The 286,837-nt window shown below is 48.9% G+C and overlaps 3 protein-coding genes, 2 long non-coding RNA genes, 1 other non-coding gene and 1 pseudogene across 9 annotated transcripts; 4 read left to right on the top strand and 3 right to left on the bottom strand.

Moving 5' to 3' along the window:
* The first annotated feature begins 45,301 nt into the window (after positions 1–45,301).
* CCDC92B (coiled-coil domain containing 92B) lies at positions 45,302–72,955 on the top strand. Its single transcript, XM_033185103.1, has 4 exons — positions 45,302–45,550; positions 58,050–58,202; positions 63,726–63,773; positions 68,778–72,955. Exons 2-4 carry the CDS (start codon positions 58,073–58,075, stop codon positions 69,377–69,379), a joined length of 780 nt encoding a protein of 259 aa, XP_033040994.1. The 5' UTR covers positions 45,302–45,550; positions 58,050–58,072; the 3' UTR covers positions 69,380–72,955.
* Positions 72,956–78,785: 5,830 nt separating this feature from the next.
* Positions 78,786–101,185, top strand: CLUH (clustered mitochondria homolog). 4 transcript variants are annotated; one of them, XM_033185107.1, is made up of 26 exons: positions 78,786–79,013; positions 86,018–86,220; positions 87,049–87,220; positions 88,480–88,623; positions 88,797–88,921; positions 89,015–89,169; positions 89,270–89,395; positions 89,702–89,849; positions 90,053–90,145; positions 91,945–92,639; positions 93,582–93,805; positions 93,984–94,088; positions 94,264–94,364; positions 94,950–95,102; positions 95,194–95,256; positions 95,373–95,617; positions 95,941–96,025; positions 96,223–96,376; positions 96,460–96,599; positions 97,716–97,796; positions 97,873–97,998; positions 98,091–98,212; positions 98,476–98,569; positions 98,663–98,797; positions 98,886–98,959; positions 99,755–101,185. In XM_033185107.1, exons 1-26 carry the CDS (start codon positions 78,914–78,916, stop codon positions 99,936–99,938), a joined length of 4,047 nt encoding a protein of 1,348 aa, XP_033040998.1. In that variant the 5' UTR covers positions 78,786–78,913; the 3' UTR covers positions 99,939–101,185. The 4 variants fall into 4 exon arrangements, with proteins under 4 accessions (XP_033040998.1, XP_033040999.1, XP_033040997.1 ...); XM_033185108.1 differs by having other exon boundaries at positions 93,987–94,088; XM_033185106.1 differs by lacking the exon at positions 78,786–79,013 and adding an exon at positions 82,931–83,401 and having other exon boundaries at positions 93,987–94,088.
* Positions 100,648–102,669, bottom strand: LOC117067924. Its single transcript, XR_004430898.1, has 2 exons — positions 101,912–102,669; positions 100,648–101,408 (listed from the first exon to the last, which is right to left on the bottom strand). It is a non-coding gene; the product is annotated as an uncharacterized LOC117067924 (long non-coding RNA).
* Positions 102,670–105,225: 2,556 nt separating this feature from the next.
* On the bottom strand, positions 105,226–211,255 carry PAFAH1B1 (platelet activating factor acetylhydrolase 1b regulatory subunit 1). The gene is made up of 11 exons (XM_033185109.1): positions 210,847–211,255; positions 159,008–159,230; positions 128,364–128,448; positions 127,728–127,802; positions 126,625–126,831; positions 120,656–120,824; positions 118,292–118,394; positions 117,076–117,304; positions 114,927–115,028; positions 110,859–111,015; positions 105,226–109,129 (listed from the first exon to the last, which is right to left on the bottom strand). The coding sequence occupies exons 2-11, from the start codon at positions 159,037–159,039 to the stop codon at positions 109,056–109,058; spliced, it is 1,233 nt and encodes a 410-aa protein (XP_033041000.1). The 5' UTR covers positions 159,040–159,230; positions 210,847–211,255; the 3' UTR covers positions 105,226–109,055.
* LOC117068124 lies at positions 141,294–141,397 on the bottom strand. Its single transcript, XR_004430985.1, has one exon. It is a non-coding gene; the product is annotated as a small nucleolar RNA U13 (small nucleolar RNA).
* Positions 191,280–210,971, top strand: LOC117067926. Its single transcript, XR_004430899.1, has 3 exons — positions 191,280–191,291; positions 195,490–195,498; positions 210,831–210,971. It is a non-coding gene; the product is annotated as an uncharacterized LOC117067926 (long non-coding RNA).
* Positions 211,256–217,822: 6,567 nt separating the features above from the next.
* LOC117066546 lies at positions 217,823–219,926 on the top strand (annotated as a pseudogene).
* The last annotated feature ends 66,911 nt before the right edge of the window (positions 219,927–286,837 follow it).

Below are 286,837 nucleotides of genomic sequence, written 5' to 3' on the forward strand. Positions count from 1 at the left end.
GGATTCCATTCCCACCTCTACCTCTCCCTGAACACCCCCAGAATAAGAGTTTGTCCAGCCTCCTCCGATCTGGAGGCACCAAGGACTCGGACTAGACTCAGACAAACACGACAGCCCCTCTTGTGTCTCCCACAACCTGGGGGAACGAGGGCCCAGCGGCACTCCAATCCGCGTCATCTCTGACCTTTACAGAACAGGAAATTGCTACTTACTTGACCTTCAGACTTGCCAGCATGGTCTTGTCGATCCTGCCAAGAGAAAAGCAAGGGCTCCAGTCAGTGCTGAGGCTGAAGACTCCCACATAGCATTGCTCGGGAGGAGTCCCCGGGGCAGCCCAAACCACCAGACAGCAGGGCTCTGTCGGGCACTGGCTAAAGGGGCCAGTTCTCCGCTAGCAGAGGAGTGCTGGGAGGGCTGAGGCCATACGCCGCCCTATAACAGATTATTATTCTCCCCAGTTCAGAGATGAGGAAACCGAGGCTCAGAAAGGTAAAATCACTGGCCCAGTCTGAATTCAGGTATCTCACATCAGGCCCAGGGATTGCAAGCACTTTGTGTGCAGCCTCTCCCTTTATGATGGCTACCCTCACAAGAGGACCTGGCAACCCAGCTTCGTGGGTCAGCACGGATGTCAACATGGACGTGGGGTAGACATCCATATTTCCCAGGCGTCTGCTTTGGGAAGATGCAAGCATCGCAGCACTAGGGATCCTCCCGCCCCAGGAGCTACCAGTCCATCCAGGGAGGCAGACCTCGCGCCTGGGGCAGACCCTGGTGGGTTGCATCAGGCACAGGGGTTCAGAGCGGGGAAGATCACGTTTGCTGCAGACCGCCCTCACAGCCAGCTCCTCCACCCCCAGCCTGCGCCCGCCCTTGCTGGAAGGGGAGGCAGCGCCACTGAGTTTCTATTTTTACCCCCTGCATATGCCAGCCCTTATGGCTGGCAAGGAGAGGCCCCTCCTCCCTCTCCAGAGGCAGAAAGGTGGGCAGTGTTCCCACTGTCAGTATCTCCTCTTGTGGGAGGGTCATGACCTCCGCTGCCACCAGCACCACCACCAGCACCAATGCTGCCTGTCACATCACGACTCGTGTCACCATCACCGTCCGTGTCGCCACACGTCACCAACGCTATCATCAGTGTTGCCATCACTATCAGCTTCACTAACATTGCCACTGGCTCCAGGAAGCTGGAAACCCTGGAGGCTCTTTCCAGCATCCTTGTCTGGCCCGCTCAGCTCTGCCTCAGGCTTCCCACACTCACGACTCCAGGGAAGAGGAGAGGACAGGGAGCTGGGCCAGCTCACAAGTCACCCTGAGGCCTGGAGCTAGGGGCGGGTCCTTCTCACTATGAGTAAACTCCCAGCGCCTTCTGACCTCAGCTCCAACGGCAAAGCAAGCAGCACCCCGAGGGGCCTGGCCCACGTCTCTCCCAGTTTCTTCCCCACACGTCCTCCTGAGTCCCTTCCTTAGGGCTTCCACTACTGGTCCCTGAGGGTCTCACCCTGGAATCCCCACCCGCTCTGGGATGCAGACCCTCCTCTTTCCCCATTCGACGCACAGGCCCCCAGATCTGAGCGGGTCTCAGAGCCCCACACTCTGCTGTAACACGTGCAACCAAGAGTCTCCCGATGGCCCCTCACCGGAGGGACTTAGGTTGTACATTTTCTCAAGGAATCTCTTAATCCTTACAACAGCCCTGTGCTGTGGGTAAGGCAGAAATCCCCCACTGACACATGGAGAAACTGAGACCCAGAGAGAGGCAGTGTCCCATTCGAGTTCTTCAGTGGTCAAGGCGGAGTCAGTGCTGGAACCGGGGCTCCTGGTGCGTGCACCTCTGACCGCTGAGGGGTCAGCCCTGCCCACCGCACGCCTACAGGCACCGTGGTCACAGGAGCCCTGGTCCGAACCACGCCTACGCAGCAGCCAGCCCACCAGGGTTCCCACACCAGGGTGTGCCCTCAGCAGGGCGGGGCTGTGGTTTTGGAGAGGCTGAGATGGGAGATGAAGAGCGACTGTGAGGCTGGGCCTTTCCCTTTCAGGAAGCCAAAGCTCCTGGGTGCTCGTCCCTCTCCCATCCCATCCCACCCACCCCCATCACCTTGTCTGCCCCTGGTGCCAGAGGTTAGCCACCCTGCATCCAGTGGAGCTTGGAAAACACAGAGATTCTGTTCACTGTCTGGAGGGACCAGGGCTCCAGGGATCTGTGGCCTCCCCTCCCAGCCGACAGCCATCCCAGATGAGCTCCAGGGACCTGTGGCCTCCCCTCCCAGCCGACAGCCATCCCAGATGAGCTCCAGGGACCTGTGGCCTCCCCTCCCAGCCGACAGCCATCCCAGATGAGGGGCCCAAACCCCAGTCTCGTCCCTTTCTTGCTGCCCTAACCTTCCCAGCCCGGAAGGCCCCACCGTCCCCTCAACCTCAAGGGGCCCCAAGCAAACACCTGCTGTGTGCAGATCTCAATGAGTCCACAAGCATCCACGGAGCCTGTGTGACGTGCCAGGCTTCGGCGTGAACGCAATGGGTCAGGGCCTGCCCTCCTGGAGCGCGCAGCCCAGTGGACACTGAGTCAGCACTGGGGCCTCTGGGACATCCTAGGATCCTTTCTCCACCTTTGGCTCTGCCTTGAAGGCAGCCCTGGGCAGCCATGCTCCTGTCTTCCCCCTCACCTGCCCAGATTCAAGTCTCAGGCCCGGCTTTGCCTTGTGCTCTGAAGCTGTGGGTCTCCACACAGAGGGCTTCCTATGGAATGAAGCTAGGCTGAGACCGGGACCTGTGCACAGGGAGCTTTCTGACGACCAGCCTCCCATCTGCTCCACACCTCCCAGAGAAAGGCGGGCCTTGGAGGGCACAATCTCATTGCTGGGCCCTGCCCTGCAAGGCTCACAGCCAAGACACACACTCCCCTCCCAACCATAAGCCAAGTCCTCTGCTGCCTCCCAGACACTGGCACCTACCCTCAGGGCAGCAGCTCCCAGACCCAGGCATCAGGGAGGGCCCGAGAGCAGACACAGGCGATGCCATGCCATCTGCTCGTCTGCACCATCGCATCTGCCAAACATGGAGTGCCCACGGTCCCTCCCTGCCAGAGGATGGATGGCAAAGTGCTTTTGAAGAGGAGGAAGAGGGAAATAAGCCACACACACGGAAGCGAAAAATTACCGAGGAACACAGCCCCTCTCCCCCTCGCCCTTCGTGCCACCCCCATTAGTCCACCATTTTCCACACGGGGACACCCCCTGGCCACCTCCCTCAGGGGCCTCTCCCAGTCTGACAACGCCCCCAGCCCAGGCACTGAAAGGAAACTGATCGTGAAAACCACCAGACTCTGTTCCCCAGCCGCAGAGAAGCTGCCAGCACTGGGAGCCAGAGACAAGCCTTTGGCCTTCGTGTGCCTACTTTCTGCCCCCCGGGGAGGAAAGAGCACGTCCCTCATCCCAGAGAGAAGCTTAGAGGCAAGAGTGGCCAGAGGGCCAGGCAGAAGGCTGGGGACAGACACAGCTGCTCAGGCTAGGGCACAGCGAGGGTGGGCTGCCTGGGGTGCAGGTGAGAGATTTCCTCTCACAACCCCCGCCCAAGAGAGCAGGCAGCCCAGAGGCCCAGCAGGTCACAGATTCCCCCGCCACAGCACAGACAGGAGCGTCACACACACAGACACACAGATACAGAAGGCCAGAGGTGCAGACAGGCAGCTGCTCACACGCACAGGCACACACCTCACACACGGTCACACGGACTGGCAGTCACAGCCACACACACACGCCTGCACACACAGGCTCAAATGCGCACACACACACTTACACATAATCCCAGACATGCACACACACACACGGGAACCTGCGGACACAGAGACACATGCATTCAACTGCAGTCACACACACTTATGCTATCCACCTCCCCACAGGCAGCTGGCGCAGACCTCCAGGATTCACCAGCAGACTGTGCCCAGGGACAGTGGGGAAGGCTTACGGTCTCTGATGTCCCCACCAGGATCCTGCATCTCGACCTGCCAGGGCGTCAGCAGACCCAGCTCTCAGGCACAGCCCAAGCCCCTCTGCCCCTACGGCCGCCAGTGCACTTAACAAGACTTCACTTCTAAGTTCTCTCCCATCGTTCGACCACCCTCCCACCTGTCACCCACCATCCGAAGCCCCCAAAGGAGACACTGCGCTTCCGGCCAAACATGACTGTGGCTGCAGACCCCGGGTTCCCAGCGATGTCCCAGCGATGTCCCCGGGGCTGTCCGCAAGAGGGCCGTGGTACAGTGGGGTCAGTGCTGGCGCAGGGCGGGGAGTCCAGCGTGGCACCTCCCTCTTCGCCTGCCCCCAACCCGAGCTTCCTGTGGGTGAGGCTGTAGAGCTGGGAGGTGTGTCCTGCACTCCAGGAGGCACCAAGATAGGCCGAGGAGGTTGTGGAGGGCAGCTTCCCCACACCCAGAGGAACCCACAGCTCCGGAAGGGGTTCGGCTGGCAGATTGCTCCACAGCCCCAGTTAGCAGCCCGGCCCACACAGCCCCAGCTTCCTGGAACCCGAAGGCGCCCCAGGGATTCCCACAGCCACGCCTAGGAGGGACAGAAAGATTCAGCTGGAAGCCTCAGGGGCGCCTGAGCACTGAGGCCCTTCACACCCACTCCCAAGGGCTGCCTGAGACAGGGACCTTCGCCTGCCTGCCCCACCATGGCTTGGCACACGCCAGAGGAACCAGCCACACACATGTCTTTCCACTAGCACACGTGAATGTAAGTATACATGCACACGCATGGGCACAGGGGCACGTGGGATGCACACATGGAGACACATACACTCAGGATACCCAGGTACACACATATACATGCACGCAGACGTACATATCATTAGACACCTGCACACACCTGAGCACAGCGTGGCACACTCATGTGCACAAATGCACACTCACACATCACTTCACACAGGCATCAACAGAGACACCTGCGCACACTTCTCATATACTGACAAAGCCCCACTGGACACATGCACAGACACGAATGCATACACATGTGCTCGCAGGGACTCACCCACATGCTTGACCACATCACACTGCAAGGGGCATTCGCATGCACACACACACACACGGGCGCAGAGCTGCACCTGTCAGCCGCCCCCCACCCCGAGTGTCTAGACAGAGGTCAGAGCAGTGGCATGCTTCACGCTGGCCGTGTGGGGTGGGTGGGTGGGAACCGCGTGCGGGTTGACTTGTCTTCCCAGCTGAACTGTAGGGCTCGTCCTCATCTCTGCATGCTCAGGTGCTGGTCCTCATGCCACAGGGCTAGCGTGTCCTGCATGCAAGCCAGTCTGCACGCCATAGGGCTAATGCTCCTCTCCGCATGCACTGGTGCTGACCACGCCTGGCCACCTCCCTCAGGGGCCTCTCCCACACACACACATAGTAAGTGGCCAGCAGCCACTTACTAATGGCAGCCCCTCAAAGGGATGTGGCATGTACACTACAACAGACACTGGAGTAAGTGAACACAGATAGGGCGCCAGGTCCCACCCTACTCCCGAAGCAGTGGAGAAAGGGGAAAAAAAGTCCCCCCCCCAAAAAAAAATAGAAAGTCCAGGTGTGGTGGCTCACGCCTGTAAACCCAGCACTTTGGGAGGCCAAGGTGGGTGGATCACCTGAGGTTGGGAGTTCGAGACCAGCCTGGCTAATATGGTGAAACCCCATCTCTACTAAAAACACAAAAAGTAGCCAGGCATGATGGTGGGTGCCTGTAATCCCAGCTACTCAGGAGGCTGAGACAGGAGAATCGTTTGAACCTGGGAGGCAGTGGTTGCAGTGAGCCAAGATCATGCCATTGCACTCCAGCCTGGGCAACAAAGAGCGAAACTCCATCTCAAAAAAAAAAAAGAAAGAAAGAAAGAAAGAAAAAGAAAGGGAAAAAAACGGCCCTAGCTGGTGCCATTGGCCTCTCTCTCCGGCCACCCCGCCCTGAAGTTCCCTCTCTGGCACCTGCTGCCACTCTGAAGGTCCTAGATTCCATGCTGAGGCGCCAGGGGCCAACCCCAGCTTGTGGGCCAAGGGCATGAGGATTTCTATTTTCTTGACTCCTTCACAGCAGGGGAGCCCTGGGTGGACTGGGGAAGCAGCTCCAGGGCCCTGGGCCGGTGCAGGGCTGGGGACTGACTCTGTCTACTTCCAAGGCAGCTAGTCCCCAGCAGGAGCCCGGAGTCTTCCCCCAACCCTCACCTCTGCCCCAGGAAAGTTAGGACTGTGTGGTTCATGCCCTGGGGTGGCTTCCCACTGGATGGCCACTGCAGAGCGCCACAAGTGCCTCTCACCCCAGCGGCACCCACCCGCACCCAGGAAGTGCTCAGCAGGTACCGTGGACACCTTGGGTCCTGCCTGCCCTGCCTCCATCTGGCCTCCCTCTGAGAAGAATCCTCTGCACTCAATCCACCTCCAGGGTCAGGAGCGGGCACCTGACCAGGCCTGGCCAGCCAAGGTATTCGCTCCTGGCTACGGGGAGTGGTTCAGGAGAAACCAACAAGTAAACCCAACAAGACACCATCCCAAGAGGCTTCCCCTGCTAAAGCAGGAGATGAAAGCCTGGGGCTGTGGAGATTGCAGGGAAAATGAAACCGACTTACAGGAAGGTGGAGAAGAGAACTGACAGAGAAAGGGAAAGAGGAGAAAGATATTGTCTTTTTTTTTTTTTTTTTTTTTTTTTTTTTGAGAAGAGTCTTGCTCTGTCACCCAGGCTGGAGTGCAGTGACACAATCTCGGCTCACTGCAACTTCCACCTCCTGGTTCAGGTGATTCCCCTGCCTCAGCCTCCCACGTATCTGAGTTTACAGGCGCCCACCACCATGCCCAGCTAATTTTTGTATTTTCAGTAGAGACAGGGTTTCACCATGTTGGCCAGGCTGGTCTCGAACTCCTCAAGCTCCTGGATCCTGGAGCTCAGATGATGCCCTTGAGGCTCGATCTTTCGGCAGGACACGGTGGCTCACGCCTGTAACCCCAACACTTTGGGAAGCCGAGGCAGGTGGATCACCTGAGGTCAGGAGTTCGAGACCAGCCCTGCCAACATAGTGAAACCCTGTCTTTACTAAAAGTACAAAAATTAACCAGGCGTCGTGGCACATGCCTGTAATCCCAGCTACTCAGGAGGCTGAGGCAGGAGAATGGCGTGAACCCGGGAGGCGGAGGTTGCGGTGAGCCAAGATCACGCCACTGCACTCCAGCCTGGGCAACAAGAGCGAGACTCCGTCTAAAAAAAAAAAAAAAAATCCTGTTGCAAATTATTTACTTTTTAAAAAAATCAATTAGAGGGAGTTATGACAGGGCCATCTTTGGAGTGTACATTGATGTGCTTTCATGCATGAGAGAGAAGCGGGGTGATAGTAGCATCACACTTGGGCACACCCCACCACCCACACTAACCACATGTGAAAGCTGCCTGCCGCACGCATTCTAGGGGAAGACAACGCGGACAGATGCTCTTATCTGGGGCCTCCCAGTCTATGGAGACAGCCAGGTATGAACACCTGGACCAAGTGTTCCCAGAGCCGGGACAGACTCCGGCCCAGGCCCAGACATCTGAACGGCAGCCTGGAGATGAGGGAAGGGGTGCGTTTCGAGGCCTCCGCTGCTGCCACCCTGAGGCTGGTTTCCCCCACCCAGGGGTGTGCCCCTGACAGCCACAAACAACACTCACGATTCAGACACCCGGCCAAGGAGCAGGACTGGTGGCCTGGCTGCCTCAGCAGACCGGGGTGCAGAACTCACAGCAGCCTGCGATGCAACTGCGATCCAGGAACCTTGGAGAAACCAGCGGATCCAGGGGCCCATGCGCCCCCAGACTGAGGGCTGGAAAGGGGGAAGGGACTCTCCCAGATGGCTCATGGCACGTCATGAGGCCTGCAGGGTGTGAGAGCTTCTTCCTAGGGCCTTCCTCTCCTTCCTTGGGGCTCAGTGACCTCAGGCAAGTTACCTAACCTCTCTCGGCCTCCGTTTTCTCTTCTATAATTTGGGGAGGCTGCCAGCACCTTCACAAGGCTCTCAGCGAACGGCAACACTCAGCACGGGGCTCCAGTGCCGTCACGGGAGCTGCTGCCACTACTGTCGAGGGCGATTCTGCCCCTGCTTCAGTCCCGTGCAGCTTCCCGACCTCCCTGCTCTGACCCCGTGGCTCCCAGGGAGGGGACCGTGGGCTCCCTGGGAGGGACTGTGAGTCAAGAGACAAGGGAAGCGGCCGGGCGCAGTGTCTCACGCCTGTAATCCCAGCACTTCGGGAAGGCCGAGGCGAGCGGATCACCTGAGGTCGAGGAGTTCAAGACCAGCCTGGCCAACATGGTGAAACCCCATCTCTACTAAAACTACAAAAATTAGCTGGTCATGGTGGTGGGCTCCTGTAATCCCAGCTCCTCGGGAGGCTGAGGCAAGAGAATCGTTTGAACCTGGGAGGTGGAGGTTTCAGGGAGCCAAGACCGTGATATTGCACTCCAGTCTGAGTGACAGTGAGACTCCGTCTCAAAAAAAAAAAAAAAAAAAAAAAAAAAGGAAGCATTCTGTGAGGCAGGCCCAGCCCTCCTGGCACCGTCAAGTGCAGCCCAGCTTCCTCTCAGAGCTCAGCGGACTCGGCAGACAGCGGCGAGAGGAGGATGAGCTGTGGGCACAAGAGAGTCAAGGCAGCACGGGCGTCTGCGAGCCTCCTGCAGGCCAGTGTGGACCAAAGCGCTTAGCTTTCCAGCCTCATGACGCCCCCTGAGAGGGTGCCCTGTTATTCCATTTTACAGATAGGGACACTGAGGCACAGAGAAGTGAAGGAATCCAACCCAATTAACCCAGCTCGATGATTATCAGCCCCACTAATTCTGGATCTGCAGAAATGCACAGTGTGTCAGTGCTCACGTGACAGACGGGAAAACTAAGGTGCTAAAGCAAAACTCAGCTCATCACTGGGGAGAGAATAATGAAGACAGAAAGAGCAAGTACCCAGGTACCCCCAGTGCCTGGCTGGACGGGCTTCTTCTCTCTCAGGCTCACAATGCTTCGCAGAGCCTGCTGTGGGTCACAGTTCATAAGGGTTGTGGGTGTTCCTCGGGGACCAGCCTGGGGCTAAGTCCCAGCCAGAGCCCCAACCCCAGGGCAGAGCTCCAGGGAACCCACCAAGTTCAATGGGCTTTTTTTTTTTTTTTAGAGATAGAGTCTCGCTCTGTCCCCCAGGCTGGAGTGCAGTGGTATCAGCTCAACTCACTGCAACCTACACCTCCCAGGTTCAAGTGATTTTCCTGCTTCAGCCTCTAGAGTAGCTGGGATTATAGGCACCCGCCACCACACCTGGCTAATTTTTGTATTTTTAGGGGAGACGGGGTTTTGCCATGTTGGCCTGGGTGGTCTCGAACTCATGACCTCAAAAGATCCACCCACCTCAGTCTCCCAAAGTGCTGGGATTACAGGCGTGAGCTGCCGCGCCCGGCCTCTATGGGCTTTTGAGGCAGGTAGAGCCAAGAAAGCTGACTGGGCTCGGAGGAGGGGAAAGACCAGGCTCCTGAAAACAGCAGCAGCCCCTCCACTGTGTCCCCTGGTCCTCAGGGCAGGACAGGAGGAAGGGACAATGTGGTTTCCTCTGCTTGGGCAGCTCAGACCTCATAGCCACCGACGGGAGCTGAAATATGAGACAAGCTGCTTCCCAGGCACGGGGATGAGGCAGTTACAGGAAGCTCAGGAAACAGATGTACCGAGTGAAGCAGGTACTAGGTGTTCTGACCCAGATCCTCCCCCATCCAGACAGTAGTACCCATCCAGCCCCAGTACTAACCCCCTGGAGCTCAGCTGTCATCCCAGCTCCACCTCTAAGTCACCTACTCTTTTGAAACGTCAGCCTACTATTCATCCAAGGGGAAACTTAGACTGGCCTCTGCTTCCTTCGTAAACCACATGACGATAAAGGATGATAGAAAGGTCGGGCGCGGTGGCTCACACCTGTAATCCCAGCACTTTGGGAGACCGAGGCAGGCAGATCACGAGGTCAGGAGATCGAGACCATCCTGGCTAACACGGTGAAACCCTTTCTCTACTAAAAATACAAAAAAAATAGCCGGGCGTGGTGGCGGGTGCCTGTAGTCCCAGCTACTTGGGAGGCTGAGGCAGGAGAATGGCGTGAACCCAGGAGGCGGAGCTTGCAGTGAGCCGAGATCGCGCCACTGCACTCCAGCCTGGGTGACAGAGTGAGACTCGGTCTCCAAAAAAAAAGAAGTTTATTGCACAGCTTAACTCATACCAGTTGACATGATCTATGCATACAGATGTTAATCATATCACTATAACAGCAAATTCAAAAAATAATCTAAACGACCATCAACTGAGGATTAACTACATTGCAGAATGAGCATATACTGAAATACTATCTAGCCACTGAAAATAATGAGGTAGCCATTAATATATGTAAATATATGAAGATATCCTAAAAATTCAAGTTAAAAAAAAAACAGGCACAGTGTGCAGTGGCACACACCTGTCATCCTAGCACTTTGGGAGGCCGAGGCAGGAGGATTGTTTGAGCCCAGGAGTTTGAGACCAGTCCCAGCAACATAGTAAGACCCCATCTGTACAAAAAAAAATTTTTAATTAGCCAGGCATGGTGCTGTGCACCTGTAGTCCCAGCTACGTGGGAGGCTGATGTGGAAGGATCACTTGAGCCCTGAAGATTGGGGTTGCAGTAGGCACCACTGCACTCCAGTGTGGCCAAAAAGCAAGACTCTGTCTCAAAAAAAAAAAACAAACAAAGCTGGGCATGGTGGCTCACACCTGTAATTCCAGCACTTTGGAGGCCATGGCGGGTGGATCACTTGAGGTCAGGAGTTCAAGACGAACCTGACCAACATGGTGAAATCCTGTCTCTACTAAAAGCTACAAAAACTAGCCAGGTATGGTGGCATGCGCCTATAATCCCATCTATTTGGGAGGCTGGGGCAGGAGAATCGCTTGAACCCGGGAAGCGGAGGTTGCAATGAGCAGAGATCGCACCCCTGCACACCAGCCTGGGGACAGAGCGAGACTCCATCTCAAAAAAAAAAAAAAAAAAAAAAGTCTAGGCACGGTGGCTCGGGCCTGTAATCCCAGCACTTTGGGAGGCCAAGGAGGGCAGATCACCTGAGGTCAGGAGTTCGAGACCAGCCTGACCAACACGGTGAAACCCCATCTCTACTAAAAATACAAAAATTAGCCGGGGGTGGTGGCGCATGCCTGTAATCCCAGCTACTTGGGAGGCTGGGGCAGGAGAGTCGCTTGAATCCGGGAGGCGGAGGTTGCAGTGAGGAGAGATGGTGCCACTGCACTCCAGCCTGGGCAAAAGAGTGAGACTCCATCTCGAAACATTAAAATTAAAACAAAAATTGAGAAAAAAAAAAAAAAGAAAGAAAGGCGTGGACCGTGGGGGCTGTCTGAAGGAGCTTCTCACTAAAGGAGATCACACAACCAACCCTTTGCCCACACCCACGCAGCTGGGTCACTCCTGCCCTCCCCTACTAAGGCGGGGCACCTGGCACCGCACAGGACCGGCCAGAAGGTGCGTTCGCGCCCTCTGCAGGCAAGCTTGGGTGGTGCGCAGAGGAAAGAGAGCGTCTTCCTGGGCTTATTTCTAGGATGTCAGTCATGTCGCCCTCTGGCAGAAGGGGTTGAAGGGAGGGGGAAATCCTCCTGGTTGCAAAAGATAACCAACCACCACCTGGTGTCAGAACACACCAGTTCTGATGTTAAATGTAGCTGTGGGAAAACCACTTAAACTCCCTCTACCTCAGGTTTTTCATCTATGAAGAATAACTTCAGGCTGGGCACGGTGGCTCACGCCTGTAATCCCAGCACTTTGGGAGGCCGAAGCCAGCAGATCACCTGAGGTCGGGAGTTTGAGACCAGCCTGACCAACATGGAGAAACCTCGTCTCTCCTAAAAACATAAAATTAGCCTGGTGTAGTGGCGCACGCCTGTAGTCCCAGCTACTCAGGAGGCTGAGGCAGGAGAATCGCTTGAATCCAGGAGGTGGAGGTTGCGGTGAGCCGAGATTTCGCCATTGCACTCCAGCCTGGGTGACAATAGCAACACTCTGTCTCAAAAAAAAAAAAAAAGATGCCATGCTTTTTACTTCCTTTCATCTTTACCATACCACAGTCTCCCTCCTGGTAAGTAACTGGAGCCTCAGAGAGGTTAAGAGACTTGTTCAAGGTCACAGGGCTGAAAGGTGACAGCAGAAGTCAAACCCAGAGCCCCCACTTGAGCGCTTCTGCCACTCCTTCAGGGAAGGCTCACCGCAGAGCAGGCCCTAAGCGAGGGCTGTGTTAGATGGGAGATGCTGCCAGGCTGGGCTCAAGCAAACCCCAGATTCTTCCTGGGCCCCCTGCCAACGCTCGGCTCAGGAGCAGCCCTAACCTGGGCCACAAGAAGCAAACCCCTGAGATTCCTCCCCGAGGCTAGCAAGCGAGGCAGGGGGATGATGCCTCAGGAGACGAACAGTGACTCGGGTGGAAGCAGGCAGCAGGGACAGGGAGAAGCGGAGAGCTCCCTCAGCTCAAACACAGCATGTTCAGGCCTCACCATCCTGATTTTTCCCTGGATAAAGATGCGGGTCTGCTGGGGTTCACCCCAGCCCCAGGCCCAGAGCAATTCTGCCCAAGCCCCGGCCTCATAGTATCTCCTCAGCAACACGTGTCCCAGGCCCCTTGAAGGGAGCAGGGCTGACCTGGAATGAGATAATAAACTGGGACAGAAAAGGTCTTTTCCATTCAAGTTCTCCCTTCTCTCCTCATTACAGGCCCCACCCTCAGCAGGGCTCTGCACAGTAAGTTGCCTTCTGGACTACATGAGAGTGGGCAGGGATGTGGGGACAGACCCTGTGGTTTGGACAGACCCAGCCTCACCTGTGGCCGGGGGATCAGTGGGCAAAAGTGTAGCTGCTGCTAAAAGAATAAACTGCTAGCCGGGCGTGGTGGCTCTCGCCTGTAATCCCAGCACTTTGAGACGCCGAGTCAGGCGGATCACTTGAGGTCAGGAGTTCAAGACCAGCCTGGCTAACATGGCAAGACCCTGTCTCTACTAAAAATACAAAAATTAGCCAAGTGTCATGGCAGGCACCTGTAATCTCAGCTACTTGGGAGGCTGAGGCAGGAGAATCGCTTGAGTCCGGGAGGTGGAGGTCACAGTGAGCCGAGATCGCGCCACTGTACTCCAGCCTGGGTGACAGAGCAAGACTCCGTCTCTAAATAAATAAAAATAGGCCAGGTGCAGTGGCTCATGCCTGTAATTCCAGCACTTTGGGAGGCTGAGGACAGATCACAAGGTCAACAGTTCAAGACCATCCTGGCTAACACAGTGAAACCCCCGTCTCGGCCGGGCGCGGTGGCTCAAGCCTGTAATCCTAGCACTTTGGGAGGCCGAGACGGGCGGATCACGAGGTCAGGAGATCGAGACCATCCTGACTAACACGGTGAAACCCCGTCTCTACTAAAAACTACAAAAAACTAGCCGGGCGAGGTGGCGGCGCCTGTAGTCCCAGCTACTCGGGAGGCTGAGGCAGGAGAATGGCGTGAACCCGGGAGGCGGAGCTTGCAGTGAGCTGAGATCCGGCCACAGCACTCCAGCCTGGTGACAGCGCGAGACTCCGTCTCAAAAAAAAAAAAAAAAAAAAAAAAAAGAAACCCCCGTCTCTACTAAAAATACAAAAATTAGCCGGGCGTGGTGACATGGACCTGTAGTCTCAGCTACTTAGAAGGCTGAGGCAAGAGAATTGCTTGAACCCAGGAGGCGGAGGTTGCAGTGAGCCAAAATCGCGCCACTACACTCCACCCTGGGCAACACAGCAAGACTCCATCTCAATAAATAAATAAATTAAATTAAATTAAAAGTGAAATAGCTTCTACCTGGCTCTCTTTCTGGACATGCGTGTCCCTTAGCTCAGCCACCATGCTGGGAGGAAGCCCAATCTAGCATGTGGAGCCAGCACACAGAGAGGCCCGTGTGCAGAAGAACTGAACCAAAGCCAACAGCCCGCAAGAAATGCCAGACGCGTGAACAACTGAGCTTTCAGATGGCTTCAGCCCCTAGACCTTGAACCACTCCAGACAATGCTGAGTGGAGAAGCATTATCCCCACTAAATCCTGCCCATGTTGCAGATTCATGGGCAAAATCAGTGTCACCAGTGTTTTAAGCCATAAGCTTTGGGTGGTTTATTAAGCAGCATTAGATAACCAGAACACTGGCAGGGCCAGAATTTGAACCAAGCAAGCTGGCTCCAGAGCCCGTGCTCCTGTCACTCTGCAACGGTCCGTGCTGTGTAAGAGACACAAGAGAGGGATTTCAAGCTTAGGTCTGGAGTCAGCCCTCTCTTTATTCATTAATTCATTCATTCATCAAATGTTTATTGCATCCCTACTATGTTCCAAGCTGTCTGCCAATTCTAAGAATATTTTAGGCTGAGCACCGTGGCTCAAGCCTGCAATCCCAGCACTTTGGGAGGCCGAGACGGGCAGATCACGAGGTCAGGAGATCGAGACCATCCTGGCTAACATGGTGAAACCCCGTCTCTACTAAAAAATACAAAAAAAAAACTAGCCAGGCGAGGTGGCGGGCGCCTGTAGTCCCAGCTACTCGGGAGGCTAAGGCAGGAGAATGGCATAAACCCGGGAGGCGCAGCTTGCAGTGAGCTGAGATCCGGCCACTGCACCCCAGCCTGGGCGACAGAGCGAGATTCCGTCTCAAAAAAAAAAAAAAAAAAAGAATATTTTAGTGAGCAAGACAGACAGATCCCTGCTCTAGGTGGGAAGGGGGGTTAGGAAGTAGAGGATAAATGAGGGTTACCTTTATGCAGGTATTTACCATAGGGTGGGACCAGATGGCTCGGGAGCCCTGTGTAGAGGGGGTGACCTGGGACGGCCTCTCTGAGAGGGAGACTGCCAAGACGAGATGGACACAGCTTCACAGCTTTGTGAAGAGCGGAGGGAACAGCAGAAGAACGGGTCTGGGTTCAGAACCCAGCTACATCACTTATTAGCTGTGTGATCTTGTGGAAGTAACTCAGGCTCTCTGAGCCTCTACTTCTTCATAAAATGGGAAAACTTCCTCATAAAATGGGGAGACTTCCTCATAAAATGGGAAAACGTCCTCATAAAATGGGAAAACTTCCTCATAAAACAGGGAAACTTCCTCATAAAATGGGGGTGGTTTGTTTGTTTGTTTTGAGATAGAGTCTTACTTTGTCGCCCAGGCTGGAGTGCAGTGGCGTGATCTTGGCTCACTGCATCCTCCGCCTCCCAGGTTCAGGCGATTCTCCTGCCTCAGCCTCGAAAGTAGCTGGGATTACAGGTGCCTGCCACCCTGCCCGGCTAATTTTTTGTATTTTTAGTAGAGACGGGGTTTCACTACTTTGGCCAGTCTGGTCTTGAACTCCTGACCTCAGATGATCCACCCACCTCAGCCTCCCAGAGTGCTGGGATTACAGGCATGAGCCGCCGCACCTGGCCAGGGATGTTTTCGAACCCACCTAACAGGACCTACTATCCCCTGGGACGGGGTTGTTCTGAGGAGTAAAGAGCTGATTACATGTACAGTGTGTAGTCCAGGGCCAGGTGCAGGAAGAGCTCCGTTAGCACCAATGATTATGGTGAGATGAGTTACACTAAGGCCAAGGCCCCCATTGGATGCCCGGAGCCCCAGTGACCACTCTGCTCCCCATCAGAAACCGTGCCAACCAAGGTTCCTGGAGAAGAGAGTATGAATAGCCAGGTAAGGGAGCCTCATCACAGGTGCACTGGTGCACATGCCACTGAGGGTGGATCAGGTAGAGGCGGGCAGGAGCACACACTTCCCTGTAGCATGCTGACACACAGGCCATTTCTGCCTACCCCCTGCAGCCCTCCCTGACTCATCTCCTCAACTCAGAGCTTCAGCCCATCACCCTCAGCTCAGAGCTCGGGAGGATGGGGCTGGAGGCTGGACTCGCCGTCCCTCTTCCGGCCCTGCCCAGAAGGCAGTGGACGCCCACACAGCCACAGGGGGAGAAGCCACTTCCTCAGACAGAGGGAGGAACAGGATAAGGAAGACTGCAGAGAGGGCGGGACGGGGCATGGCAGAAGACTCAAGGGAGCCTCCGTGGGGGCAGGAAACCCTGCAGGGAAACCTGCCATCCAGATGGGCACACTCTCGAGAACCCTGGAGACACCCAGTAGGTGGCCGGTACACATATCCAGAGAAAAGTACCCATGAACAACCCAGAGCACACAACAATGCCCACACAGAGACGTGCCACACAGAGACGTGCCCACACAGAGATGTGCACACACAGAGACGTGCCACACAGAGATGTGCCCACACAGAGACGTGTACACACAGAGACGTGCACACACAGAGACGTACCACACAGAGACGTGCACACAGAGACATACCACACAGAGACGTGCCACAGAGACGTGCACACACAGAGACGTACCACACAGAGACGTGCCACACAGAGACGTACCACACAGAGACGTGCCACACAGAGACGTGCACACACAGAGACGTACCACACAGAGACGTGCACACACAGAGACGTGCACACACAGAGACGTGCCACACAGAGACGTGCACACACAGAGACGTGCCACAGAGACGTGCCCACACAGAGACGTGCCACAGACGTGCCACACAGAGACGTGCACACACAGAGACGTGCCACACAGAGACGTGCACACACAGAGACGTGCCCACACAGAGACGTGCACACACAGAGATGTGCCCACACAGAGACGTGCCACAGAGACGTGCCCACACAGAGACGTGCCACAGACGTGCCACACAGAGACGTGCACACACAGAGACGTGCCACACAGAGACGTGCACACACAGAGACGTGCGCACACAGAGATGTGCCCACACAGAGACGTGCCACACAGAGACGTGCACACACAGAGACGTGCACACACAGAGACGTGCGCACACAGAGATGTGCCACAAAGAGATGTGCCCACACAGAGACGTGCCCACACAGAGACGTGCCCACACAGAGACATGCCACACAGAGACGTGCACACAGAGATGTGCTCACACAGTGTCCACGCAGAGACGTGCCACACAGAGACGTGCCCACACAGAGACGTGCTCACACACAGACGTGCCCACACAGAGATGTGCCACACAGAGACGTGCTCACACAGAGACAGGCCACAGAGACGTGCTCACACAGAGATGTGCTCAGAAGAACCACATATAGCCACCCAGAGACGTCCAGACACAGCAGTCCAGCAACAAGCCCTCCAGGCCCACACGTGCACGGCAAGCACAGGTGTGTCCACGTGCACAGGCACACCTCAGTGTTCCCAACTGCCTGTCACTCCCTGTCTCTCCCCTCTGGCTCTTGCTCACCACTAGCCATCTAATCGGCAGGGCCCTGACTGTACCACGGTCCCCCAGGTGCCCATGCCTGCTGCCATCTGCTGACCCAGACCTGGCAGAGCCAAACCAGCAGGCCCAGCATGGTCCAAGAAGGCCAGTAATCCTGGATCTGAACTAGGGAAAGGACTGGGAACGAGCTGGCCCTGACAGCAAGCCGCAAGAGTCCAGAACCAGAGCATGGGCGGGGCCAGGGGCTCGGCACAGCCTTGTCTCAGGCCAGTTCCCCCAAAGCACGATTCGTGCCTTGGCATCACACCTGCCTTGGGTGCCCCTGCACCTGCTCCAGATCGTGAGCAGGTAGACAGGAATCCCCTTAGAACCATCTGGAAGCCCTGAAGGGTTGCAACAAATAGAAAACAAAAAACGCAAAACACACCCAAAAACAGTACAGCATGTCAGGCTGACATCAGACATGAGAAAGAACTTCCTACTGGACAGGCACGAAAGCACTGAAAGAGGTATGGACAAGAAGAGGATCATCCATGAGACGCCCTCTTTAAAAGGGGAGCAGATGAATAGGCTGGTATCATTGCTTTATTTTTCATTAAACTTATTAAAAACAAATTGCAGAGATCGGAGTAGACTTTAAATGACTGTAATGAAGACGGCGGCTGCTGCATCTCCCAGCGTGGGCTGACTGTGACCTTGCCTGCAGGCAGAGGGATGAACGCAGTGACCTTTGTAAGACCAGCCTGAGCTGGCCATGAATGAGCAAAGAGGCAGCTGGACACCTTCCCCACTCTGTGACCTCTCCCGGAGGGGGTGGCACATTGCTCAGAGATGGGAGATGGTAGGGAGACAAGGTCCACCATGGCACCATGGCAACAGGCCTTGGCAAAGGCACCTCCGGGCCTTCTCCAGTCGCCGCTCATAACAGGAACTAACGTTTGCAGACAGCTCCTCCCCTGTCAAAGGGGGTGGTGGCCTGGGAGGGGCAGGTGGACACCATGGAAAAAAGAATGAGGAGGCTTTGGCCAGGGGTGGTGGTTCACGACTGTAATCCCAGCACTTTGGGAGGCCGGGGTAGGTGGATCACCTGAAGTTAGGAGTTCGAGACCAGCCTGACCAACATGGAGAAACCCCGTCTCTACTAAAAATACAAAAATTAGCAGGACGTGGTGGCACATGCCTGTAATTCCAACTACTTGGGAGGCTGAGACAGGAGAATCACTTGAACCCAGGAGGCGGAGGTTGCGGTGAGCTGAGATTGTGCCACTGCACTCCATTCTGGAAAAAAACAGCGAAACTCCATCTCAAAAAAAAAAAAAGAATGAGGAGGCTTGTGGATGCTGTACCACGAACTATGAAGCCTGCCCCAGCTTACACCCTAGGAAGCCCCAACTAGACCTCACCTACTGCCCTCCCTTCCTTCATGCCACCCCATCACCCTCCCATTTAGTCATCACCACCCCAGACGCTGTGAACCCCCATACCCCAAGGCTGCCCAACCTACTCTCTGTCCGTCTCTTCCATCCTTCTTGGCCACCTTCTGTCAACCCGCTCACCTTCCTTTCCTGCACTCCCCCAGCCTCCTGCCTTGTCCTCCCCCACTGACTATGGCCCACACCCATGCCCATGACCACATGCCAGCTCCCAATGCCAGAAATGCCAGCATCCACCCTCCCTCCACTCCTCCTTCAAGCACCTGCTTCTGAGCCGCCCACTCCCCTCACCCTCCTCTGTCCAGTGCTGGTTTCTTTGTCCTCCTGCGGCAGAGCCCAGGAAGAGGTACATCTGAGCAGCCAGCCCAGAAGCAGGACACCGCTGACTCCAATTCACAGGCTGTGAAATGGAAGCATTCAGGACGTCTGGGAAACTGGGCCACAGTCCTAGAGGAACTGACCAGGTCAGCAGCCTAGCCCCGGAGCCCCGGGTCCCATGACCGGGAGGAGTCTTTAGAGGTTATCTTATGTGGGCCCACCTCCACTTGAATGAATGACTATCTGAGCCACCCTGGGTGTGTGGTCTTCCTGGCCATACAGAAATATCCCGGATGAAGCCCCTGCTATGTATGGGCCCATCAGTATGTTCAAAAATTCAATACATGCCTCATTAACACTTAAAACACCCAGCTAAGGAAACCAAGGCTCAGAGAAGTCAGGTAATTTGCCCAAGGTCACAGGGTGTTAGACACCTCAGTTTGCTGCTTCCAGCCCTTTTGGACCCACCTCTCACTCCAAACACTTCTGCCATGACCAGGTCCCTGCAGGCTCCAAGCAGCATCTTACAGGTGCAACGTGACAGTGCTTCATGTCAGGCCATGCTGGACCTTCTTGGGAGCTGCTGTGTGGAATATCCACAGGAAACCACTTGGGTCCCACACATGTACAATCTGGAAGTCCACACGGGAGTGAATGTCCACGGAGCCACCTTTGTCTGGCAGGGGACGGAGCTAATGGGGAAATGCTTCCCTGTTTCTCTCCCCAGCAGAGCAGTTCTGTCTGTAAGGCTCCTCGGGACACCGCCCAGGAGAGTGGTGGGAATAATCAAAGAGTTGCTTCCCCTTCCTCTCCTTCAAACCCGCTGTCCTCGCCCTTGTTTCTGAGATCGCTTCCCAAATAAGCCACGGCCTGCAAGCCTTTCTCTCAGGCTCCCATTGAGGGGAATGCAGGTGCAGCCACAGCAGCAGGTGGTGGAGCTGGGACTCACACCCAGGTCTGAGTGACACCAGGGCCTTCATGCTTAGCCACTATGTGACCCTGACGCCACCCCATCCATGCCAGGGCCCCTTTCCCTCAAGGCTCAAGTCATTCTGAGCCATGGTGGCTCAGCCAAAGTTGATCAGACAGGGTCATGGGAAAGAGGGTGAGAAGGGCTGCAAGCGCGCCTCCAGCAGCAAGGTCCTCTTCTCTGCAGCTGAGGCCACTTCCCACCAAATCGCCTCAACATGCTGAGCTGAGCAGTCCCACTCAGACCTGCCCCGACCCTACCTGAACTTAGAATCTGTCTCTGCCCAGTAACATCAAACACAGGGACCAAGAGCGGCTGCTGTAGTTCTTCAGCTCCAGCCCCGACATCCCACCGGGCTGCCAGGCCCCCCAGCCCCATCCCTCTCCAACTCCTTGACATCTGAGAAGGAAGGAGGGACCAGAGGCAGCTTCCCGAAGCCTGAGCAGCCAGATGCAATAGACGCCCACCCCACGCCACCGCAGGACTCAGAAAACCCAGCACCACAGTTTGGAGGTGAGGACAGAGCCTCGTCCAACTCCTGCCCAAGTCTAAAGGATGTGCCAGGACTTTCCCCTGAAATATTACTGCCCAAGACCTCACAGACCCTGAGTCACTCCCTGTCTCCCAGCCTCCTGGCCCCAGGCAGCTGTGTGAGCTGTTTACTCCCCACCCCGCAACAGGAAGAAGGGGGAGGGCAGAGCGCCACGGGAAACTGAGGCCTGTAGGGCTTGAGGGATGGCCCCAGGGTCACAAAACAGGCAAAGAACCCAAGAGCCCTGGTACCTGGCTCAGGACAACTCTCTCATTCCCCATGGAGGCTTCTCTGATGAGAGCTGCTCAACAGGGCACATCCCAGCAAACCCCACTGGCATATAAGTGCCCTTCAGGTTTGTTAACAAGGATGTAGGGGCAGCTATAGAAAACAAATGAGAGGAAGGAAGGGGATCCCTCAGCCAGCTCCCAGGTCCAGACACACAGCACCTGGTGCTGGCAAAGCCAGAGGACAGTCTACAGGGACCCCTGAGGTCTCCTGAACACACGCCTGTCCTAGACTCTCCAGCCAGGGCCGGCACCCCCACACACATCCAGGCCTCTGGAAATGAGGATCAGGCTGGAATCGGGCCCCGCTCCCAAAGATCCCTCAAGGCCTCTCAGCCGGCACTCCACCACCCTAGCTCCTCTCCCTGCAACAGGCACAGGCTGGAGCGAGGATGGGATAGGGGGATTTCGGCAAGTCCAGCCTAGCTCCAGGGTCCTCCTGGGGTTCCTGGCTGTTTTCCTTCTACCGCCACCTGTAAACAGCCCATCTCTGACCTCCATGCCGGTCAGCTTCTCTCGCCAGATTCTGACAGGGGCTGCACACCTCACGCACGCACACACACCCTATAGGTGGACGTGTAAGCAGCGCCCCACCCGCGGGGGTTTCTGAGGACGGTCACCCCACCTCCCCAGCACAGCCCGTGACGCCGGATGGCTCCGTGGGATCGCAGCACCGGCTCGCGCCGTCCATACGTGCTGGTGTCTGTCTGCAAACACACGCGTTCACACTCCACACACGCTCCGATTCCCCGTCAGTCACACCAGGACGCACGTCCCGATCCAGGCTGGCTGCGGAATCCCAGCCCCGGGGACCACTGACCTGCGCCGCCTGCCGCGCGGCTGCCTCCGGACCCGGAGCGAAGGGCACCTCGGTCCCCGCGGTCGCCCCCACCCTCGGCCCAGCCCCCTCCACCTCTTCCTCCGGGGCGGCGGGGTCCTCGCAGCAGCCCCGCCGCGCACGCGCGCACCCCGGCCCGGCCTCAGCGCACAAAGCCGCGCCCTCCGCAGCCGCTGCCGCCCGCACACCTGGCGCCCCCCGCAGCCGCAGCCGCGCATGCGCAGCCGGAGCCCGCGCCGATCCAGGGTCAGGGGTCCTCGAGCTCCCGCTGTCGCCGCGCCTCCGCCACCCGGGGCGCGCCCTGGTCCCTGTGCCACTGCGGATCGTCTGGCGCAGCCGCGGAGAGGGGGCGGAGGGGTGGGCACCAGGAGGCGGTGGCGGAGGGTACAGCGGGTCCTGAGCGCCCTGGGGGCTGCCTAAGGCGGCTTCTCCGGAACAAAGGCGCCGGGCAGGGCAGGTGCGCCCAGAGGACCTGGGGAGAGAAGGAGCAGCCTGCCCTCCAGGGGTTCCTGGAAGATGCAATGGGGGCAATGGGGAACCGAGGTGCGGTGAGGCCTGGGGGCCCCTGATCTACTGAGGAAGATACTCTGGGGCTCCCTCTAGCTCTGCGTTGTGCGGGACCCGGGACGGGGTACAGAGTGCTATGCTGCGAGCCTCCAGGGCTGCTCAGACCCCTGAAACTCCCCGCTGCCTGGGATCTGGAGGCTGGATTTTTTTGAGACAGAGTCTTGCTCTGTCCCCCAGGCTGGAGTGCAGTGGCACCATCTCGGCTCACTGCAACCTCCGCCTCCCAGGTTCAAGCCATTCTCGTGCCTCAGCCTGCCCAGTAGCTGGGATTACAGGCACCTGCCACCGTACCCGGCTGCTTTTTTTAGTAGAGACGGGGTTTCGCCATGTTGGCCAGGCTAGTCTCGAACTCCTGGCCTGAGGTGATCTGCCCGCCTCGGCCTCCCAAAGTGGTGGGATGACAGGCATGAGCCACTGCGCTCGGCCTGGAACTTTCATCCATGTACTCCACAGACATCCCCCCAGCCTCCGCCAAACCAAGGATGCTCCTGAAGGTGAAGGGGTTGAAGGAACGAAGGGTCCTCTAGCCAACCTTTGGGATGCTTGAGTCTCATCCTTGATAACCTCCACGGAGAGAGGCCTTTGACTATGGCTTGCACACGTCCAGTGATGGGAAGTTCTCTCCCTCGGGGGAGCCTATGCCATCCTCAGGCAGCTCTAAGTGCTAGAAAGCCATTCCTTTCATTGCACGGAAATCTTCGCTTCTGTCTATGGGTCGTGGCCTCATGACCCTGTCGGTCATGACTCTGCTCTGGCTACAATGGCCTTCTGCTTCTAGAACAGCCTTTCACTTGCTGCCCCCCTGCAGAAGGACTCTTCCACTCCATGCCCTGTGCCCCCTCCCCACCACCCACTCAACACCTCTCACCAGCAGCTTCTTTGTATGGTCGCCCCTGTGCCCTTCAGGACTCAGTTCAAATGTCACTTTCTTGGAGAGGTCTTCCACCTCTTCCAGAGTCTCCACACACCCACTGGCCGCTCATTATCTCGATGCCCTGTGTGAGTTTCTCCAGCACGCTGGTCATATTGGGAAATTCTCTTGTCTCTGTGTTTACATGTTTATTGTCTGTCTCTCCCACTAGGATGTGTGGCCCAGGGAGGCAGTACCCTGGTCTTCCTTGAGGGCCTGACCCAGAGCAGGATCACAATGGATAGTTGTGGGAGAAAGAAAGGATAGCAGGGAGGCCAGGCAAGGTGGGTGGCCGCGGTGCCTCACGCCTGTAATCCTAGTACTTTGGGAGGCTGAGGCGGGTGGATCGTTTGAGGTCAGGAGTTCGAGACCAACCCAGTCAGTATGGCGAAACCCCCGTCTCTACTAAAAATACAAAAAAAAAAAAAAAAAAAATTAGCAGGGCGTATTGGCTCATACCTGTAATCCCAGCTACTCAGGAGGCTGAGGCAGGAGAATTGCTCGAATCCGGGAGGGGGAGGTTGCAGTGAGCTGAGATCGTGTCACTGCACTCCAGCTTGGGTGACAGAGCAAGACTCCGTCCTGGGGGGTAAAAAAATAGATAGCAGGGAGGCCAGGCATGGTGGCTGGCCAGGTGCGGTGGCTCACGCCTGTAATCTCAGTACTTTGGGAGGCTAAGGTGGGTGGATCACCTGAGGTCAGGAATTCAAGACCAGCCTGGCCAACATGGTGAAACCCCGTCTCTACTAAAAACACAAAAATTAGCTGGGCTGGCCGGGCGCGGTGGCTCAAGCCTGTAATCCCAGCACTTTGGGAGGCAGAGACAGGCAGATCACGAGGTCAGGAGATCGAGACCATCCTGGCTAACACGGTGAAACCCCGTCTCTACTAAAAAAAAACCAAAAAACTAGCCGGGCGAGGTGGCGGGCACCTGTAGTCCCAGCTACTTGGGAGGCTGAGGCAGGAGAATGGCCTAAACCCAGGAGGCGGAGCTTGCAGTGAGCTGAGATCCGGCCACTGCACTCCAGCCTGGGCGACAGAGCGAGACTCCATCTCAAAAAAAAAAAGAAGGCAAGGCTGACTCCAGGTCAAAGCAGGGGGTGCCCAGCAAATTTACCTGCCACTCTCCCTCCAGAGAGGGAGGAACCAGGGATCTCCAGTCTTTGGTCTTTGCTTTGTTTTGTTTGTTTGTTTGCCTGTTTGTTTGTTTTTTGAGACAGAGTCTCCCACTGTTGCCCAGGCTGGAGTGCAGTGGCGCAATATCGGCTTACTGCAACCTCTGCCTCCAGGGTTCAAGAGATTCTCCTGTCTCAGCCTCCCGAGTAGCTGGGATTACAGGCATGTGCCACCACGCTCAGCTAATTTTTGTATTTTTAGTAGAGATGAGTTTTCACCATGTTGGACAGGCTGGTCTTGAACTCCTGACCTCAAGTGGTCCACCTGCCTCAGCCTCCCAAAGTGCTGGGAATACAGGCATGAGCCACTGAGCCCGACCGATCTCCAGGCTTTGTAAGTCTCTGCAGTCATATTTCACTGGAGACTTACCATCTCCCAAGAGAAGGCAGGGAAAGTATGATCCTATCCATTTTATAGAGGAGAAAGCAGAGGCAGTGAGTTGCCTCAAGTTACTCAGTGCATTCGAGGTGTGACAAGCATCCAGGCTGATAAATTCTTTCCTAGAAAGCCTTCCCATCACTGAGGGCAAAGTTCCCCATGGTGGGTTTGTGGACCAGTGTGGAGCTCGCTTCGTGAGTACCAGCTGAGGGGCCTGGACCAAGGCCAAAGAATGTCAGGGTGAAGGCAGAAGACCCCTTTACCTGGAGGGAGATTCGAGGTCGGCCCGGCTGAGGATGCGATGCTGCTGCGGGCTGTAGAGCCACTGGAAGGCTGTCAGTGTCCTCTCCTCGATTCGGAACCGCCCTTCCTGCACGTACCTGTGGGCGGGACAGGAGAGAGTGAGGAGGTGACCGAGCTCTGCAGAGCTCCTTGGGAGAGTCAGCCCCGCTTGTCGGAGAATTGCTGAGGGATACCTGTTTCTAAACATCCCTCCCGCTCATCCGTCAGAAAGCCTGTTTCCAGAGGGCCACCATTAAGATTCCCTGAAGAGGAGGCAGCTAGAAAGATCAGATTTCAACTCAATAAATGGAAAAGTTTTCTTTTCTTTTTTCTTTCTTTCTTTTTTTTTTTTTTTTGAGGTGGAGTCTCGTCTCACTGCAAGCTCTGCCTCCCGGGTTCAGGCTATTCTCCTGCCTCAGCCTCCAGAGTCGCTGGGATTACAGGTGCCCACCACCACGCCTGGCTAATTTTTGTATTTTTAGTAGAGACGGGGTTTCACCGTGTTGGCCAGGCTGGTCTCAAATTCCTGACCTCAGGTGATCCACCAGCCTTGGCCTCCCAAAGTGCTGGGATTACAGGTATGAACCAATGTGCCTGGCAGTAGATGGAAAAGCTTTCTAAAAGTTAGTTGTCTGAAGCTGAAAGAAGTCACTTGGAAGGGGTAAGTTCCCCGTCACTGGAGGTATGTAAGCAGAGGGCACGCAGGGAATTCAGGCATCAGACAAGGGTCCACCCTTTAAGCCCCCTCACAGGGCTAAGACATTGGACTTATATATTTTTTTTTTTTTTTTTTTTTTGTTTATGTATTTGTTTTGAGATGGAGTCTCACTCTGTCACCCAGGCTGGAGTGCAGTGGCGCGATCTCGGCTCACTGCGAGCTCCGCCTCCCAGGTTCACGCCATTCTCCTGCCTCAGCCTCCCAAGTAGCTGGGACTACAGGCGCCCACCACCACACCTGGCTAATTTATTGTATTTTTAGTAGAGACGGGGTTTCACTGTGTTAGCCAGGATGGTCTCGATCTCCTGACCTCGTGATCCGCCTGCCTCAGCCTCCCAAAGTGCTGGGATTACAGGCATGAGTCACCACGCCCAGACTTTTTTTTTTTTTTGAAGAGACATGGTTTCACTTTCTCATCCAGGCTAGAGTGCAGTGACACAATTATAGTTCACTGCAGCCTCCAACTTGTGGGCTCAAGCAATCCTCTCGCCTCAGCATCTTGAGTAGCTACGACTACAGACACAAGCCACGCCACCCAGCTAATTTTCTTTTTACATTTTTTGTAGAGACAGGATCTTGCTATGTTGGCCAGGCTGGTCTTGAACTCCTGGCCTCAAGTGATCCTCTTGCCCGGGCCTCCCAAAGTGCTGGGCTTACAGGAGTGAGCCACCATGCCCAGCCATGGAATTCTTGATTTCAAAGCAGGAGAAGGGCTGCTCTGGAGCAGGGGTTAGGAGTCAACAGTCAGGATTAGGTCTTCCAGAACCTCCAGGGTCTCTCCCAGGGTCCCAGCTGTTCTATGGAAGGATCAGGGAAGCTGGGCCGGGGACAATGAACACTAAAGGAAGGTGGTCTGCCTCCTACCCTGGCCAACCCTTCCTGGAAGAACCATGAATCTATTAATTAATTCACATTAATTCAACTTTTTTTTTTTTTTTTGAGACAGAGTTTTGCTCTTGCCACCCAGGCTAGAGTGCAATGGCTTGATCTCAGCTCACTGCAACCTCCGCCTCCTGGGTTCACATGATTCTACTCCCTCAGTCTCCTGAGTAGCTGGAATTGCAGGCACCCACTACTATGCCCGAATAATTTTTGTATTTTTAGTAGAGATGGAGTTTCACCATGTTGGCCAGGCTGGTCTCGAGCTGTTGACCTCAGGTGATCTGCCCACCTTGGCCTCCCAAAGTTCTGGGATTACAGGCATACGCCATCATGCCCAGCCTAATTCAACATTTATTGAGTGCCTATGATGATAAACAAAACTGACATAGTCCCTGCCATCCTGTGGGGAGAGAAACCATCCAGTAATCACATACATAAATGTATAATTACAAACAGGCACTCTGCTACATTACCACTGGGAATGTCACTCGGTACAACCGCTTTGGAGGATAACCTGACAACATCTGTCTGAATTTCAAATGCATTTCCTTTTTAACCCAATCATCCCCTCTTTGGGGAATGTATCTAAGGATTCCAGCAAGTGGACAATGTTTGCTGTGGGATTGTCTGTAACAGCAAAAGACTGGGGGTGACCCACGCACCCTCCAGTAGGGAGCTAACTAAATCATGGTACATTCATATAGTAAAGCCACGTGCGGCCATAAAACATGTTGTAAATGAGGGTGTTCCCACGTGCTATCCTGCCAAGATATCCAAGGCACACCGTTCAGAAGAAAAAAATCAAGCGCGGGGCCTCATGGGTTATGGACGTTAAAAAGTGGGGAGGGAATAAAGCAGAAATTCATACTCGCTTATCTTTACCTATAGACACTCTGGAGACACAAAAGCTAATAAAAGTCACCTCCTGGGTGGGGGGAAGAGAGAAGAGGGTGGATGAGGGCATGGGAAAGTGACCTTTTCACAGCGTATCTTCTCCTACAGGAGAGAGATTACCTATTCCAACTTTTTTTTTTTTTTTTTTTTTGAGACAGAGTCTCACTCTGTCGCCCAGGCTGGAGTGCAGTGGCATGATCTCGACTCACTGCAACCTCCGCCACCCAGGTTCAAGTGATTCTCCTGTCTCAGCCTCCTGAGCTGCTAGGATTACAGGCACCTGTCACCACACCCGGTTAATCTGTGTGTTTTTAGTGGAGACGGGGTTTCACCATGTTGGCCAGGCTGGTCTCAAACTCCTGACCTCGTGATTCACCCACCTCAGCCTCCCAAAGTGCTGGGATTACAGGTGTGAGCCATCACGCCTGGCCACCAATTCCACATCTTTAACGTGGGAGAAGACTGGGGGCGCTGCCTGCCTGTCTGTCTGTATCATTACAAACTGGATAAAGTGCTATGACAAAGAAAAGACTGTGCAGCTGCCCTGATGTTGCCCAGTGGGGCACGGGGGAGTCGCTGGGGGAGGGGACTTCCCATAAGTCCTCCCGGGGAGAGGCAGTTTGAGCTGAGCTCTGAAGGACAAGGTAAGGAGGACCCTGTTAGACAGTTGCGGCTGCTACAATCAAATAGCATAGACCGCATGGCTTAAATGACAGAAATGTATCTCTCAGTTCTGGACGCTGGGGCTTCCTAAGGTTGAGGCGCCAGTGCCTGGTGAGGGCCCTCTTCCTGGCGTGCGGACGCCCATTGCATCCTCACACGGCAGGGACACAGAGCATCCTTCTCATGCGTCTTCGTATACAGACACCAATCCCATTCATGAGGGCTCCACTATTCATGAGGGCTCCACTTTCTTTTCTTTTCTTTTTCTTTTTTTTTTTTTTGAGACGGAGTCTTGCTCTGTCGCCCGGGCTGGAGTGCAGAGGCCGGATCTCAGCTCACTGCAACCTCCGCCTCCCGGGTTCCCGCCATTCTCCTGCCTCAGCCTCCCGTGTAGCTGGGACTACAGGCGCCGCCACCTCGCCCGGCTAGTTTTTCGTATTTTTTAGTAGAGACGGGGTTTCAGCGGGTTAGCCAGGATGGTCTCAATCTCCTGACCTCGTGATCCGCCCATCTCGGCCTCCCAAAGTGCTGGGATTACAGGCTTGAGCCACCGCGCCTGGCCTTTTTTTTTTTTTTTTTTTTGAGATGAAGTCTCACTCTGTCACCCGGGCTGAAGTGCAGCGGCGTCATCTCGGCTCACTGCAACCTCCACCTCCTGGGTTCAAGTAATTCTCCTGCCTCAGCCTCCCAAGTACCTGGGATTACAGGTGCCCGCTACGACGCCCAGCTAATTTTTTGTATTTTTAGTAGAGACAGGTTTTCACCATGTTGGCCAAGCTGGGCTTGAACTGTTGACCTTGTGATTCGCCTGCTTTGGCCTCCCAAAGTGCTGGGACTACAGACGTGAGCCACTGTGCCTGGCCGAGGGCTCCACTTTCAAGACCTCCCTCCCTCCCAAAGGCTCCATCTCCTAAACCCATCATAGTGAGGGGCTAGGATTTCAACCTGTGAATTTCGGGGGACACAAACATTCAGTTCGTAACAAGGACTCACTGGGAGAAAGGAGCCATGGTAGAATGGGCCCCAGGGCGCCGAGGAGGCAGTGTCCTGGATCTGAAAGAGGTTGGGCTGCTGCAGAACACGGGGCTGCCATCGTCCCCATGGCCGCCCAACCACAGCATCTGTCGTTGCTTGTCTCTTTCCACTCTCCTCCACATAATGCAATGGGCGTGTTGAGACGCTCATCCCGGCTGCCGGGTGGAAAATAATAGGATGGTCAGGTTAGGTGCTTTGTTTGTTTGTTTGGAGACAGGGTCTCACTCCGTCACCCAGGCTGGAGTGCCGTGGCTCAATCTCGGCTCACTACAACCTCCACCTCCCAGGTTCAAGCAATTCTCATGCCTCAGCCTCCCGAATAGCTGAGATTACAGGGGCACGGCACCACGCCTGGCTCATTCTTTTGTATTTTTAGTAGAGAGGGGGTTTCACCATGTTGGCCAGGCTGGTCTCAAACTTCTGACCTCGTGTTCCACCCACCTCGGCCTCCCAAAGTGCTGGGATGACAGGTGTGAGCTACCACTCCCGGCTCAGGTAAGATGCGGCAACTTGAGAGGGTGCTAAGGAAGTGGTGTTGGCAGGACCTGGTGCTGGGCTGGATACAGGCGAGAAGACAGGCGGCAACATCATTCCCCCATTCCTGGTTTGTGCAGGTGGCTGGCTGCGGAGCCATCTACGCTGGATGAGGACAGCTTTGAGAGGAAAGAGTATGACTTCCATTTGGGACATGTCCCTCCTCTGTGACCTGCTTCCTGCCCCAAAGTGACTCCCCTCCTGTAAAACCTGGCTGAAAAGTAGGCTCCTCCAGGAAGCCCACCCTGATTAATCCCATCCTATTCTGATTGTGAGTTTCCCTGTCTTTCCCTATCCTTGGGTTCCTCAGAATTCAGCCCTGAGTGACAGGCTGTTGCCATCTCTGTGGGAGAAACTGATAACACTGATAAACTGGTAAAACCTGGTTGCTTCCAAGGAGGGAGCTAGTGCCTGGGGAGCCCTGTCACTGCCTTAGACCCTTTTGAATGAGAACCATGTGACTACATTGTATTTTTATTTATTATTATTTTTTGAGATGGAATCTCACTCTGTTTTTATTTTTATTTTTTGAGACAGAGTCTCACTGTATTGCCCAGGCAATGGCGCAATCTCGGCTCACTGCAACCTCCACCCCCCAGGTTCATGCGATTCTCCTGCCTCAGTCTCCCAAGCAGCTGGGATTACAGGCACCCACCACCACATTCAGCTAATTTTTGTATTTTCAGTAGAGACGGGGTTTCACCATGTTGGCCAGGCTGGTCTCGAACTCCTGCCCTCAAATGATCCGTCCACCTCAGCCTCCCAAAGTGCTGGGATGACAGGCATGAGCCACTGCGCACAGCCTAGTTTATATTTTTTGAAAGGTAAATACCTTTTTTAAAAAAATGTAAGATCTCTTCTGATTATGACATCATCGTAGGTTGTTAGGGCCAGAAAAATCCCAAGAAGTCACTCATCTGGTCCAGCAGCTTCACTTCATAGATGAGGATGTGAGGCCCAGCACAGGCACAGGGTCTCTCCTGGGCTGACAGACCACACATCACATCAGGCTGTCCTTGACCCCACCGGGTACACACAGGCCCCCAGGTTGAAAGAAGAGCAGGCCCACTCAGGAGCCATCCCCCATTCCAACCCCATCACTCACCCTTGTCACTGGTGAAATACAGCCTTGGCCGCGTGCACAGCCTTCACCCCACTCAGCCTCCCCACCTCCTCCCGCTCTCCACTCCCATCTCCCAGAGGCTGTGAATGAGGGATTTGTTTGTTTGTTTGCTTGAGACAGTCTTGCTGTGTCACCCAGGCTGGAGTGCAGTGGTGCAATCTCGGCTCAGTGCAACCCCCACCTCCCAAGTTCAAGAGATTCTCCTGCCTCAGGCTGGGCACGGTGGCTCATGCCTGTAATCCCAGCACTTTGGGAGACCGAGGTGGGCGGATCACGAGGTCAGGAGATCAAAAACATCCTGGCTAACACGGTGAAACCCCGTCTCTGCTAAAAAAAAAAATACAACCCAGCTACTCGGGAGGCTGAGGCAGGAAAATGGCATGAACCTGGAAGGTGGAGCTTGCAGTGAGCCGAGATTGCGCCACTGCCATGCAGCCTGGGCAACAGAATGAGACTCCGTCTCAAAAAAAAAAAAAAAAAGAGATTCTCCCGCCTCAGCCTCCAAAGTAGCCTGGAGTACAGGCACCAGCCACCACACCCAGCTAATTTGTGTATTTTTAGTAGAGACAGGATTTCACCATGTTGGCTAGGCTGGTCTCGAACTCCTGACTTCAGGTGATCCACCACCTCGGCCTCCCCAAGCACTGGAATTCCAGGCGTGAACTGCTGTGCCTGGCCTTCCTTAACCTTGATCACAGCATTTCTCTCTGCCTGCCTGGACATGAGTTATTTATGTGCCTGTCTGTCTCCCTGCTGAAGTACAAAGGCTGTATCTGATCCATCTCTGAAATCCCCACAACATCCTCACATAGCCCTCTGGTCTTCGAAGCCAGCCTGCTGTAAACATCACAGCAACAACAGTGATCAACTTACTACATCCTCAGAATGCTCTGACACAGATGATCCCCACTAACGAATCCAACTTGTTCATGTAGAAAAGAGGTTTGCTGAATTGAATTGCATTGAATATAAGGAAAAACAAACTGCCCATCGCCAACGATCTGCCATGTGTCTGAAATCCCACTGAACACTACACTGAAGGATGGTAACTGCTACAGAGGGCCAACCTTTCAATCACTATCAGCCACTCAAACCTCGGCAAGAAGGCTGGGTGTGGTGGCTTACACTTGTAGTCCCACTACTTTCAGAGGCTGAGGTAGGAGGATTGCTTAAGTCCGGGAGTTCGAGACCAGCGTGGGCAACATGGCGAAACTCTATCTCTACAAAAGATAAATAATTAGCCAGGTATGGTGGCGTGCACCTATAACCCCAGCTACCAAGGAGGTTGAGGCAGGAGAATCACTTGAAGTGAAAAGACGCAGTGCTATGGCCCAAATTTTTGTGTCCCCATGAAATTTCTATGTTGAAATCCTAACCCAGGCTGGGTGCAGTGGCTCACACCTGTAATTCTAGCATAGCACTTTGGAAGGCCTAGGCGAGAGGATCACCTGAGGTCAGGAGTTCGAGACCAGCTTGGCCAGCATGGTGAAATCCCATCTCTACCAAAAATACAAAAATTAGCCAGGCGTGGTGGTGGGCACCTGTAATCCCAGCTATTTAGGAGGCTGAGGCAGGAGAATCACTTGAACCTGGGAGGTGGAGGCTGCAGTGTGCTGAGATCGTGCCACTGCACTCCGGTCTGGGCAACAGAGTGGGTCTCAAAAAAGAAAAAGAAACTTTTACAACTCAATAATACAAAGACAACTAACACAATTTAAATATGGGCAAAGGATCTGAATAGTCCTTTCTCAAAAAAGATATATAAATGGACAGCCGGGCACGGTGGCTCACGCCTGTAATCACAGCACTTTGGGAGACCAAGGAGGGTGGATCATGAGGTCAGGAGATCAAGACCATCCTGGCTAACATTGCGAAACCCAGTCTCTACTAAAAATACAAAAAATTATCCGGGCATGGTGGCAGGCACCTGTAGTCCCAGCTACTCCGGAGGCTGAGGCAGGAGAATGGCATGAACCTGAGAGGTGGAGCTTGCAGTGAGCCGAGATGGCACCACTGCACTCCAGCCTGGGCGACAGAGCAAGACTCCGTCTCAAAAAAAAAAAAAAGAGAGAGAGAGAAAAGATATATAAATGGACAACAACTACATGAAAAGATGCTCAACGTCATCAGCCATCAGGGAAATGCAAATGAAAATCACAATGAGACACGATTTCACACTCACTAGGATGGCCATAAGCAAAGATAGAGATATAATAAGTGTTGATGGGGATGTGGAGAAACCGGAACCTTCATACACTGCTGGTGCACATTACCACACCTGGCACCAGTTTATTTATTTTATTGTATTTCTTTTCTCAAATAAATTCTGTGGCCTGTACTTCACCATTTTTTTTTTTTTTTTTTTTTTTGAGACGGAGTCTCGCTCTGCCGCCCAGGCTGGAGTGCAGTGGCCGGGTCTCAGCTCACTGCAAGCTCCGCCTCCTGGGTTTACGCCATTCTCCTGCCTCAGCCTCCCAAGCAGCTGGGACTACAGGCGCCCGCCATGTCGCCCGGCTAGTTTTTTTTGTATTTTTTAGTAGAGACGGGGTTTCACCATGTTAGCCAGGATGGTCTCGATCTCCTGACCTCGTGATCCGCCCGTCTCGGCCTCCCAAAGTGCTGGGATTACAGGCTTGAGCCACCGCGCCCGGCCTGTACTTCACCATTTTACTGAAGGGACTAGAACATCCTTGAATTCTGGTATCCCCAAGGGTGCTCAAACCAATCCACCAGGAATACAAAGGGACGACTGTATATACCCTTGATGATGTAATGAAAATGGCACCCCCCTGGCTGGGTGCGGTGGCTCACACCTGTAATCCCAGCACGTTGGGAGGCCGAGGCAGGCAGATCACCTGAGCCTGGGAGTCTAAGACCAGCCCGGCCAACATGGAGAAACCCCGTCTCTACTAAAAATACAAAATTAGCTGGGCGTGGTGGCACATGCCTGTAATCTCAGCTGTTTGGGAGGCTGAGGCAAGAGAATCGCTTGAATCTGGGAGGCGGAGGTTTCTGTGAGCTGAGATCACGCCATTGCACTCCTGCCCGGGCAACAAGAGTGAAACTCCATCTCAAAAAAAAAAAAAAAGGAAAGAAAAGAAAAGAAAAGAAAAAGAAAGAAAGACAGACAGACAGAAAGAAAGAAAGAAAGAAAGAAAGAAAGAAAGAAAAAGAAAGAAAGAAAGAAAGAACAACAACAAAAAAAGCAAATAGCACCCCACCAGCTGGGTTCAATGGCTCACTCCTGTAATCCCAGCACTTTGGGAGGCTGAGATGGGTGGATTATTTAAGGTCAAGAGTTTAAGACCAGCCTGGCCAACATGGTGAAACCTCATCCCTACTAAAAATACAAAAATTAACCATGCATGGTGGCATACGCCTGTAATCCCAGCTACTCGGGAGGCTGAGGCAGGAGAATCACTTGACCCTGGGAGGCGGAGGTTATAGTGAGCAGAGATGGTGCCACTGCACTGCAGCCTGGGCAAGAGAGCAGGTCACAGTCTCAAAACAAAATAATAATAAAGAAAAAAGAAAATGGGCCGGGCGAGGTGGCTCACACCTGTAATCCCAGCATTTTGGGAGGCCAAGGCGGATGGATCACCTGAGGTCAGAAGTTCGAGACCAGCCTGGCCAACATGGTGAAACCCTGCCTCTACTAAAAATACAAAAATTAGCCAGGTGTGGTGACACACACACCTGAAATCCCACCTATTCGGGAGGCTGAGGCAGGAGAATTGCTTGAACCTGGGAGGCGGAGGCTGCAGTGAGCCTAGACGGTGCCATTACACTCCATCCTCCACCTTGGGTGACAGAATGAGACTCCGTCTCAAAAAAAAAAAAAAAATGGTGAAAGTTAACAAGAGACTTTTTTTTTTTTTTGGAGATAGAGTCTCGCTCTGTCGCCCAGGCTGGAGTGCAGTGGCGCAATCTCAGCTCACTGCCAGCTCCGCCTCCCGGGTTCACCCTATTCTCCTGCCTCAGCCTCCCAAGTAGCTGGGACTACATGCGCCTGCCACCACACCTGGCTGATTTTTTGTATTTTTAGTAGAAATGGGGTTTCACTGTGTTAGCCAGGATGGTCCAAGAGATCATTTTTCATCAGTGAGAATGGCCAAGATTTTAAAGTTTGTTAATCACAGCATGAGCAAAATTGTGAAGAAACTGGCATCTCAAACATCACTGAAGATAATATAAAATAATAAAACCTCTTTGGAGGTCAGGCTGGCAATATCTTTTTCAATATGCACATGTTTTTACCCTGCAATTTCACTTTGAAGAATATATCCAACCACGGGCCAGGCACGGTGGCTCAAACCCATAATCTCAACACTTGGGGAAGGCAAATGCGTCCCTTGAGCCCAGGAATTTCAAACCAGCCTGGACGACATGGCGAAAACCTGCTTCTATAAAAAATACAAAGAATTGTCTGCGCGCAGTGGCTCAACACCTGTAATCCCAGCATTTTGGGAGGCTGAGGTGGGCAGAACCACCTGAGGTCAGGAGTTTGAGACCAGCCTGACCAACATGGTGAAACCCTGACTCTACTAAAAATACAAAAATTAGCTGGGCGTGGTGGTGGGCGCCTGTAATCCCAGCTACTCCAGGGGCTGAGGCAGGAGAATTGCTTGAACCTGGGAGGCGGAGGTTGCAGTGAACTGAGATTTCACCATTGCACTCCAGCCTGGGCGACAAGAGCAAGACTCTGTCTCAAAAAATAAAAATAAAATACAAAAAATTAGCTGGGTGTGGTGGCACATGCCTGTAGTCCCAGTTACTCAGGGGGCTGAGGTGGAAGGATCACCTGAGCCTAGGGGATAGAGGCTGCAGTGACCTGTGATTGAGCCCCTGCACTCTATCCTGGGTGACAGAGCAAGGCTCTGTATCAAAAAAAAAATATCCAACCACTATCTTTGCACAAGATATAGTTTCAAGAATGTTCATTGCCACAATGCTTGTAATATCAAAGTATTCAAAATACTTGAAAGATTGTCAGTAGAGGTTAGGTAAAGGAATGATGGCTCAAGGCTGGGCACAGTGGCTCATGCCGGTAACCCCAGCACTTTGGGAGGCCGAGGTGGGAGGATCCCTTGAGCCCAGGAGTTTTTTTTTTTTTGTTTTTTGTTTTTTTTTTTTTGAGACGGAGTCTCGCTCTATCGCCCAGGCTGGAGTGCAGTGGCCGGATCTCAGCTCACTGCCAGCTCCGCCTCCCGGGTTTACGCCATTCTCCTGCCTCAGCCTCCCGAGTAGCTGGGACTACAGGCGCCCGCCACCTCGCCCTGCTACTTTTTTGTATTTTTCAGTAGAGACGGGGTTTCACGGTGTTAGCCAGGATGGTCTCGATCTCCTGACCTCGTGATCCACCCGTCTCGGCCTCCCAAAGTGCTGGGATCACAGGCTTGAGCCACGGCGCCCGGCCGAGCCCAGGAGTTTGATACTAGCCTGGGCAACACAGCAAGACTCCATCTCTCCAAAAAATAACGTAAAGAGTAGCCAGACATGGTGGCTCTGGATGGTGGCCCTCACCTGTGGCCCCAGCTACATGGGAAGCTGATGGAGGACGGTCACTCAGGCCTAGGAAGTCGAGGCTGCAGTAAGCTGTGATCGCCACTGCACTCCAGCCTCAGTGGCTTATTTGAGCTCCTGAATCTAGCTGTGCCTGACACATGATGAGCTCCTAGCGTTTTTTCAGTTCAGTGAGTCGATAAATTCCCTTTTTCTTTGAAGCTGGTTTGAGTTTATTTCTACAATTTACAAGTGAAAGAATCCTGATTCATTAAAAGGGAAAATAAACTGACTCAGTGGGAAATCCTGGATCCAGGGGCCATGGCTGGAGCTTGGCTGGTCACGGCTAACCACGGCTGGTCACGGCTAACCACGGCTGGAGCATGGCTTGTCACGGCTAACCACAGCTGGAGGAAGGCTGGCCACAGCTGGAGCATGGCATGGATTCAGAGGGTATCTTGGCCTCACATGTCCTTCCTGCCAGGCTGCCTAACCACTCATGTCATATTCAGGACCTTCTCATAAAGATGAGCTTTTATGTGGGGTGAAGGGTGACCCCAAACCCAATTACAGCACTAAAAATGATGTATGCAGCCGGGTGCGATGGCTCATGCCTATAATCCCAGCACTTTGGGAGGCTGAGGCAGGTGGATCACAAGGTCAGAAGACTGAGATAAGCCTGGCCAACATGGTAAAACCCTCTCTCTACTAAAATACAAAAAATTAGCCAGGCGTAGTGGTGCGCGCCTGTAGTCCCAGCTACTCAGGAGGCTGAGGCAGGAGAATGGCGTGAACCCGGGAGGCGGAGTTTGCAGTGAGCCGAGATTGCACCACTGCACTCCAGCCTGGGTGACAGAGTGAGACTCCGTCTCAAAAAAAAAAAAAAAAATTCATGCATCATCAGGTCCAGCCCAAGAAACAACCCAGCCAGACAGTGCCAAAGGCAAGAGTTTGGAGGGTGAGTCAAAACAGGCATCCAAGCTCTGTGCCCTAAATCTCTTCCTATTTCTTCCGTGAAGTGGGGGAACTGGGCTGGAAGGTCTGGGGTCCTGGGGTGGTCCTACTCTGTTTATACCTCTGCCTCCCTCTGTTCCAGTTTTAGTCCTTGTGGTGGCAAGGTGGTCATCAGTGGCCCAGATCAACACTCTATGGAAACAGAGCTTCCCTATCTCCGTGGTTCCAGGCCAATTCCCATGATGTCATGTCACTGGCCTGACCTAGGTCACACACCCGTCCTTGAGCCAGGCGCTGTGGTCGGGGGATGGAATGCTATGTCGTTTTGAGGAAAGGGACACTAACTGCCCACCTCCCCCGAGGTATTCAAAAGTAGATTAACTCTGCTGGGGGCGCGTTGGCTCATGCCTGTAACTCCATCACTTTGGGAGGCTGAAGTGGGTAGATTGCTTGAGTCCAGGAGTTCGAGACTAGCTATAGGCAAAATGGTGAAATCCCACTTCTACCAAAAAAAAAAAAATATACAAAAATTAGCTGGGCGAGATGGCCCATGCCTGTAGTCCCAGCTACTTGGGAGACTAAGGTGGGAGGATCCCTTGAGCCTGGGAGGTGGAGGCTGCAGTGAGCCGACATTGCACCACTGCACTCCAGCCTGGACGGCAGAGTGAGACCCTGTCTCAAAAAAATAAAATAAAATAAAAAAATAAAATAAAGGAGATTAATTCTACTTTCATCTGGTTTCTATATTGGAGTTCACTTGAAGAGTGATTCCACTGCTAATATACTTGGAAACCCTTTGGCACCTCCTGCTCTAACACTGTGGGATTTTTTGACAATGTGAACTTGGATGTGTGGCCAGGCTGGGTGGAACCATCCAGGAAATAAGCAAAACAGAGGAGCAGTTAAGCCCCTGAGCAAGAGCTGGTTCAAGCCTTGCCTCTGCTATGCGCTTGTTAGGTGACCTTGAATCTTTTTTCCCTTTCTGACTCTCGGCTTCTTCATCTGTAAAATGAAGGTGCTAATACCTTCCTCTCAGTGTGTGCCTGAATCCTGACTACTCCAGAGCCACGGGTGGTGCTGGGGAAGCCCAGGTTGCTATTATTGATGACATTATTGTTCATTGTGTTCAGGCTACAGAATGTACCTCCAAAAATGCTCTCTGACCCTGCTGTGGGTGGGATGATTTGGGATGGGGAGGAGTCCCAGGCAGACATTCTCCTTTGAATCCTGGAGTCCTCCGAGGTCCGGGCCGGGCTGTGCAGGCTGCCCTGAGCTCCAAGTGCCGCCAAGCAGAGATCAGGCCCCTCGCCGAAGCCGTCCTGAACATTTGGACACCTGGACCCCTGGGACGTGGGTTCGGGGGCCCAGCTCAGATGACTCGACAGCGCTGCGTCTGAAACCCTCTGAGCCTGCAGTCCGGTAACCTGACACCGCAGGCTCTGACTTCCCAGCGGGCCAGGACTGCGGAGGGGGAAAGGGCGACGGCCCCGCTACACGGGGACCCCTCCCCTGCCCTTGTCTCCTAGGCCCGCTTCTCTACCCCCCTCCCCAGGGTGCACACCCCGAGGGGCTCCTGTGTTTCGGGGCTAAAGCATTCCTTTCCACGCGGGGCTTGGGGGCTGTGGGTGGTGCCCTCTCAGGACCCAAGTTCAGAGCCTTGCCCCGGGCGGCAGAAGGATCGGAGGGAGGCCGGGGGCGCCGCCGCACAGAGGGGAAAGCTGAAGGGGGCGAAGGGGAAGGCGGACGCCCCGTGCGAGTGTGAAAGCTGAAGTGCAGGGAAGGGGAAGGGTGCCCCTGCGGGAGGGGGACGGGGTCCCTCCAAAGCCTGACGCCTCGCACAGGGTCCCCATCGCCCACCTCTTTGGAGAGCCGCAGACCCGGCGCGGGGACGCGGGGTGGTGGGGACCAGGGGTGGTGGGACCAGGCAGCCGGCGCCCCTCCGCCCACCGTGCCCCGCAGCCTCAGCCCGGGAAGAAACTTTGGGCCCGCGCCCTACTGCTTCCGCGCCGGCCGGGCCTCGGGGTTCGCTCCCGCATTAGGCCCCTCGGCCGCCCGGCGCCCACTCACCAGCGCACCAGCTGCCAGCGCTTCTCCCCCGGCGCCCGGCGCCCCGCCATGCCTCGCCCGGCCGCTCCCTGCCCTCCGCGGGCCGCACGGTGGAGGAGGCTCAGCTGCCGCAGGCCGGTGCCCGGGATGCGCTCGCGGGGAGGGCGCGGGGAGGGTGCGGCGCTCAGACCCCGCCCCGGAGGCGGCTGGAGCCGGGTCAGCGCGGGCCCCGTAGAACCGGCTGGACAGCGGCCTCTCCCAGTCCGGGTCTCTCCCCGCCGCGCCGAGGAGCCGGGTTTCTGGGGAGTACTGAGCGAGGAGTCTGGCTCCCCGAGTCTTACCGATGCGCTGAGAGGCCAGGCGGCTCATTGCATCGCTCTGTGCCTTACTCCCTTAGGAATCCCCTTCTACCTACCCAGAAAGTGATGCCTAAAAAATTAAACTACTCGGCCGGGCGCGGTGGCTCACGCCTGTAATCCCAGCACTTTGGGAGGCCTAGGTGGGCGGACCACAAGGTCAAGAGATCGAGACCACCCTGACCAACATGGTGAAACCCCATCTCTACTAAAAATGGAAAAATTAGCGGGGCATGGTAGCGCCTGCTTGTAATCCCAGCTACTCAGGAGGCTAAGGCATGAGAATCGCTTGAACCCGGGAGGCAGAGGTTGCAGTGAGCAGAGATTGTGCCACTGCATTCTAGCCTGGGCAACAGGGCAAGCCTCCGTCTCAAAAAAAAAAAAAAAAACGTAGATAAGTATTGTCGTTATTTGAGGCTAGGTTTTATTTTTTAACATGACATCAGTGGTAGAAGTCATAAAGGAAGAGATTAACGTATTTGACTAAAATAAAAATGTTTAATATCTGCACATCACAAAAACACAATAAGCAAAATTAAAAGGCAAATGTCAGCCAGGTGGGGTGGTATATGCCTGTAGTCCCAGCTACTTATGAGACTGAGGCAGGAGGATCACTTGAGCCAGGAGTTCAAGTCTGCTGAGTGCTATAAACATACCTGGGAATAGCCACTGCCACTCCAGCTGGGGCAACATAGCAAGATCCTGTCTCTCTCTATATATAATGTTAAATGTCAAACTGGTTTAAAAAATATGTGCCCCATGCTTGGTGGCTCATGCCTGTAATCCCAGCACTTTGGAGGCCGAGGAAGGCGAATCACGAGGTCAAGAGATCGAGACCATCCTGGCTAACATGGTGAAACCCTGTCTCTACTAAAAATACAAAAAAATTGCCGGGCCTGGTGGCAGGCGCCTGTAGTCCCAACTACTCAGGAGGCTGAGGCAGGAGAATGGCATGAACCTGGGAGGCGGAGCTTGCAGTGAGCCGAGATCGCACCACTGCACTCCAGCCTGGGCAAAAGAGTGAGACTCCGTCTCAAAAAAAAATTTAAAAAAAGTGTGCCCCACGTTCATGGCAGCATTATTCACAATAGCCAAAGTGGAAGCAAACTAAACGTTCATCAATGGATGAATGGATGAACAAAATGTGGCATATACGGCTGGGCGCGGTGGCTCACGCCTGTAATCCCAGCACTTTGGGAGGCCGAGGCAGGCAGTTCACGAGGTCAGGAGATCGAGACCATCCTGGCCAATATCGTGAAACTCCATCTCTACTAAAAAATACAAAAATTAGCCTCCACCTCCCAGATTCAAGTGATTCTCCTGCCTCAGCCTCCCGAGTAGCTGGGATTACAGGCACTTGCCACCACATCTGGCTAATTTTTGTATTTTTAGTAGAGACGAGATTTCTCCATGTTGGCCAGGTTGGTCCCAAACTCCTGACGGCAAGTGATCTGCCCACCTTGGCCTCCCAAAGTGCTTGGATTACAAGTGAGAGCTACCGGACCCAGCCAAATAGTCCATTTTAAATGTGCCATCTGTTCCCTGCCAGGATGCTAACCAATACAGAACTGTTACCCAAACTAAACTGAGAAAGTCAGAATTTCTGACTGTCATGAATTCATGGAGAAGCCTCTAGGCCTTCTCTGCCACCCAGGTCTCATTCCTCTAGCTGGCATTCCAGGCCTTGCACACTTTGGCCCTTACCTTCCCCTTAAGCTCATGACCACTGTGGCTCACACAGCTGGACCATCTTCTCCCTGGCACGCGTGAGGATGCTGTGGTTACAAGCTTACCTCTGGCCTAGGCTGGGCTGGAGTTTGAATCCTGGCTCTGCCATTTCCAAGCTGTGTTATGTTAAATTCAACTTCATTTTCTCCACCTGAAAATGGGAATAAACCTTTCCAATACGATTTATCCGAAGTTTAAATGAGATCCCATTGGTAAAGTGCTCAACGCAAAACAACAGTTGCTTCGGAAGCAAGAGGTACGGTTTTTATAAACTTTAGTTTTCTTTTACTTTGTTACAAGTTTAATTTTGGAAATGGAGCCAGGGGGTGGCACCATGGCTCTAATCCTAGCAAAGTGCTGTAATCAGCACTTTGGGAGGATTACAGCACTTTGGGAGGCCGAGGCAGGCAGATCACTTGAGCCCAGGAGTTCGAGATCAGCCTGGGCAACATGGTGAAACCCCATCTCTACAAAAAACTAAAAAAACTAACCAGGCATGGTGGCACATGCCTGGATCCCAGCTACTTGGGAAGCTGAGGTGGGAGGACCTGAGCTCGGGAGGTTGAGGCTGCAGTGGGCTGTGTTTGCACGACTGCACTCTGTCCTGAGCAGCAGACTGAGACCCTGTCTCAAAAATAAAAAGAAAACAGAGCTAGATGCAGTGGCTCACTCCTGTAATCCTAGCACTTTAGGAGGCTGAGGCTGCAGGATCATTTGAGCCCAGGAGTTCGAGGCTATGGTGAGCTGTGATTGCACCACTGCACTCCAGCCTATGCAGCAGAGCCAGGCCTTGTCTCTTAAAAAAAAGGAAAAGGAAAAACAAAGAAAATAGAAAAAAGGCCAGGCGCGGTGGCTCACACCTATAATCCCAGCACTTTGGGAGACCTAGGTAGGCAGATCCACCTGAGGTCAGGAGCTTGAGACTGCCTGGCCAATATGGCAAAACCCTGTCTCTACTAAAAACACAAAAATCAGCTGGGTGTGGTGGCATATGCCTATAATCCCAGCTACTTGGAAGGCTGAGACAGAAGAATTGCTTGAACCCAGGAGGCAGAGTTTTCAGTAAACTGAGATCACGCCACTGCACTCCAGCCTGGGTAACAGAGCTAGACTCCATCTCAGGAAAAAAAAAGTGGGGGGGGCCGGGTTCCGTGGCTCACACCTGTAATCCCAGCACTTTGGGAGGCCAAAGTGGGCAGATCACTTGAGGTCAGGGGTTCGAAACCAGCCTGGCCAAAATGGTGAAACTCCGTCTCTACTAGAAATACAAAAATTAGCCAGGCGTGGTGGTACATGCCTGTAATCCCAGTTACTTGGGAGGCTGAGGCAGGAGAATCGCTTGAACCCAGAGGGTGGAAGTTGCAGTGAGCTGAGATCGTGCCACTTCACTCCAGCCTGGGCGAAAGAGTGACATTCCACTTTAAATAAATAGATAGATAGATAGATAAATAGATAGATAGATAGATAAATAAATGCCAGAGTTCCAGGATTCATCCTGACACAGATCAAGGAGAAAAACATTTGAGACTTAGTCATAATAATTCTATCCATGTGCCCTTTATCAACCCCTTCACTTGTACCTTAAGACAGCCTCACAAGGATCCTGTGGGCAGAGTAAATGTTACTCTTCCCATTTTAATGAGAAGGCACTGGAGCTCTGAAAGGCTGAGACTTGACCAGAATTACCCAAGTAGTAAGTAACAGAGCTGGGGCCAGAATCCAGGTTTTCAGGCTCCTTTATATCATCTGTTTTTGGAGATAAAAAACATACCTTTCATCATTCTTACCGATATCTCATGAAATTAAGATAATATGGATGGTTCATCAGAACTCACACTGCTGCTGGAGACACTGATACGCAAGTCCAAGGAGCATAGCCCAGGAATACTGCCCTCTAGGAAGGACAGCAAGGGACAGGAAGTGGGGCGAGGCTGGCCTTTCTGTTCCTCTCCCAAGAATTTCCTCAGATAGGATGAAGAGGGGCCACCCACAGTGCAGCTAGTAGCCCGAATTCCTGCAGGGTGGGATTTGAGAGGCCTTTGAACAAAATTCAAACCCCGCAGTCTGTCAAGCCACCTAAGAGAATCATTCCTGCAACTCTCCATTTGTTTGTTTGTTTTGAGATGGAGTGCCACTCTATCACCCAGGCTGGAGTGCAGTGGCACGATCTTGGCTCACTGCAACCTCTGCCGCCCGGGTTCAAGGGATTCTCCTGCTTCAGCCTCCCAAGTAGCTGGGATTACAGGCACCTGTCACCTCGTGAGCCACCTACCTCAGCCTCCCAAAATGCTGGGATTAGAGGCGTGAGCCACTGTACCTGGCCCTTGCAACTCTTTAGGCTTAGCATTTTCCAGGAGCAGCTAAAGCTTTTTATTTGTTGACACCTGAGTCCAGTTAACCTTTGGAAAGTGGGGAGGACAGGGAGGAAAGGGATCCGTAGAGAGAGGTAGGGTGCCCTTGAGGCCTCCCCAGGGCCTCTGTGGCAAGGGCCGGGTCTCCCAGCTCTGAAGGTACAGGGCTTCCCTGAAAATCTGGTCCAGGAGGAAAGGCCAGGGATTATTTGGCTAGCAATGGAGTGGGAAAAGCCAGGCACCAGCCTGTTAGCCTGAATCCGCTCAGCGCAGTCCTCCAGGCAGGGACCGGAATGACTTACCCAGAAGAATGTCTGAGCCACCTGCCACTCACACAATGCTACCTCATCCCTTGTCATGAGCACAGAGGCCTAACAAACACTCAGCAGCATGGTTCTGAGCACTTCACAGGAAGGAATTCATTTAATCCTCACAACAACCTGAAGATCTTATGAGCTACATAGATCACCATTATCCTCATTTACAGATGAGACCAAGCCCCAGGGAGGAGGAAGATATTAGGGCAGCCACACTTTTGAGGCACACAGTGGGACTCCTAAAGCCTCCCACGTTCAGTGAAAATGGATCAACAGCAATGCCTTGCACGTGTTCTGAACTTTGGAGTTCTTTTGTTTTCGACAGAGTCTCGCTCTGTCACCCAGGCTGGAGTGCGGTGGCACAATCTTGGCCACTGCAACCTCTGCCTCCTAGGTTCAAAAGATTCTCCTGCCTCAGTCTCCCGAGTAGCTGGGATTGCAGGCGCCCGCCACGCCCAGCTAATTTTTGTAGTTTTAGTAGAGACCAGGATTCACCATGTTGGCCAGGCTGGTCTCGAACTCCGGACTTCAGATAATCCGCCCGCCTCGGCCTCCCAAAGTGCTGGGATTACAGGGGTGAGCCACCGCGTCCGGCCGGAACCTTGGAGTTTGTAAAGGATCTTCCCTTGGCTCTTGGGACCCTCATATAGGGTGAAATAGGGCGTCTTATCAACTGGGGCCCAGAGAGATGATGTGACTCACCCAAGGCCACACAGCTAGTGAGAGGTCTGGGGCGGGTTTGCTGCTGCCTAGACACGGGACGGATTCCCAGCCCACTGATCAGATCGCGCTTCGCCCCAAGCCTTCCCGGCGCGGGTGCGGGCGCTGCCTCTTCTTCCTACGCCAGGGCGGGAGGGGCGGAGCGGATCTCGGCCTGACGGCCTGGGCGCTGTCCGCGGTGCTGATCCTCCGCCGCGCCCCTGCGCGCCAAGGCACCGGCGGGTTCCCCAGGTCGCCCTTCCAGCTCCCAGCTAAAGCCAGCCCCGCGAGCCCGGTGGCCCGCCGGGGGCCTCAGGCCCGGTTCCCGGGGCTTTCGGGGCTCCCGGGGTTCCCCCTCCCCCGACCGCGCGCCGCCGGCCTCCCCTCCCCCCGCCCCGCCCACGGCCCCTCCCCGCCCGTCTCAGGTCCCTCCCCTCCCCCTTTATCTCTCCCGCCCCCCGCACCCCTCCGGCTCGTTCGCCAGTTCCGGTCACGTTGCTGGCTGTTTACGCCTCAAGCCCGCCCCAGACCCCCCTTCGGCGCCCCCGAGCCCCCCGGAGCCCCGGCCCGACTGCCCCGCAGCCTCCCAGCAGCTGATGGCGCCGCAGCCAGGGCGGGCGCTGCAGATCCCCAGGCGCAGCTAGCGCGGGGGGAAGAGCGCCGCCCCCACCCAGCCCGGCCCGGACCCAGGGCCCCGCCGGCCGGTGGCTCCCAGGTCCCGAAGGTGAGGAGGCTGGTCGGTGGGCGTGGGGGGTGTGGGCGCCGGAGCGGCCCCAGTGGGGAGCAGCGCGGCCGAGCTCCAGCTCCCCCGGGAGGGCTGGCGCGGGGCTGGGCACCGCAGCGCGCGGGAGGCGGGCAGGACTCGCGGCGGGCTGCTGGCAGAAGTTGTCCTCCACCGCCCAGACCCGGGCCCTGCCTGGCGCTGACGGGCGTCCAGAGCGGCCCGAGGTCGAGCCCCACCACCACCCGCCACACACACCTTTCTTTCTGCTGCCTTTGCCCTCCTCTCTGTTATCTCGCTTCCCCGTCCTCCTTAGTCTCCACATCCCCCCCAACCCCTGCCTTCCTTGGGAGTCATATTGGAGGCATAATTAGGGCAGAACCTGAAGCCTGAAGGGGGTGAGGGGCTCGAGTTTCCCCATACACCCCATTCCCGTGTGACTGGATCCTCAGCTTTGCTGAGGCGGGGGTTTCTGAGAGCTTCAGTGCAGAGAGCAGCCAGAGTTGAGGGGTTCAGGGGAAGGGGCTCTGGAGTGGAGAGGACCACAAGGTCCCTGGGGGATGTGGCTCCACCACTGGCTAAGTGGCCCCACCTTGCAGACAGAATCCTAGACATTTGTCAAAGGCTGAATCCTTGTTCCAGACTCCAGTCCCCAGGAAAGCCAAGGATTTGGGGTTGGGGGACCAGCATACTTATTTTTTAATATGTGTATTTACTTGCCCTGGTGATTCCCAGTAAGACTCAATCCATTCTCCCTGTTACAGCAAAATTCATTATGGGCCTGTTCCTTGCAAGAGATTCCCAGAGACAAAGCCTTGCCCTCAGGAAGCATATGGCTTAGCACAGAAGCCAGGTGCATTCAGGCACATGCACGCGCGCACACACACACACACACACACAGAGGATGAAGACTTATGGCTTAGCACAGAAGCCAGGTGTGTGCAGGCACACGTGCACACACACACACACACAGAACAAAGAGTGATAATATGGCAGACTGTGGTGCTAGCTGCCACTCAGATTCCAACAAATTGCCTGGGGAACAGAGAGACAGGAGAGAGTCCTTCCATCTTGGTGGGGGATCAGGGATGGCTTCATGGTAAAAGTCACACCAGAGCAAGGCCCTGAAGGATGGATCAGGTTTCAAGAGGCAGAGATAAGGTGCATATAGTAAGCCAGGGGATGGTCTGGCTACCGGGCTACTGGAAGACTTTGTCATCAGAGCAGCAAGAGGTAGAATCCAAAAGAGGAGAAGAGCAACCTGCAGATGTGGACTGCTAAATGCAGGCTGATCTTCTCCTCTTTGGGATTCTCTTATGAGAGGCCATACATGCCAGGATGAGCACCCGGTGGAGTGCTTCTAGTTGCCAGGCACTGTAGTTGCGTATACTGAGCAAACTACTTTACCTTTCTAAGCCTGTCTCCTCATCGATAAAGTGGATACATTAATAGAATCTTCAACGTGGGGTTGTTGCCAAGATAAATGAGTTAATATATGTAAAATGCTAAGAACGGTACCAGTTACTTATTATTATAAGTATTATTACTTATGCATTGATGCTGTGTCCAAGAAAGGCTTCTTGAGTTCCTGCTCTGCTATTGCCTCAGGCCTCTGAGTCAGGCCATGAACAGGAATAATGACTAAGAAACATAAAGCTCGTGTTGATTATTTCTTTTGAGACCGAGTTTTGCTCTTATTGCCCAGGTTGGAGTGCAGTGGTGCGATCTCAACTCACTGCAACCTCCGCCTCCCAGGTTCAGATGACTCTCCTGGCTCAGCCTCCCGAGTAGCTGGTGCTACAGGTGCCCTCCATCATGCCCTGCTAATTTTTGTATTTTTAGTAGAGATGGGGTTTTGCCATGTTGGCCGGGATGGTCTCAAACTCCTGACCTCAGGTGATCCGCCCCCGTCGGCCTCCCAAAGTGCTGGGATTACACTCGTGAACCACTGCGCCCGGCCTGATTCATTTATTTGTTCACTTATTGCCATGCCTGTCCTATCCAATATACCTGCCCTGACTATAAGAATAATAAAAATAAGTCTAACAATCTCCTTTTTTTTTTTTTTTTTTGAGACGGAGTCTCGCTCTGTCGCCCAGGCTGGAGTGCAGTGGCCGGATCTCAGCTCACTGCAAGCTCCGCCTCCCGGGTTCACGCCATTCTCCTGCCTCAGCCTCCCGAGTAGCTGGGACTACAGGCGCCCGCCACCTCCCCGGCTAGTTTTTCGTATTTTTTAGTAGAGACGGGGTTTCACCGTGTTAGCCAGGATGGTCTTGATCTCCTGACCTCGTGATCCGCCCGTCTCGGCCTCCCAAAGTGCTGGGATTACAGGCTTGAGCCACCGCGCCCGGCCACATTCTCCTTAAAACAAGAAAACATACATACTTAAAGAATTTTAACAAAACGTGGCTGTTAAGAACAGCACAAAGATATTTGTTGACTTGATAAATATTTTCAGTCCCAAACAGAAAAGAAACACTAGGAAAAGCTGAAACTGGGACAAGAGAATCCATCAGTGAGTGAGGGGTGGCAGACAATGCAAAACCCAGGCAAGCAGGTCGCAAGAAGTGTGGAGTCTGGTTCTTCTCCCAGCAACCTCCTCTGCTTAAGGGAAAGAGAGGCGGCAGAGGCCGGGGAACCTTGAGCAGACGAAAAGGGTGTGGGGAAGGTGAGATTTAGATACCCAAGGAAAGACTAGACTACAAAAGAGGTTTTCAAACTGCTGCTTAGCAGGCCAGGTGCTGCGGCTCACACCTGTAATCCCAGCACTTTGGGAGGCTGAGGCAGGTGGATCACCTGAGGTCAGGAGTTCAAGACCAGCCTGGCCAACATGGCGAAAACCCGTCTCTACTAAAAATACAAAAAATAGCTGGGTGTGTTGGTGGGTGCCTGTAATTCCAGCTACTCGGGAGGCCGAGGCAGGAGAACTGCTTGAACCCAGGAGGCGGAGGTTGCAGTGAGCCAAGACTGAACCACTGCACTCTAGCCTGGGTGACAGAGGAGATTCCGTCTCAAAATAAAACAAACAAACACAAAACAAAACAAAACTGAAGCGGGGGAGAGAACTGCAGCTTCCCACTTGCCAAGTCGGTGGTAACTGGGTAGGAAAGTGAGTACCCAGAAGCTCCAAAGAGACAAGCAGGAAGAGAGAGCATTTTCAGGGATCAGGAGCCCAGACCTTAGGGAGTCCAAACTGTGCCAGGGTCAGAAGGTTCCTGAGCCTGACACTTTACCCGTGATTGGGGACCTGAGCATATAAGCCTTCTCCACCAACTTCCCCAAAGGGAAAAGTATTTGTAACTTTCAGACACATCAGAGACATGTTAAAAGTACTTGGAATTAACCCTATAAATTGTGAATCTTGTGTTAGGGTCTTTTTAATATTTTTGGTAACAATTTTTTTAAATGAATATTTTTTCATCAAGCTAGAAAGGCCAGGCACAGTGGCCCATGCCTGTAATCCCAGCACTTTGGGAGTCTGAGGCTAATGGATCACTTGAGGTCCGGAGTTCGAGACCAGCCTGGCCAACATGGCAAAACCCCATCTCTACTAAAAATATAAAAATTAGGCCGGGTGCAGTGGCTCAAGCCTGTAATCCCAGCACTTTGGGAGGCCGAGGCAGGCAGATCATGAGGTCAGGAGATCGAGAACATCCTAGCTAACATGGTGAAACCCCGTCTCTACTAAAAATACAAAAAATTAGCAGGGCATGGTGGCGGGCGCCTGTAGTTCAGCTACTCGGGAGGCTGAGGCAGGCGAATGGCATGAGCCCAGGAGGTGGAGCTTGCAGTGAGCCGAGATCGCGCCATTGCACTCCAACCTGGGCGACAGAGCGAGGCTACGTCTCAAAAAAAAAATATATATATATATATATACAAAAATTAGCCAGGCATGGTGGTGGGCGCCTGTAATCCCAGCTACTTGGGAGGCTGAGGCAGGAGAATCACTTGAATCAGGGAGGTGGAGGTTGCGGTGAGCCAAGATTGTGTCATTGCACTCCAGCCTGGGCAACAAGAGCAAAACTCCATCTTGAAAAAAAAAAAAAAAAGGAGGGGGACAAGGGGAAGGAAAAATTAACAGGAAAAAGAACTCAGAGAAGCAGAAGAAGGAGGGGAGCAGAAACAAGGCAGGCTCTGAGGTGCTCAGGACAGCAGACAGAGGAGTGTGACTCTCTTCCCCAAGCGTGTTAACTCAGGAGGCTAGACATCTAGTACTGTGTTGGGGGGAAAGATGGAACTGAGAGCTCCAGCCCTTCAGCTACTGTTACTGACCTGGGCCAAGTCCTCAGGCATGAGCTTCTGAAGCCCAGATGTTCCAGGACTGCATTGATGATGGGAAAATCGGATGTTTTCCTGGCTTGGGCCTTCTGAAGTAGTGCCTGCAACTCCCCAGCTAGACAGAGAGATTTTTGTTGTCACTGGTTCCCTTCCCCACTCTATCTCCCATCCTCCCCCAAACAAACTAAACAATCATGTCTAAGAGAGAATATTTGCCAAGATCGTTTGTGACCCAAATTTCCGCCCTGAGAAAAGCAGCCTGCCTAGTTGGAAGCAAATCCTCAAGTCGTTCTGGGAAAGCACAGAAACAGCTGGTTGGCTCAGCCTCTCACCGGTGGCCAGGGTCCAGTCTCCAGAGCTGTGTGGGAAGGGCTTTTACTCTTCAGAAACATTTGCATTTCAGTGGCTGGGAACAGACATTTTCTCTTTCTCTCTTTATCCTAAGCACAGGCCCACACACCCACCTTCATCCTACAGGTGTGCGCACAGCAGACATAGCATCGAGAGAATCGAGAAACACAGGTACTCCTTGAGACACACACGCAGGCTCAGGCACACACACAGATACGCAAGCACACAAACCCCGACAAAGACTCACAGTTGCATAGACACGCAGCTCACCTGTTTCTCCTGAGTTATGCACCAGTGTATTATTATGTTTTATTCTATCTTTTTTTTTTTTTTTTTTTTTGAGACAGGATCTCACTCTGTCAGCCAAGCTGGAATGCAGTGGTGCAGTCATGGCTCACTGGAGCCTCAACCTTCTGGGCTCAAGCAATCCTCCCACCTCAGCCTCCCGAGTAGCTGGGACCACAGGCACACGCCACCCCGCCCAGATAATTTTTGTATCTTTAGTAGAGACAGGGTTTCACCGTGTTGTCCAGGCTGGTCTCAGACTGCTGGGCACAAAGAAGATCTGCCCACCTCTGCCTCCCAAAGTTCTAGGATTATAGGCATGAGCCCCTGAGCCTGGCTGCACCAGTATACTGGCCTGCCTACGAGACATCTAGTTCTCCTTGTCTGAGGTCTTTTGGGCATATCACACCTAACACATGACAACTTGATCTTACTTTGTGTAAATCTGCTTCTCCACCAGTCTACCCCATCCCCACAAATTCACTCACTCTAAAGATATTTACTGAATACTTCCTGTTTGCCACATACTGTGCTAGGTACTAAGAACAGGAGGAACCAAAGCAATGTCCTTCATCTCAGTTGCTAACAATCTGGCAGGGGAAACAGACAAGAAACAAAAATTAGGGGCTGGGTGCAGGAGCTCATGCCTGTAATCCCAGTACTTTGGGAGACTGAGGTGGGTGGATCACGAGGTCAGGAGTTCGAGACCAGCCTGGCCAACACGGTGAAACCCCGTCTCTACTAAAAACACAAAAATTAGCCAGGTGTGGTGGCGTATGCCTGCAGTCCCAGCTACTCGGGAGGCTGAGACAGGAGATTGACTTGAACCCGGGAAGCGGAGGTTGCGGTGAGCCGAGATCGTACCATTGCACTCAAGCCTGGGCAACAGAGCCAGACTCCATCTCAAAAAAATAAAAATAAATAAATAAATAAAAATAAAAATTTAATATATTCATGTGGTAATACATTCATGGAAGAAGAAATCATGCAGATTAGGGGAATGGAGGGTAACAAAAGATTCTACTTTAAATTGGGTGATGAGAGAAATCCCTGATGAGCTGACATTTGGAGAGTCCTGAATGAAGGAGGGGACTAGGCCCTGAGGAGGTCTTGGTGAAGGGCAATCCTAGCAGAGGGGACAGCATATACAAAGTCCCCAAGGCAAGCGTGTGCTGGGCACATTCAGGAAGCAGCAAGGAGGTCGGAGTGGCTGGGGTGGAACCAGCAGGATGAGGACAGAGGGAGCCAGGGCAGACTGTGCAAGGCTCAGAAGAACTTTGAGTTTGTTCTGAAGTGTGATGGAAAGCCACACAGAGGGTTTTGAGTGGGGTATGGGGAGACATGATCAGACTTATATTTGTTTTTGTTTTTGTTTTGAGACGGAGTCTCACTCTGTCGCCCAAGTTGGAGTGCAGCGGTGCAATCACGGCTCACTGCAACTTCTGTCTCCTGGGTTCAAGAGATTCTCCTGCCTCAGCCTTCCAAGTAGCTGGGACTACAGGCATGCGCCACTATGCCTGGCTAAGTTTTGTATTTTTCTTTTTTTTTTTTTTGAGACAGAGTCTTGCTCTGTCGCCCAGGCTGGAGCACAGTGGTGCCATCTCAGCTCACTGCAAGCTCCGCCTCCTGGGTTCATGCCATTCTACTGCCCAGCTAATTTTTGTATTTTCAGTAGAGACAGTATTTCAGCATGTTGGCCAGGCTGGTCTCGATCTCTTGACCTCAAGTGATCAGCCTGCCTCGGCCTCCCAAAGTGCTGAGATTACAGGCATAAACCACTTGCCCAGCCTCAGGGTTTTTCCTAATTAGGTCAGGCCCACCCAGAATAATCTCCATTTTGATTAAATCAAAGTCAACTGATTGGAGGCCTTACTTACATCTGCAGAATCCCTTCACCTTTGTGTATAGCCTAATCACAGGGGTGAGATCTGTCGTACGCACAGGCCCACCCACACTCAAGCAGAGCACCTGCATACCAGAGCCTGGGAATCTTGGGGACCGTCTTAGAACTCTGCCTGTCACAAGGCATCAGCCTAAAACTTCCTCAAAGAGAACTTTCCTCACCTCAAACCTAAAGTAGGTTCCCCTCTTTATTCTTTCACATTACCTTGTAGGTCTCTTTGATGGCCCTTATCACAGATTGTTTTTTTTTTTTTTTTTTGAGACAGAGTCTTGCTCTATCCCCCAAGCTGGAGTGCAGTGGCATGACCTCTGCTCACTGCAATCTCCCCCTCCAGGGTTCAAGCCATTCTCCTGCCTCAGCCTCCTGAGTAGCTGGGACTACAGGCGTGCATCACCACAACCAACTAATTTTTGTGTTTTCAGTAGAGACGGGGGTTTCACCATGTTAGTCAGGCTGGTCTCGAACTCCTGACCTCGTGATCCACCCGGCTCGGCCTCCCAAAGTGCTGGGATTACAGGCGTGAGCCACCACGCCCCTCCTACATTTCTCTATTTTATCTATCTATCCATCTATCTGTCTGTCTATCTATCTATCTATCTATCTATCTATCTATCATCTGTCTATCTATCCTTCTATTTGAGATGAGTCTTGCTCTGTAGCCTAGGCCGGAGTGCAGTAGCGTGATCTCGGCTCACTGCAAGCTCCGCCTCCCAGGTTCACGCCATTCTCCTGCCTCAGCCTCCGGAATTACTGGGACTACAGGCACCCACCACCACGCGCAGCTAATTTTTTGTATTTTTAGTAGAGACAGGGTTTCATCGTGTTGGCCAGGATGGCCTCGATCTCTTACCTCGTGATCCACCCACCTTGACCTCCCAAAGTGCTGGGATTACAGGCGTGAACCACCTCGCCCAGACTTATTTATTTTTATTTTTCTTTTTTTGGGATGGAGTCTCGCTCTGTTGCCAGGCTGGAGTGCAGTGGCACAATCTCCGCTCACTGCAACCTCTGACTCCCTAGTTCAAACCATTCTCCTGCCTCAGCCTCCCGAGTAGCTGGGACTACAGGCACGCACCACCACACCCAGCTAATTTTTGTTATTTTTAGTACAAACGGGGTTTCAGCATGTTGGCCAGGATGATCTCGATCTCCTGACCTCGTGATCCACCCACCTTGACCTCCCAAAGTGCTGGGATTACATGTGTGAGCAACTGCACCTGGCCTGAATATTTATTTTAGACAGAGTCTCACTGTGTTGCCCAGGCTGGAGTGCAGTGGTTTGATCTCAGTTCATTGCAACCTCTGCACCCTGGGTTCAAGCGATTCTGCCGTGTCAGCCTCCCGAGTAGCTGGGACTTCAGGTGCACACCACCATGCCTGGCTGATTTTTGTATTTTTAGTAGAGATGGGGTTTCACCATATTGGTCAGCCTGGTCTCCTGACCTCAGGTGATCCACCCGCCTTGGCCTCCCAAAGTGCTGGGATTACAGGCGTGAGCCACTGTGCCAGACCTTACAGTTCTTATCTCATTTAATCCTTACAGCTATCCTAGGACGGCAGGATTTGCAGCCCCATCTTACAGGGGGAAGGAAAATGGCTCAGAGAGGTTAATTTTCATGCCAAAATCACACAGCAGGTAATTGAAAGAACCACAACTCAGCTGGGTCCAGTGGCTCATGCCTGTAATCCCAGCACTTTGGGAGACCAAGGTGGGAGGATTGCTTGAGGCCCGGAGGTGGACACCAGCCTGGGCAATAAAGTGAGACCCTGTCTCTACAAAAAATTTTAAAAATTAGCCAGGCATGGTGGCGGTCACTTGTAGTCTTTAGCTACTTGGGAGGATGAGGTGGAAGGATTGCTTAAGCCAGGAGTCTGAGGTTGCAGTGAGCTATGATCGCCCCACTGCACTCCGGCCTGGGTGACAGATTCAAACCTAGGTCTGTTCCCAGTGTAAACATCGGTGTAAGTATTGGGAACCTTCTCTGGATTCGAAAGACTTGGTTGGAGAATTAACTCTGTCACCACTTACTGAGCACGTGAAGTGGCACAAGAGCCTTTTTCTGTGAACTGGGGTGGTAATACCTGCTGAAGTGTGGTTGGCAGAAGTAAGATCATGTGTATGTTTCCTGAACATGGCAGATGGTCAGCACATGGAGCCAGCGATCCCCACGGGCCAAAGGGCCACTCCTTGCTGAAATGAAAGGCCTATTTGGATGGCCGGGCGCGGTGGCTCACGCCTGTAATCCCAGCACTTCGGGAGGCCAAGGCAGGCAGATCACAAGGTCAGGAGATCGAGACCATCCTGCATAACATGGTGAAACCTTGTCTGTACTAAAAATACAAAAAATTAGCCGGGTGTGGTGGCGGGCGCCTGTAGTCCCAGCTACTCGGGAGGCTGAGGCAGGAGAATGGCATGAACCCAGGAGGCGGAGCTTGCAGTGAGCTGAGATCTCACCACTGCACTCCAGCCTGGGCAACAGAGTGAGACTCCGTCTCAAAAAAAAAAAAGTTAGAAAGGCGGCCAGGTGCAGTGGCTCACACTTGTAATCCCAGCACTTTGGGAGGCTGAGGCGGGCAGATCACGAAGTCAGGAGATCGAGACCATCCTGGCTAACATGGTGAAACACAGTCTCTACTAAAAATACAAAAAAAAAAAAAAAAAATTAGCCAGGCTTGGTGGCAGGCACCCTATAGTCCCAGCTAGTCAGGAGGCTGAGGCAGGAGAATGGCGTGAACCCGGGAGGTGGAGCTTGCAGTGAGCTGAGATCCTGCCACTGCACTTCAGCCTGAGCGACAGAGTGAGACTCCGTCTCAAAAAAAAAAAAAGGGCCTATTTAGTTGGATTAGAGGGTCAGGGGAATACCAGAGAAAGGGGTCCAGAGAAAGGAGTGTCCCGGGGATGGGAGTTCCCAGGGGGGACCTGCTCAGTGTGACCCCACAAATGAAAATACAGATTTTCCGAGTCTTACATGGAATCTAGTCTGGAGGGGACCATTTGGTGAACAGAATCATTCATCTTACTGGCCTGTCTCTCCCACTGCCGAGGACATTTCCGGGGCAGGTGAAGGCAGGTTCCTCAAAACCTTAGGGAGTCCTTGGCTGAGAAACCGGGAGCTCTGAGTCCTGGGCTCCAGTGTTTGCTGTCTGCCTCTGCTTGTCCAAGATGCTGATTATGACACAAGAGATTCATCGGGAAGGGGGCGGAGCCAGAAGAACCAGAGCTGGAAAGCCAGGCCATCATTAGCGTTCAGGGATGCGTGCCTCTCATCCGTCACTGCAACTCAAGGTTCCACCATGGGAGTGCCTGCATGGGTCTCTTTTCCCCCTCTCCTATTCCTCTTTTTTATTGTATTTATTTATTTATATTTATTTATTTATTTATTTTTTGAGACAGAGTCTTGCTCTGTTGCCCAGGCTGCAGTACAGTGGTGCAATCTTGACTCACTGCAGCCTCCACCTCCCGGGTTCAAGCAATCCTTGTGCCTCAGCCTCCCGAGTAGCTGAGATTACAGGGACCTGTGCCACCACGCCCAGCTAATTTTTGTATTTTTAGTAGAGACGGGGTTTCACCATGTCAGTCAGGCTGGTCTCGAACTCCTGACCTCAAGCAATCTGCCCACCTTGGCCTCCAAAAGGGCTGGGATTACAGGCATGAACCACCGAGTCTGGCCTATTTATATATTTTTAGAGATGATATCTCACTTTGTTGCCCAGGCTGGTCTCAAACTCCCGGACTCAAGCCGTCTTCCCACCTCAGCTTCTCAAAGTGCTCGGATTACAGGCGTGAGCCACCACGCCCAGCCTCCTCCCATTTCTCTTTTTTTTTTCTCAGGCAGAGTCTCGCCATGTCACTCAGGCTAGAATCCAGTGGCACAACCTTGGCTCACTGTATCCTCCGCCTCCCGGGTTCAAATGACTCTCCTGCCTCAGCCTCCCGAGTAACTGGGATTACAGGGGTGCGCCACCAGGCCTGGCTAATTTTTGTATTTTTAATAGAGATGGCGTTTGACCATGTTGGGCAGGCTGGTCTCCAACTCCTGACCTCAAGTGATCTCTCCGCCTTGGCCTCCCAGAGTGCTGGGATTACATGAGTAAGCCAACACGCCCAGCCTGTTTCTCTTTTATTTACTTATGTATTTATTTAGAGACAGAGTCTTACCTCGCCCAGGCTGAAGTGCAGTGGCATGATCTCAGCTCACTGCAACCTCCGCCTCCTGGGTTCAAGCCATTCTCCTGCCTCAGTGAGTAGCAGCTGGGATTACAAGTACGTGCCACCATGCCTGGCTAACTTTTGTATTTGGAGTAGAGACAGGGTTTCACCATGTTGGCCAGGCTGGTCTCAAACTCCTGACCTCAGGTGATCCACCCACCTCAGCCTCCCAAAGTGCTGGGATTACAGGTATGAGTCACCACGCTGGCGCCTTTTTTTTTTTTTTTTTTTTGAGATGGAATCTTGCTCTGTAGCCCAGGCTGGAGTGCAGTGGCATGATCTCAGCTCACTGCAACCTCCGCCTCCCCGTCCCAATTCAAGCAATTCTCCTGCCTCAGTCTCCCAAGTAGCTGGAATTACAGGCATGTGCCACCATACTCAGCTAATTTTTGTCTTTTTAGTAGAAATGGGGTTTCACCATGTTGGCCAGGCTGGTCTTGAACTCCTGACCTTATGATCCACCTGCCTTGGGCTCCCAAAGTGCTGGGATTACAGGTGTGAGCCACTATGCCAGGCCCACCTTTCTCTTTCACAAAGGGACTCCACCACCTGCCTTCAGCCCAGAGTCAGTTTTAGTGAAACATTCACCAGGTCTTCCTCCACTGCCACTTGGAGGAGCCCGGAGCCCTGGACTGTGGTTAAGTTGAAGTGGAGTTGAACTAAAGGAGAATAATATTCAGAACAGCCATGTAGCCCTTGGGCTGAGATACTGTGGGACATCAGAGCTGGAAGAGACTCTAGGGTTCACTCACTCCACATCTCCCTCATTTTACCCCTGAGAAAACTGAGAGCCCACAGAGTGCGAGGGCTCACCCACGTCACACTGCTGGAGGGGAAGAGCAGGCTAGAACCCAGGTTCTGTCTCTCTACTGACTTTGCCACTCCATTTGTTTTCCTGTTTGAGAAGCAAGAGGCTAAAGTTATATGGGCCTGGGTGCAGTAGCTCACGCCTGTCATCCCAGCACTCTGTGAGGCCGAGGCGGGTGGATCGCCTGAGGTCAGGAGTTCAAGACCTGCCTGGCCAACATGGTGAAACTCCGTCTCTACTAAAAATACAAAATTTAACTAGGCATTGTGGCAGGCACCTGTAGTCCCAGGTACTCAGGAGGCCGAGAAAGGAGAATTGCTTGAACCCGGGAGGTGGAGCTTGCAGTGAGCCGAGATCGTGCCACTGCGCTCCAACCTGTGTGACAGGAGCAAGACTCCATCTCAAAAAAACAGTTACATGGGAGCAGGAGAAGGAAGCCATCGCCCTCTGGTTCTCCAACTGTTAAATGGGAATAATGATGCTTTCCTGCCAACTCCCCTGCTTTTTCATGAAGCCTGAATGAGGGAAGAGTGGGGAGGTGACAGCAGTGGCAGAATCATCTTCCTGGTGGCAACAGGACCCAGCGCGGAGGAGACGGTGAAATTGCTGAGGGCGGGCAGCACAGATGGGCTCAGAAGAGGTGGGTTCACCTTGTTGTCCTCCCTAGGTGGGGCCCAGGCCTGGGTTGCCATGGATACCGTGTCCCTGGAGCATCAGATCCAGAGCGTGCAGCGCCACATCAGCTTCCTGAAAAAGGAGCAGATGGCCCTGCTGCGAGACCTGCACCTGGAGATCCTGAGGCTGCAGAAACGCTGTTCAGGTGAGGCCGAGAGAGGCGGCCGGACGGGTGAGGAGGGGCTGCTGTCATCATCACAGCCACGGTCTCTGGGCTGTGCCCACCAGCAGCCCCCATGAGCCTCACACGGCACCAATTCCGCTGCCTCTTTTTCTGAATAAGGAAACTGGGACTTGGGGAGGTGAGATGGACAGAGAAGTTGGAAAAGTTCTAGAAACACCTGAGAGTTCCAGGGCAAAGAGCTCTGGTTAGGGCCTGGCGCGGTGGCTCATGCCTGTAATCCCAGCACTCTGGGAGGCCGAGGCGGGCGGATCACGAGGTCAGGAGATCAAGACCATCCTGGACAACATGGTGAAATCCCATCTCTACTAAAATACAAAAAATTAACCGGGTATGGTGGCGGGTGCCTGTAGTCCCAGCTACTCAGAAGGCTGAGGCAGAGGAATCGCTTGAAGCCAGGAGGCAGAGGTTGCAGTGAGCTGAGATCATGCCACTGCACTCCAGCCTGGGCGACAGAGCAAGACTGGTTAGGTAGTGGAGGACTCCTAGGAACCAATTCCCAGAGGTTCCCACCCTTTCCAAGTCACTGTTCACCAAGCAATTCCCAGCCCTTGGTCTAGCTAGGGAGACAAACAGGTCAACTAGTGATATTAAGGTAGAGCAGAAATCAAGCAGGAGCTCCTGGGGAGGAGCATGTCCAGCTTGAGGAGCAGGTGCTGAAGGAGGAGGGCCAGCGTCCGAGGCTCCCCAGAGGAGAAATGCTTCAACTCCCTGGAGGCTGCAAAGCATGTGGACATGCCCAGATATCACATAGGAAAGAAAGCGTTCCAGATGAAGGGAAGAGCACGGCAGAAGCTCGGAAGCCAAAAGCTCACGGAAGGTTCTAGTTGATAAAGCAGCACTTAAAGGAGACTGATAAGAAATCCAACTGGAGGCTGGGCGTGGTGGCTCACACCTATAATCCCAGCACTTTGGGAGGCGGAGGTGGGTGGATCACCTGAGGTCAGAAGTTTGAGACCAGCCTGGCCAACATGGAGAAACACTGTCTCTACTAAAAATACAAAAATTAGCCCAGCGTGGTGGCGCATGCCTGTAATCCCAGTTACTAAGGAGGCTGAGAATTGTTTGAACCCAGGAGGCGGAGGTTGCAGTGAGCCAAGATTGCGCCACTGCACTCCAGCCTGGGCAACAGAGCAAGACTCCATCTCAAAAAAAAGAAAAAGAAAGAAAAGAAATCCAGCTGGAGCCAAAGTGTGGAAGACCTTGACAAACATCATGACCACCAAGGAGTCCTCCTGGGTAGTGGGGAGCCACAGAAAGTTTTTGAGCAGCTGAGTGCTGCCTGATCAGCATTATCCTGCATTAAGAAACTCAGTCTGGGCCGGGTGTGGTGGCTGATGCCTGTAATCCCAGCACTTTGGGAGGCTGAGGCGGGCGGATCACCTGAGGTCAGGAGTTCAAGATCAGCCTAGCCAACATGGCAAAACCCCGTCTCTACTAAAAATACAAAAAATTAGCCAGGCGTAGGGGTGCACGCCTGTAATCCCAGCTACTCAGAAGGCTGAGGCAGGAGACTTGCTTGAACCCAGGAGGTAGAGGTTGCAGTGAGCCGAGATCATGCCATTGCACTGCAGCCTGGGCTACAAAGTGAGACTCCGTCTAAAACAAAAACAGAAAGGAAACTCAGTCTGGCAGTTGTATGGAAGCTGAACTGGTGGGAGAGGGAGGTAGGGAGACCAGCAGAGGTGATGAATATTCCAGGGGACGGATGAAGAGGGGTAGAATGGGGGCGACCCGTGGGAGGTAGGGTGAAGGAAAGGACTTGCCTGCTGAAAGGATTTGTGAGCAGAGCAGAGGGAGGCACCAAGGATGAAGTGAAATCCCAGGCCTGGCCTCTGCTGTTGGACTTGGGGCCTCAGCTGCCTGGGCCCCCCAGAGGCTTGGCTCTGGTCCGAGTGCTCACTGAGGCCACGTCTCCACATGCACACTTTGGAGCCAGTGACTCACAGACCGTCTCAGCTGGGAGAGCCTGGCCTCTTCGTGGTACCTATTTAGGTAAACCAAGGCCCAGAGAAAGAGTCACACAATATGTCAGTGGTGGAGGGAAGATGACAACCCAGAGCTCCAGACTCGCAGCCCTACGTGCCTCTGCAGCTTTCTGGACATTCTCTCCCCAAGATGCTCAGACTTCAACTTCCCTTCCAGCACCTGCTCCTGGGAGCTCCCCACTGCCCAGGGAAACTTTTGAGTCCCAAACGATCTGAGTGGTTCACCTGACTTCCTACACTGTGACATGAGAAGCTAATAGTCCTGCCGGGTGCAGTGGCTCACACCTGTAATCTCAGCACTTTGGGAGGCTGAGGCGGGCGGATCACCTGAGGTCAGGAGTTCAAGACCAGCCTGACCAACATGGAGAAACCCTGTCTCTACTAAAAATACAAAATTAGCCAGGCGTGGTGGCGCATGCCTGGAATCCCAGCTACTTGGGAGGCTGAGGCAGGAGAATCGCTTGAATCTGGGAGGAGGCGGAGGATGTGGTGAGCCGAGATCGCGCCATTGTGCTCCACCCTGGGCAACAAGAGTGAAACTCTGTCTCAAAAAAAAAAAAAAAAAAAAGACGAAGACGCCAGTGGTCCTGACTCAGCCATCGCAGCTTCCAAAGGCTCCACAGACAGGGTCAGCCACACATTCTCATCTCCCCTGAAGACTGGATGGGAGCAGAGGCCAGCGTCGGGGACAAGAACGGCCCAAGTATCTCACCCCTGCCTGATGCCACCTTTTCACTGCAATAACAAAATTAGAAGAGGAAACCGTAAGACGCCATAGCAACTCCTCTCGTTTCTTTCTCTTTTACCCAATTCTGAGAACTTGTGGTCCCTCCTTTTAGGACACAGGCCAGATACATGGAGGAGGCAGGAACAGAGTGCCCTCACCCACGCCACCCTTCTCAGATGGGTATGGGCCTGAAACCTCTTGGTTTTTTTTTTTTATTGCTATTATTTTTCATTTTTGAGACAGAGTCTTGCTCTGTCGCCCAGGCTGGAGTATAGTGGCGCGATCTCAGCTCACTGCAACCTCTGCCTCCTGGGTTCAAGCGATTCTCCTGCCTCAGCCTCCCAAGTAGCTGGGATTACAGGTGCCCGCCACCATGACTGGCTAATTGTTGTATTTTTATTAGAGGTGGGGTTTCACCATGTTGGCCAGGCTGGTCTTGAACTTCTGACCTCAGATGATCTGCCCACCTTGGCCTCCCAAAGTGCTGGGATTACAGGCGTGAGCCACCGCGCCCGGCCACCTCTTGGTTATTGATTAAGGAGATAAAAATAACTGGCCCAGGCCACAGCAGCCACTCTTGAGGCTGAAATGACTGAATAAGGCCTTTCCCCCAAGAAGGAGGTGACGAGAATGGAGAAGATAAGGGGAAAGAGATTAAAGAGGGACCCAGGGCTGGGAGGGGGTTGGGAGAGGGGAGAGGCTAGTGTAGGAGCCTAAGGGACAGGCTGCCCAGGGAGCTGGCTGAGGATGGGTGAGGACTCAGAATGAAGGGCTTGAGAGGTGGGTGTGTTCTGGGGTGGCGAAGCAGCCTGATTGATGACAAGAACTACTCACAGGCGTTCAGCACCAACTCAGCCCTTGGCCAAGCCTACTGTTTATTTTTTCTCATTTAATCCTTGGACAGTCCCTTGGAGAAGAAGTGCTATTGTGCCCCCATTCTCTAGATGAGAAAACTGAGGCTCAGAGAAGTGCCGTTACTGGCCCAAGGTCACACAGCATATCTGACCTCACGCCATGCTCACGTGTAGCCCAGCTGAGATTTTTATCACCCTACCCCCAAGTCCTGTGTTTAAAGGCTGAAGAGAAACCACCCACAGGGAGTTAATGGCACAGCCAAGGTATCTCCGCTCCCAAATCGCTGAAATTAGGCCAAGGTCCCTGGGCTACATCACAAGGCCCTGGAGGAGAGGCCAAGTTGGTCCCAGGAAGCCCTGGAGGTAGAGGCATCAGAGTCCTCACAGGGGCCCCAGGGAACAGGTTCAGACTCTGGTCACAGCAGAAGGCTCAGGCACCCTGAGCTGCCTGTCTCCTAGCAACAACCGGCCTCCCCAGAGAAGGCACCTCTGGCAAAGCCCTGGGTCTCTGGCAGAGCCGGTGAGGGCAGTGAGGAGGAGGGGCAGAGGGGTCACAAGGCCCCTGAAGGCGCTTCTGGGTGGTAGTCCCAGAGATGCGCCGCCTTCCTCCCCCGACCCCCGGTTCACACCTCCTCCCCGTGGGCACCAGACTGTGTCCCTGCGGGTGTACACAGGTGCCCCTGAGTCAGTCTGCATCACAGGCAGCTGCGGCTTCTGGCTTCCTTCTGCCCTTGTACCAGTTCTTGAGCCCTGGTGGAGTCGGGGGAGTGGGGGTGGGGCTGGAAAAATTATCAAACTCACCTGAGCTGAGAAGTGGAGTTTGGGGGGCACTAAGGAATGGAGACTGGGGGGACAGGCAGGCAGAGTGGTGATGGCTGGGCTGCAGCACCCAGGAGGAAACGGCTCCTGCACCAGTACCCTTGAGTGGCTCCTAGCCTGCCCGCCCCATCCCCTCAATGCCAATCCAGGCCCCCATCACTAGACGGCACTGTCCTCCTCGAAGCCCCTCCCTGCCGTGGGGAATATGATGGAACTGGGGCTTGGGAAGGGGCAGCGCTGATGTTCAGATAATAACACAGGCTCGGCCGGGCGCGGTGGCTCAAGCCTGTAATCCCAGCACTTTGGGAGGCCGAGACGGGCGGATCATGAGGTCAGGAGATCGAGACCATCCTGGCTAACACGGTGAAACCCCGTCTCTACTAAAAAATACAAAAACTAGCCGGGCGAGGTGGCGGGCGCCTGTAGTCCCAGCTACTCGGGAGGCTGAGGCAGGAGAATGGCGTAAACCCGCGAGGCGGAGCTTGCAGTGAGCTGAGATCTGGCCACTGCACTCCAGTCCGGGCGACAGAGCGAGACTCCGCCTCAAAAAAAAAAAAAAAAAAATAACACAGGCTCGACGGTACTGGCTATCAAAATAGCGAAAAGCAAGTGTCCAGATGGGTAAGTAGCCACTGCCCTGAGCCTGCCTCCGGTGCCAAGCAGTTCTGGACACTCCAGCAGCCATCAGCTAAACACGAAAGGGTCAAAGCCCTGCACAGCAAGGGTCCTCCAGAACTGCTCTGATTGGCTGGCATATCACTCCAGGAAGGGCAGATAGTCCCCCAGCCCCGAAACAAGCCAGGCTCTTCAGTCCCATGAGGGGTGAACTAAACTCCAAACCCAGGCTTAAAGCTTGAGCTGGGAAGATTTCTGAGCTTGGAGTCAAGCTGGCCAGGTTCAGGATATGCCCTGGACACATCTCTTCATCTCTTCCCCTGGCAAGGTTGTGGTAAAATAGTACGGGAGTGGCTTCTAAAGATTCTTATTGCCACTTTTACTGAGCTGTTATTCCATGATTTCTCTCACTCTCACACACACACACACACACACACACACACACACACACACACAAACTGCCTTTTCTTTTCTTTCCCCCCAGAACTGACTCATGACCTGGAAATGAGAGAGGCCCAATCTCACCAGCAAGGTAAGAGAAGGACCACTGGTGGGGAAGTGGCGTGGGACCCAACACTAGAGTTTTTCCCAGCCCTTAGTAGGACCCAAGCCTTCTCTGTCCCCAGCCTAGACTTGGGGACAGTCACTCCTTGGCTGGTGAGCAGAGTACAGGATGTCAGCCACACCTGCCCAGTGGATGACACTGTGAAATGCCTTGTGCAGTGAACAACCTGCACCACCTCAGTTGGATGACCTGGTGCAGTGAACAGCCTGCACCACCACACATAGTACCCTCTATCCATGTCTCTGTCCAAAGTGAGAAAAGAAAAGCAGGAAGGAGATGGTAATGTGGCTTTACTTCCCCTTAGCCTGCTTAATTCCTTGCTGTGACCCACCTCCCCAGTCCTTCCCATCCTTGCACAAGTGATCACATGGTCAGTGTCAAGATTCACTGAACTGTGGCCAGGCGCGGTGGCTCACGCCTGTCATTCCAGCACTTTGGGAGGCGGAGGCGGGCGGATTATGAGGTCAGGAGATCAAGACCATCCTGGCTAACATGGTGAAACCCTGTCTCTACTAAAAAAACTAGCTGGGCATGGTGGCGGGCGCCGGTAGTCCCAGCTACTCGGGAGGCTGAGGCAGGAGAATGGCATGAACCCAGGAGGCGGAGCTTGCAGTGAGCTGAGATCCAGCCACTGCACTCCAGCCTGGGCAACAGAGCAAGACTCCGTCTCAAAAAAAAAAAAAAAAAAAAGATTCACTGAACTGAGTGATCACAGGCCAAGTGTCAAGATACATGACAGGATGGGCTCCTTGACTTCAAGGAACTTGGTCTATATGAGAAAGGAAACACCCACATTAGTAAATCCTGCATTTTACAAAAGCGTGGCTTCTTGCTGTTGTAGAAATTCCACTAAAATATTTGTTTACAGAATATTACTTCACCCATAAAATGGCGGTGGGGGGGGGGGCTGGGGGACTTCAATGGGTGTAGACTTTTAATTTTGCATGATTAAAAAGTTCTAAAGATCTGTTGCACACCAACATGAATAGACTTAACAGTACTGAACGGTACTCCTACAAATGGTTAAGATGCTAAATTTTGTCATGTTTTTGCCCCACAATTAATTCTTTAAATTGCATTGTTGAGATCTTTATCATCAGATTATAAGACCTCAGAACTAGAACTGAGTGTTACCCATTGTCTCTGAAGTACAAGACGCGTTACCTGACTTGGAGGGACAGAGTAATTTTTTTTTGGCTGGATTGCAGTGGGATGATCTTGGCTCACTGCAACCTCCACCTCCTGGGTTCAAGTGATTCTCCTGCTGCAGCCTCCCAAGTAGCTGAGACTACAGGTGCACACCACTACCCACCGTCTAATTTTTTGTATTTTTTAGTAGAGATGGGGTTTCACTATGTTGGCCAGGCTGGTCTCAAACTCCTGACCTCAGGTGATCCACCCACCTCAGCCTCACAAAGTGCTGGAATTACAGGTGTGAGCCACCGAGCTGAGCCAGGACACAGTATTTAATTAAAAATGAATCACAAAGCCAGGTGTGGTAGCTCACGCCTGTAATCCCAAGACTTTAGGAGACCAAAGTAGGACATAATCACTTGAGCCCAAGAGTTCAAGACCAGCCTGGACAAAATAGTGAGACTGTCTCTACCATTTTAAAAAAATATTTTAAAAGGCCAGGTGCGATGGCTCACTCCTGTAATCCCAGCACTTTGGGAGGCCAAGGCGGGCAGATCATGAGGTCAGGAGATCGAGACCATCCCAGCTAACATCGTGAAATCCCGTCTCTACTAAAAAATACACAAAACTAGCCAAGTGTGGTGGTGGGAGCCTGTAGTCCCAGCTGCTCGGGAGGCTGAGGCAGGAGAATGGCGTGAACCTGGGAGGTGGAGCTTGCAGTGAGCCGAGATGGCACCACTGCACTCCAGCCTGGGCGACAGAGCGAGACTCCGTCTAAAAAAAAACAAAAAACAAAAATTTTAAAAATGTTAAAAGGAATCATAAAAATATTCTTTCTTGGCCAGAAGAGTTCTTAAGAACAGTCTCTTCCATATTGATGTGTTGCTTATAGATGAAGTGCTACAGGCTGGACGTTTAAGCTATGATGTTAGGGACCCTAGAACCTGCTTTATGTATTCGTGCATGAAGATCAGCTAGGGATCATCTAGACACTTACGAACTTGGACTAATTCTGCCCACTTTAGAGGACAACCACGGGCAACTTCTTGGTGCCCAGATGGCTGGAGGAAGGCAGCACACACCCCAGACACTAGATTAGGACAGTTCTGTAACAAAGCCAGTTTCACCCCATTTACTGTCCTTTGTCTGAAAGGGCTTTTGAGATCACCTGGGCCCAAGCCACTGCCCCAGTGTCCTCATTTTTATCTTTTTTTTTTTTTTGGAGACAGGGTCTCATACTGTGTCACCTAGGCTGGCGTGTCATGGCGCCATCTCTGCTCACTGCAACCTCTGCCTCCTAGGCAGGCTCAAGAGATCCCTCCACCTCAACCTCGAGATTAGCTGGTACGACAAACACGTGCCACCATACCCAGCTTTTTTGTAGAGATGGGGTTTCGTCATGTTACCCAGGCTGGTCTCCTGAGCTCAAGCAATTTCCCCCCCTCAGCCTCCCAAAGTGCTAAGATTACAGGTGTGAGCCACTGTGCCTGGCCTATCTTCTCTTTCAATGGGCTTTGAGATCTCTTTCTTTTTTTAGAGACAGGGTCTTGCTCTGTTGTCCAGGCTGTAGTGTGCAGTAGCATAATCGTAGCTCACTGCAGCTTTGTACTCCTGGGCTCAAGAGATCCTCCCGCCTCAGCCCTCCCCTGAGTCACTGGGATGAGTATGCCAACCCACTGGGCTTAAGAACTTTCTTTGTGCTCTTTTTTTTTTTTTTTTTTGAGATGGAGTCTTGCTCTGTCGCCCCAGCTGGAGTGCAGTGGCGCGATCTCAGCTCACAGCAACCTCTGCCTCCCGGGGTCAACCAATTCTCCTAGTTCAGCCTCCCAAGTAGCTGGGATTATAGGCGCACGCTACCATACCCAGCTAATTTTTGTATTTTTAGTAGAGACGGGGGTTTCACTATGCTGGCCAGGCTGGTCTCGAACTCTTGACCTCGTGATCCACCCACCTTGGCCTCCCAGAGTGCGGGGATTACGGACATGAGCCACTGTACCCGACCCTCTTTGTCCTCCTATCACTTGGTGATTTTCATCTTTTCAGGGTCACTTTTTGCCACTTTCGGCTGCCTACGTCCCTACACTCACCTGTGCCAAGTCCTAGGATATGGTCCTGCTGAGGTAGAGCTTCCAGGAGGCAGGGGTCCTCAACTCACGCTGCACACGAGAACTACCTGGGAAGATTTGAGCAACACCAGTTCCCAGGTCCGACTCCAGGGATGCTGGTTCAATTGGTCTTCCGTAGTGCCCAGGAAACAGCATTTTTTAAAGCTCTCTGGGTGGTTCCAGTGTCTCTCCAACCTGCTGCAGTGGCAAAGGCCAACAATAAACAAGTAAACAAAAAATGACAAACATGTGGCCAGGCAGGGTGACTCACACCTATAATCCCAACACATTGTGAGGCTGAGGCAGGAGGACTGCCTGAACCCAGGAGTTCGAGACCAGCCCAGGCAACATGGCAAACCCTCATCTCTACAAAAAATGTGCATGCCTATGGTCCCAGCTCCTGGGAAGACCGAGGTGGGAGAATTACTTGAGCCCAGTGATAGAGGCTGCAGTGAGCTATTCCACTGCCCACCAGCCTGGCAACAGAGGGAGACTTTGTCTCAACAACAACAACAACAACAACAAAAAAAGGCCGGGCGTGGTGGCTCACGCCTGTAATCTCAGCACTTTGGGAGGCCGAGGCGGGTGGATCACAAGGTCAGGAGTTGGAGACCAGCCAGGCCAATATGCTGAAACCCTGTCTCTAAAAACAAAAAAATAAATTAGCCAGGTATGGTGGCAGGTGCCTGTAGTCCCAGCTACTCAGGAGGCTGAGGCAGAAGAATCACTTAAACCCAGGAGGCAGAGCTGCAGTGAGCCAAGATCACGCCACTGCACTCCAGCCTGGGCAAGACTGACTCCGTCTCAAAAAAAAAAAAATGTGAGAAATGGTCTATGGAGGAAACAAGGACACTGACTCCCTTCCTGTGCACACTCGCAGCTCTTTCCGTCTCTTGCTCTCTGGGCTTTTACACAAGCTGTTCCCTCCGTCTGCAGCATCCTTCTCTTCTGTCTTCACTACTTAACTACTGTTTATCCTTGTCACAGCATTGACTTTCCACATGTCACATTTGCAACCTCACACTTATTTGTGATTATTTATCATGTCTCTCCCACTATGCAGTAAGCTTCACGGAGACCGTTTTATTATAAGCCTTGTCTCCAATACCTAACACAGGGCACAAAGTCAGGGCTCCACAAATTATCTGTGGAATGAATAAAGGGCCAGGAATGGGTTTGCACTTAAGCTGAAACCTGAAGAATTAGAGGCGAGGCCAAACAGTGTAGAACAGGTAGGAGGGCAGAACAAGGCAGGCCACTGAGCCAACGGGTGGGGAAGGAGGGGGAGCGCGGTAGGATGTGTAGGTGGGGACGTGGGGAGGAGTGGGGCTTTGTTTTGGTTTTTTCTTCTCTTACTGAGACGGAATCTCGCTTTGTCACCCAGGCTGGAGTGCAGTGGCGGGATCTCAGCTCACTGCAACCTCCACCTCCCGGGTTCAAGCGAGTATCCTGCCTCAGCCTCCTGAATAGCTGGGATTACAGGCGCCCACCACCACCATGCCCGGCTAATTTTTGTATTTTTAGTACAGACGGGGTTTCACCATGTTGGCCAGGCTGGTCTCGAACTCCTGACCTCAAGTGATCCGCTCACCTCGAACTCCCAAAGTGCTGGCATTGCAGAAGTGAGCCCCCGCGCCCGGCCTGGGGGGTTTGTTACACGGAGGGCTGAGCCGTGCAGGTTCTGTTCCAAGCCAGGCGGAGACCGTCACCTCTGGCCTCTGCTCCGTTCCAGAGGCGGCGTCACGGGAGCTGGAGAGCAAGTGCCGCGCGCTGGAGTCGCAGCTGGAGGCGAGGGCCGCGGCCAACGCGGAGCTGCGGCGGGAGGTGGCACAGCGCGAGGCTCTGGTGTCCGCGCTGCGCTGCAGCCTGCGCACCGAGGAGCGCCGCTTCCTGGAGGAGCTGCGCCGCCGCAGCCACCGCGCCACCGTGCTGGGCACCGAGCTGCAGAAGCACACCGAGGCGGCCGCCTACCTCTCCTGGCAGCTGCATGCGGCGCGCCAGAGACTGCAGGCCCCGCGCCCGGGTCCCGGGGCCGCAGCCGAGCCCCGGCTACGCCGCCGCGCACCGCGGGCCCGCCGCCCGCCTGCTGCCCACGAGGCCGCCGCCAAGGGCCCCGGCCGGGACTGGGCCGCCTGGGACCGCGGGGCCGATGCCCTGGACGACGCCGACCCGATGCCCGACCCCGCGCTCTTCCTCCGCAGCGCACGGAGGCCGCTGCGGCCCAGTGTCCGCAGCCCGCGCCAGCCGCCTCCGCAGGAGCCCCCGGACCGCGCCGGTCCGCAGCCCGCGCCCAGCCCGCCCTGCCCGCCCAGCGCGCCCGGGGACCCGGAGTAGGCGCGAGGCTGGCCTGGGTGACGCGGGGCGGACGGGGAGGGCCAGCCAGGGACGCAGCTCGGGCCCCGCAGACAGGTCCAGGGGGCGGAGGACAGCCGCCCCTCCTCCAGGAAGCGGGGCGAGGCGGCCCCGGCTTCCCCCAAACCCCCGAACCGCCAGCCTTTTGTACTTCCCGACGTTTCCAAAGCTTCGAGCCTTCTCCTCGCGCGAGAGCTCCTCCGCGGGGCCGAGCGGGCACCTTCTCTACCGAGAGGACTCGCAGTCCCGATCCTGGCCTGGTCCCACCTGCCAGCGAGGCAGGAGGGACGGGGGCTACGCCCTGCCCCGGGGAAGCCGACAATCCTTGGTGGGGCGGGGAGGGCTGGCCTGGCCTACGGAAAAGTGTGCAGAGTGGCATTGACGCCCCAGGCCCCCCAGCTCCCCCCGCCTCCCCCACCCCCAGGCCGACGCCCTTCCCGCCAAGCCTTCTTCCTCTCCAGGAGAGGCCCGGGCTAGGGGCTGGTCCTTCTACCCCCACCCCGACCCTGCCGATAGGTCCTTGCAGGTGAGCACGGAACACTTTAGAAGACACGTCCTCGCAGAACCTCTGGTGGGAAAAGTGCGCCTGATGGAAGCGTAACTTCTGGAAGGTGGCATCCATAGGCCCTGAGAGAGGATTACAGAACCTCCTGGGTGGCCGGACTTGCTCTAGAGCCGTCTCCAGCTCAGCTCTTCCCGAGTCCGCCACCCCCCTGGGTATGCGGGGACTGGGAGCTGTGCTGGGGAAGGGAGATGACAGGCCTGCTGGCAGCCAGGCTTCCCGAAGGCAGGAGCTGTCTTCCCCCGCAGGAGGTAGCCCCAGGGGTTTTCCTAGTCCTGTTTATTGGTGCTAATTTTGCTCGGCTTCCTAATCAGCTGGCTGCATCCAGAGACAAGAAGAAGAGGGCCTTGGCCGGGCGCGGTGGCTCACGCCTGTAATCCCAGCACTTTGGGAGACCGAGGTGGGCGGATCACCTGAGGTCAGGAGTTCGAGACCAGCCTGGCCAACATGGTGAAACCCCGTCTCTACTAAAAAATACAAAAAAAATTAGCCGGGCGCGGTGGTGTGCGCCTGTAATTCCAGCTACTCGGGAGGCTGAGGCAGGAGAATCGCTTGAACCTGGGAGGCGGAGGTTCCGGTGAGCCGAGATTACACCACTGCACTCCACCTGGGCAACAAGAGCAAAACTCCGTCTCAAAAACGAAAAAAAGAAGGAGGGCCTGGCTTCTTGGAAGTGGCAGCTACTGATGGGAGTTTGGGTTTGGGTTTGCTGGGGGGATGGTGGGAGCACAGGTTAGTCCCCATCCTGGCCCCCTCCACAGATGCCCCTGAGCCTGTCAGAATCTGGCAGTGGCGGGCTGCTCAGTTCCCTGCTGTCTAGCCTGGGGAATGGCGACGTGGAAAGGGGAAAGCTCCACCTCCTAACACCCGTCTCCTAAGCTCCCCTGACACCACCAAAGGCAGGAAGGACGGTTTCAGCGCAGCTGCTTGCCCCTACCCCCAGCCCAGCCTAGAAGGAAACACAAACCCCTCTAGCCCATGCCATCCTCCTGTGTGGGTCCTGCATCAAGTCCTAAGTGCCTGTGAGGTCTTCCAGGGCCTTCGAGGGGAGGACGTGGGGCAGGGAGAGTCCTTTACCTCCCTCACAGACACCCCTTTCCTGACAGGTCCTGACCCTGGCTGAGGCCACACATTCTGTGTCACGCAGGGTTCTGGGAGGTGAGCAGAGTCAAGCTCTAGGGGTGACAAGCTCTTCTCTCATCACAGCCCCATGAAGGGGGGGAGTCCCCGATCACACCCCCCTTCCCTCCATTTGTTAGAGGGAGCAGGAAATTGGCAAGAAGTAGAGACCAGTGAGCGAGCAGACTCAGGGCCAAGCAATGTGCGGCTCTCCCAGCTGACCCCACCTGGGACTGCCCAGACCACTGAGCAATAACCACGCCTGGTCTGGGGTGTCCAGCTCCTGGGATTCAGATGGCTGAGGTTGGGGCACCCTTGGGACAGCGCTCTCCAGTCTAGCTTGGGTCACGAAGGTGGCCTGGGGTCCTTGCTTTGCCTGCCCCCACCTCTACCCTCTACTCGTCCTGCAGTTGCGCCTGTGCCATCTCTGCCCCCCCTCAAGTGTGTGTAACTCACTGCACCCCTATTCTGTCCTCCTCCCTGTCAGAACCTGTCTGTGTGTGAGGGCCTCACTCCTCTTTCGGAGGTGCCCAGAGGACCGTGGGAAGGAGGGCTAAAGTCTCTTTCCAGAGGAGCCCACACAGGCCCTCATCTCCCACAACCACACTTTTGGGGTGAACAGGGTGACTTTGTTAGGTCAATTCTTCTGCAGAGATGGTGAAGTACTTTATTTGCCCACCCACCCACTAAAAGCCATAGCTCCATCTGCCTGTCCTCCCCCAGCTCTATAGCAATAGCCCCGTTCCCCTTCCCTCCTGGGCATCCAAGGTGTCCAGCTGGGGGCCGCCACCGCACTCTGGCCCCAGGGATCTTCCAGTGGCCTCCCTGCCTCTCCCGAAGTGACTCCATCAGCGCCACCCAACTCCCATCCCTCTTCCAGCAACCACTGGAAGGTGCTTGGAGATCCCCAGATGAAAGGTTCTGGGTGCTGGGGCAGCTGACTCACTGACTCAGCTGAGGTGCCTGGGAAAGGAAATAAGGCAAGCTGGGGGAGCATCTGTGGCAGACACATGGTTCCAATTTCACAGCAATTCCCCTCCTCGCCCTCCTGCAAATAATGGAGACTTCCCTCCACCCACCTGCACAGAAGCCTCTGTGCAGCAGAATGAGACTGGGAGCTGGAGTCAGTGGTCTGCTCTTGGCCTCAGGGGCCCAACACTCCTCAGCTTCAGGGCCCTGGAGAGGCCCCACCCTCCCTGGGTCTGGCTTGAGAGCCCACCTGGCCAAAGGGAAGCCTCCCACCGCCATGCACTCGCCGCCCCTGGAATGTCTTGGTGACTAAGAAGGGAAAGGATTGTATTTCTCTCCTCTGCTGCACGAATCCTCATTGGGAGAGACAGTGTGTTGAAGAGGACACTCAGGGTCCCTAGGTGAAGCTCCTGCCACACCTCACGTGTGGACAGCTCCAGGACAGACAGCTGCAGGCAGGGACCTCCCCCTGCTCTGGAAATCAGCCAGGGAGCACTGGGCAGTGCAGTTTGAGGCTCTGTACCCCTGGCCCCCGCAGCCCAGCCACAGCACCCTCTAGCTTGGGGGACTAGTCCGGGGTCAAAAAGGGTAGCCCTTCCCCATATAAGCAGTAGGATGGCGTCCCCCCTGGTGGAGAGAGGAAGGAGGCCTAGAGGGTGTGGGGCAGCTTCTCCTCAGCGTGGGGAGCCAGGGGTCTCCAAGCACCTTCTCCTGGACATGCCAGCCTTGAATGGGGGGCGCGCAGGGCTTCAGACCCACCTGGCAGGAGCCCTGCTCCAAATTCTCTGTTGGCTGCGCTTTTGAATCCAATGCTTTTCAGAGTGTATTCACTCGCCCACAGAAATAGAGCCCTGTGCTTTAGGGGTGACTGTCATATGCCTTATTCTTAATAAAATCTCTGAAAAACATGTGAGTCCAAAAATCTCTTACATTGAGCACTCGGCCCCACCACACCTCGGTCTTGCAGGTGTGGGAAGAGCATGTGGAGGAGCCGGGAGGTGGTTCAGAGTCAGCCAGTGGGTACGATGAGACCAGGAGCTGAGACTCTGGGGTCCCCTCAGTAGATAAGCCTCAGATCGGCCAGGCACGGTGGCTCACGCCTGCCATCCCAGCACTTTGGGAGGCCAAGGTGGGCAGGTTGCTTGAGGTCAGGAGTTCAAGGCCAGCCTGCAACATAGTGAAACCTCGTCTCTACTAAAAATACAAAATTTAGCCAGGTGTGGTGGCACGTGCCTGTAATCCCAGCCACTGAGGAGGCTGAGGCACTAGAATCCCTTGAACCTGGGAGGCGGAGAATCCAGTGAGCCAAGATCACGCCAATGTATTCCAGCGTGGGTGACAGAGTGAGATGATCTCAAAAAAAAAAAAAAAAAGGCCGGGCGCGGTGGCTCAAGCCTGTAATCCTAGCACTTTGGGAGGCCGAGACGGGCGGATCACGAGGTCAGGAGATCGAGACCATCCTGGCTAACGCAGTGAAACCCCGTCTCTACTAAAAAATACAAAAAACTAGCCGGGCGAGGTGGCGGGCGCCTGTAGTCCCAGCTACTGGGGAGGCTGAGGCAGGAGAATGGCGTGAACCCAGGAGGCGGAGCTTGCAGTGAGCTGAGATCCAGCCACTGCACTCCAGCCTGGGCCACAGAGCAAGACTCCGTCTCAAAAAAAAAAAAAAAAAAACTATTCCGGCTGGGCGCAGTGGCTCACGCCTGTAATCCCAGCACTTTGGGAGGCCGAGACGGGTGGATCACGAGGTCAGGAGATCGAGACCATCCTGGCTAACACCGTGAAATCCCGTCTCTACTAAAAAATACAAAAAATTAGCCAGGCGTGGTGGCGGGAGCCTGTAGTTCCAGCTACTGGGGATGCTGATGCAGGAGAATGGCGTGAACCCAGGAGGCGGAGCTTGCAGTGAGCCAGGATGGCGCCACTGCACTCCAGCCTGGGGGACAGAGCGAGACTCCATCTCAAAAAAAAAAAAAAAAAGCTGTTCCTCAGATCAAGTATAAGGCACCCATCTGAGGTGCCCTCACCCTCAGCCGAGCCCTGCCCGTCTCCATCCCACCCCAATCCAAAGGAACAAACAGAATCTTAGATCACAGGCTCCTGACTAGAGTGGAGAGGAGAAGACTGGAGGGGTCCAGTGCCTGGAATTGCCCCACTGTCCTTTCCCAGAAGGAATCCTGGGTTCCAGCATCTTTGGCCATGCGGGTGCCCCGCCCCCCACCTGATCCACCTGCCAGACGCCCCGCATCCCGGGGTCATGCCACTGCACTCCAGCCTGGGCAACAGAGTGAGATTTCTATGTCAAAGCATAGAGTGCACAAAAGGAGTATCTGAAAGGAAAGTCACCTGTTATAAATAATGGGGGGATTGGCCAGACGCGGTGGCTCACGCCTATAATCCCAGCGCTTTGGGAGGCCGAGGTGGCGGATCACCTGAGGTTGGGAGTTCGAGACCAGCCTGACCAACATGGAGAAACCCCGTCTCTACTAAAAATACAAAATTAGCTGGGCCTAGTGACACATACCTGTAGTCCCAGCTACTGGGGAGGCTGAGGCGGGAGAATCGCTTGAACCCCGGAGGCAGAGGTTGCGGTGAGCCAAGACTGAGCCATTGCACTCCAGCCTGGGCAACAAGAGGGAAACTCCATCTCAAAAATAATAATAATAAATAAATAAATAAATACTGGGGGACTTAAAGGTGAAACTCCAGGCTGCCAGCAATGCTGCCCCCCCACATCCTATGGAGCCCTCAGAACCTGGCACCCTCTACACCGAAATCATCCACCCAACCAACAAATGTGCATTAAGTGGGGTGTGGTGGTGTGCACCTGTAATCCCAGCTACTCAGGGAACTGAGACGGGAGGGTCACTTGAGCCCCTCAGTTGGAGGCTTCCGTGAGCCGTGATCATACCACTGCACTCCAGCCTGGGCAACAGAATGAGACCTTGTTTCTAAAGATAAAATTAAAAATAAATAAACATGCATTAAACACCTACCATGCATTGGGCTCTGGAAAGATGCTGGGAATATCCAGATAAATAAGTTATGGTTCTTGCCTTCAAGAAGTCCCCAGGTCGGCTGGGCACAGTAGCTCATGCCTGTAATCCCTGTACTTGGGGAGGCCAAGTCAGGCGGATCACAAGGTCAGAAGTTCGAGACCAGCCTGACCAACACCGTGAAACCTCGTCTCTACTAAAAATACAAAAATGAGCCGGGTGTGGTGACGCATGCCTATAACCCCAGCTACTTGGGAGGCTGAGGTAGGAGAATCACTTGAATCTGACAGGTAGAGGTTGCAGTGAGCTGAGATCACGTCACTGCACTCCAGCCTGGGCGACAGAGCAAGACTCTGTCTTTAAAAAAAAAAGGCCAGGCGCAGTGGCTCATGCCTGCCAGCACTTTAGGAGGCTGAGGCGCGTCATGGATCACGAGGTCAAGAGATCGAGATCATCCTGGCCAACATGGTGAAACCCTGTCTCTACTAAAAATACAAAAAAATTAGCTGGGCGTGGTGGCTCGTGCCTGTATTCTCAGCTACTTGAGAGGCTGAGGCAGGAGAATGGCTTGAACCTGGAAGGCGGAGCTCGCAGTGTGCCAAGATCGTGCCACTGCGCTCCAGACGGGTGACAGAGCGAGACCCCGTCTCAAAAAAAAAAAAAACAAAGTCCCCAGGTCTAGCGGCTGGACTCCTCACCCAAGACCCAGACATCCCAGTACGGCCAAGAGGGTCTCAGTTTATGCCTATTGCCCCTGTGTCATTATTAATAGGGTCCACTTGCACTCTCAAAAGTGTTCTGGTTTTAACGATAAACTATGCAATCACCTTAACCATAGCACATTGTTATAGGCAATGGTGGAAATAGCTGGGGAAAGTGGGAGCATGTGCTGTTAAGACTATGATGGAGGCCGGGCGCGTTGGCTCACGCCTGTAATCCCAGCACTATGGGAGGCCAAGGCAGGCAGGTCACCTGAGGTCAGGAGTTCGAGACCAGCCTGGCCAACATGGTGAAACCCCATCTCTACTAAAAATACAAAAATTAGCCAGGCATGGTGGTGGGTGCCTGTAATCCCAGCCACTTGAGAGGCTGAGGCAGGAGAATCGCTTGAACCCGAGAGGCGGAGGTTGCAGTGAGTTGAGATTGTGCCACTGTACTTCAACATGGGCTATACAGCGAGACTCAGTCTCAAAAAAAAAAAAAAGAAAAGAAAAGAAAAAAAGAGGACTATAATGAAAAGACTTTGGTGGAAGCAGTGTGAAAGCAAGAATCAGTCTGCTTACTGTGTAGTCAGAGGTCAGACCACCAGCCTACAGAGAATGTGATCAGAGGATGATTTTTTTTCTTTCTTTTCTTTTCTTTCTTTTTTTTTTTTTTTGAGACGGAGTCTTGCTCTGTTGGCCAGGCTGGAGTGCAGTGACACTATCTCTGCTCACTGCAAGCTCCGCCTCCCGGGTTCACGCCATTCTCCTGCCTCAGCCTCCTGAGTAGCTAGGACTACAGGCACCCACTAACACGCCCGGCTAATATTTTTTGTTTTTTTTAGTAGAAATGGGGTTTCACTGTGTTAGCCACGATGGTCTCATATCCTGATCTCGTGATCCGCCCACCTCAGCCTCCCAAAGTGCTGGGATTACAGGCGTGAGCCCCTGCGCCCAGTCTTTTTTTTCTTCTTTTGAGACAGGGTCTTGCTCTGTTGCCCAGGCTGCAGAGCAGTGGCGCGATCCTGCAGCCTCGACCCCTTGGGCTCAAGTGATCCTCCTACCCCAGCCTTCTGAGTAGCGGGGACTACAGGTGCACACCACCACACCCAGCTAATTTTTGTATTTTTTGTAGAGATGAGGTGTTGCCATGTTGCCGAGGCTGGTCTCCAACTCCTGAGCTCATACAATCTGCTCTCCTCAGCCTCTTAAAGTGTTGGCATTACAGGCGTGAGCCTCTACCCTCGGCTGGATGATACTTTTTATACGTGTCTGTTTCTCTAACCCCAGGCTTGCTGCTCTTCCCCAACCCCCAGGGTTAAAACGGAGCTTCCTATTATGAGTAGCATTACCAACATGCGAGGGCTTCCAATTTTATATATATATATACACACTTGTTTTTTCTTTTTTGAGATGGAGTTTCCCTCTTGTTGCCCAGGCTGGAGTGCAATGGCGTGATCTCGGCTCACGGCAACCTCCGCCTCCTGGGTTCAAGGGATTCTCCTGACTCAGCCTCCCGAGTAGCTGGGATTACAGGCATGTGCCTCCACGCCCAGCTAATTTTTTTGCATTTTTTAATAGAGACGGGGTTTCTCCATGTTGGTCAGGCTGGTCTTGAACTCCCGACCTCAGGTGATCTGTCCACCTCGACCTCCCAAAGTGCTGGGATTACAGGCGTGAGCCACTGCGTCCGGCCTTTTTTTTTTTTTTTTTTTAAGACACTCTCTCTGTCACCCAGGCAAGGGTGCAGTGGTGCGATCATAGCTCACCGCAGCTTGGAACTCCTGGGCTCAATCTGAGCCGTTCTGAATGATCCTCTCACCTCTGCTCCCGAGTAGCTGGGACTACAGGCGCGTGCCACCACACCTGGCTTTAAAAAAAGCCAGGTATTTTTTGTAGAGATGGGGGTTTTGAAATGTTGCCCAGGCTGGTCTCAAACTTCTGAACTCAAGTAATCCGCCCACCTCGGCCTCCCAAAGTGTTAGGATTACAAGCGTGAGCCGCCAGGCCGAGAAGAATCTTACCACTTCCCATTTTCCTTCCTCCCGTTTAAATGCTCACGTCACATCGCTGACCTTCCTCACCACGTGCTCTGCAGGACAAGGTCGGCTTTCCTTTGCAATTCATGCGAGGCCCTCGCTGGGGCCCTCCCAGTCCACCCTCTGAAGCTTCCCAGGTCCCATTAGAGCTTGACAAACGCTCCTAAGGGAAAACGCCTCAGGTGCTTCACAAAAGCCCCCTGGGGCCTGGGCGCTCTCCGCCTGGAGCACTTCAACCCACTGCAAGACCTGGTTCCAATGTCCCCTCAGCAGCATTCTCTGACCTCACTGCTCAGTCCCCGCCAAGCCCAGCCAAGTGAAAAATACGAGCTACTGTAAAGCGTCCTGGCTGTGGATGGAGTCGGACCCGGCTCTGTCCCTCGCTCTGTGTGACCTTGGTCTTGGCCTCCTCCACTGTCACATGAGGACACCAGCCTGGAGGTGAGGACCCATGGGTCGAGGACGCGAGTAGGGAGCCCGTTCTGGCTCGGAACACAGTTTGGCGGGTCCATTCTGACTTTTGATCCCCATTTGCCATGTCCCGCCCTCGCCTCTCGTGCCTGTGCCCTAAGCGACTCTCCACTCCCTCAGTAATCCCGCCGCACCCATTAGGCGGGAAAGGGCCTGCCCGGTGGGGAGGGCGCTGAGGGTCACGCGAACACCGCAGATGACAGACTGCGCGGTCATTTAGCAAATTTGCAAAAGAAAACAGGGGATCATTGGGCAAGGGAGGGTTAGCCATGGCCGACCCAACCAGTCTCCACCCAAGGTCACAGTGCCCGCCCGACGGGCAGCGAGCGGCAGGGAGTCTCCCCGAGGCCCCGCCCCGAGAGGGCGCCCAGCTTCCCTGGGCCTTGAGTCAGGGTGCGTTGCCTTTAAGACGTTTGGGAAAGTCACCGCGTCCGTGGGCGGGGAACGAGGCGCGACGCGTTTTGTCCCTCGCGGGCTGCCGTGGGCCGGGCCGGGCGCGAGGGCGGGACAGGGGAACGGCGGGGGGTCAAAGGCCACGGCGCGCACCACGTGGGCCGGTGACTCCGTCCTTCCCGCAGCGGCCGCGGCGCGCAGGGCACTTGGGTTAGTGGCGCGGCGGGCGGCGCGGACAGCCGAAGCGGACGCCCGCTCCCGCCACCATGGTCATCAAGACGGACGAGTTGCCGGCGGCCGCCCCGGCCGACAGCGCCCGGGAACACGGCTCGCAGGCCGGGGGCAAGGGGCGGCCGGGCGCGGCCGGTGAGCGGGGCCGGGGCCAGCGGGCCGCCGGGCGGGGGGCGCCGGACCAGGGCGGGCGGGTTCGGGACTCCGCGGGGACCGTCGCCTTCCCTCCGCGCCTGGCCCGCTTGTATCTCGCTGGGGCCTCCACCGGGTCGCCCCCGCCCTGAAGGTCACCTTCACAGTCGCCCCCGGCTGCAGTCCGGGCTTCGCACGTGGGGTCCCGGGGAGGGCAGCCTCGGCTGGCACCCTCGGCGGGCACACGCGCGCCTCATCGCAGGGACACGTGCGCGCACACGCGGTTTCGGGGTGCGCCGCCGCCGCAGACCGAGAGAATCGGCGGCCCCACCCCCTCTGCGCCCGGGCATGGGAGCTGTCTGAGCTGGGGTCGCTCCGATGCTTGCGGGACGGCCCCCTTCGGCACCTGCTCCGCGTCGGCCTCCCAGGCATTCCCGGTGCGCAGGGCTGCAGCCCTGGGAGTGAAGCTCCGCTCGAGGCTTCCCAGGCTTGGTTTGTGGGAAGAGCACGAGGTGCGGGGCGTCCCTGGTTCATGCCCTGAGGCCAGGCTGTAACCGCAGGTCTTCAGGCTGTGGCGGCGACTCTCCGGTGTGTTGGCCTGCTCGGCCGACCTGGTGTAGGGGGCGTCTGCCTGTGCATGGGGCAAAACCGAACTCCTTGGCAGGGGGAAGTGTTTGTGCCAGAACTTGATCATTAACCTGCCTTATTGCGAAAAGTGGGTCAGACCAGAGTTGCTGTTTTTAAAGCAAAGGTCGTTAGCGTGGAGTCAAGCTCCCAGCGATCCCCCATGGTGGCTGTGTGGTGGTGACTGTGGCAGTGGCTGCAGCTTGTCTCTGGTGGGGCCTGCTTTGCCTTTCTCCTGAGCCCCTTCTCTTCCCTCTGTTACTTCCGCCGTGTCTCAGACTCCAGCTTAGGGGCTGGAATCCCCTTCCCAGACCCTCAGTTGTCATCTTTCTCAGGGCTGGGCTGCGGTCCTCTTTGCTCCGGGTGGCAGTGGGGGTGCAGAGCTACTCCTGTCCCCCAGTTCCTCCCGCCTCTGTCGACTGTCCTCAGTTGGGACTTGTGGTCTTAACGCCTCATCATCTCCCTTCCCAGCTTCAGTGAGTGCGCCAGGGCTGACTTGGGAATCAGGATAGGGGCAGCGTTCGGCCCTCTGACCCTGTTCCCATCATAGCGGAGTTACCTCGGGGTGAGGGACAGGTGCTGGGGCAGAACTGCTGATTGCCTAGACAAGGCCAGGGTTTGGGCAGAACAGCAAATGCTGATTGCCCCAACCTACCAGGCTTTGTGCTGATGTGGTTCTGAATCAGGCTAGATAAGAGGAGTTTGGCTGATTTCCCCTTTAGCAGAGACCTGAAGAGTCGAAGTGACTTGCCCAAGGTCACACAGCGATTTAGTTGTTAAGGGAAGTGTTTGGATTCCAGCTCATGGCCAGCAAAGCAAGGCTGCCGTGGCCTGGCCCAGAGGAAGTTGGGACAGGCGTGTTGGTTTGGATCACATGCTGAGAACGAGGGGGCCAAGGAGCATCTGTTGGGGCATTTCTGTGAGGGAGTCAGTGAAGCCCCTTCCAAACTGTGCTGGTGAGGGGGGCTCTGTCTGGGGTAAACTGAGTTAGGGAAGGGCACAGCTATTTGGGGAAACTGGGAGCATATTCGTGGGCAGGACATGGGCTCCTACGTCCCTGGGAAGCTAGTACAGGTAGCTAAGACTTACATTACAGCCAGCCCAGATCTGTTGAAAGAAGGACGGAGCCTTAATGAAGACCCACCCCCCTGCAAACTGGGGCCCACCTGAGCATCAGAACCAAGGCTTCTGACCTCTGAGATCCAGCTCTGGAAGGCTCTTCAGTCCCCTTAAGAAGGAGGTGATCAAGGCCATTGAGGGTGGGGGGCAAGGATTGGTTACCTTCCTGGGAATACAGCGGCTTTTAGGGGTTAAGAGAACAGGCAGGTTTTTCAGGTCCGCAGTGGTGCGTCAGGTTCCTTCTGCCCAGGGGAGAGCTCCCTGGAGTTGAGGCCCAGAGGGGGAGGAGGAGGAGGCTGGCAGCTGGGGAAGGAGTCTGGGGGCTAATGGGAGCTCCCCAACAGTATCCTAAAGCTCCTCTCTTGGATGAGATGTGGGGAGAGCAGCTTGAGGAACTCTGGACTGTCCTCAGGCCCTGAACACCTGCCTCTGGCCTGGATGGGACAGGAAGGAGGCAAACAGGTGCTTGGTCTGTGGGTTCCTTGATAGGCCGCCTGCCTGCCCCATTGCCTTGCCCTGAAGCCCTGGGCTCCTGGGATGGGTGATGCACCTTTTAGGACCCTACTTCCTGCTGGAGCCTCAACTGCCGAGGACTTGGCTGGGGCGTGGCCTGGCCCTGGCACGATCTTCTGAGTGAGATTGTGTCTGGCTTGGGCAGCTCACAGGCCCTCTGGGGAGGCCTAAGTTTCTTTTCTAGTTCCTCCTGTCTGCCGCCTTTGGGCTCCCTGCGCCTCCAGGCCAGGGCAGGGGTGCGCTTTGCCTCTTCACCAGCATCTGAGTTTGTGTGTATGCAGACTGCTGCTGGGCCCCGTTCTCCCGTTCTGCAGAAGGCCTCCTTGTCCCCTCCTCGAAAGCTCACATCCTCAGAGGTGCGGGTGTGAGAGGAGGGAGTAGTGGCCCGAGGGTGTAGAGGCCTTGGGGGATGCTGTGCCTGGGATAGATCTGCCCCTGAGTAGAGGCCTGAGGCCTGGAGAAGGAAGCAGGTGCAGCCCACCTGTGGGTGCTGACGGGCCCTAGGGAGGGGGTGGGTGGGCTGCGCTAAGCGCGAGCGGGTCGGCGGGAGCGGGTTGGCAGGAGCTGGTCGGTAGCCTGCACTCTGTGGGAGTGACTCAGAAGCCATTGGCTTGAGCATTTGACACACCTGTTTTGTCTTTTTTTTTAAACTTAGTCCCAAATGTGATAGTAACACCTGGTTTTTTCTTGCTCTGGGTTGGTTGGCTGCCTCTTGCCTCTGTGACCTTGGGCAGCTGCTTCCTAGCCTTCTGGAGCCTCAGTTTGCTCAGGTGAGATGGGCTGGCCAAGCCAATTTAGGGAGCTGCTGTAGGTGAGACGGGCTGGCATGGTGGTTCAGGGAGCTGCCGTGGGCTGGGCCTAGCGTGAGTCCTGGCTCTGTGGTAACCAGAATGCAGGTGGTTGTCAACACTGCTCTGGGGTCACTGGCAAGCTGCCCTCCCCCAGCCCTGTCTCCGGAGGGTTAGGGTGTATTTTGGAAGGGGATAGGAGCAGAGGGGCTCTGCCTAGGCCTGGTCCTTCTCCTCTGGTCACTGTGTGAGACTCAGAACCTTCCATGGGGGCTGTGAAGCAGCCCAGGGCCTGCCTGATCCCTGGTCCTGGAGAGGGGAGGGGATGGAGTGAGAGCCTGACTCCCGCCCACCCTGGCTCGGGTGGATGCTGGGGCAGTCCTCACTGGGCCCTGGCAGCATGTCAGAGGCCCTGGGAAGGCGCCCTGGCCAGCGGGGCTCCTCCCCCGCTGCACGGCCGCTGGCCTCCTGCTGCCAGCTCTCTTCTCCCCTGGGAGAAACTTGGTTCCCTCCTGGCAGGGCTGGGGCTGCTGGGAAGGGAAGATGGAGCCTGCCAGCTTCTTGATGGAGCCTGGAGGCCAGGGCCACGGGTGCAGTTGTCCTCTGGGAAGCTGGGGGCCCATCCCCCGCCCTCCCAGCGGAACCAGTGACTCCCAGGAAGGGGCTGGCAGCCAGGTCACCTGCAGGGGGCAGCAGGAGCCAGAGGTCCCAGCCAGGCTCTTGGCCTGGGGACAGGGGGTGCTCAGTGTCTGGGACTGGTGGGTAGAGGCAGCCACCTTATGGCCTGGGCCCGGGTCTGTGCCAGCTGTTGGCGGCAGCTGGCGGAAGCGGTCCTGTTCACCCCCACTGGGGTGGGAGCTGAGGAGAGGACCCCCTTACTGGGCCCTGCCCCTGCCAGCCAGTCTCCTACACCCTCAATCTTGAGGGGTCCAGGTACCCCAAATTCTCGGTTCTCTGATCCCCCTAGTGGCTTTGCCGGCAGTGACCCCCTCTCTAGGGGGCATAGGGAGGTGGGCCTGAGTGCTGACAGCAGCTCCCCCTGGGGTCCTGGGGCCATTGGGTTATCCTGGCCCACAGCCGTCCTTCTGGCCGACCTTGAGCGGGATGCCAGGCAGGGGGAGTGTGCCCTTCCTGGGGCTGCCACGGCAGGCCTGGCCCCGCTGAAACCCGAAGCCAGCCAGAGCTCCAGCCCCGGGCTGACTGGCTGCAGTAGGGCAAGGGTAGCGGCTGAGGCTGGAACGAGGCACCCGGGCAATGCTGGGGCTGATCTGGAGAGCCGGCTGCCTTGCTGCCACGGCCATGCTGAGACTCCAGAGCCGAGGGCAGGGCAGCTGCCAACTGCACCAGGTGAGCACCGGGACCTGGTGAGCCAGCCAGTTGTCTGTGGGGGAGATCGCTCTGCCTTATTCCAGGGGTGGGGAGACCTTCGGGGTTCCTTGGAGGAAGGATTGGGGCAGGACGTGCTGCCCTGGGGAGAGGAGGCCCATGGGCAGCCAGTCACATGCCTTTGAAACCGGATCAGGGAATACGTACCCCCTGAGGGTCGTCTCGCTGGGCTGGGGAAGGAGAGTGGGAGCCGTGGCCACCTTGCCCTGTCCTCCCTCCTTTCTGTCCTCCCATTCCAGACAGGCGAAAGAGCACAGGCTGTCCCTGTCTAGGTATTTGACTCCCCGCTTCTGCGATCTCGTAGCTCAAAACCGCTGTTCGACATTGGGTGGGGGCTCTTCCTGCTTCTCCCCTCCTTCCAGGGGCTTTTGGCAGCCGGCACAGCCTTTCTCAGGGACCCTGTGGGGGGTTCCCGGCTCCTGGCTGCAGGTGCCTCCACCTGGCTGCCCTGCCTCTTGCCTTTTGAAAGCTGACCGGCCACTGCCCAGCTGTCATTTGCTGTGGCCCCAGAGTCCGGCAGGTGTTCGCCTGGGGAGGGGCTGCTCCCTTGCTAGCGGCTTGGAGGTGTCCTTCCCGGGGCGGTTGGATCCTGGAAGGGAGGTCTTTGTGCATCCTTGTGGGTCCTGGGAGTCCACGGCAGGCTTGGAGAGGGTGGGGTGGGGATGGAGAGGCATGACAGACACAGTCATTGAAAGTCCTCAGCGGCCAGAGTGGAGGGCAGTGCCGCGGTGTAGGGTGCAGGCCGCAGGAGGGGTCTGGGGCCCATTCTGACTTGGTTGACCTTAGGCCAGGCTCCGAGCCTTTCTGGGCTTCAGATACCCCTCTTTGGGGTAAGGGGGAAGAGACTCTCTGGGCTCCTAGAGATCCTGTTTCTCATTTACTCATGGGGTTCCCGGGAAAGTGAGTGACTCTCCAGGCCCCCTGGGCTCTGCCTTTCTGTACTAGCCTCATCCCTTCCCTGAGGCTTCTGCTCTGTGTTTCCGATGGGTCCGGATTGGGACCACACAGTTCTGGGAAATGTACCTGTCCCCACTCCTGAGAGCTGGGTAGGGAAGGGGAGGTGGGGTCTCGATGGGATGAGCAGAGCTGGGTGAGCTGTTCTTTCTGGAAGGGAACCCAGGCCCTCCTCAGAGTTGGCACCGTTGAGCTTCAAGCCAAGCCAGGCAGGTGAGCCTGGCCGATGGGCAGGTCCTGGGGCCAAGGTCCTCGTCTCCCAGCTGGGTGCCCAGGCAGGCCTGTGTCTGCTGGAGGCGATGAGAGGCGGTCCTTGGCTCCTCCGCGGAACAAGGGGCTCTCCTTTGTTCCACTGGTGCCTGGGTGGGAATGCAAGGTTTTGTCACCTGCTCCCCACCCTGCTTACAGCATGTGGATTGGGTGCTGTGTACAAATATTGGACTTAGCTACAAGTTTGCAGTAAGTACCTTATTTATTGCCTTTTTTGTTGAGCCTGGGCAAGACAGAACGTGGTGGTTAGAGCTGGTGAGGATGCCACCCTGGGTGCAGCCGAATGTCTCTGGGAATGAAAGGGGGATGGGGTGTGATCCCGCCATTAAGGGTCGTTTGGGCAGGCTGCTGAAAAGGTTTATTTCTCCTAGGCCTTGAAGGGTGAGTCAGTGTTTGCTGTACAGAATGGGATGTCAGGGGCAGCACAGACACAGAAGCACAGCGGTGGGAGGGCAGTAGGCGGTACCAGGCTTCCATGGTGTGATGTCCTTAGACCTCAGCAGGGAGCAGGCAGGAGCCGAGGCTGACTTCAGGTGGGTGCCTGAGAGCACTGGCCTAAGAAGCTTGGTCTTATAAGCGGTGGGCTTCCTAGGAGGAAGGTGGCACTGCTGCATAGAGGAAATGCCTGCCCCAGGGCAGTGGCTGCAGAGGCCAGGTCCTGTGGATGGGTTGGGAGATACCTAGTGGGTGACTAGATAGAGCAGGCGCCGGTTTGAGGAGGAAGATGAGTTCCGTTCCTGCAAGACGAGTCTTCAGTGATGCCTCAGGGCCAGCCACTTGTTGATGCCTGGGAGGCAGTGGTCTCCTTGGTCCGAAAGGCTGGAGAGGGGACAGGATTGGCCGTGTGAGCCACGAGGCAGGAGTGTATGGGAGGGGTGGGTTCAGAAAGGAGAGACTAGGCCCAGGCACACCCCTGCAGCCCCGCTGCAGCCTGGGACCACAGCTCCGTGGGGATGGAAGAGGATGGGGCTGGAGAGGGAGGGGCAAGGGCACTGCGTGGGTCAGCGAAGAGGAGAGGAAGAGGGGGCCACTGCTGGGAAGCCAGGTGTGTTAGGGCCGGAGGAGACCCTTGGGTTTGGCTTGAAGGGTAGCTTTGGTGACCCTGGGGAGAGTGGTTTGGGCCGTGTGTTCAGGTTCCATACTACAGTGGGTCCAGGAGCAGTGGCTGCGAGGGGCGGCTGGGTGTGTAAATGGCCTGCAGGTGTGCGGAGGGCAAGGCGGAAGACCGCGCGGCTGAGGCTCGGGAGGGCATGCAGATGCCTTTCCGGAAGGCACGTACCCCCGTGTGAGGCCAGGTGGACGGCACCCCAGACCAGCGAGGCCGCCTGATGCTGATCCATTCCTGTCCCGCAGAGCTGCCATCAGTCATGCTCTTAAACGGGGACTGCCCAGAGAGCCTGAAGAAGGAGGAAGGGGCGGCCGAGCCACCCAGGGAAAATGGGCTTGATGAGGCCGACCCGGGAGATGAGACCGCCGGCCAGGAAGTCATTGTCATTCAGGACACGGGCTTTTCTGTGAAGATCCTCGCCCCTGGGATCGAGCCCTTCTCCCTGCAGGTAAGACGGAGGGAGGCGTGTTGGGGACCAGGCCTGAGCCTGCTGGGGAGGGTGAGCTGGAAAACTCAGCCTTGCTCGTGCTCCTCCTGGCCCCACATTGTGGCAGGAAACTGAGGAACCCGTGCCCTCCCCAGAGCCGCTCAGCTGGCGTGGTAGACGTGGGAATCGGGCCCAGGGTCAGGTCATTGCCCCATTGCTAGAGGACAGCGACCAGCCGGGCCCGCCAGCCCTACGTGGGGAGGGGAATGATAGTGGCTGGGTCGTGTTGGCATCCCAGGACTCCCCAGCCTCTTGCTCTGTGCCCTCGGGCAAGTCAGCTCTCTCTGGGCCGTGATTTTACCATCTGCCAGAGGGGACGGTGATATTGGGTCATCTCCAAGGGCAGAGCCAACGTGGAGGTCTTGCAAGCTGGTGACTCAGTGGGGAATGGGGCAGGGCCGTCGGATGTCTCAACACCCACAGGCTTGGGCCCCAGAGCACCCCTTCTGGAAGGTGAAAGCCATTTGCTCCAGGCACCTTAGCACTGGGCAAGGACGGGGGTGAGGCTGCCGTTAGAATTCTGACCCCCTGTTCTTCCATCTCCCCTTCTCCGCTCGGGCATTGCTCCTGGTCTGCAGGGCCGAGTTGGTGGGCCAGGCTCCAGGCTGCACACACAGGGCGTGGCATGTGTGGACACGGCCTGGATTTAAAAGCCAGAAAGTGGGAAGTCGAGTCTTTGGGGCATTTATTCTGGGCACCAAGGTACTTTGGACTGGGGACAAGGTGGTATTGTCCTTGCTCTCTGCTACATGGCCTCTCACCAGGGTGTTCGGGGCCTTCTCCCTGCAGGTGTCCCCGCAGGAGATGGTGCAGGAGATCCACCAGGTGCTCATGGACCGTGAGGACACGTGTCACCGCACCTGCTTCTCGCTGCACCTGGATGGCAACGTGCTGGACCACTTCTCAGAGCTGCGCAGCGTTGAGGGGCTGCAGGAGGGCTCCGTGCTGCGCGTGGTGGAAGGTTGGTCTGGAAGTTGGGCGCCTGCCCTGGGGAGGGTCCACAGAGACAGAGGCAGGCAGCACCATCCATGCCAGGGTCCCTGTGTCACGGATGAGCTCATGGAGGCAGGATTGGAGCACAGGTCTGCTTCTCAGGCCATCACACCTATATCTGCCAACTTCACAGCCCATGGGTTAAAGAACAGAGCCGTGGGCTGGGCGTGGTGGCTCACGCCTGTAATCCCAGCAGTTTGGGAGGCCGAGGCGGGTGGATCACCTGAGGTCAGGAGTTTGGAGAACTGCCTGGCCGACGTGGTGAAACTGCATCTCTACTAAAAATACAAAAAGTGAGCCAGGCGTGCTGGCACACGCCTGTAATCCCAGCTACTTGGGAGGCTGAGGCAGGAGAATCACTTGAACCTGGGAGGCGGAGGTTGCAGTGTGCCCAGATTGTGCCACTGCACTCCTGCCTGGGCAATAAGAGCGAAACTCCGTCTCAAAAAACGAACAAAAGAACAGAGCCGTGATTCTAAAGACGAGAAATCCGGCAGTCCCATGCCAGGGCTTGCAGTCAGCCCAGTCCAGCTCTGTAGAGATGAATGAGAAGTCCCGAAAGTTCCCTGGCCCTGGAGCGGGGAGGGCGGGCACAGTGAGGCGCCATCAGGTTGGTCCGTGGGCTTGAGTTTTCTGGGTGGAAGCCGCTCAGGTTCCCCACCCAGGGCCTGTTGAAAGCAGTGACGGAAAAGATCTGTAGCTCAACAGCGCCCACGGTTGATCACAGAACCTCTCCCCACCACCAAAAGAACTGCCATTCAAATCCCATGAAACCACATCGTGGGCAGTGTTGACACTGGGGGCCTTGGAAAGTCCTCAGGCCACCCCTACGTGAGGCTGCCTCGGGAGAGCAGGGCAAGGCTGTGGTGTGGAAGCCCCAGAGCTCCAGAAGCCCTGCCCACCCGAGACGCTGGCGCACAAAGCAGGCGGCCGTGTGGATGCCTGAGGCCTGTGTGTGCTTCAGAGGCATTTGGCAGAAAGTTCTTTATGAACAAAGATCCCTGCTCACCAGGAGGCAGCGTGTGTGTGTGTGTGTGTGTGTGTGTGTGTGTGTGTTGTCAAAACCAGAACTCCAGCTTATGTGTTGATAGTGGAATTTGAAAACGGAAGCCTAAAGTTGAAAATTAAAACCACTGTGTTAGCACCCCTGAAACCGGTTTTGTGCTGAGCAGGTTGTTCAGGGTTCAGGGCTCTGGTAACGCCGTCCGCTCCCTGCCTTCCTGACAGAGCCATACACGGTGCGTGAGGCCCGCATCCACGTGCGCCACGTCCGAGACCTGCTCAAGAGCCTGGACCCATCCGATGCCTTCAATGGAGTTGACTGCAACTCCTTGTCCTTCCTGAGTGTCTTCACCGACGGCGACCTGGGAGGTGCGGGAGGCATTGGGGCTGGGGATGGGAGCAAGGGGCGGGGAGCATGGAGGTGGGGGCTGGAGAAGGGGCCGAGGGACCTGGGCCTGAGGCACCCAGACCAGGGCATCGGCAGGTAGGAGACAGCTGGCCCTGGGTGGCTCTGTGCTGACCACTAGCCTCGGGTCCCTCAGACAGCGGGAAGCGGAAGAAGGGCTTGGAGATGGATCCCATCGACTGTACACCGCCCGAGTACATCCTGCCAGGGAGCCGGGAGCGGCCACTGTGTCCCCTGCAGCCCCAAAACCGCGACTGGAAGGTAGGATCCTGGGGGAGGGAGGAAGAGGGTCCCTGGCGGGGTGGAGGCCCCCACACCAGAGGCCTGGCCCCTCAGGCTCGGCCTCTCCCACAGCCCTTGCAGTGCCTGAAAGTACTCACCATGAGCGGCTGGAACCCGCCCCCGGGGAACCGGAAGATGCATGGGGACCTCATGTACCTGTTTGTGATCACGGCCGAGGACCGGCAAGTCAGCATCACGGCGTCCACACGGGGCTTTTACCTGAATCAGTGAGTCCCTGCGAGCCCACCAGGCCCCCCTGCCTTGCCGGCTGTTCTGGGTCTGAGCAGACACCTGGGGCCCCCCCTGCTCAGTGCCCCCTCCCTGCAGGTCCACGGCCTATCACTTCAACCCCAAGCCGGCCAGCCCCCGCTTCCTCAGCCATTCCCTGGTGGAGCTGCTCAACCAGATCAGCCCGGCCTTCAGGAAGAACTTTGCTGTGCTGCAGAAGAAAAGGTAGCGCCTTCGCCCTCCCGCCTGTCTCGTGGCACATGGGGCATGGGGTGAGCCGGACCTGCACTCCAGTGCTTCTGTCTGGAGAAACCGCCCTGGGCCCCCAATGCGGGAGTCCCCGCTCTAGGGAGCTGTCGGTCAGTGCCGAGACAGCAGCTGCGGCAGAGGCGCCCGTGCGCTTCTCTCTGACTTCAGGGCGGTGTCTCAGGGTAGGAGACGCCGGAGCAGGCGGGGGCCTCAGGAAAGGGCCCGTGGCAGGGCTCTGAGGTTGGTGGGCTGCGCCATCTTCCCCTCCCCTGCCTGCCACAGGGTCCAGCGCCACCCGTTCGAGAGGATCGCCACCCCATTCCAGGTGTACAGCTGGACAGCACCCCAGGCGGAGCATGCCATGGATTGCGTGCGCGCAGAGGATGCCTATACCTCGAGGCTGGGCTACGAGGAGCACATTCCTGGACAGGTGCCTGCGGCCTGGCCCTGCCCTCGCTGGGCACCCCCGCCCTCCTGGGCGCTGGGCTGGTGCCATGCACTTGCTGGAAGCCCGATGCTGACTCTTCATTCGGGAGTCTGGGGCTCTTCTCAGGAAGGTGGAAGGAGGGACTGCCCAGAGCAAGTCACAGGGCACAGGCTGAGCCCATATCTCCCTCTCTGATCTCTCTGCAGACCCGAGACTGGAATGAGGAGCTGCAGACGACGAGGGAGCTGCCTCGCAAGAACCTGCCTGAGCGGCTGCTCCGAGAAAGGGCCATATTCAAGGTGCCTGCAGCGTCCGCTGAGCGGCAGTCCCAGGCCCACCAGTCTACCTGCTGACGGGTTTTCTTGTGGACAGGAGGAAAGCAAGGGAGGCAGGGCAGCCCTAACCCTGTCAGGTTCCCCAAAGGCCAGTCAGGGTGTCCTGCAGGGTCTGCTAGCCTTCTACCTCCCAGCAGACCATCCCAGTACCTTTTTCTGGTCTCTTTGAGGCTTTGAGTCCCTGGGAGGAGCGGGCCCTACTTCCCATAGGCACTGAGTGTCCAGGCCCATCCAGCTTCCCGCCCTCCACTGACTGCTGCGGGGCTTTTGCCTGGGCGACCGCTGGCCAACCATGGCCCTTCTAGGGCGGGAGCTCATCTGCATTAACACTTATAGCTGGCCGGGGTTTAAAAGTTACTGGTATTGGGTTAGTAAGAGAAATGAGGAGAAGTAGTTGCTTAAAAAAAAAAAAATCTCAGGCCAGCTTTGGTAGCTCATGCCTGTAATCCCAGGACTTTGGGAGGCCGACCGAGGCGGGCAGATCACAAAGTCAGGAGTTCAAGACCAGCTTGGCCAATATGGGGAAACCCCATCTCTACTAAAAATACAAAAATTAGCTGGGCGTGGTGGTGGGCACTTGTAGGCCCAGCTACTCGGGAGGCTGAGACAGGAGAATTGTTTGAACTCAATAAGCGGAGGATGCAGTAAGCTGAGATTGCACCACCGCACTCCAGCCTGGCGACAGAGCAAGACTGCATCTCAAAAAACATCTCAGCCAGACACAGTGGCTCACGCCTGTAATCCTAGCACTTTGGGAGGCTGAAACGGGGGATCACTTGAGCCCAGGAGCTGGAAACCAGCCTGGGCAACATGGTGAAACCTTGTCTCTGCAAAAAATACAAACGATTAGCCTGGCATGGTGGCATGTGCCTGTAGTCCCAGCTACTCAGGAGGCTGAAGTGGGAGGATCGCGTGAGCCAGGGGAAGTCGAGTGAGCTCAGATCTCGTGCCACTGCACTCCAGCCTGGGCAACAGAGTGAGACCCTGTCTGAAAAAAAACCAAAAAACTTTCCATCGTTTTACTGCCTAGAGGTGATAATTGTAGAAACAAAAACTCATTTCTCAGTTACCAACTTCGCCTAGAGATGGTGCCAAGTGCGTTATACACACTATTTTGTATATTTTGGACTTGTAAATGTAAATTTATAAATTTTGGACTTATAAATACCTTTATCTGTTCAAGTTCACCTGGCACATAACTGGTGGATGCCAGACTTGCCCACACTTGTTAATCACTCAGCTATGCTGTCTCCCTGAGCACAAGTATATTTTCAAAACATGGAGGTTTTGTTTGTTTGCTTTTTTGAGATGGAGTGTCACTCTGTCCCCCAGGCTGCAGTGCAGTGGTGTGATCACTGCAACCTCCACCTCCTAGGTTCAAGCAATTCTCCTGCCTCAGCCTCCCAAGTAGCTGGCACTACAGGCCTGCACCACTATGCCTGGCTGGGTTTTTTTTTTTTTTTTTTGTATTTTTATTGGATACGGGTTTCACCATATTTGTCAGGCTGGTCTCGAACTCCTGACCTCAGGTGATCTGCCCAGCTCGGTCCCTCAAAGTGCTGGGATTACAGGCGTGAGCCACCGCGGCCGGCCAAAACATGGGTTTCTTGCCCTTTTCCACGTAATGAGGAAGCTCAGGCTCCGGGTGTCCCTGGGTTCCCCAGGCAGGCCTGGTTGCCTGGGCGGTCTAGGGGCGCTTGGCCAGGTGGGTGCAGGCTCTGGTGGGCAGGGCCTCTTAGCCTCCCCTCCTCGGCCCCCCGCAGGTGCACAGCGACTTCACCGCGGCAGCCACCCGGGGCGCCATGGCCGTCATTGACGGCAACGTGATGGCCATCAACCCCAGCGAGGAGACCAAGATGCAGATGTTCATCTGGAACAACATCTTCTTCAGCCTGGGCTTCGACGTCCGAGACCATTACAAGGACTTCGGGGGGGACGTGGCAGCCTACGTGGCGCCCACCAACGACCTGAACGGCGTGCGTACCTACAACGCGGTGGACGTGGAGGGGCTGTACACGCTGGGCACGGTGGTGGTGGATTACCGCGGCTACCGCGTCACGGCCCAGTCCATCATCCCCGGCATCCTGGAGCGGGACCAGGAGCAGAGCGTCATCTACGGCTCCATCGACTTCGGGAAGACCGTGGTGTCGCACCCGCGGTACCTGGAGCTGCTGGAGCGCACAAGTCGGCCCCTCAAGATCCTGCGGCACCGGGTGCTCAACGACCGCGACGAGGAGGTGGAGCTCTGCTCCTCGGTCGAGTGCAAGGGCATCATTGGCAACGACGGGCGCCACTATATCCTCGACCTGCTGCGCACCTTCCCCCCGGACCTCAACTTCCTGCCGGTGCCTGGTGAGGAGCTGCCTGAGGAATGCGCCCGCGCCGGCTTCCCACGCGCCCACCGGCACAAGCTCTGCTGCCTGCGCCAGGAGCTGGTGGACGCCTTCGTGGAGCACAGGTGAGGGGCGGCCTTGCTGGGCCAGGGCCAGCTGCAGGGAATGCGGACGCCCTGGGTGGAGCTAGGGCTGGGTCCTTGGAGATGCGCTGGAGAGTGAAGAAGGGCGCCGTCTGGCCACAGTCATTGGAGACCCGTCCACACCTGCCCGGTTGTCAGGCTCCCCAGTGCAGAAACCAGGGCTGCAGACTCGCGAGCACCCAGGCGGGTGACCCGGCTGCGACGGTGCTGTTCTCTTAAGGAGCATTAGGAAGTCTGGGTGGCTGTGACTGTCCCAGTGCTGGGGCGGGCAGGTGGGGCACCGGGGGTCCCTGCCGCTGGTGTGTAGGGTTAGGAAATGGCCATGTCAGAGGTCCAACAGTGTGAGTAACTCTTTTAAATGCCAGTGGCTTCCTGTCACTTTTGAGAGCCCTGAGCTGGATGGGGAGCCCTTCTTGTCCCATCCCTTCCATAATGCAGCCTTCTTCTTCTTTTTTTTTTTTTTTTGAGACAGAGTTTTGCTCTTGTCGCCTAGGCTGGAGCGCAATGGCGTGATCTGGGCTCACGGCAATCTCCGCCTCCTGGGTTCAAGTGATTCTCCTGCCTCAGCCTCCAGAATAGCTGGGATTACAGGCACCCGCCACCACGCCCAGCTAACTTTTTGTATTTTTAGTCGAGACGGGGTTTCTCCATGTTGGTGAGGCTGATCTCAAACTCCCGACCTCAGGTGATCCACCTGCCTCAGCTTCCCACAGTGCTGGGATTACAGGCGTGAGCCACCACCCCTGGCCACCTTCTTCTTCCTGTCTTGGGAGATCCTGGTTTTTGTGCATTGACTCGTGCACACCAGCCAGAAGGTGCCTCATGCCTGCGGGGTGTGGAGCCCCAGCCACCGGGAGCCTTGGGCCAGCAGAGCTCCTCTCCCCGATTCCCAGCTCCTGCTCTGCCCTATCTGTTCTGCTCCAGGTACCTCCTCTTTATGAAGCTGGCTGCCCTGCAGCTGATGCAGCAGAAAGCCAGCCAGCTGGAGACCCCCTCCTCGCTGGAAAATGGTGGACCGTCCTCTTTGGAGTCCAAGTCTGAGGACCCTCCAGGACCGGAGGCGGGAAGTGAGGAGGAGGGTAGCAGCGCCAGCGGCCTGGCCAAGGTGAAGGAGCTGGCAGAGACCATCGCCGCGGACGACGGCACAGGTGAGGCTGCTGCAGATTCTGGGGGAGAGCCCGGGCTGGCCCTGCCAGGGTGGCTTATGACCCCACCTGGGAGAGGCTGGCAGACGTCTCTGCGAGGAGCTAGGGGGCGAGGCGTGGGGCAGCCAAGCTCCACCGGTGGCAGAGGGGACCTGCGTCTCATGGAGCCGTGTCTCCACAGCAGACCCTCGGAGCCGGGAGGTGATCCGCAACGCATGTAAGGCGGTTGGCTCCATCAGCAGCACCGCCTTCGACATTCGCTTCAATCCTGACATCTTCTCACCAGGCAAGTGGTAGGGGCCGGCCAGTGCAGGAGCCCTCCAGGGCCAGAGCTGCTCTTGGGGGGACTGGGCCCTTAGGGCTGGTGGGTTTGTCCCCCATCTGAGGGCTTCCCCCGCCAGCCACAGGCAGCATTTGTCTTGCCACCGCCTGGCTCAGCCTCTCTGCTCTCCCTTCTCCAGGGGTTCGCTTCCCTGAGTCCTGCCAGGATGAAGTTCGGGACCAGAAGCAGCTGCTGAAGGACGCGGCTGCCTTCCTGCTCTCCTGCCAGATCCCTGGCTTGGTGAGGGAGGGGCTGCGGGGCTAGGTGGGGCTTGCGTGGTGGGTGCTGGTCCCTCATCCGTCTCCGACTTGGAGGCCCATGAACATAGGATTGCAGGAGTGACTTCAGCTTTCCCTGATTGGGCATCCCCATTTGACAGATGGGGAGCCTGACTCCCAGAGGTCAAGGGCTCCGGCCCTGCTGAGCCCACCGGGTGGGCCGGCAGCTGGGGATCCAGTCTTCTGACCCCTGGGTGGTGACACGGCTGGGGGATGGGGCAGGAGCTCAGTGGGAACTGCGCATCCTCCTCCTCCTCCTCCTGCAGGCTCTGCGCTTGGCCCCGGGGTGCTGGGTGCTCCCCCAACACGTGGCCTCCAAGCCTCAGGACACGGGGCTAGGGGTCAAGTAGTGGCCCCAAGCAGGCACCTCTGCTTCTCCCCCCTCTGCTTCTGCCAGAGGCTGGGCACATTCCCCCATCCTGACTGGGAGCTAGAGCCTTAGGGGTCCTTCTCCAGAGGCTCCCAGGATAGCTGTGCTCCCCTAGACAGACTCAGCTGGGTGGGGGCAGAGGAGCCGGGTGGGGGCCTGACCTGCTGCAGCCCGCAGGTGAAGGACTGCATGGAGCACGCCGTGTTACCCATGGACGGGGCAACGCTGGCTGAGGTGATGCGCCAGCGTGGTATCAACATGCGCTACCTGGGCAAGGTGCTGGAGCTGGTGCTGCGGAGCCCGGCCCGCCACCAGCTGGACCACGTCTACGTGAGTGCTGCCTGGGCGGGGGCGGAACGGAGCTGCGGGGCTGGGTGGGAGGCGGGGGCCTGACCGAGACCTCCCTTCTGAATCCTTCCAGAAAATCGGCATTGGAGAACTCATCACTCGCTCAGCCAAGCACATCTTCAAGACGTACTTACAGGTGCCACACGTCTGCTCCGTGGCTGGCCATGGCCTGCCAGCATGGTGTGGGGCCTCGGGAAAGAGTCTGAGGTGGGGCTGAGGGCCCTTGTGACTTGGATCCAACCTGTTTTGCAGGGAGTCGAGCTCTCCGGCCTCTCAGCCGCCATCAGCCACTTCCTTAACTGCTTCCTGAGCTCCTACCCTAACCCTGTGGCCCACCTGCCCGCCGACGAGCTGGTCTCCAAGAAGAGGAATAAGAGAAGGAAAAACCGGCCCCCCGGGGCTGCAGATAACACAGCCTGGGCTGTCGTGACCCCCCAGGAGCTCTGGAAGGACATCTGCCAGGAGGCCAAGAACTACTTTGACTTCCACCTCGAGTGGTGCGTGTAGGGCGTGGCTGGGACGCCGCTGGGGTGCGAATGGGGTGGGGCAGGGCTGGTGGGAGTGGGCAGATGAGGCGGCCACCACTGGCTCCCAGATGGCATCTAAGGCCTGTGGTCATAGGCCAGGGAGTCGGAGGAGAGAAGAAGTGTGGAGATCACTGGGTGCTGAAGGGTGAGGGCAGCCCAGAGGCTCCCAGGAACTGGGTGGAGGGTGGGGCGGTGTTGGGGGCCCAGGCTGGACAGTGTTGGGGAGCTGGGTGGGGCAGGGTTGGGGGGCCCAGCGGTGCTTGGGCTGCTCAGGCCCCCTGCTCCCTCCTCAGTGAGACTGTGGACCAGGCTGTGGAGACCTATGGCCTGCAGAAGATAACACTCCTGCGGGAGATCTCGCTGAAAACAGGGATCCAGGTGGGCACGGCTCAGCGTCCCCACTGCGTCCCACTACATCCCGCCGCGTCCCTGCTGCAGGCTCCCACCCCCGACCGGGGCCACGGGACAGGTGGCTTCTTCATAGTAGCCATCTGTGCGCAAGCCTTGGTGGGTTGGGAGGTGCCAACTCTCTGAGCCTGGGGCTGAGGCGTCCTGTGTGTGGGGCTGCTCTCCAGGTCCTGCTGAAGGAGTACAGCTTCGACAGTCGCCACAAGCCCGCCTTCACCGAGGAGGACGTGCTCAACATCTTCCCCGTGGTCAAGCACGTCAACCCCAAGGCCTCGGATGCCTTCCATTTCTTCCAGAGTGGCCAGGCCAAAGTGCAGCAGGGTGTGTGGCCGGGTGGGGCTGGGTGGAGGCGGGGGCTCCTCATGCCCCGTCCTGACCTTGCCACCCCTGGGGGTGCCCTGCAGGCTTCCTGAAGGAGGGCTGTGAGCTCATCAATGAGGCCCTGAACCTGTTTAACAACGTCTACGGAGCCATGCACGTGGAGACCTGCGCCTGCCTGCGCCTCCTCGCCCGCCTCCATTACATCATGGGCGACTACGCAGAGGTGGGCCTCAGGCACCCTCTGGGCTGTGGCAGCAAAGGCCTGGCCTCGTTGGGGGATGGGGAGTGAGGGGGCCCCCGGCGGAGGAGTGGGTGGAGTCCAGGGAGACCCCAGGAAGTTGATCGTTCTGCCCAGGCCACCTCTGGCTCCTCCTTTCTGTAACTGTGTCCTGGGGAGAGCTCGGGAGCCCCCTGTGCTGTGGTGAGGTCAGTTCTCGGAGGCGATGGCAGGGGATGCCCCACGGGGTGTCGGCAAGGATGCCTACTGTGACTCCGTGAGTGGGCAGGAAGCATGCCACTGAGCTCCCGCGTCCTCTGTGCCAGTGCAGGCTGTGGGGTTCTGGGTGGCCTGCCTGGAGGGGGATGGTGCAGGCTGTGGGGTTCTGGGTGGCCTGCCTGGCGGGGGCTGATGCAGGCTGTGGGGTTCTGGGTGGCCTGCCTGGCGGGGGCTGGTGCAGGCTGTGGGGTTCTGGGTGGCCTGCCTGGCCGGGGCCGGCGGAGGCTGTTTCAGGGTCAGCATGTCTTAGGATCTCCCACTCCCTGCAGTCAAAGGGACTGTTTTGTCTTTTGTTTATAAATGGGTGTTTTTGGTTTTTGTTTTTTGGGACAGGGTCTTGCTTTGTCACCCAGGCTGGAGTGCAATGGCATGATATCGACTCCCTGCAGCCTCCACCTCCTGGGCTCAAGCGATTCTCCCACCTCAGCCTCCCGAGTAGCTGGGACCACAGGCGTCCGCCACGACACCTGGCTAATTTTTGTATTTTTAGTAGAGATGGGGTTTCGCCATGTTGGCCAGGCTGGTGTCAAATTCCTGACCTCAAGGGACCTATCCCCGCTCAGCTTTTTTTTTCCTTCTAATGTTTTTAGTAGTTTTGGGTTTGTATTTGGGTATTGGTGGAGATTTTGTTGGGCGTAAGACCACGGGTGTGTGGAGCTCTCTGTGGAGTGTGACCTGCCTCTCAAGGTGTTGCAGCGGCTGCTGTTGACACCCCTGCTGCCTTGTGCAAGGGACAGATCCAGAGCGCAGCTGGAGAGGACAGGAGTGTGCAGAGCAGTGCCGTGTGGGCTCTGGGTGCGGGGGTGTTCCCACGCCACAGCGACCACCACCGTCTCTCCCCAGGCCCTGAGTAACCAGCAGAAGGCCGTGCTGATGAGCGAGCGGGTGATGGGCATCGAGCACCCCAACACCATCCAGGAATATGTGAGTGCCGCCTGGGCGGGGGCTGTGAGGGGCTGGGGTCCGTTGCCACCCTGACCTGTCTCGACTCCGCCTGCAGATGCACCTGGCCCTGTACTGCTTCGCCAGCAGCCAGCTGTCCACGGCCCTGAGCCTGCTGTACCGCGCCCGCTACCTCATGCTGCTGGTGTTTGGGGAAGACCACCCTGAGATGGCGCTGCTGGACGTGAGTGCCAGGGCAGGGGAGCGGCAGGGACCCACCTCCGTCCCAGGGGACCGGGAGCTGACCAGGGCCCCCCTCCCCCCGCCTGCCCCCAGAACAACATCGGGCTGGTGCTGCACGGGGTGATGGAGTACGACCTGTCGCTGCGCTTCCTGGAGAACGCGCTGGCCGTCAGCACCAAGTACCACGGGCCCAAGGCCCTCAAGGTGGCCCTCAGGTGAGGTGGCCGCTCACCCAAACTCCAAGGGCCACAGAGGCCAGTGGGGGCGTCCGGTGGGGGCATGGAAGAGGCCCAGTGCTCTGGCTTCCTCGGACACCCGAGAAAATTTCTCTCCACCTCCCCCTCTTTGCTGAGCCTGGACTTGATCTTCCCCTCGGTGGCTTCCAGGGAGGGATCTAGAGGAGACCCCCCGGCCCCCGAGTCAGGCCCCCATGCCCAGCCCTCTTATGCCCTTCCCTCGCCCCGGCGCCTCCCGACAGCCACCACCTTGTCGCCCGAGTCTACGAGAGCAAAGCTGAGTTCCGGTCGGCCCTGCAGCACGAGAAGGAGGGTTACACCATCTACAAGACGCAGGTGGGCAGGGCGGGCTGTGGTGGGGTGGGGCTGTGGCAGGGGCCCGGGGGCGGGGGGCGCGATCCCTTCCTGCCTCTGCCCGCCTCCCCGCAGCTGGGCGAGGACCATGAGAAGACCAAGGAGAGCTCCGAGTACCTCAAGTGCCTGACCCAGCAGGCCGTGGCCCTGCAGCGCACCATGAATGAGATCTACCGCAACGGCTCCAGCGCCAACATCCCGCCGCTCAAGGTGAGACCGGGCCGGAGACGGGCGGGGCGGCCCCTCCAGCCCAGCGCACGCGGGAGCCCGGCTCACGGCTCCTTTCCCTGCCTCGCAGTTCACAGCCCCCAGCATGGCCAGCGTCTTGGAGCAGCTGAACGTCATTAACGGCATCCTCTTCATTCCTCTCAGGTGAGGCCCCCGCCCCGCTCAGAAGCGTGTCCTGGTGGTTTGTTTTTTTGAGTTGGAGCCCGGTTCTGTCACCCAGGCTGGCGTGCAGTGGCGTGATCTCTGCTCACTGCCAGCTCCGGCTCCCGGGCTCAGCGGCCTCCCGAGAAGCGGGGCTTACAGGCGCGCACCACCGCACCCGGCTGACTGTGTGTTTGGAGTAGAGACGGGGGTTCACCGTGTTGGCCAGGATAGTTTCCATCTCCTGACCTCGTGATCCGCCTGCCTCCGCCTCCCAAAGTCCTGGGATTCCAGGCGTGAGCCCCCGCGCCCGGCCCCTTATTTTACTCAGCATCCTCCTATTCCATGAGTAAAGACCTTGGTGTTTCCGCTTCACACAGCGTATCTTGGCGTCTTCCCATCCAGTACCTAAGAAGCGGCTTCGTTCCCTCCCCGCCGCCTCCCATTCCTCCCCGGGGTGCTCACAGCAGTGTGGCCTCATGTGGGGAGTGGATTTAAAATGGTCAGCTGGGTGTGGGAGCAGCGCCCCGACTCCACTTTCCTCCATCTGTTCTGGAGGGAGGCCACGGAGGACAGTGACTGGAATTGGGTGTGCGGGGAGCCCAGAGACTGGGTCAGGTGCGGGGTCCTTACCTTCTCCGTGTTCAGGGACCTTCCGCCTTCAGGAGGGAAGCGCGTGTTCACACACGTTTCCCAGTGAATAGAGCACAGAGCCTGAGTTTATCCCAAAAGCCAGGAGGGTGGTGGAGGACCCAGGACTCCTCTGAGTCCCACCTCCATCCCCACCCTTCTCCTCAGCCAAAAAGACCTGGAGAATCTGAAAGCCGAGGTGGCGCGGCGGCACCAGCTCCAGGAGGCCAGCAGAAACAAGGATAGGGCCGAGGAGCCCATGGCCACCGAGCCCGCGCCAGCGGGGGCCCCAGAGGACCCGGGCTCCCAGCCCCCGGCTGCCAAGGACCCTTCTCCGAGCGTGCAGGGATAGAGAGGGAGACAGACGGACAGTCAGCCAGCGGCCCCGTTACCAGGGAGCCAGACTCCAGGAGAAGGGGGCGTGCCTGCGGGCGGAAGAGGAAGCAAGACCCTCTTCTTCCACGTTTCACCCCACCCCTCCCCCGTATCTTCCTGGGACCCTGGCCTGCCTGCCCCGCAAACGGTGTTTTTGCACTGGTTCAATGAATATATGATGCAGAGGCCCCATTGAAGACACGTGAATGGCGTGTGCAGCCATCCGTTCCCGGCTGGGGGGCAGGTGTTCCTCAGGCCCCCACCCTCCAGCAGGCGTGTGCGAGTGCGTCCGTGGATGTGAGTGTTGACCGTTCCTCTCCCCTGTACATAGCCCGAGCCAGTCCTGAGTGGGTGGTGCACAGATGGGATTTCTCAGGTCATTTGTATGGTCGACATGATGGCTGCTGCTTTTGCTGCCACTACCCCTAGACCCAACCTCTCTGAAAGTTCAGGTTTAAAGCCAAAAAGCATGGTGGGGAGGGGCCTTTCCTGTGTCCTGGGATGGGGAGCCAGAGCTCTGTGGCAGGGCTGGAGGGTTTGGGGTGCACTTTAGTTTGGGGCAGGACAGGAGCCGCAGGGCTGTTTTAGTTGTGATTGGCCTGGTCTGGCTGCTGCTCCCACATGAAGGGGTTGGGGTTGGCTGTGCTGGGCCCTCAGAGCCCGTGTGCCTGACCCTGGCTTGTGTGCCCTCAAGCCCAGTGGGTGGCGCTGCCGTAGGCTCTGACTCGGCTCCCTACTCCCTGCACCCAGCTGGGCATCGCCTTGGGGTCTGCAGTCTGAATGTATCCCTCTCCTCGTTTGAACCTGAGCTGCCTAACGCACAGTGGGCGGGGGGCGGGGCTGGGGGAAGTTACAGGTGCCGATGTGCTGCCACTTCTCCGGAGCCCAGCTCCCTTCCTGGTCTGAGACTAGCTCTGGGGGTGGTGGGGACCCCCACAGGCCCCGCTCTTCCCGTTCCCCCCTTCCTGTGCTGCTGCTCTGCGCCTGCTGTCAGAGCCCTGGTTGGGGAGGATGTGACCACCCTGAGGCCTGGAGGAGACGGGCGTCCGCCTGGGTGTACGGAGAGCTGCTTTTGGGTGTGGTCTGTCCAGACACCTTGTTTCAAAGGGGATGGGCGTGAGCTAGCAAGCAAAGTATCCCCACCGCGAGCAAGAACTTTTTCTTGTTTTTAAACCATCACGTCCTCATTTCACATTGGAATAAAGTGAGTTTTTGAAACCTGCGGCCGCGGGCTCACCTGTGTGCTCTGTAACCTGGTCTGGGTGGATGGTGAAGGCTGACAGGAATGTGACTGGGAGAGGAGTAGATACAAATGAGGTCAATTTCGAGGTCATGCTTACATTGTCACTCGAGCGGGAGGTAAGGGGGTGGAATCACAGGCACTCAGCTGGAATTCACCGAGCTGCCAGTCAGTCACCAGGCTTGCTGTTGTGCAGGTGAATGTCACCTGTCATTGGGCATAGAAGAAACTGCAGTGAAGGCCGGGTGGGGAGGGGTGCTGGGCTGTGGGGCCAGGCCCTGTGCATGCTGGACCCGTGAGGTCGTTAACACCCCCCTGGCTGGTCACCTGCCCATATCGCTTCATTCGAGGTAGGAAGGAGGTTGGGTAGCACTCCACATAGGTGAGACGTTGCGGGCAGGGAGGAGGGCCTCAAGTTTGCCACTCTTGGGTAGGATTTAGAGAGCCGAGACTCAGGCGGACTTGAGGGGCAAAGCCTGTCTCTATTTATTCATTTAATTTATTGAGACAGTCTCACTCTGTCGCCCAGGCTGGAGTGCAGTGGCACAATCTCAGCTCACTGCAACCTCCACCCCCGTGTTCAAGTGATTCTACCTCAGCCTCCCGAGTAGCTGGGACTACAGGTATGCACCACCACACCCGGCTAATTTTTGTATTTTTTGCAGAGAAGGGTTTCTCCATCTTGGCCAGGCTGGTCTTGAACTACTGACCTCGTGATCCATCCGCTTCAGCCTCCCCAAAGTGCTGGGATTACAGGCGTGAGCCACCGCGCCCGGCAAAGCCTGTCTCTAGAGGGGAAGTTGAGCACTCAGGGCAGCTGCTGGCCGCTGCTCGCCATCTGTCTCCAAGAACAGGCCCTTGGCCCCACCGGGAACAAACGCCTTTTGGGATACTTGGAGAGATCTGTTCGTCTCGGAAATTCTGAAAAGAAAAATATTCCAACCCTGAGTCTGTTCATTTTCCTGAGCCAACTGCAGAAAAGGTGCTTCTGACCTGGAGGTTTTAGGTGACAGCCGGGGACAGCCACCAGCAAGTGGCCCTGCTACAGAAGCCTCTCGTATTTCCCAGCAGCCCCAGCCCCAGCAGCAGCTTCCTTCGCCGTCTCACCGGCGTGTCCTACACATGCTTTCCCCTCTCCTGAGTGTTGGGAACGTGGACCACACGTTCACACACCGCTCAAAATGGGGCCTCCTGTGAAGCTGCGAACGGATCAGGTGTGATTACCATTGTACCTCCCCGTCACCTGAGAGGCCCCTATTTCCTGGCTGATGCTTTACGCGTATTAGTGCCCTCAGACATCTTTTCACGACCCAAATGACAAGGGGCTGTTTCCATAAAGCAAGTGAAAGCTCTAGGTGTGAAATCCATACTTTTGTCTTTCCTTCTTTTAGGTGACTGGTTTCAATTTTTTAAAAAGTGGGGTCCTGGGCCGGGCGCGGTGGCTCATGCCTGTATTCCCAGCACTTTGGGAAGCCGAGGCTGGCAGCTCATTTGAGGCCAGGAGTTCGAAACCAGCCTGGCCAACATACTGAAACCCCATCTCTACTAAAATTACAAAATTAGCCGGGCATGGTGCCAGGCACCTGTAATCCCAGCTACTCGGGAGGCAGAGGCTGCAGTGAGCCAAGATCGTGCCACCGCACTCCAACTCCAGCCTGGGCAACAAGAGTGAGACGGTCTCTCATACACACACACACATTTAATTGGGGAAATTCCTATATATCCTACAGCTGGAAAGTAAGGTATCCTGACGTGGCCCAAATTGTCCTCTCCCCTACCTCTAAGGTCTAAACTACCCAATCAGTCAGGCTCCCCCGCCCACCCGCCCAGAGAGCGGGCGCAGCCATCCTCGAATGGCAGGTGAAATGCTCTCTTTCGTGAGAGTAAGCCGTTATTTTTGAGACAGAGTCTCCAGGTCAGGTGACCAAGTGGGAACGAAGATCATAGGAAATTGTCACAAAGGAACTAACCCCACATGTTCAAAGTGAGGATGGGCCGGGCGCGGTGGCTCACACATGTAATCCTAGCACTTTGGGAGGCCCAGGCGGGCAGATCACGAGGTCAGGAGTTCAAGACCAGCCTGGCCAACATAGTGAAACCCTGTCTCCACTAAAAATATAAAAATTAGCTGGGCATAGTGGCACGTGCCTGTAATCCCAGCTACTCGGGAGGCTGAGGCAGGAGCATTGCTTGAACCCGGGAGGCAGAGGTTGCCGTGAGCCTAGATCACCCCACTGCACTCCAGCCTGGGTGACAGAGTGACACTCCGTCTCAAAAAGTAAACAAAGGATGAAAGAGTAAAGATCAGGATCCAAACCTGAGCTGCGGGGCCAAGGGACCAGTGATGTGCCCAAGTATCTTTGGTAAGAAGTTGAATCATTTAGCTCAGTGGTTCTCAAACCTGAGCCTGCCTCAGATTCATTGGAAAGGCTTGTTAAAGTAGATTATAAATAAAGCAAGCAGGCTGCACCGTTTCGACTCAGGGAGTCTGAGGTGGGGCCTACAACCTACGTCTCTAACGAGCTCCCAGGTGCTGCTGATGCTGCTGAACCAAGGAACGCACTTTGAGGATCCCTGTTCTAGAGCTTCTGGTATGTCAGCAGTTAAGAACTGTCTGCACACAAGTCAGGTTTCGCCAGGCTAGGCAGGGACAGGCAGAGCTGCCACAGCCAGCTGCCCTCCCCCTGCATCAAAGGCCATACACAGTCATGACTCCTGGAAGGAGGTTTGAGGCTGTTACATGCCAGCGAGTTACTTGCCAGGTTTTGAACAGCTAATAGCATTTCTGGATAGTGCTACTAATGCTGCCCCGGAGCCCTGTCATCTGGATCTCGGCCTGGAAGAGTCTTGCAAGGAGATGGAAAAGCTGCAAAAGTGCAGTGAACTAACTTCAGGCCAATTTCTTTTTTCTTGCTTTTTTGAGCCAGAGTCTTGCTCTGTTGCCCAGGCTGGAGTGCAGCGGTGCAATCCCGGCTCACTGCAACCTCCACCTCCTAGGTTCAAGCGATTCTCCTGCCTCAGTCTCCCAAGTAGCTGGGACTACAGGCACGCACCACCACGCCTGGCTTTTTGTATTTTTAGTAGAGACGGGGTTTCATCGTATTGCCCAGGCTGGTGTCAAACTCCTGAGCTCAGGCAGTCTGCCCGCCTCGGCCTCCCAAAGTGCTGGGATTACAGGCGTGCCACTGCACCCAGCCTGTTTCTTTTTGCTCTGGGGCAAGTTCCTATTTTGGGGGAGGCTACTACTCCCAACAAGAGGCAGGAAAACAGCTGGGCTGTAAGAAAGGAACCAGTACATCACCAAACTGTCCTTTGTAGGTGCCCTGAATACAAGATGCGGCCCCATGTAAAGTACAGAGCTGGGGTTTCTGGGACAAATATGAACATTCTTATTTTGGTATGTGGCAACCAAATTTAAAAACAGTATTAAGGATTTACCTTCATGAACCCAAGACCACTGAGCAAGGTAAGAGGTTCACTCACAGAACAAAGAGGGGAGGGCCCCGTATCTTTTTTCCCCTCATTTTTGTGGAGAACGGGGTCTCGCTATATTGCCCAGAGGTACTGAACTCCTGGGCTCAAGCTATCCTCCCGTCTCTGCCTCCCTAAAAGCTGGGATTACAGGCGTGAGCCACCGCGCCCGGCAGGGTCCCTTATCTCTAGACTCTGACCCCAAGAGTCTAGTCTTGGGCCTGTAACCAGCCATCTTGGGTTTGACTCTGGCCACAGCAATAGCCATCGTCAGAATGGGCTGCTGGGAGGGTGGGAGAGAGCTGGCCTGTGCCGCAGACGCCCGCCATGGTAAGGGCCCACACTACGGCACTCCCTCCTCCACCTGGGGGAAAGGGGACAGCAAAGCCAGTCTGGGTGCTGCCCTAAAGAACAGCAGCTCATCAGACCCTAACGCCCTCACACCAATTCGTGTCACTCTTCGTGACTGGCGCTACATACAGCCCCACTTTCCATCAGGATTTCACCTGTGCAAAGGAAGACCAAAAAAAAAAAAAAAAAAAAAAATCACATCTAGTTTTATAGGCATTTAATAGTTTACCAATTGGTACAATAAGATTTTTTAATATGCAGAAAACATGAATAAATTTTGTTTTACACAGTCTGAGAGCAACAAATCTTACTGTAAAACACAAGAGCAATATTATATACATTCCTTTACTGATTTTTTTTTTTTTTAATTGTGTCAATATCTTCAGTGAACTCTTACAATCTGGGGAACTGTTTTCTCAATCGCCACCTCTGCAATGTTCATATGAAATCAAGGCTTGCCTTCATGTCAGTGTCAGGATCAACTTTGACTCGAAGAGTTTGTGTTTCTCTCACATCTTCAGAGTGAGCTTTAGGGATGCCTGAAGGATACGCAGTACAAGCAAGCAGCTACTTCCATGATAACGGTGGGAAGATAAAAAGGCCCATTCAGTCCAGCCGTGACCTGTAAATCCAGCTTGCCCTCCCCCCACCCCACTGGAAAAAAATCCAAAACCTTTTTCCACCAGTTTTTTACACGTCGCTTCTCTACCAGGAGATTCTTCTTTGTGTCAGCTAGATTAATGAACACACTGGACTTATATACAGCTGGACAAGAAAGAGTAACCAGTTTAAGTGCCTTTTCCTTCAACAATTTTAACTTCAGTTGCTTAAGGACGATCAAGCCACCAATGTCAACAAAATATCCTTTACTTTTAAATAGTTGTTCTTTAAATAAATTTAAAGAAAATCTATTTAACGAGTGATATTACTGGGAAGTTCACACAGAAACAGAAAGAGGCGAACGGGAGAGCAGGGCACTGGCAGTGGGGAGACGGGGCTTGGTAAATCTAAAGCCAAAGCTTTCCAAAGACTACAGCGAGTGCTCCCCAGCCTGGGACGACTTGCTAACACTAGTGATTCTGAGAGGAGTGCTCTGGGCACACCACTGGTCACACCACACACAGACGAACCAGGACGGTCTTAGTCTCCTAAAGTGCAAGCTGCCGTGACAACAGGCAACTAGGCTCCACGCGATGTCTCAACAGTTTCCACGGCTTGCACTCTCCAGAGCACAGCTAGGATTTCTTGGGCACGTTATAGATACTTGGGTGGCACTGGAATGTCTGTTTTCACACACACACACACAGTCAATAATCATCTGAGGATGCAATTCTACCAGCTTTTTATTTCTTAAATAAGTGGCCAATTTGATTGAGAAAGTGACAAAGCAGCAGTGAACCTCTAAACCAACGAATAAAAGTCCTCTACTTACAATCCAAACCAGTAACCTCATCATTGTCCTTCTCCCAGGCAAGGCACAGGGTTAGACAGCAGACAGAGAAAACAGAAAACACAGTCAGAAAGGGCACCAACAGGACAGTGTCAGACAGCAGTGCAGGAAACCTTTGCAAATCTGATTCCAGGTTGTAGACGGACTGCTCTCCCCAACCCCTTCGTTACTCAACAGGGCTCGTTACATGTGGACCCAGTTGTGGGCCATCCCTGAGATTCAATGTTCGCTGCTTCTCACATGGAGGATGTCTGGTAACTCAACTCAGCAGCAGGCTGTGGCAATCTCCCAAGTAAGGATAACTTTGTTTACAGAGTAATCGTTTCCTCCTCCTTCGTCAACGCAAGTCGCTGTGTGCTGCAGGGGAAGACACGCTTGCTTCCTCCTGCATCGGTACCATTCTCCTTTATTGTTCAATTATCTATGAGTGATTTCTAGATGTTGTGGCTTACCCTTAAACAATTCATGCTAAAAATGAATTAAAATACAAGACATTTATACATGTACAAACAAATGTTAAGATGCACCATTTCTATGTATTTATATTTCTCAAAATAGGACAGAAAATAGCAGCAAACAAGAACAAAGATATTTTCCATAGTTTTTGTAGAAAAATCCAGTCAGAAGAGCTAAGGGAAAAAGACTTTTCAATGTAAGCAGGGTTGTGAGGCAATATTGTCCTGAAAATTCACCTACTTGTATGTATTTAAGGAATTAGCTTAATTAAGATGTAATTTTTGTCCTCAAAAATAGCCATTAGTTCTCAAAACTTTCCCTTCCAGAGACATCTCTCAGGAATCTAAAAACAAACAAGCAAACAAACAAACAAAAAGACACAAGCTAGACATAAAGTTGCTTCTAGTTAATAGACGGCCTAGTCTCTGTGTGTATCTACAGGACGTTAACTCTCACCCTTTGTCTTTTGCAGGAACCAAATTTTCATTAAATACTAAAGGGGACATTTAAAAAATCACGTAGTACACAAATGAATAAAATGCAATTCAGAATTTTCTCTCTGTTAAACTGTCACTGTTATCTCATTGTTCTGTTAACTTTTGAAATAACTTTCTTGGGGAAAAAAAAACATGTTGGTTAGCTAAGCAATGGAATCCTTTATTAATAACTGACAATGGAATAGTGCTCCGAAAGTCACGGGTAAAAATTCTCTTAAACCTACTTGTAACTTTGGGTCAAAATATACAATATATCTGGGCTGTGTAAAACGTCAAGCGGCTAAATTAGAGGGGAAAATAACGGAAGTGATTTTCCTTCGGCTGGAAAAACATCCCCAGAGTCAGACCTAGTTTTCAAAAGCATTAAGATCAAAAAGGGTTTGTTCTAAAGCATGGCATTCCACAGCAAGATTTATTCTACTTGTCCGTTTTAGCACTTTTTCAAAAACCCAGGACTAAGGACATGGAGGTTGATGTGTATGATGCACACATATAGACTTATCCACTTACAGATAGGCCCATATACTTACAAACATTTACATATAAACAAAAGGTGAAAACAGTACATTTTTATGCACGCTCCATTAAACCCTGTCATTTTTTTAAAACTTGTAAGTGAAACACAGTTTAAATCAATATCAGATTCATGTTGAAAAACCAACTGCTGTATTCCTCCCACTCCTTTCAAATGGACACACAGAACCTTCTCAGTATTTCTGTCATTATGTAATGCACATTGCACATCCCTAAAAACACCAAAAACAAATAGTGATTTGTACCATGACACACTCAATGGGAAGATTACATTCTACTTGGAAGTCACGTCACTACAGTCTAATAGTATGGAGAATACAACTAGAAGTATGTCTAGTGTGTAAAATAGAAGCTTAGAGTATGATAGGACTTTTTGACCTGTTTACAAAGCATTAAGACCAAAATGAAATAAATGAGTTGCAATTAGCTGCTGAGATTTTTCTTGAGATTTACAGTCATTTTCTTACATAAATATACCACTAGCCTTTGCTTGATAGGCTGCCAAAACAAATATATCCTACTGATTTGGCAAATGTGTCATGAGAAAAATCCAATGTGTAATCCCCCTTCATTACATAGATGGTTCAGAAGATTCTGAATTGTTGCCTTATTATCTAAAATCCTTAAAGATTTATTAAGCACACTTAAGTGATGTTACATAGATACACATTTCAGAAAAAGCCCTAATAACCACCACTTTTCCCCAAATGAGGCCATCAAGTCAGGCACCAACAGATAGCAGAAAGAAAAACAGGAATTAATAATCCAACATAAAATGACACTGTCAACTATTCAGTTTAGTGCCCTAGTTCAAATGATTCAACTTCTGTCTTCTTAGGCCTGGTGTGACCAATGCCAGCCCAGGTTTTTAAACCCCTATGGTACTTCTAGACAACGTATGTAAATTTACAGTATACAATTTGGATTCACCATGCATGAATACTTTGTGTGTAACATTTAATAAGCTCAATCTACATCCAGAATAATTTACATGAAAGGACAATATTTATTTAAACAGAGCTCAATGGGGGTAACCATGGTATCATCAGAGTGCATCCAGAGGAAAAGAGGGAGGAGGGGCCGAAGGAGACGCAATCAGCGGCACTCCCACACTTTTACTGTTTGATCTACGCTGCCAGTGACGACATAGGGTGCCGTCTTGTGGAAATCTGAAAGAAAAAGAAACGGTTTATTTAAAAACCACAGTAAGCCTGGGCAACAAAGTGAGACCCCCCTCTCTATAAAATACAAAATAAAAAAAAAAATTAGCCGGGCATGGTAGTGTGTGCCTGTAGTCCCAGCTACTCAGGAGACTGAGGCAGAACTGTCTGAGCTGGGAAGTCGAGGCTGCAGCGAGCCATGACTGCACCACGGCACTCCAGCCTGGGTGACAGAGCAAGACCCTGCCCGGTCCCCAACCCTCCATCACTCTGAGCCAGATACAATTTTTTTTTATTTTATTTATTTATTTATTTTTGAGGCAGAGTCTCGCTCTGTTGCCCAGGCTGGAGTGCAGTGACGCAATCTCGGCTCACTGCAAGCTCCACCTCCCGGGTTCCCGCCATTCTCCTGCCTCAGCCTCCTGAGTAGCTGGGACTACAGGCGCCCGCCACCACGCCCGGCTAATTTTTTTTTTTTTTTTTTAAGAGAGACGGGTTTCACCGTGGTCTCGATCTCCTGACCTTGTGATTCGCCCGCCTCGGCCTCCCAAAGTGCTGGGATTACAGGCGTGAGCCACTGCGCCCGGCCACCAGATACAATTTTTAATGAGCCACAAAATAAGAAAGCCCAAATACCAGGAGTTTTCAGGTTTCTCCAATATACCCACACTCCAAGAAGGTACCTAGTTTGCCAATGTAGTTAGGGAAGTTGAGACTCAGTGATCAAATCCTGTATTAACATCTCAACAAAAATGCCTGTTCCTGTTTGGCCCATCCCAAATGGTGCTCAAATCTTTTTTTTTCCTTTTTTTCTTTTTTTCGAGGCAGGGTCTCACTGTGTTGCCCAGGCTGGAGTGCAATGGCTATTCAAAGTTATGATCCCACTATTGATCAGCAGGGGAGTTTTGACCTGCTCTGTTTATGCACTGGGCCAGATCACCCCTTTAGGCAACCTGGGAGTCTCCTATTCCCAGGAGGTCACCATATTGATGCTGCACTTAGTGCAGACATCCGATCAGCACAGCACACTGTAACCCAGAACTCCTGGGCTCAAGTAATCCTCCAGCCTCAGCCTCCTGAGTAGTTGGGACTAAAGGCATAGCAGGGCTCAAATCTAACAATAAAGAGTCTCACCATATCTATTTACTGAACATTATATTCCAGGCATAGCACAAATGCTCCATATTCGTGTCTAATCCTTGAAACAATCCTGTGGGGCAGGCATTAGCTCCACTTTACCGAGGCTTTGGTCCATTATACTTCAGTGTATTTATTAGACTTGACTGTATTCACTATCTTAAATTCCAGATGCAAGTCCAAATGATAGTGAGGATGTTTACTAAAATCAAATACAATTTTCTGAGTTTCTAGTACCTGATAGTATACACCTGCCAGAGGGAAAGGTTGAGGAAGATTTTGTTTGAGAAACAAACTAATAGGGGAGAAAAATTACCCATCAGAGTGTTAAGTATCCTCTTCACAAACTCTGGTTTCCAAAACCAATGTTGTGCAGTGCAGAAAGTAATGTTTTTATTATAAGGCTAACAATACAAAGAGTTAAGGAAAGGAGAATTTAAAACAAATGGTAGGAATCCACAAAATTTTCATCTGTCTTCTCTATTCTGCCCTGAAAGCACACGGTCATTTCTTACCTGGCAAAGTTCACATGATCATGTAAAACACTGTTATGTCTGGCACTCCAAAATCTAATGTCAGAGACCTCACGAGGCGTACATACCCAAGGAGGTAACAAAGTGTTCATGCGCATTGAGGGTCTTCATGCATCGCTTGTTCTTGTAATCCCACACGCGCAGGGTCTTGTCATCAGCACAACTCAAAATAAACTTCCCCCCAGAATGGAACAGAACTCCACGTACCCAGTTATCATGACCCACCTTAAAAACAAAAAAGTTACTTGACTTAGTGAAAGAATAAAATGTTTAAATAGCATCTATTTAATAATACGATAAAACTATACATACCAAAAACATCAAAAGACACCAAAAGAAAATAAAAGTCTAGGGAATTCTAGATTAAATGAAACTGAAAACTCGTAAGACATGACCAGCAAATATAATGCATGATCCTTGACTAGGTCCTGGATGAGGGTTAAAGAGAAGTCACGCACGGCATTGTGGAAATAACAAGAACAAATCTGAATATGTAGTCTATCAGTGGTAAATTTATTGAGTGTGATTAATTTTATTGTGGTTATTTATATACTATCCTTGTTCCTAGGTGGTTCATGCTAAAATACTTGGGGGTAAAGTATACGATGTCTCCAAGGAACTCTCAAATGATTTCAGCAAAATATACACACATACATGAAGGAAAACAAACAAATGTTAACTAGGTGAAGGATATACAGGCATTCACTATATATCCATCCATCCATCCATCCAATCATTCATCCAATCATCCAATCATCTATCCATCCATCCATCCATCCATCCATCCATGTATCCATCCATCCATCCATCCATCCAATCATCCATCCAATCATCCAATCATCATCCATCCATCCATCCATCCATCCAATCATCCATCCATCCATCTATCCATCCATCCATCCATCCATCCATCCATCCATCCATGTATCCATCCATCCATGCATCCATCCAATCATCCATCCATCCAATCATCCATCCATCCAATCATCCATCCATCCAATCATCCATCCATCCATCCATGTATCCATCCATCCATCCATCCAATCATCCATCCAATCATCCATCCATCCATCCATCCATCCAATCATCCATCCAATCATCCATCCATCCATCCATCCATCCATCCATCCATGTATCCATCCATCCATCCATCCATCCATCCATCCATCCAATCATCCATCCATCCAATCATCCATCCATCCATCTATCCATCCATCCATCCATCCATGTATCCATCCATCCATGCATCCAATCATCCATCCAATCATCCAATCATCCATCCATCCATCCATCCATCCATCCATCCATCCAATCATCCATCCATCCATCCATCCATCCATCCATCCATCCATCCATGTATCCATCCATCCATGCATCCATCCACCCATCCATCCATCCAATCATCCATCCATCCATCTATCCATCCATCCATCCATCCATCCATCTATCCATCCATCCATCCATCCAATCATCCATCCATCCATCCATCTATCCATCCATCCATCCATCCATCCATCCATCCATGTATCCATCCATCCATGCATCCATCCACCCATCCATCCATTCATTGATTCATCCATCCATCCATCTAATCATCCATCCATCCATGCATGCATGCGTCCATCCATCCAGCCATCTAATCATCCATCCATCCATGTATCCATCCATCCAATCATCCATCATCCATCCATCCATCCATCCATCCAATCATCCATCTAATCATCCATCCATCCATCCATCCATCCATGCATCCATCCATCCATCCATCCATCCGTATTTCCCCTGTTGCAGCATTCCGTTCTTGCAATTTATCTTTAAGCACATGCCCAGAGATTTAGTTAACAAAGATGTTTGCAAAGCACTGTCTGTAGATCAATGTACAAGAAGGGCATCTAACAACATGAGCAAGGATCACATACTTTCTAAATTAAAGGTTTGCTACAAAGCTACATTAAGGGGTATGATACCATTTTTATAAAAAATAGCACATTTATCTACACATTAATTTAAGAAAAAGGCTTAGAACTGCACAGTTGAACATGGTAGCTACTGTCCATGTACGCCTTTTTTTTTTTTTTTGAGACGGAGTCTCGCTCTGTCGACCAGGCTGGAGTGCAGTGGCCTGATCTCAGCTCAATGCAAGCTCTGCCTCCCAGGTTCATACCATTCTCCTGCCTCAGCCTCCCGAGTAGCTGTGACTACAGGCGCCCGCCACCTCAACCGGCTAGTTTTTTGTATTTTTTAGTAGAGACAGAGTTTCACTGGGTTAGCCAGGATGGTCTCAATCTCCTGACCTCGTGATCTGCGCGTCTCGGCCTCCCAAAGTGCTGGGATTACAGGTTTGAGCCACCGTGCCCGGCCCATGTATGCCTACTTTAATATATAATAGTTAAGATTACATACAACCAAAAATTCAGTTCTTCAGTCTCACTAGCATATTTCAAGAGTTTAACAGCTGCACGTGGCTAGCAGCTACCATGCTGGATAGTGCGGTTATAGCACAGCATTGCAAAGTTTTGTTTTATTTTAAAAAGAGACAGCAACTCTCTCTGTTGCCCTGGCTGGAGTACAGTGGCATGATCACAGCTCACTAAAGCCTCAAATTCCTGGGTTCAAGTAACCCTCCTGCTTTAGCCTCCCAAGTAGCTAAGACTATAGGCATGCACCATCATGCATAACTACTTTTAAAATTTTTATTTTGGTACAGACAGGGCCTCGTTACGTTGCCCAAGCTGGTCTTCAAACTCCTGGGCTCCTCCTGCCTTTGCCTCCCAAAGTCCTGGGATTATAGGCTTGAGCCACTGTGTCTGGTCAAGAGTATGTTTTTCTTTCTTTTTTAAGACACAGTCTCACTTTACTGCCCAGGCTGGAGTGCCACGGTGCGATCTCGGTTCACCGCAACCTCCATCTCCCAGGTGCAAACAATTCTCATGCCTCAGTCTCCCGAGTAGCTGGGATTACAGACATGTGCCACCACGCCCGGCTTTTTTTCTTCTTTTTTTGAGACAGAATTTTGCTCTTATTGCCCAGGCTGGAGTACAATGGCATGATCTTGGCTCACCGCAACCTCCCCCTCCTAGGTTAAAGCGATTCGCCTTCCTCAGCCTTCCCGAGTAGCTGGGATTGAAGGCATGCGCCACCAAGCCCGGCTAATTTTGTATTTTTAGGAGACAGAGTTCCTCCATGTTGGTCAGGCTGGTCTTGAACTCCCGACCTCAGGTGATTCGCCCATCTCGGCCGTAATTCCCAAAGTGCTGGAATTACAGGCATGAGCCACTGCACCCAGCTACGCCCGACTAATTTTTGTAATTTTAGTAGAGATGGGGTTTCACAACGTTGGTCAGGCTGGTCCCGAACTCCTGACCTCAGGTGATCCACCTGCCTCACCCTCCAAAAGTGCTGGGATTGCAGGCGTGAGCCACTGCACCTGACCAGCTTTATTTTAATTATATATCATCTTTTCTTAACAGCAACATGGTATAGCTGAACTCAGAATACTACTAGAGGAAAGTTTCATTTTCTAATCAATTCTTGAAGATGCTTCCACATGTGTCTGTCATATCCTACAGAGAGACAATCACTTCAAGGTATGGTTAGCACCTAAAAAATCTCTAAACAAACGTGGATGCCAAATTATAAAAACTACTACTAAATGAACATCCATAGATCTCTTTGGAACTCCTTTAGGCACACAGCAGTGTCCACAATCCCTTACTAGTATTGACATATCATTCTATGGAAATATGTTCCTAAATAAGCCAAATAAACTAGATCATGTGAGCAAGGATATATAATAGTTAAAAGGATTCAAATAAAGTGAAACAGACAAACAAACATCTTCAACAGTGAAAAGGTCTCTAAGAATGCTGCTGCTTCTCCATAAGAGATATTACACGATTTTTTAGCATCTCCCCCTCAAACACCGACTAGCTCTACAGATTCTTTATAGAACCTGCATTCCAGAGAAGTAACTTTCACATCACTGTAATGACAAAAGCGAAAGGAAAACTATATTTATAAAGAAGTTATTTTAAAACCCAGTATAATTCAGATTTAATAAGATATCACAAAGCAGTAATCCAAAAAGGTATAAACAGTGAAGATACAAAAGAAACGGTAAGATTATGCAAACTTACGAGGGTCATAAGGCACATGCCAGTACTGACATCCCACATCTTAATAGTCTTGTCTCTGGATCCCGACAGCAAGAATGGCCCAGGTTTACCACTTTTTTTAGTCTACAGAAAACATAATAAAAATTAAGTTTCCTACACAAGAAGTTAGGTACAGACTTTAAATGGTTTTTACCTAATAATGATCTATATTTCCAATTTTGTTGTTGCATTTTGGTTGTTTGTTTTGAGACAGAGTCTGGCTCTGTTGCCCAGGTTGGAGTACAGTGGCGCGATCTCGGCTCACTGCAACCTCCACCTCCCGGGTTCAAGCGAGTCTCCTGCCTCAGCCTCCTGAGTAGGTGTGATTACAGGTGTGCGCCACCACACCAGGCTAATTTTTGTATTTTTAGTAGAGATGGGGTTTTGCCATGTTGGGCAGGCTGGTCTCGAACTCCTAACCTCAGGTGATCGGACCACCTCGGCCTCCCAAAGTGCTGGAATTACAGGCGTGAACCACTGCACCCAGCCCAATTTGTTTTTACCTGTTTAAATACATAAGTCTTTAACACCATACCTAGGCTATACAGGAAGGACCCAGATAATATAAGAACAGAAAATCTGTTTAGGCTAGGACTCAGTTTTCATAAAACCAACAGATAATAAATTTACTTTTCAAGATTTCTGTAATCACTAATTTTGCTTTTACAAATCCAACCAGAATCAAATTTATTTATTTATTTTTTTGATCTGGATTAGGGAATATTCATTTATTTCAAGACAGGGTTTCATTCTGTCACCCAGGCTGGAGTGCAGCGGAACAATCATAGTTCACTGCAGCTTTGAGCTCCTGTGATCAAGCAATCTTCCTGCCTCAGTCTCCTGAGTGGCTGGGACTACAGGAGTGCACCACTACACCTGGCTGAGTTATTGAAAATTTTTTTCCTCATTAGTATAGTGGTGCGTTTAAAAAAAAAAAAAAGCTTTCTGTAGAGACAGGGGTCTTGTCATGTTGCTCAAACTCCTGGGTTCAAGTGATCCTCCTTCCTTGACTTCCCAAAGTGCTGGGATTACAGGCGTGAGTCATCATACCTCTGGCGGTGTGATGCACCAGAATCAAATTTATGACGCACAGCATGTAACCACCACCAAAGGACAGTAAATAGAATCTGAAAATGCAATGGGCCAACCAAAATAAAGAGAACTCACAAAAGAAGATTCATTTAAGCGGGAACTGCCTCTTTTCTTTATTGAAATGTAGTTTTAAAAATACATGATAGGAATGCCTCTATCAAAATCAATGTGGGGCTGGGCGCAGTGGTTCACACCTGTAATCCCAGAACTTTAGGAAGTTGAGGCAGGCAGATCACTTGAGGTCAGGAGTTTGAGACCAGCCTGGCCAACATGGCAAAATCTTGTTTCTACTAAAAATATAAAAAATTAGCTGGCAGGGTGGCACATGCATCCGTGGTCCCAGGTACTTAGGAGGCTGAGGCAGGAGAATCGCTTGAACCCGGGAGGAAGAGGTGGCAGTGAGCCGAGATCACGCTACTATACTCCAGCCTGCGCAACAGAGACTGTCTCAAAAACAAACAAAACTTTTAGACCATTCATTTTCATTCACTTATTAGAAACAGGGATCTTGCTCTGTTGCCCCAGGCTGAACTTTAACTTCTGGACATAAGTGATCCTCTTGCCTCAGCCTCCTGAGTAGCTGGGACTATAGCCATGTGCCGCTGTACCTTGTAGGTAATTTATTTTTAACATATTAATCAGAAAGACCAAAATCATAAAAGAGCACAAAGAATCACAAAGAAATGTGTTAAAGCTCCAGACTCAGCTAGTACTTTTAAATGATCAAGAACATCAGAGGCCACCATATGAAATAGTCTTCATTTAAAGAAACATTTATACCATCACATCTGGGATTAATTTTAAAAAATAAATACTGAACTGCATTTTACCATAAATTTATAAATAAAATTATTATGTTCATTAATGAAGGCTATTTTTCTGACAGATACTGTGAAGAGTAGAGAATTTCAAGATTCAGAATTTTGGGATGCAGACTTTTAAATGCATTAATAGCCGTGAAACTGGGAATCAGCAAAGTTATCTAAGGATTTAAGATATCGGCAATAAAACCATGAAGACAAGTTTATATATACAGTACCTCAGATCCTGTTGCTTCAGAGATGGAGGAATATGAGCTTTCTGGAGCCCAGGAAATGCATTCTACCACATGCTCATGCTCTCGGAGCTCAGCCTTGCATTCCTTTGTTGCTACGACCCACACACGCACAGTCTGGTCATTGGAACAGCTGGCTATCAGAGTGCCATCTTGATTTGGTCGTACCATACGTACCCATTCTCTGTGTCCTGTGAATGTCTTCACACAGTAGCTGTCAATATAAATAATAACTTACATTGTGAATGACAATCATCGGGGCACTTTCCAGAAGTGATACAAAAATAGCTATGTACTGGGATGAAGAGAATGGTACCAAGTCAGAGATGCAAGTCAACAGCATAAATGTACAATCCTGGCTAATTACAGTGGGAGCAACAAGCTAACAGGCACATCATTAAGGAGCTAACAAAATCAACATCTAGAAGATAAAATATATATAAGAAATAAAATGTTTCAAAACTAAACGCACACTTAAAAATATTTCTAGCCATATTGGAAAAAAGCTATGCTCTACTAATCTGAGTAAAACTAGTAAGTTTGTGTGACAAAAATCAAGTGTAATTCTATGCGCAACCAAATTCAGTCTAACAGAGGTATACCAGCACAAAGATTATTTACATTTTCATTAAAACCCACAGAGAGATTACCTAAAAGAAGACGACAGAGAAAAGAAGCCATTACACAGAAATGCCTCTCAAGGACACAGTCTCAGTCTCTCCTTACAATGTCTCTGTGCTCCTTTTTGGAAGATGTGTACAGATCAAACTTAGTTTTAAAGTATATTTAATATGACTGTCACAATGATCATTCTGGGTTAAAGTCGAAATGACTGAAACACCAGAACACGATTTTGTTTTGTTTTTTATAAATATGTCTTTAAGCTGATGCCTTTTCTTTTTTTGAAACAGAGTCTTTCTCTTGTTGCCCAGGCTGGAGGGCACTGGTACAATCTTGGCTCACTGCAACCTCCGCCTCCCAGGTTCAAGTAATTCTCCTGCCTCAGCCTCCCAAGTAGCTGGGATTACAGGTGTGCCCCACCAAGCCTGGCTAATTTTTGTATTTTTAGTAGAGACGGGGTTTCACCATTTGGTCAGGCTGGTCTTCAACTCCGGACCAGGTGATCTGCCTGCCTTAGCCTCCCAAAGCACTGGCATTACAGGTGTGAGCCACTGATGCCTTTTCAACCAAGCTTACTTACCCAGTTTGCACTTCCCACATTTTTATGGTTTTATCCCTTGAAGCGGACACTAGATGATCTCCATTGGGCATGATGGCTACTGAGGAGACATTGTGGTCGTGGCCTGAAACACACAGCACGGCGGTGCATTACGGCACCTTATTGCACGTTACGGCGCGTTATGGTACGTTATGAAGCAGCACCCCCAAGAGCAGCAAGACATCAATTCACCACGGGGTTTCCCCATGGGGTTTCACCATGTCAAAGCAAGTTCTAAATACACTGGATTTTATACAAATTTGATAAGAAACCTGGATTTACACGATAAAGTTAAAAAAATCAGTAAAAACAATCCACAAGGAAACAGTCAACTCCATTTAGGATTAAATTTCAACCTGTACAAATGGTTTAAAAACGTAAGGCATCAGGATTATCAACATTTGAAATATATTCATATACTTACCTCAGTGAGTCTGAATGTTTACATAAAAACGCTAGGAAAAACAATTTCTTTCTTTTTTTTTTGGTTGGTGAGGCAAGGACTTGCTCTGTCACCCAGGCTAAAGTGCAGTGGGGCAATCACAGCTCATGTAGCCTTGAACTCCCGGGCCTACGAGCTCTTCCTGCCTCAGCCATCGAGTAGCTGGAACTACACAGGGGTGGCACCACCACACCCACAACATTTTAATTTTTTGTAGAGACATGGTCTCCAGATTTTGCCCACACTGGTCTTGAACTCCTGTCCTCAAGCAATCCCTCCTGCCTTGGCCTCTAAAAGTGCTGAGATTATAGGTGTGAGCCACTGTGCCTAGCCTCTAGACTGATATTCTAAGATACAAAAAAGATAAAGCGAATGCATAAGAAAAATGGGGAATTGGTTCTCTGTTTAAAATGGTGGGCCAGGCATAGTGGTTCACGCCTGTAATCCCAGCACTTTGGGAGGCCAAGGCGGGCGGATCACCCGAGGTCAGGAGTTCAGGACCAGTCTGGCCAATATGGTTAAACCCTGTCTCTACTAAAAATACAAAAATTAGCTGGGCGTGGTGGTGCTCACCTGTATTGCCAGCTACTTGGGAGGCTGAGGTGGGAGAATCACTTGAACCTGGGAGGTAGAGGTTGCAGTGGGCCAACATCGCGCCACTGCACTCCAGCTTGGGTGACAAAGCAAGAGGCCATCTCAAAAACAGAAAAAAAGTGTTCATGCGTGGAATTCCTATAATTATAAACTTCCCCAATGCATTTAATTGGCGTGGGGGTGAGGAGAACACAATTTTCAAATTATGCCCTTTAGGTAAACACATAGTTTACTCATGTGTTAACATCATGGATAATCTGTATGCACTCCTTGTACAAAATCCCAACATTCAAATATCTTCATTTGTAAAGAAACAACAAAAATCCCTACGTAATGAGCACCTCCTATGTGGCAGGTACTACACCAAGATGATTTATCTTATGACTTCATTTTATCCTCACAACAACTGTATGACTCTGGTATTATTACCTCTGTTTTCTAGATGAAAGTGGTTTAAATTTTCTAATGCCATAAGTAGACAAGTAGGAACCTGAACCCAGGTATCTGTCTCTAAAGCAAATATACTCTCGTTCCACAAACATACTGCCTCAGAAAACAGTTCCCACAACAAGACCCAGGAAACAACTTAACAATGAATGAGGGCATGGGATATGCACCCTTATTTCATTTCAGTGAGCAAGATAATCTGGGTTCTAGTTTTCACTATACCTACTCTGTCTGGACTTCAGTTTCCCAACTACGAAAAATTAAAACACAAACAAAACCATTTTTTTTTTTGAGACGGAGTCTTGCTCTGTTTCCCAGACTGGAGTGCAGTGGCCGGATCTCAGCTCACTGCAAGCTCTGCCTCCCGGGTTCACGCCATTCTCCTGCCTCAGCCTCCCGAGTAGCTGGGACTACAGGCACCCGCCACCTTGCCCGGCTAGTTTTTTCTGCTTTTTAGTGGAGACGGGGTTTCACCGTGTTAGCCAGGATGGTCTCGATCTCCTGACCTTGTGATCCGCCCATCTCGGCCTCCCAAAGTGCTGGGATGACAGGCTTGAGCCACCACGCCCGGCCAACAAAACCATTTTTAACTCAAATACAGATAAATGACCTGGCAGTTTTTCTTACCAAAAAATATTCATACAAATATTTTATATAAAGTACTAAGAGATACTTAAAACTTTGTAATAGAAATGACTCTCAACTACTGTGACTTATCCCTGGACTATCTACATCGTATGCTCTTCCACCAATACAGACAATTAAGAGGTGAATAAAGGAATCCCGTATACTATTAGAAACAATATTCTTTCTGAAGTACCATGATAGAAATTACTATTAAAGTACTATCCTCTACCCCTTACCATGCATGGTTCTGATGCATTCAAAGCCCTGAAAATCCCATAGTTTAATGGTCATATCTGCAGAACAGGAAGTCAGAAGCTTGCCACTGTGATCGAATGAAATGTCCTGTACAGAGTCTGTATGTCCTTTAAGAGTTCGTTCAAAATCTCCAGTCTCATAATCCCACACCTGTCAAGTGAACAGAAAATTGTTTAACACCAACTCCATCACTCCTTTCTTGTTTCATATTTGCACCCAGCAGGCCAGTCTGGCACCTTATTGAGTAATTAACCAAACAAGTAACAAAAGATAACCATCTTAGAAATACTGTATCTCATGTACAAATTGGTCTTTTTTCTACAGGGAAAACGAACGTTGCAATTATTAAAATTTATCTCTAGTACCACATTTGCAAGTGTAATAGTGATAAAGTATAATAAAGTCACAAAACACAGTCCGCTTCCCGTCTCAGAGCAGGAAAGACATGTAAATAAGGAAACTTTAGGGGAAGAAATAAGAGGAAAGAAAGAAAGAGATGGAAAGGAAAGGGAAAGAAAAGGAAAGGGGAAGGGGAAGGGAAGGAGCTTAAGGGGGCTATAGCAGGCATTTGTATGTAGAGTATTTGAGGAATAATGGATCAATACTCAATCCTACTAGACCAGCAGAACTCAGACATCTGAAGAGCCAAGGAAAGATTTCAGAAGTGTAAACTGTTCACGAATAGCAAATGAATAAAAGCATATGTCATTTTGAGTTAAAAAGTGAAAATATGGCTGCGCGCGGTGGCTCACGCCTGTAATCCCAGCACTTTGGGAGGCCGAGGCGGTCGGATCACGAGGTCAGGAGATCGAGAACATCCTGGCTAACACGGTGAAACCCTGTCTCTACTTAAAAATACAAAAAATTAGATGGGCATGGTGGCGGGCACCTATAGTCCCAGCTACTCGGGAGGCTGAGGCAGAATGGCGTGAACCTGGGAGGCGGAGGTTGCAGTGCGCCGAGATCCACTACAGCCTGGGCGACAGAGCAAGACTCCATCTCAAAAAAATATATATATATGTGTGTGTGTATATATATATATCATATATATATATATATATAATATATATTATATATAAAAAATATAAATATATATAATTATATATATATATAAATTTTGGCCAAGTGCAGTGGCTCATACCTGTAATCCCAGCACTTTGGGAGGCTGAGGTGGGCAGGTCACCTGAGGTCAGGAGTTGGAGACGATCCTGGCCAACATGGTAAAACCCTGGTCTCCACTAAAAATACAAAACTTAGCTGGCTGTGGTGGTGCGTGACTGTGGTCCCAGCTAATCGGGATGGAAGGCTAAGGTGGGAGAATCACTTGAGCCCAGGCGGCAGATGCAGTGAGCTGAGATAGCACTCCAGCCTGGGCGACAGAGCCAGACTGTTTCAAAAACAAAAAAAAAAAGAACAGTCACATTTAAAAAAAATAATTTTGGAGTGCAGTGCTGTGATCAGATATCACTGTAGCCTCATACTCCTGGGCTGAAGAGATCTTCCTGTCTTAGTCTGTCAAGTAGCTGGGACTACACAGGTGTGCACCACCACGCCTGGCTAACTTTTTGACGTTTTGTAGAGATGGGGTCTCAGTATATTGCCCAGACTTATCTCAAACTCTTCCATTTTCTTTCTTTCTTTTTTTTTTTTTTTTGAGATGGAGTCTCACTCTGTCGCCTAAGCTGGAGCGCAGTGGCGCAGTCTCAGCTCACTGCAACCTCTACCTCCTGGGTTCAAGCAGTTCTCCTGCCTCAGCCTCCTGAGTAGCTGGGACTACAGGCGTGTGCCACCACACCTGGCTAATGTTTGTATTTTCACTACAGATGGGGTTTCACCATGTTAGCCAGGATGGTCTTGATCTCCTGACCTCATGATCCACCTGCCTGGGCCTCCCAAAGTGCTGGGATTACAGGGGTAAGCCACTGCACCTGGCCCTATTTTCTTTCTTCTCTTTCTCTTATTTTAATTGACAGGGTCTCCCTCTGTGGCCTGTGGTGGAGTGGAGTGGTGTGATCACAACTCACAGCAACCTCGAATTCTGGGCTTCAGTGTTGCTCCCACCTCAGCCTCCAGAGGAAGTAGGACTACAGGTGCACACCACCACACCCAGGTAATTTTTTCTTTCCTGTAGAGACGGGGCCTCGCTATGTTGCCCAGGTGGGTCTAGAGCTCCTGGCCTCAAATCCATCCTCCTGTCTTGGCCTTCTGAGTCACTAGGATTACAGGTGTGAGCCACTGTGCTCATCCCTCCCCTCCTGCTTCTTATCACAAATATTTTTCTGTGCCACTAAAAATTCAGCAAGTATTACTTTTAAAAGAATTCTTGGTTGGGCGTGGTGGCTCATGCCTGTAATTCCAGCACTTTGGAAGGCCGAGACGGGTGGATCACCTGAGGTTAGGAGGTCAAGACCATCCTGGCCAACATGGTAAAACCCCGTCTCTACTAAAAATACAAAAAATTAGCTGGGCTTTGTGGTGGGCACCTGTAATCCCAGCTACTCGGGAGGCTGAGGCAGGAGAACTGCTTGAACCCGGGAGGCAGAAAACGCAGTGAGACGAGATCATACCAATGCACTCCAGCCTGGGCAACAGGAGTAAAACTCCGTCTCAAAAAAAAAAAAAAAAAAATTGTGGGCTAAACCACCATTATAGAAAAAAACATTATAGTGAACATTTTTGAATATAAAAAAATTCTGTCCTCATTTTTTTTTTTTTTTTTTTTTGAGACGGAGTCTCGCTCTGCCGCCCAGGCTGGAGTGCAGTGGCCGGATCTCAGCTCACTGCAAGCTCCGCCTCCTGGGTTTAGGCCATTCTCCTGCCTCAGCCTCCCGAGTAGCTGGGACTACAGGTGCCCGCCACGTCGCCCGGCTAGTTTTTTGTATTTTTTAGTAGAGACGGGGTTTCACCGTGTTAGCCAGGATGGTCTCGATCTCCTGACCTCGTGATCCGCCCGTCTCGGCCTCCCAAAGTGCTGGGATTACAGGCTTGAGCCACCGCGCCCGGCCTGTCCTCATTTTTTAATACTTAGGTCAGACAGCAATGGGGAAAAAGAATTAGTGGGTCAAAAAGTATAAACTTTCAAAGCCTTCATATACTCTGTTAAATTGATATCCCATAAGACTGTATCAAATGTAATGAGAATGACTACTTTATCAAACTCATCACTGGGGATTCTTATTTAATAGGTAAAATATCTTGACAATTTCACACACACACGACAATTTTTTTTTTTATTTGAGATGGAGTCTCGCTCTGTCACCCAGGCTGGAGTGCACTGGCGTGATCTCGGCTCACTGCAAGCTCAGCCTCCCGAGTAGCTGGGATTACAGGTGCCCGCCATCACACCCGGCTAATTTTTCGTATTTTTTAGTAGAGACAGGGTTTCACCATGTTAGCCAGGATGGTCTTGATCTCCTGACCTTGTGATCCATGCGCCTTGGCCTCCCAAAGTGCTGGGATTATAGGCGTGAGCCACCGGGCTTGGCGTGATTTTTTTTAAGACAGGGTCTCACTCTGTCACCCACACTGGAGTACAGTGGCTCAATCATAGCTCACTGCAGCCTCCAACTCCCAGGCTCATGTGATCCTCCCACCTCAGCCTCCCGAGTAGCCGGGACTACAGGCATAGGCCATCATACCTGGCTAATTTTTTAAGTAGAGATGAGGTCTTGCTATGTTGCCCAGGCTGGTCTCTAACTCCTGAGCTTTAATAGTCCTCCCACCTTGGCCTCCCAAAGTCCTAGGATTATAGGCATGAGCTACCACACCCGGCCCATAATTTCAGTGTTTATTTCTTCTGCTATTAGTAGTAAGGCCAAACTGTTGTTACTATTTGGTTAGTTGTTACTACCTTCTATTTTTTTGAGACACAGTCTCGCTCTGTTGCCCACGCTGGAGTGCAGTGGAGTGATCTCGGCTCACTGCAACCTCCGCCTCCTGGGTTCAAGAGAATTTCCTGCCTCAGCCTTCCAAGTAGCTGGGACTACAGGTGCACGCTGCCATGCCCAGCTATTTTTTTTTGTATTTTAGTAGAGATGGGTTTCACCGTGTTGCCCAGGCTGGTCTTGAACTCTTGAGCTCAGGCAATCTGCCCGCTTCGGCCTCCCAAAGTGCTGGGATTACAGGCGTGAGCCACCACGCCTGGCCTGTTACTACCTTTTTTTGTGAATTGTCTGCTCCTGTACTATGTCCATTTTTCTGAGATGTTAGTGCTTTACACATCTGAATTCTTCATGTTATATAATAAAGTTGGCAATCCAGCTGGGCTCAGTGGTTCACACCTGTAATCCCAGCACTTTGGGAGACAAAGGCAGGAGAACTGCTTGAGCTCAGGAGTTTGACACATGGGCAACATGGCAAGATCCCCTCTCGACAAAAAATAAAAAATCAGCTGGGCATAGTGGCACATGCCTATAGTCCCAGCTACTGAGGAGGCTGTGGTGGGAGAATAGCTTGAGTCTGGAGAGGTTGAGGCTGCAGTGAGCCATGATTGTGCCACTGTACTCCAGCCAAGGCAACAGAATGAGACCTTGTTTCACACACAAAAAAAACTGGCAATCTTTTTTTTTTTTTTTTGAGACAGAGTCTCGCTCTCTCGCCCAGGCTGTACTGCAGTGGCCGGATCTCAGCTCACTGTAAGCTCTGCCTCCTGGGTTTATGCCGTTCTCCTGCCTCAGCCTCCTGAGTAGCTGGGACTACAGGCGGCCGCCACCTCACCCAGCGAGTTTTTTTGGTATTTTTTAGTAGAGACGGGGTTTCACCATGTTAGCCAGGAAGGTCTCGATCTCCTGACCTTGTGATCCGCCCGTCTCGGCCTCCCAAAGTGCTGGGATTACAGGGTTGAGCCACTGTGCCCGGCCTACGCCTGCATTTTGTGCTGAACTGCTATATGACATATACAATCTACTCACATTTTCTTAGTTATACTTTTTTTTTTTTTTTTTTTTTTTTTTTGCTCTGTCACCCAGACTGGAGTACAGTGCCGTGATCTTGGCTCACTGCAAGCTCTGCCTCCCGGGTTCACGCCATTCTCCTGCCTCAGCCTTCCAAGTAGCTGGGACTACAGGCGCCCGCCACCACGCCCGGCTAATTTTTTTGTATTTTTAGTAGAGATGGGGTTTCATCGTGTTAGCCAGGATAGTCTCAATCTCCTGACCTTGTGATCTGCCCGTCTCGGCCTCCCAAAGTGCTGGGATTACAGGCGTGAGCCACTGCACCCAGTCGATTGGTTATACTTTTGTAAATGAAACTTAATATCTGTAACTAACTTGCTTTGAAACAACTCTTAGTATAGAGAGACCTACCTAAATCTACGTATATTGCAACTATCTTATCTTTCTGTAGGTGGTTTATACAACTGTCATTTTATTGTGTCTGGAACAAAGGCAACTTAAAAACAACTATTTTCCTAATTAAAAAAGCACAACATTAAATGGTAATATATGTTTACTGTGAAAAAAAAATTTTTAATGAAATACCTAATTTATAAAATGAAAAGCTCTTATATTCCCCTACTCCTGGAAAGCCAATTTTAAATACATCAAGGAAAGTCCAATTTACATGAATCCTCTATTGAATTCGTTTGCAGTACAGATTCACCCTATCAATTACTAGTTTTGTCAAATGGTATTTCACACACAACCTCTGCTTAAAGGTAAGGCACACACTTTTCATCCTCTAAGAACAAAAACTGTTCAAGCACAAGGTGACCTACTGACATCAACTCAGTTAGTGACACCCGACTTTCTCAAATTCACCATCGAACTTACCTGGCAGCATGCCTCTCAGGAGCCACAATGGTATTTTATTACAATTCTGTCTTTAAGATTCAGAACCAAAATCACTACATTTCAAAGAGTACCTCCTGTCCCTCTGCACAGGCCCTCATTTTCAGGATCTTTTAATTTTCTTCCCCCTATTAACTTTAAGTCTGCTTTTAGCAGAAAATTACCTTAATAGTAGCATCCTCTGAAGCAGAGACCATAACACTGAACACAGGATGGAAAATGACTCGGGTGACTGGACTCCTGTGACCACTCAATGCATATTTTTCTGGCGGACGGGGAATCCATTCTTTTGGGTCTCGTTTCTGACCAAGAGGTCCACCTGACGTAAATTCTTCTTTTGCTTCATTTAGCTTTGATTCTAATTCCATAACCTTGAAAAACAGCACGTAGTTACGTACAGATAGATTTCAATAAAAATAGCATGTGACATTTTAAAAACTGCATTTTGCAACAATATATGCAGGATACTTGAAAAAATCTTAGTAATCTCCAAGCATTTGTCAAATTTAAATGAAAATTGTTTATTTTATACAGCATCAAAATCTAAGTCATGAGGAAACTAAAAACTGAGAAAAATTCAGTACAATTGCCTTAACTCTTTAACCCAAAGAAAAACTTCAATTTATATCTGGTGACAGAGTCTTCTAATTAAACAAGGGCAGTGAATTTGCCTTGGTCCCTCTAAAGCTGCTACTCTTAGTAAGTTCTTTCCAAACCACATTATATATGGTAATCATATTAATAATAAAAGCTAGTATTTATTGAGCATCTACTATGTGCTAAGCACTTTTCTAAGAGCTTTATAATAAATGATCAACTCATAACAATGTTATTTACTTATTCTAACTTTGCCTATGAAGTATACATTTTAGGACTGGAATATTATTTGTTGTATTTACAGATAAAAAGAAAAGCTCAGAGATAAGAATGACTTGTCTAAGAGCACACTGCAGTGCTCTTTTCCCAGCATCAATCACAATGGCTCCATGTGTTCTTTCCTTCTAAGTGCACATATGAGTTCTTTCAGTATCAACTCCTCCAAGTCAGGACTATGCAGAATCGACCCAGTCAGCAACTCCGGATATGCGAGTTACCATGTATCTGCAATAATATGCCTAGGTCATACTTTTCATAAAGCACAGAAAATGTATTTTTATTTGCTTTTTAAAGATTAGATGCAATTATTAATTAATGCAGATGAATAGTTATTTTCAGAAAGTTTATATAACTGAATACAACTAATTTTAAAGAAATAAGACTTAGTTACCTTCTTCTGTAATCTAATAACAGATGTCCATTTTTTTTCCAAAAGACCAGCATACTTTTTATCTAATTCTTCATTCTAGAGAAAATAAAGTTAGAGCCTTTTAAGAACGGCTTAACTATGATCCTCAAGCCAAAGATCACTCATCTTTAAGCCCAAACATTACTAAAAATCTGATTATAAAAAAAGGGAGTGGCTAGACACGGTGGCTCACCTGTAATCCCAGCACTTTGGGAGGCTGAGAAGGGTGGATCACCTGAGGTCAGGAGTTCAAGACCAGCCTGGCCAACACGGCGAGACCCCGTCTCTACTAAAAACACAAAAATTAGATGGGTGTGGTGGTGCACACCTATAATCCCAGCTACTCGGAAGGCTGAGGTAGGAGAATCGCTTGAACCCGGGAGGCAGAGGTCGCAGTGAGCCGAGATCACACCACTGCACGCCAGCCTGGGAGACAAAGTGAGACTCCATCTCAAAAATAAAAATAAAAAATAAAAAAAGGGAGTGAAAATCAAGTTCAGTACCAAGTAGACCACAATAACAAACGACAAAATTGTGCATAACCGTTAACTACAGATACCTGAGTAAAAATCCACTCATTAACTCTACTTTGAAGAATTGTTAAAAAGTAAAACATACCATATCTAATTCAGCTTCCTTTTTAAAAACTGAATATGCCTCTTCATAGCCATTTGAACGAAGATAATCTGCTATAGCTCGATTTCTGAAAGAAAACAAATTCAAATGACTCCTAAAAAAAAGACCTCATTTCTATTTTGAAGAAATAGAATTTATTTAAAATCTCATTAAGCCAAGATACTCTTGAGAGTATTCCCTTTCAAATCATACAAGTATTTCTTAAAAAGGACACCCCTGCAAAGCCTCCAGAACTTTTAGCCCCCATAGCGCATCCATAATATTATATTCTTAGTTATAAGCTTTTCTTTTTTTTTTTTAACATCAGAAGAGAAATTACATATTTATAAGTTTCAAATGTGTTGCTTACCTCACAAGCTGTAGGCACTCTATAGATCAAGCTATGGCTCTGTGACAGCAATCATCAATTTTGCTAACATTTACATTTAGTCTTTCTTTACTACTTGTTATACACTCAAGGGCTGACAGCTGGAATTTAGTTTTGCAGAGAAAAGTTTTGAGAAAACTAAAGTATTTTCATATTAGAAATAACTGAACCATTGGAGTGTGTGAAAAAAAGAAATCATACACTATAAACTTAGTGTACTGTCATAGAATGAGACATTCATTTAGAATTAGAACTTGAAGGTTAGAGAAGCTGAATTAGCCTTTTCATGTTTGCCTTATACAGTCTGAGTACCCTTTATATAAAATGCTTGGGACCAAAAAATGTTTTGGGCTAGACAGATAGATAGATAGATAGACAGACAGCCAGACAGTCAGATAGAGATATATAGATAGATACATAGATACAGATCATGAGGTCATGAGTTGGAGACCAGCCTGGCCAATATGGTGAAAAGCCCGTCTCTGCTAAAAATACAAAAATTAGCGGGCGAGGTGGCGGGTGCCTGTAATCCCAGCTACTCGGGAGGCCAAGGCAGAAGAATTGCTTCAACCCGGGAAGTGGAGATTGCAGTGAGCCGAGATCCTGTCACTGCACTCCAGCCTGAGCAACAGAGCAAGATTCCTTCTCAAAAAAAAAAAAAAAAAAAAGGCCAGGCGTGGTGGCACATGCCTGTAAATCCCAGCTACTCGGGAGACTGAGGCAGGAAAATCACTTGAACCTGGGAGGCGGAGGTTGTGGTGAGCCCAGTTCGTGCCACTGCACTCTAGCCTGGGCAACAACAGCGAAAACTCCATCTCAAAAAACAATACAAAACAAAACACGCTCCAGTAGTATTGTAGAACTGGCGGGATTACTGACTTTAACTCAATGGTATGTTTAAAACAAATCAGCAAAGATAACAGGGAATTACCAGCAAACACTTTATGTTCCAGGTAATTATTAGCATGCCAAAAATCAACGTATAATAATTACAGGGTTAGGCCGGGCGCAGTGGCTCATGCCTGTAATCTCAGCACTTTGGGAGGCTGAGGGAGGCGGATCTCAAGGTCAGGAGATTCAGACCATCCTGGCTAACACGGTGAAACCCCATCTCTACTAAAAATGAAAAAAAATTAGCTGCGCATGGTGGTGGGCGCCTGTAGTCCCAGTTACTCGGGAGGCTGAGGCAGGAGAATGGTGTGAACCTGGGAGGCGGAGATTGCAGTGAGCCAAGATTGTGCCACTGCACTCCAGCCTGGGTGACAGAGCAAGACTGTCTCAAAAAAAAAAAAAAAAGAAGTAGTAGTTCAAGACCAGCCTGGTCAACATGGTGAAAACCCGTTAGCCGAGCATAGTGGCAGGCGCCGGTAATTCCAGCTACTTGGGATTACTACTTGGGAGGCTGAGGCAGGAGAACTGCTTGAACCCGGGAGGCAGAGGTTGCAGTGAGTCGAGATTACACCACTGCACTCCAGTCTCGGCAACACAGAAAGACTCTGTCTCAAAAAATAATAACAATAATTAAAAATAATTACAGCATTAGACAATCACATTCAAAGACACGGAGATTGAGGAGAGGTAAATCTTAATGTTGGCCGGGCGCGGTGGCTCAAGCCTGTAATCCCAGCACTTTGGGAGGCTGAGACGGGCGGATCACGAGGTCAGGAGATCGAGACCATCCTGGCTAACACGGTGAAACCCCGTCTCTACTAAAAACTACAAAAAACTAGCCGGGCAACGTGGCGGCGCCTGTAGTCCCAGCTACCCGGGAGGCTGAGACAGGAGAATGGCGTGAACCCGGGAGGCGGAGCTTGCAGTGAGCTGAGATCCGGCCACAGCACTCCAGCCTGGGTGACAGAGCAAGACTCCGTCTCAAAAAAAAAAAAAAACTTAATGTTATTTAAAGTCTGTGTCTGTGTGTTACTCATACTACAGCTTGTACCTTCCTTCTGGCCTGTTTCTACTAATGGCTAACTCCATTCATGCTGAAGTATCTTCTTTACACTGAGCTGACTCTACTTTTTGATTTCCACCAAGTAATTATACTTGGGCCTTCCAAATCAATATACATATATATTTTTTGGAGACAGGGGTCGCGCTCTGTCACCCAGGCTGGAGTACAGTGGGTCGATCTCGACTCACTGCAACCTCCGCCTCCCGGGCTCAAACAATTCTCCTGCCTTAGCCTCCTGAGTAGCTGGGATTACAGGCACATACCACCATAGCCGGCTAATTTCTGTATTTTTAGTAGAGACGGGGTTTCGCCATGTTGGTCAGGCTGGTCTCGAACTCTTGACCTCAAGTGATCTGCCCGCCTCAGCCTCCCAAAGTGCTGGGATTACAGGTGTAAGCCACCGCGCCTGACCCCAAGTCAATGTTAAGAAGGCAATGGCTCTCTCACGAGGTGCAATCAAATATCTTCTTTTGTCAAAGCCTGTACTACAAACCTTCAACAAAAATAAATTTTCCTTTTGTTAGAGTGTTGCATCCTGGCTGAACATGGTGGTTCACATCTGTAATCCCAGAACTTCAGGAGGCCAAGCTGGGCGGATCGCTTGAGGCCAGGAGTTTGAGACTTGCCTGGACAACATGGCCAAAATCCTTCTTTACAAAAAATACAAAAAATTAGCTGGGTGTGGTGGCATGCACCTGTAGTTCCAGCCACCTGGGAGGCTGAGGTGGGAGGATCACCTGAGCCTGGGAGGTCAAGTCTGCAGTGAACTGTCATTGCACCACCTACACTCCAGCCTGGGTGACAAAGTGAGTGCCTGTCTCAAAAAAAAAAAAAAAAAATTGCATTCCAAAGTAGTAAGAGGAAAAAAAGGCTGCAACACATTTATTTCTTAGCTTCATTTTCTTTTAATCTAAAAAACAAACATCAAGCAAATAAGGAAGAAAATGTCAAGAAATCATATATATTATTCTTAAATACTTAATGTTCTTATCAAACTCTATTAGCTCAATTGCTATCTTGGGGTCAAGTCCTAACGCCTGAAACTCTGCCTGAAAACACACTACACAGCTTCCAACAATAAAGCTCACATAACACATAATACATATGTGTAACATATATACAAATTATAACAACTGTAATTTTTTTTTTCTGAGAAATGGTCTCAAGCTCTGTCTCCCAGGCTGGAGTGCAATGGCACAATCATGGCTCACTGCAGCCTCAACTCCCCCGGGCTCAAGTGATCCTCCCACCTCAGCCTCCTGAGTAGCTGGGAACCACAGGTGCATGCCACCATGCAGGGCATTTTTGTTGTTGTTGTTGTTGTTCTGTAGAGACAGGGTTTTGCCATGTTGCCCAGGTTTGTCTCAAACTCCTGGGCTCAAGAGATCCTCCCACCTTGGCCGCCCAGAGTGCCAGGATTATGGGCATGAGCTACCATGCCAGGCCAACAATTATGGTCTTAAGGAACATTTTTTTGTAAAGGAAAGTTAAATGGTGACACTTTTCCAGGTAAAGGAAAGATAATATTAAAGGAAAAATAAGAAAAAGGATTACTCTCTTTTCCTTCTTAAAATAAAATCAGTAGGACAGAATCTTCAGTACCACTTCTTCCACCTCCACATCAAGCCCCACTGAAAGGTCTTCAAGTGCAATAACATGCATGGAACTACCATTCTTAGGATAACAATGCCTTCTTCTGGAATACCTCTTGAAGACCTGAGGCTGTTTCACAGTTAATCTTTTTTTTTTTTGAGACGGAGTCTCCCTCTGTCGCCCGGGCTGGAGTGCAGTGGCCGGATCTCAGCTCACTGCAAGCTCCGCCTCCTGGGTTTACTCCATTCTCCTGCCTCAGCCTCCCGAGTAGCTGGGACTACAGGCGCCTGCCACCTCGCCCGGCTAGACTTTTGTATTTTTTTAGTAGAGATGGGGTTTCACCGTGTTAGCCAGGATGGTCTCGATCTCCTGACCTCGTGATCCGCCCGTCTCGGCCTCCCAAAGTGCTGTGATTACAGGCTTGAGCCACTGCGCCCGGCATCTTTTTTTTTTTTTTTTAAAGGAGGAGGAGCACATTCTAAAACAACCATAAAAGTAGAGCAGTACAGTTTTTTTTTTTTTTTCATAGAAATAACAACACTGTTTTAGCTTTATTAAATTCTATTCTCAGCCGGGTGTGGTGGCTCACGCCTGCAGTCCCAGCACTTTGGGAGGCCAAGGTGGGTGGATCACGAGGTCAGGAGATCGAGACCATCCTGGCTAACAAGGTGAAACCCTGTTTCTACTAAAAATAAAAAAAATTAGACAGGTGTAGTGGCGGGCGCCTGTAGTCCCAGCTACTCAGGAGTCTGAGGCATCCAAAGAATGACATGAACCCGGGAGGTGGAACTTGCAGTGAGTCGAGATTGCGCCACTGCACTCCAGCCTGGGTGACAGAGTGAGACTCCGTCTCAAAAAAAAAAAAAAAAAAAAAAAAAAAAAGAATATATATATACATATATATATATATTCTCCTATCAGCAATGTAGCCACAGCCACACTTCTAGCCATATATCAGGTAAGTAATATTATCAGGGTTAGGGAAAGAACTCCAACTGGGCGTAGTGGTTCACACCTGTAATTCCAGCAATTTGGGAGGCCGCGGTGGGCAAATCACCTGAGGTCAGGAGTTCGAGACCAGCCTGGCCAACACAGTGAAACTCCATCTCTACTAAAAATACAAAAATTAGCCAGGTGTGGTGGCATGCGCCTATAGTCCCAGCTACTCGGAAGACTGAGGCAGAATTGCTTGAACCTGGGAGGTGGAGGTTGCAGTGAGCTAAGACTGTGCCACTGCACTCCAGCCTGGGCAACAGAGCGAGACTGTCTCCCAAAAAAAAAAAAAAAATCCAGAGAATTTTAGCACTACCACCTTTGACGCCCTGCCTCTCAATATTTAAGCCAACAATCTGATCCAGTTAATGCAGAACCTTTAACTTCAGCAAGGTTTACCACTATTACTAAAAGTAAGAAATAAGTAAAGACTAAAGAACCTCAGCAGGTGGCAGTGGCTCACGCCTGTAATCCTGGCACTTTGGGAGGCTGAGGCGGGAGAATGGCTTGAACCTGGCAGGCTGAGGTTGCCGCAAGCTATGAGTGAGCCACTGCATTCTAGACTGCCTATCAGAGCAAGACCATCTCTCAAAAAAACAACAAACAAAACAAAACAACACAACCCACAAAACTCTTGGTTCTAACAGCCTAAAGAGTGCTTCTAGGGCTTGCTAGTAATTTCAGTTGACCTAGAGTAGATTTTCATCAAGTTGCTTTCTCTCTTTCTGTCTCTCTCTCTCTCACTCTTTCTTTCTTTTTGAGACAGAGTCTTGCTCTGTCACCCAGTCTGGAGTGCAGTGGCACGATCTCAGCTCACTGCAAGCTCTGCCTCCCGGGTTCACGCCATTCTCCTGCCTCAGCCTCCCCAGTAGCTGGGATTACAGGCATGCGCCACCACGCCCAGCTAATTTTGTATTTTTAGTAGAGACGGGGTTTCTCCACGTTGATCAGGCTGGTCTTCTCAAACTCCTGACCTCAGGTGATCTGTCCACCTTGGCCTCCCAAAGTGTTGGGATTACAGGCGTGAGTCACTGCACCTGGCTTCATCAGCTTTATTAAGGATGGAATCTTTGCCTCTTTGAAACCAGTCACTAAAATTAAATAGAAATTCACACAGAAGTAAAACGGAGTAGACCAAAACCAGTAATACTGTAAAGAATCAGAGAAGGCTGGGTGCGGTGGCCCATGCATATAATCCCAGCACTCTGGGAGGCCCAGGAGGGCGGATCACTTGAGGCCAGGAGTTCGAGACCAGCCTGGCCAACATGGTGAAACCCTGTCTCTACTAAAAATACAAAAAATTAGCCAGGCATGGTGGTGGCCACCTGTAATCCCACCTACTTGGGAGGCTGAGGCAGGAGAATTGCTTGAATCCGGGGGGCAAAGGTTTCAGTGAGCTGAGATTGCGCCATTGCACTCCAGCCTGGGTGACAGAGCAAAACTCTGTCTCATACACACACACACACACACACAGGATAAAAAAAGAAAAATGGTTAAGCAAAATAAAAAAGAAAATGATTAAAATCAAAACTGAGATGAAGGGCTTTTATCCATGAGCAAACAGATCCTAGCTAGACACAGTCTAGGCTTAAATATCAAACTATTACAAACATAACGAATGAAATTATTTTCTAAACTATTAGAAGTTTATGAAAATGCCAGGATTTGATTTTAAGCACTTTATCTGACTTCCTACACTCTTTTCATTGTTGTTTTCATCCCCTAGGGTAATTTCTGCAGCTGTAATACTAGTCTTAACACCTCATCAATACCACCCATAAGGTTTCTTTTTTTTTTTTTTTTTTGAGATGGAGTCTTGCTCTGTCGCCCAGGTTGGAGTGCCGTGGCGCGACCTCGGCTCACTGCAACCTCCGCCTCCTGGGTTCAAGCAATTCTCCTGCCTCAGCCTTCTGAGTAGCTGGGATTATAGGCACCCGCCACCACGTCCTGCTGATTTTGTGTATTTTTTGCAGAGATCGGGTTTCATCACGTCAGACTCCCAGAGTGCTGGGATTACAGACATGAGCCACCACGCCTTGCCAATAATAGTGTTTTACAAACTGTATACTCTAGCATTCTAAGAATGAAAAAAGTTCTAAGAGTTCTGTAACCATTTTACTTTCACTGCTCATATGAAGAAAAAACAAGGTTAAGTCAAAGGCTGATGAACTGAGATGTTTTCTTACTAGACCCATTTAAACAGATACACTAATAGCCAGGACAATCCTAGCAAAAAGAACGAAGCTGGAGGCATCGCATTACCTGACTTCAAACTATACTACAAGGCTACAGTAACCAAAACAGCATGCTACTGGTACCAAAACCGACATACAGATCAAGGGAACAGAACACAGACCTCAGAAATAACACCAAATATCTACAACCATCTGATCTTCAACAAACCTGACAAAAAAAAGCAATGGAGAAAGGATTCCTTATTTAATACATGGTGCTCAAAAAACTGGTTAGCCATACACAGAAAACCGAAACTGGACCCCTTCCTTACACCTTATACAGAAATTAACTCAAGATGGATTCAAGACTTACACGCAAAACTCAAAACCATAAAAATCCTAAAAGAAAACCTAGGCAATACCATTCAGGACATAGGCATGGACAAAGATTTCTTGATGAAAATGCCAAAAGCAACTGCAACAAAAGCTAAAATTGACAAATGGAATCTAACTAAACTTAAAGAGTTTCTGCACAGCAAAATAAACTATCATCAGAGTGAATGTGTAACCCACACAATGGGGGAAAAAAAGCCCATCAAAAAGTGGGCAAAGGATATGGACAGACACTTCTCAAAAGAAGACATTTATGTGGCCAACAAACACATGAAAAAAAGCTCAACATCACTGATCATTAGAGAAATGCAAATCAAAACCACAATGAGATACCATCTTATACCAGTCAGAATGGTGACTATTAAAAAGTCAAGAAACAACAGATGCTGGCAAGGCGGTGGAGAAATAGGAATGCTTTTACATTATTGCTGAGAATATAAATTAGTTCAACCATCATAGAAGACAGGGTGGTGATTCCTCAAGGAAGCAGAAATACCATTTGACTCAGCAATCCCATTACTGTGTATATACCCAAAGGAATATAAATCATTCTGCTATAAAGACACATGCACACTTATGTTTACTGCAGCACTATTTACAACAGCAAAGACATGGAACCAACCCAAATGCCCATCAATGACAGACTGGATAAAGCAAATGTGGTACGTGTACACCCTGGAATACTATGCAGCCATAAAAAGGAATGAGATCATGTCCTTTGCGGCAACATGGATGAAGCTAGAAGCCATCATCCTCAGCAAACTAACACAGGAACAGAAAACCAAGCAGTGCATGCTCTCACGCCTAACTGGGAGTTGAACAATGAGAACACATGGACCGCAGGGAGGGAAACAACACACACCCAGGTCTGTTGGTGTGGGCGGGGGCCAAGGGGAGGGAGAGCATCAGGACGAACAGCTAACGCATGTGGGGCTTAAAACCTAGATGATGGCTTGATAGGTGCAGCAAACCACCATGGCACACATTTACCTGTGTAACAAACCTGCACATTCTGCACATGTATCCCGGAACTTAAAGTAAAATAAAAATTAAAAAAAAAAAAAAGATACACTGAAAAGGCTAAGCTTGCATATTCAAGGCAGCAATGGAGATAACATGCATTATTCTAAAAGGTCCAGGGGCCCAACAAATCTGAGATGTCTGCAGGGCTGTTGCAGGCTCTGTGAAGGTAACACAGAAGACCAGGCAGTATCAAGCATGACACCACCAGGCACACACCCGGAGTCATCTTTACTACTCTCCTCCAAAAGCCATCTCTCACACCACCCCAGGCTATACCATTTTAGATAACAAGACGAAACTTGTTATAGTCTTGGGAGAGTATGTGAATAAAATTTATTTCCAGGGCAGAAATATACAGGGGATCATTCTCTAAGCTGGGGCCATAGGATATCAACCAAGTCTCAAACAGGTATCAAGCTTTCCTAAATTTTTTTTTTTTTTTAATGGAGTCTCACTCTGTCACCCAGGCTGGATGGAGTACAGTAGCATGATCTCAGCTTGCTGCAACCTCTATCGCCCGAGTTCAAGTGATTCTCATGCCTCAGCCTCCTGAGAGTTGGGATGACAGGCGAGCACCACCATGCCCAGCTACTTTTTTTTGTTATTTTTAGTGGAGACAGGGTTTCATCACCGTGTTGGCTGGGCTGGTCTCGAACTCCTGGCCTCAAGTGATTTGACTGCCTTGGCCTCCCAAAGTGCTGGAATTACAGTCATGAGCCACCACACCCGGCCAAGCGGCCAAGGCTTGCCAATATTTTCTTTCTTTTTTTTGGGGGGGGGGGAATGGAGTCTCACTCTGTTGCCAGGCTGGAAGGCAGTGGTGCAATCTCAGCTCACCACAACCTCACGATTCTCCTGGCTCAGACTCCGAAGTAGGTGGAACTACAGGTGTGTGCCACCACACCCCGCTAATTTTTGTATTTTTAGTAGAGATGCGGTTTTGCCATGTTGGCCAGGCTGGTCTCGAATTCATCATCTCAGGTGATTCGCCCACCTTGGCCCAAAGTGCTGGGATTACAGGTATGAGCCACTGTGCCCAGCCAAGACTTCCTAAATTTGTATGCTACAATACCCTACCGAGTCTTCAGGCAAAGGGCAGCACAGAAGTGATGAGTTCCTGGCCATAGGTCTTATACCTCTCCAACCTCATGTACCCTAAGAAATCTGTCTGACAAACTGCCATTACCATCCTTCACCATCACATTTTAAGATAACTACTTCCAAAAGGTAGTTCAGGATTCAACTACTACCAATCTTGAGACAAGTACAAGTTCAGCAAGAGGTTATAATGAGACCTTATCCACGGCAGAGACAAAATGAAGAAGAATGAAATTCAGGCAACTCCGCGTGAGTGGAACTTTATCTTCCCCATCAAGCAAAAAGAACCCTGTACCTGGTATACCAGCCTGCTGGCTCCCATTTCTTTTCATCAGACGGCTGGGTCTGAGGTAACATCCTGATACATCCTCCAGACCACAGCAGCAACAAAAGCCAAAAATGATCTACCAAATAAGTATACCACATTGCATTTTCAAAAGACCAAAACCAAATAAATAAACAAAAAATATGCATTCCTGTTCATTCTCGTATTTGGATTACATTTCTTGAGTAAGAGAAACACAAAACAGCGGGCAGTCACTGAACAGCTGTTTTCACCTCCACCCTTTTTTATTGCGTTTCCCTCTTTACCCTTTAACCTGTTCAGAAAAAAAACTTTACTGAAACTAAAATACTTAAAGGTCTGAGAGAGAAAGGGGGTTGGGGGAGTGGGAGAGAATGTCACACTAACCGGGCTGAACTCCTAATTATGTTGTTTTAAAGTTGTTACTATATTATTGACTGACACTTAGAAAAAAACTGCATGGCCTGCTACAGGCCAGAGGTCAGCTACGTTTCTAGAGACAGGGAGATTTTGCCTTAGTCGTTCAGCATAATTTACAACTGTGAGGTCCTCTCAGGATATATTCCTGTAAAAATATTTTGCATTATTTCAAAAACTCATAAGGAAAAGTCACGTTGTACAATAAAAGAGATAGCCAGTACAACTGTCATGTATTGAATAGTTTGAAACATTTGTATTTTTAAAATGTAAACCAAAATTTCACTATAAAACATGTAAAGAAAAAAGGAAAGACGAAGAAGGGATGAATGTCTGTTATTCCCAGTTTTATACCAGGGAATATAAAAGAAGGTTAAGTTATATATGGTCCCTTGCCTACTAGGGATCTTGTAAACCTATCGGAGGAGCAAAATAAAAGTTACTGAAGTCTATGAAATTTAATTCAAAAACAAGAGAAAAGAGACTGAATGGAAGAATCTTTTTATAAAGGCTAGATGCTAGGCCTTAAAGGAAGTAGTACGTATTACCTACAGAATGGTACATTATGGAGATCTCAATGTTTATCTAAAAACATCTGATCAAATTCAACATTCTTGGCCAGGTGCAGTAGCTTACGTCTGTAATCCCACCACTTTGGGAGACTGAGGTGGGTGGATAACTTGAGGTCAGGAGTTTGAGATCAGCCTGGTCAACATGGCAAAACCTCAGCTCTACTAAAAATACAAAATTAGCCCAGCACGGCATCGCAAGGCTGTAATCCCAGCTACTTGGGAGGCTGAGGCAGGAGAATCACTTGAACCTGGGAGGTGGAGTATTGCAGTTAGCCAAGATGGCGCCACTGCATTACAGGCTGGGTGACACAGTGAGACTCTGTCTCAAAAAACAGAAACAAATTCAACATTCTTGATTTTAAAACATTCCTTATTAACGGAAAGGTCTTCATTAAGAATGTTCATTAACATCAGGAAAAAGAAATCTCTCAAACCTTCAACCAATAAATCTAATAGTTAATGGCAAAACACTAGAAACACTTGTGTTAAAGAACAAGGCAAAGATGCTATAATCATTACCAAGACTTAAAACTGCTCTAAAAGCAATTTATCTAAAAAATAGATTTAAAAAATTAGAAAAGTGGCATTAAAATAATGAGAGAAATGGCTAGAAAGAGAAACAGACTATGTAGGACATTCAAGGCAAGAAAAAGCAATTTAATGAAAGCAGTAATTTTAAAAGACCTATTTATCAGAAGTATCAGAAGTATACAGGCAGATTATATGAAACAGCAAACTAAATAAAGGAAGACCACTGTATAGTAAGTCAAGCCCTAAAAAACAATGAAGATCCCTTAAAATCAGGTCATATTCATAACAGGCATCCCCAGAATTATCTGATTAAATGTAGCTTCCAATTATTGATGGAGCAGTTTTTACTTTGCACTGAGCAGCAGGATATTCAATTATCTACAATACTGCTAATAACGGATTTATATTTTTAGAATTAGGATAGGTCAAGTCATAGTATATGGTTGTCATTCCATTGCTACCTGATGAATCATTTACTTATCCCGGGCCCCTTTCCTCACTCTTCAAAAACAAAGAGAGATGAGGTCTTGTTCTGTTGCCTAAGCTGGAGTGCTGTGGCACAATCATGGCTCACTGCATCCTTAAGTTCCTGGGCTCAATGGATCCTCCTGCTCCAGCCTCCTGGGTAGCTGCAACTACAGGCATATGCCGCCATAATCAGTCATTTTTTTTTTTTTTTTTTTGAGACAGAGTCTCGCTCTGTTGCCCAGGCTGGAGTGCAGTGGCCGGATCTCAGCTTACTACAAGCTCCGCCTCCTGGGTTCACGCCATTCTCCTGACTCAGCCTCCCCAGTAGCTGGGACTACAGGCGCCCGCCACCTCGCCCGGCTAGTTTTTTGTATTTTTTAGTAGAGACGGGGTTTCACCGTGTTAGCCAGGATGGTCTCAATCTCCTGACCTCTTGATCCGCCCGTCTCGGCCTCCCAAAGTGCTGGGATTACAGGCTTGCGCCACCGCGCCCGGCCCTTTTTTCTTCTTTAAGTAGAGATACGGTCTCAATATGTTACCTAGACTGGTCCTTTTTTCCCCTTTTAAATACCTAATTTCGGCCGGGCGCAGCGGCTCACGCCTGTAATCCCAGCACTTTGGGAGGCTGAGGCAGGTGGATCGCAAGGTTAGGAGTTCAAGACCAGCCTGGCCAACATAGTGAAACCCCGTCTCTACTAAAAATACAAAATAATTAGCCAGGCATGGTGGCAGACGCCTGTAGTCCCAGCTACTTGTGAGGCTGAAGCAGGAGAATCGCTTGATCCCAGGGTCGGAGGTTGCAGTGAGCCGAGATCACGCCACTGCACTCCAGCCTGGGTGACAGAGAGAGACTCAATCTCAAAACAAACAAACAAAAACCAAACGAAAAAACCCACCTAACTGCATCCCATCCTTCAGCTGACCTCCAACTCCACAAAGAAAATAGAAGCTACTCAGCATATAACTTTCTCAATGTAGTTACTTGTGTTTATGGCACTGCTTTCCTCTTCTATTTTTTTTTCCCACATCAGTCGGGTAATGTGACAACATTATAACAAGGTCGGAGGGTGGCACATCTTATACATGTGTGTGAACACATCATCATCACACTTAGCAACTACAGAATAATCTGCCTTCCTCTTCTATAATGTGTTTTATTTTTTATTGAGACACGGTCTCGCTGTCACCCAGGCTGGAGGGCTGTGGTGCAATCTCAGCTTACTGTAACCTCTGCCTCCAGAGTAGCTGGGCTTACCAGGCATGTGCCACCACACCCAGCTAATTTTTATATTTTTAGTGGAGACGGGTTTTTGTCATGTTGGTCAGGCTGATCTTGAACTCCTGACTTCAGGTGATCCACCTGCTTCGGCCTCCCAAGGTGCTGGGATTACAGAAGTGAGCCACCGTGCCTGGCCTACCATGTGCCTTCTCTTTCTAATACAATTCTCTAGAATACCCTCCATCTTTCAATGAAATGCAATGTGATGTGGTATGTAAAAGGGCTTTGTATGAATTTTCCAGAAAGTCAACAATTTTGACCTTGATCATATCTTGATCTTTATAGATGCCTACATTTCACTCTTATAAAAAAGTTAACATATATACATATATATATATATATATTATATATATATATATTTTAAATGATGAGCAATTTCATTCTGGAAATCAAAAATTTCCAAAGAATAGAAAGATCTAACACAGGCTGGGCATGGTGGCTCACACTTGTCATCCCAGCACTTTGAAAGGCTAAGGTGGGAGGATTGTTTGAACCCCAGAGTTATGAGCTATGATTATGCCATTGTGCCACTCCAGCCTGAACCCTGTCTCTTTAAAAAAAAGAAAGAAAAAGAAGAAAAAAAAAAGCCGGGCAGGGTGGCTCACACCTGTAATTCCAGCACTGCGAGACGCTGAGGCAGGCAGATTGCCTGAGCCCTGGAGTTCAAGACCAGCCTGGGCAACATGGCAAAACTCTGTCTCTATAAAAAACAGAAAAATTAGCAAGGCATGATGGCACACACCTGTGAGTCCCAACAACTTGGGAGGCTGAGGTGGGAGGATAGTTTGAGCTCGGGAGGCGGGGGCTGCAGTGAACTAAGATCGAGCCACTGCACTCCAGCCCGGGTAACAGAGCCAGACACTATCTCCAAAAACAAACAAAAAAACACACTGAGAATATTTTAATCCTCCTCTGAAGACTCAGAGGGCCTTTTTAATTTTTTACCTTAACGCAATAATCAGAAACAATAGTCACTGCATAGAAAGTGAAAATATAGGCAATATGATTAAAGATTCCATCGTTATTAAACTTTTAAAGCTGAAAAGACAGGCCAGGTGGAGTGGCTCACGCCTGTAATCCCAACATTTTGAGAGGCTGAGGTGGGTGGATCACCTGAGGTCAGGAGTTTGAGACCAGCCTAGCCAACATGGTGAAACTAAAAATACAATGAGCCGGGTGTGATGGTGTGTGCCTGTAATCCCACCTATTCAGGAGGTTGAGGCAGGAGAATCGCTTGAACCTGAGAGGCAGAGGTTGCAGTGAGCCAAGATAGCACCACTGCACTTCAGCCTAGGCGATAAGAGCAAAACTGTCTTAAAAAAAAAAAAAAAAAAAGGCCAGGCGCGGTGGCTCAAGCCTGCTATCCCAGCACTTTGGGAGGCCGAGACGGGCGGATCATGAGGTCAGGAGATCGAGACCATCCTGGCTAACAAGGTGAAACCCCCACCTCTACTAAAAAAATACAAAAAACTAGCCAGGCGAGGTGGCGGCGCCTGTAGTCCCAGCTACTCCGGAGGCTGAGGCAGGAGAAAGGCGTGAACCCAGGAGGCGGAGCTTGCAGTGAGCTGAGATCCGGCCACTGCACTCCAGTTTGGGCGACAGAGCCAGACTCCCGTCTCAAAAAAAAAAAAAAAAAAAAAGAAGTTTAAAGACAACAGGGACATCAACATGTAAGCTGGAGAGAAACAGCATATTAAATAGTTTATGTTTAAATGTATAGTTACTGGCTGGGCACAGTGGCTCACGCCTGTAATCCCAGCACTTTTGGAGGCCGAGGTGGGTGGATCACAAGGTCAGGAGATTGACACCATCCTGGCTAACATGGTGAAACCTGTTTCTACTAAAATTATAAAAAATTAGCCAGGCATGGTGGCACCCACCTGTAATCCCAGCTACTTAGGAGGCTAAGGCAGAAGAATCACGTGAACTCGGGAGGCGGAGGTTGCAGTGAGCCGAGATTGCACTATATTCCAGCCTGGGCAACAGAGTGGGACTCAGTTTCAAAAAATAATAATAATAATATTTTTTTTTTTAAATAAAAAATGTATACTTACTTTGACAGTAAATGAAAATACATAGGTGTTTTCATAAATATAAACATAAACATCTGAAATTTAGATTACAGTTATAGTCTTTTTTGTTTGTTTGTTTATTTTTTGGGATTGCCTCCCAAAGTGCTGGGATTACAGGCTTGAGCCACCACGCCCGGCCTACAGTTATAGTCTTATTTCAACCTTACTATCCAATTCATTCATGTACTTTGCTTCTGTGGCCCCATATTAATAAAATTCAAATTCACACAGGTAAACAGTGCAAACAGTACCTGGATTTAAACAGCTCAACTTGCAGTCTCAGTTATTCTGTAATTAAACTGAGCCAGAAGATTTAAAAAGGAGTGGAAAACACCCGTTAGAAAGCTGAGTCACTAACAAGATCTAAAAATTCCTTTCATGCCTTTCTATAGATCACAAAGTCAGGCAAAGAGTACCCAAATCTTAAACTAAGCCCTAGAACTATCTGGCATCTGACACCACTGCATGAACATGTGCAGCTATGGTATATTCCCAGGTACAACGCGAAGAGCGCGGGCAGGGGCAGACCTTCAGTGTATTTCACACAGGCCAGGGAAAAACCACTCTCCAATCACTGCCAAGTATGTATGATGTTCAAACAGACTGACAGGAGAAACCCTGAATACCTCAACTAACCGCAGGGGTCAGCTTTTTAAAGCAAGAAAGCAAACAACAACAACAAAAAAACAAGCTTAAAAATATATTACAGTCATGAAAACACATGGAGAAATGTTTTTTGGTTTTTTGTTTTGTTTTGTTCTTTTGAGATGTAGTCTCACTCTGTCGCTCAGGCTGGAGTCAGCGGCGCAATCTCAGCTCACTGCAAGCTCTGCCTCCCGGGTTCACGCCATTCTCCTGCCTTGGCCTCCCGAGGAGCTGAGACTACACACGCCCGCCACCACACCCGGCTAATTTTTTGTATTTTTTTAGTAGAGAAAGAGTTTCAGCGTGTTAGCCAGGATGGTCTCGATCTGCTGATCTCGTGATCCACCCGCCTCAGTCTCCCAAAGTGCTGGGATTACAGGCGTGAGCCACCGCGCCCGGCCAAGAAATGTTAAGTACAGATTGCTAAGTCAACACAGCCAATCTGAAAAGGATACATGCTATGTAACTGTAATTTTCTGGAAAAGACAAAACTATGGAAACAGTAAAAATATGAGGGTTTTAGGGAAGCAGGGAGGGATGAATAGGTGGAGGCTGAGATGTTTAGGGCAGTGAATTTATTCTGTACGATTGATGGATATTTAACATTAGGCATTTGTCAAAACCAACAGAACATACAACAAAAAGTAAACTCTAATGTCAACTGTGGATTTAGTAATAATGTGTCAATGTTGGCTCATCAATTATAATAAATATATCACATAAATGTGAGATGGTAACAGTAGGGAAAACTGGGAAAAGGCAAAATTAAGAGGTGGGGCATGAGAAAAGGCATATGGCACCCTCTACCAAGCCACTCACTCTATTCCCAAATCAAAATTCCTATGGAAAACATTTAAGGCTTTTTGGGAAAATAATTTCAGAGAAGCAAGGTGGTTTACAAAACAAAAAATTTAGGAGAATTTATCACCTCATATTGAGATGTATTTTCCTTTTGTTTTGCGATGGAGTCTCACTCTGTCACCAGGTTGGAGTACAGTGGTGCGAGCTCGGCTCACTGCAGCCTCTACCTCCCTGCCTCAGCCTCCTAAAGTAGCTGGGATTACAGGCAGGCGCCACCATGCTCAGCTAATGTTTTTTTTTTTTTAAGTAGAGATGGGGTTTCGCCATGTTGGCCAGGCTGGTCTTGAACCCCTGATCTCAGGTGTTCCACCTGCCTCAGCCTCCCAAAGTGCTAGGATTACATGCGTGAGCCACCGCACCTGGCCAAAATGTATTATTAATATAAAGCTACAATAATCAAGAGTGTTCTTCTGGCTCCTGAAAGCACAGCAAGTCCAAAAACCAATGCAAGGTTTTATAAGAAGGTGTTTTCAGATCAATAAGGAAAGGACTATTCAATAAATGTTTGGACATGTGGATAATGACTCAGAGAAAAAGCACTTGGATCCCTTCCTTGTGTAATCAACAAACATAAATTCCAGATGGCTTAGACATTACTATAAAAAGAAATGAAAACAAAAATGCCTTAAGAAAGTAAAAGTGAATACTTATGTAGTCATGAATTGCAAAGGTCTTCCTAAACATGAATCTAAAGGTAGTATCAAGGAAAAGACAATTTCACTCTGTAACACTTCTTTGCAACATGACCATGAGTGACTTAGTACACTAGTCCTCTTACGAATTGACAAGAAAAATGTAAACACTACAATAGAAAACAAAACAAAACAAAAATGTAGCAACACCCCAAACAGGCAATTCACAGAGTAAGAGAATGGCATTATACACACAGAAAACGTTTTGAACTCACAATAATTTTAAAGAAAAAAAAATTCTATCAATTGTAGGATTACTTTTATATACCCACATAAAATTTGATTTTTTCAATTAACTTACTTTTTTTTTTTTTTGACACAGAGTCTTGCTCTGTCATCCAGGCTGGAGTGCAGTGGCACAAGACCTCCCCGGATCCTCCCACTGAAGTCTCCCAAGTAGGTCCCAAGACCGTGCCCAACATCCCCGTATTTTCTTTTTTTGAGATGGAGTCTCACTGTCGCCCAGGCTGGAGGGCAGTGGTGCAATCTCAGCTCACTGCAACCTCCACCTCCCAGCTTCAAGTGATTCTCCTGTGTCAGCCTCCCGAGTAGCTGGGATTACAGGTGCACACCACCACGTCTGGCTAATGTTTGTATTTTTAGTAGGGACGGGGTTTTGCCATGCTGGTCTTGAAAATCCTTACCTCAGGTGATCCACCTGCCTCAGCCTCCCAAAGTGCTGGGATTACAGGCTTGAGCCATCGCCCCTGGCTACCAGACTATTTTATAAACAAATTTTTTGTAAAGATAAAATCTTGCACCTACATTGCCCAGGCCCATCTCAAACTCCTGCCTCAAGCAATCCTCCCTCCTTGGCCTCCCAAAGTACTGGAATTCCAGGCCTGAGTCACAGTGTCTGGCCTGTTTTAAGGCCTTTCTTCACACAGAAGTTTTCTATTTTGATACAGCCAAACTTACCACTCTTCCTTTTGTTTCTACATTTTATACCTTGAGGAAGTTCGTTTCTACCCAAAGTCTATCCTTTCTCTACCACTCTGTACTGTTATTCTGTATGTGTTTGACATTAAGGCTTTTAACAAGACCACCTCTCTCCCAGGCTACATTTCATCAACGGGCATGTCTTTGAACGCGGTTCCCCTAACCTATTTGCCTATTCCACATTAATAATATTTGTGTATCTGACAGATTCAGTTCCTTTCCCATCTATCATTTAAAATATTTTATTTTTCTCTTCCAAATGATTTTTAAGATCAAGCTGGTCAAGCTAATGAGAAATTTAGTTTGAATTTTGATTGGGATTGCATTTTATTATTTTAAGAGTTGTGATATCTGTCCAATACTGACTTGTTCATCCAGAAACAAGGAAAAAAAAATCTTTTCTACTACATTATCCAATAACAAGAACAGTTTATTCTTTATTTATTTTGAGACAGAATCCTACTGTTGCCCAGGCTGGAGCGCAGTGGCGCGGTACCCGCTCACTGTAACCTCCCCGCCTCCTAGGTTCAAGCGATCCTCCTGCCTCAGCCACCCAAGTAGGTGGGACTACAAGCACACACCACCACGCCTGGCTGATTTTTGTATTTTCAGTAGAGAAGGGGTTTCGTCATATTGGACAGGTTGGTTTTGAACTCCTTATCTTAGGTGATTCACCTGCCTCAGCCTTCCAAAGTGCTGGGATTAAAGGTGTGAGCCACTGCGCCTGGCCAAGAACAGTTTATTTTTGTATGCCATCTTGTTTCAGGTCACCATACTAAACCCATTATTATTAATATTTTTTGAGACAGTCTTGTTTTGTTGCCCACGCTGGAGTGCAGTGGCATGCTCTCGCCTCACTGCAACCTCTGCCTCCCAGTTTCAAGCAATTCTCCTGCCTCAGCCTCGGCATCCCAAAGTGCTTGGATTACAGGTGTGAGCTACCCCGCCTGGCCCTGAACCCATTAATTCTAACTGTTGCTTCCCTTAGGTTGTCCCTGTAGATGCTGTCATCTATAAATGTTTGGTTGCTTCATTTCCAATATTTCTAATTCTTTGTATTGCCTTACTACATGAGCTGGAATCTCAAATACTTAAAACAGATGCAGAGATACAGGAACTCTTAGTTTCTTGCTGACTTTAATGGGAATGCACCTACTATTTATACTTTAATGTTATTGTAAATTTCTGGTAGGTAGCCATAATCAAGTTAAGAAAATACCCTGTTATTTTCTACAGGTTTTTTTTTTTTAAACAATCAGGAATGGGTACTAAAAATATATCATTTTCTACATCTTTTTGGATTAATCATATGGTGTTTCACTTTTTTTTTTTTTTTTTTTTGAGATAGAGTCTCACTCTGTTGCCCAGCATAGAGTGCAATGGCACAATCATGCCCCCTGGGCTCATGGTCTTCCACCTCAGCCTCCCAAGTAGCTGGGGCTACAGGTGTGCGCCACCACGCCCGGCTAATGTTTTGTGTTTTTAGTAGGGATGGGGTTTCACCATGTTGGCCAGGCTGATCTTTTTTTTTTTGAGACGGAGTCTCGCTCTGTCTCCCAGGCTGGAGAGTGCAGTGGCTTGATCTCAGCTCACTGCAAGTTCCGCCTCCCGGGTTTATGCCATTCCCCTGCCTCAGCCTCCTGAGTAGCTGGGACTACAGGCACCCGCCACTTCGCCCGGCTAGTTTTTGTTTTTGTATTTTTTTAGTAGAGACGGAGTTTCACCGTGTTAGCCAGGATGGTCTTGATCTCCTGACCTCGTGATCCACCCGTCTCAGCCTCCCAAAGTGCTGGGATTACAGGCTTGAGCCACCGCGCCCGGCCAAGGCTGATCTTGAACTCTTGACCTCAAGTGATCCACCTGCCTCAGCTTCCCAAAGTGCTGGGATTACAGACGTGAGCCACCATGCCCAGCCATAAATTTATTCATGTTGAACCAACCTTGTAATCACGGGGAAAACTGTATTTGGTGATAGGGTCTGGCTGTGTCCCCACCCAAACCTCATCTTGAACTGTAGGTCCCATGATCCCCACGTGTGGTGGGAGGGACCCAGTGGGAGGTAACTGACTCATGGGGGCGGTTTTTCCCATACTACTCTCATGACAGTGAGCTCTCATGAGATCTGATGGCTTAATAAGGAGATTCCCCCTTCACTCGTCTCTCATTCTTCTCCTTTCTGCCACTATGTGAAGGACAACATGTTTGCTTCCCCTTCTGCCATTATTTTAAGGTTCCTGAGGCCTCCCAGCCATGTTGAACTGTGAGTCAATGAAACCTCTATCCTTTATAAATTACCCAGTCTTGGGTATGTTTTTATTAGCAGCATGAGAGTGAACAAATACACTTGGCCATGCATAATGCTTTTCATATCCTACTGGATTCCACTATTATATTATTTTGTATGTTTATATCTGAGTTCATAGAAATAATTAGACTGTAACCTTCTTGTTCTCCTTTTTGAGACAGGGTCTTACTCTGTCACCCAGGCTGGAATACAGCGGCATGATCTCGGCTCACTGCAACCTCTGCCTCCCAGGTTCAATATATTCTCATACCTCAGCCTTCAAAATAGTAGCTGAGATTACAGGTGTGCACCACCAAGCCCAGTTAATTTTTGTACTTTTATTTTATTTTTTTGAGACAGAGTCTCACTCTGTCTCCCAGGCTGGAGTGCAGTCCCACAATCTCGGCTCACTGCAACCTCCACCTCCCGGGTTCAAGCAATTCTCATGTCTTAGCCCCGACCCAAGTAGCTGGGACTACAGGAGTGCACCACCACACCCGGCTAATTTTTGTATTTTTAGTAGAGATGGGCTTTCTCCATGTTGGCCGGGATGGCCATGAACTCCCGACCTCAGCCTCCCAAAGTGTTGCGATTACAGGCGTGAGCCACTGTGTCCAGCCACATTTTTTTATTTTTAGTAGAGCCAGGGTTTCGCCATGTTGGCTAGGCTGGACTCAAAAGATCCACCCACCCTGGCCTGAGTGCTGCGGTTACAGGTGTGAGCCACCATGCCTGGCCTTGCCCAGTGTTTCTATGAAGGTGGTGCCAGCCTTATAGAATAAGCTCCTAAATTTACTACCTTTATGTCCCAGAAAAGACAATGGAATGTGGGAAGTAAATGGTCCTTAAGATTTGAAAAAATTAGCATCTAGGCTTAAAAACTGCCTGGGCTTGAAGTCTTTAATGTTACAATGTCCTCTATATTTAATTATCTGTTCAAGTTTCCTACTATTTCTTGAACCAATGTTATCACATATTTTCCTAGAAAAAGCACCCAGGTCATTTAGATTTTCAAATTTATTTATTTATTTATTATTTTTTGAGAGTCTCACTCTGTTGCCCAGGCTAGAGTGCACAACCTTGGCTCACTGCAACCTGTGCCTCCCAGGTTCAAACGATTCTCATGCCTCAGCTCCTGAGTAGTGAGGACCACAGGCGTGTGCCACCACACCCGGCTAATTTTTGTATTTTTAGTAGAGATGGGGGTTCACCATGTTGGCTAGGCTGGTCTCAAACTCCTGACCTCAAGAGATCCACTGCGCCCGGCAGATTTTCAAATAGGATATCGTACTCTCTTAAGTTTGAACATCATCTGAGTTCATTTTATGTTGAATTTCTCATTCCTATATAGTGCATTTATGTCTTTTCTCTTTATTAAATTGGTTTGTCTATTTTACTGGTCTTTTTAAAAAGCTAGTTTTTGGTTTTATTAATTAAGTTTACTGGATTATTTTCCATTTTATTAAGGTCTGCTTTTATTATTAATTCTTCCCCTTTTCTGCTTTCTTTAGACTTATCTTGTCATTCTTATTCTTAAATTGAATACATAGTTCATTTCCTGTCATTATTTTTATAAAGATTCACTGAAGACTTTCTGTAGGCTATGGTGGCTGTATCTGGTAAGTTTTTGTTGTCAGTACCCTCATTATTACTGATGTCTTCAGCTCCTAAGTTTTATTTTCATCTCAACTCCGGAGCTATTTAGAAATATATATATATTTAGTTGGGCGTGCTGGCTTATGCCTGTAATCCCAGCAATTTGGGGGGTCCAGGTGGGTGGATCACAAGATCAGGAGAGCGAGACCATCCTAACACAATGAAACCCTGTCTCTACTAAAAATACAAAACATTAGCCAGGCATGGTGCCATGCGCCTGTAGTCCAAGCTACTCGGGAGGCTGAGGCAGGAGAACCCAGGAGGCGGAGGTTGCAGTGAGCCAAGAGCGCGCCACTGCACTCCAGCCTGGGTGACAGAGCGAGACTCCGTCTAAAAAAAAAAGAAATATATATATTTTTGAGACAGTCTCCCTCTGTCCCCCAGGCTGGAGTGCAGTGGTGCGATCTCGGCTCACTGAATCTCTGCCTCCGGGGTTCAAGTGATTCTTGTGCCTCAGCCTCCCGACTAGCTGGGATTATGGGTATGCGCTATCACGCCCAGCTAATTTTTGCATTTTTAGTAGAGGTGGAGTTTCACAATGTTGGCCAGGATGGTCTCCAACTCCTGACCTCAAGTGATCTGCCGCCTCAGCCTCCCAAAGTGCTGGGATGACAGGCATGAGCCATCGCGCTCGGCCCCAGATTTACATTTGAATCTTATCATAAGACAAATATTCTTTGCTTGATGAACACTTCTGTTTTTGTTTTCTTTTCTTTTTTTTTTTTTTTTTTTTGAGACGGAGTCTTGCTCTGTCACCCAGGTTGGAGTGCAGTGGCCGGATCTCAGCTCACTGCAAGCTCCGCCTCCCGGGTTCACGCCATTCTCCTGCCTCAGCCTCCTGAGCAGCTGGGACTACAGGCGCCCGCCACCACGCCCGGCTAGTTTTTTGTATTTTTTAGTAGAGATGGGGTTTCACCGTGTTAGCCAGGATGGTCTCGATCTCCTGACCTCATGATCCGCCCATCTCGGCCTCCCAAAGTGCTGGGATTACAGGCTTGAGCCACCACGCCCGGCCTGTTTTTGTTTTCTGACAGGATCTTGCCCTGTTGCCGGGGTGGTGTGCAATGACATGATCACGGCTCAATGCAGCCTCAACCTCCCAAGGTCAAGCAATCCTCTTGCCTCAGCCACCTGAGTAGCTGGGCCTACAGGCATGTGCCACCACGACTAGCTAATTCTTGTATTTTTTGTAGAGACAGGGTTTCACCAGGTTGCCCAGGCTGATCTTGAACCTCTGTGCTCAAGCCACTCTCTCACTTTGGCCTCCCAAAATGCTGGGGATTATAGGTGTGAGTCACCACACCTGGTCTGATGAACATTTTAACTTATTTATCTAAAGCTCTCCACACATTTAGTCATCTGAAATTAGGTTCCCCTCTTTCACTTTATTTTTATTCAAATTAAAAGCTCTCTTGTGGGTCAAAATGTCATAATGTTTAAATACTTATCCTGATTATGAGGGTAGTAGGTGTGACTGCAGTGAGTTCATATAAAGCATCTGGAAGATCTGAATTGACTCAGAAATAATAATGACTAAAAAACAGATATAGCTCCAAATAACACAAAGGTACACATATACAGAGTTATATATCACATACAGTATTATTTGAAGTTACAAAATATTGAAAACTACCTAAATATACCAAACACGGGAGACTGCTTGAATACATTAAGGTATAAGTAGAGAACTAGGTGCTACATATATAACTGTTTTATTTATTTATTTTTTTTTTTGAGATGGAGTCTCACTCTTGTTGCCCAGGCTGAAGTATAATGGTGTGATCTCGGCTCATCGCAACCTCTACCTCTCAGGTTCAAGTGATTCTCCTGCCTCAACCTCCTGAGGAGCTGAGACTACAGGCGCCTGCCACCAGGCCCAGCTAATTTTTTGTATTTTTAGTAGAGACGAGGTTTCACCATGTTAGCCAGGCTGGTCTTAAACTCCCTTCCTCGGGTGATCCACCCACCTCAGCATCCCAGAGTGCTAGGATTACAGGCGTGAGCTACTGTGCCCAGCCTACAACTATTTTAAAAAGAAAAATGAGGAAAAGTTTTATGAATTTACATGGAAAAAGTTCCAGGAGATATTGGATTGGTAAGATAAAAAAAAAAAAGAGCAAGAGAGGCCCAGTGGCTTGAGCCTGTAACCTCAGCAACTTGGGAGGCTTGGGCCCAAGAGTGAGACCACCCTGGGCAACATAGCAAGACTTCATCTTCACAAAAAAAATGTTAATAATTAAATAAAAAATTAGCCAGATGTGGTGGCGGGAGCCTGCAGTCCTAGCTGCTCAGAAGACTGACGTGGGAGGATCACTTGAGCCCAGAAATTAAATGCTGCACCACTGTACTCCAGCTTGGGCAAAAGAGGTTGAATCTGTCTTTAACAACATCAAAAAAAGCCAGGTGTGGGCCAGGCACAGTGGTTCACGCCTGTAATTCCAGCACTTTGGAAGGCCAAAGCAGGTGGATCTCTTGAGGTCAGGAGTTCAAGACCAGTCTGGCCAACATGGTGAAATCCTGTCTCTACTAAAAATACAAAAAATTAGCTGGGTGTGGTGGTGCCCACCTGTAATCCCAGCTACTCAGGAGGCTGAGACACAAGAATCACTTGAACCCAGGAGGCAGAGGTGGCAGTGAGCTGAGATCGCCCCACTGCACTCCAGCCTGGGCAACAGAGAAAGCCTCTGTCTCCGGGATGGGGCGGGGAAAGCCAGGGGTGTTGGCTTGCACTTATAATCCCAGCACTTTCTGAGGCCTAGGTGGGAGCATCACCTGAGTGCAGAGACAGCCTGGACAACACAGTGAGAACGTCTCTACAAAAAAGAAAGAAAAATTAGTTGAGTGTGGCCAGGCGCAGTGGCTCATGCCTGTAATCTCAGCTATTAGGTGGGTAGAGGCAAGAGAATAGCTTGAGCCCAGGAGTTTCAGACCTGCCTGGGCAATACAGTGAGACCCCGTTCTCCACAAAACGGGGAAAACAAAAAAGGCAAAGGAAAAATTTAGCTGAGCATGGTGGCGTGGCATGGCATGTGTCTGTAGTCGGAGCTACTTGGGAGGCTGAGATGTGTCATCGCTTTAGCCCAGAAGGTCAAGGCTGCAGTGAGCCATGATCATGCCACTGTACTCCAGTTCAGACTGGAAGACAGAATGAGACTCTGTCTCCAAAACCAACCAACCAACCAACCAACCAACCAACCAAGAACATATATAGTATGCTACCTTTTATTTAAGAAAGAGGGAGAAATAAGAAGACATATATCTCACATTTTTAAAAACAATAAGCTTGATTCCCTCAAGGGATGAAAGGAGTTGGGGGTAACATGGTGGAAGGGATTCAGAAGAGATTAACACTACTGGGTATATGTTTTTCTAAAAAAAATTGAAGACAGGACAGCGGGGAGTAAGGGGGAGGATCAAAATAAGCAAGATGAACTCAACTGTATTTCAAATGAGTAATACCATCACGCAAAGAGGGAAAACAACAACAAAACTAATTCTAAGTAACCTATTAACACATTTGATGATCATGTCGTGGGCAGGACAGGCAGGAGTAGAGCTGCATACGCATCCTCAATCCTTTCCCGGATGTTAGGTCTTCGTAGAAGTATGAGGGAAACAATTCTAAAACTATTTTAGAAGTAGAGGTTGAGTATCTCTTATCTGAAATGCTTGGGATCAGAAGTATTTCAGATTTCGACATTTTTTCTAAATTATGGAATATTTGCATATATCTAATGAGGTATCTCGGGGATAAGCCTCAACCAAGTCTAAACACAAAATTCATTTGTTTCATAAATGCCTTATACATACAGCCTGAAGGCAATTTTATTTATTTTTTTCTGAACACTTATCCCCAAGTTCTAATGAAGGTAATTCTATACAATATTTTAAATAACATATGCAACTTGTCACATGGGGACAGTCAGGTGTGGAACCGTCCATTTGTAGTGTCATGTTGACACTTGAAAAGTGTCGGATTTTGAAGCATTTTGGATTTTTGGACTTGGGGTGCTCATCCTATATTACAGAATTGAGCAAATGAGTCAATCTATTGATATTACTGGGAGTCAGGGTTCTCACTATGGAAGAAGAGGGATATAAATAAGTGGAATGAGAGAAGATAAAGAATTTTGTGGGGAGAGACCAGAATTGGAAGCATCACTGCAGCCTAATGGTTTCTAAAGTAAGTATGTGTACATGTAGGTACTCATCAGTGGTTTTCAACTGGTGACACTGGCAATGTCTGGAGATAATTTTCTTTGTAGCATCTAGTGGGTAGAAGCCAGAGATGCTGCTAACAACCAACATTATACAAGACAGCCCCCACAACAAAGAATTATTTGGCCCAAAATGTCAATCTTGCCAAGACTGAGAAAACACTTGTATATGTCTCTACCAGGGTGTCGGTATATGTATTCATACATGCATGTATTTTCTACCTCTGTCTCTACTTAAAGGGCTCAGAAGCAGACATCCTAGTAATAATGTCCATACCTAGTGCCCATATCTTGCTCTCTAATACGTATCATGCGCCACTAAGAATCAAAGCTTGCTGGAGAAAGAGCTGATTTCTAGAATTAAGGCAGGATAGGTACATAGTAAACCCGGAACATCTTAGTTATTCTAGAAAGTAAGGAAGTAATCCCCAAAAATGATAGGAGCATACAAAAGTATCAACTAAGGGGGCTCTCATGGGCCAAACGTGGAACAGTTTAAGTATGAAAACAGTGAGAATAGTGATGCATGATAAACGATGGAAAATACGAGAACTCATGAGTTCACATCAATGATGAAAAGACAGCCGGGTGTGGTGGCTCACGTCTGTAATCCCAGCACTTTGGGAGGCCAAGGTGGGCGCATCATCTGAGGTCAGCAGTTCAAGACCAGCCGGGCCAATATGGTGAAACCCTGTCTCTACTAAAAATACAGAAACTAGCTGGGCGTGGTGGCAGGTGCCTGTAATCTCAGCTGCTTGGGAGGCTGAGGCAGGAGAATCAAATAACCCGGGAGGCAGAGGTTGGAGTGAGCCAACATCGCATCACTGCACTCCAGTCTGGGCAACAGAGTGAGACTCCATCAAAAAAAAAAAAAGAAAAGAAAAAAGAAAAAAGGAAGGAAGGAAGGAGAAAGACAAGTAAATAAAAAGAAAAAAAGAAAAGAAAAGAAACACAAGTAAATAAAAAGAAGAAAAATAAAGTCCCTTGCTTACAGCAAAATGATGAGTGATGCCTATAGTGTGGAATGAGTGGTGGTGAAAATCACCACTCTATAAAAACCGCTGTAGTAATGATGGTTCAGGCGAGAATCATCGATAGATGTCAAATCCAGAAGGGAAATACTGACGGAAAATATTAATGTTTGTATGGTCTTAAAGTACTTCCCACTTATTTGTGGTAAAGAAAACAACAGTAACTACACAGTAGAAAAATCAATCATTTTGGTTGTGGATGAAAATTGAGGGGCAGATGACCATATGTCTCTCTAAATGCAACTGTCTTAAGAAGAATACAAACTACTTACGTAGTATTCTGGCCAAGAATGCATAACCTGAATCTAATCATGAGGAAACACTAGAAAAGTACAATACGAGCACTTTGGGAGGCCAAGGTGGACGGATCACCAGGTCAGGAGTTTGAGACCAGTCTGGCCAACATAGTGAAACCCCACCTCTCCTAAAAATACAAAAAATAAGCCGGGTGTGGTGGCGGGTGCCTGTAATTCCAGCTACTCGGGAGGCTTAGGCAGAAGAACAGTGTGAACCCAGGAAGCAGAGGCTGCAGTGAGCCGAGATCACACCATTGCACTCCAGCCCAGGCAACAGTGCAAGCCTCTGTCTCAAAAAAAAGGACAATATGAGAAATACTCTATTTTAAAACAAAGACTATTCCTCAAAAACATCAAGGTCCAAAAAAAAGGACAAAGAAAAGCTGAGGAACTGCTCCAGATTACATGTGACTGAAGACACATGAGGGCTAAATGCAATGCCTGATCCTGGACTGGATGATGCACCAGAGTCACAAAGCACCATGAAGGACATTACAGAATCAACTGACAAAATTAGAACACGGAAAGTTAAATTTAATAAAACTGCTAGCTATACTGTGGTTTTACAGAATATCCTTTTTCTTGGGAACTACTTACGTTTATTTGTGGGAAAAGGTATTTCTTTGATATATGCAACTTACTCTCAAATGGTTTAAGGAAAACCTATTGTGTACTGCACACGCACACCCCAAACACACAGAGTGCAGATAATAAAGCAAATGGTACAAATGTTAACAATGGGTGCATTTCAAAAAACATTAGTACGTTTTGTGTTAATCTTCCAACTTTATAAATTTGAAATTACTTTCAAATAAAAATTGTTGAAAAGCCACATAAATTTTTTTTTAATTTTAAAAATGTAGAACATACTCATGCCTGTAATCCCAGCACTTTGGGAAGCCAAAGCAGGTGGATCACAAGGTCAGGAGTCAGACACCAGCCTGGCCAAGATGGTGAAACCCTGACTCTACTAAAAATATAAAAATTAGCTGGGAGCGGTGGCAGGTGCCTGTAATCCCAGCTACTTGGGAGGCTGAGGCAGCAGAATTGGATGAACCCTGGAGGCAGAGGTTGCAGTGAGCCAAGATCGCAGCACTGCACTCCAGCCTGGGCAACAGAGTGAGACTCTGTCTCAAAAAAAAGAAAAGAAAAGAAAAAGTAGAACATAAAGCCACATTTTCCCGTTTTGTTTTTTTGTTTTTAAGGCTAGTCAGGTGAAGCAGGAGGAATGGAAAATCCCCCTATGTTCTTCACCTGTAAAAATGGAATGCTATAAAATACTCTAAAACAGAAGGGGTCAAACCATGGCACACCTCTCTCATCAAAGCATCAGCATTAATTATTTTATTAGCTACCTCATGAAGTTCAAATCCTGTAATGGCCATTGGAAGGTAAAAGAAACACAACAAGGCAAAGGGAAGGCGCCAGTGATAACAAGAACCAGACAGCTTTCACTTCTCTAACACACAGATTCCAGACCAAAAAAAAGTTTAGAAGAGCTTTGAAGCACCTAACTTCCTATTGAACATAATATTTTAAAAGATAAGCTTTGGGGCCGGGCACGGTGGCTCATGCCTGTAATCCCAGCACTTTGGGAGGCCAAGGCGGGCGGATCACAAGGTCAGGAGATCGAGACCATCCTGGCTAACATGGTGAAACCCCGTCTCTACTAAAAATATAAAAATTAGCCGGGCGCGGTGGCTCAAGCCTGTAATCCCAGCACTTTGGGAGGCCGAGACGGGCGGATCACGAGGTCAGGAGATCGAGACCATCCTGGCGAACACGGTGAAACCCCGTCTCTACTAAAAAAAAATACAAAAAACTAGCCAGGCGAGGTGGCGGGCGTCTGTAGTCCCAGCCACTCGGGAGGCTGAGGCAGGAGAATGGCGGGAACCCAGGAGGCGGAGCTTGCAGTGAGCTGAGGTCCGGCCACTGCACTCCGGCCTGGGCGACAGAGCGAGACTCCATCTCAAAAAAAAAAAAAAAAAAAAAAAATATATATATATATAAATAAAAATTAGCTGGGCATGGTGGCGGGCGCCTGCAGTCCCAGCTACTCGGGAGGCTGAGGCAGGAGAATGGCGTGAACCCAAGAGGCAGAGCCTGCAGTGAGCCGAGATGGCGCCACTGCACTCCAGCCTGGGCAACAGAACGAGACTGTCTCAAAAAACAAACAAAAAAAGGTATGCTTAGGATAAAACTTATCCCAACTGACTTGTCTGTTTTGCATTAAACTTACATACAATCAAGTCACAAGGGTGAATAATGTTATATCACGGCCGGGCAAAGAGGCTCATGCCTGTAATCCCAGCACTTTGGGAGGCCGAGGTGAGTGGATCACTTGAGGTCAGTAGTTCGAGACCAGTCCGGACAACATGGTAAAACCCCATCTCTACTAAAAATACAAAAATTAGCTGGGCATGGTAGCGGATGCCTGTAATCCCAGCTACTTGGGAGGCTGAGGCAGAAGAATCGCTTGAACCCGGGAGGCGGAGGTTGAAGTGAGCTGAGATGGTGCCACTGCACTCCAGCCTGGGTGAGAAGAGCAAAAAACTCCTTCTCAGAAAAAAATGAATAAATTTAAAAAATAATGCTATATCATAAGAAGACTCTGTTTTAAAATCAGACCAAACTGCCTAAACCAATATTGGAACACTAGTAAAAATAGTTTTAATCTTAGAAGAGACCTCCCAAAGCTGTATTTTAATTTATTACTTTTTCTCTCATGAGGGAGATTTTTTTTAAAGCACAAAACAAAGAAACTTACAGTTCATCTCGTTGTCTCTGGGACAGCACCATCTTGGCGGTAATGTCAAGCTTATCTGATATAGTGGTAATGTCCCTCCTTTGGGAAATCAAAAAGCTTTTTGATCCGTGGACTTATAATTTAAATATGCCACCAAGTGTCTTCCACACAGGGGGAAATGATTCTTTTACAAATGAATCCAACTAGTAACCAGGAGATACTCAACAAGTAAGAGTCATTCCACCTAAGGAGAAAGAGAGAAGAAAAAAAAAAGATTATTTCACTTAAAATTTATTTCTAAATTATTAGTTGTAGTACTCATTTTCAAAGATAAAATTTATTGTGATGTTAGTATAAATATCAGATGATCATTTTCAACTTACAGTAAAAGTCAACTAATGTCAAAAACCATACTGTTTTATGTCTTTTAAATTAATAATTCAATAAGCCAAAACAGCATTACTTTATGTTTAACATACATTTACCCAATCCCAATCATGTTAACCTGCCAGATACATTTGATTTCAAATATTAACATGTAACTCTAAAAGACTGTAATTCTCTCTTAGAGACAAAAAGTAAAATTTCAAATTTACAAAAAAGGTATAAAAGGTAAAACAGATAAGGGTTTCATGAACTGCACAAGTCCAACAGTGCTAACTATAACTGAAGTAACCTTCAGTGTTGAATGTGAGTCACCAACCACCTGAGAATGGCTCGTATTTATAACATACACTACTGCTTAGCAATCTTAGGCTTTTTTTTTTTTTTTTTTTTTTGGAGACAGGTTCTCACACAGGTTGGAGTGCGCAGTGCCATGATTGCAGCTTATGGCAGCCTTTCCCCTCTGGGCTTAAGCGATCCTCCCACCTCAGCCTCCCAAGCAGCTGGGACTACAGGCATACACCACCATGCCCAGTTAATTTTTAATTTTTTTGTTGTAGAGACAGGTCTCCCTACATTGCTGATCTCAAACTCCTGTGTTCGTGGGATCCTCCCGCCTCAGCCTCCCAAAGTGCTAGAATCTTAGGCTCTCTTAACCAAAGCACCGAACTAAGAAACGTGTTTGAGATGGTCTTATTTAAAATAGAGGCTACCAGTGTATATAAAATTCGACTGGAAGAGGCAATTTAAAGCAATAAAAAAAAAACCATCCTCCAAATGATATGAAATCAACATATAATGAAGACCCTGTGGGATAACCAATCTAGAAACCCATCATGGACAGAAGAGTTAAGGACTATTTCCTGAGTACCTTTCACACTGCTCCAGGCACTGGGAATACAGCAATGAATAAGCCAGTGAAGAAAAATGAGAGGCGGGTGCAGTGGCTCATACATGTAATCCCAGCACTTTGGGAGGTTAAGGCAGGAGGATCACTTGAGCCCAGGAGTTCAAGACCAGCCTGGGAAACATAGGAGACCCTGTTTCCACAGAAAATGTTTAAAATTAGGTAGGTCTGACGGCACATGCTTACTTCAGAAGCTAAGGCAGGAGGAGTGCTTGTCACCCAGGAGTTCAAGGTTATGGTAAGGTAAAATCATGCCACTGCACTCCAGACAAGGTGACAAAGCGAGACCCAATTTCTTTTAAAGGCAGGGGGAGGGGGGGAAGCATACCTTGGGGTTTCAAATATGAGCCCTGAGGCCGGGCGCGGTGGCTCATGCCTGTAATCCCGGCACTTTGGGAGGCTGAGGCGGGCGGACCACTGAGGTCATCAGGAGTTTGCGACCAGCCTGGCCAACATGGTGAAACCCTGTCTCTACTAAAAATACAAAAATGTGGCTGGGCGCGGTGGCTCATGCCTGTAATCCCAGCACTTTGGGAGGCCGAGGCGGGCGGATCACAAGGTCAGGAGATCGAGACCATCCTGGCTAACACGGTGAAACGCCGTCTCTACTAAAAACGCAAAACATTAGCCTGGCGTGGTGGCGGGCGCCTGTAGTCCCAGCTACTTGGGAGGCTGAGGCAGGAGAATGGTGGGAACCCGGGAGGCGGAGCTTGCAGTGAGCCGAGATTGTGCCACTGCACTCCAGACTGGGTGACTGAGCAAGACTCTATCTCAAAAAAAAAAAAAAAAAAAAAAAAAAAATTTGCCAGAAATCGCTTGAACCTGGGAGGCAGAGGTTGCAGTGAGCCGATATGCCACTGCACTCCAGCCTGGGCAACAGAGTGAGGCTGTGTCTCAAAAACAAACAAACAAACAAAAAACAAACATGAGTCCTGAGTGACAGTGACAGCTCAGGTGCTCACTATGGCAACTGCTATTAGGGATCCTTATCTGAAGAACAATTCTAGTAAATATAAGCAGGAATTTATTTTATAATCCTTAATGACTCTTCTGACCTGGAGCCCAGCTAACTACAAATGACAGCCGAAAGCCATCACTATCACTCCATCTAAATTCTGAGAAATATGATTAGTACCACTAAGAAATAGTGGAAGTGGAACCAAACACAACAGACAACCCAGTAAACCATACTTCTTTGGTACTTAATAACGCCCAATTGTTCAAGTCTCACTCTTCTTCATAGTTTTCTTTTTTGAGATGGGGTCTTATTTTGTTGTCCAGGCTGGCTACAGTGGCAGCACAGTCATGGTTCATTGTAGTCTCAACCTGCTTGGCTCAGGTATCCCCCAACCTCAGTCTCTTGAGTAGCTAAGACAACAGGCATGTGCCACCAACCCCAGCTAATTTTCTGTGTGTGTGTGTGTGTGTGTGTGTGTTTGTAGAGGCTGGGTTTTGCCACGTTGCTCAGGCTGGTCTCAAATTTCTGAACTCAAGCAATCCTCCTGCCTCGGCCTCCCAAAGTCCTAGGATTACACATGTGAGTCACCATGCCTGGTCCAATTATATAGAGTGAAAATGAGGTATGGCAAAAATCTCTGCTTTAATAAAAAAAAAAAACCCCACTATATTATGTATATTAGAGTCTAATTTAATAATAAACAGACCTCTGCTAGCCAAAAAAGCAAATCAATGTACAAGAATAATGACAGTGTTGTGCATGGTGGCTCATGCCTGTAATCCCAACACTTTGGGAGGCTGAGGTGGGAGGATTGCTTAAGCCCAAGAGTTTGAGACCAGCCTGGGAAACACAGCAAGACCCTGTCTCTATAAGAAGTAAAAAAAAATGGCCAGGCATGGTGGCACACGCCTGTAGTCAGTCCCAGCTACTCAGGAGGCAGAAGCAGAAAGGCTGCTTGAGCCCAGGAGGTCACGACTGCAGTGAACCATGATTGTGGCACTGTACTCCAGGCTGGGTGCCAGAGAGAAACTCTGTCTCTTTAGAAATAAAAATAAAAGAATGATGACAGTAGTGGCACAGTAGGATTATCTAATAATGATAAAACACATACACAAATCATTAAATATACTGGTGTACTGAACAAACTTATTCATTCAACAAACATATAAAGAACATTTAATTTATATTATGTGCTAGGTATTCTCTTAAATACCATGTTTAATGGGGAAAAGGACTTGGTCTCTTTTTTTGGAGACAGAGTTTCACTCGTGTCGCTCAGGCTGGAGTGCAGTGGCATAATCTCAGCTCACTGCAACCTCCACCTCCCAGTTTCAAGTGATTCTCCTGCCTCAGCCTCCTGAGTAGCTGAGATTACAGGCAGCCACCACCATGCCTGGCCAATTTTTGTATTTTTAGTAGAGACGGGGTTTCACCATGTTGGCCAGGCTGGTTTCAAACTCTTGACTTCAAGTGATCCGCTCGCCTTGGTCTCCCAAAGTGCTGGGATTACAGGCGTGAGCCATCCGCCCGGCTGGACTTGGTCTTTACATTTAAGAAGTTACGGTCTACTGGAAGAGTCAGCCAAGAGGGCAATTAAAACAGCGTGAATAATGTGACAAGTATTGCCACCTGTGGGCGATGGCGCAGGACGAAGTTCAGCAAGCAAACAGGCCACAAAATAAACTCAGGTCTTTATAATTTATCCCAGGGCCAATGGGGAGCCATTAGGTAAGTTTTTTAGAAAAAAAATCACTCTCATTTACATAGTGAAGAATAGACCAGAAAGGAAGCTTGCAGTAATGAAGGTGACAGATGACAGAGGTCTATGTTAGGACAACAGGAGTAAATAAAGAGAATGAGATGCATTTAAGTTGTTTACTGGGTAAATCTTACAGGACTAGTGACTCAATGTGGACAGTCAGAAAGGGAGAAAGTCAGTCAAGGAGTCAAGTGATTCTGGCTTACAACTAAGTTGAGACGGAGCGCAGTGGCTCATACCTGTCATCTCAGGACTTTGGGAGGCCAAGGTGGGTGGATCACCTGAGGTCAGGAGTTCAAGACCAGTCTGGCCAACATGGCGAAACCACACCGTCTCTACTAAAAATACAAAAATTAACTGGGTGTGGTGGTGAGCGCCTGTAATCCCAGCTACTTGAGAGGCTGAGGCAGGAGAATCACTTGAACCTGGGAGGCGGAGGTTGCAGCTGAGCCGAAATCACGCTCCAGGGTAGGCAACAGAGCAAGACTCCGTCTCAAGAAACAAACAAACAAAAAAATTAAACTAAATTGAATAGGAATTGCACTCCTGGGTGGGCAACAGAGCGAGACTCCATCTCAAAAAACAAAAAAAAACTAAACAAAATTGAACAGGAAAGTAGAATGTGTGAGGGGATGAGGAAAGTATGATTAACTCCATTTTAGGTATGTTGATTCTAAGATGCCTGTGAAATTTCCAGTACAAAGCTGTAACAAACAAGTTAGTTATGAAGAGAACCAACCTATTAAAAAAAAAAAAAAAAAAGGTTTGGTACTATTTAGAAATGTTTACTGAAACCACAGCAGTGGATAAGATTACCCATGGAGATTGTGCAGAGCAACACCTATATTTAAAAGAGCCTACAACTGAGGCCAAAAGTAACAGTTCAAGAGGTAAAAGAAAAAGAGGAGAGAGTATGTCTCAAAAGCCAAGAGAGTATTTCAAGGAAGCAATCAACAGTATCCAAAGCTGTCCAACTATCAAGCAAAGTAAGGTTGGATAGGTCTGTTGTATTCAGCAAGGAGCTCATTGATAACCTTGATGAGAATGGTTTCACATGGCAGAAATAATATTTAAATGAGGAAAGAGATGAAGCAGAGGTGGTACCATAAACAAATATTTTTAAAGTAGATGAAAATATTGAAAAGCAGTTTTTCTCTGTTTTTTTCCCCCAGCCAAATTAGATACTTAAATCCTAATAATCTAGATATGACGCCTTACAACTTAAAAAAAAAAAAAAAAAAGAGAGAGAGAGAGAGAGAAATCCTGGCTGGGCGGGGTAGCTCATGCCTGTAATCCCAGCGCTTTGGGAGGCCCAGGCAGGTGGATCACCTGAGGTCAGGAGTTCGAGACCAGCCTGACCAACATGGCGAAACCCCATCTCTACTAAAAATACAAAAATTAGCCAGTCATGGCAGTAGGCACCTGCAATCCCAGCTACTCGGGAGGCTGAGGGAGGAGAAGCGCTGGAACCTGGGAAGCAGAGGTTGCAGTGAGCTGAGACTGCATCACTGCACTCCAGTCCCGGCAACAGAATGAAACTCCAGCTCAAAAGAAAAAGAAAAAGAAAAAAAGAAATCTTGATGGTGGAGAAAAAGACCATAGGAGAACTGAAGAAAGGATTAACCAAAGCCTAGTAAAACAACAAGACAACCAGATCATGGCATGATTACAGTTCTATATCTATGTAATTGTAGTTTATATTGGTGTAGTGATGGAATAACAACTACCACCTATGAAGTATTCTCGCCACAAAAATCAAACATGAATCAAGCCTCTGGCTTCAACTATCAATCTGCAAGAAGGATAGAGGGTAGATGAATACAGTGTACACCTCAGTATCCACGGGGCAATGGTTCTGGGACCTCCAGGATTTGGATACCTGAGGTTGCACAAGTCCCTGATATAAAATGGTGTAGTATTTTCATATAACCTATGCATGTCTTCCCCTATAATATAAATCATCTCTGGATTACATATAATACTCAATACAATGTAAATATTATGTAAATAATTGTAAGAGAATGACAAGAATAAAAGTCTGTATATACTCAGTACAGATGTATTTTTTTCTAATGTTTTCGATTCGGGATTGAATTCACAGACGCAGAACCCACAGATACAGAGGACCAACTCTATGTCACAGAACACTATGAGGATACAATCAGCAAAATCTAGACCGTGAAAAGTCCTATAAAACAAATGACCAAGTTTCTTCAATAAATACCAAGGGAAGAAAAAAGAGATAGAAAGGGAAACCTATGGATCAAGTGAGACAAGCGACATATCAACCAATTGCAATTTATAGACTTAATTTAGATCTAGATTTGGACAAATTGTAAAATAAACCAGTGAACAAACTTGGAGAAATCTGATCACTGGCTAGACATCTGGTAATACTAAATAACTGAATTTTTTAAGAAATGATAACAGTATTGTGGTTATTTTTAAAAGTCTTTCAGAAATACACAATGAGGCTGAGTGTGGAGGCTCACGCCTGAAATCCCAAGATGTCAGGAGGCCAAGGCAGGAGGATTGCTTGAGGCCAGGAGTTCAAGACCAGCCTGAGCAACACAGCAAGACCCCATCTCTACAAAAAGAAGATACACAATGAAAAAACTACATCAAATCAAAGTAAAATAATATCATGTCTGTGACTTGAGTAATGACAGTGAATGAGACAGACACATGAAACAAGACAGGCTTTGAACTGCTAACTGTTGAGGCTAGGTAATGGGTACATAAGGGTTCATTACACTATTCTCTAACTTTGTGTAAGGGTCTGACGTTTTCCATAATAAAACATTTTTTAAAAATTAGGAGGAGAGGAATTAAAGGATCATGGCAGATGGGAGGCAGGACTAGATTGCAGCTCTGGATAGAGCAGCATGCAGAGGCTTGCACTGTGAATTTTAGCCTCAGATCCACTGCAAGAACAAACCAGCAGTCCCAAGAGGATCCACAGACCCTCTGAAGGAAGCGGATTGCTCCTGCAGGACCCGAGAGACACCCCAAGTACTGTGAGTGCCCCAACTGCGGAATTGAGAAAGGAAGCCCCTCCTCTCCTGAGCACACCCCCCACTAGAAAAACTGAAGGTCTGTTTGCGGTTGAAGTTTCAGACTTTAACTTAGAGAGCCAAGCGAAATGCAGGGGTAGAGGAAGCAGCAAAAAGGCCCTGGGAGCTCACTGGGTCCCCAAGCAGCCCATTCTTGCCTGGTACCACAGGGAGGGTGGCCAGAGGAGCAGGGGGTAAAACCCCACAGGAAGAAGGAATTCTCTAGCCAAATTTTGTACCCATTTGAATGGGGTGGGAAGCCTCCTGGCCAGAACTCAGGGGAGGGTGCGAATCCGGCATGCAGACATCACAGGCTGGGGAAGAACTAAAGCCCTTTTCTTTCACTGCTGGGAGGCAGAGAGCCTGGGCCAAGTTTTCTTTTTCCTTTTCTTTCTTTTTTTTTTTTTTTGAGACAGAGCATCTTGCTCTGTTACCCAGGCTGGAGTGCAGTGGTCCCACCTTGGCTCACCGCAGCCTCTGCCTCCCGGGTTCTAGCGATTCTCCTGCCTCAGCCTCCCAAAGCTGGGACTACAAGCACACGCCACCACACCTGGCTAATTTTCGTATTTTTAGTAGAGACAAGGTTTCACCATGTCAGTCACGCTAGTCTCGAACTCATGACCTCAGGTGATCCACCGCCTCAGCCTCCCAAAGTGCTGGGATTGAAGGCGTGGGCCACCGCGCCTGGCCTTGTCATAATTTTTAATGACTGCATGATATTTGATCATGTGGATGTACTATTTTTAACAATCTTTTATTGCTAGATATTTAAATCATGTCTATTTTCAATTACCAGCTTGAAGACAGTAACCCAACCCAACCCAACAAAGACAAAGAAAAAAGAATAAGAATATATGAACAAAGCCTCCAAGAAGTCTGGGATTATGTTAAATGACCAAACCTAAGAATAATCAGTGTTCCTGAGAAAGAAGAGAATTGTAAAAGCTTGAAAAACGTATTTGGGAGAATAACTGAGGAAACTCCCCAGGCCTTGCTAGAGACGTAGACATCCAAATACAAGAAGCACAAGGAACACCTGGGAAAGTCACTGCAAAAAGATCTTCACTGGGCACACTGTCATCAGGTTATCCAAAGTTAAGAGGAAGGAAAGAATCTTAAGAACTGTGAGACAGAAGACAGGTAACCTATAAAGGAAAACCTATCAGATTAACAGCAGATTTCTCAGCAGAAACCCTACAAGCTAGAAGGGATTAGGGCCTTATCTTCAGCCTCCTCAAACAAAACAATTATCAGCCAAGAATTTTATATACAGTGAAACTAAGCATCATGTATGAAGGAAAGCTACAGTCATTTTCAGACAGACAAATGCTGAGAGAATTCACCATTACCAAGCCACCATTACAATAACTGCTAAACAGAGCTCTAAATCTTGAAACAAATCCTTGAAACACATCAAAACAGAACCTTTTTAAAGCATAAATCACATAGGACCTACAAAACAAAAATACAAGTTAAAAAGCAAAAGCAAAAAACAAAAAAAAAAACCCAAAGTACACAGGCAATAAAGAGCATGATGAATGCAAGGATACCTCACATTTCAATACTAACACTGAATGTAAATGGATTAAATACTCCACTTAAAAGATACAGAACTGCAGACTGAATAAGAACTCACCAACCATCCTTCAGGAGACTCACCTAATGCATAAGGACTCACATAATTTTAAAGTAAAGGCGTGGAAAAGGGCATTTCATGCAAATGGACACCAAAAGCAAGCAGGGGCAGCTATTCTAATGTAAGACAAAACAAATTTTAAAGCAAGAGCAGTTAAAAGAGACAAAGAGGAACGTTATATAATAGTAAAAGGCCTTGTCCAACAGGAAAATACCACAATCCTAAACATACATATGCACCTAACACTGGAGTGCCCAAATTTACAAAACAATTACCAATAGACCTAATAAATGACACAAAGAGCAACACAATAATAGTGGGGGACTTCAATACTCCACCGACAGCACTAGACAGGTCACCAAGACAGAAAGTCAACAAAGGAACAATGGATTTAAACTATACCCTGGAACAAATGGACTTAATCTATACACAGAACATTTCATCCAATAAACACCGACTATACATTCTGAATTTCAACAGTGCATGGAACTTTCTCCAAGATAGACCACAAAACGAGGTAGACCTCAATAAATTTAAGAAAACTGAAATTATATCAAGCACTCTCTCAGACAATGGAATAAAATTGAAAATAAACTCTAAAAGGAACCTTCAAAACCATGCAAATACATGGAAATTAAATAACCTGTTCCTGAATGTGCATTGGGTCAAAAATGAAATCAAGATGGAAATTAAAGAATTATTCGAACTGAATGACAATAATGACACAACCTATCAAAACCTCTGGGATACAGCAAAGGCAGTGCTAAGAGGAAAGTTCATATCCCTAAACGCCTACATCAAAAAGTCTGAAGGAGCAAAGACAGACAATCTAAGGTCACACCTCAAGGAACCAGAGAAACAGGAACAAACCAAACCCAAACCCAACAGAAGAAAACACACAACCAAGATCAGAGCAGAACTAAACGAAATGGAAACAAACAAACAACAACAACAAAAAACACAATACAAAAGATAAATGAAACAAGCTGGTTCTTTGAAAACATAAAACAAAACGGACAGACCATTAGCAAGATTAACCAAGGAAAGAATAGAGAAAATCCAAATAACCTCACTAAGAAATGAAACAGAAGATATTACAATTGACACCACAGAAATACAAAAGATCATTCAAGGCTACCGTGAACACCTTTACACACATAAATGAGAAAACCTAGAAGAGATGGATAAATTCTTGGAAAAATACAACCCTCCTCGCATAAATCAGGAAGAATTCAGATACCCTGAACAGACCAATAACAAGCAGTGAAACTGAAACGGTAATTAAGAAATTACCAACAAAAAAAGGTCCAGGACCAGACGGATTCACAGCAGAATTCTACCAGATGTTCAAAGAATAGTTGGTACCAATCCTTCTGATACTATTCCACAAGACAGAGAAAGAAAGAACCCTCCCTAATTCATTTTATGAAGCCAGCATCACCCTAATACCAAAACCAGGAAAGGACACAACCAAAAAAGAAAACTGCAGACCAATATCCTTGATGAGCATAGATGCTAAAATCCTTAACAAAATACTAGCTAACCAAATCCAACAACATATCAAAAAGATAATCCACCATGATCAAGCAGGTTTCACACCAGGGATGCAGGGATGGTTTAAATACGCAGGTCAACAAATGTGATACAACACATACAGAATTAAAAACAAAAACCACATGATCATCTCAATAGATGCAGAAGAAGCATTCAACAAAATCCAGCATCCCTTTATGATTAAAACTCTCTGCAAAATCAGCATACAAGGGAAATACCTTAACATAGTAAAAGCCAACTATGACAAACCCACAGCCAACATAATACTGAATGGGGAAAAGTTGAAAGCACTCCCTCTGAGAACTGGAACAAGACAAGGATGCCCACTCTCACCACTCCTCTTCAACACAGTACTGGAAGTCCTTGCCAGAGTAATCAGACAAGAGAAAGAAATAAAGGGCATCCAAGTTGGTAAAGAGGAAGTCAAACTGTCACTGTTTGCTGACGATATGATTGTTTACCTTGAAAACCCTAAAGAATCCTCCAGAAAGCTCCTAGAACTGATAAAAGATTTCAGCAAAGTTTCTGGATTCAAGATTAATGTATGCAAATCAGGAGCTCTTCTATACACCAAGAGCGACTAAGTGGAGAATCAAATCAAGAACTCAACCCCTTTCACAACAGCCACAAACAAAATACTTAAGAATATACCCAACCAAGGAGTCAAAAGACATCTACAAGGAAAACTACAAAACGTTGCAGAAAGAAATCAGAGATGACACAAACAAATGGAAACACATCCCATGCTCATGGATGGGTAGAATATTGTGAAAATGACCATACTGCCAAAAACTTTCTACAAATTCAACACAGTCCCCATCAAAATACGATCATTCTTCAAAGAATTATAAAAAATGATTCTAAAATTTATATGGAACCAAAAAAGAGACTGCATAGCCAAAGTAAGACTAAGCAAAAAGAACAAATCTGGAGGCATCACGCTATCTGATTTCAAACTATACTATAAGGCCATAGTCACCAAAACAGTGTGGCACTGGTAGAAAAATAGGCACACAGACAAATGGAATAGAAGAGAGAACCCAGAAATAAACCCAAATACTTATAGCCAACTGATCTTCAACAAAGCAAACAAACACATAAACCTTTTCAATAAATGGTGCTGGGATAATTGGCTAGCCACATATAGGAAAATTAAACTGCATCCTCATCTCTCACCTTATACAAAAATCAACTCAGGATGGATTAAGGACTTAAACCTAAGACTTGAAACTAAAAATTCTAGAAGATAACACTGGAAAAACCCTTCTAAACACTGACTTAGGCAAGGATTTCATGACCAAGAACCCAAAAGCAAATGCAATAAAAACAAAGATAAATAGCTGGGCCCTAATTAAACTGAAGAGCTTTTGGACAGCAAAAGGAACAATCAGCAGAGTAAACAGACAACCCACAGGGTGGGAGAAAATCTTCACAATCTATACGTCTGACAAAGGACTAATACCCAGAATCTACAATGAACTCAAACCAATCAGTAAGAAAAAACAAATAATCCCATCAAAAAGTTGGCTAAGGATATGAATAGACAATTCTCAAAAGAAGATATACAAATGACCAACAAACATATAAAAAATTGCGCCCAGGTGCGGTGGCTCATGTCTGTAATCCCAGCACTTTGGGAGGCTGAGGCAGGTGGATCACAAGGTCAGGAGTTTGAGAGACCAGCCTGGCCAACATAATGAAACCCCATCTCTACTAAAAATACAAAAAATTAGCCAGGCATGGCAGCAGGCACTTGATATCCCAGCTACTCGGGAGGTTGAGGCAGGAGAATCACTTGAACCTGGAAGGCGGAGGTTGCAGTGAGCCAAGATCGTGCCATTGCCCTCCAGCCTGGGCAACAGTACGAGACTCCATTTCAAAAAAAGAAAAAGAAAAAAAAGCTCAACATAACTAATGATCAGGGAAATGCAAATCAAAATCACAATGCAATACCAGCTTACTTTTGCAAGAATGACCACAATCAAAATATCAAAAAACAGCAGATGTTGGGGTGGATACTGTGAACATGGAACACTTGAACACCTCTAGTGGGAGTGTGAACTAGTACAACCACTATGGCAAACCGTGTGGAGATTCCTTCAAGAACTAAAAGTAGAACTACCATTTGATCCAGCAGTCCCACTTCTGGGTATCTACCCAGAGGAAAAGAAGTCATTATTCTAAAAAGGTAATCTGCACACACGTGTTTACAGCAGCACAATTCACAACTGCAAAATCGTGCAACCAATTCAAATGCCCATTAATCAATGAGTGAATAAACTGGTGTGTGTGTGTATATATATACACACACACACGTATGTTTTATATATATGTGTGTGTATGTTTTATGTATGTGTGAGTATATATATACATATATACGTGTACATATACACACGCACACACACCAAACTCTATCGATCCATCCATAGTGGAATACTATGCAGCCATAAAAATGAATGAATTAACAGCATTTGCAGTGATATGGATGAGACTGGAGGCTACTATTCTAACTGAAGTAACTCAGGAATGGAAAGCCAAATGTCATATGTTCTCATTGACGTGGGAGCTAAGCTATGAGGATGCAAAGGTGTAAGAATGATACAATGGACTTTGGGGACTTGAGGGGAAGACTGCAAGAGGGGCGAGGGATAAGACTACAAATATGGTGCAGTATATACAGGTCGGATGACAGGTGCAGCAAAATCTCACAAATCACCACTAAAGAACTTACTCATGTAACCAGACAATACTTGTTCCCCAATAACTTATGGAAAAAAAAAAAAAAAATCAGAAGAAGGACTCAGTAGAAGAAAGACCTAAGGGAAGAGGAAGGGGAAAGAATGGGATCCAGGTGTAGAATAGAAGCCTCACACATAAAGATGGGTCACTTCTTACATGGTGTTGGAAAGAAAGGAGAAAAAGATGTAAATATGTTTTTACATTTCTGGAAAACAGACAACAAGGTCATTTACTGAAGAGCAGGAATAAGGAAGAGACATTTAGAGGCTCGATATAGTTACACTGAATAATAAGAGAAAAGAAACTGAACAGTAAGTAGAGAAAAAACATTTTTTAGATTGGAGACCATGAATTTTTAGTGGTGTCAATCCCCAAAGACGTGATTTTTCTTCAGTAAGTATGGACAATACGAAAGCAGACACTGAAATGGCACACATTTAAAAGAATCTAGGGTTGGGTTGAGGGTTTGCAAGGTATATAAAATGAATACATGATGAAGAGAGTTGGAACAGAGATTAGAGGGGTCAAGAAAGTAGAGGTCTCTTTGTCCTAACTGTAACCTGGAAGGTTACAGTAAGAGTGAACTACATTTAATATTTCCCAGTGTAATGATGAGTACTTCATGTTTTGATTAGAAATGAAGTATTGATGATACACAGTAAAGAGAGATGATGGGTATGATGAGCACTGGATGCAGATTAAGAAAGAAGGTGTTGGCCGGGCACAGTGGCTCAAGCCTGTAATCCCAGCACTTTGGGAGGCCGAGACGGGCGGATCACGAGGTCAGGAGATCGAGACCATCCTGGCTAACACGGTGAAACCCCGACTCTACTAAAAAATACAAAAAAAAAAAATAGCCGGGTGAGGTGGCGGACGCCTGTAGTCCCAGCTACACGGGAGGCTGAGGCAGGAGAATGGCGTGAACCCGAGAGGCGGAGCTTGCAGTGAGCCGAGATCCGGCCACTGCACTCCAGCCTGGGCGACAGAGCGAGACTCCGTCTCAAAAAAAAAAAAAAATAGAAAGGAAACAACAGAGCATTAAAATAATTTTATAAAACAAGATGGTGATCATTTATTAAATTATTCCCATCTTATGTTTCCAAATGTGTTAAACAAAACAAGTTTCACACTTATCAAAACAACCTTTACAAAATAATCATTAATAATCTGTTTTTTGGCTAGGCGAGGTGGCTCACGCCTGCCCAGCACTTTGGGAGGCCGAGGCGGGCAGATCACCTGTGGTCAGGAGTTCGAGACCAGCCTGGTCAACATAGCGACACCCCGTCTCTACTAAAAATACAAAAAAAATTAGCTGGGCATAGTGGCACATGCCTGTAATCCCAGCTACTCAGGAGGCTGAGGCAGGAGAATCACCTGAACCCGGGAGGCAGAGGTTCCAGTGAGCCAAGATAGCGCCCCTGCACTCACCCTGGGTGACAGAGCAAGACTGTCTCAAAAAAAAAAAAAAAAACACAACCTATTTTTTACATTGCTCCCTGACAACTAGAAGTTTATGAAATGAGAAAATACAGAAAATAAAGGATGTGTGTGACGGAAGACAAAAATTAACAAATTACATGTGAACAGTACAGACACAATGACATGAAAATGGAAATCATCAGGTTTATTATTAGATGTAGAAGGAAGAAATAAAGACTTACCCGGTAATTCATCAATTATCAATGGTTCCTAACCTCAAATTGTCACTTGCCAAAGCTTCATTTAAAAGGTCAGCAGAGGCCGGGTGCTGTGGCTCACGCCTGTAATCCCAGCACTTTGGGAGGCCGACGTGGGCGGATCATGAGGTCAGGAGATCGAGACCATTTTGGCTAAGCCGGTGAAACCCTGTCTCTAGTAAAAATACAAAAAATTAGCTGGGCGTGGTGGCGGGCGCCTGTAGTCCCAGCTACTCGGGAGGCTGAGGCAGGAGAACGGCGCGAACCCGGGAGGTGGAGCTTGCGGTAAGCCGAGATCGCGCCACTGCACTCCAGCCTGGGCGACAGAGCGAGACTCTGTCTCAAAAAAAAAAAAACGGTCAGCAGAGGCCGGACGCAGTGACTCAAGCCTGTAATCCCAACAGTTTGATGGGCTGAGGCAGGCAGATCACTTGAGCCCAGGAGTTCAAGACCAGCCTGGGCAACATGGAAAAGCCCGGTGGTATGGTTTGGCTGTGTCCCCACAGAAATCTCAACTGGAATTATAGCTCCCAGAATTCCCAGGGGAGGTAACTGACTCACGGGGCTGGTCTTTCCCGTGCTACTGCTGAGATAGTAACTCTCACAAGATCTGATGGGTTTATCAGGGGTTTCTATTTTTGCTTCTTCCTCATTTTTCTCTTGCCCCTGACGTGTAAGAAGTGCCTAGTACCTTTCACTTCCTGTCACGATTCTGAGGGCTCCCCAGCCATGCACAACTGTAAGTCCAATTAAACCTTTCCTTGTTCCTAGTTTCGGGTATGTCTGTTATCAGCAGTATGAAAACGAACTAATACAGTAAATTGGTAGCAGTAGAGCGGGGAATTGCTGAAAAGATACCCAGAAATGTGGAAGTGACTTTGGAAGTGGGTAACAGGCAGAGTTTGGAACAGTTTGGAGGGCTCAGAAGACAGGAAAACATGAGAAAGTTTAGAACCTCCTAGAGACTTGTTGAATGGCTTTTACAAAAATGCTGATAGTGATATGAACAATAAGGTCTAGGCTGAGGTGGTCTCAGATGGAGATGAGGAACTCGTTGGGAACCGGAGCAAAGGTGACTCTTGTTATGTTTTAGCAAAGAGACTGGCAGCATTTTGCCCCTGCCCTAGAGATCTGTGGAACTTTGAACTTGAGAAAGATTATTTAGGGTATCTGGCAAAAGAAATTTCTAAGCAGTAAAGCATTCAAAAGGTGACCTGGGTGTTTTAAACGTATTTCGTTTGAAAAGGGAAGCAGAGCGGCCAGGGGCAGTGACTCACGTCTGTAATCCTAGCATTTTGGGACACCAAGGTGGGCGGATCGTTTGAAGTCAGCAGTTTCTAGACTAGCCTGGCCAACACGGTGAAACACCATCTCTACTAAAAATACAAAAATTAGCCAGGAGTGGTGGCTAATCCCAGCTACTGTGGCTGGAATCTCAGCTACCTGAGGGCTGAGGTAGGAGAATAGTCTCAACCAAGGAGGTGGAGGTTGCAGTGAGCAGAGATTGCACCACTGCAGTCCAGCCTGGATAACTCCAGGCAAGACTGCATCCCCCCTGCAACAAAAAAAAAGGGAGGCAGAGCATGAAAGTTTGGAAAATCTGCAGCCTGACTATGTGATAGAAAAGAAAACCCCATTTTTTGGTTGGACGCGGTGGCTCATGCCTGTAATCCCAGCACTTTGGGAGGCCGAGGCGGGCGGATCACGAGGTCAGGAGATCGAGACCATCCTGGCTAACACCGTGAAACCCCGTCTCTACTAAAAATACAAAAAAAAAAAGAATTAGCCAGGCGCCTGTAGTCCCAGCTACTTGGGAGGCTGAGGCCGGAGAATGGTGCGAACCCAGGAGGCGGAGCTTGCAGTGAGCCGAGATCCCACCGCTGCACTCCAGCCTGGACGACCGAGCAAGACTCTGTCTCAGAGAAAAAAAAGAAAAGTAAAGAAAAACCCATTTTCTGGAATTTCTGGGGAGAAATTCAAGCTGGCTGCAGAAATTTGCATAAGAAGTAAGGGGCCCAATGTTAATCCCCAAGACCATGGAGAAAATGTCTCCGGTCCATGTCAGAGAACTTCCTGGCAGCAGCCCCTCCCAACACAGGCCCGGAGGCCCAGGAGAAAAAAGTGGTTTCATGAGCTGGGCCCAGGGTCCCCATGCTGTGTGCAGCCTAGGGACTTGGTACCCTGTGTCCCAGCCGCCCCAGCCATGGCTTAAAGGGGCCGATGTACAGCTCAAGCTGTGGCTTCAGAGGGTGGAAGCCCCAAACCTTGGCAGCTTTCACATGGTGTTGAGCATGCGGATTCACAGAAGTCAAGAATTGAGGTCTGGGAACCTCCAACTCGATTTCAGAAGATGTATGGAAACATCTAGATGCCCAGGCAAAAGTTTGCTGCATGGGCAGGGCCCTCATGGAGAACCTCTGCTAAGGCAGTGCAAAAGGGAAATGTGGGGTCAGAGCCCCCCACACGAGTCACTACTGTGAGTCCCAGCTGTGAGAAGGCCACTATCTTCCAGACCCCAGAATGGTAGATCCACCGACAGCTTGCACTGTCACCTGGAAAAGCTGCAGACACTCAAGGCCAGCCCGTGAAAACAGACAGGAGGGAGGCTGTTCCCTGCAAAGCACAGGAGCAGAGCTGCCCAAGACCATGGGAACCCACCTCTTGCATCAGCGTGACCTGGATGTGAGACACGGAGTCAAAGGAGATCATTTTGGAGCTCTAAAATTTGACTGCCCCGCTAGATTTTGGACTTGCATGGGCCCTGTAACCCCTTTGCTTTAGCCAGTTTCTCCCATTTGGAATAGATGTATTTACCCAATACCTGTACCCCCATTTTTTTTTTTTTTTGAGGCGGAGTCTCGCTCTGTCGCCCGGACTGGAGTGCAGTGGCCAGATCTCAGCTCACTGCAAGCTCCGCCTCCCGGGTTTACGCCATTCTCCTGCCTCAGCCTCCCGAGTAGCTGGGACTACAGGCGCCCGCCACCTCGCCCGGCTAGTTTTTGTATTTTTAGTAGAGACGGGGTTTCACTGTGTTCACCAGGATGGTCTCGATCTCCTGACCTCGTGATCCGCCCGTCTCGGCCTCCCAAAGTGCTGAGATTACAGGCTTGAGCCACCGCGCCCGGCCGTGTACCCCCATTTTATCTAGGAAGTAACTAGCTTGCTTTTCATTTTGCAGACTCACAGGCAGAAGGGACTTGCCTTGTCTCAAATGAGACTTTGGACTGTGGACTTTTGGGTTAATGCTGAAATGACTGAAGACTTTGCAGGACTGTTGTGAAGGCAAGATTGGTTTTGAAATGTAAGGACATGAGATATGGAGGGACCAGGGGTGGAATGATATGGTTTGGCTGTGTCCCCACCCAAATCTTAACTTGCATTGTATCTCCCAGAATTCCCACATGTTGCAGGAGAGACCCAGGGGGAGGTAATTGAATCATGGGGGCTGGTCTTTCTCATGCTATTCTGCTGATAGTAAGTCTCAAGAGATCTGATGGGATAATCAGGTTTCCGGTTTTGCTTCTTCCTCATTTTTCTCTTGCCGCCACAATGTGATAGGTGCCTTTCGCCTCCTTCCATGATTCTGAAGCCTCCCCAGCCATGTGGAACCGTAAGTCCAATTAAACCTGTTTTTGTTCCCAGTTTCAGGTATGTCTTTATCAGCAACGTGAAAACGAACTAATACATACACCCCATCTCTACTAAAAAATACAAAAATTAGCTGGACATATTAGCACACGCCTATAGTCTAAGCTACTCAGAAGGCTGAGGTGGGAGGACCAGAGCCCAGGATGCAGAAGTTGCAGTGAGCTGAGATCATGCTACTACACTCCATCCTGGGCAACAGAGGATGACCCTGTCTCAAAAAAAGAAAAAAGAAAAAACAAAAAATGGATTATCTACACCATGCTTGAATAGCACATATTATATATTATGGCTCCTAATCTTAATCCAAATATTTTCCAGATGCAACAATGAAGCAAGGCAGAAGCTATTCTCAGTCAAGAACCGAGTATCTTTTCAGACCAGTTGCTTTCAAGAATCTGTTAAGCAATGTCTCCCGATAAGCTGGGTTCCATGACACCTTGCAAGTTACCAGATGTTTAGAATAGTAGTTCCACATGGATGGAACTGGAGGCCATTATCCTTAGCAAACTAACGCAGGATCGGAAAGCCAAATAGCGCATGTTCTCACTTATAAGTGGGAGCTAAATGATGAGAACGTGTGGACACACAGAGGGAAACCACACACACTGGGGCCTTCCGGAGGGTGAAGGGTGGTAGGAAGGAGAGAATCAGCAAAAATAACTAATGGGTACTAGGCTTAATCTATGTAACAAACCTGCACAATACACCCCTGAGCTTAAAAAAAGAGAAAAAAAAAAAAACTAGTTTCAAAATAATAGCATTTTTTCAAATTCATTTATAGGATAGGAGGTATTTTATTAATCTGTATGACTATTCATATCACAGATATACTCTTCTTGTTTTCAACTATTTTTGCCATTTTATTCAATTATCTTTAGAGTTATTTCAGTGAGAAAAGTAAAAGCTACTTTTTTTTTTTTGAGACGGAGTTTTGCTCTTGTAGCCCAGGCTGGAGTGCACTGGCGTGATCTCGGCTCACTGCAACCTCTGCCTCCCAGCTTCAAGTGATTCTCCTGCCTCAGCCTCCTGAGCAGCTAGGATTACAGGGACATGCCACCACGCCCAGCTAATTTTTGTATTTTTAGTGGAGACGGGGTTTCACCATATTGGCCAGGATGCTCTTCATCTCCTGACCTTGCGATCCACCCGTCTCAGCCTCCCAAAGTGCTGGGATTACAGGCATGAGCCACGGCGCCCAGCCACGCTACTTTCTTAGTTATGCTGGTTCTACAAGTTTTTTTAAAAACCAGACAAAAACTTAAAGAGCACAAACAACCAGCATCCAACAGAAAAGAGACACAAAACTTCTTTATTCATTTTTTAAGTCTTAATGTTCATACCTAATAATCTATTTTTTTAGATAATCAAAAAAGAAACCAAAATTTTGTAAGACACTGAGGTAAGTTACAACAAAGTCACAAAAAGTAAAGAGAATTAGATAGGAATCTGATGTTTATAAACAATCTCTATATTTCCATTCTAAGGTGAATGTTACAGTTCCAAGAATGTTCCGAATACAGCATAAAGCAACAACATTACCTTACTTTAGGCTTAGACAATCAACTCACCAAATGCTTGCGGAATCTCACCTAAAGTTCTAAGCTACAAGGAACAAAGTTTAATCAAAATAGAATATTACTCACTTCATTTTGAATATACTAAAAATCAGGTAGAATTTATCAAGTAGTATTTATGAAAATATGAGGCTGGGGCATATTACAAAGAGGCCAGGGCCAGAGGATTGCTTCAGTCCAGGAATTCAAAACCAGCCTGGGTAACACAGCAAGACCACATCTCTACAAAGAATAATAAAAAATAATAATTAGCCAAGCATGGTGGTGCATGCCTGTGGTCCTAGCTACACAGGAGAATGAGGCAGGAGAATATCTGGGCCCAGGAATTTGAGGTTACAGTGAGCAACGATCAAGCCACTGTACTGCAGCATGGGTGACAAAGAGAGACTCTGTCATTAAAATGAAGAAGTTGTGTTCACAAAGTCTCCCTAAACCCCGGTTTCCTCATTAAGCCTGAGTTTTCTCAATTGTGTAATAGACTTAAATGTGAAATTCACCTTAAAAGATTGAGTGAGGAATAGGCAGGATATTAATGTAAACAAATTCTATAAACTAAGAAGTACCGTATGTTACCTATTACAATTAGTTCTGAACTTTAAGTCAAGACCCCAAGTAATTCAGGAGCATCTCCTGAGGGGGGGAAAAAAAAAAGAAAACAGGTAAGGGCCAGGCACAGTGGCTCAAGCCCGTAATTCCAGCACTTTGGGAGGGTGAGGTGGGCAGACTGCTTGAGCCCAAGAGTTCAAGACCAGCCTAGGCAATACAGTGAAACCCAGTATCTACCAAAAAAAAAAATTTTTTTTTTTTTTGAGACAGAGTCTTGCTCAGTCACCCAGGCTGGAGAGTGCGGTGGTGTGATCTCCGCTCACGGCAAGCTCCGCCTCCCAGGTTCACGCCATTCTCCTGCCTCAGCCTCCCAAGTAGCTGGGACTACAGGCGCCCGCCACTACACCCAGCTAATTGTTTTTGTATTTTTAGTAGAGACGGAGTTTCACTGTGTTAGCCAGGATGGTCTTGATCTCCTGACCTTGTGATCCGCCCATCTTGGCCTCCCACAGTGCTAGGATTACAGGCGTGAGCCACCACGCCCGGCCCAAAATTGTTTTTAATTAGCCAGGCATGGTGGCACACGCTTGTAATCCCAGCTAGTGAAATACCATCACTAGAAACACATTTTTTTTTTAATTAGCCAGGCGTAGTGGCACATACTTATGTCCCAGCTACCCAGAGGCTGAGGTGGGAGGATCACCTCAGCCCAGGAATTGGAGGCTACAGTGAGCTGCGGTGATTACGCCCCTGCACAAAAGCCTGGGAGACACAGTGAGACCCTGTCTCAAAAATAAATAAAATAACGAAATTACAAAAAACAAAACAAGCAAACAAAAAACCCCAGCTAAAACAATGAACTTGAGGCATGCTTTCTTTTAAAAGTCCCTGAAATTGGCTTACTTTGCGCCACTGTTTTCATTTAACATCATGAAGAATGATCTCCTGTGGGAGTGTGTCACACGACTGCTGCTCTGGAATTTTTGTGTGTGTGTGTGACGGAGTCTCACTCCATTGCCCAGGTTAGAGTGCAATGGTATGATCTCAGCTCACTGCAACCTCCACCTCCTGGGTTCAAGTGATTCTCCTGCCTCGGCCTCCCAATTGAGCGGGCGCCTGTAATCCCAGCTCCTTGGGAGGCCCAAGCAGGAGAATTGCTTGAACCCAGGAGGTAGAAGATGCAGTGAGCCGAGATTGCTCCACTGCACTCCAGCCTGGGCAACAAGAGCAAAACTCTGTCTCAAAATAAAATAAATAAATAAAACTCCATTGTTAACACTATAGTGTAATGCAGTCAAATAATTTCTTTAAAAAAAGTAAATTTTCCTATAAAATCATTGCATCATATATCTGAAAAAGACTCCAGTCTACAGCTAAATCCAAGAGATGACACAGAAGGTCAAAGTACTCCAGGAGAGTAACTTCATTTCCTTAGATCAATCTTTGTAGTTCCTTTCTTACTAAGAGAGGTGAGTTTCTAGAGTTTTAAAATTGTTTTCTGAAAAAATGGTGGCAAAATTTATCAAAAGATTAACTTCATGTTCTTGAAGTATCGTGTACTCTGTAGAATAACTGAAGACACGAGAGATTTTAGACTTTTCCTATTCACACTACTACAAATGATAAATGAAAGGTTTTTTTTGTTTGTCTGTTTGAGACATAGTCTTGCTCTGTCGCCCAGGCTGGAGTGCAATGGCACAATCTTGGCTCATTGCAACCTCTGCCTCCTGGGTTCAAGCGATTCTCCTGCCTCAGCCTCCCGAGTAGCTGGGATTACAGGCGCCTGCCACCACGCTCGGCTAATTTTTTGTATTTTTACTAGAGGCAGGATTTCTCCATGCTGGACAGGCTGGTCTCAAACTCCTGACCTCGTGATCCACCCACCTCGGCCTCCCAAAGTGCTGGGATTACAGGCGTAAGCCACCACACCCAGCCTAAATGAAAGTTTTTAATCCAATACTGAGACTTTTTGATGGGGGACTGAGTCTCACTCTGTCGGCCAGGCTGGAGTGCAGTGGCGCAATCTCCGCTCCCTACAACCTCCACCTCCCAGGTTCAAGCAATTCTCCTGCCTCAGCCTCCCAAGTAGTTGGGATTACAGACATCTACCACCGCGCCTGGCTAAATGTTGCATTTTTAGTAGAGACGGGGTTTCACCATGTTGTCTGTGCTGGTCTCAAACTCCTCATTTCAAGTGATCTGCCTGCCTCAGCCTCCCCAAAGTGCTGGGATTACAGGTGTGAGCCACTGCGTCCAGCCTCAAACACTGAGACTTGAACACATCTAACTTCTTATTCTGCTTCAGCTTGGAGGCCCATCTATGATTCACTAGCATCTGCTGTCGGCAGGTAACAAAAACAGAAAAAGAGATCAGGTTGGTTTATCAGTATGGTAAAATCATTGAGGAATGGACTGAGCTCAGGTATGGTTCATTGAAAAAGTTGTACATTTATTTGACAGCTTCACCATCTCTTTACTTTTCTATTAGTTACAGCTAACCACTATACTTCACTCATTTTGCAAGATTTAAGCTACCCATCCAAAATTTACATATGAAAATATTTTCTATTTTACAATTAGCCTTGAGCTAAAGATTAAACTACCACTTTTTTCAGTGAGAAGCATTCCTACCGCCCTCAAATCTCCTAACTCCAGCATTAAAGACAAGTGCTGCAAATAGGTGGTCCACAGCTTTAAATCTGAAGAAATAAAAAGTAGAAATAGTTTTGGGGTTTTGAAATCAATCAGACTTAGATTTAAGTAACACAATGTAAGTCATATCTGGATGCCCATTTTTTTCTTATTAAGAGCAATCATGTTTGGCTTTGCCCTTTGCCTTTTTTTTTTTGAGACGGAGTCTCGCTCTGTCGCCCAGGCTGGAATGCAGTGGCGTGATCTCGGCTCACTGCAACCTCTGCCTCCTGGGTTCACACCATTCTCCTGCCTCAGCCTCCCGAGTAGCTGGGACTATAGGCGCTGCCACCACACCTGGCTCATTTTTTTTTTTTTGTATTTTTAGTAGAGACGCGGTTTCACTGTGTTAGCGAGGATGGTCTCGATCTCCTGACCTCGTGATCTGCCCGCCTCGGCCTCTCAAAGTGTTGGGATTACAGGCATGAGCCACTGCGCCCGGCCTGCCCTTTGCCTTTCACCAGAAGTCCCAAATATACATTATGAGATGGTTTCTATTATAGTCTTGTGATGGTTAATTTTACATTCCAACTTGGCTAGGCCCAGTGTATTTGATCAAACATTAGTTTAGATGCTGCTGTGAAGGTATTTCTTTAGATACGATTAACATTTAAGCCAGCAGACTCAGAGTAAAGTCAATTATCTCTATAATGTGGGGGGGCCTTATTCTATCAGTTAAAGGCCTTAATAGAAAAAGACAACACTGATTTCCCAAGAAGATATAATTCTGCCAACAGACTGCATTTGGACTTGAGATGCAGCATCACCTCTTCCCCAGGTCCCCAACCTGTCAGCCTACCCTACAGATTTTGAACTTGCAAGCTTTCACAACAGACACACACACACAATCACACACACACACACACACACACACACACACACCCTACTGGTCTTGCTTTTCTGGGGAACTCTAATATACTGCCATATTCCAGCAGCAGTATTCTTTTCCTATAATATAGAACCTTTATTAATATAAGCTTAGTCTGTCAGTAAACTCGACCAGAATGAACATTTTTCACTCTTTATACTGCTTGAACTCTACTCCCTGGGTACCCTCCAAGCAAATTAATGCTTTCAAGGATTATAAAATGTAATAAACTGCTCTCCATTCTACAACAAACAAGAAGGCCGGGCGCGGTGGCTCAAGCCTGTAATCCTAGCACTTTGGGAGGCCGAGACGGGCGGATCACGAGGTCAGGAGATCGAGACCATCCTGACTAACACGGTGAAACCCCGTCTCTACTAAAAACTACAAAAAACTAGCCGGGCGAGGTGGCGGCGCCTGTAGTCCCAGCTACTCGGGAGGCTGAGGCAGGAGAATGGCGTGAACCCGGGAGGCGGAGCTTGCAGTGAGCTGAGATCCGGCCACAGCACTCCAGCCTGGGTGACAGCGCGAGACTCCGTCTCAAAAAAAAAAAAAAAAAACAAACAAGAAAGATGTGCTGAATAAGGGCTATTTGAAGAATAAAGTAGGTAACTGAGAACTCATCCTATTCTTGTTTCTTCATTGCTTTCTTTCCACCAAGTTTTTCACATTCACTGCCACTGCAGCTTGTAAGCACCCTCTCATTACTGCTGATCTTTCCTTTCTTTACTTTTCTCTCCTTCTGTCCTCTTTCTCAGTCTGTCTACCTTATCACCTCCTGGATTTCCTTATCACCTCATGGATTTCCTTATCACCTCCTGGGTGCATCCTTATCGCCACACCAGACTAATCAAACACATTAGGGACAATCTTCATCCCAGATGCATTCAGTTGTTGATGGGTGCTCAAAGACTACTTCTTCACTGCCCCTCAAAAAAGAGAAAGTTTCAGGCTGGGTGCGGTGGCTCACGCCTGTAATCCCAGCATTTTGGGAGGCCGAGGCGGGTGGATCATGAGGTCAGGAGTTCAAGACCAGCCTGGCCAAGATGGTGAAACCGTGTCTCTACTAAAAATACAAAAATTAGCCAGGCACAGTGGCAGGCCCCCATAATCCCAGCTACTCGGGGGGGCTAAGACAGGAGAACCACTTGAACCGGGCGGCAGAGGCTGCAGTGAGCCAAGATTGCACCACTGCACTCCAGCCTGGGCGACAGAGTGAGACTCCATTTCAAAAAAAAATAAAAAGTTTCCCACTTTTGTCTTCGAAATGAAGCCATTTTGAACACCTGAAGGTTCTAAAGAAACTGAATTATGACTTTAGATTATGCCATCAATCGCTTTTTCCTTGTACTTTCTATCTCAGCTGCTGTGTATCATACACACATACAGTCCTTCCAGGACCCCTCAGATACCAAAAAAAGATGCTCGAATCTCTTACATAAAATGGCGTAGTATTTGCATATAACCTACACACATACTGTCATATACTTTAAATCATCTCTAGATTACTTAGAATACCTAAAAAAAAAAAAAAAGCTATGTAAGTAGTTGTTGTATTGTTTAGGGAATAATGACAGGAAAACTGCATGTTCAGTACTGACACAACTATCATTTTGTCTGAATAGTTTCAACCTGGAGTTGGTTGAATCCACTATACAAAACCCATAGATATGGAGGGCCAACTGCATATGCCACAAATAGTGGGAGGGAATGTGAGGACAAACATTTACTGTTTTAGTATGATTTTCAAGATTGTGGATCACTTTTTTCTTTTAAATTTACTTTAATGTTGGCCTGCAGTGGTGGCACACTATAATCTCCGCCCCTTGGGAGGCTGAGGTGGGAGGATTGCTTGAGGCCAGAAGTTTAACACTGGTCTGGGCAATGCAGTAAGACCCATCTCTAAAAAAAAAAAAGAAAAAATTATAAAATTTAGCCATGCACGGCGGCATGTGCCTGTAGTCCCAACTACTCAGAAGGCTAAGATGGGAGGATCACTTGAGCCCAAGAGTTCAACGCTTTGGTGAGCTATGATGACATCACTACACTCCAGCCTAGGCTTTTTATAAAAGTCATCTTTAAAAATCCTTCAAGAAGAAAACACAGGCCGGGCGCGGTGGCTCAAGCCAGTAATCCCAGCACTTTGGGAGGCCGAGATGGGCGGATCACAAGGTCAGGAGATCGAGACCATCCTGGTGAACACAGTGAAACCCCGTCTCTACTAAAAATACAAAAAACTAGCCGGGCGAGGTGGCAGGCGCCTGTAGTCCCAGCTACTTGGGAGGCTGAGGCAGGAGAATGGCGGGAACCCGGGAGGCGGAGCTTGCAGTGAGCTGAGATCCGGCCACTGCACTCCAGCCTGGGCGACAGAACAAGACTCTGCCTCAAAAAAAAAAAAAAAAAGAAAACACAGTTGCCTTGTTCATTATATAACTATCTAGTCTTTCTGGGATATTGTAATAAAGACACATTCTTTGCATCTGTATTAACTTTGTTGCTTTCTATCTTATATTCTCTCCCCTTTGTAACTAGACCAGGGATCAGCAAACTCTGCAAAGATAGTAAGTATTTTAGGTTTTGTGGGCCATTCAGATTCTGTAGCAACTCTTCTGCCACTGTAGTAAGAAAGCAACAATAAACAATGTATTGGCTAGGTAAGTGCCATGGCTCACTAATCCAGAACTTTGGGAAGCTGAGGTAAGAGGATCCCAGCTCAGGAGTTTGAGATCAGCCTGGGCAAAACAGCAAGACCTCGTTTCTACCACAAATTTAAAAATTAGCCAGGAATAGTGGCACATCACTGCACTCCAGCCTGGGCGACAGAGTGAGACTATGTCTCAAAACAAACAACCAACCAAAAAAAAAAAACCCCAACATATAAACAATACATAAGATATCAAGAGGCTGCTCATTGCGCTGCTGTCCACAGGGAGCTGCCACAGCCGCCCACGCTTGCTGTTGCCCCAGAATGCCCTCACATCACCCTGGGCCCCCATTTCAGGCCCCGCTTTCTGGGGGTGCCCTCACCTCTGTGCCAGACCCCAGGATACGGCTTCCTGCCCCCTGCCCGGGAGGAGATGTTCGCCCGGCAGCAGGAGCTCCTGCAGAAGCAGAACCTGGCCAGGTACCATAAGACTCTCCATGGATGGGGATGAGGTCCTGGCCCCTGAGGATATCAGCAAGTGGACCGTGGATGATGTGTGCAGCTTTGTGCAGGGGTCCTGTCTGGCTGTGAAGAGCACACTCAGGTCTTCAGGGAGCAGGGGATCGATGGGGAGACCCTGCCACTGCTGATGGAGGAGCACCTGCTGACCACCATGGGGTTGAAGCTGGAGCCCGCCCTCAAGGCCCAGGCCCAGGTGGCCAGGCGCCTGGGCGGTACCTTCTACCTGGCCAGCTTCCCCGTGGTTCTGCTGCTGCAGCCACCAACCCTGCGGGCCCCGGAGCAGGAACTCAGCACAGGAGAGCAGCCTTTGTCCCCCATGACAGCCACTTCCCCCTACGGAGGGGGTCACGCCCCTGCCAGCCGAGCTTCGCCCAAGCAAGAAAATGGGACCCTGGCTCTGCTTCCAAGGGCCACCGACCCTTCCCAACCTCTGTGCTGAGGTGCCCAGGGGTGGGGGGTGGGGCCACACAAACTCCCAGGAGCCACCACTTGATGCGACAGCCCTGCCTCCCACAGCTTGCTTGCTTTCTTTCAGTTTTGGATGCAAAAAACAAAAACAAAAAAAAAATGTTAAAGGAAAATGTGAAAAAAAAAGAAGATATGGTTTTATTCCAACAAAACTTTATGGACACTGAAATTTGAATTTCACCTATTTTTTTTTTAAATATTAGTTTATCAAATGGATGTTATAAAATTATTTTACAAAATATTTTCTTTTGATTTTTCAACCACTAAAAATTGAAAAAAAAAACAACAAACATTTTTAGGCTTATAGTACAAAATCAGGTGGCAGGCCAGGCATGCTGGCTCACACCAGTAACCTCTGTGCTTGTGGCGGCCAAGGCAGGAGGATTACTTGAGCCCAGGAGTCTGAGACCAGCCTGGGCAAAAAAGTGAGATCCCCATCTCCACAAAAAATCCAAACTTAGCCAGGCGTAGTGGTGTGCATCTTGTGATCCCAGCTACGTAGTAGGCTGAGGCAGGAGGACTGCTTGAGCCCAGGAAGTCAAGGCTGCAGAAAAGCCATGTTCAGGCCACTGGACTCCAGCTTGGGGGACAGAAACCCTTTCTCAAAACAAAAACAGCAGGATTTGACTTGCTAGCTATAGTTGTAAACCCTCTTATATCTAGAAATTATCGGATACAGCTACTTCTACTAGTAGTATCTATTTCATAAGATGGTCGGGAAGATAAGGCTGGGCATGGTGGCTCACCCCTTTAATCCCAGCACTTTGGGAGGCTGAGGCGGGCGGATTACCTGAGGTCAGGAGTTTGAGGCCAGCCTGGCCAACACGGCAAAACCTCGTCTCTACTAAAAAATACAAAAAATTAGCCAAGCATGGTGGTGCATGCCTGTAATCCTAGCTACTTGGGAGGCTGAGGCAGGAGAATCACTTGAACCCAGGAGGCAGAGGTTGCAGTAAGTCAAGATCGCACCGCTGCACTCCAGCCTGGCAACAGAGCAAGACTCTGTCTCAAAAAAAAAAAAAAAAAAGATTGTCAGGAAGATTAAATGAGTTGATTCACGTAAAATATTTAGAACACAGTGCCTGGTACATATTAAATTCTATATGATTTTATCCATATGTATGTCACTCTTAGTTTATCACCTCCATTTTGTTTAATAACCCTTCATTGTTTTAGCCTCTAACATCAAAATGTTTTGCCTAAATCGGACTGTTACAAACAAGGAAAGATCCTTCATTGTTAAGATAGAAAAAGTATCCAATTATGATTCATCAGTTTTTCCTAGAAACTAATTTTCTAGTTCTTTCTCAAAAATCCAATGTATCCACCTGCAAAAATTAAAAATAAAAATGTTTAATGAACCCACAAAAATTAAAATTTTCATGTGCCCCCACACATAAAAAAAATTTTAAGTATTCACCTGCAATTTAACCATAGCAGTACTCCCATTTAACTTAAATCTCCTACCTAAGACCTCAGAGGAGAATATAAAGATTTCTAATTTTCAACTGCACTTAGGAAGAACTTGTCTATAAACGCATCACTACATTATGATCATACACAGCTTACAAGTTCAGGTTTACAGTAGAGGTTGAGCATCCCTAACACAAAAATCCAAAATGGGCCAGGCACGGTGGCTCACGCCTGTAATCCCAGCACTTTGGGAGGGCGAGGTAAGCAGATCCCTTTAAGTCAGGAGTTCAAGACCAGCCTGGCCAACATGGTGAAACTCTGTATCTACTAAAAGTACAAAAATTAGCGGAATGTGGTGGCACATGCCTGTAATCACAGCTACTCGGGAGGCTGAGGCATAAGAATCGCTTGAACCTGAGGGGCAGAGGTTGGCTGCAGTGAGCAAGATCGTGCCACTGCATCAGCCTAAGTAGCAGAGCAAGACTCTGTCTCAAAAAAAAAAAAAAGAAAAGAAAGAAAGAAAGAAAAAGAAATGCTCCAAAATCCGAAATTTTTTAATGCTAACAAGACGCTTCAAGTGGAAAAATTCCACACTTAAACTCATATGACAGGTCAAAGTTAAAACTGTTTCATGCACAAAATTATTTAAGATATTGTATACAATTACCTTCAGCTTTTGTGTATAAAGAATATACGAAATATAGGTCGGGCGCGGTGGCTCAAGCCTGTAATCCCAGCACTTCGGGAGGCCGAGACGGGCGGATCACGAGGTCAGGAGATCGAGACCATCCTGGCTAACATGGTGAAACCCCGTCTCTACTAAAAAATACAAAAAACTAGCCGGACGAGGTGGCGGGTGCCTGTAGTCCCAGCTACTCGGGAGGCTGAGGCAGGAGAATGGTGTAAACCTGGGAGGCAGCGCTTGCAGTAAGCTGAGATCCGGCCACTGCACTCCAGCCTGGGCAACAGAGCGAGACTCCGTCTCAAAAAAAAAAAAAAAAGAATATACGAAATATAAATGATTTTTGTGTTTCGACTTGAGTCTCATTCTCAAGATAGCTCATTAGGTATACGCAAATATTCCAAAATCCAAAATCCAAAAACCAAATCTAGAACACTTCTGGTCCCAAGCATTTTAGATACAGAATACTCAACCTGTACTTCAGTTTACCAAAGCATGTTAGTCTCTCACTTTGGCCTGACCCACCGTAACAGTAAAATTTGAGTCAAAAATTGTAGATGGGCCAGGCACAGTGGCTCACGCCTGTTGTCCCAGAACTTCAGGAGGCTGAAGTGGGAGCAGCACTTGAACCCAGGAGTTCCAGGCTGCAGTGAGCTATGATCCCACCACTACACTCTAGTCTGGAAGACAGAGTGAGACCTTGTCTCAAAATACATACACACACACACACACACACACACACAGAAAAGCATCCTAGAATGCAGGTGAAGGCTCTTATCCTTAAAAAGGCATAATGAGGTTGCATTGCACATTCACAAGTCTTCGTTATTAAAATGGTTTGTTTTGGGTACATGTCCCTAACTCTTATATCTGACCATTTTCCATTCACTTTTAATTATTCTTATTATTTTTTCACAGACAGAGTTTCACTCTGTGACCAGGCTGGACCTCCTGGGCTCAAGTGATCCTCCTCACCTCGGCTTCCCAAGTAGCTGGGAACATAGGCACACGTCCACATGCTGGGCTAATTTTTTCCAATTTTAGTATATGTGCTGCTGAGGCAAGCGCATGGGGTAATTTTTTTCGTTTTCTGTTCCTAGGCTGGTCTTGAACTCCTGGGCTCAAGTGATCCTCCCCACCTTAGTCTCCCAAATAGCTGGGAACATAAGCACATGCCCACACGCCGGGCTAATTTTTTCATTTTTTTGTTCCTAAGCTGGTCTTGAACTCCTGGGCTCAAGTGATCCTCCCGCCTCAGTCTCCCAAAGTGCTAGGATTACAGGCACAAGCCACCGTGCCCAGCTCTGATCACTGTTAAGATTCGGCCTGAAGGCAGCCCATCACCACTCCTGTGACGCCTTCCCTGACTAGCCCATCTCCCTTGGCAGTGGTAGATCCAGTCTCCTTTAGTCTCACTGTGTCACATAAGTATAATCCTCATAGCTATCATTTACTGGTTGACATTACATGCCAGGCCCCTTCCTACATTAATTCTTACAACACGGAGCAAGGAAACTAAGTTAGGTCAAGGTCAAACAGCTAGAAAGTAGCAGGGCCAGGATGCACACCAGTTTTTTTTTTTAATCTCCATACCAATTGTTCAAACAGTAGGCATGAAGACATAGAGGAGGCCAAGCAGGCAAGATTCCGTTTTTATCTGTTTACACATCTGGCTTCCGCAAAGTTTTTTGGAGAAACTTCTCCACTATTAACACAAATTCGAAAGATCACTCATTCTAAACTGTGCTACCTCTCACATTATTTATAACCGTATATTAAGTTGTCACTACTACCAGACTGACCTGCTTAGCAGCAAACACTAAACTGAATTCAATCTTTGCATCTTTAGCATCAGACACAGTTTCTAGCATTCAACAAATGCTTGTAAGGAATCAAGCTTTGAAAGTAAGACTTAACAAATTAGGGCCAGGCGCAGTGGCTCACAAGTGTAATCCCAGCACTTTGGGAGGCTGAGGTGGGCAGATTACCTGAGGTCAGGAGTTTGAGATCAGCCTGGCCAACATAGTGAAACCCCATATCTACTAAAAATACAAAAAATTAGCTGGCCGCGGTGGCGGACACCTGTAATCCCAGCTACTCAGGAGACTGAGGCAGGGAGAATCGCTTGAACACGGGAGGCAGAGGTTGCAGTGAGCTGAGATGGCGCCATTGCACTCTCCTGGGCAACAGAGAGAGGCTCCGTCTCCAAAAAGAAAAAGAAAAAAAATTGGCCAGGGAGGTGACTCACGCCTGTAATCCCAGCACTTTGGGAGGCTGAGGTGGGCAGATCACCTGAGGTAAGGAGTTCAAGACCAGCCTGACCAAAATGGTAAAACCATGTCTCTACTAAAAATACAAAAATTAGCCAGGTGTGGTGGCATGCCGGCATACCCAGCTACTCAGGAGGCTGAGGCAGGAGAATCGCTTCAGCCGGTGAGTCGGAGGGTGCAGTGAGTGGAGATCATGCCACTGCACTCCAGCCTGAGCGATGAGACTCAGTCTCAAAAAAAAAAAGTTTTCCCAAAATGGCACATTTTTTCAATATTCAAAGCTTTATTTTAACAAAATATCAATTATTCAACAACTGTCAAACAGTATTGGCAAAAAATAAAATACCTTTTAAATTGTCATACCAAAATACTATTTTAAACCATTAAAAACTGCCAATAATCATTCAACCTAACAGCTATCAATGATATTTAAACACCATTAGCAAGTCTCTCAGTAGCTAGCATAAACAGCAGAACTTGAGGGTGTAGTTAGCATTCTCACTAGTTTTGACCCCAAAAAATTAAGGAAACAGAGTAACCACCTCCTCTGTGACTTCATAGTACTTCATACATACACAAATTTAACACTTCTCACACTACACTGTAATTATCTGCCCTGATGCTACCTCAACAACCCTTAACACACTGTTCATTGTATCTCGACCAAATTCATGGTAATTAATTAATGCACAGTAAGTATCCAGTGTTTCTAAATAACTACTGTAGGCATCCTAGCAAAAACTAAGATCAAAATTTACTGTGTTCTCAGAGAGGAAAGACGTACTCTCACTCTTCCTTTTTAAAATTCAAAAGAAAAAGTAAGCAAGACTCCGTCTCAAAACAAACAAAAATCAAACCTCTCCTTACATTTAATCTATGCTGAAAACTAGCACGAGTCCTGATTCATGGGAATGGTCTTCTGCTGAAGCAACTTCTAGCAGTATGAAACACAGTTGCATCCTGGCCCCCTTTTCTATATTTCTTATTTTCTTTCTTTTTTTTTTTTTTTTTTTTTTGCCCCGAGACGGAGTTTCACTTTGTTGCCCAGGCTGGAATGCAGGGGCGCACTACGCGATCTTGGCTCACTGCAACCTCCGCCTCCCAGGTTCAAGCGATTCTCCCGCCTCAGCCTCCCGAGCAGCTGGGATTACAGGTGCGCGCAACCACACTCGGCTAATTTTTGTATTTTTAGTGGAGACAGGGTTTCACCATATTGGTCAGTCTGGTCTTGAACTCCTGACCTCATGATCCGCCTGCCTCAGCCTCCCAAAGTGCTGGGATTACAGGCGTGAGCCACCGTGCCTGGCTGGCCCTTTTCTTTATTTCTTCATGTTTTACCACTTTTGGATATTCTGGGAGAATATTCTCTACCCACCTTCGAGTTAGAAGAAAGACAAGGATGAAGAAGATTTGAAATTATTTTCTAACAATAATTTTAATGTAGTCACTCCCACAAATTCTATTCTGGGTAAAATTAGATTTTCACAGAATAATTTAAATCCTACATATGAATGGTCTGTATCTGATGTATGGAGGTACCTGCCGAGGAGGTTAAAAAGCTGGGTTGAGGGAAACTCATCCACTCATCAGACACTGAAAGACAAATCTATCTACTCTTTCAGATTGACTCATGGGATGTGATTGGTCTCCCATACTAAGACTACTTAAATACTTGTCATCCATCTACCTTAGAGATGTTGAAGAGGATAATAATTACAATATAATCTTCTTTATGAGAACCCCATGAGAAACTCTAGCCCAAGCTTGTGCTACCCACAGCCCAGGATGGCTTTGAATGTGGTCCAACACAAATTTGTAAGCTTTCTTAAAACACTGACTTTTTTGTGTATGACTTTTTTTAAGCTCATCAACTATTGTTAGTGTATTTTACGTGTAGCCCAAGACAATTCTTTTTCTTCCAGTGCGGCCCAGGGAAGCCAAAATATTGGACACTCCTGCTCTAGCCTGATAGTGCCAAGTGGTTAGTTATCTTTCTGATCTAGTTTATTTTTTATCTTGAGGACACTGTAAAAAAATCAACTACCAAGTTTTTCCCTCCTGCTGGCTCCTACAAAGTTCAGAGTCAAATCTGTGCTCTGCCTGTAGCCAGAAAATTATAACCAATCTTTTTGGCCCATATCCTCACTGGGCTTTACCTTTTGCTTTTGTTTCTTCTTTCTCCTCACTTTTAATCTGAGGCATTTTGTAGTTTTATGCATCCTCATAAATGGCTTTAAATAAGGAGTTACAAATCAAACAGAGACTAACGTGCCAGGTCAAAGTCTGAGTCAGCTAGAAACGGAACACCAGTGATAGAGTCACGTTTTCAAAGTTAATCAGTTAAAACCAAAATTACTGTCCAGCCACAGTGGCTCAAGTCAGTAATCTGATCACTTTGGGAGACTGAGGCAGGCAAATAATTTGAGGCCAGGAGTTCAAGACCAGATAGCCAACATGGCGAAACCCTGTCTCTACTAACAATATAAAAATTAGGAGGGCATGGTAGCACACGCCCATAATCCCAGCGACTCGGGAGGCTAAGGCACAAGAATTGCTTGAACCCAGGAGGCAGAGGCTACAGTGAGCCGAGATCGTATCACTGCACTCTAGCATGAGCGACAGAGCAAGACTCTGTCTTAAAAAATATATATATTAAAATATTCTTCATTTCGGCCCCGGGCACAGTGGCTCACGCCTGTAATCCCAGCACTTTGGAAGGCTGAGGCGGGCAGATCACGAGGTCAGGAGTTCGAGACCAGCCTGACCAACATGGTGAAACCCCATCTCTACTAAAAATACAAAAATTAGCTGGGCCTGGTGGCTCGCACCTGTAATCCCAGCTACTCGGGAGGCTGAGACAGGAGAATCGCTTGAATCCGGGAGGTGGAGGTTGCAGGAGCGGAGATAGCGCCACTGCACTCCAGCCTGGGCAACAGGGTAAGACTCCGCCTCAAAAAAAATTCTTCATTTCCAGAAAAATGTACTCTTTTCTACTTTTCTTGAATATTACAGCTGTCATGCTATACTTCTTGTCATTTTTGAAAGAAACATCATCAATAGAGAAGTATTTCTCCACTATAAACAACACAAGGGCAATAATAAACACCAACAGAGAGTACCAGAAACTTGTTCCACTGGAGAGCTTATGCTCATCTAAACGAAGGCAGCTGAGGCTGGGTGCAGTGGCTCACTCCTGCAATCCCAGAACTTTGGCAGGCCAAGGTAGGGGGATCACGTGAGCCCACAAGTCTGAGACCAGCCCCAGCAACAGAATGAGACCCTATCTCCAGCACGGAGGGGAAGAAAAAAATTCAAGAAGGCAGCTGTAATTCAGCTTAGGTTAACAGTTGTCATGGGAAAATATGGGCCGCCTGTTGAGAGAGCTCCTAATTTTTCAGGATAACCAAAAAATAGAGACTTTATGTAAAACAGCTAGTTTTTAAACGTTGGCTCAAAAAAATGTTAACCATCAATGCAAAGAGAAATATAAGGCTGCCAGTATTCAACCCCAGTCTAGATAATAAATAAATATGGGTTGTTTGAATGGTTGAAGAGACAGAAGAAAATGGAACAAAGTTTAGAAATGTATACTCTAAAACTGATGCAATAATATTATTCATTCTCTTTATTCAACTCAAAGCATAAATATCACCAAAGAAGAAATATTTTATTTAATTAACCTAAGGGTGAATTCTGCAGTGCAAAAACAAACAAATCATTTATTTTTAGAGATGAGGTCCCACCCTGTTGTCCAGGTTGGAGTGCAGAGGCACAAGCACAGCTCACAGCGGGCTCAAACTCCTAGGGACCACAGGCACATGCCGCCACATCCGGCTAATTTATTTTTTGTAAAGACAGGGTCTCACTATGTTGCCCAGGCAGGTGCCAAATTCCTGGTCTCAAGCGATCCTCTGTTTTGGCTTCCCAAAGTGTTGAGATTACAGACGTGAGCCACCACGCCCAGCCCAAATAAACACATCATATTATCTCATTAGTAAACACCTTCCTTATGTTCACTGCAGCATTGTCTGTAATAGTAAAAAGCTGTAAACAACCTAATTGCCCATTTCTATAGTCTAAACATAAAGAAAATATGGTACAGGGCCAGGTGTGGTGGCTCATGCCTGTAATCCCAGCACTTTGAGAGGCTGAGGCCAGTGGATCACGAGGTCAGGAGTTCAAGACTAGCCTGGCCAACATAGTGAAACCCAGTCTGTACTAAAAATACAAAAATTAGCCGAGCATGGTGGTGCATGTCTGTAGTCCCAGCTACTCAGGAGGCTGAGGGAGAATCGCTTGAATCTGGGAGGTGGAGGCTGCAGTGAGCTGAGATTGCGCCACTGCACTCCAGCTTAGACAAGAAAGTGAGACTCTGTCTCACAAAAAAAAAAAAAAAAAAGAAAATATGGTATCATATATAAGAAATTACACAACTAAACTAGATCTACATATATCAATAATGCATCTAAAAAACAGGAAAGAACACCAAGTAGATTAATATAGGTATACAGTAGAATATTCATGTAAATTCTAACAATCTATAAAGCACTACTATATATTGTTTATGGATACACCCAAATGCAAATGCATAAAAACATAAAACAAAGGGCTACATACAACATTTAGGAGAAACTTGACTACTGAGAAGAGGAAGGTGGACACAGTTGGAAAGAAGTACAAAAGGGACATCAAGCCAGTCGTGGTGATTCACGCCCGTAATCCCAGCACTTTGGGAGGCTGAGTCAGGAGGATCACTTGAGGCCCGGAGTTTGAGACCAGCCTGGTTAACATGGTGAAACCCTGTCTCTACTAAAAGTACAAAAATTAGCCAGGTGTGGTGGTACGGGCCGGTGATCCCAGCTACTCGGGTGGCTGAGGCAGAGAATCGCCTGAACCTGGGAGGTGGAGGCTGCAGTAAGCCGAGATGGTGCCGCTACACTCCGGCCTGGGTGACAGAGCGGGACTCCATCTTAAAAAAGGAAAAAAAAGAAAAAGAAAACAAAAAAAAGGCCGGGCATGGTGGCTCACAGCTGTAATCACAGCACTTTGGGAGGCCTAGGCGGGCGGATCACGAGTTCAGGAGATGGAGACCATCCTGGCCAACATGGTGAAACCCCGTCTCTACTAAAACACACAAAAAAGTTAGCTGGGCGTGGTGGTGCGTGCCTGTAGTCCCACCTATTCAGGAGGCTGAGGCAGGGGAATCTCTTGAACCCCGGAAGCTGAGGTTGCAGTGAGCGGAGATTGCGCCACTGCACTCCAGCTTGGTGACAGAGCAAGACTCTGTCTCAAAATAAAAAACAAAAAGACATCAACTGTAATAATATCTTCTTTAAAAAAGCTCTAGGCCAAGCATGGTGGCTCACGCTTATAATCCCAGCACTACGGGAGGCTGAGGCAGATGGATCACTAGGGTCAGGAAATCAAGACCATCCTCGCTAACATGGCAAAACCCTGTCTCTACTAAAAATACAAAACATTAGCCAGGCGTGGTGGCGGGCACCTGTATACAGTCCCAGCTACTCGTGAGGCTGAGGCAGGAGAATGGCGTGAACCTGGGAGGCGGAGCTTGCAGTGAGCCAAGATGGCGCCACTACACTCCAGCCTGGTGACACAGCAAGACTCTGCCTCCAAAAAAAAAAAAAAGCTCTGAAGCAAATATGACAAAACGTTAACATCTGTCAATTGTCAATTCTGGTAATAGTTATATGGTTATTTAGTTATATTACTGCAGGTACTTTTAACATTTGACATATTCCAAAATAAAAATAAAAAATAAATTAAACTATAAATACACAAAATAAAACTTTAGCCAGGCATGGTGGCTCACACCTATAATCCCAGCACTTTGGGAGGCCAAGGCGGGCCTGAAGTCAGGAGTTCAAGACCAGCCTGGCCAACGTGGTGAAACCCCATCTCTACAAAAAACACAAAAATTAGCTGGGCGTGGTGGCGGAGGCCCGTAATTCCAGCTACTCAGGATGCTGAGACAGAATTGCTTGAACCCGGGAAGCAGAGGTTGCAGTGAGCTAAGATTGCGCCATTGCAGTCCAGCCTGGGCAACAAGAGTGAAACTTCGTCTCAAAAAAAAAAAAAAATTAAAGAAAACTCAAAAAGCACTTTTTTCATTGGGCATAGGTCTCATGATAGGCTTTCTGACAGGTAACAAGTTGGAAATATACATAAGATGAAAGCCCTGAAGGGTAAGTCCTACATATATGAAGCCCTCCTGTGAAGAACTTTGGAGTCGAATAGTTAAGATTCATACATCAACCTGGCTCCTTACAAACTGTGTGACCTTGGGGAAATTTGCAAACTTCCTAACCCCTTTACCCATTTTTAAAAAGGGACCAATACTACCACCTACCTCAAACAGCTGTGGTGAAGCTTAACAAAATAGTCAATATGTAAGGGCTTGTCTACCTTTGTATATCCCTCACCTACAGCTCAAGAATCATTTCACTTTTGCACTTTTATATACATAAGCAAAGTAAAAGACTTTGCTTTCCTAGTGTCCAAGGATAGACAACAAATCATTTTTGCCATCAAGAAAGCAGAAAGTAAAGGTCACCTCATCTTTTTTTTTTGAGACAGAGTCTCGCTCTGTCGCCCGGGCTGGAGTGCAGTGGCCGGATCTCAGCTCACTGCAAGCTCCGCCTCCCGGGTTTACGCCATTCTCCTGCCTCAGCCTCCCGAGTAGCTGGGACTACAGACGCCCGCCACCTCGCCCGGCTAGCTTTTTGTATTTTTTTTAGTAGAGACGAGGTTTCACCGTGTTAGCCAGGATGGTCTCGATCTCCTGACCTCGTGATCCGCCCGTCTCGGCCTCCCAAAGTGCTGGGATTACAGGCTTGAGCCACCGCGCCCGGCCAGGTCACCTCATCTTAATCATCATCACCACCAATCACCACCATAACAACATTCATAGAGTACTTACTATGTTCTAGGTGTCATTCCTAGACTCTTTAAATGCATTAACTCACTTGACAAGTCAGATAATATATTTTATATATGCTATAAGAGAAAAGTAGGTACTTATTATAAGATTACGAACTCAGAGAAAAGAAAGTTTCTTCCAGGTGAAAAAAATTAGAAAAGACTGCCTGGAAATGGAAAACCTGGTAGGCATATTTGAAGCATAAGGGGGGCGGGGCAGGAACAAAGTAGCAAAAGGAACAGAAAGTATCTTCCCAAAGCTGAATCACAGTAGACGTGGAAGGCAATAAGAAAAAGGATGAAAAGCCAGGACATGTAAGGAAAGTATTTGAGTGCCCATTTAGGAGTCAACAAACACCTATTCAGTACATTTTGCCATTGTGTTCTTTGCATTTTCATTAAAGACAGTAAAAAGCTGATGATGGGTTTCTGGCAACAAAGTGACTTGAAAACTGTGGTTCAGGAACATTTATCTGGCTGCTTTATGTAATATTCTATACAACTCCTCCTCTTATTCTCTGTTTTGGCTAATAACACCTAGTTTCTCAGTTCCACTCAGTCACCCAAACTACAAATCTGAATTGCTTAAACTTGCCTCTCCCATCACACTACTCATTCACAATTGGACCTCCTAAACGGTTCTCCACTCAACAACCTTCATTGTCACTGTCTTGCTTCAAGCACTAATCGTTATTTCCTGAAAAGGTCTACATGACCTGCAAAATCCACATTCCTCATTGCCACCCACATAATCTCTCTAAAATACACATCATCTCATAATGCTTGTTTTTGCCTGAAATTGTTTAATGACTTCCAACTTGCCTACAAGCTATACAGAATATACAAATTGTATCAATCTGGCTCAGACATGCCTCTCCAATCTCAAATTCTACAATCCCCTCTTTCAAACTATTACCAGCATACACAAAATAGTTTCTCAAGCTTTTGTGACTATGTATGTTGCTGTTCCCTCTACCTAAAACAACCTCCCACGTTCACTCCAATTATTCTTTTTTTTTTTTTTTTTTTTTTTTGAGACAGAGTCTTGCTGTCGCTCAGCAGTCTGGAGCGCAGTGGCCATCTCCAATCACTCCAATACTCGTCCCTGGTCACGCGATTCTCCAGCCTCAGCCTTCGGAGTAGCTGGGATTACAGGCATGCGCCACCACACCCGGCTAATTTGTGTATTTTTAATCTCACTGCAAGCTCCACCTCCCAGGTTCACGCCATTCTCCTGCCTCAGCCTCCGAGTAGCTGGGACTACAGGTGCCCGACACCACACCTGGCTAATTTTTTGTATTTTTAGTAGAAACAGGGTTTCACCATGTTAGCCAGGATGGTCTCGATCTCCTGACCTCGTGATCCGCCCGCCTCAGCCTCCCAAAGTGCTGTGATTACAGGCGTGAGCCACTGCGCCCGGCTTGTGTATTTTTAACAGAGACAGGGCTTCACCATGTTAGCCAGGCTGGTCTCGAACTCCTGACCTCAAGTGATCCACCCACCTCAGTCTCTCAAAGTGCTGGGATTACAGGCATGAGCCACCGCGTCTGGCCCAATTATTCATTCTTTAAGATTCAGATCAAGCATTATCTTTTGGCTGTTTTCAGTGGGGAGATTTGATGGGCTGTGCAATAGCCTAAGTGACACAGATCATATACAAGGTATACCATAACAACTCATGACAGCTTTAAAATATCAAGTACACTGACTTTCCTAGCCATTTAATCATTTTATTAAGAATCTTGGTAGGGTGCAGTGGCTCACACCTGTAACTCCAGCACTTTGGGAGGCCGAGGCGGGGGGGATTGGATGTCAGGATTTGGAGACTAGCCTGGCCAATATGGTGAAACCCCGTCTCTACTAAAAATACAAAAATTAGCCGCACACGGTGGCACATGCTTGTAATCCCAGCTACTCAGGAGGCTAAGGCAGGAAAATCTCTTGAATCCGGGAGGTGGAGGTTGCAATGAGCCAAAATTGTGCCATCATACTCCTGGGTGACAAGAGTCAAACTCTATCTGAAAAAAAATCAAATAAAAAGAATCTGGCCGGGTGCAATGGCTCATGCCTGTAATCCCAGCACTTTGGGAGGCCAAGGTGGGAGGATCATGGGGTCAGGAGGTCGAGATCAGCCTGACCAATAGGGTGAAATCCCATCTCTACTAAAAATACAAAAATTAGCCAAGCGTGGTTGCGCATACCTGTAACCCCAGCTACTCAGGAGGCTGAGGCAGAAGCACTTGAACTTGGGAGATGGAGGTTGCAGTGAGCCGACATTGCACCACTGCACTCCAGTCTAGGAGATAGAGTGAGACTCCGTCTCCCCCCCAAAAAAAAAAAAAAAGAATCTGGAGAAAATTTCAAATTATCCAATGTCAATCAAGATTTTCCCCCCCTTCTTATGAAATTGAATAAAAACAATGTGTGTGTGTGTGTTTGTATGTGTGTATACATACATACATACTTTTTTTTCTTGAGACAAGAGTTTTGCTCTTGTTGCCCAGGCTGGAGTACAGGGGTGTAATCTCAGCTCAGTGCAATCTCCGCCTCCTGGGTTCAAGCAATTCTCTTGCCTCAGCCTCCCAAGTAGCTGGGATTACAGGCATCCACCACCATGCCCGGCTAATTTTTTTTTACTTTTAGTAGAGACGGGGTTTCACCATGTTAGCCAGGCTGGTCTCGAACTCCTGATCTCAGGTGATCCACCTGCCTCGGCCTCCCCAAGTGCTGGAATTACAGGCGTGAGCCACTGCACCTGGCCTATATTTTGAAAAATACAAAAATCACCTGGACATGGTGGCGTGGGCCTGCAGACCCAGCTACTTGGGAGGCTGAGGCGAGAAGATTGCTTGAGCACAGGATTTGGAGAGTTGTAGTTAGCCACTGCACTCCAGCCTGGGCAACAGAGTCAGACCCTGTCTCAAAAAAAAAAATCATTCTTTTGTCAAAATCTATTCACTGCACTCTGTTCTGAGATACTAGAAGTTGCTCTAGACAGAGAGGACAGCAGGAGTAGAATCATAAAGATCACACAGTGGGGAGGGAGAAGGCATATATATACTAGAGTGAATAAGGTGGGGCTTGATTAGAAATGAAACGAAGTGATTGAAGACCTTGAAAAGTGTGTTAAAGTATGTGGACTATAGGAAAGAGGGAGTCAGCACAGTACAGTGGCTGAAAGCTCCAACACTGGAGCCTCCGTACCTGAGGTCTGACTTTCAGCTCTGCTATTTAGTGTTACAAAGGGCTCACTAAATTCTCCTAGAATGTTGTGAGGAGTAAAGGAGTATTTGTAAAGCACTTAAAACAGTGCCTGGCATATTAGTAAGTGCTAAGTAAATATTTGTTAAGTAAATACAAAGGGAGCCAAGGAAGGGTTCTTTTTTTTTTTTTGAGATGGAGTCTCGCTCTGTCGCCCAGGCTGGAGTGCAGTGGCCGGATCTCGGCTCACTGCAAGCTCCGCCTCCCGGGTTTACGCCATTCTCCTGCCTCAGCCTCCCGAGTAGCTGGGACTAGGTGGCGCCCGCCACCTAGCCCGGCTAGTTTTTTTGTATTTTTTTAGTAGACACGGGGTTTCACTGTATTAGCCAGGATGGTCTCGATCTCCTGACCTCGTGATCCGCCCGTCTCGGCCTCCCAAAGTGCTGGGATTACAGGCTTGAGCCACCGTGCCCGGCCTAAGGAAGGGTTCTTTTTAAGTAGCGAAGTGTTATATGGTCAGACTGCATTTTAGATAGATGACTGGGGACTATGTAGCACAAAGATGTTAACAGGGCATGACAGGAGTTAAGAGAGACTATGTGAAATTAGTTGGGTAAGAGATTATGGGAACTATGACGGTAGTAATGGTAAGTATGGACAGAAGGGGACTAACTCAACAAATATTGGGAAGGTAAAATTGGCACGACAAGGTAATTGAATATAGAGGAAGAAAGAAAAAAGTCAAGGTTGAGTCCCACGTAAAGTATTATTTCTGGGCCGGGCGCGGTGGCTCAAGCCTGTAATCCCAGCACTTTGGGAGGCCGAGACGGGCGGATCACGAGGTCAGGAGATCGAGACCATCCTGGCTAACACGGTGAAACCCCGTCTCTGCTAAAAATACAAAAACTAGCCGGGCGAGGTGGCGGGCGCCTGCAGTCTCAGCTACTCAGGAGGCTGAGGCAGGAGAATGGCGTGAACCCGGGAGGCGGAGCTTGCAGTGAGCTGAGATCTGGCCACTGCACTCCAGTCCCGGCGACAGAGCGAGACTCCACCTCAAAAAAAAAAAAAAAAGTATTATTTCTGATGTTTTTAAAAGCAATATTCTTCTAAGAACTTTGGATCTTAGGTGTCTTCTGTGCTAGTGGCATTTGATGTCTTGGGGTGGTATTACGATGCTTCCATAAAAATGGGAACTACAGGCCTGTTGAAACTCTCACATTTACAGGTCCTTGCTGTTTTCTTTCTTTTTTTCAGTAGGTGGAGATAATTTCTCTTTAAGGACATACATTATGCAGAACACTTATTTAAGCCCAAGTCGAAGAGCCAGAAGGCTTGAATAATCATTTTATTAAGTGGGGTTTTTTTTATTTTTACGTTGGGATTTGTGATGATAAAGATTATAGCATCATGGTAATAATGTAAAAATTTTTAAGTGACTGCTGAACCATTAAAGACAAATTAAAATTTGTTAATTGTGTTATTTCCCATTTTTTCACTGTTCATTCATATATGATAAACTTTGATAACCAGAATATTTCATTACTTATTCATCTCTTTGACAAATCTTAGCTCCTTATTTCTACATTTGTCAACTTTAAAAATATTTTTTCTCGGCTGAGCGCGGTGGCTCATGCCTGTAATCCCAGCACTTTGGGAGGCCGAGGCGGGCGGATCACAAGGTCAGGAGATTGAGACCACGGTGAAACGGTAAAACCCCATCTCTACTAAAAATACAAAAAATTAGCCGGGCGCAGTGGCGGGCGCCTATAGTCCCAGCTACTCGGGAGGCTGAGGCAGGAGAATGGCGTGAACCTAGGAGGCGGAGCTTGCAGTGAGCCAAGATCGCGCCACTGCACTCCAGCCAGGGAGACACAGCGAGACTCCGTCTCAAAAAAAAAAAAAAAAAAATTTCTTAGGCTGAGAGCAGTGGCTCATGCCTGTAATCCTAGCACACCGAAAGGCTGAGGTGAGCAGATGGCTTGAGGCAGTTTGCTTAGGCTAGGAGTTTGAGACTGGCCTGGGCAACATGGCAAGACCTCACTTCTTACAGAAAATACAAAAATTAGGCAGGACGCAGTGGTGCATACCTGTAATCCCAGCACTTTGGGAGACCGAGGCACAAGGATCACCTGAGGTCAGGAGTTCAAGGCCTGCCACGCCAACATGGTGACACCCCATTTCTACTAAAAATACAAAAATTAGCCAGGCGTGCTGGCAGGCACCTGTAATCTCAGCTACTCGGGAGGCTGAGGCAGGAGAATTGCTTGAATCCAGGAGGCGGAGGCTGAAGTAAGTCGAGATCGCGCCATTGCACTCTGGCCTGGGCGACAAGATTGTGAGACTCTGTCTCAAAAAACAAAAAAACAAAAATTAGCCAGGTGTGGCTGGGCACAGTGGTTCACGCCTGTAATCCCAGCACTTTGGGAGGCCAAGGAGGACAGATCACCACGTCAGGAATTCGAGACCAGCCTGGCCAATGAGGTGAAACCCCATCTCTATTAAAAATACAAAAACCTTCACTGGGCATGGTGGCAGATGCCTGTAATCCCAGCTACTCAGGAGGCTGAGGCAGGGGAATTGTTTGAACCCAAAAGGCAGAGGCTGCGGTGAGCCAAGATCGCACCATTGCACTCCAGCCTGGGCAACAAGAGCGAGACTCATTCTCGAAAGATAAATAAATAAATAAATATTCATATATGGGTTTAGTCAACAGATTATTTCATTTTCTCTGACAATGCTAAATGTATAATAGCCTTTTCTCACCCATAAAAAGTTAACCAAGGCCAGGCGTGGTAGCTCACACCTGTAATCCTAGCAACTTCAGAGGCCGAAGTGGGCAGATCACCTGAGGTCAGGAGTTCGAGACCAGCCTGGCCAATATGGCGAAACCCCGTCTTTACTAAAAATAAAAAATTAGCCGGCCGTGGTGGCACATGCCTGTAATTCCAGCTATTACTAGGGAGGCTGAAGCAGGAGAATTGCTTGAACCCAGGAGGCGGAGGTTGCAGTGAGCCGAGATCGCGCCACCATACTACAGTCTGGGCAACAGAGCAAGACTCCGTCTCAAAAAGAAAAAGAAAAGTTAACCAAAATACTAAATAATCAAAACATCTAACTCATTTATCTCCACCTTCTTTCTTTTGTAGTTAGCATATTTTTTATAAAAATGTGAAAAGAGAAATAGATAAAACACTAGCGTATCATAAAACATATTCTTTTTTTTTTTTTTTGAGATAGAGTTTCACTCTTGTTGCCCAGGCTAGAGTGCAATGGCACAATTTCGGCTTACTGCAGCCTCCGCCTCCTGGGTTCAAGTGATTATCCCGTCTCAGTCTCCCAAGTAGCTGGGATTATAGGCGCCCACCACCACACTTGGCTAATTTTTGTATTTTTAGTAGAGACAGGGTTGCACCATGTTGGCCAGGCTGGTCTGGAACTCCTGATCGCCTTCCGTCCGCATTGGCCTCCCAAAGTGCTGGGATTATAGGCATGAGCCACCGTACCTAGCCCATAAAACATATTCTTCTATCTTTACCTTAGATTTAAAATGGATTGGGCTGGGTGTGGTGGCTCACACCTGTAATCCCAGCACTTTGGGAGGCCAATTCAGACGGATCACTTAAGGCCAGGAGTTCTCTACTAAAAATACAAAAATTAGCCATCCGTGGTGGTATGCACCTGTGATCCCAGCTACTCGGAAGACTGAGGCATGAGAATCGCTTGAACCCAGGAGGTGGAGGTTGCAGTGAGCTGAGATCGAGCCACTGCACTCCAGCGTGGGTGATGGAGTGAGACTCTTACCTCAAAAAAAAAAAAAGGTTAAAAATTGATTAATCCACACTGTAAAATTTTAATAAACATACAACTTTCTACAATGCTTTCAAAAATTAAATTTTTTAAAATGTTCAAAGATTCTTAATTTTACTTTTGTAAAAAGTCTCAGAAAACTTCTGAATGGCCTCAGTTAACTGTCAATTCTTGTTTAACGTAAGAGCCCCAAAAGCAGATAATCAAAATGTATAAGTAATTTGTCCAGTTGAGTTAATTCACTTTTTATACTTAAGAATTCTGTCAAAGTGTAACACCATTCCCTCAGAGAACATAAAATCTCCGTATAGGAAAGGCGGCCACTCTTCCTTCCATCACCTTAATTCTCTCGAGATCACTGGAGCTAACTATTACAGAGATCTTCAGGATAGCACATTTCCTTTCATATAATCCTTCGTTCAGTCAAATGCAACTAGTACTTATTTACTTACCAATACTATCTGTAAAACAGTATTAGGCATTTTTGGGAGAAGCTACTCAAATGCCAAAAGGCTTATACATGCAAAGCAGTCAACAATACAAGACCATATGTTAATAAATGCCAATTCAAATGATGCAGGCAATAAATGCCACCAACTTTCACCATTTTAGAAGAGATTAACAAAGATTAAGAAGTCCAATCGTTATAGAAAGAAGGAACGTGTGATCTTACAAAGCAGTACCCAAGAGTTCTGAGACTACAATATTTACCTTATTCTAGTCACTAACCTAACATTCGACAGGAAAAGGAATTCTCTGGATTTTAGTTCTCTCATCTGTAAAAATACCAATCTACCTCAAAAAGTAGCTGACAGAAGAACAAATGAGTACCAAGCTCAATATTTATAAAGTTCTAGAGAAATGTTTATGACAATGTCAAATCACAATAGAGAGTACCATTCCAGAAGCATCCTTGACAAATGCAGATTAGTCCTATCTAGGTAAGTTTCAACAAGAAGCCACCATCTTTTAAAAAGAAAACACGAAATAAAGTAATAAGTGCTTATGATGCCTGCCACCAATGAATATAAAGCATTTCACAAATATCAATTAAATTCTATAACTGCTACGCCAAGGTTAAAAATTACATATGTAACAGAAGTTAAACTAAGGTTCCATTTCAATGACTAGCCAAAAAGTGCCACATCAAACCAGCAACAAAGTCAGAACAATCCAAAAAGCCTTCACTGCAGTTAACTATTACGCTTACATAATGCAGCATCTTTCTTTATGAAATACAGATTTCTCAAAATGTTTGGCCTTCAATGATGAGGATTCAATTTACAACTAAACATCTTCTGGAGAATGGTAGGTCCGCCTTTTTTCAGAACTCATATTATATACCATTAGCTTTATTTTAAATAGAGCAACTTTCTAAGTTAAAAAAAAAAAAAATAACAGTTGTATTGTAGATGACATAATAAGAACAGTGGCAAAGAATTTCCACTTCAAAACTTAACTATTTCTCTCTTTCCAAAGCACATAAAAATAAGTTACCTGTCATAATGAAATTTTTTTGTAACAGGGACATACAGGCAAGTAAAAAATACTTTAGGACCAGAAGCAGAAATGGCCAGCTTGGTTTAAAACCAACCCAGCCACAAGTCCCTTTGGCAAAAGAGCGCATGACTCACTGCTTTAGAACTCAAAGGGAAGATATGGAAAATTCACTCTGCCCTAAGATTTTGCTTTGGGTTTGTTTTTTAAGACATCTTCATCTTGTTTTATTTATTTATTTATTTTTGAGATGGAGTTTCGCTCTCGTTGCCTAGGCTGGAGTGGAATGGTGCGATCTCGGCTCAATGAAACCTCCGCCTCCCGGGTTCAAGTGATTCTCCTGCCTCAGTCTCCCCAGTAGCTGGAACTACAGATGTGTGCCACCACGCCTGGCTAATTTTTTTGTATTTTTAGTAGAGACAGGGTTTCACCATGTTGGCCATGCTGGTCTTGAACTCCTGACCTCAGGAGATCCACCTGCCTAGGGCCTCCCAAATTTCTGGGATTATAAGCGTGAGCCACTGTGTCTGGCCAGACAGCTTCATCTTAATGTTGACAATTTCTATAGCGTCCATGGCTCATTGACAAAGACGACAAACTGTGAATAAGATGAACCACATGTAAACAAGAGGGTCTTATTTTTTGCTGGACACTTAAAATATAAGCCATAAGTCTCACACACAGACACACACACACACACACTTTCTGTCTCTCTGTCACTTAGTATACAACTAAGAGAGAGACATTTATATATTACTTTTAAAAACTGAAAACAGGGAAGGGCGTGGTGGCTCACGCCTGTAATCCCAGAACTGTAGGAGGCAGAGGCAGGCGGATCACGAGGTCAGGAGTTCAAGACCAACCTGGCCAACATGGTGAAACCCCATCTCTACTAAAAACACAAAAATTAACCAGGTGTAGCGGCAGGCACCTGTAATCCCAACTACTCCAGAGGCTGAGGCAAGAGAATCGCTTGAACCTAGAAGGCAGAGGTTACAGTGAGCTGAGATCACGCCACTGCACTCCAGCCTGGGCAACAGAGCAAGACTCCACCTCAAAAAAAAAAAAACCAGACACGGATGTTCTAAATAGAAAACCAAAAATTATGGCTCTGATTTTTCCTTCCCAGAAACATCTCAAAATCTCTTTAAACTAGAGATATTTTATCTGGAAAAGCAGGTAACAAATAATTGTACTAAAAAATTCCTTCCAATCTCATTAAAAGTTGTATATAAGAACTATGAATAATTTTAAAAATTAATGTCCAAATTAAGCATAACATTCTGCAACATGTATCAAAAAACACTACATACACTTGGAACTAAAGCTCTCTTATTTACGTCAAATTATCTTAAGCTCTTGATTAATAATCTACTGAAAAATCACCACTCTTAGTGTGCGGGGTTTTGTTTGTGTTTCTGACAGTCTTGCTCTGTCGCCTAGGCTGGAGTGCAGTGGCGTGATCTCGGCTCACTGCAACCTCCGCCTCCCGGGTTCAATCTATTCTCCTGTCTCAGCCTCCCGAACAGCTGGGACTACAGGCGCAGGGCACGACACCCAGCTAATTTTTTTTATTTTTAGTAGAGACTGGGTTTCACCATATTGGTCAGTCTGGTCTCCAAGTCCTGACCTCAGGTGATCCACCCGCCTCGGGCTCCCCAGGGCTGAGATTACAGGCGTGAGCCACTGCACCTGGGTCTTAGTGTGCTTTGATACCTACCAACAGTAGGAATAGGGATATGTCAGACACATAATAAAGTGAATTACCATTCCCAACCTTACTCATTCCCTCACCATACTAACTCTTCTACTTTCTAATCATATTAAAAAGAACAAAAATGCAAAAACAAATCATACACTGACAAGCATTCATAAGGCTGAATCAAAATCATTTACCACATATATGTGAAATTCTTTTGAAGATGTCTACTCATGTGAATGCTTGATACAAGGCATTAAAAAGACCTACCCTCTTATGACAGTATCTCACAAAAAGGTCCCTTTCAAGGAGCAACACAAGAGAAAAGGTCTAAAGGGCCTTTCGTGCAAATTATCTTTTCCTTTTTTTCCCCACCTTTTATGTTCACTATTTTAAAATCGCAAATAGATTTACTGTTTTAAGTAAAACAATTGCAGTATTCTTCTTAGATTTTTGCAGTTTTCCTGTACCTCCTATTTCTTGCCAAATATTTCTGACATTAATTTATACTTACATGACTAGAATAATAAAAAACATTAACAAGAGTGTAGATGTATGTGTATCTTTATATATTAATATATACACACAGGGACAAATACAGAGACAATAAGTGTCTATTTTAAAGCAAGGACATTGCTTTTTATTCCAATCATTCAATGTCCATCATGAAAAAAAGGTGGAAAACATTAGATTTTAAGATTTACGACAGAGAAATGACTTAGTTGTAGCAACCATTCATATCAAATAACCTTACAAAACACAAGCTAGAGAAAGACGCTCTGAAAGGGCAATCCAGCATTTCACAGCTTCTGCTCCCTTACTCCACCCAGTCTTCTCGGCTCAATGGCTGTTCACAGCATCCACACATATTAGCCCATTTTTTTTAAAAAAGGATGTGGGGGGAGGTACCAATGTAGGGCTTGCTCCATCAAAATCAGCATATACAGAAATACTTCATGTGAAAAACTGGGTTCCTTTCTGGTTTTAAAAAATATATACCAGCCTTAAATTTCTTTTAGGAGACTCCCCCCTTCTGAGCAATCCAGACAATGATCATTAATGAACACGAAAGAAATCACCCTAAATACAGATTACTCTTCTGCCTTATTAAAAACTGCAATTTCCAACTGCCAATTATTTTGTGAAACCGTGTCCTAAAAGACACCCATTAGAGATTAAAAGCTAGCTGATGCCTTAAAACCAAATCAGAATTTTTTAAGTAAAAGCTTTTACTATATATTCAACATCACTATGACACAGTCAACAGGAAATTTTCCTGATTACGAGACTGGACCCCGCAGCGATCAGGCCCTGCTGCAGCAAAAAAAAAAAAAAAAAAGCAAACACTCCTGTGGCAAAAAGGGAGGGATGACATTATTACTGGTATGAAAGGCCCAAGCAGTGTCTCCTCCGCCCTAGCCTCGAAAAGAAATTCACACAAAATAACTCACTCCCCCAACAAAAACAGAATTACCAAAAATGGCACAAATTTTTTGTTTGGCGTTTAAAACCTTATGAATCTCAAAGACGGTGTGCTTAAAGGACAGATGGGAATAACAGTAGTATCTCTATTTGTCCGGATTGCCACTTAAGGAAAGAGGGAGGGGGGACCTTGGCATGACATCGCCCATTGAGAACGAGACCACAAATCTGGTCCTCCTCTTCAAAGGCGTATTTTCTTAACCAAAAGCCGGATGTAAATTGGGCCCAAACCCCAAAAGAAAATTTCCTGCCCTCTTCCCAAGGAGTTTCTTGCTAAGTCACTGAAGAAAGGCAGCATAACAAATAAAGCTAAGGTATCTTGCTCTCTCCTACTGAATACTGAAAACCTCTTCCCCTCTACAGTTACGTTCAGAGGGGCAGAGTCAAAATGTGCCGACCACCTCAAAGGCATTTTCTCATGTGGGAAGCTAAGAGGGCACTGCGTTTCCCAAAGGGGCAGGGAGATGAGATTAGATGAAGGGGAATGGCAGGGAGCCTCGAAGCTGAATGTTCACAGCATCAAAAGGCAACTCCCGATCGAGGAGCCGGTGGCAGAAAGAAAATCCTGCCAGATTCGGTGGGTGGATGCTGCGGATTGCTCGGTGGGCCGGGCTGCCTCTCCTCGGCGGGTGCTGAGGCTGGACCGCCGCACTGGGGAACAGGGAGACGGCGGGCCACCCTCCGCTGGTCCACCCCATCTTAAGGACCAGTCGGGGACGGAATGCCTGGAAGGCCCAATGGGTGCCCCGGCGGCGAGGGGCTGAGCCGGTCCCCGAGCCGACAACGGAGGGTGGGGTGGGGACTGCGGTGCTCGTCTCTGCGGCCGGAGAGAGCAGGGCCGAGCCCTTTCCCCAGGATCAGAGAGCTACCTGGTCCCCACGCCCTTCCTACCCAAGAATACTTTTCTTGCTAAGTCACCGAGGGAGGAGGGAGATCCCTTCTTGGGGAGGGCCGCGGGAGGGGTCGCAGCGGCGCCGGCAGCCCCCAGAGCCGGGCCCGGGAGGAGAGGAGCGAGGGCAGCGCCCTCCCCGGACAGTCCCCCTCCTCCGGGTCTCTCACTCAACGGCCGTCGCGGCCGCCATTTTGAGAGCGAGGAGAGAAGAAGAAGGAGGAGGCGGCGGCAGGGGGAGGGGAGAATGGGAGGGAGGGGACCGGCGCAGCCACATCGTCAGGCCGCCGGGTCCGGCCTGCAGCCGCCCGGGCGCGGTGAAGGAGACAGAGGGGAGGGCGCAGACCCGCGCCGCCTTACCGGAGCGCTGCACCGCCGCCTCCGCAGGGCCTCTTCCGTCCTTCACTCCCATCCACCGGCGGGGGAGGGGGAGGGAGAGGGGAGGGAGGAAGGAGGGAGGGAGGGAAGGAGGGGGGGAGGATGGCGCGCTGGGCCCGGGCCCGGGGAGGGGGAGGGGAGGGGAGCGGGCGGGCTCCTCAGCCGTTCCGGGGCTCGAGCCCAAGCTCGGCGCTCGCGGTTTCTCTCGCTCGCGCCCGAGCGCTCCCCTCCTTCTCCTTCTCGCTCCCTAGACCCCCGGGTCGCTGCTCCTCCGCTGGCTCACTCGCTCTCCCCGCCGCCGGACTCCGCCGCCGCCCCGCCGCTCCAGCTCCGTCTGTCACAGGAGCTGCCCCAACGCCCTGACGTCACCGCGCCGCCGCCGCCGCCACCGCCGCCGCCGCCGCCCCAGACCCGCCAGGAAGAGGGAGGGGCGGGCGCCGGGAGCGGAGGAGGGGCTGCGGCGCATGCGCCGGGCTGGGCCGAGCCGGGGCCGCGCTGCCTTCTAGCGGGTGGGCGGCTCCGCGGTGCCCCCGGGCCGGCGGGCGAGTCTGCGCGCGAGGTGCAGCTTCTCACGCTCCGCACGCTTCTGTAACCTTGGGAAAGGCTCTTTTTTCCCAGCCCCTCGTCTAACTTGTGGCCCCTTCTGAACTCTGGCTCTGCTCACCTCCCCGCCCTGCTTTTGCGCTCATGCGGCCGACCGCGGGGACCGGTTGGCACCGTGCGTGGCGGGCCCCGGGAGGCGCGAGAGGCAGCGGGGCCCGGCCACTTACCGTCCCTTTCTGCCTCCGGCCTACGAGATGATTTCCCAGTTTCGGGGGAAATGAGGGAAGGGAGTAGGTTGGTCGGCTTGGGAGGAGGAGCTGTTGAGGTTAAAAAGCAGATGGAATGCTGTCATTGTCTTGATTTTTGTTATAGATTCTTAATTGGGAGGACTCGCTTTTGAATGTGATTCAGCTATTCTTCTTAGTCACACACACACATCAGAGTCTGCAGGTCTCGAAACGGATGCCCAAAGAAAGGCCTGGAACTGTATCACTATAAGGGATGTCTGTGTGTGTTTGTTAAATTATGGATTGAAATATTGATGAGAGAGTCGTCCTGGGGATTTGTAGTTAATTTATTCCGCACAGTGACCCATGATTTTTTTTTTTCCTTTTTTTTTCTTTGAGACGGAATCTCGCTCTGTCGACAGGCTGAAGTAGCAGTGGCGCGATCTCGGCTCACTGCAACCTCCGCCTCCCGAGTTCAAGCGATTCTCATGCCTCAGCCTCCCGGGTAGCTGGGACTACAGACGCTTGCCACCGCGCCCAGCTAATTTTTGTATTTTTAATAGAGACGGGGTTTCACCATGTTGGCCAAGATGGTCTCGATCCCTAAACCTCGTGATCCGCCCGCCTTGGCCTCTCAAAGTGCTGGGCAGGTGTGAGCCACCGCGCCCGGCCGACCCTTGATTTTTAAAAAGCGAGATTTGGGGTTCTGAATAATTCAATATGGGCTATTATTTTAATAACAGGTTTAAATGAGATTATCTTATTAATTTTATTGTCCAAGGAAGCTCTTTGCTTGAAACAGGCTTAAGCTTATGTGTACTGATTTTATTGCATCACTTTATGTAGGTAAATATATATATACTGCATTTGAGAAGCAGCAGAGTTAATGAAAGAGACAACTTAGGTGTAAATCCTGGACCCCGCACTTGCCAGAAGCCCGACCTGGGGCAAATTACCATACCTCTCTTTGGCCTCAGTTTCTCAATAAAAGACACCTAATAACTAACCCGGCTTTTGTGAGAATTAGAGAGGGGATGCACCCTGTGCAAAGTATCTCAGCTTCATGGGGACTCATCGGTAACTCATGTAAACATTACTGTTGCTTGATACCAAAACAAGTTTCCTTTGATCAAGAAAGGTTATCTCCCATCCTGGCTAACACGGTGAAACCCTGTCTCTACTAAAACACGGTGAAACCCTGTCTCTACTAAAACTACAAAAAAATTAGCCAGGCCTGGTGGCAGGCACCTGTAGTCCCAGCTACTGGCGAGGCTGAGGGAGGAGAGTGGTGTGAACCCGGGAGGCGGAGCTTGCAGTGAGCTGACATCGTGCCACTGCACTCCAGCCTGGGCAACAGAGCGAGACTCCGTCTCAAAAAAAAAAAAAAAGGTTATCTCTGCCAGGCACAGCTTGCTAACCCCTGTAATCCCAGCAATTTGGGAGGCCAAGGCAGGGATGGGGAGGTTGGGAGCGGGGGTGTTGGATCACCTGAGCCAAAGAGTTGGAGACCAGCAGGTGCAACATAGTGAAACCTCATCTCTACAAAAAATTTTTTTAAATTAGCTAAGTGTGGTGGCACATGCCTGTAGTCCCAGCTACTGGGGAGGATTGCTTAAGCCCTGGAGATCCAGACCAGCCAGGGCAACAAAGCAAGATCTCATCTCTAAAAACAAAAAAGAAAGAAAAGAAAAACAGCCGGGCACGTTGACTCACGCCTGTAATCCCAACACTTTGGGAGGCCCAGACAGGCGGATCCCTTGAGGTCAGGATTTCAAGACCAGCCTGGTCAACATGATGAAATGCCATCTCTACTAAAAATACAAAAATTAGCCGGGCATGGTGGTGTGCGCCTGTAATCCCAGCTACCTGGGGGACTGAGGCATGAGAATCGCTTGAAACCGGGAGATGGAGGTTGCAATGAGCCAAGATCATGCCACTGCACTGCAGCCTAGGTAACAAAGCAAGAGTCTGTCTCAGAAAAACAAACAACAAAAACAAAAACTTTGAATTAGCTGGGTGTGGTGGCCCGTGCCTGGAGTCCTAGCTACTCAGGAGGTGGAGACAGGCGGATCACTTGAGCCCAGGAGGTCCAGGTTGCAGTGAATCACAGGCGACTGCACTGTAGCCTGGGCAGACTGGCCCCCTATCTCTAAGAATAGGCTGGGATCAGTCCTTCAAGCCTGTAATCGCGGCACCTTGGGGTACCAAGGTGGGAGAATCGCTTGAGCCCAGGAGTTCGAGACCAGCCTGGGCAACACAGGGAAACCCCGTCTCTATGGAAAAATAGAGAAATTAGCCAGACGTGGTGGTTCGCACCTGTGGTTCCTCCCATTGGGAGCCTGAGATGGGAGGATCATTTGAGTCCGGGAGGTGGAGGCTGCAGTGAACCGAGATGGCACCACTGCACGTCAGCCTGGGTGACAGAGCAAAACCCTGTCTCACAATAAAGTTAAATTAAATAAGTAAAATAAGTAAAAAAGAAAGATTGTCTCTATCCCTGTAAATGTTCAAAGGGAACATGAACCAATTGCATGAAGGGCTTGGGTTTTTGCCTCACGAAGATTTGCCAGAGATGAATCAAATTGTCTCTAGAAAGTCTTGTCCAGTTTTACATTTCTGGGATTTTCAGATAAGAACAATAAAATGAGGCATAGAGCTTTGGTCTGTGCTATTGCTTTGGTTCAGTAACAGTCAATAAACATACAATAAATTAGCAACCCTTTGTTCTAAGAATCCACCCTCCCTTCATTTTTACCTTTTAAAATATTTATTATGGTCTGATATCATGCTACTTAATATTTAATTAGCTGAGTAAATCAGTTCTTTATTTTTTACACGAATGCTCTGAAAGTAAACAAAATTGCCCAGAAAGAAATCAGAAACACTTTTATAAACACTGACTTCATACAAATAGGTAGCACTAACTCCTATAAACCTTGAGCTCAGACTCATATTTAGAAAAATTTAAAAACTCTATTATGTAATTATGCACTAAATTTAATTTATATCAAATTTTCTTTCTTTTTTTTTTTTTTTTTTTTTTTGAGACGGAGTCTCGCTCTGTCGCCCAGGCTGGAGTGCAATGGCCGGATCTCAGCTCACTGCAAGCTCCGCCTCCCGGGTTCACGCCATTCTCCTGCCTCAGCCTCCCGAGTAACTGGGACTACAGGCGCCGCCACCTCGCCGGGCTAGTTTTTTGTATTTTTTAGTAGAGACGGGGTTTCACCGTGTTAGCCAGAATGGTCTCGATCTCCTGACCTCGTGATCCACCCGTCTCGGCCTCCCAAAGTGCTGGGATTACAGGCTTGAGCCACCGTGCCCGGCCCAAATTTTCTTTTTTTTTTTTTTTTGAGATGGAGTCTTGCTCTGTTGCCCAGGCTGGAGTGCAGTAGCCGGATCTCAGCTCACTGCAAGCTCCGCCTCCCAGGTTCACACCATTCTCCTGCCTCAGCCTCCCGAGTAGCTGGGACTACAGGCGCCCGCCACTTCGCCCGGCTAGTTTTTTGTATTTTTTTTAGTAGAGACGGGGTTTCACCACGTTAGCCAGGATGGTCTCCATCTCCTGACTTTGTGATCCGCCCGTCTCGGCCTCCCAAAGTGCTGGGATTACAGGCTTGAGCCACCGCGCCTGGCCTCAAATTTTATTTCTATAGCGGTCCTTCAAAAAACAAACTCCCTTTGGGGGAAGGTATAAAACTTTCTCCCTGGATTATGATTTTTCTGAACAGAAAACTGTTACGTGCTTACCTTGATGTGAAGTGATACGTTATGGTTCTATGCACTTTCCCTTCAGTTAGCTGCTAGGATGATAGATCTATCTTAATAAACCCTTGTCTATTGAAAATGTAGAATTAGGACATCTATGCTATCAATCAGAATTTGTAAGGACTTATATAGAACTTACTGTATCCATCCAGGAAACATTTAATAATGAACATTTTAGATGATGTTTCTTGAAAAAAAAAATTAAGTGTAAATATCCATTTTACTTACCACAATCTAAGAATCTCCCCATTCATTTTAATTGCAAATCTTTATTTTTCCAGCAGACATTTTCAAAATTGAAACATTTATTTATTTATTTATTTATTTATTTATTGAGACGGAGTCTCACTGTGTCACCCAGCCTGGAGTGCAATGGTACAATCTCAGCTCACTGCAACCTCCGCCTCCTGGGTTGAAGCGATTCTCCTGCCTCAGCCTCCTGAGAAGCTGGGATTACAGGCGCCCGCCTCCACGCCCAGCTAATTTTTGCGTTTTTAGGAGAGACGGGTTTTCACCACGTTGGCCAGGCTGGTCTCAAACTCCTGACCTCAGGTGATCTGCCCACCTCAGTCTCCCAAAGTGCCAGGATTACAGGCGTGAGCCACCACACCCAGCCTGGAAACATTTATTCAATTGCTGTAGTAAAATTAGTGTCCGTTTAAACAATTCTGCAAATAAGCTGACTGAAAGAAGCACTCCAAAAATACTTCTATTGGGAAGAGGAGTATCTTCTTCTAAGGTATCTCCAGAGTAAAAGTCTATTTATGATAAGTGCAATTTTTTTTTTTTTTATTGAGACGGAGTCTCGCTCTGTCGCCCAGGCTGGAGTGCAGTGGCCGGATCTCAGCTCACTGCAAGCTCCGCCTCCCGGGTTTACGCCATTCTCCTGCCTCAGCCTCCAGAGTAGCTGGGACTACAGGCGCCCGCCACCTCGCCTGGCTAGTTTTTTTTTTGTTTTTTTTTTTAGTAGAGATGGGGTTTCACCATGTTAGCCAGGATGGTCTCGATCTCCTGACCTCGTGATCCGCCCGTCTCGGCCTCCCAAAGTGCTGGGATTACAGGCTTGAGCCACCGCGCCCGGCCTAAGTGCAAATATTAAAACGTTGTTTTGAGAACTGTCCTCTATAATTTATAGGTAAATGGACGTTGTTATGTGTGCAAATTGGATAGAAAGCAATTAGCAAGTTGTGAGAAGGAAACTTTTGGGCACACAAGTTCTGTGAATCAAAGTCCCATTTAAAGGAGAATCACCACCCACCTGTCATGGGACTCACTCTGGGAGATTTTAGCTAATTATTGTGTGTACCTGCATTTCCCCAAGGTATGGATATGTCAGCGAGGGCAAGTCCAACTAGACCTGTCCTTCCTCATCTCAGCATCATGACATCCACCTGTGTCATGAACACTGCGAGTCCATAAAAACAAATTAAAGGCTATTAACAGAGTGAAACTCAGCCTAGACCTAGAAGGAATATTTAAAAGCAGCACTTGCCGGGCATGGTGGCTCACTCCTATAATCCCAGCACTTCAGGAGGCCGAGGCAGGTGGCTCACCTGAGACCAGGAGTTCGAGATCAGCCTGGCTAATATGGCAAAACCCATCTTTACTAAAAATGCAAAATAAAAGGCCGGGCGTGGTGGTTCATACCTGTAATCCCAGGACTTTGGGAGGCCAAGGTGGGCGAATCACGAGGTCAGGAGATCGAGACCATCCTGGCTAACACGGTGAAACCCTGTCTCTACTAAAAATACAAAAAATTAGCCGGGTGTGGTGGTGGGCACCTGTAGTCCAGCTACTCGGGAGGCTGAGGCAGGAGAATGGCGTGAATCTGGGAGGCGGAGCTTGCAGTGAGCCGAGATCGTGCCATTGCACTCCAGCCTGGGTGACAGAGTGAGACTCCATCTCAAAAAAAAAAAAAAAAAAATGACCGGGTGTGGTAACCCGCACCTGTAGTTCCAGTTACTCGGAAGCTGAGGCAGGAGAATCCCTTGAACCCAGGAGACAAAGGTTGAGGTGAGCCGAGATCGCACCACTTCACTCCAGCCTGGGCAATAGAGTGAAACTCAGTCTCAAAAAAAGAAAATTATATGTATGTGTACATCTTTTTTTTTTTTTTTTGAGACGGAGTCTCACTCTGTCGCCCGGGCTGGAGTGCAGTGGCTGGATCTCAGCTCACTGCAAGCTCCGCCTCCCGAGTTTATGCCATTCTCCTGCCTCAGCCTCCTGAGTAGCTGGGACTACAGGCACCCGCCACCTTGCCCAGCTAGTTTTTTGTATTTTTTAGTAGAGACGGGGTTTCACCGTGTTAGCCAAGATGGTCTCGATCTCCTGACCTCGTGATCTGCCCGTCTCGGCCTCCCAAAGTGCTGGGATTACAGGCTTGAGCCACCACGCCCGGCCATATATGTGTATATCTAAGGATCATGTCTGCAAGTCAGGATTCCTGATCCAGACACAATGACCCTGATGGGATGGAGCATGGAGGTGTCATGGAGAGTAAATGGAATGAGATTGTAGATAGCTTTGATGACATGAACCTATCGGAGTCCCTTCTCCGTGGCTTCTACGCCTATGGTTTTCAGAAGCCCTCTGCTGTCCAGCAGCAAGGCATTCTACCTTGTATCAAGGGTTATGATGTGATCATTCAAGCCGAAGCTGGGACTAGGAAAACGGCCACATTTGCCATATCAATTCTGCAACAGATTGAATTAGATCTAAAGGCCACCCAGGTTTTGGTCCTAGCACTCACTCAGGAATTGGCTCAGCAGATACAGAAGGTGGTCATGGCACTAGGAGACTGCATGGGTGCCTCCTGTCATGCCTGTACTGGGGGCACCCACGTGCGTGCTGAGGTGCAGAAACCACAGATGGAAGGCCGGGCACGGTGGCTCAAGCCTGTAATCCCAGCACTTTGTGAGGCCGAGGCGGACAGATCACGAGGTCAGGAGATCGAGACCATCTGGCGAACACGGTGAAACCCCGTCTCTACTAGAAATACAAAAAAATTAGCCAGGAGTGGTGGCGGGTGCCTGTAGTCCCAGCTGCTAGGGCGGCTGAGGCAGGAGAATGGTGTCAGCCCGGGAGGCGGAGGTTGCAGTGAGCCGAGATTGTGCCACTGCACTCCAGCCTGGGCGACAGAGTGAGACTCCGTCTCAAAAAAAAAAAAAAAAAAAGAAAAGAAACCACAGATGGACGCTCCCCATATCATCGTGGGTACCCCTGGCCGTGTGTTTGATAGCCTTAACCGGAGATACCTGTCTCCCAAATACATCAAGATATCAAGATGTTTGTACAAAGCTGATCTCAGGTGATCCGCCCACCTCAGTCTCCCAAAGTGCTAGGATTACAGGCGTGAGCCACCACACTCAGCCTGGAAACATTTATTCAAACATCAAGATGTGTGGACGAAGCTGACGAAATGTTAAGCTGTGGATTCGGGGACCAGATCTACGACATATTCCAAAAACTCAACAGCAACATCCAGTTTGCCGTCAGCTACAGTGCCTTCTGATGTGCTTGAAGTGACCAAGAAATTCACGAAGGACCCCATTCAGATTCTTGACAAGAAGGAAGAGTTGACCTGGAGGGTATCCGCCAATTCTACATCAACATGGAACGAAAGGAGTGGAAGCGGGACACCCTGTGTCACTTGCATGAAACCCTGACCGTCACCCAGGCGGATGTCTTCATCAACACCCGAAGGAAGGTGGACTGGCTCCCTGAGAAGTTGCATGCTTGAGATTTCACTGTCTCTGCCATGCATGGAGATAAGGGTCAAGAGGAACAAGATGTGATCATGAGGGAGTTTTTTTGTTTTGTTTTGTTTTGTTTGTTTGTTTTTGAGATGGAGTTTCACTTTTGTTGCCCAGGCTGGAGTGCAGTGGCGCGATCTCGGCTCACTACAACCTCTTCCTCCTGGGTTCAAGTGATTCTCCTGTCTCAGCCTCCGAAGTAGCTGGGATTACAGGCATGCGCCACCACGCCCGGCTAATTTTTTACTTTTAGTAGAGGTGGGGTTTCTCCATGTTGGCTGATCTCAAACTCCCGACCTCAGGTGATCTGCCCACCTTGGCCTTCCAAAGTGCTGAGATTACAGGCACGAGGCACTGCGCCTGACCAGTGAGGGCGTTTTGTTCTGGCTCTAGCAGAGTTTTGATTCCCACTGACCTGCTGGCCAGAGGCATTGCTGTGCCGCAGGTTTCTTAACTCATCAACTGTGACCTTCCCACCAACGGAGAAAACTATATCCACAGAATTGGTTGAGGTGGACAGTTTGGCCGTAAGGGTGTGGCTGTTAACATGGTGATAGAAGAAGACAAGAGGACTCTTTGAGACATCGAGACCGTCTACAACACCTCCATTGAGGAAATGTCTCTCAATGTTGCTGACCTCATCTGAGGGGCTGTCCTGCTACCCAGCCCCAGCCAGGGTTCAATCTTGGGCAACTGAGGAGCAGCAGGAAGGGGGACGGAAGGGGGCCAAGGGATGGACATCTTGTCATTTTTTCTTTGGATACATGTCACTTTTTGAGGCAAATACATGTATATATATATAATTTTTGAAGTTCTAATATGAAGAAACATAGTAAAAAAGGATATATCAAATTTATCTGGCATGCTACCACATAGACCAGGCAAAGGGTAGAACAAACTTTCTTTTTTCTTTTCTTTTCTTTCTTTCTTTTCCTTTTTTTTTTTTTTTTTGAGACAGAGTCTCACTCTGTTGCCCAGGCTGGAGTGCACTGGCGTGATCTCAGCTCACTGCAACCTCCACCTCCCAGGTTCAAGTGATTCTCCTGCCTCAGCCTCCTAAGTACCTGGGATTGCAGGCATGCACCACGACACCTGGCTAGTTTTGTATTTTTAGTAGGGACGGGGTTTCTCCGTGTTGGTCAGGCTGGTCTTGAACTCCTGAGCTCAGGTGATCCACCCATCTCAGCCTCCCAAAGTGCTGGGATTACAGGTGTGAGCCACCACACCTGGCCAGGTAAAACAAACTTTCTGTCCCTTTCTGCTAGTTTTATTTAACTAGTGGAGTAAAAGATTAATTCTCACCTAGAAGGCTTAAAGGAGGTTTCATTAAGGAGTAGTTTAAAGTAGGACTTTACAGGCATAAGCCACCACATCCAGCCAAAGGTGTAACATTTTTTTTTTTTTTTTTTGAGACGGAGTCTCGCTTTGTCACCCAGGCTGGAGTGCTGTGGCCGGATCTCAGCTCACTGCAAGCTCCGCCTCCTGTGTTCACGCCATTCTCCTGCCTCAGCCTCCCGAGTAGCTGGGACTACAGGCGCCGCCACGTCACCCGGCTAGTTTTTTGTAGTTTTTAGTAGAGACAGGGTTTCACCGTGTTAGCCAGGATGGTCTCGATCTCCTGACCTCGTGATCCGCCCGTCTCGGCTTCCCAAAGTGCTGGGATTACAGGCTTGAACCACCGCACCTGGCCAGGTGTAACTATTAAACTCAGTAGCAACAGCCAGGCGCAGTGGCTCATGACTGTAATCCCAGCACTTTGGGAGGTCAAGGCGGGAGGATCATCTCAGGTCAGGAGTTTGAGACCAGCCTGGCCAACATGGTGAAACCCCATCTCTACTAAAAATACAAAAATTAGCCAGGTGTGGTGGTGTGTGCCTGTAATCCCAGCTACTTGAGAGGCTGAGGCAGGAGAATCGCTGGAACCCGGGAGGCAGAGGCTGCAGTGAGCTGAGATTGAGCCACTACACCCCAGCCTGGCCAATAGAGCAAGACTTTGTCTCAAAAAAAAAAAAAAAAAAAGAGGCCGGGCACAGTGGCTCACACCTGTAATCCCAGCACTTTGGGAGACTGAGTCAGGGGGATCATAAAATCAGGAGTTCAAGGCCAGCCCTAGCCAACATGATGAAACCCCATTTCTACTAAAGATACAAAAAAAAAAAATTAGCCAGGCATGGTGACTTGCACCTGTAATCCCAGCTACTCCGGAGGCTGAGGCAGGAGAATTGCTTGAACCTGGGAGGCGGAGTTTGCAATGAGCCAAGACCTTGCCGTTGCACTCCAGCCTGGGTGACAGGGCAAGACGTGCTCTCAAAAATAAAAATAAAATAAAGTCAGGAACAAGACAAGGATGTCACCTATTACGATTCATAGTAACAACTGCTCTCAAAATTCTAATCTAATGCAATAGGATAAGAAAAAGAATTGGAAAGGAAGAGACACATTACTTTCCTCTTTTTTAGAGGAATAAATATTCATAAAAAATTAAAACGGCTGGGTGCAGTGGCTCACGCCTGTAATCCCAACATTTTGGGAGGCTGAGGTGGGCGGATCATGAGGTCAGGAGTTTGAGACCAGTCTGACCAACATGGTGAAACCCCATCTCTACTAAAGATACAAAAAATTAGCTGGGCATGGTGGTTCACGCCTGTAATCCCAGCTACTGTGGAGGCTGAGGCAAGAGAATTGCTTGAATCCAGGAGGCGGAGGTTGCAGTGAGCCAAGATTACACCATTGCGCTCCAGCCTGGCTGACAGAGCCAGACTCCATCTCAAAACAAAAAAAAAAAGAAAGAAAAAAAAGTTAACATGTAAAGTTACAAGTAAACATTCCCGTTATTATATCTATTTCATTTCTCAGAGGTAATCACTTTCAACAGTTCAATGTGTCTTTTTCAGACGCTTTTCTATGCATATTTAGGCATATATATTTCTGAGTGTATATACATTGATTTTGAAAAATAAAACTGGGATCATAAAATATTATTATCCTGCAACATATTTTATCAACTTGACAAAATCGCATGGACCAATTTCCAGTTTGGTACTAGAGATCTACCTTATTCTCTTTAATGGCTGCATAGTATTTCATAGTATTAGCTACTATAATTTATTTAACCATTTCTTTTTTTTTTTTTTGAGACAGAGTCTTGCTCTGCTGCCCAGACTGAAGTGCAGTAGTGCGATCTTGGCTCACTGCAACCTCCACCTCCCAGGTTCAAGTTATTCTCCTGCCTCAGCCTCCTCCTGAGTAGCTGGGACTACAGGCTTGTGCCACCTCACCTGGCTATTTTTTTGTTCTGTTTTTTTGTTTTCGGTTTTGTTAGTAAGGACGGGGTTTCACCATGTTGGCCAGGCTGGTCTGGAACTCCTGAGGTCAAGTAATCCGCCACCTCAGCTTTCCAAAGTGCTGGGATTACAAGTGTGAGCCACTGCACCTGGCCTATTTAACCATTTCTTACTGATGAATGTTTTATTTTATTTTAATGTTTGCTATTAAGGAAAAGTGCTTAATGAATACCTTTATCCGTATGTCTTTGCTCACTTGTGAATAATAATCTTCTAGAAGTGTAATCGCTAGGTGAAAGGATATGCAATTTTAGATTTTTCACAGTCTCAAATTATCCTCCAAAAATACTTACCAATGTATACTCATAGGGTTTGAGAACATCCATTTACTCCCCTTCTTACCAATGCTGAAACATAAATTCTTGCGACTTTGCTCATCTAGTAGATGAAACACACACACAAAAAAACCCCAAAGATTATTATTATTTGTAGATTATATGCTCACTTTCCTGGAAAACTCAAGAAAATTCTCTTAAAAAAAAAAAAAAGAAAAGAAATAAATGAAGTTAAACTGGAGAGCCAAGTGTGTGTGAAGGAAAGCGCGTTTACGCTTGGCAAAGGTATAAATTATACTCCAAAGGACAATTTCTCAGTATGAAATGAGCCAAAAACATTGGCCAAGGCAGGCGGATCACCTGAGGTCGGGAGTTCAAGACCAGCCTGACCAACATGGAGAAACCTGTCTCTACTAAAAATAAAAATTAGCCAGGCATGGTGGCACGTGCCTGTAATCCCAGCAACTCAGGAGGCTGAGGCAGGAGAATTGCTTGAACCCGGGAGACGGAGTTTGCGGTGAGCCGAGATCGCGCCATTGCACTCCAGCCTGGGTAACAAGAACGAAACTCCGTCTCAAAACAAAAAACAAACTAAAACAAAACAAAAAACATTAAAAAACGCTTCTCTTCTGACCCAGCAACACAAAATCCAGAACTTTTTTTTTCTTTTTTTGTTTTTTGAGACGGAGCCTCACTCTTGTCACCTAGGCTGGAGTGCAATGATGCGATTTTGGCTCACCGCAACCTCCACCTCCCGGTTCAAGCGATTCTCCTGCCTCAGCCTCCTGATTACCTGGGTTACAGGCACCTGCCACCAAGCCCGGCTAATTTTTGTACTTTTAGTAGATATGGGGTTTCCCCATGTTGGCCAGGATGGTCTCAAAGTCCTGACCTCAGGTGATCCCCCAACCTTGGCCTCCCAAAGTGCTGGGATTACAGGCATGAGCCACTGTGCCTGGCCCAGAATTTTTTTTTTTTAGGAAAATAAGAAAGTGTGCAAAAATTTATCTACAATAATTTTTACTGAAGCATGGTTTATTGCTATGAAAAATAAAAACAACCTAATTGTCCAACAACAAGGGAACAGATAAATAAATGATGGTTCATCCACAGAATCAAACACTACACATTTATTCGAAGTTATCTTTTTTTTTTGAGACAGAGTTTTGCTCTTATTGCCCAGGTTGGAGTACAATGGCACGATCTCGGCTCACTGCAACCCCCACCTCCTGGGTTCAAGCGATTCTTTTGCCTCAGCCTCCCAAGTAGCTGGGATTATAGGCATGCACCATCACGCCCACCTAATTTTGTATTTTTAGTAGAGACGGGGTTTCTCCATGTTGGTCAGGCTGGTCTCGAACTCCCAACTTCAAGTGATCTGCCTGCCTTCTCCCAAAGTGCTGGGATTACAGGCATGAGCCACCACACCCGGCCCAAAGTTATCTTATAGATTAAAATTTGTTGACAAGTTAATGTTTTCAAACTACAGTGTTCAATGAAAAAGTCACAAAAGTTTGTGCAATATGAAAATAATAAAAATATACATAAGTAGTTATAAATTGCCCATTGACTTTAGTTTGGTCAAATGTAGTCTATTCTAAGGGTAAATTCTTTTCAGAGCACAAGTGAAAATGCCCATCCAAATGTAAGCTTAACTAACACTGACATCCAAACTAAGCTACCAGGACTGGATGCAAATATAAAACTCAGAGATGATCCTGGCATAAAAAGAAATGCCTGTTCTGGGACCTTAAAATTAGGCTTCTTAATGAAATTAACAGCTGTTTGAAAAACATCTCTCCGCTTGTTTACAAAGATCACAAGCTTTGCCAGGGTATCTCAGGATTGTTTTAAGCGTCCCCAGAGATCCTGGGAGTCCCATATTGCTTTTTCTCATTTAGATGCTTACCCAGTGGTTGGAAGAATCCAAACAAGATGCTTTCAGCTAAACATTGCAGTGTCCTCGGCAAAAAGGAGGGCCAGTGTTAGCTCTGTGACAATTCTCTGTTTTCCCAAACCATGAATCAGCCCCATTGTCTCACCCGCCTCTGTGCATCATTCATTCTGTTCATCCTAGCTAACATCATTCATTCTGTTCATCCCAGCTAACAGCAAAGGCAGGAACATGGCAGAGAAACTAAAACTGCTATTTAATTCTGCTTGTAAGGAGAGTCAGGATTTCTCATGGGCTGCTTTGGAGAGATGTCTGGAAATGTGTCAGAAAGCTGATTTTGTGGAAGGATCATTTATTTACAGTAAACTTAAATGTACTATAAATTCCTAATTTACAAATGAATACCTGGCAATTGACCAGCATTTTTCATCCGAAGGTAAGAAGCCTCCAAACGTGAATATATAAACATTTTCTGGCACCACATTGTGTCCGTTTTTTCCCTCCCCTCTCCACTGCCTTTTCTTCCTCCCAGTTTTTCCTCACTCCTCCTCTTCATCCTCTCTGCTCCTTCCCAGCTGGAAACAAGTGGTAGTTTAACCTGGATAATACCCTCCTTTGTTCACTTTGTAGAGCTAATCTTCACTCAGCTGGCCTAAACCTTTCATGCAATTTATTTCATAAGGAACAGAAGAGGGGAGGATTCCGTCTCTGGCTCGCAGCACCCATTGCCCAAAAAGTCAGCTCTGTTTCTCAATCCCCATGGGCTGGGTCCAAGCCTTGTCTTTCTACTCCATGATAACTCATTTTACTATTGTGGTAGGTAGGACTCTTTGGTTCTAAAGAACAGAAACCTATTTGAGTGAGCCTAAGAAAAAGAAAGGGCAGTTTTTAAAGGATAGAGAGGTGTTTTCATAGCACTGATGGACAGGTATGCAGCAGGGTCCTGAAAGCATCTGGAACCAGGACCACCAAAGCAATCTTTATCATTTCTATTCTTTTTTTTTTGAGATGGAGTCTTGCTCTGTTGCCCAGGCTGGAAAGCAGTGACGCTATCTCGGGTCACTGCAACCTCCGCCTCCTGGGATCAAGTAATTCTCATGCCTCAGCCTCCTGAGTAGATGGGATTACAGGCATGGGTCACTACACCTGGCTAATGGCTCACACCTGTTGTCTCAGCATTTTGGGAGGCCAAGGCGGGCTGATCACTTGAGCCCAGGAGTTGAAGACCAGCGCAGGCAAAACTCCAGCTCTTGGAAACAAAGACAAAAATTAGCTGGGCATGGTAGTGTGCACTTGTGGTCCCAGCTACTTGGGAGGCTGAGGTGGGAGGATTGACTGAGCCCAGAAGGTCAAGGCTGTAGTAAGCCGTGATCCTGCCACTGCACCCCAGCCTGGGAAATAGAGCAAGAGCCTATCTCAAAATAATAATAATAATAATAATAATAAATTTAAAAAATAATAAACTGCCTGTTTTCCAAAGTGACTGTACCCTTTTCATATTCCCACTTGCAATGTATATGTATGAAACTTCCAGTTATTCTGTACCCTCTATAACATTTCATATTATGAATTTATTTTTATTTTATTTTATTTTACTTTTTTTTTAGACTGAGTCTCGCTCTGTCACCCAGGCTGGAGTGCAGTGGCAAAATCTCAGCTCACTGCAAGCTCCGCCTCCCGGGTTCATGCCGTTCTCAGCCTCCCGAGTAGCTGGGACTACAGGTGCCCGCCACCACGCCTGGCTAATTTTTTTTGTATTTTTTAGTAGAGACAGAGTTTCACCGTGTTAACCAGGATGGTCTCGATCTCCTGACCTTGTGATCTGCCCACCTCAGCCCCCCAAAGTGCTGGGATTACAGACATGAGCCACCGCGCCCAGCTTATTTTTATTTTAACCACTCTAAGTGTGTAATGGTATCTCATTATGGTTTACATTTGCACCCGATGGCTAATAACATTGAACTTTTTTCATGTACTTGCCATCTTTTTCTCTTACCTAGTGGAGGTCTATTTATATATTTTGCCCACTTTTTTCATTTTTTAAATTTTACTAGCGATGGGGGGGCGGGTCTCACTATGTTGGCCAGGCTGGTCTCGAACTGCTAGCCCCAAGTGATCTGCCCCCACCTTCAGCCTCCCAAAGCACTGGGATTACAGGTGTGAGCCATCATGCCCAGCCCCAGATACAAAGCTTTTATCAGATGTGTGCTTTTAAAATATTTCCTTTCTTTTTTTTTTTTTTCTTTTTTTTTTGAGACGGAGTCTCGCTCTGTCGCCCAGGCTGGAGTGCAGTGGCCGGATCTCAGCTCACTGCAAGCTCCGCCTCCCGGGTTTACGCCATTCTCTCGCCTCAGCCTCCCGAGTAGCTGGGACTACAGGCGCCCGCCATCTCGCCCGGCTAATTTTTTGTATTTTTTTAGTAGAGACGGGGTTTCACCGTGTTAGCCAGGATGGTCTCGATCTCCTGACCTCGTCATCTGCCCGTCTCGGCCTCCCAAAGTGCTGGGATTACAGGCTTGAGCCACCGCGCCCGGCCTATCTTTTCATTTTCTTAACAGTGTTTTGGAGGGCAGAGGTTTTCATTTATTGAGTCTAACTGAAACATTTTTTATGGTTCATGGTTTTTTGTGTGTCTTATCTATGAAATATTTGCCTATCCATAAGTTATAAATATTTTCTTCTGGAAAGTTTATAATTTCAGGTTTAAATTTAGGTGTATGATTCATTTCAGGTTCATTTTTGTATATGGTACACGATATGGATCACGGTTCCCTTTCTTGCATATTAATATCCAATTGTTCCAGCACCATTTGCAGAAACCAACTTGTTCTTAACTATCACATTATGTTACATACAACAGATTTCTTCCCTATTTGTACTGAAGTCTGGTGAGATTTGTGGATATACAAGTGACACACTTTGCTATTCTGTACAATTTACGAAGTACTGTTTATTTAATTACATAATTTCACTTGAATCTCAATTAGCCCTTTGAGGTAAGAATAAAATATTATTACTTCCATTTTTCAGATGAAGAGATGGAGAGTAGCTGGGTCCTTTGCCCAAGATGACAAAACATTCAGTGAGAGCATCAAGATTCAAACCCAGGTCTTCTGCAGTCAGTGCTATTTTCTTCTTCTTCTTTTTTTTCTTTTTTGGGGGTGGGCACAGAGTGTCACTCTGTCGCCCAGGCTGGAGTACAGTGGCGTGATCTGGATGCACTGCAACCTCCGCCTCCCAGGTTCAAGCGATTCTCCTACCTCAGCTTCCTGAGTAGCTGGGACTACAGGCACGTGCCACCACGCCCAGCTAATTGTTGTACTTTTAGTAGAGATGGAGTTTCGCCATGTTGGGCAAGCTGGTCTCGAACTCCTGACCTCAGGTGATCCACCTGCCTTGGCCTCCCAAAGTGCTGGGATTACAGGCCTGAGCTACCATGCTGGGCCAAGCTGCATTTTCAAAGATCCAAGCTGTTCCTAAAAATAGACTCTACTGGCCGGGCGCGGTGGCTCAAGCCTGTAATCCCAGCACTTTGGGAGGCCGAGACGGACGGATCACGAGGTCAGGAGATCGAGACCATCCTGGCTAACACAGTGAAACCCTGTCTCTACTAAAAAATGCAAAAAAAAAAAAAAACTAGCCGGGCGAGGTGGTGGGCGCCTGTAGTCCCAGCTACTCGGAGGCTGAGGCAGGAGAAGGGCGTGAACCCGGGAGGCGGAGCTTGCAGTGAGCCGAGATCCGGCCACTGCACTCCAGCCTGGGCGACACAGCAAGACTCCGTCTCAATAAAAAAAAAAGACTCTACTTGGGAGTCCTGGAAGCAAAAGTTAATGCTCACTATTTAATTTTGAGTTTACTGCACCTTGAAGACTGGAAAGGTACAGAGATTTGGTGTAGCTGGGATCTGAGAGGATGGTCATTTGGGCTGCCCACAAGAAGTGGCCTCTTGTTTCCACCCTGCTATATGAATTGGCCATGGTCATGCAAACTTCATTTTACAAAAACATCACTGGAATTATTTTCTTTAAAACATTCCTGGTCGGCATCCTGGCTAACATGGTGAAACCCCATCTCTACTAAAAAAAATACAAAAAGCTAGCCGGGCGAGGTGGCTGGTGCCTGTAGTCCCAGCTACTCGGGAGGCTGAGGCAGGAGAATGGCATAAACCCGGGAGGCGGAGCTTGCAGTGAGCTGAGATCCCGCCACTGCACTCCAGCCTGAGTGACAGAGCAAGACTCTGTCTCAAAAAAAAAAAAAAAAAAAAAACATTCCTGGTCGGTCGGGCGTAGTGGTTCACGCCTGTAATCCCAGCACTTTGGGAGGCAGAGGCCAGCGGATCATGAGGTCAGGAGTTCAAGCCCAGCATGGCCAACATAGTGAAACCTCGTCTCTACTAAAAATATAAAAAATTAGCTGGGCATGGTGGCAGGTGCCTGTAGTTCCAGCTACTCTGAAGCAGAAGAATCACTTGAACCCGGGAGGTGGAAGTTGCAGTGAGCCGAGATTGTGCCACTGCACTCTAGCCTGGGCAACAGAGTGAGACTCCGTCTCAAAACAAAACAAAACAAAACATTCCTGGCCAAGCGCGGTGGCTCACACCTGTAATCCCAGCACTTTGGGAGGCCGAGGTCGACGATCACAAGGTCAAGAGATTGAGACCATCCTGGCCAATGTGGTGAAACCCCATCTTTCCTAAAAATACAAAAATTAGCTGGGTGTGGTGGCGCGTGCCTGTAATCCCAGCTACTTGGGAGGCTGAGGCAGGAGAATCGCTTGAACCCAGGAAGAAGAGGTTGCAGTGAGCTGAGATCATGCCACTGCACTCCAGCCTGGGCAACAGAGCGAGACTCCATCACATAGAAAAATAAATACATAAAAATAGAAATAAAAAATAAAAAATAAATCCTGAGCTTCAAATAGTCCAAGTATCAGAGCAATAAACTTATTTGTTTTATGTTTTGGGATTTTTCCCCAGCCTCATAGCCATGCCTTTTCTCTGGGAAGCATACCCACAGATCACATCACTGGAGTGGGTTCTTGGGAGCCATTTTGCTTCTATCTGACTCTGCCTCCCTGGCCATGGCTGCTTGGACCACAGCCCCAACCCAGGTGATTACCAGATTGTTTCACTGGGAATTTAGGATTGGACTGAGAAGCCGCGAATCAGTTTCAAGGTGGCTGGGATTTTAACATGTGGACTGGGAGCTACACAGCAGCCATATTCCGCTTGTCAAGTGGAGCAGAGGAGAAAAAAAAAAAAAAAAGCAGATATGCAGAGAGAAAAGGACTGTAGCAGGACTGGGGGAGCAGAGACGCAAGACTGCTTTACAGGCCAGGTGTGGTGGCTCATGCGGGAGGATCACTTGAGATCAGGAGTTCGAGATCAGCCTGGCCAACATGGTGAAACCCCATCTCTACTAAAAATACAACAATTAGCTGGGTGTGGCAGTGCATGCTTTTAATCCCGGCTATTCGAGAGATTGAGGTGGAAGGATCGCTTGAACTCCAGAGGCAGAGGTTGCAGTAACCCGAAATCACACCACTGCACTCCAGCCTGGGTGACAGAGCGAGAGCCTGTCTCGAAAAAAAATTTAAAAATGGATGTTCATCAACTGGTGAATGCAGAAGTACACATAGTGTAGTCATATAATGGAATACTATACCTCAGTAAAAGGAGCAAATGATTACTACACTCCCTTGCCTGAATCTCAGATACATTGTGCTGAATAAAAGAAACCAAGCTCCAGTGGTTCCATTTATGTAACATTCAGGAAAAATCAAATTCTAGAGGCAGGCTGGGCCTAGTGGCTCATGGCTATAATCCCAGTATTTTGGGAGGCCAAGGCGAGAGGATCACTTGAGCCTAGGCGTTCAAGACCAGCCTGGGCAACATAGTGAAACCCTGTCTCTACAAAAAATACAAAAATTATCTGGGTGTGGTGGCGTGCACCTGTCGTCCCAGCTACTTGAAAGGCTGAGGTGGGAGGATTACTTGACCCCAGGAGGCGGAGGTTGTAGTGAGCCAAGACTGCACCACTGCACTCAAGCCTGGGCAAGGCAAGATTCTGACTGAAAAACAAAAAATTATAAGGACAGATATCAGGTCAGTAGTGGCCGGGGGTAAGGGCAGAGGGTGAAGTACAAAGGAGCACAGAGGACTTTTGGGGAATGGAGTTATACTATATCTTTTTGTTTGTTTGTTTCTGAGACAGGGTCTTGCCCTGTCGCCTAGGCTAGAGTGCAGTGGTGCAATCTCAGCTCACTGCAACCTCTGCCCCATGGGTTCAAACGATTCTCCTGCCTCAGCCTCCAAAGTAGTTGGGACTACAGGCGCCCGCCACCATGCCCGGCTAATTTTTGTAGTTTGTAGAGATGGGGTTTCGCCTGTTGGCCAGGCTGCTCTCAAACTCCTGACTTCAGGTGATCCACCCACCGTGGCCTCCCAAAGTGCTGGGATTATAGGCGTGAGCCACTGTGCCAAGCCGAGCTATATTATAATTTGATTGTGGTGATAGTTATACAACTGCATGTATTGGGCAAAACTCATAGAACTGGCCGGGTGCGGTGGCTCACGCCGGTAATCCCAGCACTTTGGGAGGCCAAGATGGGCAGATCACCTCAGGTTGGGAGTTCGAGACCAGCCTGACAAACATGGAAAAACCCCGTCTCTACTAAAAATACAAAATTAGCTGAGCGTGGTGGCATATGCCTGTAATCCCAGCTACTCAGGAGGCTGAGGCGGGAGAATCGCTTGAACTTGGGAGGTGGAGGTTGCGGTGAGCGGAGATTGTGCCATTGCACTCCAACCTGGGCAACAAGAGCGAAACTCTGTCTCAAAAAAAAAAAAAAAAACACTCATAGAACTGTACACCTAAAAAGTGAATTTTACTGCATGTAAATCATTTCTTAATAAACCTGACTTTTAAAACAAGAACAAGTTTGGCAGTTTCTCAAAAAGTTAAACACAGAATAAACATATGGCCCAGCAATTCCACACCCAGGTGCATAGCCAAAAGAGTTGAAAGCAGGGACTCACACATAGTAGCGTTATTCACAACAGCCAAAAGGTGGAAACAACTCAACTGTCCATCAAAGATGAATGCATAAACAAGATGTGGTATATTTCTTTAATTTTTTTTATTATTATTATTTTTTTGAGACAGAGTCTCACTCTGTCACCCAGACTAGAGTGCAGTGGCGCGATCTCAGCTCACTGCAACCTCCACCTCCCAGGTTCAAGCAATTCTCCTGCCTCAGCCTCCGAGAAGCTGGGACTACAGGTGCGTGCCACCATGAAAAAGTGATATATATTAATACATACGGTGGAGTATTATTCGGCCATAAAAAGGAATAAGGGCAGGCACCTATAATTCTGGCATATTGGGAGGCCAAGGCGGGAGTATCACTTCAGCCCAGGATTTCGAGATCAGTATGGACAACATGACCAGACCCTGTCTCTACTAAAAATAAACAAATTAGCGGGGCATGGTGGCTCACACCTGTAGACCCAGCTACCCGGGAGGCTGAGATGGGAGGATTGCTTGACCCAGGATTTCAAGGCGGCAGTGAGCTACGATCACGCCATTGCACTCCAAAGCAACAGAATGAGACTGTCTCTAAAAAAAAAGTTTATATTCCTATCCAGTGTGGGTCAGTGTGGAAAGTGAGGGCCCTTGCCTCAAGAGACACTCAAAGTGTCTCTTAGACATTGCCCGTCTGGGGCACTGGAAGGGAAAGAGAAAGGCTGCGGAAGCCACAGAGGCTTTACTGGCCAACGCTTCTGGCTGTGCCTGATGGGAGGCGCCAGAAATGTAGAGAAGCAAGTAGCACTCGGGTGAGCAGCACTGTTCCTGCCACACTTCTTAGTGCCTCCATTTCTTCAACTATAAAATAAGCCTGGGAATTTTTCAATCTCAGGGTTGTCATGAGGACAAAATGACAAAGTGTTTATACACATAGTGAACACTCGGTAAATCTTACCTTCTATCTGGCCCCATGATTTCGTCCTGAATGTTAATAACAAGATGCAGGCTGGGCGCGGTGGCTCACGTGTGTAATTCCAGCACTTTGGGAGGCCGAGTTGGGCGGATGACTTGAGTTCAGGAAACCAGCCTGGCCAACATGGTGAAATCCTGTCTCTACTAAAAATACAAAAAAAATTAGCTGGGCATGGTGGCAGGAGCCTGTAATCCCAGCTACTCGGGAGGCTGAGGGAGGAGAACTGCTTGAACCTGAGAGGAGAAGGTTGCAGTGAGCCAAGATCATACCATTTCTCTCCAGCCTGGGCAACAGAGCAAGACCCATCTAAAAAAAAAAAAAAATGCAGAATTACGGATCTCCTTTTCTTTTCTTTTTTTTTTTTTTCCTGAGATGAGGTCTTGCTCTGTCACCCAGGCTGGAATGCAGTGGGACGATCATAGTTCACTGTAACCTTGACCGCCTGTGCTCAAGCAATCCTTGCATCTTGGCCTCCTGAGTAGCTGGGACTACAGGAATCTTAGTCCCAGCTACTCGGGAGACTGAGGCAGGAGAATCGCTTGACTTGGGAGGCAGAGGCTGCAGTGAGCCAAGATCATACCATTTCTCTCCAGCCTGGGCAACAGAGCAAGACCCAATCTAAAAAAAAAAAAAAGACAAAAAAAAAAAATGCAGAATTACGGGATCTCCTTTTCTTTTCTTTTTTTTTTTTTTGAGACATAGTCTCACGCTATTGCCCAGGCTGGAGTGCAATGGTGAGATCTTAGCTCACTGCAACCTCCACCTCCCGGTTCAAGTGATTCTCCTGCCTCAGCCTCCCAAGTAGCTGGGATTACAGGCGTGAGCCACCATGCCTGGCCAGGATCTGCTTTTCAAAGAGTCTGATACTGGCCTCCAGGTCATATGAAAGCAATCATCTTGCCTCTGTCTCACTAATATCATGTCCCAGTCAGAAGGCTTTTTGGTTGCAAGAAAAAGAAACCAGCTAGAAATAAGTCAAGTAAATGAAGGCTCAGTGAAAAAGATAATGGAATTTGAGACAAGCAAAAATGAACCACAGACCCTCAGGGAGAGCAGGAGACAGTCATTGGACTGGGAGCCGGCCGCTCTGTATGTCTCTGTGATGCTTTATCTCTGTGATGGGTGCATCTGCTAAGCTTTCTTCCAGCTCCTCCCAACTGTCTTCCATTGGATTTTACGCCTTTTTTTTTTTTTTGAGACATAGTCTCACGCTATTGCCCAGGCTGGAGTGCAATGGTGAGATCTTAGCTCACTGCAACCTCCACCTCCCGGGTTCAAGTGATTCTCCTGCCTCAGCCTCCCAAGTAGCTGGGATTACAGGCGTGAGCCACCATGCCTGGCCAGGATCTGCTTTTCAAAGAGTCTGATACTGGCCTCCAGGTCATATGAAAGCAACCATCTTGCCTCTGTCTCACTAATATCATGTCCCAGTCAGAAGGCTTTTTGGTTGCAAGAAAAAGAAACCAGCTAGAAATAAGTCAAGTAAATGAAGGCTCAGTGAAAAAGATAATGGAATTTGAGACAAGCAAAAATGAACCACAGACCCTCAGGGAGAGCAGGAGACAGTCATTGGACTGGGAGCCGGCCGCTCTGTATGTCTCTGTGATGCTTTATCTCTGTGATGGGTGCATCTGCTAAGCTTTCTTCCAGCTCCTCCCAACTGTCTTCCATTGGATTTTACGCCTTTTTTTTTTTTTTGAGACATAGTCTCACGCTATTGCCCAGGCTGGAGTGCAATGGTGAGATCTTAGCTCACTGCAACCTCCACCTCCCGGGTTCAAGTGATTCTCCTGCCTCAGCCTCCCAAGTAGCTGGGATTACAGGCACGCACCACCATACCCAGCTAATTTTTCTATTTTTAGTAGAGAAAGGGTTTCACCATGTTGACCAGGCTGGTCTTGAGTTCCTGGCCTCATGATCTGCCCGCCTCGGCCTCCCAAAGTGCTGGGATTACAGGCATGAGCCACCATGCCTGGCCAGGATCTGCTTTTCAAAGAGTCTGATACTGGCCTCCAGGTCATATGAAAGCAACCATCTTGCCTCTGTCTCACTAATATCATGTCCCAGTCAGAAGGCTTTTTGGTTGCAAGAAAAAGAAACCAGCTAGAAATAAGTCAAGTAAATGAAGGCTCAGTGAAAAAGATAATGGAATTTGAGACAAGCAAAAATGAACCACAGACCCTCAGGGAGAGCAGGAGACAGTCATTGGACTGGGAGCCGGCCGCTCTGTATGTCTCTGTGATGCTTTATCTCTGTGATGGGTGCATCTGCTAAGCTTTCTTCCAGCTCCTCCCAACTGTCTTCCATTGGATTTTACGCCTTTTTTTTTTTTTTCCTGAGATGAGGTCTTGCTCTGTCACCCAGGCTGGAATGCAGTGGGACGATCATAGTTCACTGTAACCTTGACCGCCTGTGCTCAAGCAATCCTTGCATCTTGGCCTCCTGAGTAGCTGGGACTACAGGAATCTTAGTCCCAGCTACTCGGGAGACTGAGGCAGGAGAATCGCTTGACTTGGGAGGCAGAGGCTGCAGTGAGCCAAGATTGCACCACTACATTCCAGCCTGGGTAACAGAGCGATACTCGGTTTCAAAAAAACAAAACAAAACAAGGTGGGGCATGGTGGCTCATGCCTGTAATCCCAGCAGTTTGGGAGGCTGAGGTGGGTGGATCACGAGGTCAAGAGATCGGGACCATCCTGGCCAACATGGTGAAACCTCGTCTCTACTAAAAATACAAAAAATTAGCTGGGCGTGGTGGTGCACACCTGTAGTCCCAGCTACTCAGGAGGCTGAGGCAGGAGGATCACTTGAACCTGGGAGGGGGAGGGTGCAGTGAACTGAGATCGCACCACTGCACCTCAGCCTGGCGACAGAGGGGGACTCCATCTCAAAAACAAAATAAAACAAAACAAAAACCAAAAGTATGCTTAGTGAAATGGAATAGTATCATAAAAACATATTGTACTAATTTAATATTTGGTAAATGGGATTTCTTTTTTGTTTATATTCTTTATTAGGGAGGTCGAACATCCCTCCTCATTTATTTCATTTTTTTTATTTTTTATTTTTTTGAGACAGAGTTTCACTCTTGTTGCCCAGGCTGGAGTGCAATGGTGCAATCTTGGCTCACCGCAACCTCTGCCTCCCAGGTTCAAGAGATTCTCCTGCCTCAGCCTCCCAAGTAGCTGGGATTATAAGCATGCACCACGACGCCTAGCTAATTTTGTATTTTTAGTAGAGATGGGGTTTTACCATGTTGGCCAAGCTGGTCTTGAACTTCTGACCTCAGGGAGACAAGATCTACCTGTCTTGGCCTCCCAAAGTGCTGGGATTACAGGCGTGAGCCGCCGCACCCCACCATCCCCCCATTTATATATTTGTAACCTCTTTTTTATGTTTTGTTTTGTTTTGTTTTTGTTTTTGGTAGAGACGGGGTTTCTCCATGTTGCCCAGGCTGGTCTCTGACTCCTCAGCTCAAGCAATCCACTTGCTATATGGGGTATCAAAGTGTTGGGTTTATAGGCTTGAGCCATCATGCCCAGCCTGTTTATTTGTTAATGTTCTTGGTGCATTTTTCTATTGCCATATCCACCTTTTCGTTACAGACTCTTAATAGTAAGAGACCATTAACCATTTGCCTGTTACATATATTGCAAGTATTTCCCCCAGTTTGCCATTTGTGTTTCGACTTTGTGGAGAGATTTTGGCATCAAAAAGTATGGTGAGCCAGATGTGGTGGCTGATGCCTGTAATCCCAGCACTTTGGGAGGCTAAGGCAGGTGGATCACTTGAGGCCAGGAGTTTGAGACCAGACTGGCCAACATGGTAAAACCTTGTTTCTACAAAAATGCAAAAATTAGGGCTGGGCGTGTTGGCTCACGCTTATAATCCCAGCACTTTGGGAGGATGAGGCGGGTGGATCACCTGAGGTCAGGTGTTCGAGACCAGCTTGGTCAACAGGGTGAAACCCCATGTCTACTAAAAATACAAAAATTAGCAGGCCGTGATGGCGGGTGCTTGTAATCCCAGCTACTCAGGAGGCTGAGGCAGGAGAATCGCTTGAACCTAGGAGGCGGAGGTTGCAGTGAGCCAAGATTGCGCCACTGTACTCCAGCCTGGGTGACAAGAGTGAAACTCCATCTCAAAAGAAAAGCAAAAATTAGAGTGTGCCTGTAAGTAATCCCAGGTACTCCAGAGTCTGATGCAGGACCCTGCCTAAAAAAAAAAAAAAAAAAAAAAAAAAAAAATTGGTGGGCTTTTTGTTTTGTTTTGGTAATCAGAAGTATTGTTTTTTCCTTCCTGTTTTCTACCCTTAGGGCCATATTTAGGAAGTCCTTTACCACCCACAATCCTAATAATACTCATTTTCTTCCTAGAACATTTATGGTTTCATTTTGCACATTACTTTGTATGTGGTACAGAGTAGACATAATAATCGCTAACTTGTATGAGGCACATTCTGTGTAATAGGCACCATGGTTTTACTTTTTTATACTCATTATCCCTTTTAATCCTCATAATCATGTGAGGTAGTCCTTTTTATTACCTTGCTTTTAAATATGGGAGAAATTCGGCTTTGGGAAGTTAAGGATCTTCCCTGCAATTTACACAGCTAATCAGTGGCAAAATTGGCATTCAAACCCCAAGTCTGTTTACTTTCTTTTTTTTTTTTGAGACGGAGTCTTGCTCTGTGGCCCAGGCTGGGGTGCAGTGGCAGGATCTCGGCTCGCTGCAAGCTCCGCCTCCCAGGTTCACGCCATTCTCCTGCCTCAGCCTCCCGAGTAGCTGGGACTACAGGCGCCCGCCCCCTCGCCCGGCTAGTTTTCTGTATTTTTTAGTAGACACGGGGTTTCACTGGGTTAGCCAGGATGGTCTCGATCTCCTGACCTCGTGATCCGCCCGTCTCGGCCTCCCAAAGTGCTGGGATTACAGGCGTGAGCCACCGCGCCCGGCACTGTTTACTTTCAAAGGTCTTTGTGTGTGCATGTGTGACAGCGTCTCCTCTGTCACCTAAGCGGAGTGCAGTGGCATGATCATAGCTCACTGAAGCCTCAACCCCCCAGGCTCAAGTGATCCTTCCACTTCAGCCACCTGAGTAGCTGAGACCACAGGCATGTGCCACCAGCCTGGCTCATTTTTTAAAAATTATTCGTAGAGGCCGGGCGCAGTGGCTCATGCCTGTAATCCCAGCACCTTGGGAGGCCAAGGCAGGTGGATCACGAGGTCAGGAGATTGAGACCATCCTGGCTAACACGGTGAAACCCCGTCTCTACTAAAAAATAGAAAAAACTAGCCGGGCGTGGTGGCGGGCGCCTGTAGTCCCAGCTACTCGGGAGGCTGAGGCAGGAGAATGGCGTGAACCAGGGAGGCGGAGCTTGCAGTGAGCCGAGATCGCGCCACTGCACACCAAGCTGGGCGACAGAGCGAGACTCCGTCACCAAAAAAAAAAAAAATTATTCGTAGAGATGGGGTCTCCCTATGTTGCTCCACCTTAATTTCAAGGGTCTTAATAATTGCTCTGTATTTTTCTACCTTTACCCTCAAATTGTTAGTCATTTTTTCCAGTATCATTTGTCAATTCAGCTTTTTCTCCACTGGTAGATGCCATTTTTTTTTTTTTTGAGACAGAGTTTTAATATTGTTGCTCAAGCTGGAGTGCAGTGGCGTCGTCTCAGCTCGCTGCAACCTCCACTTCCTGGATTCAAGCAATTCTCCTACCTCCGCCTCCTGAGTAGCTGGGATTACAGGCACGTGCCACCACACCGGCTCATTTTTTGTAAATTATTTATTTATTTATTTATTTTTTCTTGAGACAGAGTCTCGCTCTCACCCAGGCTAGAGTGCAGTAGCTCAGTCTCCGCTCACTGCAGCCTCTGCCTCCCGGGTTCAAACAACTCTCATGCCTCAGCCTCCTGAGTAGCTGGGACTACAGGCACTCGCCATCACCTGCCTGGCTAATTTTTGTATTTTCAATAGAGATGGAATTTTGCCATATTGGCCAGGCTGGTCTCAAACTCCTGACCTCAAGTGATCCACCCGCCTCGGCCTCCCACAGTGCTGGGATCACAGGCGTGAGCTTCGGTTGATTGATTGATCACGAAGTTCGGGCTGATTGATGCCACTCTTATTATCTAACAGCTTTTGATAATTTTTGAGGTCTATTTCTGCCCTTTTTTTTCTTTTCTATTGATTCTTCTGTGCATTCCAGTGCCCGTAGCATACTGTTCTAGGGACTGCTGCATTATTTATACGTTCTATTATCTAGTAGAAGCTAAGTCACTGAGAGATGCTCTTCTTTTTCAAAGTTTTCATATTTTTCTTTCATGATGTATTCTTCCAGAAAATCTTTAGAATTATATTGCAAAGTCCTCAAGAAATTTCACCGAGGTTTTTGGCCGGGCCGCTGGCTCACACCTGTCATCCCAGTACTTTGGGAGGCCAAGGTGGGTGGATCACCTGAGATCAGGAGCTCGAGACCAGCCTGGCTAACATGGTGAAACCCCGTTTCTACTAACAATACAAAAAATTAGCCGGGCATGGTGGCACTTGCCTGTAATCCCAGCTATTCAGGAGGCTGAGGCAGGAGAATCGCTTGAACCCAGGAGGCGGAGGTTGCAGTGAGCTGAGATCATGCCACTGCACTCCAGCCTGGGTGACAGAGAAAGACTTCGTCTAAAAAAAACAAAGACATTCCACTGAGGTTTTTGCTGAAATTGCATGAAAAAGGCTATTGGGGGCTGGGGCTGTCTTGTGAGGTGAGAGTTGAGCTCATCAGGTTCCTCTGTGCATAGTACACATGGTCATGCACGATCTCTCATTCATTTGAACCTCACCCTTACCCTTGGTCCACATTCCCCTTCCCCTCCCACATAAACACCCACCGTTACATGTTTGAAATGTGCCCTTGGAAACATAGGTGTAGTGAAAAACCTACTCCTGCTATGTGTGTATGGTTTTTTTTTTCCTCCTTTTTTTCTTTCTTTCTTTTTTTTTTTTTTTTTTTTTGAGATGGAGTTTTTGCTCTCGTTGCCCAGGCTGGAGTGCAGTGGTGCAACCTCTGTTCACTGCAACCTCTGCCTCCCGGGTTCAAGTGATTCTCCTGCCTCAGCCTCCCGAGTAGCTGGGACTACAGGCACCTGCCACCATGCCCGGCTAATTTTCTGTATTTTTAGTAGAGACAGGTTTCTCCATGTTGCTCAGGCCGGTCTCAAACTCCCGACCTCAGGTGATCCACCCGCCTCGGCCTCCCAAAGTGCTGGGATTACAGGTCTGAGCCACTGCACTCAGCCTCTTTTATTTCTTTTCTATTTTTGTTGTTATTTCTGCAATAAAAGCCACACTTGTTGTATGTTTTCAATTTAAATAAACAGTATTGGTCCAATAATCTTTTTCTATTCCTTTCCAATACTGTTTTCATGTTTGTTTGTTTGAGACGGGGTCTCGCTCTGTTGCCCAGGCTGGAGTGCAGTGGCCCGGTATTGGCTCACTGCAGCCTTCACCTCCTGGGTTCAAGCGATTCTCCTGCCTCAGCCTCCATAGTAGCTGGGATAACAGGCGCACCACCACGCCCAGCTAATTTTTGTATTTTTTAGTAGAGACAGGGTTTCACCATGTTGGCCAGGCTGGTCTCGAACTCCTGACCTTGTGATCCACCTGCCTCGGCCTCCCAAAGTGCTGGGATTACAGGCATGAGCCACTGCATCCAGCCCCAACACTGTTTTTCTGATCTCCTCTGGCCGCTGCCTGTCCACCTCGCTCCTAGATCCTACTGCTGAATGGCAGCACATGAAATAAACCCAAATATTCCACTAGTGCTGGACGCCAGCTCCTCATTTTTACAACAAAGCTGCAGTGAGCATCCTTGGACGTGACCGCTTGTGGATGGGCGGACTCTCAGATGTACAGAATTCACCTCCCAACCAGGCTGAGATTGCTGGATGCTGGGTCTTGTATCCTTGACTTCCCCAATTCAGCCACATTTGTTTCTTAAATATCTGCAGCAGTTTGCATTCCCATAATGAGACAAAAGGATGATCATTTCTCTGATCTTCACTCTGCTATTTTCTAACTCTAATTTTTTCCCTTCTGCGAGGTATAAAATGGTATCTCATTGTTTTAACTTGCATTTCATTGCTTACCAATGAGTTTGAACATCTCTTTATTTTATTTTATTTTTATTATTATTATTTTTTTTTTTGAGACGGATCTCGCTCTGTCACCCAGGCTGGAGTGCAGTGGCCGGATCTCATCTCACTGCAAGCTCCGCCTCCCGGGTTTACGCCATTCTCCTGCCTCAGCCTCCTGAGTAGCTGGGACTACAAGCGCCCGCTACCTCGCCTGGCTAGTTTTTTGTGTTTTTTTTAGTAGAGATGGGGTTTCATCGCATTAGCCAGGATGGTCTCGATCTCCTGACCTCGTAATCTGCCCGTTTTGGCCTCCCAAAGTGCTGGGATTACAGGCTTGAGCCACCACGCCCGGCCTTTATTTTATTATTTTATGAAATAGAGTCTGGCCCTGTTGCCCAGGCTAGAGTGCAGTGACTCGATCTCAGCTCACTGCAACCTCCACCTCCCAGGTTAGAGCTATTCTTCTGCCTCAGCCTCCCGTATAGCTGGGACTACATACAGGCCCGTGCTACCACACCCGGCTAATTTTTTGTATTCTTTTTCGTATAGACTAGGTTTCACCGTGTTAACCAGGATGGTCTCAATCTCCTGACCTTGAGATCCGCCCTCCTCGGCCTCCCAAAGTGCTGAGATTATAGGTATGAGCCATGGTGCCTGGCCGGGAACTGCCTCTTTTACAAACTGTCAGCTAATGATGATGTTTAGCACTAACCTCCACTGCACTTTGAGTTATTCACTGCTCCCAATTCCGGAATCTTTCCAGTCACCCTGCTGCTTTTTGCTTCTCGTGGTCTTACCTCTCTGCAGGACCTAGCAGAAAAGAGAAAGCCGAAACCTAAATAAATTATCGCTAATCCTTCCTGTCTTCCAAAATGGGGTCGACGTCACTCATACTTCTTCTCTGCAACTGTTCTCTTTGACCTGTGGATTTATTACATTTTTAGTTCTTTGTTGTGACTTTATTGGGGTAACAGGAAGAACCAAATAAATATTCAGATTCAGGCCACAACTGTGGCTCTTGCCTATAATCCCAGTACTGTGGAAGGCCGAGCGAGGCAGATCGCTTGGGTCCAGGAGTTTGAGACCAACCTGGGAAACATGATGAAATCCTGTGTCTACAAAAAATGCAAAAATTAGCTGGGTGTGGTAGCACATGTCTGTAGAGTCCCAGCTACTTGGGAGGCTGAGGCAAGAGGATCACTTGAGCCCAGGAGATGGAGGCTGCAGTGAGCTGAGATCATGCCACTGCACTCCAGCCTGGGTGACAGAGTAAGACCCTGCCTCAAAAAAAAAAAAAAAAAAAAAAAAATTGATTGGCATGTTTAACCAGACATTCATTATCAAATTTTTCCTTTTTTTTTTTTTTTTTTTTGAGGCGGAGTCTCGCTCTGTCGCCCGGACTGGAGTGCAGTGGCCGGCTCTCAGCTCACTGCAAGCTCCGCCTCCCGGGTTTACGCCATTCTCCTGCCTCAGCCTCCCGAGTAGCTGGGACTACAGGCGCCCGCCACCTCACCCGGCTAGTTTTTGTATCTTTAGTAGAGACGGAGTTTCACCGTGTTAGCCAGGATGGTCTCGATCTCCTGACCTCGTGATCCGCCCATCTCGGCCTCCCAAAGTGCTGGGATTACAGGCTTGAGCCACCGCGCCCGGCAAATTTTTCCTATTTTACCTTATTTTATTTTTTTCTGAGCCAGATGGAGCCTTGCTGTGTCACCTAGACTATTGTGCAGTGGTGCAGTCTTGGTTCATTGCAACCTCCGCCTCCCGGGTTCAAGCAATTCTCATGCCTCAGCCTCCTGAGTAGCTGGGATTACAGACATGCACTACTACACCCAGCTAATTTTTGTATTTTTTGTAGACACATACACCTTAACGGAATCAACAAGATCTTAGAGATAAACAAAATTTAGCAGTAAGACCAAATAGAAGATCAATACTCTAAACTCAATAATAATAAACAGATGAGTGGATAAATAAAATGTAGTAAACGGGTACATGAAATATTATTCAGCCTGAAAAATAAAAATTCTTTTTTTTTTTTTTAGATGGAGTCTCGTGCTTTCGCCCAGGCTGGAGTGAAATGGTGCGATCTCGGCTCACTGCAACCTCTGCCCTGCGGGTTCAAGTGATTCTCCTGCCTCAGCCTCCCGAAAGTGTTGGGATTACAGGCGTAAGCCACTGCACCCAGACATCCTTATATTTCTCATTTTTAAATTTGGTCTGTTTTACTGGCCATGACATAAATGTTACAACTTTAATGGCTTAAAGCAACATACATTTGTTGTCTTACGGCTTACAGCTATATACTTTTGTTATCTTATTACAATCTATCAGAAGTCCAAAATGAATTTCACTGGGCTAACATCAATGTGCTGGTAGCCCTGCATTCTTTTCTGGAAGCTCTAGAGGAACATTCTTTTTTTTTTTTTTTTTTTTTTTGCATTTTCCACTTTCTAGAAGTTGCCTGCACTCCTATGCTGGTGGCCCCCTTCCATCTTCAAAACCATCAGTGTGCCAGGCCTGGTGGCTCACACCTGTAGTCCCAGCACTTTGGGAGGCCAAGGCAGGAGGATCACTTGGGCCCAGGAGTTTGATATCAGCCTAGGAACATGGTAAAGCCCCGTCTCTACAAAAAAAAAAAAAGTTAGTTGTGCATGGTAGCATGTGCCTGCAGTCCCACCTACTCGGGAGGCTGAGGTAGAGGCTGAGCCCAGGAGGTTGAGGCTGCTGTGAGCTGAGACTGAGACACTACACTTAAGCCTGGGCATCAGAGAGAGACCCTGTCTCAAAAAACTCCACACCTCCAGCCAGCAGAGTCTTTCTCTCACAGTATCACTCTGACCCTCCGTTTTCCTTCTTGCATTTATAAATGTCTTTGTGATCACATTATCCACCCAGATAATCCAGAATAATCTCCCCATCTCAAAATTATTGCAATAGTCACATCTGCAAAATCCCTCCTGCCATGAAAGGTAACACATTCACAAATACGGGGAGCTGGGACATGGACATCTTTGGGGGCCACTCTTCTGCCTACAGTACCTGCTTGCCCTTATACTCCTTTTTTAAAAAAAATTGTTGTTTTGAGACAGGGTCTCACTCTGTTGTCCAGGCTGGAGTGGAGTGGCACAATCTGGGTTCACTGCAACCTCCAGCTCCTGGGCTCAAGTGATCCCCTTACCTCAGCCTCCCAAGTAGCTGGGACTACAGGCCTGTGCCACCATGCCTGGCTTTTTTTTTTTTTTTTTTTGAGACAGTCTTGCTCTGTCACCAGGCTGTAGTACAGTGGCATGATCTCGGCTCACTGCAACCTCCGCCTCTCAGGTTCAAGAGATTATCCTGCCTCAGCCTCACGAGTAGCTGGGATTACGGACACCCACCAACACACCGGCTAATTTTTGTATTTTTTAGTACAGACACGGTTTCACCATGTTGGCCAGGCTGGTCTCAAACTCCCAATCTCAGGTGATCCGCCTGCCTCGGCCTCATAAAGTGCTGGGGTTATAGGTGTGAGTCACCGTGCCCAGCCACCTGGCTGATTTTTGTGGGTTTTTTTGTAGAGAGAGGTTTTCACCATTTTCCTCAAGCTATCCACCTGCCTCAGCCTCCCAAAGTGCTGGGATTACAGGCGTGAGCCATGGCACTCGTACATCCTTATATTTCTCTCTCTCTCTTTTTTTTTTTGAGATGGAGTTTTGCTCTTGTCGCCCAGGCTGGAGTGCAATGGCGAGAGCTCAGCTCACTGCAACCTCTGCCTCCTGTGTTCATGTGATTCTCCTGCCTCAGCCTCCCAAGTAGCTGGGATTACAGGCATGCGCGACCACACCCGGTTAATTTTTGTATTTTTAGTAGAGACGGGGTTTCACCATGTTGTCCAGGGTGGTTTCGATCTCCTGACCTCAAGTCATCCACCCACCTCGGCCTCCCACAGTGCTGGGATTACAGGCATGAGCCACGACGCCCGGCCTTGGAATGTTTAAAATAGTGCTTTTGACAGCAAAGAGTGTTACTAATTGTAGTAACAAGGAAGTTGATAACCCTCGTGACGCAATGGAAAAATATTTGATCAACGTGTATAACCTTCGGTTCTTGTCAGTGAGAAAGCTCTTATTGAAAGTAAGAGACAACCCCAACAAGGTGGCTTGAATACTAAACATAACACAGTAACTTCCGAAACTGAAAGTCCACAGGTCAGCCAGGTGCAGTGGCTCACGACTGTAATCCCAGCACTGTGGAAGGCTGAGGTGGGCAGATCACAAGGTCAGGAATTCGAAACCAACCTGACCAACATAGTGAATCCCCATCTCTACTAAAAATACAAAAAAATTAGCCAGGCGTGGTGGAGCATGCCTGTAGTCCCAGCTACTCGGGAGGCTGAGGCAGGAGAATCGCTTGAACCTGGGAGACAGAGGTTGCGGAGAGCCGAGATCGTGCCATTGCACTCCAGCCTGGGCAACAAGTGTGAAACTCCATCTCAAAAAAAGAAAAAAAAAAAAAGAAAGTCCACAGGTAATGCAGCTTCAGGGGTAGAACAATAAAGCCTGGTTCTGTTTCTCTGAATTCTACACCTCCTTCCTGTGCTGTCAAATCCTCAGGCTGGCTTTCTACAGATAACAAGATATTAGGCCGGGATCATTTAGGACTATGGCGGGTGGATTCTCATTCAAATCTGGAGGGTTTTCCACAATCATAGAGAGGAAGATAGGATTATTTTGCTTGATTTATTTAGACCTAATGTGGTATTGCTTCTTGGCCTTTTGGCTAAGATCAAGTGTAGACCCAATGTGGCTTGCATCTGGAATTACAGATGAGTTACATCCTACCGAAACCATTTTTTCATTAAAAAAAAAATAACAGATTGGGCGCAGTGGCTCACGCCTCTAATCCCAGCACTTTGGGAGGCCGAGGCGGGTGGATCACCTGAGGTCATGAGTTCGAAACCAGCCTGACCAACATGGTGAAACCCCATCTCTAGTAAAAATACAAACATATTAGCTGGGCATGGTAGTGGGCAACTGTAATCCCAGCTACTTGGGAGGCTGAAGCAGGAGAATCACTTGAACCTGGGAGGCGGAGGTTGCAATGAGACGAGATCGCGCCATTGCCCTCCAGCCTGGGCAATAGAGTGAGACTGTCTCAAATAATAATAATAATAATAATAATAAATAGCAGTGAGGTCTCACTATTTTGTCCAGGCTTGTCTCAAACTCCTGGGCTCAAGTAATCCTGCCTAGGCTTCCCAAAGTGCTGGGATTACAGGCATGAGCCACCGTGCCTGGCCCTACCCAAACTATATGACTAACCCCGGAAAAGGTGGAGTGGAAGCTGGAGAGACAATCAGAATGTCAACTACTCTTTGATTCAGCATTGGATTTCTAAGAATTTTTCCTATAGAAAGTACCTACTTGCTGCTACAAGAAGAAAGTGAAATGAAGTCTGGATAGGCAAAAACAAGAGCAGCCACTAAAGGTAAGGTAGGAACAGACACCAAATGAAGGAACGATCACTTATAAAGTACTGTCTATATCAGTTATTGATCACTGCCTTACAAACCATGGCCAGACTGAACAGCTTGCTCATGAATCTGGATCAGCAATTTGGGCTGAGGTCACCACAGTGCTTCTACTGCTGGTCTTTCCTGGAGTCATTCATGTGTCTGTAGTCCTCTAGGGTCTTAAATGGGGCTGGATGGCCTAAGATGACCTCACTCACACGTCTGGCAATTGGCTGGTTGGACATAGGCAGGCTGCTGCCTGGGCTCAGCCCTGCTGCATGAGGCCAGCTCAGGCTTGCTCACATCACCGGTCTTAGGGTTACAGCCACTGTCAAAAAGGGGTAATTCCTTTTGTGCAAGCGCTTTTCAAGCCTCTGCTTGCATCACATTTGCTAATGTCCTGGTGGCCAAGCCCAGATTCAAGGGGTGGAGGAATAATCCCTATTCTTTGATGCAGCATAGTCACGTGCAAAAGGGATTTGCAGAAAGGAATGGGAAAAACTATTGCAGCCAGCCAGGCGTGGTGGCGTGCACCTGTAATCCCAGTGATCCAGGAGGCTGAGGCAGGAGAATGGCTGGAACCCAGGGAGGCAGAGGCTGCAGTGAGCTGAGATTGTGCCACTGCACTCCAGCCTGGGTGACAGAGCAAGACTTCGTTGCACAAAAAAAACAAAACTAGTCTTTCTCTTCAAGCCACGGTGCATCCTCAGCAACCTACTCAACACAGCACTCTAGGCAGCCACTATCAATCAATTGAAGTTGACGCTCTGCATTAAATCTATTTGCCATTAAAAAAAAAAAAAACAAGAACAACAAAAAATGATTACAGCCACCTTTGTAAACAACTGATCATTCCTGCCACCTACTCAATGTATATTTTAGTGAGTAAATATCATGTGCCATGTGCTAGACCCAAGGTTTGAAGGGAAAATCGCTTGACAGGAAATCGTTTTTCTGTCCTCAAGAATGTTTGATCGAGGGAAGAACAAAGACAACTAAATGAGCACTGCAGTGCAGCTGAATTTGTACTCCAGTGAAGTTTAGGGGACATTACGCAGGTAGGTAGAAGGCACCGGATTTACACGGTGTGAGGGACTGAGCAAAGGCTGCCTGGAAGAAGGGATGGCTGAGGAAGGTCCTGAGACCAAAGGGGCAAAATAGAGAGGCAGGAGAAGAAGCAGGGAACACCACAAATTAGACTTAGCAGCTTCAACCAGCCTTTACCCTCCCACCATCCTCCTTTCTTTCTTTCTTTTTTTTTTTTTTGAGACAGTCTCGCTCTGTTGCCCAGGCTGGAGGGCAGTGGCGCGAGCTGTAAAAACACAAAAAATTAGCTACTAAAAAATACAAAAAATTAGCCTGCCATGGTGGCGGGTGCGTGTAGTCCCAGCTACTCGGGAGGCTGAGACAGGAGAATGGCGTGAACCCGGGAGGTGGAGCTTGCAGTGAGCCGAGATCCTGCCACTGCACTCCAGTCTGGGCGACAGATCGAGACTCTGTCTCAAAAAAAAAAAAAAAAAAAGGTTAAATGGAGGCCGGGGGCAGCAGCTCATGCCTGTCATCCCAGCACTTTGGGGCGCTGAGGCAGGCAGATCACTTGAGGTCAGGAGTTTGAGATCAGGCTAGCCAACATGGTGAAACCCCATCTCCACTAAAAATACAAAAATTAGCCAGGTGTGGTGGCGGGCACCTGTAACCCCAGCTACTCAGGAGGCTGAGGCAGGAGAATGCTTGAACCTGGCAGGCAGAGGTTATAGTGAGCCGAGATGATGCAACTGCACTCCAGCCTGGGTGACAGAACAAAACTCCGTCTCAAAAAAAAAACAAAAAACATCTGCAGCACTGTCTGAGGAAGATGGGACTGTCAGAGCTGTGGAGCTGAGGGCAGGGCAGTGGCAGGAGTCCTTTCCTGCCCTAGGAGTCATAATCTTTCAGCCTCCACGGGCAGGGTATCCCGTTCTGTCACTGTGCCTGACAACAACGAGGTGCAACTGAGATCAGCCTATGAAGCAGGGATCAGCCTATGAAGCAGGGATCCTTTTGACATCACCAGAAGGAGTAAAGCCAAGGCATTGCCACATCTGTTTTCTGGTTATTGAAGGGCATTTGTTTAAATGACATTAATTTTTTTTTTTTTTTTTTTGAGACAGAGTCTCGCTCTGTCGCCCAGGCTGGAGTGCAGTGGTGCGATCTTGGCTCACTGCAAGCTCCACCTCCTGGGTTCACGCCATTCTCCTACCTCAGCCTCCCGAGTAGCTGGGACTACAGGCACCCAACACCGTGCCCGGCTAATTTTTTGTATGTGTTTTTAGTAGAGACGGGGTTTCACCGTGTTAGTCAGGATGATCTCGATCTCCTGACCTCGTGATCCACCTGCCTCGGCCTCCCAAAGTACTGGGATTACAAGTGTGACGCACCACGCCTGGCCTATTTTTGTATTTTTAGTAGAGACAGGGTTTCACCATGTTGACCAGGGTTGTCTTGAACTCCTGACCTCAAATGATCTGCCTGCCTCGGTCTCCCAAAGTGCTGGGATTACAGGCGTGAGCCACCATGCCTGGCCAAAAATTTTTTTTTTTTTTGAGACGGATTCTCGCTCTGTCGCCCAGGCTGGAGTGCAGTGGCGCAATCTCTGCTCACTGCAAGCTCCACCTCCTGGGTTCACACCATTCTCCTGCCTCAGCCTCCCTAGAAGCTGGGACTATAGGCGCCCGCCACCACACCCGGCTAATTTTTTTGTATTTTTTGCGTAGAGATGGGGTTTCACCGTGTTAGCTAGGATGGTCTCAATCTCCTGACCTCGTGATCCGCCCACCTCGGCCTCCCGAAGTGCTGGGATTACAGGCGTGAGCCACCGTGCCCGGCCTTTTTTTTTTTTTTTAAATGGAGTTTTGCTCTTGTTGCCTAGGCTGGAGGGCAGTGGCGCGATCTCAGCTCACTGCAACCTCCGCTTCCCGGGTTCAAGCGATTCTCCTGCCTCAGCCTCCCGAGTAGCTGGGATTACAGGCGCGCACTGCCACCCCCGGCTAATTTTTTGTATTTTTATTAGAGACGGGATTTCACCATGGCCAGGCTGGTCTTGATCTCCTGACCTCAGGTGATCTGCCCGCCTCGGCCTCCCAGAGTGCTGGTATTACAGGCATGAGCCACCACACCCAGCCTCAAAATTGTTTATCTTTAATAAAATAATATAGGAACAGAGTTCTTTAAGAGTCCACTAGAAGGAAAAGGTTTAAAGTTTCCTTAAAGCAGCCGCCTTCTGCTCCCCAACTCCCTACCCAAGTCCTGCTTCTCAGATCCAACCACTTTGAACTCCTTTTTAGCTATTTTTTTCTGGTATTTATCACCATATCTCCAATAACAAGCTTATATCAGCATTTCTTAAAATTTCAGTTGCAGATATCACCCATGGGCTTCCTTGGAGGAACTTAAGGATTTATGAACTTGGAGGATTTAACTGTCTTACTTCACCTCTTCGCCTACCTTCTCAACGTCTGTCTTTTTTTTTTTTTTGAGACTGAGTTTTGCTCTTACTGCCCAGGCTGGAGTGCAGTGATGCACTCTTGGCTCACTGCAACCTCCGCCTCCCAAGTTCAAGCGATTCTCCTGCCTCAGCCTCCTGAGTAGCTGGGATTACAGGCATACACCACCACGCCCAACTAATTCTGCCTTTTTAGTAGAGTCGGGGTTTCTCTATGTTGGCCAGGCTGGTCTAGAACTCCCGACCTCAGGTGATCTGCCCGCCTGGGCCTCCCAAAGTGCTGGGATTACAAGCATGAGCCACTGAGCCCGGCCCTTCTCAACTTCTTTTAATACAGTTTTGGCTAAAGCCATATTTAGCGTCTTCCTTATGATGACTATGTAGATACCAGTGACAAGTACATGTATTTCTCTTTTGTTTTCCCTGGGGTGAACGTCTTGGTTTTTTTCATGTGCTCAGCTTTGTTGGAACCTGTGCGTCTTCCCACACTCTCCAGAGACTCTGTAAACCCATCCTAATCCAATTTTCTGCATAGTCAAACGTGCCGGCTAGTCCCTCAGTTCTGTGTTTTCCTCGCGGGCCCCTCTGCAGCCCCTCACCCCACCTGGACAGGCTGCTCTCCAGGCCGCCGCAAGGTTCCCTTTCTGAAACTTTTCTTTGCTGTCCTCCTGGGAACGCCACAGAGAATTGTTTTATAACTATTTTTATATCTTTCAAAAGCCTGACCGGTTCATTGTAGAAAAACTAAAAAGACACAAGAAAGAAAAATAAAGGTGATATATAATTTTTCTACCCGCACATAACCATTGACATTTTGGTAGATATCTTCTTGGTCTTTTTCTACACACCAGCATACATCAAAGAGGGCAGAGCGTGGGGGGAGGCGGGGGGATGCTATTTTGAAAACCAGGCTCGGGGGTGCCGCATTCCTGATCCCGGAAGAGCAGCAGGAAGATTCCCCTGTGCAGGAAAATAGCTTGTTGGACCTCATACGCTGATGAATAGCAAAAGTGCCACCTGCCCCAGGACGCAGTTAAGAAAGCACAGGAGAGAAAATGCTTTTGAAAAAACAGAGCAATCAAATGCTTTGCCGGGAGGCAGTGGTAGGAATTAAAGACGTTGAAGACCCACAGCCTGCAAGGGAAGAAGTGTCTAGAGTCACAGAGTTCACTACGGTAGTCACTAGCTTCATGAAGCTATTTATTTATTATTAATTAATTAATTAATTTTGAGATGGAGTTTCACTCTTGTTGGCCAGGCTGCAGTGCAATGGTGCGATCTCAGCTCACTGCAACATCCACCCCCTCTGGGGTTCAAGCGATTCTCCTGCCTCCACCTCCTGAGTAGCTAGGATTACAGTTGTCTGCCACCACACCCGACTAATTTTGTTTTGTTTTGTTTTGTTTTTTTTTGAGGCGGAGTCTCGCTCTGTCGCCCGGACTGGAGTGCAGTGGCCGGATCTCAGCTCACTGCAAGCTCCACCTCCCGGGTTTACGCCATTCTCCTGTCTCAGCCTCCCGAGTAGCTGGGACTACAGGCGCCCGCCACCTCGCCCGGCTAGTTTTTGTATTTTTAGTAGAGACGGGGTTTCACCATGTTAGCCAGGATGGTCTCGATCTCCTGACCTCGTGATCCGCCCGTCTCGGCCTCCCAAAGTGCTGGGATTACAGGCTTGAGCCACCGCGCCCGGCCTAATTTTGTATTTTTTTAAGTATTTTTAGTAGAGACGGAGTTTCACCATGTTGACCAGGCTGGTCTTGAACTCCAGACCTCAGGTGATCCACCCGCCTCAGCCTCCCAAAGTGCTGGGATTACAGGCATGAGCCACCACGCTCAGCCTATTTTTTAAAGACAGAGTCTCACTCTGTCAACCAGGCTGGAGTGCAATGGCACAATGTTGGCTAACTGTAGCCTCTGCCTCCCGGGTTCAAGCGATTCTCCTGCCTCTGCCTCCAGAGTAGCTGGGATTACAGGCACGCACTATCACGCCCAGCTGATTTTTTTTATTTTTAGTAGACATGGGGTTTCGCCATGTTGGCCAGGCTGGTCTCGAACTCCTGACCTTAAGTGATCCGCCCTTGAGGTGGAAATATCTTCATTTGAGGCAGCAGGCATGTGAAAAAATAAATAGGCCTGGCATAGTGACTCACGCCTGTAATCCCAGCACTTTGGGAGGCAAAGTGGGAGGTTCGATTGAGCCCAAGAGTTCAAGACCAGCCTGGGCAACATGGTGAAACCCCATTTTTACCCAGGAGGATGAGACTGCAGTGAGTGAGCAACACCTGGGCACTCGAATCTGGGTGGCAGAGCAAGACTCTGTTGCAAATAACTAAATAAGAAATATCTTCAGGCAAGAAAATGGCAGGTGGTTATTTTGGACAGTGATATCCAATGTTCAATTTTGAGCCGTACTGCACACTGTAGTGTGTTGTGTTTCTCTACCTCAAATCTTCAGTAAAGGCCAGGCGCCATGGCTCACGACTGTAATCCCAGCATATTGGGAGGCCAAGGTGGGTGGATCACTTGAGGTCAGGAGTTCAAGACCAACCTGGCCAACATGGTGAAATCCCATCTGTACTAATACAAAAATTTGCTGGGCGTGGTGGCAGGTGCCTGTAATCCCAGCTACTCAGGAGGCTGAGGCAGGAGAATCGCTTGAATCTAGGAGGTGGAGGTTGCAGTGAGCTGTCTCTACTAAATACACAAAAATTAGCTGGGCATGGTTCCATGCTCCTGTAGTCCCAGCTACTCAGGAGGCTGAGGCAGGAGAATCGCTTGAACCTAGGAGGTGGAGGCTGCAGTGAGCCAAGATCGCTGCATTGCACTCCAGCCTGGTGACAGAGCGAGACTCCATCTCAAAAAAAAGAAAAAAAAATCTTCAGTAAAGTCTGCTGCACACCTGGTTTGAGAGAAGTGGTAGAGTATTTGGGAGAAATGAAGGAATGAGATGGCACAGCATGGAACAGCATGGTGGGAAAGCAGAATAGGAGTGACAGCGTAGAGACTGAGAACCTCCATGCATTCAACAATGAGCTAGCTCCTTGAAAAATCTTAGGAATTTGTTTTTCCTTTGTAGAGACAGGGTCTTGCTCTGTCACCCAGGCTGGACTGCAGTGGTGCCATCACAGCTCACTGAAGCCTTGACCTCCTGGGCTCAAGCGATGTTCCCACCTCAGCCTCCTAAGTAGCTGAGACTACAGGTGTGTGCCACCACTCTCAGCTAATTAAAAAAAAAAAATTTCTTTTTTTTTTTAGAGATGGGGTCTCACTGTGCTGCCCAGGCTGGTGTCCAACTCCTAGGCTATAGTGATCCTCCCACCTCAGCCTCCCAAAGTGTTGAGATTACAGGCATCAGCCACTGTGCCTGTTCTAGGCACACGTAATCTATGCAACTGAAAGATTACCAAGTCCCTGGAAGGGCAGGAGGAGCAGACTCAAGGATTTCTTTCAGGAGTGACTCCCAGAACACTCCCAATGGAGTCATTATCTCTGTCACCCACAGGAATGCTGAGTTGTAGGACATTCTGTTCTAGTGACAATCCAGGTACCAGGAAGCTGGGCCCAAGAGGTTGCTGCCACTGCCCCCACCTATACACGAGAATGTGGAATTCTGCCACTGCTACCTCCACAGTTTTCTCTCAATGTCCTCAGACCTGGAGACTTGACATGGGTATCACATGGCCTTCTTGCCAAAAGCAAACAGCTAAGAACAACAAGAACACAGCATGACCCCTTCCTTTCCCTTCCCTTCCATTCCCTCCCTTCCCCTTCCCCTCCCCTCCTCTTCCTCTCCTCTTCCTCTCCTCTCCCCTTCCCCTTCCCCTCCCCTCCCCTTCTCCTCCCTCCCATTCCCTTCCCCTCCCCTCATCTCTTTTTTTCTTTTTTTCTGAGATGGAGTCTTACTCTGTCGCCCAGTGGTATGATCTCAGCTCACCATAACCTCTGCCTCCCAGGTTCAAGTGATTCTCCTGCCTCAGCCTCCCGAGTAGCTGGGATTACAGTGCTTGCCACCATGCCTGGTCAATTTTTGTATTTTTAGTAGAGATGGAGTTTCACCATGTTGACCAGGCTGGTCTTGAACTCCTGACCTCAGGTGATCCACCCGCCTCGGCCTGCCAAAGTGCTGGGATTACAGGCGTGAGCCACCATGCCTGGCCCACTTCCACTTTTCAAATCTCGAAGAAACGCATTTATTAATAAGTAGCAACCTAGGACCCAGGTTGCGCCCAGAATCTGAGCTGCATGCAATCTGGGAAGTGCAGCTTTCTCCTTCCAGCCTCCACAGCACAAGAAGGCCGGCTGGAATAGCTGCTGAGGCTCACGCTACGCTATCCAGCAGAGGCTGGTCGCCTCTAGGAAATCTCATGGTCTCTGTGATGTGCAGAGCTATGTTTGCCCTTCCTGTTCTCTGTAGCCCTTTCTTCTAATAACAGAAGGTTTTCCTTTGAGGAGCCACCTTTCCTACTTGCAATGCATATGATTGGGCGTGGCTGACGCCAGGCCCCAGTCCCAGGGGAGGGCACAGGTACCTACCCTGAGTAACTAGTATATTCCATCTCCTGCCTGTAATCCCAGCATTTTGGGAGGCCAAGACGGGTGGGTTACTTGAGGTCAGAAGTTCAAGACCAGCCTGGCCAACATGGTGAAAGCCTGTCTCTACTAAAATACAAAAATTAGCCAGGCATGGTGGCGGGCGCCTGTAATCCTAGCTACTCAGGAGGCTGAGGCAGGAGAATCGCTTGAACCCAGGAGAAGGAGGTTCCAGTGCGCAGAGATCGCACCACTGCACTCCAGCCTGGGTGTCAGAGCGAAACTCCATCTCATAAAAAAAAAAAAAAAAGAAAAAAAATTAGCAGGGCATGGTGGCACATGCCTGTAATCCCAGCTAGGCGGGAGGCTGAGACATGAGAATCGCTTGAACCTGGGATGTGGTGGTTGCAGCGAGCTGAGTTTGCACCACTGCACTCCAGCCTAAGCAACGGTGCGAGACTCTGCCTCAAAAATAAATAAACTGTAGCAGGACAAGCCACAGACAAAACCCCTCAGACACTGAGTTAAAGAAGGAAGGGCTTTATTCAGCTGGGAGCTTCGGCAAGACTCACGTATCTAACAACTGAGCTCCCCAAGTGAGCAGCTCCTGTCCCTTTTAAGGGCTCACAACTCTAAGGGGGTCTGCATGAGAGGGTTGTGATCGATTGAGCAAGCAGGGAGTACGTGATTGGGGACTGCATGTACCAGTAATTAGAATGGAACAGAATAGGATGGGGATTTCCACAGTGCTTTTCTACACAATGTCTGTAATCTATAGATAACAGAACCGATTAGGTCAGGGGTCGATCTTTAACCAGGCCCAGGGTGCGGCGCTGGGCTGTCTGCCTGTGGATTTCTTTTCTGCCTTTTAGTTTTTACTTCTTCTTTCTTTGGAGGCAGAAATTGGGCATAAGACAATATGAGGGGTGGTCTCCTCCCTTAAAACTAGTATACTCCATCTCCTGTTCTTGCTTGGTGTGTAAATCTTTACAGAATATGTGAAAGGACATGATAGCATATCCCTGGAGACAGCCAAGAAGGGCAGGGATAGCCATTTATCTTGGACTGCTGGGATATTTACTAACCTAGAAGCCAGGGGCAGAATACTATGATTCGATGTCATTTTCTGTTCTAAGATTTGGCAATTGTCAGGTCTCAGTGATCCAGATGAGCCAATTTTTCAATAGCTATCTTTCAGAATTTCTTTTTTTTTTTTCTTTTTTTTTGAGAGGGAATTTCGCTCTTATTGCCCAAGGTGGAGTGCAGTGGCACGATCTTGGCTCACTGCAACCTCTGCCTCCCAGATTCAAGCGATTCTCCTGCCTCAGCCTCTCCAGTAGCTGGGATTATAGGTGCATGTCACCACGCCTGACTAATTTTTTGTACTTTTAGTAGAAACGGGGTTTCACCATGTTAGCTAGGCTGGTCTCGAGCCCCAGACCTCAGGTGATCCGCCCGCCTTGGCCTTCCAAAGTGCTGGGATTACAGGCGTGAGTCACTGCTCCCAGCCTCTTTCAGAATTTCAAACTGTCTACAAAGAAAACAGTCCTGATTTTAGTTTATGTTTGTTTTTTAGAGACAGCATCTCATTCTGTCGCCCAGGCTGGAGCGCAGTGGTGTGACTATAGCTCACTGTAGCCTTGAACTCCTGGGCTCAAGCATTCCTCCTGCCTCAGCCTCTTGAGTACCTGCAACTGCATGTGTACAGTCTCGCTCTGCCGCCCAGGCAGGACTGCAGTGGCGTGATCTCGACTCTCTGCAAGCTCCACCTCCCAGGTTCATGCCCTTCTCCCGCCTCAGCCTCCCGAGTAGCTGGGACTACAGACACCTGCCACCATACCCGGCTAATTTTATTTTTGTATTTTTAGGAGAGACAGGTTGCACTGTGTTAGCCAGGATGGTCTCGATCTCCTGACCTTATGATCCACCTGCCTTGGCTTCCCAGAGTGCTAGGATTATGGGAGTGAGCCACCGTGCCTGGCCTATTTTATTTTGGAGACGGAGTCTCGCCCTGTTGCCCAGGCTGGAGTGCAACGGCATGACTTTGGCTAACTGCAACCTCTGCCTCCAGGTTCAAATGATTCTCCTGCCTCAGCCTCCCGAGTAGTTGGGATTATAGGCACGTGCCACCACACCCGACTAATTTTTGTATTTTTTTTTTTTTTTTTTTGAGACAGAGTCTCGCTCTGTCGCCCAGGCTGGAGTGCACTGGCCGGATCTCAGGTCACTGCAAGCTCCGCCTCCCGGGTTTATGCCATTCTCCTGCCTCAGCCTCCCAAGTAGCTGGGTCTACAGGCGCCAGCCACCTCGCCCGGCTAGCTTTTTGTATTTTTTTTATTAGAGACGGGGTTTCACCGTGTTAGCCAGGATGGTCTCGAACTCCTGACCTCATGATCCGCCCGTCTCGGCCTCCCAAAGTGCTGGGATTACAGGCTTGAGCCACCGCGCCCAGCCAATTTTTGTATTTTTAGTAGAGACAGGGTTTCACCATATTGGCCAGGCTGGTCTCAAATTCCTGGCCTCAAGTGATCCGCCCGCCTCAGCCTCCCAAAGTCCTGGGATTATAGGCGTGAGCCACTGCACTGGCCAGGACAGATGATCTCTAATGGCCTTTCCAGCTCTGAGATCCTGTTTGAGCTCATGACCCAAAGTCACCAAGAAGGTGTCAGCCCTAACATTTTTCTGGGGGAGTAAATCAGAAAGGAAAGTAAAAGCTCTCAGTTAATGAAGGGGCTGCTCCTGAGACCTTTGGACGCTTCCTGAATTCATGGGCGTCTTCCTGGCCATTTGTTCCCGTCTTACTCTCAGACTTAAGGCTTCAGGGCAGGAACTGGCACACACAAGACCCAAAGGCAGCCTCATGAGCAGGACCTTGAGTTCTGCTGAATCGTGCCACAGTTGGAGTCCAAGGGTTGAAGAGTAGCTTTTCCCGGCTGCTGAGCAGGGCCTTTTACCAGCCCAGCCCAAGTGACTACTTGGCAGTGGACTTTGTGTGATCTATTGTTAGGTGCCTCAGAAGTACCACTTTGGCTGACAGCCTCATCCACACCAGGCCCCACACCCCACAGGACCTGTGACCTCTGAGTCTGTCTGTCGTCAAGGGCAACTCTCCCAGAGGATTTTCCAGGCTGAGCCACTTAAGAGACGTGCCACGAGGGCGAGCCTTTTTTTTTTTTTTTTTTTTTTGAGATGGAGTCTCACTCTGTCACCCAGGCTGGAGTGCAGTGGCGCCATCTCGGCTCACTGCAAGCTCCACCTCCCGGGTTCACAGCATTCTCCTGCCTCAGCCTCCCAAGTAGCTGGGACTATAGGCGCCCGCCACCGCGCCAGGCTAATTTTTAAAAATATATTGTTAGTAGACTGGGCGCGGTGGCTCACGCCTGTAATCCCAGCACTTTGGGAGGCCGAGGCAGGAGGATCATGAGATCAGGAGATCGAGACCATCCTGGTTAACACGGTGAAACCCCGTCTGTACTAAAAATACAAAAAATTAGCTGGGCGTGGTGGCGGGCGCCTGTAGTCCCAGCTACTCAGGAGGCTGAGGCAGGAGAATGGCGTGAACCCGGGAGGCGGAGCTTGCAGTGAGCCGAGATTGCACCACTGCACTCCAGCCTGGGCGACAGAGCGAGACTTCATCTCACACACACACACAAATATATATATATATATATACACACACACACATATATATATATATATATACATATATATATTTAGTAGAGACGGAGTTTCACCGTGTTAGCCAGGATGGTCTCAATCTCTTGACCTTGTGATCTGCCCACCTCGGCCTCTCAAAGTGCTGGGAATATAGGCATGAGCCACTGACCTTTCTTTTTTAACATCATAATTGCATAGTTTTATCCTTTGGCTCAGCAATTCTACTAATGGGAAAAATTTTAAAGAAAATATTCAGATTACATACACATAAAGAGTTTATGCTGAGGCTCACTGCAAATTGTAATCACTCTTTACGTGATTACATACACATAAATAGTTTACACAGGCACGGTGGCTCACACCTGTTAATCCCAGCCCTTTGGGAGGCTAAAGCAGGTGGATTGCTTGAGGTCAGTAGTTCGAGACCAGCCTGACCAACATGGTGAAACCCTGTCTCTACTAAAAAAATTACAAAATTAGCCAGGCATGGTGGCTCACGACTGTAATCCCAGCTACTTGGGGAGGCTGAGGCAGGAGAATCACTTGAACCCAGGAGGCAGAGTTTGCAGTGAGCCGAGATGGCGCTACTGCACTCCATGGGCAACAAGGGTGAAACTCTGTCTCAAAAAAACACAAAAAAAAAAACAAAAAAAGAAAGTTTATGCTGATAGACTAGTAGATTTTTTTTTCTGGCTGTCTGAGCAAGCCAATTGCTTTGGACAATCGTCACTGTATCGGGTGGATTGGAAAGGACAGCCTTAATTGTCTGAGTCTGTGTCCCAACTGTCTTACTGAGGGAGGACGGGCGGGCAACAACTTGCAGCTCCGTAGACAGTACAAACCACTGTTGTTCAGACACCCACAGTCTGCATCCTTCTCCTTTTTCACAGGGTGAACCACCTGCCTATGCTGCTGTCTCTACCATCAGCCTCCCCAGCTTCACCTTACCTTCCTCAATGACATCAGGTCTTGGCTCATACACAGCTGTCTGCCCCACCCTGTCTGCCAAAGGTCACTGGTGACATGTGCCCAGATATTTTTGCAGCATTATTTATGAGGCAGGATAATAATTTAAGATGATAACGAGTTTCTTCTTTCCCTTTCTCAAAATCCCTCTGAATCCAAGGCCACCATCCCTTTTAGGATAGAACCAGAGAAAAAAGTCAACAACATCTTGGCTTTTAAATGCACAAGCTGCACATTCAAGAGTAAAACCAAAAGACTCAGGAAGAGGTATGATAGCCGGACACAATTCTCCCCACCTCTGCTCCAGATAAGATTTTATTAGAGAGGAAAGACAGGTAGGGCACTGGAAGAGGAAGCAAAAGAGCAGGAACTGTGCACCCAGCCTCATCTGAAGTTCAATAAATCCCTTTTAATTGGCTATTGAAAAGATCTTGATTCCTGGGCAAGTCCCAGGAGGGCAGCAAGCCCCAGAGGCAAATCTCCTACCACAGTGGCATGGGTACTATGGAGTAGAAAGGGTAGCTTGGCATGTCTAGGCTTGGGATCAGAAACAGATTCTTGGCCGGGCGCAGTGGCTCACGCCTGTAATCCCAGCACTTTGGGAGGCCGAGGAAGGTGGGTCACGAGGTCAGGAGATCGAGACCATCCTGGCTAACATGGTGAAACCCTGTCTCTACTAAAAATACAAAAATTGCCGGGCATGGTGTCTCAAGCCTGTAATCCCAGCACTTTGGGAGGCTGAGACAGGCGGATCACGAGGTCAGGAGATCGAGACCATCCTGGCTAACATGGTGAAACCCTGTCTCTACTAAAAAATACAAAAAACTAGCCAGGTGTGGTGGCGGGCGCCTGTAGTCCCAGCTACCCAGGAGGCTGAGGCAGGAGAATGGCGTGAACCCGGGAGACGGAGCTTGCAGTGAGCTGAGATCCAGCCACTGCACTCCAGCCTGGGTGACAAAGCGAGACTCCGTCTCAAAAAAAAAAAAAAATTAGTGGGGCACGGTGGCAGGTGCCTGTAATCCCAGCTACTTGGGAGGCTGAGGCAGGAGGAACACTTGAACCCAGGAGGCAGAGGTTGCAGTGAGCCGAGATCATGCCACGGCACTCTAGCCTGGGCGACAGGGCAAGACTCTGTCTCAAAACAAAAACAAAAAGAAATGGATTCTTCCAGCTTCAACACTCTACTCCTTTAGAGAGGGGGGATCTCATGGCTGTGATAAGAGAATGCCACATGGATGGATGAGGATGTGGCCACACAGCAGGTTATCCACACTCAGTGCAGACCCTTCCTGCCTCCCACTCATACATTCCCTCAATTCTGCTGTCCTACCCTCTTTTACCCTCTGCCTGAGGCAGACAGAGATGATTTACCTGGTACACCTGGAACAGGAGACCACCATGGAACAAGGCCAACGAAGATCAAGAAGCATGTCCCCTCCCCATTGGCTCTTTGGTGACATTTACGTAACTCCCTCAGCAACAGAGAGGTGAAGACTTGAGAACAGCAGAGTCTGATTAAGGCAGTTTACCTGGGCCAAGCGCGATGGCTCATGCCTGTAATCCCAGCACTTTGGGAGGCTGAGGCAGATGCATCACCTGAGGTCAGGAGCTCGAGACCGGCCTAGCCAACATGGTGAAACCCCATCTCTACTAAAAATACAAAATTAGCCAAGTGTGGTAGCACACGCCTGTAATCCCAGCTACTTGGGAGGCTGAGGCAGGAGAATTGCTTGAACTAGGACCCGGGAGGCAGAGCTTGCAGTGAGCCAAGATGGTACCCCTGCACTCCAGCCTGGGTGACAGAGCGAGACTCTGTCTCAAAACAACAACAACAACAAACAAACAAGAAAACCACAAAACAAAACAAAAGAAGCAAAAGCAATGTTTAAAAGAAAACCCTCAAAACACAGTTGAAATAAAATTTGGGAAGTCAATAGACAAAACAGACAAAATGTTAAGTGGTTGTCTTTGGGAAGCTGTGAGTAATTTTTTTCCTTTTTTTCCTAATTTTCCTCTATGAACATGTATGTATGTATGTATGCATGTATGTATGTATTTATTTATTTATTTTTGAGACAGCCTGAGATCTGCCACCCAGGCTGGAGGGCAAAGGCATGAACACAGCTCACTTCAGCCTTGACAACATGGGCTCAAGTGATCCTCCCACCTCAGCCTCCTGAGTAGCTGGGACTATAGGCACCCACCACCATACTCAGCTTATTGTTGTAATTTTTTTGCAGAGCCAGGGTCTTGCCATGTTGTGCAGGCTGATCTAAAACTCCTGGCCTTAAGCAATCCTCCTGCCTCAGCTTCCCCAGTGCTGGGATTACAGGCATGAGCCACCATGCCCAGTCCATGTATTTCTTTCTGCGGGTTGAGTATTCCCTTATCTGCAATGTTTGCAACCAGAAGTGTTTCAGATTTCAGATTTTTTTTTCAGATTTTGGAATGTTTGCATAATACTTACGTGTTGAACATCCCAAATCCAAAAATTCAAAATCTGAAATGCTCCAATGAGCATTTTCCTTGAGTGTCATGTTGGTGCTCAAAATTTTTAGATTTTGAAACATTTTGGGTTTCAGATTTTGGGATTTGGGATGCTCAACCTGTAATGAAATGTATGCATCAAATATATATGTATTATATATTTAACATATACATATTTAAATATGTGTTTGTGTGTTATTTTAAGCATGGTTTGGATCCATGGCTTAATGCTTTGAAGAGGCTGGAGAAAAGCAGAGTAAAAGGGATTCTGCAGGCCCCGTTTAGTATCATCCTGCTCAGTCAGTCATCAGCTGTCTCCTTCTTCTTGCCTCGTGGTAAATGTTGGGTGATGTCATGGACAGAACGAACCAAGAAATGACAGAGCGTGATGAATAGGAGCCTTTGTTCGTAGGAAAGGCAGGAAACCCACGTACTACTTTACATTTTAAGTCAGCAGTTCTCAAAGTGTCATCCTCACATCAGCAGCCTCAGCACTGCTTGTTAGAAATGCAACTTCTCGGCAGGGCACAGTGGCTCATGCCCGTAATCCCAGTACTTTGGGAGGCTGAGGCGGGTGGATCATGAGGTCAGGAAATTGAGACCAGCCTGGCCAACATGGAGAAACCCCATCTCTACTAAAAATGTTAAATTAGCCGGGTATGGTGGCACATGCCTGTAATCCCAGCTACTCAGGAGACTGAGGCAGAAGAATCGCCTGAACCCAGGTGGCGGAGGTTGCAGTGAGCCAAGATCGTACCACTGCATTCCAGCCTGGGCAACAGACCAAGACTCTGTCTCAAAAAAAAAAGAAAAAAGAAATGCAAGTTCTCTGGCTCCACCCTAGAGCTACTGAATCAGCAACTCTGGGGCTGGGACCCAGCAAAGTATATTTAATAAGCCTTCCAGAGAATCCTGCTAAAGTTTGACAATGACATTCTTTTTTTTTTTCTACATCAAATTTTTTTCAGTAAACGTATTTTTTTTCGGTAAACAGTTTTATATTTACAGAAAAATGGCAAAGATAGTAAGTACAGAAAGTTCAATATCCTCTGCATTCAGTTTCCCTATGAACACCTTACAGTAATATGGTACATTTGGATAACTGCTTTTTGGATGAATAATCATGGAAGAGCTGGCTTTTGATTAGTCACTGGAGTGGATACCAATATGGAGGCTGGAAGGAACTAAGAACTATGCTTATCATCATTTTGACTGCCACCTCTGCCATGAAGTGGTGATATGTTATTCATCTAATTATTTCTATTTTATTTGAATTATTTATTTCATTTGATTCTCAATACATGCCTGTGAAGTAGGCCAAGGAAGTTATCCCCACCTTACAGATGAAAAAAACTGAGGACCAGGAAGATCACACAACTAATAATCATGGCTGATATATCTTTGTCTGTTTGTTTTTGTTTTGTTCTGTTTTGAGAGAGGGTCTCATTCAGTCTCCTAGACTGGAGCATAGTGGCACAATGTTGGATCACTACAGCCTCAACCTTCCGGACTCAAGCGATCCTCTTGCCTCAGTGTCCTGAGTAGCTGAGACTACAGGTGTGCACCACCACCTCCTGCTAATTTTAAATTTTTTTGTAGAAACAGGGTCTCCCTATGTTGCCCAGGCTGGTTCCAAACTTCTGGACTCAAGCAATCGTCCTGCCTCAGCCTCCCAGAGTACTGGCATTACAGGTGTGAGTCACTGCACCTGGACAACATGGCTGATGCTTATTAAACATTTCCAATAAGGCAAGTCTTATTGATAATGTGTCAATAATATGTTAACAATTTATATGTATTATCTCATTTAAGCCTCAAACTAGCATAGAAGTTTTTACACAAATAAAAATTTAAAAGGCGGGGCGTGGTGGCTCACGCCTATAATTCAAGTACTTTGGGAAGCCGAGGCGGGCGGATCTCCTGAGGTCGGCAGTTCAAGACCAGCCTGACCAACATGGAGAAACTCTGTCTCTACTAAAGATACAAAATTAGCCAGGCATGGTGGCGCATGCCTGTAATCCCAGCTACTCAGGAGGCTGAGGCAGGAGAATCGCTTGAAACTGGGAGGCAAAGGTTGAGGTGAGCCGAGTTTGCACCACTGCACTCCAGCCTGGGCAACGAGAGCGAAACTCCATCTCAAAAACAACAAAAACGAAACAAAAAATGAAAGCGAAATAAAAATAATTTAAAAAACCCCAAAACTCAAATAACTAAGCGCTACTGTTAGATCTTCATTTAAGAGACAAGCAAACTGAGGCTCAGAAAGACTAAGAAACTTACCCTTGGACATACGACTTGAAATAAAGGAAACAGATCTAATCTGAGAAGTCAGACTTCGGGGCCTCCATGCACAGCCATTAAACTATATGGTAAGTATGGTGGCTGAATTCCCTTTCCCAGAATCCCCTTTCCCAGAATCCCCTTTCCCAGAGTTCCCTTTTCTGTGTGTTTCCAGTTAGCATGGGCCACAGATGATTCTTTTTTTTTTCTGCCCCTGAACCCAATTGAGGACTACACAAGAGAGTCTTGTGAGAGATTGGAGGGCTGAATTGAAGCAGCAGCCGTTCCGCCGCTGACACTTGGTGCTGGTTATCTGATGCCTCAACTCATTGGCAGGAGGCAGCAGCTACACCTGGAATTGCTTCACCTTCTCCTGAATCTTTCTTCAGCTTCTCTGACTCCTGGGCCAGGTGTCGGTGTTTATCTCTGTGCAATGAGCCCTGGTTTCTCCCTGACGCCCACACCACCAATATTAGAAGCAACAAGAACTGACATGGTCTCCAGCTTGCCCTCATGGGCTCCCGTTCATGCTAGTGAGTTCCAGCTCATTCTCCACTTTACCAACTGCCTGCCCTGGGGACCTCAAACTCCAGCATCAGATGTGAAGACAACAACCGTGTAGAAACTGCTTACCCAGCAGCCTTCACTTTGCATGGCCATGCAGGACCACAAATAGGACAGTGCAAGCTGAAACCATGCAACGCAATCTTTTTTTTTTTTTTTTTGAGAGTCTCGTTCTGTTACCCAGGCTGGAGTGCAGTGGTGCAATCTCGGCTCACTGCAACCTCTGCCTCCTGGGTTCAAGTGATTCTTCTGCCTCAGCCTCCCAAGTAGCTTGGACTACAGGCGTGTGCCACCATGCCCAGTTAATTTTTGTATTTTTAGTAGAGATGGGGTTTCACTGTATTGGTCAGGTTGATCTTGAACTCCTGACGTTGTGATCCACCCACCCCGGCCTCCCAAAGTGCTATGATTACACTGCGCCCGGCCCTTTTTTTTTGAGACGGAGTCTCGCCCTGTTGCCCAGGCTGGAGTGCAGTGGCGCAATCTTAGCTCACTGCCAGCTCCGCCTCCCGGGTTCATGCCATTCTTCTGCCTCAGCCTCCCGAGTGGCTGGGACTACAGGCGCCCGCCACCACGCCCGGCTAATTTTTTTGTATTTTTTAGTAGAGATGGGGTTTCACCATGTTGGCTAGGATGGTCTTGATCTCTTGACCTCGTGATCTGCCCTCCTTGGCCTCCCAAAGTGCTGGAATTACAGGCGTGAGTCACTGTGCCCGGCCATCCTTTTCCTACTTTTACTTTCAAAAAGTAGTGCTTAATTTGCCTTACCTTGAATGTTGGTTGGACTTAGTGGCTTGCTTCTGGTTAATAGCGTATAGTGGAAGTAATGGTTATGTGACTTCCGAGAATAGGTCATAAAAGATGCTGAGGTTTCTCTCTTGCTTGCTTTCTTGTATTACTCACTCCTGGGGTTACCATTGTCCACCATGCTGTGAGGATACTCAGGCAGCCCTATGGAAAGGTCTCTATGGTGAGGAACTGAGGCTTCCTGCCAACAGCTGTGTGAATGAAATATGATGGAAGTGGACTTTTTTTTTTTTTTCTTTTTGAGACAGAGTCTTGCTGTGTCACCCAGGCTGGAGGGCAATGGTGCGATCTCGGCTCACTGCAACCTCCGCCTCCTGGGCTCAACAGATTCTCCTGCCTCAGCCTCCTGAGTAGCTGGGATTACAGGCATGCACCACCATGCCCAGTTATTTTTTGTATTTTTAGTAGAGACCACCATGTTGGCCAGGCTGGGAAAGCAGATTCTTTAGTCCCAGTGAAGCTTAAGATGACTATAGCCCCAGCAGATATCTTGATATGTTGACCGAACCTTCCTGAGCAACCACAAGCCAGACCATCCACCTAAGCTCCTCCGATATTCCTTGACCCCAGAAACTGTGTAAGATAATCAGTGTTATTGTTGCTTAACATGTTCCCCCTTCTATGTTCGGGGTAATCTGTTATCCAGCAAAAGATAACAATCAGTAATTGCAATTAGGCTAAACACTCGGATTAGAAGAAAAACGTTCTCTTTTTTTTTTTTTTTTTTTTTTTTTTTTTGTTGAGACGGAGTCTCGCTCTGTCGCCCAGGCTGGAGCGCAGTGGCCGGATCTCAGCTCACTGCAAGCTCCGCCTCCCGGGTTGATGCCATTCTCTCGCCTCAGCCTCCCGAGTAGCTGGGACTACAGGCGCCCGCCATCTCGCCCGGCTAATTTTTTGTATTTTTTTAGTAGAGACGGGGTTTCACTGTGTTAGCCAGGATGGTCTCGATCTCCTGACCTCGTGATTCGCCCGTCTCGGCCTCCCAAAGTGCTGGGATTACAGGCTTGAGCCACCGCGCCCGGCCAGAAGAAAAACGTTCTCAAACTGGATTTTGAGAAGAAGCATATGCTTCTTTTATTTATTTATTTAGTGACGGAGTTTCGCTCTTGTTGCCCGGGCTGGAGTGCCATGGCGCTATCTTGGCTCACCACAACCTCTGCCTCCTGGGTTCAAGCGATTCTCCTGCCTCAGGCCCACAAGGAGCCGGGATTATAGGCATGCGCCACCACGCCCGGATAATTTTGTATTTTTAGTAGAGATGGGGTTTCTCCATTTTGGTCAAGCTGGTCTCAAACTCCTGACCTCAGGTGATCTGCCTGCCTCCACTTCCCACAGTGCTGGGATTATAGGCATGAGCCACCACTTATACACCTTAAATATAAGGATGCAGAAAGGTACATCATTCACTCAATAACAGAAAAATAATAATAATAATAATAAAATGGACAAGGCCAAGTGTGGTGCCTCACGCCTGTAATCCCAGCAGTTTGGGAGGCTGAGGCAGGCAGATCACAAGGTCAGGAGATTGAGACCATCCTGGCTAACACGGTGAAACCCCATCTCTACTAAAAATACAAAAATTAGCCGGGCGTGGTGGTGGTACCTGTAGTCCCAGCTACTTGGGAGGCCGTGGCAGGAGAATGGCTTGAACCCGGGAGGTGGAGCTTGCAGTGAGCCAAGATGGCGCCACTGCATTCCAGCCTGGGCGAGAGTGAGACTCCGTCTCAAAAAAAAAAAAAAAAAAGGGCAAAAGACTTAAACAGACATTTCTCCAAAGAAGGTATACACATGGCCAAGAAACACGTGAAAAGATGCTCAAAGTCACTAATCGTTGAGGAAATGTAAATGAAAACCTCATTCCCATTAGGATGGCCACTACAGAAAAAAAGCAGAGAATTAAGACTGTGGGCGAGGATGTGGAAACATTGGAACCCTCATGTACTGTCGAATGTAAATGGTTAAAAGTAGCAGGGCAGTTTTTTTTTTTGTTTTTTTTTTTTTTTTTTTTTTTTTTTTGAGACGGAGTCTCGCTCTGTCGCCCAAGCTGGAGTGCAGTGGCCGGATCTCAGCTCACTGCAAGCTCCGCCTCCTGGGTTCATGCCATTCTCGTGCCTCAGCCTCCCGAGTAGCTGGGACTACAGGCGCCCGCCTCCTCGCCCGGCTAGTTTTTTGTACTTTTTAGTAGAGACGGGGTTTCACTGTGTTAGCCAGGATGGTCTCGATCTCCTGACCTTGTGATCCGCCCGCCTCGGCCTCCCAAAGTGCTGGGATTACAGGCTTGAGCCACCGCGCCCGGCCTGTTTGTTTGTTTTGAGATGGAGTCTCGATCTGTTGCTCAGGCTAGAGTGAAGTGCAATCTCAGCTGACTGCAACCTCCACCTCCCAGGTTCAAGCGATTCTCGTGCCTCAGCCTCGCGAGTAGCTGGGATTACAGGCAGGTGCCACCACGCCTGGCTAATTTTTGTGGGTTTTTTTTTTTTTAGTAGAGACGGGGTTTCGCCATGTTGACCAGGCTGGTCTCAAGCTCCCGGACTCAAGTAATTCACCTGCCTCAGCCTCCCCAAGTGTTGGGATTACAGGCCCCTCCACCACGCCCAGCCAGTTCCTTAAATATTTTTATATGACATTACAAACCACATTATTTCAGTAATTTCTACATCTTGTAGAAACAGGCACAATCTGGGAAAAAGAAAATTATCACAAAAAGAAATGATGAATGGTAAAAGAATGTCCCAAGAAATAAATATTAATGAAATTAAATCCTTTCCCACAAAGTAACTCCAGACCCAGATGGATTTATCATTGAATTCTACCAAAATAGTTCAGGAAGAAAGAATGCTACTTTTATACTGACTTCATACCTGGGCCTCAGTTTTCTCATCTGTGTAAGGCAGGTGTTGGACCAACTAAATTCAAAAGCTTCACTCTCGGCTGTTTACTGGGAGGCCTGGGGCAAGAGCAAAGTTGAAGATATTTCACTTTGAAAAAGGCTTCACAATTCTGTGGTTTGATATGGCGGAGTGCGGTGGCTCATGCCTGTAATTCCAGCACTTTGGGAGGCCAGGGTGGAAGGATCACTTGAGCCCAGAAGTTCAAGACCAGCCTGGGCAACAAAGTGAGACGCCATCTCAAAAAAAAAAAAAGTTGTGTGGTTTGGTACTGGCTGATGATCAGAGGATGAGTAAAAGCCGCCTGGGCTCTGTTCTCCACGGTCTGTAATCTGCCATCATCAGAGGATAAGTGAAAGTCGCCTGGGCTCTGTTCTTCACGGTCTCTAATCTGCTATGGATGTTCCCATGTGAACTGAAGTGGGTGCTCCTCCAGGAGTCCTGTGATCCCCACCGCCTCCTTTTCCTCCTAGGGGAGCATAGGAAACTTAAAAGTATCCTGTAAGAAGGCCAGGCACAGTGGCTCACTCCTGTAATCCCAGCACTTTTGGGAGGCTAAGGTGGGAGGATCACCTGAGGTCAGGAGGTTGAGACCAGCTTGGCCAATATGTGCAACTGCACTCCAGCCTGGGAGACAGAGCGAGACTCTTTTTCAAAAACAAAAACAAAAGCAAAGTATCCTGTAAGAAGAACCCCAGGATTAAGGGCAGATGTGGTCTTGAGTGTAATATTAATTTCAAAACTTCAACTATCCAGAACCTACAGATTTACCTAAGCACCAAAACTTTTTATTTTTACCATCTTGCTTGGAAACTGTGCTAAAAATATTCTACCCATCTCTTCTTTCCTAGGTATAGGTTAACAAATCTATGTTCTCTGGCTTTTTGTTCAGAATATAGGATTATAGTGATAAATATCAGTTATTGCAATGTCAGACAAGCAATTAGGGAAATTAAAATACATATAATCTGCTCCTATACCAACTAAATCTTTAATCTTTCCCTTTTTCCCTTTTTTTTTTTTTTTTTTGAGACAGAGTCTCACTTTGTTACCCAGGCTGGAGTGCAGTGGTGTGGTCTCAGCTCACTGCAAGCTCTGCCTCCCGGGTTCACACCATTCTCCTCCCTCAGCCTCCCGAGTACCTGGGACTTCAGGCGCCCACCACCATGCCCAGCTAATTTTTTGTATTTTTAGTAGAGACGGGGTTTCATTGTGTTAGCCAGGACGGTCTTGATCTCTTGACCTCATGATCTGCCTGCCTCGGCCTCCCAAAGTGCTGGGATTACAGGCGTGAGCCACAGCACCTGGCTTTTTTTTTTTTTTTTTTTTTTTTTTCGAGACAGAGTCCTACTCTGTCGACCCTGAGTGCTGGAGTGCAGGGGCAGGATCATGGCTCATCACAACCTTAATCTCCCAGGGTCAGTAATCCTCCCACCTCAGCCTCCCCAGTAGCTGGAACTATAGGCTCATACCACCATGCCCAGCTAATATATATATATAGAGAGAGAGAGAGAGAGAGAGAACAGATGGGGTTTAACCATGTTGCCCAGGCTTTTCCAATTTTCTGTGATTTTTTGGATTCTCGTCTGCCATTAAAAAAAAAAAAATCTTCAGCTGGACGTGGTGGCTCATGCCTATAATCCCAGCACTTTGGGAGGCTGAGGCAGGTGGATCACTTGAGGTCAGGAGTTTGAGACCAGCCTGGCCAACATGGTGAAACCCCATCTCTACTAAAAATACAAAAAGAATTAGCCTGGTGTTGTGGTGCAAGCCTGCAATACCAGCTACTCGGGGGGCTGAGGCAGGATTGAACCCAGGAAGCAGAGGTTTCCGTGAGCTGAGATTGCGCCACTGCACTCCAGCTTGGATGACAGAGTGACATGTGTCAAAAAAGAATAAAAACAAAAATAAAAACCTTCTGTATGTTTCAGGGTGTTTTCAGTTATCTTAGGCGTGATGTGTTATTTATTTATTTATTTCTATTGTTTTTTGTTTGTGTGTTTGTTTTGAAACAGTCTCACTCGTGTCTCCCAGCCTGGAGTGCAGTGGTGCGAACTCAGCTCACTGCAACCTCTGCCTCCTGGGTTCAAGCGATTCTCCTGCCTCAGCCTCCTGAGCAGCTGGGATTACTGGTGCCCACCACCAAGCCCAGCTTATTTTTGTATTTTTAGTAGAGATGAGGTTTGCCATGTTGGCCAGGCTGGTCTTGAACTCCTGACCTCAGGTCATCCACCCTCCTCAGCCTCCCAACGTACTGGGATTACAGGCGTGAGCCACCACGCCCGGCCATTTTTATTGTTTTTTTTTTTTTTTTTTTCCCCAGAGACAGGGTCTTGCTGTCTTGGCCAGGCTGGAGTGCAATGGCACAATGATAGCTCACTGCAGCCTCGAACTTCTGGGATCAAGCAATCCTCCCACCTTGGCCTCCCAAGTACCTAGAATGACAGGGGCATGCCACCACACTCAGCTAGTTTTTGTTTTGCTTTTTTAAAAATTTTTTGTGGAGACAGGGGTCTCGCTATATTGCCCATACTGGTCTTCAACTCCTGGTTTTGTGCAATCCTCCCACCTCAGGTTCCCAAAGTGCTGGGATTACAGGTGTAATGAGCCACCATGCCCAGCCTCAGTATTATGTGTTTTCTTAGCAGCTGCTGATCAGACTTTTCTAATCTGCTGCTTCTACTTTCCTTTAAGAAAAGAAATAGGGGCCGGGCGCGGTGGCTCAAGCCTGTAATCCCAGCACTTTGGGAGGCCGAGTCGGGTGGATCACGAGGTCAGGAGATCGAGACCATCCTGGCTAACACGGTGAAACCCCGTCTCTACTAAAAAATACAAAAAACTAGCCGGGCGAGGTGGTGGGCGCCTGTAGTCCCAGCTGCTCGGGAGGCTGAGGCAGGAGAATGGCGTGAACCCGGGAGGCGGAGCTTGCAGTGAGCCGAGATCCGGCCACAGCACCCCAGCCTGGGCGACAGAGCGAGACTCCGTCTCAAAAAAAAAAAAAGAAAAGAAAAGAAATAGGGTTGGGTGCGGTGGCTCATGCCTGTAATCCCAGAACTTTGGGAGGCCGAAGTGGGTGGATCATGAGGTCAGGAGTTCGAGAGCAGCCTGACCAACACAGTGAAACCCCATCTCTACTAAAATAGAAAAATTAGCCAGGTGTGGTGGTATGTGTCTGTAATCCCAGCTACTCAAGAGGGTGAGGTAGGAGAATCGCTTGAACCCGGGAGGCGGAGGTTGCAGTGAGCCGAGATCACACCACTGCACTCCAGCCTGGATGACAGAGTGAGACTCCATCTTAAAAAAAAAAAAAAAAAAAGATTACTTGTGAGTCCAGGAGTTCAAGGCTGCAGTGAGCTATGATCGTGCCACTGCATTCTGGTATGGGCAACAGGGCCAGACTCAATCTCAAAAAGAGAAGGGAAGGGAAGGGGAGGGCAGGGGAGGGGAGGGGAAGAGAGGGGAGGGGAGCGAAGGAAAGATGATTAGGCACGTTAGGATTGTGTGTAAACACCGTAAAGGTAACATGGGAAAATGTTATATTGAGATATTAACCATCAGCGGCTCCCACCTATCCACTCATGGTCAGAGAGCACCAAACCACATAGTTCTGAAATATTTTCCAATTCAAGCCAAATGTCCTCCACTTTGCCCTTCGACTGGGGCCTGCCAGAGGGAGCCCAGAGACACACCAAGGGCTGGCACTGGGTGAGAACTGCGTACCCGCCGTCTCCCGCTCTTCATTCAAGCAGGTAATAGATTTTGGGCTGCTTGTCTCTGGAGGCCTCGGGACTCCTGGGGAAGAGTTGGATTGAGAAGGGATGAAATTTCTTGAGGCCAGGATGTCTTATGACCTGGGGTCCTTGAATATGGATGGGAAAAACAATTACATCTTTTTTTTTTTTTTTTTTCCGAGACGGAGTCTCGCTCTGTCGCCCAGGCTGGAGTGCAGTGGCCGGATCTCAGCTCACTGCAAGCTCCGCCTCCCGGGTTTATGCCATTCTCCTGTCTCAGCCTCCCAAGCAGCTGGGACTACAGGCTCCCGCCACCTCGCCGGGCTAGTTTTTTGTATTTTTTAGTAGAGACGGGGTTTCACCATATTAGCCAGGATGGTCTCGATCTCCTGACCTCGTGATCCGCCCGTCTCGGCCTCCCAAAGTGCTGGGATTGACAGGCTTGAGCCACCGCGCCCGGCAATTAACACGGTGAAACCTCGTCTCTACCAAAAAATACAAAAAAAAAAAAAAAAAAAAACTAGCCGGGCGAGGTGGCGGGCGCCTGTAGTCCCAGCTACTCGGGAGGCTGAGGCAGGAGAATGGCGTAGACCCAGGAGGCGGAGCTTGCAGTGAGCCGAGATCGCACCACTGCACTCCAGCCTGGGGCAGCAGAGCGAAACTCCGTCTCACAAAAAAAAAAAAAAAAAAAAAAAAAAAAAAAATAGCCGGGCGAGGTGGCGGGCGCCTGTAGTCCCAGCTACTCGGGAGGCTGAGGCAGGAGAATGGCGTAGACCAGGAGGCGGAGCTTGCAGTGAGCCGAGATCGCACCACTGCACTCCAGCTGGGGCAGCAGAGCGAAACTCCGTCTCACAAAAAAAAAAAAAAAAAAAAAAAAAAAAAAAAAAAAATTATTATTGACATGGAGTCTTGCTCTGTCACCAGGCTGGAGTGCAGTGACATGATCTCAGCTTACTGCAACCTGGGCCTCGCGGGTTGAAGCGATCCTTTTGCCTCAGCCTCCTCAGTAGCCGGGACTACAGGCGCCCGCCATCACGCCCGGCTAATTTTTGTATTTTTAGTAGAGATGGGGTTTCGCCATGTTGGCCAGGATGGTCTCAATCTCTTGACCTCGTGATCCACCTGCCCCGGCCTCCCAAAGTGCTGGGATTACAGGCGTGAGCCACTGCACCCAGCCAAAAAATTACATCTTTATATACACTAATTTGTATCTAAAATACAGATTTCTGGCTGGACGAGGTGGCTCACGTCTGTAATCCTAGCACTTTGGGAGGCCCAGGCAGGTGCATCACCTGAGGTCAGGAGTTTAAGACCAGCCTGGCTAACACGGTGAAAAATAAAATAAATAAATAAATAAAATACAGCATTTCTTTCCCTTATGAGCATAGGCAACAAACCACTGAAGTATTAATGGTAACTGTGCCTTTGTCCTCAGCAGAAATCAGATATTTTCATATCATATTATGATGGTTGCACTATGTTGAAATGCTCTTTACACTTACCACTACTTTAAAAATATGAAAGCCAGGCGCTGTGGCTCACGCCTGTAATCCCAGCACTTTGGGAGGCCAAGTCGGTGGATCACGAGGTCAGGAGATCGAGACCAAGGTGAAACCCCATCTCTACTAAAAAATACAAAAAATTAGCCAGGCGTGGTGGCAGGCAGGCGCCTGTAGTCCCAGCTACTCGGGAGGCTGAGGCAGGAGAATGGCGTGAACCCTGGAGGCGGAGCTTGCAGTGAGCCGAGATGGCGCCACTGCACTCCAACCTGGGAGATGGAGCGAGACTCCATCTCAAACAAACCAAACCAAAACAAAACAAAAAGCCTCTCATTGGATTGCTCAGAGGCTGTGATGGAATTGCTGAACAGAGGCTAAGTATGGCCATCTTCATGGCACACCTGAGAAAGGCTGTGGCCCTGGGAAAGGCCCTGGGAAAGACCTCAAGTGATCCATCTGCCTCGGCCTCCCAAAGTGTTGAGATTACAGGCGTGAGCCACTGTGCCCGGCACTTCCTTCTCCTTTCCATGTTTTTGTTTTGTTTTGTTTTGTTTTTGAGACAAGGTCTCACTCTGTCACCCAGGCTAGAGTGCAGTGGCGCAGTCTCAGCTCACTGCTGCCTCCGCCTCCCAGATTCAAGAGATTCTCCCTGCCTCAGCCTCCTGAGTAGCTGGGATTACAGGGGGAACAACTGCGCCTGGCCTACATGGTGTTTTGTTGTTGTTGTTGTTGTCTCTAAGACAAGGTCTTGCTCTGTCACTCAGGCTGGAGTGCAGTGGTGCACATCACGGCTCACTGTATCCTCGAACTCCTAAAGCCATCCTCCTGCCTCAGCCTCTCAAATAGCTGGGACGACAAGCATGCGCCACCATGCTTGGTTAATTTTTAAAATTGTATAGACAGGATCTCGTTATGTTGCCCAGTTTGGTCTCAAACTCCTTGGCTCAAGCGATTCTCCCGCCTCAGCCTCCCAAAGTGTTGGGATTACAGGTGTGAGTCACTGCACCCAGCCTCTTTTCTATCTTGTCCACAAATTCCCTCCCTGAAATAAAAGACACTTCCGAGGTGAGAAAGAGTACTAGCGCTGCCCCCTTCAACTCTTACAGAGAAACTATTTTCCCACCCCTGCTTCCCTGATACGCCTCTCTTAAGTTCAACCCACCCCAATCCCTGCAGGGAGAGGCAGTAGGACCTGAGGGGGAGGTAGGACTAGTGTCCAGCTTCCCTGTTATTCCCTGCACCCTAACCTTTCCCCTCTACAGCTGGACCTAGTGTGGGAGGAGTCCTTGGCCTCAACTTGTCAGGTTGTGCAATGGACCGGCTGACAGGTGAGGCAGGCTCTTCCCGCCCCCAGAGAGTGGTAGCCTTATTAACTGCTTAGTACCCAGCATCTTCAAAGGGCTGAGTATTGAGGCCTTGGGAGGAGCTGCGGCAAGGCTGAGCTAGTGGCTGTGGGTTCTTCTCCCTCACCTCTATCCCTCAGGAGACACAGGGGATCTGGGTTCCGGTCCAAAATCTGCCACGGAAGAGCTAAGCATCCCCGGTCCATCCAAGTCTCCTTCCCACCCTACCATTACTTTTTCCATTTTTAAGACAAAGGATTAAAACTAGATGGAGCTGGACCCAGTGGCTCACATCTAAAATCCCAGCACTTTGGGTCCAGGTGCGGTGGCTCATGCCTGTAATCCCAGCACTTTGGAAAGCCAAGGTGGGCAGATCACCTGAGGTCAGGAGTTTGAGACCAGCCTGGCCAACATGGTGAAACCGCGTCTCTACTAAAAAATATAACAATTAGCCAGACGTGGTGGTGCATGCCTTTAATCCGAGCTACTGGAGAGGCTGAGGGAGGAGAATCGCTTGAATCAAGTAAGCAGAGACTTCAGTGAGCCTAGATCACGCCACTGCACTGTAGCCTGGGCGACAGAGCAAGACTCTGTTTCAAAAAAAAAAAAAGAAAGCCTCAGGAGAGCTCTAGGCCAGCTGCTGAGCTTACGAACAGTGAGAAAGAGCCAAGGAAGGCTCATCATGAGAAATGCAAAAGGAAACCTAGAGGCCCACCAGATGTGAGGCTGGAGGATGCAAAAGAGGAACAGTGGGAATCGTTTGGAGGCAGTACGATAGGAGAAGGTAGATGCTGGAATGACTTTCTTGTCCAAAAATACAGTGTCCCACATAGTCCTGTTGTCATCAGAGAAAAATGTCATATTAGCCAAACATGCAATCAGCTCCACTGGGAAATGAGGCCATGCCTTCGTGACAGATGTAGGCTGTGAGACACATACTGGGAGGAGCAGGACAGGGGCTGGTCGCAGTCTGCGTGGTGGAGGCGAAGGTGGAGTTTTATAAGCTTCCACTGGCCTCTTGAGGCCTAACATCTTTTTTGTTTTTTTTGAGATGGAGTCTCCCTCTATTGGCCAGGCTGGAGTGCAGTGGCACAATCTTGGCTCACTGCAGCCTCCACCTCCAGGGTTCAAGCGATTCTCCTGGCTTAGCCTCCCAAGTAGCTGGGACTACAGGCTTGTGCCACCATGCCCACCTAGCTTTTGTATTTTTAGTAGAGACGGGGTTTCACCATATTAGCCAGGCTGATCTCGAACTCCTGACCTCATGATCTACCCACCTCAGCCTCCCAAAGTGTTGGGATTACAGGTGTGAGCCACTGTGCCCGGTGGAGGCCTAACATCTTGCTCCCTGGTCGCTAGTGCCTGATGGAGGAGAGATGAGGTACAGAGCGTAAATAACCTCAAGAGATTCCAGTAGTGGCTAAGGAACTTTGTCTTTCTCTCATTTTATTTATTTACTTTTTAATTAATTAATTAATTTTTTTCTGAGCTAGTGGCTCAGAAATCCCAGCACTTTGGGAGGCCGAGGTGGGAGGATCCCAGCTACTTGGCAGGCTGAGGCAGGGGAATTGCTTGAACCCAGAAGGCGGAGGTTGCAGTGAGCCAAGACTGTGCCACTGCACTCCAGCCTGGGTGACAGAGGAGACGCTGTCTAAAAAAAAAAAAAAGGTACAAAAATTAGCCAGGTGTGGTGGCGTGTACCTGTGGTCCCAGCTACTCAGGAGGCTGAGGTGGGAGGATCACTTAAGCCCAGGAAGTTGAGGCTGCAGTGAGCTACAATGGTGTCACAGCACTGCAGCCTGGGCACAAAGGGAAACCCTGTCTCATAAAGATAGAAAAAGAAAAATCAATGCTGCTAAAAGCATCCTGGGTGTTTAGGTTTCCTAGACTCCAAGTGTAAGAATTTCTCTGGGATATGTACCCTGGAGTGGAACTATTGGGTCAAATTATTTTTCAGAGTGGTCGGACCCACTTACATTCCCCCCATCAGTGTTCCTATTGTGCCACATCCTCACCAAGACTAGGTTCTGTTCTCCCAGTTTCCAGCAGCCTATCTCTGCTGGTGACCCCGGAGTGGCTCTCACCTTTCCCAACCACAGCCAGTGGACATTTTTTTTTGAGACCGAGTTTCACGCTTGTTGCCTAGGCTGGAGTGCAGTGGTGCAATCTCGGCTCACCACAACCTCCACCTCCCGGGTTCAAGTGCCTCAGCCTCCCGAGTAGCTGGGATTACAGGCATCGCCCCCACGCCCAGCTAATTTTGTATTTTTACTAGAGACAGTGTTTCTCCATGTTGGTCAGGCTGGTCTTGAACTCCAAACATCAGGTGATCTGCCCACCTCGGCCTCCCAAAGTGCTGGGATTACAGGCGTGAACCACCGCGCCCGGTCACCAGTGAACTTTTTAATGCTCCGGTGAACGTGCTGAGATACTTCTAGTCCTGCAGTCCTAACTGAATGACATAGAGGACAAGGGAGGGGAGGAATTGCCAGATTAGGGAGAGACTAGGGGACCTGGGGTTTTTCTATGTGACTCTCAGAATCCCTGGACTTTCTTAGAGAGTGGAGGCCAGCTGGTGGATTTGTCATTAATAGTTCTGTTCTAACCCAAAGCGCACTACTGCCTGATCCTCTGGGAATGATTGAAGATGCCTAAGGAACTGTGTTTCCTCTCCGACCCGCGACAGCCTCTCCTGCTTCTCAGGTGAACTCTGTTTACTTCCCTCCACTCTTTTTTTTTTTAGACGGAGTCTCGCTCTGTCGCCCGGCCTGGAGTGCAGTGGCCGAATCTCAGCTCACTGCAAGCTCCGCCTCCCGGGTTTTACGCCATTCTCCTGCCTCAGCCTCCCAAATAGCTGGGACTACAGGCGCCCGCCACCTCGCCCGGCTAGCTTTTTGTATTTTTTAGTAGAGACGGGGTTTCACCGTGTTAGCCAGGATGGTCTCAAACTCCTGACCTCGTGATTCGCCCGTCTCGGCCTCCCAAAGTGCTGGGATTACAGGCTTGAGCCACCGCGCCCGGCCCACTCTTTTTTTTTGAGAGGGAGTCTCGCTGTGTCTCCTAGGCTGGAGTGCAGTGGCGCGATCTCGGCTCACTGTAAGCTCCGCCTCCCGGGTTCATACCATTCTCCTGCCTCAGCCTCCCGAGTAGCTGGGACTACAGGAGCCCACCACCTTGCTCGGCTAATTTTTTGTATTTTTAGTAGAGATGGAATTTCACCGTGTTAGCCAGGATGGTCTCGATCTCCTGACCTCGTGATCCGCCCACCTCGGCCTCACAAAGTGCTGGGATTACAGGAGTGAGCCACCACGCCCGGCCACTTCCCTCTACTCTTGAAGTCAGTGTCTCTCCAAGTGTGGCTCACAAGCCACTCACATTAGAATCAGCTGGCGTGAGGCCGGGCGCGGTGGCTCAAGCCTGTCATCCCAGCACTTTGGGAGGCCGAGACGGGCGGATCACGAGGTCAGGAGATCGAGACCATCCTGGCTAACACGGTGAAACCCTGTCTCTACTAAAAATACAAAAACTAGCCGGGCGAGGTGGCGGGTGCCTGTAGTCCCAGCTACTCGGGAGGCTGAGGCAGGAGAATGGCGTAAACCCGGGAGGCGGAGCTTGCAGTGAGCTGAGATCTGGCCACTGCACTCCAGTCCCGGGGACAAAGCAAGACTCCGTCTCAAAAAAAAAAATAAAAATAAAAAATAGAATCAGCTGGCGTGTTGTTAAGAATGCAGATTCTTGGCTGGGTGCGGTGGCTCATGCCTGTAATCCTAGCATTTTGGGAGGCCGAGGTGGGCAGATCACCTGAGGTTGGGAGTTCGAGACCAGCCTGACCAACATGGAGAAACCCCCATCTCTACTAAAAATACAAAACATTAGCCAGGCGTGGTGGTGCATACCTGTAATCCCAGCCACTCGGGAGGCTGAGGCAGGAGAATCGCTTGAACCTGGGAGGCGGAGGTTGTGGTGAGCCAAGATTGCACCACTGCACTCCAGCCTGGGCAACAAGAGCAAAATTCCATTTCAAAAAAAAAAAAAAAAAAAGCAGATTCCCGGCTGGGCGCGGTGGCTTATGCCTGTAATCCTAGCACTTTGGGAGGCTGAGGCAGGTGGATCACCTGAGGTCAGGAGTTTGAGACCAGACTGGCCAACATGGTGAAACCCCGTCTCTACTAAAAATATAAACATTAGCTGGGCATGGTGGCACGTGCCTGTAATCCCAGCTACTTGGGAGGCTGAGGCAGGAGAATCACTTGAACACAGAAAGCAGAGGCTGCAGTGAGCTGAGATGACACCTTGCACTCCAGCCTGGGTAACAGAGCAAGACTCTGTCTCAGAAAATAAATAAATAAATAAAAGATACATTCAGTTGTAAGAGAACACCCAACTCAAGCTGCCTTAAACAATAAAATATGTGTTTTGAGTTGAGAGTATTTATTTTTTATTTATTTATTTTTTTGAGACGGAGTCTCCCTCTGTCACCCAGGCTGGAGTCCAGTGGTGTGATCTCAGCTCACTGCAACCTCCGCCTCCTGGATTCAAGCAATTCTCCTGTCTCAGCCTCCCAAGTAGCTGGGACTACCGGCACGCACCACCATGCCCAGCTAATTTTTGTATCTGTTTTAGAGTTTTAGTAGAGCTGGGGTTTCACCATGTTGGCCAGGATGGTCTCGATCTCTTGACCTCATGATTCGCCCGCCTCGGCCTCCCAAAAGTGCTGGGATTACAGGCGCGAGCCACTGCGCTCAGCCGAGAGTATTTAAAAACACAGTACCCCACATGCATCTTTTCCTTTACTCTTCCAGGGCCTAAGAGACTACTAAGCTCCCAGACCCCTGCACACAGGGCCCTGGAAGTAATCGGGGAGCCTATTCTGCAGAGGTGCTGGAAAGGACAAGTACATAGCGGAGAGGAAAGACGGTGCCTACGAGCCAGACAGTCATTTGAGCTCTGATCCAGCCACTTACTGGCTGCAATACCTTCTTTAAAATTCTCTTTTTTTTTTTGAGATGGAGTCTCGCTCTGTCGCCCAGGCTGGAGTGCAGTGGCATGATCTCGGCTCACTGCAAGCTCTGCCTCCCGGGTTTACGCCATTCTCCTGCCTCAGCCTCCCAAGTAGCTAGGACTACAGACGCCCGCCACCACGCCCGGCTGGTTTTTTTTTTTTTTTTCTGTATTTTTTTTTAGTAGAGACGGGGTTTCACCATGTTAGCCAGGATGGTCTTGATCTCCTGACTTTGTGATCCGCCCGTCTCGGCCTCCCAAAGTGCTGTGATTACAGGCTTGAGCCACCGCGCCCGGCCCCTTCTTTAAAATTCTTAATCTCGACTGGGCGTGGTGACTCCAGCCTGTAATCCCAACACTTTGGGAGGCTGAGGTGGGAAGATCACTGGAGTTCAGGAGTTCGAGACCAGCCCAGGCAACACAGTGAGACCCTGTCTCTATTGAAAGAGAGAGAGAGAAAAAAAAAAAAGAGAGAAAGGTTAGAAGAGGTAACGTTTGGGCTGGGCACGGTGGCTCATGCCTGTAATCCCACCATTTTGGGAGGCTAAGGTGGGTGGATCAATTGAGCTCAGGAGTTTGAGACCAGCCTGGACAACATGGTGAAACCCCGTCTCTACAAAGCATACAAAAATTAGCAGGGTGTGATGGTGGGCGCCTGTAGTCCCAGTTACTTGGGAGCCGGAGGTGGGAGAATGGCTTGAGCCCAGGGAAGTCGAAGTTTCAGAGAGGCAGAGGTTGCAGTGAGCCAAGATTGTGCTACTGCACTCCAACCTGGATGATGGAGACGGACACTGTCTCAAGAAATAAATAAAACAGTGTTTCAACGAGGGGTTCACAGACAACTTGTGGGGATTTGTTTTTTTTTTTTTTTTTTTTGGGCGGAGTTTTGCTTTTGTTGGCCAGGCTGGAGTATAGTGGTGCGATCTCGGGGCTCACCGCAACCTCCGCCTCCTGGGTTCAAGTGAGTCTCCTGCCTCAGCCTCCCGAGTAGCTGGGATTACAGGAATGCACCACCATGCCCGGCTAATGTTTTGTATTTTTAGTAGAGACGGAATTTCACTATATTAGCCAGGATGGTCTGAATCTCCTGACCTCGTGATCTGCCCACCTCAGCCCCGCAAAATGCTAAGGACTACAGGTGTGAGCCACCTTGCCCGGCCAGGAAACTGTGGAAAGAAGAGGAGGAGGATGTTTCAGAAAGAGAGACTAGTTTGGGTGAAGAGAAAGGGGCAGAAAAGAACACAGAGTATGTTCAGAGACCAGATCATGGTGAAGTTGGCTGGAAGGTGGTTAAACACTGAAGGAAGCGGTAGGTTGGAACTGTTGTGAATGGTCTTGGATTCTAGGGTGAAGTCTTATTAAATATGGGTAGGAGAGTCAATATTGAGGAAATGCCAATCCTCTCAAAACCGATCTCTCTACAGAAAATGTAATGACAATAACAAAATCCCAAAAGGATTTTTGTAGAAAACTTAATAAAATGGTTCTAGAGTTTATTTAGAAGCATCAACATGTTAGGCAAATTCTGAAAAACAAGATTAACATAGCAGCCTTATGTTATATGATACTGTATAGTAATAGAAAGCTGCACTAATTAAAACAAATGTGTACATGTATAGAAATAAGCTGACAGATCAATGAAACAAGCCTAGAAATAAACTCAAGCATATGTGGGAAGTACATAAATTACCCACAGGACAATTCAAATCGATGTGTTAAAAATGGTATTCACGCAGGCCGGGCACAGTGGCGCAGGCCTGCAATCCCAGCACGTCGGGAGGCCGACGCAGGCAGATCACCTGAGGTCAGGAGACCGCTCTGGCCAACATGGTAAAAACTCGTCTGTACTAAAAATACAAAAATTAGCCAGGTGTGGTGGCATGCACCAGTAGTACCAGCTACTCAGAGAACTGAGATAGGAGAATCACTTGAACCCAGGAGGTGGAGGTTGCAGTGAGCTGAGATCATGCCACTGCTCTCCAGCCTGGATGACAGAGTGAGACTCTATCTAAAAAACAAAAAAAAAGTAATAATAAGGTATTCATGCTGGGTGTGGTGGCTCACATCTGTAATCCCAGCACTTTGGGAGGCTGAGGTGGAAGGAAGGATTGCTGTAGGCCAAGAGTTCAAAACTAGCCTGGGCAACATAGCAAGACTCTGTCTTTTTTAAAAATTAGCTGGATGTGATGGTGTGCACCTGTAGTTGTAGCTACTTAAGAGGCTGAGGTGGAGGCCGGGCACAGTGGCTCATGCCTGTAATCCCAGCACACTGGGAGGCTGAGGTGGGTGGATCACGAGGTCAGGAGATCAAGACCATCCTGGCCAACACGGTGAAACCCCATCTCTACTAAAAATACAAAAAATTAGCCAAGTGTGGTGGTGGGCGTCTGTAGTCCCAGCTACTTGGGAAGCTGAGGCAGGAGAATGGCATGAACCCAGGAGGTGGAGCTTGCAGTGAGCAGAGATCGAGCCACTGCACTCCAGCCTGGGCGACAGAGCGAGACCTGGTCTCAAAAAAAAAAAAAAAGAGGCTGAGGTGGGAGGATAATTTGAGCCCAGGTATGCATGGGTGCAGTGAGCCATGGTCATGCCACTGCACTCCAGCCTGGTTCAACCTATGAAAATCTATCAATGAATATACCACATTAACAGAATGAAGGAAAAAAAAAAAAACCCATATGATTATCACCATTGATGCAGAAAAGCATTTGACAAAATTCAACACCCTTTCTTAAGAAAAACACTCAAAAAACTAGTAATAGAAGGAAACTATCTCAACATAATATAGGCCATATATGAAAATCTCAAGCTAACATTATACTCAATGGTGAAAGACCGAAAACATTTCCTTTTTTTTTTTTCTTTTTTCTTTTTTTAAGAGACAGGGTCTTGCTCTGTCACGCAGGCTGGAGTGCAGTGGCACAACCAGGGCTCACTACAGCCTCAAACTTCTGGGCTCAAGCAATCCTCCCACCTCAACTTCCTGAATGGCAGGGACTGCAGGTGTGAACCATGGTGCCTGGCCCAAAAGCTTTTCATCTAAGGTCAGGAACAAGACAAGGATGCCTGCTTTTGCCGCTTCTACTGAACATGGTACCGCGCCAGAATAATTAGGAAAGAAAAAGAGATAGAAGACATCTAAATTGGAAAGGAAGATGTAAAAGTATCTCTAGTCATATGTGACATGATCTTATATGTAGAAAACCTAAAGATTCCACCAAAAAACTGTTAGAACTAATGAATTCAGCAAAGTTGCCAGATGCAACATTAACCAGAAAAATCAGTTGCATTTCTGCATACTGGCAATGAGCAACACGGAAAGGAAATTAAGAAAACAATTTCAGACCGGGCGTGGTGGCGCACGCCTGTAATCCCAGCACTTTGGGAGGCTGAGGTGGGCAAATCATGAGATCAGGAGATTGGAACAAACCTGGCTAACACGGTGAAATCTGTCTCTACTAAAAATACAAAAAATTAGCCAGGCGTGGTGGCACGTGCCTATATATCTCAGCTACTCGGGAGGCTGAGGCAGTGGAATTGAATCCGGGAGGTGGAGGTTGCAGCGAGCTGATATCACACCACTGCACTCTAGCCTGGACGACAGAGTGAGACTTCACTTCATTTTTAAAATTTTTTTTGAGATGGAGTCTCGCTCTGTCACCCAGGCTGGAGTGCAGTGGCGTGATCTCAGCTCACTGCAACCTCTGCCTCCCGGGTTCAAGCAATTCTCCTGTCTCAGCCTCCCGAGTAGCTGGGACTACAGGCGCCTGCCACCACGCCTGGCTACTTTTTTGTATTTTTAGTAGAGACGGGGTTTCACCATTTAGGCCAGGCTGGTCTCGAACTCTTGACCGTGATGTACCTGCCTCAGCCTCCCAAAGTGCTGCGATTACAGGCGTGAGCCACCAGCCTTCACCTCACTTAAAAAAAGTAATGAAAATTGGCCGGGTGCGGTGGCTCACGCCTGTAATTCCAGCACTTTGGGAGGCTGAGGTGGGCGGATCACCTGGGTACAGGAGTTTGAGACCAGCCTGACCAACATAGAGAAACCCCGTATCTACTAAAATTACAAAATTAGCCGGGCGTGGTGGTACATGCCTGTAATCCCAGCTGAGGCAGGAGAATTGCTTGAACCTGGGAGGCAGAGATTGTGGTGAGCCGATATTGTGCCATTGCACTCCAGCCTGGGCAACAAGAGTGAAACTTCTTCTCAAAAAAAAAAACAAAAACCAATAATAATAAAATAAATAACAAAACCTTTTTCTCTCCTTCACCCATTCCCTGGCAGTCACCTTTCTGCTTTCTGTCTCTATGAATTTGACTACTCTAGGTACCTTATAGGAGTGGAATCATACAGTATTTGTCTTTTTGTGACTGACTATTTTGCTTAGCATAATGTCCTCAAGGTTCATTCATGTTGTAGCATGTCAGAATTTACTTCCTTTTGAAGGTGAATAATGTCAATATTCCATTGTATGTATGTGCCACAATTTGTTCATCCATTTGTTCATCATCGAACACTTGGCTCGCTTCCACCTTTTGGCTGTTGCTAAGAATGCAGCCGTGAACAAGGGTGTATAAATATCACTGAGATTCTGCCTTCAGTTTTGGGAGGTATATACCTAGAAGTGGAATTGCCAGATCACAGGCTAATCCTATCTTTAATTTTTTGAGGAGTTGATCATTTTAGAGTATAATCCATATTCGTCTACATTTTGATTCTGTTTTGTCTGTCTGTGGTGCTTTCTGGATGAGGCGTGTGTAGTGAACATCATCACTCTTCAGCAATATTTTGAGCACATGGAGGGATGGCGCGCCTGCCCTCTTCCCCAACCCAAGTTAGGTGGGGACATCTGACTTGATTTGGTTGTCAATGATGTGTGTCACTTCTGAGTGGAAGCTCTGAGAAGCCATCCTCTCTCTTTCCTTGCTGCAGGGGTCCTGGGAGCCCACGTTGACATGGTGGTGCCACAGGCTGTGGCTGTGTGGATCACAGAATCATCACACGGAGGATGGCTGTCCTGAGCAGCTTCCGAGGCTGAGGCCACAGGAGGCTTTGCTTCCCCTCTGAACTGTCTTTTCTTGCGTGTTAGGCTGTGATTTTTTTTTTTGACAGATTTGATTTTCTCTTCTTTTTCTTATTTTAAATATATATATATATATATATATATTATATATTTTTTTTTTTTTGAGACGGAGTCTCACTCTGTCGCCCAGGCTGGAGTGCAGTGGTGTGATCTCGGCTCACTGCAAGCTCCACCTCCTGGGTTCATGTCATTCTCCTGCCTCAGCCTCCCAAGTAGCTGGGACTACAGGCGGCTGCCACCACTCCCGGCTAATTTTTTGTATTTTTAGTAGAGATGGGGTTTCACCGTGTTAGCCAGGATGGTCTGGATCTCCTGACCTCATGATCTGCCTGCCTCGGCCTCCCAAAGTGCTGGGATTACAGGTGTGAGCCATGGCGTCCAGCCTTAAATCTATTTTTAAATCGTACAAATGATGTATGAATCCATTATCATTGTAAAACATTCAAATGATATAGACAAAATTAAAGACTCTCATGTCCCACTTCTAACATTCCAACCCAGTTTCCCTGAGGTTTCCCTAAGGTAACCACTGTTTTCAGTCTAGGGTTTTTCCTTTCAGATCGTTTCTTTTTTTTTTTTTTGAGACGGAGTCTCGCTCTGTCACCCAGGCTGGAGTGCAGTGGCCGGATCTCAGCTCACTGCAAGCTCCGCCTCCCGGGTTCACACCATTCTCCTGCCTCAGCCTCCCGAGTAGCTGGGACTACAGGTGCCCGCCACCTCGCCTGGCTAGTTTTTTGTATTCTTTTAGTAGAGACAGGGTTTCACCGGGTTAGCCAGGATGGTCTCGATCTCCTGACCTTGTGATCTGCCCATCTTGGCCTCCCAAAGTGCTGGGATTACAGGCTTGAGCCACTGCGCCCAGCCTCAGATCTTTTTCTATGGCTACTTTTATGCTTTAAATTTTCGTATTGAAATGTGTTCTGGTTTTATTTTATACAAACAATATTAAACCGAACCTACTGTTTCACAGTTTCCTTTTACCTTATTCCATATTTTGGAAATTTTCTGTGTCAGTAGATACAGATTTCCTTTTTTTTTTTTTTTTTTTGAGACAGGGTCTCGCTTTGTCACCCAGGTTGGAGTGCAGTGGCGTGAACATGGCTCACCGTGGCCTCGACCTCTCTGGCTGAAGCCATCCTCCTGCCTCAGACCCTCAAGTAGCTGGGACTACAGGCACACACCACCACCCCCGGCTAATTTTTGTGTTTTTTGTAGAGATGGGGTTTTGCCCCGTTGGCTTCCTAGGCTGGTCTCAAACTCCTGGGCTCAAGCAACCCACCTGCCTCAGCCTCCCCAGGTGATGGAATTACAGGAATGAGCTATCGTACCTAGTTAATTTTATTTGTTTTTATGGTTATTTTGTTTCTTAATCCATATGAGATTATTTTTTGTATGGTGTAATTTTAATTTTTTTCCAAGTGGAAAAACATTATTTGCTATTCTTGCATATTTTGTTCTCCAGTTAAATGTTATAATCATCTTAAGCTTCCTATAAAAAACTTCTTGGCATTTTAGATGGTATTCCTATTCATTCTGTATTTTTTCAGAGAATTATCAAATTTTCTGGTGTGTCAATAACACTAATTCTGAATTTTCAGCTCGATTTGAAATTTACTATTTAATTTTTAAAATAAGTATGTTCTGTTTTATGAGACTTGGAACAGGAAGCAGGGCAGTAGTAAGATGTACATTTATATTCAATTCTTCCACCAGCTATTATTATTATTTTATTTATTTATTTATTTATTTACTTATTTTATTTTTTGAGACAGAGTCTCCCTCTGTCGCGCTGGGGGAGTGCAATGGCACGATCTCGGCTAACGGCAACCTCTGCCTCCCGGGTTCAAGAGCCCAGGAAGTCGAGGCTACAGTGAGCTGTGATCATGACGCTACACTCCAGCCTGGGTGACAGAATGAGATCCTGTCCCAAACACCATAAAGAAATGGAAAAGAAGATATGGTATCCTTCGTGCAGAGGATCACTGGAGTGGCTCTCTCAGTTACATAAATGTAAGCTGAGAAAAAATAATTGTTCTGTGAACAGGATATACATTTTTTTTTTTTTTTTGACATGGACTCTTGCTCTGTTGCCCAGGCTGGAATGCAGTGGCGCGATCTCAGTTCACTGTCATCTCTGCCTCCTGGGTTCAAGCGATTCTCCTGCCTCAGTCTCCCGAATAGCTGGGATTACAGCCATCTACCACCCCGCCTGACTAATTTTTTGTACTTTTAAT

This window comes from Trachypithecus francoisi, unplaced genomic scaffold (genome assembly GCF_009764315.1).
Source record: "Trachypithecus francoisi isolate TF-2019V2 unplaced genomic scaffold, Tfra_2.0 Lachesis_group20, whole genome shotgun sequence".
Classification (NCBI taxonomy): domain Eukaryota; kingdom Metazoa; phylum Chordata; class Mammalia; order Primates; family Cercopithecidae; genus Trachypithecus; species Trachypithecus francoisi.

Excerpts from the sequence above, each read along its gene's own strand:
- CCDC92B (XM_033185103.1), top strand. The coding sequence starts at position 58,073 with ATGGATACCGTGTCCCTGGAGCATCAGATCCAGAGCGTGCAGCGCCAC. Across the intron at positions 58,203-63,725 it reads GCTGCAGAAACGCTGTTCAG|AACTGACTCATGACCTGGAA; the intron begins GTGAGGCCGAGA and ends CTTTCCCCCCAG. Across the intron at positions 63,774-68,777 it reads GGCCCAATCTCACCAGCAAG|AGGCGGCGTCACGGGAGCTG; the intron begins GTAAGAGAAGGA and ends GCTCCGTTCCAG.
- CLUH (XM_033185107.1), top strand. The coding sequence starts at position 78,914 with ATGGTCATCAAGACGGACGAGTTGCCGGCGGCCGCCCCGGCCGACAGC. Across the intron at positions 89,170-89,269 it reads CGGGGCTTTTACCTGAATCA|GTCCACGGCCTATCACTTCA; the intron begins GTGAGTCCCTGC and ends CCCTCCCTGCAG. Across the intron at positions 95,103-95,193 it reads ACCAGCTGGACCACGTCTAC|AAAATCGGCATTGGAGAACT; the intron begins GTGAGTGCTGCC and ends GAATCCTTCCAG.
- PAFAH1B1 (XM_033185109.1), bottom strand. The coding sequence starts at position 159,039 with ATGGTGCTGTCCCAGAGACAACGAGATGAACT. Across the intron at positions 118,395-120,655 it reads ATGCATCAGAACCATGCATG|GCCACGACCACAATGTCTCC; the intron begins GTAAGGGGTAGA and ends TGTGTGTTTCAG. Across the intron at positions 115,029-117,075 it reads CTGAAGCAACAGGATCTGAG|ACTAAAAAAAGTGGTAAACC; the intron begins GTACTGTATATA and ends TGTTTTCTGTAG.